Source organism: Pongo pygmaeus, chromosome 9, assembly GCF_028885625.2.
Source record: "Pongo pygmaeus isolate AG05252 chromosome 9, NHGRI_mPonPyg2-v2.0_pri, whole genome shotgun sequence".
NCBI lineage: Eukaryota > Metazoa > Chordata > Mammalia > Primates > Hominidae > Pongo > Pongo pygmaeus.
The window spans coordinates 4,708,857-4,985,000 of NC_072382.2; the positions used below are offsets into that span (position 1 = coordinate 4,708,857).

General features: G+C 51.8%; 1 protein-coding gene, 2 long non-coding RNA genes and 1 other non-coding gene across 6 annotated transcripts; 2 read left to right on the forward strand and 2 right to left on the reverse strand.

The window, feature by feature from the left end:
* Positions 1-2,166: 2,166 nt before the first annotated feature.
* On the reverse strand, positions 2,167-225,322 carry ANO1 (anoctamin 1). 3 transcript variants are annotated; one of them, XM_054440756.2, is made up of 27 exons: positions 225,117-225,322; positions 113,071-113,243; positions 103,686-104,018; positions 88,554-88,652; positions 87,574-87,725; positions 85,936-85,990; positions 83,322-83,373; positions 80,521-80,586; positions 79,960-80,015; positions 75,225-75,266; positions 68,024-68,088; positions 66,112-66,246; positions 60,110-60,270; positions 42,063-42,145; positions 38,747-38,818; positions 35,895-35,972; positions 34,861-34,935; positions 30,520-30,721; positions 30,148-30,259; positions 28,718-28,775; positions 26,488-26,588; positions 24,680-24,825; positions 20,958-21,110; positions 11,461-11,513; positions 8,798-8,982; positions 5,789-5,894; positions 2,167-3,953 (listed from the first exon to the last, which is right to left on the reverse strand). In XM_054440756.2, the coding sequence occupies exons 1-27, from the start codon at positions 225,196-225,198 to the stop codon at positions 3,687-3,689; spliced, it is 3,162 nt and encodes a 1,053-aa protein (XP_054296731.2). In that variant the 5' UTR covers positions 225,199-225,322; the 3' UTR covers positions 2,167-3,686. The 3 variants fall into 3 exon arrangements, with proteins under 3 accessions (XP_054296731.2, XP_054296732.2, XP_054296733.2); XM_054440757.2 differs by lacking the exons at positions 80,521-80,586; positions 113,071-113,243; positions 225,117-225,322 and adding an exon at positions 106,227-106,355; XM_054440758.2 differs by lacking the exons at positions 35,895-35,972; positions 80,521-80,586; positions 113,071-113,243; positions 225,117-225,322 and adding an exon at positions 106,227-106,355.
* On the forward strand, positions 106,421-111,412 carry LOC129008455 (uncharacterized). Its single transcript, XR_008492545.1, has 3 exons — positions 106,421-106,766; positions 107,500-107,571; positions 110,601-111,412. It is a non-coding gene; the product is annotated as an uncharacterized LOC129008455 (long non-coding RNA).
* On the reverse strand, positions 116,325-116,431 carry LOC129009224 (U6 spliceosomal RNA). The gene has a single exon (XR_008492733.1). It is a non-coding gene; the product is annotated as a U6 spliceosomal RNA (small nuclear RNA).
* Positions 126,498-135,654, forward strand: LOC129008457 (uncharacterized). Its single transcript, XR_008492547.1, has 2 exons — positions 126,498-127,958; positions 135,345-135,654. It is a non-coding gene; the product is annotated as an uncharacterized LOC129008457 (long non-coding RNA).
* Positions 225,323-276,144: the final 50,822 nt, after the last annotated feature.

Here is a 276,144-nt window from a genome sequence, read left to right on the forward strand (position 1 = left end):
GTTCCATACATGTTTATGAGGTCTGGCCTTCAGACTTGGCATTAAAGTGCCCTGAGATCTTGGTCAAGAGCCTGTTTCCTCATCTATCAGATGTGGCTGAAGGTCCCCACCTGTGCCCTCCCAGACTCTGGGAGGACCCATGGAGAGAGGAGGGTAGAGGGAACGGGTTCCTGCGATGCCGATCCTGGGTGCCATTCTCCCTGAGCCCTCCCTACATGATGGAGAAAGTGGGTGCCGTTCTCCCTGAGCCCTCCCCACAGGATCGAGAATGTGGGGCCCAAGCTTTAGGGGATGTGCGAGGCGCTGTGCTGAGGAGAGCCAGCACAAGGGGGCGCCCGAGGCCTGCCGCAGGGTGGAAGAGGCCCTGCCTTGTCCTGGCGGTGAAGGGAAGGTGGCCCACGCTGAGGGCCGCACAAGGACACTGTCCCCAGCCCGAAGCGCCATACTGCTTTGCTGACGTTTTGGTGTTAAAAATACACGTTCTTTTATGAAGTGATAGTGATTATAGGTGATGGTTCTAAAAAAATGTCCCCACTTGCCCAGATGAAAACATTGACAACTCAAGGTCAGTCCCAAAAGGTTTTGGAGAAATTTGGGGTCCATGAAACCCTAAATACTAGTCTGTTGGGTTGTAGGATCAGAGGTCGAGATATGGGGTTCTTGGAAGAGCCTGCTAGAAAGTGTGACCACAATCCCCCATCCCAACACACACACACACACACACACACACAGAGGAATATGTGGTACATCTGTGCATACACACAAGCACACACAGACACCAGCACATACGCACACACACCAGCACACATGCACACACACACACCAGCACACATGCACAAACACCAGCACACATGCACACACACACACCAGCACATATGCACACACACACCAGCACACATGCACACACACACACCAACACATATGCATATACAAACACAGGCAAAGGCAAACATCTGTGTGTACCCTGGGGTGATGCACACTGACATGGTTTGGCTCTGTGTCCCCACCCAAATCTCATGTCAAATTGTAATCCCCACGGGTCGAGGGCAGGACCTGGTGGGAGGTGGTTGAATCATGGGGCGCATTTCCCCCATGCTGTTCTCGTGATAGTGGGTGAGTTCTCACAACATCTGATGGTTTGAAAGTGTAGCACGTACCCCCTTTGCTCGCTCTCTCCTGCTCCACCATTGTGAAGATGTGCTTGCTTCCCCTTTGCTTTCTGCTATGATCGTTAAGTTTCCTGAGACCTCTCAGTCATGCCTCCTGTTAAGCATGCAAAAGTGTGAGTCAATTAAACCTCTTTTCTTTGTAAATTATCCAGTCTCAGGTAGTTCTATTTATTTATATTTTTTTGAGATGGGTTCTAACTCTGTCACCCAGGTTGGTGTGCTATAGCACGATCTTGGTTCATTGCAGCCTTTGCCTCCCAGGTTCAAGTGATTCTCCTGCCTCAGCCTCCCCAGTAGCTGAGATGACAGGTGTGCACCACCATGCCCGACTAATTTTTGTGTAACTTTTTTTTTTTAGTAGAGATGGGATTTTGCCATGTTGGCCGGGCTGGTCTTGAACTCCTGACCTCCAGCGATCCACCCGCCTTGTCCTCCCAAAGTGCTGGGATTACAGGTATGAGCCACCACACCTGGGCTCAGGTAGTTCTTTATAGCAGTGTGAGAACAGATAATACATACACAAACCATGCAAACACATAAACACAAGCATTCACAAGTACACACATGCACTGCATACACACGTGCATGCACACATAGACATATACACACACATGCATATATGCACACGTGTCCACATGCACACACACCTGCACTCATATGCAAATACAAGCAAATACAAATGCATACATACACACATGTGATGTACACAAACATGTAAACACACAGGCACATGCACACAAGCAAATGCGAACATGTGTGCACGATACATGCAAAACACATGCAAATGAATAGGCACACACATGTGCATGCACAAATGCACACACGTACAGAGAGATGAAGTCCCAAGAACATTTAGAGCCATGCGCAGGCCGGCACCAAAGGAAAGAGATGCCTGTCAGTCAGTGCTGAGTTTGCGGGGTCACTGGACTCTGGGGACGGCCTGTGAGTTTCTCAGGCGAACGTCAGGTAGACAGCATTCGAGTGAGAAAAGTGTCGTATATTCAAATTTATTTAGATGAATGTCCAGCCACAGTCCTCTGTGGATTTGTGTACATTCACTTTTTAAAAAAATGGTTTCCATAAAAGGATTTTTGGTAATTGCCTAATTTTTAATACAGTATTTATATACAAAACCCACTTCAAACTACTTACTGTACAAGAGAAAAGAGAAGCATCAGATTGCATGATTTTAGCAAATAATGGAAATCTATGACACCTAAGAACTTTGATCACAGTTGGCAGATTAAAGGGAATGTAACATCACATCAATGATGTGTTCAAGACAAATGTATTTGTATTTTTCCTCCTGGCCTTTGCTAAAATGATGTTTCTCTCGGTGCTTGAGAAATTTCAAAGAGTTATTTAGTATCATTGCTGCAAACTTAGATCACTCATATCATTTATGAGACTTGGTTTTATACACTTTTAAAATAACTGTCCAACAGTGACATTCCTGTGAGTAAAAATATAGAGAAGTGTTATCAAAATATAAGCCTTTATTAATAAAAATCTTTGGTAGTAACAGTATTTTAAATTCCTCTCAACGATATTTGGTTAACTAACAAACTCCCTCCACCTTTGAGCTATAGAAAAAAAATCCTCAATCTACCATATAATTGATATTTGAAAAAAAAAACCATAAATATTCTAAAGCTTCCAGGGGACCCCTGGAAGCCCTAAGACCTCTTGAAACCCTGACACCATCTGTGGAAATGCTTCCAAGGTCATCTCTCTCTGCCCATTTCTGGTCAACCGGTTTTGTCCCATAAGGAAGATGAACAACTCTGAGGTCAGCTTGGTGTGATGGGGGCAGGTGTGTGGCTGACAGCGGGGAGCCTGCCAGGGACGCCAAGGGTGCTGTTTCTTGCTTAATCAGGGACACCTGTGTCCCCTTCTAGCTCTCCAGGGATAACTGAGATGCTCCCACACCCCCGTGTGGCTCAGGGATGAGGCACTTCTCTCTCAGCCACTCAGCTGATGGAAGGAAAAGGCGACAGAAAGTCTAACACTTCTGAAAAAGGCAGGTGACACCTTTTGGAACCGGAATCAATCATTATTCTTGTGTGGGTTTTCCATTTTCCCTGAAGCATCGCACCAGCTTTTGCGCGATGCCTCGGCTTACCATTTTGCATCTATCTTAAGGAATTAGGAGGATTCAGAGGAGGGTTTCTAGGGGCCTCTGCTCACTTTTCACCGCTAGGGAGACTCAAGTTTCCAAGCATTCTTTCTGCAAAGCACCTGCCTTTGCTACCTTATTGCCCTATTACCAGCCATCATTTTGATTCATCTTGAATACTACAGATTAAAAAATATTCCCTGCAGAATGGCTTTGTGCAAAAACAAGGGAAAGAAAACAGAAAGAAGAAAGGAAGATGTCCTATCAGAAAGTGGTCCTCCATGTTTGCAGAAAACCCAGGACCCACTGGGCCCTGGTGGGAGCGGGAAGCCGCCTGCCCTGGGAGAGGGTGCCCATCGGTCGGGATGCCCGGCTGGCCTGCCCAGCCCCCGCTGGCATAGCTACAGGACGCCCCCGTGGTAGGCATGGCTGGGGGCTGGGCTGCCGAGGCTGTCTGGGCAGGCTTTGGGGTTGTGGTGGTTGCATGGCAGCTCGTCCTTCTGCCGCTCCTTCTCCATCCAGGTTTCCAGCAGCTGCTGCTTGTCTTGCTCCTCCCGCATGAACAGCTCCACCATGAGCACCTTCTCCTTGTGGATCTGCTGGCTGATGTCCTTGGGGATGTCCGGGATGACCCAGTCCACGAAGTCGCTCATGAACATGACCAGGTTCTGGAAGGAGGAGAAGCAGCGCGTGGCAGCGGGGAGGATGGCGCCTGGGAAAGTGCTCCCGACCTCTCTGCCTGGCCCCCACCCGGTGGAGCGCCACTCCACGACCTCCTGGCCCGTTGACCTCCCTGGGCCTCAGTTTCCCAGAAGGTATAAAGGAGGCATAGAACCACCTGGCAGGCCTCTGGGAAATGTTGGCCGACTTTCTCGAACAAATCTGAACTCAGTAATTGGGAAAATCATCTGAGTCATTCTGAATTCCTTGAGCAGGAGACTCAGGAAGTGACCTGATGGGTTACGTATCGCCAAATCTAACAAGCATCGAGCTTTGGGGAAAAGCATGAAACTGGAAATAGCCACAAATGGATCAAACTTTTACAGTTTGCAAAGCCTCCCAGGGTCTCCCTGAACATCTACCACCTCCATGGAGACATTTCTGGTGGATAGAAGGCAACGTAAGTCAGTTTTTATGGAAAAACAGAATCTTGTTGTTTGCTGAACATCTGTCCAGCGAGCATATGTGAGCACCCCCCAGCTGAGCAGGTTCCCGCCACAGGCGGTGCTGGTGCCCCCTGGATTGGCGTCTTCTCCTGGTTGGTGCTCCCGGTCCCCAGCTGTGGCTGGGCTGTCTCTGGCCGAGACCCCTCCTTGCTGGGCTCTCAGGCTCTGGTCTGCGGAACCCAGCCCCACACACCTTTTGCACCGCTTGCTGTGAAAAGCTGATGGACGGGGCCACTGAGCTTAAAGGAGTGGAAGGGCCTGCCCTGTGACAGAACTGGGACTTGAACCCAGTCTTGGGGATTCCAGAATCAGAGCCCTTTGCCCACTTCCTTCCTAGCATCGACTTAATCGATGATAGAGGGACACCTGCGAGCAGAACCTTGGCGATGCCCACAGCCCAGAATACCCCCTCTCTGGGACTCCAGCTGTTGGTGCACAGCTGGCACCCTAGCCTGGGGTCCCGCTCCACTGGGAGTCCCTCTGGCCTCAGAGAGTTGGCGCAGACCCCTCCCTAGAGACTGGGCCAGCTGGGGCTGGGTCCCCTGGCTGCTGGCTGTGGCTGGGGTCATCTGAGACCCCACTGCCTTCCTGTCTGTCCTGACTCTGCCTGCTACCACAGACATGGTGTGAGAACGAGAGGGACGGAGGTGGGGTCCCCTTTCTCCATGTCTCTCTTCCTTCCTTCCTTCCTCCCTCCCTCCCTTCTCCTCCTCCTCCTCCTTCTTCTTCTCTCTCTCTCTTTCTCTCTTGACGGAGTTTCACTGTTGTTGCTCAAGTTGGAGTGCAGTGGCACGATCTCAGCTCACTGCAACCTCCGCCTCCTGGGTTCAAGCGATTCTCCTGCCTCAGCCTCCTGAGTAGCTGGGATTACAGGTGTGCACCACCACACCTGGCTAATTTTTGATATTTTTAGTAGAGACGGGGTTTTGCCATGTTGGCCAGGCTGGTCTTGAACTCCTGACCTCAGGTGATCCACCCGCCTCGGTCTCCCAAAGTGCTGGGATTACAGGTGTGAGCCACCGTGTCTGGCCCCTGTCTCTTTCAATAAAGATACTTCTACTGGATTAAACCCACCAGAGAGTCAGAACCCTTCTGCCGGTGCTCATCCGGCCCCTCTATTGGCCTTCCTCCCTCATGAGGTTGTCTTGGGCCCTGTCAGTGCAGGGGGCCTGGGGTCGGTCAGGTCCCCTCCTCGGGTGTCCCAGAGCAAGTTCTCCAAGGCTCTGGAGGAGTCTCTGAACCCCTGGCTTTAGCAGCTCCTGCTTTCCAGACTGTGGGCACAGGATGGTCCCTAAATGCTCCCATCCTCAAACTGGAAACAAAGAGACCTAACGCACCTGGAAGACGATGACAAACGCCAGCCGGGCTGCCAGGACGGCCCAGAAGTCCTTGGAGATGTCGTACTTGTTTTCTGACCACGGAGGCTCTCGGTAGTCTTTATACCTGCAAGAGACGGTGCTGGAGTGGAGGGTGGGACTCGGCGGGGCTCAGGCTCTGGTTGGAGCCAGGCAGCTCGAGGGACGCCTGGGAGAGGCTCAGCTTGGTGTGCGGCTGCCTCCGGGAGGGCAGCCCTCTCTTGGGTGAGCAGCCCACAGCCCCGCACCAAGGGAGTCTCTCTCCACAGCGGACGGGGGTGGTCAGGATCCCCCATGGGCCAGGCAGGACCTGATGGGCTTCGTGTAAAACACATGTGGCAGGAAGTATCCCCAGGCCCAGCCGTGGGCTCACAGAATCAAGGGTGGGGACCGTGTGGTCCAGGAGGTTGCAAACTTTTAAAAGCAGTGGTGCCTTTGTTCCCAAAAGGTCTCACTGGAAACTCCAATAGGCCCCAGGAGTGCAGAGCCTACTTGGTTGAAGTCGGAGAGGGTTCCCTAAGCTTGAACCCCCTGAACCTCAACCCAACGCCCATGCTCCACAGAACTCCAGAATGGGTTCCATGAAACACAGTTTGAAAACCACCTCTCCAGTCCATCCCCTCTTTGAGGGAATCTACCGAAGAAAACCCCCTGAGCACTTTGTTAGCCAGGTGTGGTGGCTCGTGCCTGTAACCTCCGCACTGTAATCTCAGGCTGAGAAGTTAGAGATCAGTCTGGGCCACACAGTGAAACTCTGTCTCTGCAAAAAATACAAAAATTAGCCGGGCATGGCAGTGCACGCCTGTATTCCCAGCTACTCGGGAGGCTGAGGTAGGAGGATCACCTGAGCCGGGGAGGTTGAGGTTGCAGTGAGCTTTGATCACACCACTGCTCTTCAGCCTGGGCCACAAAGTGAGACCCTGTCTCTAAAAAAAGCAAACCAAACAACAACCAAAAAAACCAGCAAAACAATACCCTGAACATTTTATCAAAGTAACTTAAGCAGTTTATCAAACATTTGCGAAAGAACGAAGCTAAGCATTCCATTGGTGCAGGCAGAGGAGTGTCAGGCAGCCGGCCTGGCCCGCCCTACCCTACCGGGGTCTGGGGCTGCTTTTCCTCCTCCAGCGTTGCTGCTTGGTCCTCACCTCCTTATCTCGAAAGAACTGCCCCTGGTTCTCGTTAGCAGCTTTAGATGTAGCTGACTGATCTCCTGCTTGGAGAGTCAAGCTCACTCACACTCCTCTCCCCAAGGTCCTGCCACTGACCTTGTCTCTTCGTGGATATGATTGGAGCCTCAGGAAGGAGGCTTGCCCCATTCATGATCACTGCCCATGTTCCAGTTCTCCCCAGCCCCTTCCTCTTTTCACAGAGACCCAGAGATGCCCAGGGTCTATGGGGGCAGGGTGAGGTCTCTGCCTAGGGCCTTCCTCCCTCCACAGCTCCCTGAATCTGGGGGATGCCACACATCAGCTGGAACGTGGCTTGAATGGAGCTAACGTCCCCACCCTGCATTGGAAAAGCTTCCCAAAGCTGGACAGAAAATGCCCCCACGAGGGGCAGGATTTCCAGGGGCTCAGCTGCAGTTTGTGCCCCTGTTGGCCACTAAAAGCTGAGGTCAGTCGGGGAGGCCAGGAGAAGGGCCACCTGGATTTGCAGGCACAGCCCTGACCCGGACCCACATCCCTGGTGCTCGCCCACTCCAACTACCACCTTGCTGTGTGTCCCCTGGGCAATCACTTGACCTCTCTGGGCCTCAGTCTGGGCATTCCCTCACTTACTTATGTCACAAGCATTTATTGACCAACTACTATGTGCCAGACCCCACTCCAGGGATGGAGAATTCAGGGGGGTGCACAACAGATAGGGCCCTTGCCTACGGAGCTTGATTTCTGGAGGGAGCTGGATGGGAGTCTCCGAGGGCCTATTCAGCACTGAGCTGCCAACTCCTGAGATAGGATCGGGCTGGGCCACGGCTCTGGTGCCAGCTGCTGGGCCAGGCAGAAGTTGCACAACCTGCTTTCCCATGGGAACGAGCAGCCCTGTCCTCCCAGTGTCAGAAGCCACACGCACCAGCTCGTTCCTCTTTATTCTGTACTCAAGGCTTTGCCTGCTAGCATCTGTCTCCTCTTCTTCAAGTCCTAGCACCCCAGTTTTCCGTAGGACCCCCCAATTCTCTGTGACCTCACACCCTGGCACATGACCTAGGCCAAGCCAAGGAGAGCCCTCCTCCTTGTGGCAATAGCGGTTGGTTCAAGATGGACATCTGACTGAAGATGGGGCAGTAAGACTCAGTCCCTGGATTTTCACTATTGGGAAACAGAAGGTCTTCCCACAGGGGCTGCAGAGCAGAGACGATTCAAGCCCGGAGCTGCTGGGGATCCTTTCCACCAGCAAGAGAACAATGCAACACAGAGGAAATCAAAGTGGGGAGGCAGTGCCAGAATGGAGCCTGATGGCAAACTGTAGCTCCTGGATCCAGCCATGCCTGAAGCTATCCTGGGCTTCTTAGTTACGGGAACTGGTAAATCACCTCTAATTTCCTCCCCTTAGGCATTTATTTATTTGTTTATAGATAGGGTCTCACTCTGTTGCCCAGGCTGGAGTGCAGTGGTGCGATCATAGCTCTCTGCAGCCTCAAATTCCTAGGCTCAACTGATCCTCCCACCTCAGCCTCCCGAGTAGCTAGAACTACAGGTGCATGCCACAAGGCCCGGCTATTTAAAAAATTTTTTTGTAGAGATGAGGTCTCACTATGTGGCTCAGGCTGGTCTCTTTAACTCCTGAGCTCAAGTGATCCTCCTGCCTGGCCCTCCCGAAGTGCTGGGATTACGGGTGTGAGCCATTGCACCAGCCTTTTTTTTTAATTCTTCTTTTTAAGCAAGTTTGCGTTTTTCATGACTTGCCCCTGATTTGAGCCCCATCCAAACCCGGGCTCTCCCAGAAACCCAATAAATGTGGCTTTTCAAAGAGGGGAGCAGAGAGCAGTACCTGCAGATCTGCACCTCATAACCCAAGTCCAGGGGGTCATTGGGGGCTGTGCCGTTCTGGAAGTCACTGACGTTGAAGGAGGAGAGGGTGTGGTTGACGAAGCCGTGCATGGTCCCGTTCTTACTGTACATGTAGAGGTACACCAGGCGCGGGATGAAGTCAGACGTGAAGGAGATCACGAAGGCCTGTGCAGGGGATGTGGCAGTGAGGGGGACCCCCAGCCTGGGCGCAGAGGGGCCGGCCGCAACAGGGGGTGACCCTTCCACAGCCACACTGGGCCCTGGCCATGTGCCACTGCCCCTGGCGGGGATCATAGCCGCACAGCCTTGGCATGCTGAGTCAATGTTGCAGGGTTGCGGGTGCTCCTCTCAGCACCCTGGCAGCTGAAGGAGAGTGCCCAGGGGCCAGAACAGCGTACTCCTGGGAGAGAAGGCACCAGGCAGACGCTGGCCGCCTCTCGCTGGCTGTGTGGCCTTGGGCAAATCACCCAACCTCTCTGTGCCTCCATTTTCTTCTTGTCAAAACAGGGCTAACAACACCCACACCATGTATGCACTGTGCCTCTGGGCTTGTTGGAGAAGGAAATGAGGCAGGAAGGAAAAGTGCTTTGCAAACTCTCAAGTCCTCACCCGGCTTGTTCTATTATAGCACTGGCTCTGGCTGGTGCCCTTACAAGAGAGGAAACCAAGGCCCAACGGCTGCCTCTCACATAGCTGTGTGGCCTTGGGCAAATCACCTAACCTCTCTGTGCCTCTGGTATCTTACCTGTAAGATGGGGCCATGACAGTCCTCGCCTCCAAGGGCTGTGTGCAGACTAGTGGGCTAGTGTGTGGAAAGAGCCTAGAAGTTTCTAGAACATTCTAGGTGCCTCGTGAATGTTACCTGCTACTATCTTTTTTTTTTTTTTTTTTTTTTTTAAGAGAGAGACACACGGTCTCACTGTGTTTCATTATGTTTATGTTGGCCAGGCTGGTCTTGAATTCCTCGCCTCAAGTGATCCTCCCACCTTGGCCTCCCAAAGTGCTGGGATTACAGGTGTGAACCACCACGCCCAGCCTGCTGTTATTGTTGTTGCTGCTGTTGTCCTCAGGAGATGCCCACTGTGCTCCGCAGCTGCTCACAGCACCCACTTGTTGCAGACAGGACGTACCTCTGTTCCCAGCTCCACCCACTCCAGCACAGTGTGGGCCCTGCCTCAGGGCCCTGTGCTCCCTTGTCTGGGTGGGATAAGGAGCCATCCCGGTGTGCACACTCTGCCTGCAGCCTTCCTGTAATCTGGTGGCAGCGTGTGCCCGGTGTGCACACTCTGCCTGCAGCCTTCCTGTAATCTGGTGGGAGCGTGTGCCTGGCAGAAAGGGTTGCCCATCGGGAAAGGGCACTGTCAGAGGGCTCTGAGGGGCCCTTCTCCAGGGCTGAGTGTCACCCCCTGCCCTCTGTGGGGACTGAGTCCCAGGGCCTGCTGAGACCCTGACTTAGCATCACGGCCCTGCAGGGGCATTGACAGTCAGCTTTGGGGAGCCGCCCCGTGTCCCCCACGTGCACGGTGTCAACTTTTGGCGGGGAGGATTGGGCTCAGCCAGAGGGTGGAAGGGACGAGAGCCATGGGCCCTTGGCACAGCAGACTCCCCGTGGCTGCCTCGGGTTCTCATGTCTAGGATGCAGCCTTGGGCTTGAAGTATGTGCTGGGGACAGCTGGGCACAGCTAAACCCGGGGAGATCCAGGCCATGGGTAGAGTCAGACAGACCCCGATGGGGAAGGCTGAGGGCCGGGCCATCCTAGCATGCAGGCCTGGGGATAGGAGAGGCTGGAAGGGGCTGCCATGCTGGGGAGGAGGCTGGGGGCCTGGAGCCCTGATCCTTAGCAGAGCTGTGTGTGAGGCTGATGAGTGCTCCCTTCTCGCCCCATTTCAGCATCTCTCAAACCTTCCCTGCAGAACAGCCATACGTTTCAGATTAAGGAGAAAAATCAACTTTTTTCTTTAAATAAGAGAACAGAGAGATTGCCAATAAGGAATCTCTGTGTTTCTCTCCCTCTGTCTGTCTTCCCTCCTATGTCTGTCTCTTGTTTATTCTCAGTGGACTTAGGGGCCAAGCTGGGCATGGTGGAGAATTTTGCTCAAAGCTTGCAGAAAGGCTGGGCGCAGTGGCCCATGAATGTGATCCCAGCACTTTGGGAGGCCGAGGAGGGCGGATCACCTGAGGTCAGGAGTTTGAGACCAGCCTGGTCAACATGTCAAAACCCCATCTCTATTAAAAATATAAAAGTTAGCCGGGTGTGGTGGTGGGCGCCTGTAATCCCAGCTACTTGGGAGACTGAGGCATGAGAATCGCTTGAACCCGGGAGGCGGAGGTTGTAGTGAGCTGAGATCACACCACTGTACTCCAGCCTGGACCACAGAGTGAAACTCTGATTCAAAAAAACAAAAACAAACAAAACAAAATTTGCAGAAAAAGGTTGAAGAGAATTTGTTATGCCTCCCCAGAGTGCATCCTCCCCGCCCCATGCGGTCAAGGGACATTTATAACTAGAGAATCCGGGCAGCCTGGGGTTGCACCGTGGCTAGAGGCAAAAGACCCATGCCCAGCTCCTTCTCCACGGGGCCCCGGCCACCTGACAGTTCAGCCAGGACTTCCATTCCGCCAAGGTCCCTGATGTCACTTACATTGATGATGACGGCAAGCTTCCCAATGCCTCTGAGGATATTGTACCAGATTCCTGGGGAAAGAAGAAGTCAGAGTTTTAAAGAGCCCTACACTCTCAGTCGTTCCAGCTACCAGGCAGCAGTCTGAGTGGCTGGGGGTCCCCCTCACTGTCACGTCCCCTGAGCCTGGGCGCAGAAGGGCCGGCCGCAACAGGGGGTGACCCTTCCACAGCCACACTGGGCCCTGGCCATGTGCCACTGCCCCTGGCGGGGACCATAGCCACACAGCCTTGGCATGCTGAGTGAATGTTGCAGGGTCGTGGGTGCTCCTCTCAGCACCCTGGCAGCTGAAGGAGAGTGCCTGGGGGCCAGAACAGCACACTCCTAGGAGAGAAGGCACCTTGCAGTGGCCAGGCTTTCTCACAGCAGTCAGAGGCTTACTGCAACCAAGAGTCATTTGCTCAGGTCCTGAGGGAGCCAGGTCAGTGCCAGGGCCTGGTGTGTACCAGCCCTTTCTGACAAGCTCACCAGCTTCTAAAAGAGGTGGTTAAAGACAGCTGCTCCCTCAGTGGTTCTGCACAATCTCCCCATGCACCTGTTTAAATGCTAGTTGGCTTAGATGAAACCTTATTTTATTCCTAAACTGACCAAGCTTCAATTGGGGTGCACCTCCTAAAGCTCTGGCGGAGGATACCTGTATTTAGGGCTAGGCCAGACATGGCTTTGCCGATGAAGAACAGTGCCAGGGCCCCTGGCTGGTGGCACCGAGTCCACAGCAGTGCAGGTCGAACCGTTCCCCATCTGGACACCCCTTTGCTCCCTTTACTCCAACACCCAGGGTTGCACCAAATCGCAGATGAACAAGAGAATCAGAACACAGCGCCCCGGGGCCATGCTGGTCTCTCTATTCGTCTTCCCAGCGGCCATGAGAACTAGCAGGGCCCAGGAAGGAGGCCCTCAATGGCCCAGGAAGCTGGGCCTCAGTGTTGCAATTCCTGGAAATGGTCCAGTGTCCCGGGCTGACCCCTGCCTCACCCTAACTGCACCCTATCATGCCCAGCAATGTTGTGTGCAGCGGTTCGGCTGGGAGCACAATCCTGGGGCCTGCTCTCTGTGCCCTGAGCCAGCTCTGAGATGGGTGATAACTAGCACTAGTCAGAAAGGGCTAGGACGGAGCAGGTGGACTTTCCGCCTGTGTGGGGGGCTGCCGGGAGAGCTGTACACAGCGCTTCTGCCCTAGTAGCTGAGGGGAGCCTCCCAGTCCCCGTTTTTGGGGTGCATGCTGGTGGTCTGCAAAGGCAGCAAGAGTTCAGGCCCTGCGTGGCCCAGAGCTAGAAACCACAGGCTCAGACAAAACCTCTGAGACCAAGATCTCTTGCTCCCTGGCCCCAGCCAGTGTCAATTCAATGACAGACCACGGTCACAATCATCGTCAATCAGAAATGCCCACTGCGGGCTGGGTGCGGTGGCTCACGCTTATAATCCCAGCATTTTGGGAGGCTGAGGTGGGCAGATGACTTGAAGCCAGGAGTTCGAGACCAGCCTCGCCAATATGGCAAAACCCCATCTCTACTAAAAATACAAAAATTAGCCAGGTGTGGTGGCACATGCCTGTAATCCCAGCTACTCGGAAGGCTGAGGCACGAGAATAGTTTGAGCCAGGGAGGTGGAGGTTATGGTGAGCCAAGATCACGCCACTGCATTCCAGCATGGGCAACAGAGAAAGGTTCTGTCTCACAAAAAAAGAGAAATACCCACTGCAACCCATTGCTGGTGGGCAATTTAAGAAGTGACAGTCACACTTCCCTGACCCCTGTCTCCAGTCCTCGGGCCATGGGGACCATCGCCTAATCCCAGACGAGGAGTTTATTGTAGCTCCATTTGATCTTCTGCACGAGTGCAGCGGTCCTCAGTTTATTTTTCTGCTGGAGCAGGTGGTGGGGCAGTCACATGGGCTCTGCCCACTAGCAGTCCTAGGGCCACCCCATCCTGAATAAAGCACCTGGGAACGCAGGTGAGGGTTGGATGGCACAGACCTACAAAGTCGGCACTGAAGCACTCCCTCAGGAGTGGAAACGCTTCCCACCCGGCTTCTCCTGGCTGGGTGTCAGGGCTGAGGGCCCTCCGTGGACTCCGAGCTCCTAGGGCAGGCTGCTAATTGCACATCCCTGCAGCTTCTGGGTCTAGCTTGGCGTCTGGCACATGAGGTGGGTGCTGCTGGGTAAATGTTTGCCGAGTGACTGCACGAGCGCAGAAAGCCCTTTCCAACCAGATTCTGGTGCCGGAGCAGAGGCTGCAAAGCGGTGGCAGGTAAGCCCCATCCAGGCTGCATGGCCATTTTGTTGTGCCTGCCTACTGCTTAAAAATGCAGACGGATGCTTAAAAACTGGGAAAACGTATTTTAAAAAATCAAGGCTGGGCGCGTTGGCTCACGCCTGTAATTCTAGCACTTTGGGAGGCTGAGGTGGGTGGATCACCTGAGGCCGGGAGTTCGAGATCAGCCTGGCCAACATGGCAAAGCCCCGCTCTATTAAAAATACAAAAATTAGCCGGGTGTGGTGGCGGGCACCTGTAATCCCAGCTACTCAGGAGGCTGAGGCAGGAGAATCGCTTGAACCTGGGAGGCGGAGGTTGCAGTGAGCCCAGATCGCGCCACTTCACCTTAGCCTGGGAGAATGAGCGAGACTCTGTCTCAAAAAAAAAAAAAAAAAAAAAGAAGAAGAAGAAAAAACAAATCTTGACTCCTCGGCTCTGGTCCTGGCTGGCTGGTGCGTCTCCTTGGCAACAGCTGGCTGTGGTGCCCGGGGTCATCCCCTGCAGGCTGGGCTGTGCACCGCAGCTCTGCTGTCTCTGCTGAGGCCTCCCGGCGACCTCCGACCTCCATTATGGCCACCTTAGCATCCAAACCCAGACCCCCACTAGAGAGTTGAACGTTTCAAGAAATGTGGGAACAGGCACACTGCTCTGTGGCCATGAAGAACACTCCCAGGACTTAGTCTCACTTGCGCGTGTGGCCCACCTGGCCCTTGGGGTGCTGAGTTTGAGACCTCCGAAGTGGGGTGCTGAGGTGCGGTGGGCCTGGGGTGGAGGTTGAAGTCTTTGGGGCTCCCGAGGGACGTGGCTCCTGAGCTCAGGGCCGTCGAAGGGCAGGACTCAGGCAGGCAAGGGGGTCTGCCCAGGTGATCGCCCAACCGGCCCAGAGAGACAACAGGAAATGGGAGGGATGAGGCGGGGATGAGATGGAGCCGGGAGCGGGGTCTTCCTCGCTTCCGGGCCCCGATGGAGCCTGTCCTGACAGGTCTGCGGGATATCTGCGTCCAGGTGGATGGCCCTCCGTGTGGTCCTGCATATCCGCGGGGTGTGTTAGAGAAATGCAGAACCGGCACCCCAGCCCCAGCCCACAGAATCCTCCTCTCCTGGGGTGGGGCTGGGAACCCCCAGTTATTCTGACGCACATTCCAGGGTGACACTCACTGCTCTAAGGATCTCTGTAAACCAAAAATAAAATTCTAAGGGTCCCCCGAACCATTTGAATGGGGTCCATCATCTCGGCCAGGGCACCCCCAAATTAACCTGAAAGACTGGTTCAGGCCATGACAGGAAGCAGGGGGCCGGGGGAGGGTCGGACAGGCCTCCTCATGCCCTCCTCCCTTTTGGAATTCAACAAAAGCCTACCAGCATGAACATCAACACAGACCTTAAGTCTGATAAACATTTACAGTCTATTCTCTCTGAAGTCTGTTACCTGGAGGCTTCATCTGCTCGATAAAACCTTGGTTTCCAAAACCCCTTATCATAACCCAGACTTTCTATTGATAGTAACTCAACCAACTGACAATCAGAAATTTAAAAAATAGGCCGGGTGCAGTGGCTCACGCCTGTAACCACAGCACTTTGGGAGGCAGAGGAGGGCAGATCACCTGAGGTCAGGAGTTGGAGACCAGCCTGGCCAACATGGTGAAACCTTGTATCTACTAAAAATACAAAATTAGCCAAATCTGGTGGCACACACCTGCAATTCCAGCTACTCAGGAGGCTGAGGCAGGAGAATCACTTGAACCCAGGAGGTGGAGGTTGCATCATGCCGTTGCACTTCAGCCTGGATGTCAAGAGTGAAACTCTTGTCTCCAAAAAAAAAAAAGTATATATATATATATATACACCCATAATCTGGAAGTCACCCCACCCTGTCCCCCCTTTCTGGACCAAACCAATGTATATCTTGGATGTATCTGATTGATGTTTCATGTCTCCCTAAAATGTATAAAACCAAGCTGTACCACGGCCACCTTGGGACCACGTTCTCAGGACCTCCTGAGGGCTGTGTCATGAGCCATGGTCACTCATGGCTCAGAATAAATCTCTTCAAATATTTGACAGAGTTTGACTCTTTTCATTGACGTCTCTAAGTAAAAGGGGATGCTGTGCTTTTAGAATATTCTCTGGGTGGGCTTCTTTTATGGAAGTCCTGTTGGGGAAAATTGCCTCATTTTTACTTCCCCAAGTAAATTCCTTGGTTTCTTTCCCAAGGAATTTTTCCCACTCTAGGGGATGCTAAGCCCCATTTCCTGGAACAGAACAGGGAGGTATTTGGATAAAGCCAGGTACTTGGCGAGGCCACCACTCCTGCCCACACGCAGTGCCCGGGAGCTGAATGGAGGCTGCACTTTCCCACCAGCAGGCTCTGAAGAACCAGGAAGAGAACGGGAAGTCGAAAGCAGGGCTGGGGAGCTGGAGCGGATTCCCACGCACGGGCTGGGTCCCTGCTGTGACCCGCTGGATGGCAGGGTGATGAAGGCACCTGCGCTTTGTGGCACAGCTTCCCCCAGCCACCCAGGGCCTCAGGGGCGCAGGTCACAGGGGCCCTCTCTGTCCTCTCAGGGGGCTCGCCTGGGGGCCCTGCACGGATCACAGAAGGAATACAAAAGCCTCTTCAAGGAAAGGTTATGGTTAAGGAACCCATAAACAAACTCGTGAAAGGAGGGCAGATTATGCCTTCAGCCAACCGAACAGGAACGAGGAAGTGAGTAGCTGATCTGTAAGAACTGAGCAAAAACCAGCCAGGTGCAAAGAGTCCAAAGAGGCACGCGGAAGGCCTGCTGCTGGTGGGGACGCCAATGCCTGCAGAGGGACTGCGGGAAGCCAGGGCCACTGAGCTGCTGCTCCCTTTCACCCTGGTGGGTTTGCAAGCTTCATTTAGCCACCATCTGGGGACAGCCAGAGCTTCTTGAAGCAGAGGGTGCCAGAGCAAACACACACGCACTGTGATGCGGCAGGTGGCGGGCAGGGGTGGGGTACTGTCGGGTGCCTGAGCATCAGGCCTTTGTGAGGACTCAGTGTGGGCTGCACTCTTCTTTTCTTTTCTTTTTCTTTTTTTTTTTTTAGCTGTACCTGCTGGAATGGGATGGCACTCTTTTCTTTATTGCCATGGGACAGGGAGCTCCGGAATTTCCAAGGACTGCAGGGAGAACCTGGTGAGCGGACCCGGGGTCCCCTTTTGGGGTCTTTGGTATACAGGGTGAGGTTTTCAGAGGCAAACCCTCTACGCATGCACGAGGCCCAGGGCTTGAGCTCTCCTGTTCCTGCTCGGCACTGTTATCGCCTGGGCCTCGGCCTCCTATCTGGAAAGTGGGACTGAGGAAGGATTCACCCAGGCTTCCTCCCGGGGTTCCCTGGAGGACACACAGGCTGAGGTTCTGAGGAAAGTTCATGTTGGAGGCAGCTCTGTGATGGGGATCTTCAAAGCAGCGCTATGCTGAGGCACAGCCTGGGGTGCAATCTCGCCTTGCTCTTGAGAGTGGGTGTGCAAAGACGGCCATGGTGGCCTGTTTTTCGATAGCCTCTTTCTCACTTGTCCCTAAAAGCTAAAAATGGCTTTTTAAATTTTTTATTTTTTAGGTGGAGTCTCACTGTGTTGTCCAGGCTGGAGTGTAGTGGCACGATCTCGGCTCACTGCAACCTCCGCCTCCCGGGTTCAAGCGATTCTCCTGCCTTAGCCTCCCGAGTAGCTGGGACTACAGGTGCATGCCAACATTAAAAATTAAGAATGCTTTGGCCAGGCACGGTGGCTCACACCTGTAATCCCAGCACTTTGGGAGGCCGAGATGGGTGGATCATGAGGTCAGGAGATTGAGACCATCCTGGCTAACACGGTGAAACCCCGTCTCTACTAAAAAAAATACAAAAAAATCAGCCTGGCGTGGTGGCGGGTGCCTGTAGTCCCGGCTACTCGGGAGGCTGAGGCAGGAGAATGGCATGAATCCGGGAGGCGGAGCTTGCAGTGAGCCGAGATCATGCCACTGCACTCCAGCCTGGGCAACAGAGCGAGACCCTGTATCAAAAAAAAAAATTAAAAATGCCACCACAAAAATTGGCATGCCGGGCTAATTTTTGTATTTGTAGTAGAGATGGAGTTTCACCATATTGGCCAGGCTGGTCTCAAACTCCTGACCTCAGGTGATCCACCTGCATCGGCCTCCCAAAGTGCTGGGATTACAGGCGTGAGCCACTGCGCCCGGCCCTGGCCTTTTTAAGTGTGAAATGAAAAATGTATGAAAAGCGTAGCCTTTGGGTGAGAACCATTGCCTAAGACTTGAGGACATCGTCTCTGGGTCCAGGAAGCCTAAAACGTTCACTCTCTGGCTCTTTACAGAAAACAAGTGCAGACCTCTGACCTAGAGCACCAGCAAATCAGCACTCCAGGCTTGCTCCACCTCTGGCCATGGAGGGCTGTGGTATGAGGGGCAAGGGGCTCACCCGTGGCCTCAGCAGAGGGAGAACAGGGATGCTGGTGGTTAGCGGGATCTTCGGAGGGTTGATTAGCTCATGGCTTTTAAAGCCTTTGAAATTTTTAAACAAAATCTCACAGGGCAGTCTAATATAGAGTGTCTGTGTTCTGAGTCTTCATTACCTGGGTCACCCAGAGAAGAGGTGATATAGGGAAGCAAAAGTGTCTAAACACAGTGCCATGACCTCTTACCCAGGAGCCCTGGGATGTCCCTCCCTACAAAGCACCGATGTTTCCAGACCCCTTTCAAAGCCAGGGCCTTACGCAGTGCAAATGTGAAGCTGCTGGGTGAATCACTGCTATCTGATGGTCTTTGACCTGTGAAAATGACGATTTCATCTGTTTTAGTCTATAAGACAGCCAAGCATAAGAGAAGCCAGAGTTGAAGTTATCTTGGAACCAGACAGTGGAGGACTGGCGGATTTGGTCACCAGTGGATGCTGGGCTTGCCACTAGGGGCCAAGGTGTGGACCAAGGAGCTTCCAGCCAAGACAGAGCCGCTAACAACTTAAGGAGAAAACACAGACTGGGGTGAGATGATCTGAAGGGTGCTTCCAATGAGAATCACACAAATACCAAGGACTGGAGAAGCCCTTGGAACAACTGATAAAGCTTCCCACATTTTTTTTTTTTTGAGATGGAGTCTCACGCTGTCACCCAGGCTGGAGTACAATGGCATGATCTCGGCTCACTGCAACCTCTGCCTCCCAGAATCAAGGAATTCTCCTGCCTCAGCCTCCTGAGTAGCTGGGATTACAGGCTCCCACCACCACACCTGGCTAATTTTGTATTTTTAGTAGAGACAGGGTTTCACCATGTTGGTCAGGCTGGTCTCGAACTTCTGACCTCAGGTGATCTACCTGCTTCTGCCTCCCAAAGTGCTGGGATTACAGGCATGAGCCACTGTGCCTGGTCAGTTTCCCACATTTTTGTAAGATTATGTTTGGCCTACAAAAGCCCAACCCAAAGCTATCTTATCAAGCTAGTATGGAATCTTTATTTCAGCAAGGTGATATCCCCAGTATGTAATTCAACCTTTTGTTTATTCCAATAATTAGTACAAAGGTGCTATTCTAACTAAAATTGTGTTAAATTTGAGATAAAATGAATGTATTTTTGTAATTTTGTTTTCACCCTGAAAATTGGCCCTACTATAAGACAAGATGGGATCACCCTTCCTGTGAGGGCTGGCTCTGGTGGAGGCCTGCGTGGGGCTCTCATACCCTTCACCCTCCTGGACAGATCGGCACCCTGTCTCTGCTTAAATGCCTCTGGTAACAGGGAGCTCTCTAACCCACAAGGAAGTCTGCTCTGTTTTTGACTCCTCTGACTATCAAAGTTACTCTTTTTCTTTTTTTGAGACAGAGTTTCACTGTTGTTGCCTAGGCTGGAGTGCAATGGCACGATCTCTGCTCACCGCAACCTCCACCTCCCGGGTTCAAGTGATTCTCGTGCCTCAGTCTCTCAAGTAGCTGAGATTACAGGCATGCACCACCACGCCCGGCTAATTTTGTATTTTTAGTAGAGATGGGGTTTCTCCATGTTGGTCAGGTCTCAAACTCCCGACCTCGGCCCGCCTCGGCCTCCCAAAGTGCTGGGATTACAGGCGTGAGCCACCGCGCCCTGCCCTTCTTTTCCTTTTTTTTTTTTTTTAGACAGAGTCTCTCTCTGTTGCTCAGGCTGGAGTGTAGTGGCACGATCATGTCTCACTGCAGCCTTGACCTCCTGGGCTCACACGATTCTCCTGCCTCAGCCTCCCAAGTAGCTGGGACCACAGGTCTACGCCACCACATCCAGCTAATTTTACTTATTTTTTTGAGACAGGGTCTCACTCTGTTGCCCAGGCGTGGGCATGGCTCACTGCAGCCACAACCTACGTGGGCTCACTCATCCTCCCACCTCAGCCTCCTGAGTAGCTGGGACTACAGGAATGCACCATCACGCCCAGCTAATTTTTGTATTTTTTTGTAGAGACAGGGTTTCACCATGTTGCCTAGGCTGGTCTTGAACTCCTGAGCTCAAGCTATGTATCCTCCTGGGCCTCCCAAAGCACTGGGATTACAGGAGTGAGCCACGGTGCTCAGCCCAAGTTATTCTTTACGCTGACCTTAAATATACATTCTCCCAAACTCACACCCCTTCTCCACATGGTCGAGGTGCCTTAGTGACGGGGTTAAAAAGCTGGAGTTGAGTTGCATCTTGGCTTTGATCCCTACAGGCAAGCCATGCAATGACTGGGACTGTTCTTCCCTGTCTACAGATGGGGGCTCCTTCCTTCCTTTTCTCTTTTGTGAACATTAAATGATGCCATGACATGCAATGTAGGAGGGCACTTGCTGAACAGCCAACACTCCTTTCCTATTGGTCTCACCCTGGCTCTGGGGTCATACAATTGCTACAGGTAGGTGTCGCCAGCCATCAGAGAGGAAATGTAGTCTCTTGTACCTCCTAAAGCAGCAGGTTGTTGAGACATTCAGATGTCTGGGACCCACTCTTTCCAAATGTCCTCTGTGACCAACGCATCTTAGGAGGGGAAGGGTGGGGACAGGGCTAAGCGAGCCTCCACGTCTTGTGTCACCTGCCTTCCAGGCTCCACCCGGCAAAGGCTGAGTGAAGAGCCCCAGGAGGGACACCTGGCCAGCTCTGGCTCTGGCTTCTGGAGAGCAGCAACCCCCTCCCCAAACCCAGCACACACTTGGAACCGGTCCTGCCGGCCCGTGGGGTCACTCACCGATGTCTTTGGCTCTGACAGCTACCGGCCTTCGGAGCTCAGTGACAAACTTTTTGGCGTCCAGGCGGATCTCAATGATGTTGTTCAGCAGCGCAAACAGCGGGGCCAGGGGGAAGGAGGCGACAAACAGGGTGACAAAGCCAAACTGGATGACTGCAGAAAGAGCCCAGTGCCAGTCAGCACCCCATGAGCCACAGCCCATAAGGGGGGACTCCACCACCCCATGTGCTGAGCCACACAGGTCTGGCTGCCGCCCCACCTCCAACGAGCCCACCTGCATGGACCCCACCTGCAGATGCATTAGGGGACCTTTTGGGATGGACCCTCCATGACCCTGGATGACCTCCAGGCCAGGAGTGGGCTGAAGGCAGAATTCCAAATTTTGCTGTGAATCTCAGTGTTTGACTCTTGAATAATGGGAATGCTCACTTATCTATGGCTAATCTTTTGTGAGATAGTCTCGATCTGTCACCAGGCTGGAGTACAGTGGCACAACCATGGCTCACTGCAGCCTTGACCTCCCAGGCTCAATGAATCCTCCCACCTCAGCCTCCCGAGTAACTGGGACCACAGGCATGCACCACTATGACTGCTTAATTTTTGTATTTTTTGTAGAGCTGGGATTTTGCTATGTTGCCTGGGCTGGTCTCAAACTCCTGAGCTCAAGTCATCCACCCAAAGTGCTGGGATTCCAGGCATGGGCCACCTCGGCAGCCTATGTCAAATTTTAAAAAATCATCGCCAAAAGGAAAAGGACCATTATGAGCTCAAAGGCCCAGCCTGTGGTCATCCCCCTGCCTGTGCTGGGAAGGGATGTGGCAGTGGCCCTGCTGCTTCCATCATGGGGGCTCCCTGGGACCTGGGGGACCTGCCTGTGTGGCTGCATCTTCCAGAGCCCCAAACTTCCCCTTGCATCAGGACTCCTGGATCCAGGTGGGGACCCACTGCCCAGGACAGTCCCTCGCCTCCGCCCCTGCAGCCCTCCCCCTGGGGATCGTCCCACCCAGGAGCTGCCTCTGGGGCTTCTCTGGCTTTGGATGCCACATCCAGCATGGGGCTGGGCTCCTAGCAGAAGGTCAGGAAAAGGTTGCTGAGTGGAACTGAGCAGGAAAGCGGGTTCGGGAACTGCGCAGCAGGACCCAGTCCAAGGGCGTTTGGTGCCAGGCAGTAAACAAGGAAGCCGGCAGAATGTCACCATGTGCCTGGTGGGCTGAGTGTGGGCATTGTTAGCACGTGGGGTGGGCAGTGCGGGGTGCTCTGAGTGTGAGCACTGTTAGCAGGTAGGATGGGCCACGGCGGGGAATGCTCTGCAAGTTCTCTCACTGGGCTGTCTTGCTCGCCCTGGCAAGGTGGGCTGAGTGGGAGGCCTCTGGTCCTGTCTGAGGTCCCTGGAGGGGATGAGGCATTGCTTATGTGGGGCGGTGTGTGCTGTGCATGAGGGCTGGGGGCTGCTGAGGCCTGAGGCCTTGGGTCACTCACCAGGGTGAGCTTCCTCACTTCTGGGAGGCGCTGCCTACTCTGGCACTAAGGGTGTGACCAGGGAGCTGGAGACACTGCCAGGGCTGGGGCCAGGGAGGGAGGGTGCAGGGGGGCCAGGAGGTGAGGCATTTCCAGATGAGCTTGCTCTCCCCATCTATCCACATCTGTGGCTTGAGACTTCCTTGAAGGAGCACACTGGCAGCCCATGGGGTGGGGAGAAAGTCAGTGGGTGTGGAAATGTGCCTTGGTCAGTGGGGGCAGCGTGGAGCACAAGTGAGCCACTCCCTGTGTATGTGGGCAGGAGGCGCCTGCTCCAGAAATCCCCTTTGTCCAAACCTGTCAGGAACTTGGGACGTGACGTTCAGCCACTAGGAAAATAAATCCAGGGAAGGGGCTGCCACTCTCGTGGCCCACTGCAGGTTGTGCTGGTGTCTTGGGCTCTATTCTCCCTAGGGTTTCCTGTGGAAGGAGCGACCCTACAGGCAGGGGAAGCCACCTCCCAGACCCCATCCCTCCTGGCCACGTGGCCAATGCTGAGTTTAAACGGCTGGGAGCTGTCTGTCTGCCCACCGGCCTGACCCTGGTTCAGCTTGGACCTTATTCCAGGAGAAAACAGACAGGAGCCACAGAACGCCACACTTAAGATTCCTCTCCTCCTGAGTCAATGGCAAGGTGCTCCTTGCACGATTGTCTGGGGAGCCAGGAGCGACATATGTGGACAATTCGGCTAACAGGAGGGGCACAGGGCAGCACTTGTGGTGAAATTAAACAGAAACGCTCCCCACCCTCTAAGGTACCCTTACCCCCAGGCCCTTTTTAAAAATGCAGCCTGCCAGGTCTCACCTCGAGCAGACCAGGAACAAACCTGCCTGGGAACGGGCATTTTAAAGAAGCTGACCTTAGTGGCCGGGGCACTGCGTGCTGGGACCCCCCTCTGCAGGAGTCTTCCTGACTGCCTTTGCTCATCCATTCAGTCAGCAAACACACACTGAGCACCCACTGTATACCTGGACCTGCTCTAGGGGTAGGGCTATGGGATGAGGAACAAGAGAGGGTGAGGCTGCCGTCCTACCGGGGGGAAACAGAAGAGGGATGACGGGGTGAGGCTGTCTGCTGGGGAGCAGAAACACCAAGCAGAGGAGGGGTGGGGGTCGTGGCCTTGTCGGGGAAGGGCTGCCCCTTTCAAACACAGTGGTCGGGGAAGACTCCTCTGTTGGGGGACGTTCTGAGTAGAGCCCGGGAGGCAGGGAGAGAGTGAGCCATGCAGGTATTTGGGGGAGGGCATTCCAGCAGGGCACATCTAGTGCAAAGGCCCTGGGGCGGCCTGAGCTCCATGGGGCTGGGGAGCAGCAAGGAGGCCAGCACGTGCGGAGTGCAGGAGGCAGGAGGGAGAGGTAAGTGACCAGGTCAGGGAGAGTCCAGAGCTGTGTGGACCACACCTGGTCTCTTCCCAGTTCTCCTTGGCCACCCCCAAAAGGTATGTGCCACCTCTCGGCATCCTCCTGGCCAGCCACATGATTGAGGGGGGTAAGGCTCGATCCCTGGGTCTCCTTTGAGCGCCTGCTCTGTGCTGGGGGCAGCTGTCACCAGCCCACGGGTGAGCAAGTCCTGGCTCCTGCAACTCAGGAGCTCACCGCCAGGAAGGGGAGATAAGTCATGGAACCAAAGTAGGATGCTTGAAGGGCCTTGGAGCTGAAAGGAGGGACCTCGGATTGTGGGGGCTTTCAAGTGAGGACGATCTTGCAGCTTAGCAGGGCTGGGCCCTCGGCTGGTGAGGAGACTGAGGGAGGAGGAAGAGCTGCACAGCCCAGGCCGTGTCGGGCTGCGCTGATGGGGACCGTGCCTGGGGACCGTGGCTGGGGATAGTGCCTGGGGACCGTGCCTGGGGACCGTGCCTGGGGACCGTGGCTGGGGACCGTGCCTGGGGACTGTGGCTGGGGACCGTGGCTGGGGACCGTGCCTGGGGACCGTGCCTGGAGACCGTGGCTGGGGACCGTGGCTGCTTGACCTGGGCCTCTGGAAGACAGGACTCCATCCAGAGCAGCCATGCTCACTGACCCAAGGGGGTGGCAGCACTAGGATCCCACGGTCTGCATCTCCCTTCTCCCTGCCTGATGCTTATGGAGGGACACTGGGCACCGTGGGGTCGGGGGCATCACGTCCCTGCAGCCCTTCCCCACTCCAGGTGGCATGCTGGCCTGTTTCTATCCTGATGTCACCTGCCTGCCCCGGCCATCACTCACTCATTTCCATGTACTCTGGGGTGAGGCCCGCGAAGGGCTCCAGGTTGTAATCCACCTCGTACCGCTGCTTCCTCTTCACACACTCCTCGTGGTCAGGGGGGCTCTGCCGCTTCAGCTTCAGGTAGCGGATGAGCTTCTTCATCTTCCTGAGAGATGAGACATCACGCAGTTAGGTTTGCAGGAAGGTGAACTTGGGGGCTTAGGTCTGGCACCTCTAGTGATGTGTCTTTTTCTTTTTGAGACAGAGTTTTGCTCTTTTTGCTCAGGCTGGAGTGCAGTGGCCCTGTCTCAGCTCACTGCAACCTCTGCCTCCTTGGTTCAAGCAATTCTCTTGCCTCAGCCTCCCGAGTAGCTGGGACTACAGGCACATGCTGCCACGCCTGGCTAATTTTTTGTATTTTAATTAGAGATGGGGTTTCACAGTGTTTCCCAGGCTGGTCTTGAACTCCTGAGCTCAGGCAATTCGCCCGTCTCTGCCTCCCAAAGTACTAGGATTATAGGCATGGGCCACCGCGCCTGGCCTCTAGTGATATTTCTAAGTTTCTGCTTTAAATCCAGAATTCACTTGTTTGCCATCATTTCTTTATCGATGATCTCCTCTGCCCTTTCCCCAAAAAGCAGGGGGCAAGCGTCATGGCTTTGCTGGCTACAGAAGGAAACGGAGGTGCAGGGAGGGCAAACGGCCACTTGTGAACCACAGGAGGGCCCAGCAGGCATCAGGGACACAAGAACAGTGGAGGCTGGTCATGCCCAAGTGGACTCTTGGGGAAGGACACAGATCATGGAAAATGGCCCGACAAGTTCCTGACTCCAGAGACCCAGTAGCTGTTGGGCAGGTGGGAATGGGACACGGATTTCCGAAGGGTACAAGGTAACAAGGAGGCCGAGTCCCCCAGCCTCTGTCTGGAAACCCTGGGGAGCCAGCATTGGGCTTGGGGGCACCTGGTGGTACCCCCCATCCTCAGCCAGCATGGGGAGTGGGGTGTTATTCTGACTTCCTCTCCCTCCTTCATCCAAAATGGGGTGGCTTTATTTTTTAATGTTTTTATTATTTATTTATTTTTTTGAGACGTAGTCTCGGTCTGTCACCCAGGCTGGAGTGCAGTGGTGCGATCTCAGCTCACTGCAACCTCCACCTCCTGGGTTCAAGGGGTTCTCCTGCCTCAGCCTCCCAAGTAGCTGGGACTACAGGCGCCCGCCACCACGCCCGGCTAATTTTTGTATTTTTAGTAGAGACGGGGTTTCACCATGTTGGCCAGGCTGGTCTCCAATTCTTGACCTCAAGTGATCCACCTGCCTCAGCCTCCCAGGGTGCTGGGATTACGGTTATGAACCACTGTGCACGGCCCTGTTTTTATTTTTTAAAACAGGGTCTCGCTGTGTGGCCCATGCTAGAGTGCAGTGGTATAATCATAGCTCACTACAACCTGCAACTCCTGGGCTCCAGCGATCCTCCGGCCTCAGCCTCCTGAGTAGCTGGGACTACAGGCACGCACCACCACACCTGGCTAACTTTTTATTTTTTGTAGAGGTGCAGTCTCGCTTTGTGCCCAGGCTGGTCTTGATTTCCCAGGCTCAAATGGTCCTTCTGCCTCAGCTTCCCAAAGTGCTGGGATTACAGGTGTCAGCCACCATGCCCGGCCTGGGGTGGCTTTTGCCCCATCTTCCCTCTGTGTCCTCCTCTCCCTGTTTCTAGTGCCCCCATCTTGGTTGAGGCCCCGCGTCCGCCCAGACCCCCACAGGAGCCACCCACACATCCCTCCGCCCCGCCCCGCGTCTGCCGCTCTAACCCGCTGCAGCACACTCACGGGATGCCGATCTCGAACAGGTTGTTCTGGATCAGCTGTTTCCCCAGCATGATGATGCTGAGCTGGATGCATAGCTCCATCAGGCAGCCCCCTGGTGCACACTGTGGACAGAGAGCAGCATCAGCCCCGCCACAGGGACACCGAGAGAGGGACCGCAGCCCTGCAGGGAGGCCCACCCTCATGCGGTGGGTTGACCTGCGTCCTCCAAAAAAAGACGCTCAGGTTCTAATCCCCGCCACCTGGGAACGTGGCCTTATTTGCAAAAAGGGTCTTTGCAAATGTAATCAAGTCAGGGTGTTTTCATGCTGGGGTAGGGTGGGCGCCCATCTGAGGACTGATGTCCTCAGAAAAAGAGAAGGCGCGAGCACAGAGGGAAGAGGCCGCGTGAAGATGACGGCAGAGGGTGGAGCGGCAAGTAAAGGAACCATGAGGGCTTCCGTAGTCCCCAGAAGCTGGGAGAGACAAGACAGGTCCTCCCCTAGAACCCTTGAAGGGAACACAGCCCAGCTAACACCTGGATGTTGCACTTCCGACCTTCAGAACTGTGAGACCCTCATCTCTGTTACTTTAAGTCTGTGGGATTGAGTTGCGGCAGCCCCAGGAAACTGACACACCCCGCCTGCAGGCTGCTGCGCTTGGGGCTGCAGCTGGGAGCGGGGAGCGCATTGGGAGGGAGTAGGCAGGGGTGGGGCAGGGCCTCAGGGCGCCTCCTTTTTCCTAGGGCCACTGGCCGGTCCCATGCACCAGTCAGCATCCACCAGCTCTGCACCACCATGGCAGGCTGAGCCCCACGGGAGGCAGCAGCCACCCCTCTGAGGCCTAATGCCCCTGACTCAGTGGGCGTTTGCCACCTTAGGCCAGGGACCGAGCAAGCAGGTGACAGTCAGAAACCTATGTGGGCTGGAAGTTTAACTTGTCCAAGCAAAGGGAACACCAGTGATGCATGGTGACCCCTGAGGCACAGTAAACTTGTTCCGCATTCCAAATAAAATCTAACAAACCCCATACTTGTCTTGGAGAGCCATGCTTTCAGAAAAAGCAATTACACCATCTGCTTTATTATATGACTTCTCTGACCCGGGACGAGTGTGACAGGGGACCATCATGTAAAAAGGAAAGAGCATTTCAGAAGCTTGGCGCAGATGCCCATTACTGTGGAGGAGGCCCGTGTCTTGGGCTGCCCAGGGGCCTGCATTCAGGTAGTTGAACCTCTAGGCTGCACTCCAGACAGCTAGATCACCCTGTACCTGATGTCCACCTCATCCTCCATACCTTATTCCACAGGGTCTTTATCAAGAAGACTCACCCTCTTATTTTCTGATAAGCTGAATTACTCTGTGGGTTGGAAATGCTGAGACCAGAACCACTGATAGGCCCTGAAGCCCCGGCTTGGTCTGATGGAGCCCCTGGTTGTGGGACAAACAGTGGAGCAAGTCCATGGGCCGTGACAGAGGCTGAACCAGGCTGGCACAACCAGACCTTCTATGGCCAGGATCGCTGGGCAGAAACCACATGCCACCGGCACGGTGTTTGAGGGTAAAGAGACAAGCATTTCAATGTCAAGTAAAAAAAAAAAGTTAGCCAAGTTCTGTTTTGTCCTCATTAATTCATCTTTTTTTTTTTTTTTTTTTTGAAACGGTTCCTTGCTCTGTCACCCAGGATGAAGTGCAGTGGCGAAATCTCAGGTCACTGCAACCTCCATCTTCTAGGTTCAAGCGAGTCTCATGCCTCAGCCTCCCGAGTAGGTGGGATTACAGGCAGGCACCACCACACCCAGCTAATTTTTTTGCGTTTTTAGTAGAGATGGGGTTTCACCATGATGGCCAGGCTGCTCTCGAACTCCTGACCTCAGGTGATCCACCAGTCTTGGCCTCCCAAAGTGCTGGGATTACAAGCATGAGCCACTGCGCCCAGCCCTCATTAATTCTTCTTAACCAGAAGAGAAATAGTCTCACAAAAAAAGAAAAGAAGAGAAAACCAGATGTCGTGTTTTTCTTTCATTAACTCTACAGCAACTTTATCGTTTTAGGTGATTCTATATGAACACACCAAATAAGATCAAAGTGCACCCCACCATGTCAGGGGAACAGAAAAGTTGCCAGCAGGAAGGAAAGAAACCGCTGCTCTTTGCTGAACAAATGTGCTGCAGCTGCTTCTCCCAAGTGCATAGTGTAGACAAATCGTAAGCAAAACAGAAGGGGCGGCCAGAGATAAATAAAATTTCGGTTACCTCTTCCATTCGGAAGGAACGGAAAATGTACACGTAGTCGCCCGGGCGTCCGACAAACCTGAAATGATGGGGGAGGTCGTTAGAGAGAAGATGAGCCCCTGGCTCAGCTCGGGGAGAGACCCCCAAGTGGGGACTGTGCCTCGTGTGAGTCGTGCAGGCCGAGCCTCAGGGGTATCTACAGGCGGCTCTCCCTGCCTGGGCGCATCTGCTAAAAGATGACTACAGTGGTTTTCATTGGTCAAAGGTTGGATTCCCAAACCCAGAGAGGGGTCAGAAAAAGGAACTTCTTCAATGAGAGGCCACGAGACTGAGAGGCAGCGGGAAGGGGCCCAGGAGGGGATTAAGGCAAAGACCACCTCGGCCTGAAGACTGCAAGCTGCTGCACTAGCTGCCCGGGACTCAGGACGTGCCGCTGGCACGGTGGGGTCCGTGGACAGCTGGCACAGAAGCACTCTGGGGACCTCGGGCAGCTGGGGCAGGTGGTGGCCAAAGGCCACCCTGGGTGGGGATAGACAGCCTCTCAGCCTTCTAGGAGCTGGTGTGGGGCGTGGAGGCTTCCAAGAGCCTGCTCCTTCCTGAATGCGCTCGGTGGGCACTGGACCCCTTGACGGGGCCCTGGGACCCTGGGCCAGGAGGGCGGGCATGGCATTGGTGAATCACTTGATGTGGAGGAGGCAGCCTTTTGGGAGGCTCTGAGATCAGACCAGCCAGTCCCTTGCAGGAGTGGTGGTGGGGGTGGGGGGCATCATTGTGGGTGGGCCGCAGGCCCCACCATAGCCTGGGATGGCTCCAGAGGGTCCAGGCACGGAAGGTTTCACCCCACCAGGAGCTGTGAAGAGGGCTCAAGTGGCCAGCAGCCGCATTTCCACGCCCTCCTCTCTCCTTGTCCCCACTCTGTGGACTCCTCCCTACGTGGACTCCTCCCTACCTGCCGTGGGAGCACCTGCAGCTGGCTTCTGCGGTTCTCTGCCCAGACTCCCTGCTGCTGGAGCTTCCCACTGCCTGGAGTCCCTGGGGTCCCCTCTGCCCAGGGTCCTCACTCCCGGGTCCTCACTCCCCAGTCCTCACTGCCTGGGGTCCCCACTGCCCGGGGTCCTCACTGCCCAGAGTCCTCACTGCCCGGGGTCCTCACTGCCTGGGGTCCCCACTGCCTGGGGTCCTCAATGCCCAGGGCCCTCACTCCTGGGTCCTCACTGCCTGGGGTCCCCACTGCTCGGGTTCCCTGCCACCTGGGCTCCCTGCTGCCCAGGGTCCCGCTGCTCTGGAGCCTCAGCAGGGCCCAGGCCTTCTCCCTGACCCTCTTTGGCTGCGGGTGCCACGGTGTCTGCCTTGCCCCCCTGGGCTCCAGGTGCCCCCCACCTGTGGGGAGGGAGAGCCCTCTCCTGGACCTGGGAGAAGCGAGGTGAGGGAAAGGCTGAAGATGTCCCTACCGGCCTTTGAAGAACGCCACGTAAAAGATGGGGGTGTAGGAGTTCACAAACTTCAGCAGGAAAGCCTTGAAGATCAGCCTCTCCTCAAAGCTTTTCTCCGTCTTTGGGACCTCTAGAGAGAGGGGTAGGATGATACTGAGGCTGTGGCTGGGATGGCCCCCAACAGCCTGGTCCAGCTTCCGGCTGGCCACTGGCACAGTCACTCAGTCGGCTCTCGTAGGCGCGCCAGGGCCTGTGCTCAGGATCCCCATTGAGAACCAGGGAGTTGGGGCCCAGAGAGGTTAAGCAACAAACTCAAGGATGCACAGCAAGAGGCAGGCGACTCCAGCTGCCCGAGTCCAGGCCACGGGTACCTGGAACGTGGGCACTCACCGATCTTGGTGAGCCACCGGGCTATGCAGCCGTACACCTCGTCCAGGAGGATGATGACCACTAGATTGATGATGACTGCGGTGGCTGTGACTGTGACCCGGATGTTGGACCGCACAGAGGGGGAGGAGTTCATGGCCAAGGCGGCGGCCATGGAGATTCTGTAGATGATGACGCCGAGGACGATGGCAAACGTCACTGCAATCTGCAGGGGGGAAAGGGACACTCTTGGTTGGAGGCCCACCCAGGACCTTCCTGGGCCTGCCCCATCTGCTTCCTCAGCCCAGCTGTCCCCCAACCTTCCTGCTCTTCTGCTTCAAAACAAGCACTGACATTTCTTGGGCACCAGCCAAATGCCAGGGGCTTTCTGTGCGTTAACCCACCAGAGACAGATGGACGAGGGGCTAGTTTCTGTTCCATGGACGAGGACACCGAGGTTCAGAGAGGTTACGTAGACAGGCCAGGTCACCCAGCTCAGGAGCTGGGATTTACCAGGCAGTCTGCCCAAGCCTGCAGTTCACAAGATCTTTGCACTACCATCTTCCCAGAGCCCAGGCACCGTCCTCAAGCACAGCGCCCAGGACACAGTATGGCCGCCATGCCAGTGGCTGGTCCCAGAGCAGGCTGACTGCAGGATGGGGCTTTCCCCCGAACCCATGGTGAGCTCAGGGACATCCTCAGGTGGTGCAGGGCTGAGGTGTGCCTCCCTCACAGCCACCTCCCAGGGACTCCCCTGGTAAAGGAGGCAGGTGCGGCCTGGGATGGGGCAGGGCTTTGGGTCTGGCTGGAGATGCTTTGGATCCCTTCTCCCAGCCAGCAGCACCCTTCTAGCTCTCCCACCACAGTGAGCCCCTCCTCTTGCCAAACCTACCGTGGGACCAGAACATTCCATAAAACTTGGGTTGGCGGTTGCCTGAGAAACCGTGATGGGAGCTGGCTACAATGACAAGATTGTTCCACACACCTCTGTCTGTCTGTCTGTCTGTCTGGGCTCCCTCACCCTGCCCTGCTCTGCCCTGCCCTGCCCAGGGGTATGGATGCCCCACTCTGGGCCCTCATTCAGGATGGATGGACCGAGGGCTGGGCAGGAGAAGCACATAACAAAGCCAGGCTCCTTACCCAGGCGTGAAACCACCCGCAGGACATAGGCTCTGTCTTGTCACCCTGTGTCCCCGCGTTCCAGGAAATCGTATATTTGCTCCCATGCAAGGGTGCAGAGGGCAGGTCCCGTCCCTGCTAGCACGGTCACGGGTGGTTCCGAGGACAGGCCCAGGAGGCCTGGGGCTGCCCTATGTGTCTCCCAGTTGCAGCTTGGGATGGGTCTGTTTGCCCCAGAGGGAGTCTGCAGCTTTCAGAAACCTAGAAAAGCTCTTATTTCACATTCTGGGCTGTTACCACCGGCTTCTGCAGGCATCTGCCAGTGACACATGGTGACTACACCCTGCCCAGGAAAACGCCTGCAGCCCTCACCACACCCTGACAAAGGAGCAGCCCTGCTGTGAGGCGTGGGGACCACTCCCTGGCCAGCTCTGGGGAATGAGGGCTTTCCTTGGAAAACCCCTCAGTCCTGCCAAGAGGCCTCCAGGATGTCTGTCCCCGTGCCAGCATGCGGAGGTGCAGCTGGAGCGCCGGGCCTGTGGGTGACTCAGCGAGGGAGGCCCTCCACCCCAGCGGGCGCGTCCCCTGCCCTGCTACGGGGCAGTCGGGCCCATGACAGGCACGCCCTGCAGCAGGCTCCCTTCCAGTCTCCCTGGTCCGTGTCCCCTGCATCCCCAGGACCAGGGGCGTGTGGGGCACATCCTAGGTGCTCAACCAACGTTTGTTCGCTGAATGAAACTCCCAAGTTGAAGACAAAGCTGTGTCCTCTTCAACCCTATGAAGCCCTTGGGACAGGGGTTTACCAGGACGTCAAGACTGGGAAAAGAGTCGGCTACTTCCCTATCCAATATCCTCTGTCTTTCCTCCACCATCCCGCCTTGCTGAGACGGCAGTGTGTGCTCATTCCTGAGCCTCTCTGCAGAGGAGGTGGCCACGTGAAACAGTTCTGACCAATGAGATGCAAGCAGAGGTGTGGTGGGTCTTCTGCAAAAGCACCTTCAGACAGGGGTTGCCACCCCTGGCCCATCTCTTCCCCCACCCTTCCCCTTCTTCCAGCCTGGAGAGTGAAAGTGATGCTGGAGGTGCAGCAGCCATGTTGTCACTAAGAGGTGACCCACTCCTAGGACAGGCGAGCAGAAGGTCAGAGAAGCCAGTCACTCTGATGGCATTGTGGGGCCACCAGACCAGCCCTAGACGGCACCTCCTCCCCAGCCCCGCATTGGCCCTTCTGTGACAATGCTGCTGCTTCTGCAGTGGGAGTGGCTGAACCTCAGGCTAGCCTCTGCTGGGTGAGGGATGGGGAGGCTCTGGTTATCTCCCAGCCCCCTAACCTGGCGCCTGGCCAGAGGGGACACATCCCCTCAACACGAGGCCGGGTGTCCTCCCACCAAGTTGCCGGACAACAGCCCCCAGCCCCCAGCCCCCAGCCCCCACCGAGGGGCTCCCCTTCTCCAGGTAAGGGGGATGAGCAGGCCCCACCACTGAAGCCACCATCCTCTGGACTTCTTTATGTCGGCCGGGGTCCCTCTTACTGTACCTAAGAGCATGAGGGGACATTGGATCTTCCTGCTGCTTCCATGACTTGGTCAGGGGGCCCTTGGCCCCTCACTCAACCCAGAAAACAAAGACAGCCCCCTGCCTCTGTCTCTCCAAGTTCCTACAGAATGGCATGGATCTTGGAGCAGACAGTCCGACTGGCACCAGCTTCTGCAGGCATATGCCAGTGACTACATGGTGACCACAGCCACTGCCTCTGGCTGGCACTGGAGGAGAGGATGCAGCCTTCTGGCTTTAGTTTCTGTATGAGCAGGAGGGGGATGGTACCAGGACTGGCCAGTGACGAGACGCTCTGGTGAGGCCCTCAGTGCACAGCTGCCAACCTGGGCTCGAGTACCAGGACTCGGGGCTAGGTGGCCACAGGAGGCGCTGCCTTCAAACTGTTGGGCTGGACGAGGGCAGGGTCATTTGTAACATGACCACAGCTGGCTCCGAGCACTTGGGGGGTGATGGAAACACAGCTAGCAGGCGGCCAAGGCCGAATCCATTGGGGGTTGAAGTCCCTGGGACTGAAACCCCCTAAAAGCCACAAGATGTTTGCCCACAAGCCACGTCACAGACTTGCGGTCCCTGAGTAGCACTATCGTGTCCTGTCTGCATGTTATTTATTTAATAGTTTTCTTTTTTAAAATTTTTTAAAATTTGTTTTTACTTATTTTAATGCTGATGCCTGTATCAGGGCTCAAGTCATGTTTTGATCACAAAATAAACAAACAGGTGTTATTTTTTGAGACAGGGTCTTGCTCTGTCGCCCAGGCTGGAGTGCAGTGGCACGACTACAGCTCACTGCAGCCTCGACTTCTCAGGTTCCAGCAATTTTCCCACTACAGCCTCCCGAATAGCTGGGACCACAGGCGTGCACCACCACCCCAGTTAATTTTTGTATTTTTGGTTTTGCCATGTGGCCTAGGCTGGTCTCAAACTCCTAAGCTCAAGCAATCCTCCTGCCTTGGCCTCCCAAAGTGCTGGGAATACAGGTGTGAGCCACTGCACCTGGCCCATTTAATGGTTTTCTTAAAAAGTCTTCAGTTTCATCTTAAATGATATCTTTGAATTCCAGGCTTGAATTACTAGATACTCAAATAAGTGTGTCTCTCAAAATGAAAGCTGTGTATCAGGCACCACAGAAATCATCTCATGTACTCCCTGGCGTGTGAAGTCCTAACTGGGGGTCACTTGGGAACCCTGGTCTCTTCCCATTGTAGGGGTAGTGGGGAGTCTTCCCCACCCACCCACTGCCCAGAGGAGATGGGGCCGGCGCACACTGGGACCAATGGCACTGCCGCGTGAAGGGCTGAATCAGGTCTTGGAGGACACCAATCACATCCTTTTTTTTTTTTTTTTGAGACAGAGTCTTGCTCTGTTGCCCAGGCTGGAGTGCAGTGGTGTGATCTCGGCTCCCTGCAACCTCTGCCTCCTGGGTTCAAGCAATTGTCCTGCCTCAGCCTCCTGAGTAGCTGGGATTACAGGCATGCACCACCACACCAGCTAATTTTTGCATTTTTAGTAAGAGACGGGGTTTCACCATATTGGCCAGGCTGGTCTCGAACTCCTGACCTCAAGTGATCTGCCCACCTCGGCCTCCCAAAGTGCTGGGATTACAGTCGTGAACCACCACGCCCGGCTGAAGCCAATCACTTCCTTGTGGTTTCCCCTGACTTCCTCCGGCCTTAACCTTCTGGAACTTACCATGAAGATGATGGAGACCAAGTTGGTGAGGTAGGCTGGGAACCGATCTCTCCAGGTCAGCTTCACTTTGTCAGTCTACAACACAAAACAATGCTGGTCACTGTCTGGAACCATCATGATGAGACATGTCTGTGTGTCAGCGTGGGTGCGTGTGCGTGCGTGCGTGGGCCCGGGGACAACTTGAACAACAGAAATACTCAGAAAAACCTTCAAAAATGCCCACAGGTGATGAGCCAGTGCAAACGCATAGGGCTCCAAGAAGCATTTGGGGGTTTATCACCTATGTCACAGGATAACAGGAGTAAGAGCCGTTTAACACTGTGATTCCTCTGTGTATGGGACGTTGTAATGCCAGCTGCCTTTCTAAAGACTGTTGGACCACATCTGGGAGAAACCTGGACTTGGAGTCCATTTCTTCAGCTAAAAGTCTCACTTGTAGGTCTTGGAAGATGGAAGATGTTTTCCCAGTGCCACCCAGACCATAATAGTTATTTTTCCTTTGTGGAGCAAGTTGAAACAAGCAGCTAGCACTACAAGTTAAAACGTCGTCTGCGGTGACACATGGCCTGAAGGCTCTCAGAACCCAAGGTTGGCTTGGTCTGGAGAAACCCTAGGTAGAAGCTCATCACTAACCCGGGAGGTTTCAAATGGGGGTGGATTTTTCCATGGGAAAATGCATGTATTAGCTCACAGAATGCAGACGGGGGCACGACACCGGAGGCCACTCGTTCCAGGGGTGGATGGCATGCGTGTTAACGAGAAGACCAAGAAACACTTGCAGGCAATGGTGACAAGCACGTTTCACGAGCTCCAAATCAAGCCAGAGCCCCACCCCCGCCCCCGCCACCGCAGACCCACCATAGCCATGCAGTGCCATCGCAACACGCCGGGCTCACTGGGTGCCGAAGGAAGACAGAGAAACACGGATGTGAATGTTAAAAAAAAAATACAGAAGTTTGTTGAGGAAAAACACAATCGACTTTGATTGCCTGCAAACAGTCAAGACGCGCGTTGCCCGCAAAATAGAAAAGTACCAATTTCACCCCCGCCATGGCTGTCTTAACCCTCTGCTTCCATTTGTTTGTTGACTCCTCTGGAATATGCCGGCGCTTCTGAGGGCGGGTGGGGGGAAAGAGAGCACCATGCGGTGAAGCGGGAGGCGGCACCACAGACCGCGGGGCCCAGGGAACCGTCCCCATCTTGGCAGCAGGCTGGCCCCTCCTGGTGCCGGCCATACGCTCACTGCCAAGGCTGACTCGGGTTCTGGGTGTTTTAAACAAGTAAGAGATGGCAGAGACCCACGTTCGGAAAGAACATCTGTAACAAAGGTGGTGGAGACAGGAGACACTCCAGCACGCACCCTCCACTGGACCGCGTCATGCCCCATCTCACAGACGGTGGCTGGATTCCAGGGGGAGGTAGTGGCCAAAGGCGCAGGTCACCACCAGCATCTTATGACAGCAAGAAGGAAGCCACACCCAGAAGCCCAAGCTCATCCGCCAGTTAGGTGGTGGGTCTCTTTCCATAAACGAATTCAGTGCCATAGCTGGAGGGAAATCAAAACCATAGAGCAGCCACTGGGAGCCAAATGAAACGGAGGAGGAAATAAAGGGTACAGCCTGTCAGAAGCAGACAGGGCCTGGGGGTGCCTCTGAGCTCTGCAAAAATAAACCCCCATGCCTCTGTTGCTTTCATGTGATCGGAGAGTCTGGGCTGAAACCAAGCCACAGGCCACAGAGGTGGAGGGACCCTGTATCCAAGAGGTGGCTTCCTTCCGGCACCCGTTGCCCAGATTCGCTGTTGTGGCTTGGTTAGGTCCCTTGCCTTAAATGGACATAGTGTGTGCCACAAAAGCCCTTTTCTGCCCCTTAGGAAGGAATGAAATACCCATCGATGCTCACTCTAAGAGGTGCGACCACACAACTACAGGGTGGGCTGTCTTGGGGGCCACACACTGACTCCTGAGACATCTTCACCCAGGCTTGGGGGCTGGGACGCCGCCCTGAAAACACGCTAGATGCTTGCAGGGCCTTAGAGATGGTGGCATCCAGGCCTTTTGCTTTCCCAGGAGGGAATGAGGGGCAGAGGGCCCGAAGGGCCGGGGCAGAGGGCAGCTGGCACCCGGGCATGCACATCCAATGTGTTAAGTCAGACAGACAGTCTCTTTATTTTAGGGCGATAACTCCTGCTTTTATAGTTGTATTCTGCACATCTTTGAGTCCTGCTCAGACCCTCAGGGGTGTTTAAAAAGACATACTTCTGGCCGGGCATGGTGGCTCACACCTGTAATCCCAGCACTTTGGGAGGCCGAGGTGGGTGGATCACGAGGTCAGGAGATCGTGACCATCCTGGCTAACAGGGTGAAACGCTGTCTCTACTAAAAATACAAAAAATTAGCCGGGCGTGGTGGTGGGCACCTGTAGTCCCAGCTACTCGGGAGGTTGAGGCAGGAGAATGGCGTGAACCTGGGAGGCGGAGTTTGCAGTGAGCGGAGATCGCGCCACTGCACTCCAGCCTGGGCTACAAGCGAGACTCCGTCTCAAAAAAAAAAAAAAAAAAAAAGACATACTTCCTTCCTAGCTATAGGAGGACCAAGCTGTACCCCAGATTCTCATTGTATTTGAAGAGCTGGGCCTTGGGAGGAGGCTTTCTAGAGCACCCACTTTACCCTCCAGATGGGATTTTGGCAACTGTAACCCCCGGCCACTTTGAACCTGTGACCACTGTGCCCTGACACATTGACAAGGAAAGACAAACCCAGGGGTTTGTCCTGATCAGTCCTCAAGGCTGAAAGTGCAGATATGACACAAGGTCAGGACCTGTGAGAGCTCCCTCCACTGCCCTCATCCCTCCAGGGGTCAATGCGGGCGTCTCCACCCTCCGTTAGAGGCTGACAAGGCCAGGAGCTCTATGCCTGCTTGTCCCACATCATGTGAAAAACACCATTAAAAAACTTTGCTGGGCACGGTGGCTCACGTCTGTAATCCCAGCACTTTGGGAGGCCAAGGTGGGCGGATCTCTTGGGGTCAGGTGTTCGAGACCAGCCTGGGCAACATAGTGAAACCCCATCTCTATTAAAATACAAAAAAATTAGCTGGGCACGGTGGTGCACGCCTGTAGTCCCAGGTACCTGGGAGGCTGAGGCATGAGAATTGCTTGAACCTGGGAGGTGGGGGTTGCAGTGAGCCGAGATCACGCCATTGCACTCCATCCTGAGCGACAGAGAGAGAGAGACTCTGTCTCAACAAACAAACAAACAAACAAAGCCGGCAAGCACCTCTGGAGGTCTTCGAGAATCCTGGCTGCACATATGACTTAATTTGAATGAGACGTTTGGGGAAAAAGAAAAGCAATTATTATAAAAAGACGATGACCTCAAGAACATTGCAAAACATGTTTCACTCTCATTCTCACAGTCTGAGTGAAACAAGGAACTGGCCATTTGCTCAGGGGCGCTGGTTTGGCAAAGGCTTCTGTTTCGTTGTTCGGCATAGAACAGGAGGGATGTACTGTGAAAAAGCTTTGAAGCTTCAAAGCCACATGGTTCTTCTGGTTGAAGTGCTTGCTGAAATTTGAGATCACCCTCAGGATACATCAAGGTGAGGGATCTAGAAGAGGTTTGATAAACTATAGTCCTTCGGCCAAATCTGGCCCCCTGTCTGTTTTTGCAAATAAAGTTTTATTGGAACACAGTGTAAGGAACACAGGCCCATGTGTTTACCTACTGTCTATGGCTCCTTTTGCTGCTACCATGGCAGAGTTGAGCAGCTGCAACATGGGATTACAGAGCCTACAATATTTGTTCTCTGGGCTGATCCCAGGTCTACATTGTTGATGAACACAGTGTTTTATTGCTGGGAAAGTTAACCCGCAGTGGCCACCATACCTCTTTGTTTCTGGACTCTTTCTTCAGAGACTTCTCCAAGACTCTGGCTTCGTATTCAGCTCTGGGATGATCCTGTGAATGAAACCAAGTCAAGACAGAGTCCTTGTTAATTGTGAGTCTGAGCTCCTCAGCGTCAGCATACTCGGCAAATCAGTCCATGTATTAGCCTCGGGCACCCTTTGGGTCCAGTTCATAGTTGGCTGCTGAATACTTCCAGTGTAATCCCCCCGTTTGTGGTCTGGATAGTGACCCAGGATCATCCCACTTGTGGGGAACCCCAGCCCATTGGGAGGGCCACCGAATCTGGCCTCTGTGTCCTCCTGGAGGTAGAGAAGCCTGTACCAGGCTGCAGTGAACACCCAGCCATGAACTGGCCCTGCGAACATTCTACAGAGGAGCTGTGGGGGTCGGAAGAGACGCAGTAAGTGTCGGCAAGCGCAGGAAGCCCAGAGGTGCCAGGCCTTGGGGAGCTCAGCACAGGTCAGCGAAGGGTGCTGGAAGGGAAGAACGGGTTAGGAGAGACCGGAGGTGGGGAGAAAGCAGAGACCCCGCCCACGTGGAGGGACCGCGGGAACTTCGTGGTAGAAAGAGATTAATTAGGTGCAAGAGAAGGTCCCTCTCCCAGGGAGACAGGCCATGGGAAGATAGAGGAGCGACAAAAAGTTCCAAACCTTGACAGCCTCCTTCAGGGAACCAGAAAAGTAAAAACAAAAACACAAAGATGTCATTACTTAGGTTGTTATTTTAGAAATAGGACCTGTCCACTAAAGACAACTTTCTTTCTTTTTTTTTTGAGATGGAGTCTTGCTCTATTGCTCAGGCTGGAATGCAATGGCACGATCTCGGCTCACTGCAAGCTCTGCCTCCCGGGTTCAAGTGATTCTCCTGCCTCAGCCTCCCGAGTAGCTGGGACTACAGGTGCCCGCCACCAGGCCTGGTTAATTTTTTGTATTTTTAGTAGAGACGGGATTTCACCATGTTCACCAGGATGGTTTCGATCTCCTGATCTTGTGATCCGCCCTCCTCAGCCTCCCAAAGTGCTGGGGTTACAGGCGTGAGCTGCCGCGCCCGGCCTTAAAGACAACTTTCTTAAAAACTAGGATGAAGGTAAATGGATACAGGTGAGCCGGGATGGGTGGGTGACCCTGGGTTCCATTAGGTTCGCTGCTGCTTGAGGGTGACTGTGGGCCGGCTGTGGCCTTTCCCATGGTTTTGGAAATTCCCCAAATTTCCAAATTTCAGTGCTGGACTGAAACGTCTCAGACTCAGCTAAGGCACACATGGGCCACACGATAGGACACAAGTGTCCTTCTGCTTCTGTACCAAAGTCTGGGGTTCAAGCTATGTGGAGGGGCGGCCCCCGTCGCCTGAGGTTATTACTCCCAAAGGAGGCCCTGACCAGCCGCTGAGGGGTGCGAGTGGCTCACTTTGGGAAATTCATTCAGGCCCCTTGGCACCGCGTGTGCCCAGTGACTTCGGTCGTCACCCCCAAAATCAAGATCCCAAGCCATCGGGTTCAGGAGATCAGGGAATGGGACCCCAAGGGGTTGAACAAAGGGGACTGGGCCTCACCACCAACTTTCCCCAGCCACAGGGACATCACAGACGGGACATTTGAAATTGACTTCTGAACGAGACGGTGACTGCTTTTTTTTCTATTTGAATCTTTCTAATTGAAAGGGCAAGGGAAGAGAACACCCAGAGAGCCCCCGCCATGGACAGGGCTCTGGGCTCTGTCCCCGCTCCGCCCTGCAGAGCTGTGTGCTGTGGACAGGTTGCATTGATCTCTGTCTGGTCATTTGTGGACAGGATAATGAGATCGGCTAAGGAAGAGGGTGGAGGCTGCTGTCTGGGCGGGTAAAGGTGTCGCCCAGTGGCCACTAGCCGGGCAGCCATTTATGGGGCACTGACTGTGTGCTAGGTCAAGTTCTAAGTGCTTTATATCTATTGACCCATTGAGACCCTACAAATGCCATCAACTGAGGACACTGAGGTACAGAGATGTTAAGCAATTTGCCTGGGGTCACACAGCAAGGCTGGTGCCGAATCTGGATGGAACTCTGGCAGCCTGGCCCCAGAGGCCCGTCTTGTACCCTGTGAGCTGCCGTGCCTCTCCCAGAAAACTCTAATCCGCTTGTCTGTTGACAATATTGTCAGCCCAAAGCTGGCACATTTTTTGAAGACTGACCCATGGGTTCAGTCTGAGAGGGAGCAGATTGTGTGAGAAAATACAATAGAAAAGTTAAAAAATTTTTTTTAAAGAAAAAAAGCCTTTAAAAGAAAAATATCTTTAAAAAGAAATGTCCACATTCCAATAAAAATGCATGAAAAGGTTCTCTTTTTAAAAGGGAGCATATGTAGCCTGGGCAACATAGCAAGAACCTGACTCTTACAAAAAATTAAACAATTCGCCAGGCATGGTTGTGTGTGCCTGTAGCCCCAGCTACTTGGGAGGCTGAAATGGGAGGAGGGCTTGAGCCCGGGAGGTCAAGGCTACAGTGAGCTATGATCATGCCATTGCACCACAGCTTAGGTGACAGAGGGAGACCCTGTCTCCCAAAAAGGGGGGAGCATGTTTTACAAAATTAAATAGCGGTCAGCGTGGTTCCGCCTCACAGCGCGTACATGAGGTCACCTCTGTTGTGCACCAAGGCTAATTGTGGGGACTGTTACTCCTTTTCATTCCCACTTACCCTGAAGGGAATTCCTGCTGGACTTGGGATCCCTGGGAGTACGGTTCACCTGGCATCCCAAGGGCCACGTAATATTGAATGTCCCTCTCTCTGGAGCACGAAGATGCCCAACACTGGCTTTCCCTCTACGTTAGTAAAGGATGCGTTCCCTCTCGTCAGCCACGCCCAGCTGCAGGCACAGAGCTGGCTCTGGGGAACGCAGGTTTGGCACCCGGGGAGGCAGACACTCACGGCCACTTTTGGAGACCCATGGGCAGTGTCCATTTCCTCTCCACCCCCACGGGTGGTGCTGACAGCCCGGGCAGCCCCCAGACGCGATGAGGTCAGTGTGGTGAGCCCTGGCCTGTGCCTGAGACCACGCTGGTGGCTGGGGTGTCCATGTGAGCATGGGGATGGAAACACTTCAGCAGACAGGGAGTGGTCACTTTGGCTATGGAGGATGTTCGGAACACCAGGGTGTTGAGTGGCGAGGCAGGCAGGGGGCCGGGGGCGGGGGGCAGCCTTGCCTCAGCTTGGACCAGGAGCGCTTTCTGACCTCGGCCTCCGTGTAAGTCCCAAGGAGGTCCTGGGGTAGGGGGAGCATGAGGGAAGGGCGTGACGTGCACGGCGGCAAACCCACTGACCTCCTCCTCCTCGAAGCCCGTGAGGTCCCAGCGGTAGTTGAGTCGCATCTGTTTCCGCTTCCAGTGCTCCATGAAGGTGGCAGCTGCGGGCAGGGGCAAAACCAGAGTCTCTGATGACATAAAGGCATTTTTTTTTTTTTCTGAGATGGAGTTTTGCTCTTGTTGCCCAGGCTGTAGTGCAATGGCGCAATCTCTGCCCACTGCAATCTCACCTCCTGGGTTCAAGCGATTCTCCTGCCTCAGCCTCCCGAGGAGCTGGGATTACAGGCATGCACCACCGCACACAGCTAATCTTTGTATTTTTAGTAGAGACAGGGTTTCACCATGTTGGCCAGGCTGGTCTCGAACTTCTGACCTCAGGTGATCCACCTGCCTTGGCCTCCCAAAGTGTGGGGACTACAGGCGTGAGCCACCGCGCCCAGCCAAGGCATTCTTTTCTTTATCAGTGTTTGGTGAGCAAGGGTGATATACTGGGCCGAGAACTTCTTGTGAATTCACGTGTTCAGCCCTCCCACCAATCCTGTGAGGCAAGAGCCATCATTCTCCCTTTTTACAGATGAGGCAACTGAGGCACAGGACACTCAAGTCCTGACCGAGGTTACCCAGCTAGTCAGTGAGGGACGGGCAGCATGGTCCGAGAGCCCGTGCCTCAACCATCCTCCCCCCATTGCTCTCGGGAACCCTGGTTCGGAGGTCAGGAGGAACGAGGGTTGAGCCCAGGCCACTCACTCACTTGGGCTTCAAACCACCCCAGGGGTATGCCTGCTGAACCGCACTGGCAGCTGTTGCATTCAGCTTCATATTCCCAACAGACAGAGCATGGTTCAAATGCCGCCTCCTCCAGGAAGCCACCGATCATCCCCCTCAATGTGAGAAAAACCCAGCTCCTCTCGGGACCTTCCTCAGCCTGCATCTGTCTTGCCCACGGTGTCAGTGCTGCCTTCCATCAGGATCCCCATCCCGTGACTTGTGTGTGAGGCAGGGATGGGGCCTCGTTCCCCTGGGTCCCCAGTTCCCACAGGTGCCTGGGACAGACAGGTGCTCGAGTGGGCACCGAGTGAGTGACTTTTGCGAGCACACAGCTTGCAAAAGGAGATGCCCTTGGCTGAACTGTTTATCCTGAACGCTTCTCCCTGCAGAAGAAAATCAGCAGAGGCTGAGGGGCAGAGGAATAGGAAGGCCGCAGAGTTCCTCAGAGCTCACCATTCTTGAGCTGTTCCTTGCCAGGCACTGTTGGGAGCTGGTCAATCTACAGACCCCTCTAGGACAGGGCCGTTGCATCTGTCTGAAGATGCTTAGTACAAATTTTAGGGCAATAATACCAGAGTTCAATACCAGCCACTGAGCTCTGTGACCTTGGGCAAGTTATTTAGCCTCTCTGTGCCTCTGCTTCCTCATCCATAAAATGGTGCCCTCTAATAATCAGACTTGGAGTATCAGTGAGGAACTATCAGTGTTATTTAAGCCTCACGGTGATCATAGGAGGGAGGCGCTATTCCCATCCCCTCCATTTTACAGAGGGGGAAACTGAGGCTCAGAGGGATCAAATGGCTTATCCAAGAAGCAGCAGCATTGACGTGCAGATAAAAGGGGCTGTGCGACGGTGACCGTGCAGAGTGAATTCACAAATGTGGCCCTTAACTGAAGGCAACGTGTGGCAGGAAAGAACGAAAGTCATGGGTGTGAACTTGGTTCAGAGGGTGTGAATCTATGCATAACACACCCCATTCCCATTAAGGCGAGGTGCGAATGGGGCTTCTGAGGATGCACGGGTTTGTCTAGGATGGCTACTGTATCAGCTGGCCCAGCCTGGAAATAGGAAACCCCCCCCCCCCCACCCAGGTCTTTTCACAGTGGAGTAATTTAATCCTGAGACTTGCTCGTATAGGCAATGGAAAAGCTGAGAAGCCACACAGGGGATGGTGGGACCACCCAGAGATGACCCACAGCAGGAGCTGGCATCCGTTTCAGGATGGCAGGACAGTAGGAGGTGCTCAGCGCCAATGCTGGAGCCAGAAATTGCAGCTGCCCAGAAGAAGCTGGGATCATGGAGGAAGGGCTTCCCAGGGGAAGTCAGAGCCTGGAGAAGACGCAGTCATTGCTGGGGATGTCCCAGGAAGTGGAGGGGGATGGGGAGCAATATCTCTGCTGCTCCCTTCCTCCCACCTTCTGATTTCCCAAAAGGGCTTCCCACTGGCTGAACCTACTGGGAAGAGGGAGACCCGGGAGCCTGGAGAACGTGGCTCCCCAAGATGCAGAGCTGAGCTGGCGAGGGAACGGCTATCGCTGAAACACCTGCTGGAAACCCAGCCACTCAGCAGACACGCATTGAGCACCATGGCTGGTGAGGAGGGCCACAGGGGGCCCAGCACGATGCCCCCAACCTCCAGGGGCCCCTGACCCTCAGGAGGCAGACGGTGGGAGCGGCCTGTCTGCGGTGGGCACCCTCCCCAGGAGGCAATGCGGGGAGGTCTCTGCCTCTTTGAAGATGTCCTTTGGCCCCTGTAGCTGCTCTGGAGCAGTGGAGGAGGCCAGCCGTTCCCTGGTCTCTGCCTGGTCTGCAAGGCCCCCGATGGCTCCTCCACTGTGCTATGAAAGCTGCCTCTTTCTGTCCTCCTCTGCCCACCCAGGGCAACAACGCCCTTTTATGACGCTTTTTGGGGCTGAGCACTGCCCAGGAGGGCTGGCTCCAGGCACACCTGCAGAGTTGGCCTGTTTACCTGCCGTGATGGTTAGTATGAGCGTCAACTTGATTGGATTGAAGGATGCAAAGTATTGTTTCTGGGTGTGTCTGTGAAGGTGTTGCTAGAGGAGATTAGCATTTGAGTCAGTGGAGGGGGAGAGGCAGACCCACCCTTCATCTGGGTGGGCACCATCCCCTCTGCTGCCAGCGCGGCTAGAAAAAGCAGGCAGGGGAAGGTGGAAGAGCAGACTTGCTGAGTCTTCCGGCCTTCATCTTTCTCCCATGTTGGATGCTTCCTGCCCTTGAACATCAGACTGAGTTCTTCAGCTTTTGGACTCTTGGGACTTACACTAGTGGTTTGTCGGGGGCTCTCACGCCTTCAACCATAGACTGAAGGCTGCACTGTCGGCTTCCCTACTTTTGGGGTTTTGGGACTCAGACTGATCCACTACTGGTTTCCCTTCTCCTCCACTTGCAGACGGCCTGTTGTGGGGCTTGACCTTGTGATGGTGTGAGTAGTCGATTCTCCTGAATAAACTCCCTTTCATACGTACAATATCCTATTAGTTCTGTCCTTCCAGAGAACGCTGACTCACGCACCTTCCCTGTCCCGGCCTCCCCAGCTCCTCCTCTTTCCCAGACTTGGCCTCCATTATGACACTTGCCCCACTACCGCCCTGGCTTGCCCTCTCTGCCCTTGCCAGCTTGCAGCATAACAAGTCACCAGTTAACGAGGACGTACCCGTGTACTAGCATTTTACAGATATCAGTCATTCTCATCCTCACAACGACCGCAGGCAGGCAGGAAGATTCCCATTCATAGATTTACAAAGCGGAGACCATTTACAAAACTGAGATTCAGAGGCCGGAGTGCTGTGCCCAAGGTCAGGTGCAGGGGAGCAGCAGCTGTTGGATTCGAACCTCATTCTCTTTGACTCCAGAGTCTTCACAGAACCATGATACTGGACCGACTCTCTGTGCAGATATTTAACTTTCCTTAAGGAAATAATAGCTGTAGCATCACAAATCTGATTATTAAAGCATACCATCTTATGGATGAGGAAATGGGGGCACAGAGAGGTTAAGTAACTTGCCTAAGGTCACAGAGCTTGGTGGCTGGTATTGAACCCTGGTATTCTTTCTTTCTTTCTTTTTTTTTTTTTTTTTTTGAGAAGGAGTCTCTCTCTGTTGCCCAGGCTGGAGTGCAGTGGTGTGATCTCAGCTCACTGCAACCTCTGCCTCCTGAGTTCAAGTAATTCTCCGGCCTCAGCCTCCCAAGTAGCTGGGACTACAGGTACATGCCACCACGCCCGGCTAATTTTTGTAGTTTTAGCAGAGACAGGGTTTCACCATATTGGCCAGGCTGGTCTTGAACTCCTGGCCTCAAGTGATCTGCCTGCTTCGGCCTCCCAAAGTGCTGGGATTGCAGTTATGAGCCACTGCACCCGGCATTGAACCATGGTATTCTTGCTCTAAAATTTGTACTGTGTCTTCAGATAGAAGCAAAGGCCTTGTCCTGGAGGTGTCTGTAGATGGGCCAGGACCCAGACTGGAGCCTAGAATGTAACCTGGTGGCTGGGGGTGGGGTGGAGGGTGAAGATGATACAAAGATGTGGCTTGTTTGGCTCAGACACGTTTAAAAAGTAAAGACATTTGACATAAAAATTATGCCTTTCCTGCTTCTCCTTTAAAAGCCAGAAGCATTGGCAGCGGAAGGCTGGAGCTGAGCAATGATCATCCCTTTGTGAAAACTTGGGCACACCTTTCCACTTGGCCACAGACCCCACCGTGCCCTATTGTCTGGTTTTGTGGGCACTGAGCGTGGGGGTGGAGCTGTGGAGTCCAGGCTTCACGAGCAGGAAAGGAATGTGGAGGCTCACGCTGCACCTGGTGGCCAGTCCTCAAAGCTGGCATTGTGAGCAGTGTGAAGAACCACCTTCTAGCAGAGTGAGCGAAGGCAGGAAGAACCCTGAGCTCCGTCCTCCTCAAGTAATTCTCCTGCTCCTGAGCCCACCCTCCTCACCCACGCGAGCTCCGATTCCTGCCCTCCGAGGCTCCCAATCCTGGTCCTCCTTGCCAATGTGCCAACCACCTCATGCAAATGTTGTATAATACCCAGCTGCTGCCAGGCGCTGGACACGGTGCTTTCCCACGCCTGATCCCCCCGGATCCTGCCCCGGCCCCCTCCACACAGGGACAACGCATTCCATTTTATAGACACATAGCTGAGGTTCTGAGACGTCAGGGGACTCATCAAGTAAGGGCAGAAACCTGGACCCAGGCCTTCCGACACCCAGATAGGCTGGCATTAGGGACGAAGCTTCCCACCCACACGAGTGTACAATGAAGAAACAGCCTTGAGTGCAGCAGCCTTATAAGGTGGCCAAAGGGACAAGCCCATCCTCCTGAAATCTGGAGCCCAGGAGTCACCACAGCACACAGCACAGAGGGTGGCAGCGAGCGAGAAGCCAGGCCTGGCGGGAGTGGGTGGTTGGGCTACGGTACCTTCCCACATTGATTTTCACAGCACAGAGTCACACAAATTCCTCACAGAGGCGTCCAGAGGCAGCAGTTGAGCGAAAGACTCTAGGTCTACGTGGGATCTCATCGGGGTGAGCGTGGGCAGCTGACCACACTGCTGCCAACCTCAGTCTCCACATCTGAGAAATGGGCTTGTTACCAGCGCCTGCCTGAGAGGGTCTATCACAGGGTGTCCCTGACTTCATTCACAAGCGGTGCTCAGGGCAGGGCCCGCATCTCTGTAAGGGCTTGACAGAGGACTGCTCTTACAGCCCGGCTCGGTCGTGGGGATCTCCACATGTCCCCTTTAGAGGCTCAGCACAGGACAGAGGCTACATTTTGTAACACCCCATTTGTATAAAATACCCAGAATATTTATGGTAAATATATATATAAATATATATATATAAATAAATATAAATATTTATGGTAAGTTTTTATGTAGCTGCTCTGGAGCATTGAAGGAGCCCAACCCCCTGAAATCTGAATCCATAGATTCAGGTAAATCCGGAGAGACAGAAAGCAGATTGGTAGTTGCCAGGGTCTGGGGTTGGGGGAAAGGGGGACCGACTGCTTCATGGGGATAGGGTTTCCCTTTGAGGTCATGAAAATGTTCTGGGATCAGACAGAGGTGTGGATGCATAACATGTGCTAAATGCCACTGAATTGTGCACCTAAAATGGTTAATTTTATGTTGTGTGAATTTCACTGCAATTTACAAAAAGCTAATGATAGAATGATGAGCATAGATTCCCCTTATGTGTTAATATGCACCTGCCACATCTTGGAAGAATCACAGGAGAATGGGCCGGAGGGACACACACATGTGTGGTTACCTGTGGTGGGGGGCAAGCTGTCCATTTCCTCCGGGATTTCTCAGTGTGGGTCTGGGAATCTGGGGTGTTTACGAATCTCCCCAGGGAGCTTGTTAAAATGCAGATGTCTGACCTAGAGAGTCACCCAGGGTCCCCGGAATCTGCATTCTGAACAAGCTCCACAGGCTGCCCGCAGGCATCTGGAAGTACCGACCCCTCTGTCTTTCTGCCGTCCTTCTCCAACCATCCCTCCATCCATCAGGTTAGCCGCCTCTCCTCCCAGGCTGCCTCCCACCCCGCCTCGACCTATCCCAGTGTCTCTACTACTCAGGCCTCACTCCAATTTCCCTAATTCCGCGGCGCCTCCTTAGCTGGCTGGCGGACTCCCTTTCTGAGCTCTCTCTCCCCTGAGATGTTGTTGCCCAAACCAGGGCACAATCTCAGGCGCTTCATCTGACGCTCTCTTGGTTCCCCTGAGCGAGCTGCAACCCGCTCTGCAGCTGCCCAGTGGACAGCCCCATCTCTCCGGTGAGATCCATGCTCCTCACAGGCAGGGGTCGTGTCTTCCAAGCCTCTGCCCTCCACCCCTGAGCCCACCAGCTCTGGGAAGCAGGCAGGGCACAGTCACACACGACCACAGAGCAGGGGTGCATCCTGGTTGGACTGTGCATGTGGGGTCCCTATCCATTCCCCTCCTTGAAATGTGACCCCCTGCTCTGGCCTGACTTTCATCCCCCCAAATTCACATGGAAGCCCTGACCCCCCAGGTGATGGTATTTGAAGATGGGGCCTTTGGGGGCTGATTGGGTTTAGCTGAGGTCATGAGAGTGGGGTCCCCGTGATGGGATTCGTGCCCTTGGAAGAGGAGACAGCAGAGAACGGGCTTCCTGTCTCTCCCTTTGCCACCTGAGGACACAGGGAGAAGGTGGCTGTCTGAAAGCCAAGGCGTGGGCCAAATCAGCTGGCACCTTGATCTTGGACTTCTCCATACTCAGAACTGTGGGAAATGCGTGCCTGTTGTTGCAGGCACCTGTCCGTGGTATTTGGTTATGGCAGCTGGAGCAGACTAAGACACCCACCCCCGGGAATAGAAACCACCCTTTGCTAACCTCCAGTTCCCAAGAAGTGCAATGTTTGCTTAGTGCAGACTCCATTTCCATGAACTAGAGGTTAGAGAGGGGTCTCCTGGGGAGTGGCAGGGCAGGGGCAGCGCTCTGGTCCTGCATGTGAGCGCTTGGTAGAGATGGGTGGGGCACAAAGGCCTCCAGCCTCCCCTTTCGCTCTGAGTCACCAGGCACCCTACCTATTTATCCCTGGAACAAGTTTAGTTCCCGCAGACGATCACAGTGCATCCCCTTCGTCCCCACCTAGCTGGGAGTGACTCAGCTGGGTGACTTGTCAACTCCATGTAAAATCTCAGGCCCAGCCCCTGGGAGGAGTTCCAGTTCCATCTCTGACATTTCATTAAAGTTGGGACCATCTTTCTCTGGCTTTTTGCAGCCAGGCTCAAATCAGATAAACTCCTTTGCTCTTCGTGGAACTGACAAGCAGTTAAAACCCCATTATTATGCTATAATTTCAGAAAATGGATCCAAGTGAATAGCTAAATAGGGCTCAACGCTGCTTAATGAGACATCTTATTTGAGGCTTTCAAATGTCAGAAATCCCAGACAGCAGCAAGCTGAAGTCTCTGGGGCCAACGTGTCAGCTCCAGGAAAGCTGGACCCCACGGTGCAGTGGAAGCAAAGATTAAAACAGCAGGCTGGAGGTGATTCATCCACTGTGAATACGGAGCCCCACACCCCGGCGGGCGGGTGGCCACGACCAGGCTCCCGGCTGCCAGGCAGTAACAGGTTTATGTCTCTTTGCCATTGTGGGAGCAGAAATGTGAACAGCTGGAGGCAGGAAAAGAAAGGACACAAGGGGAGAAGAAACACCAGAGGGAAAATAATCCCTTAGAGGGTAAAGAACAAATAATTGAATAAGGGATTAAAAAACACACAAGGAGAGATCCCTGGTAATTGCCCTTGACAGCCAGTGTGAAAAGGGCTCGGGATGGGGGCTTTGTCCCTCCCCTTTCCGCTCACACCTCTCAGCCACAGTGGGTTCCTTCCTGTTGTTCCTGTCTTGATTTAGAATAAGCTCCTTTTCTCTAAAGCAAGTGCTTCGTGGGAGTGGCCTGGCTTTTTTGTGAATTCCCCCCGCCCCTGCTCAAAATAGGAGTGTGCAGACGGAACTTGTACTTGACTCTATTTGACAGTCAGGGCACATTTGTTGTCTCCCAGGGCTGAAGTGGAGCTAGGGAGGGGTGAGACAAGCAGCAAAGCCTCCCGCGGGGTCAGCAGGCACAGAGTCCCCCACTCCCAGAGTCGGAGGAATGCAGCCATCTGCTAGGAAGGGGCTGGCCCGCAGCTCTTGGGGCGCAAGGCACTAGGTGTGCAGTGAAAAATTGCAAAACAGGCAGGCTGGCTTCATGAAACAGGGTCACCGAATGAACGGCCACAGCCCATGGGGGCCAGCGCGCTCAGCAGCACTACGCCTACATATCCCCCGCTATTGGCTCACGGTACATTTCTGCCACCCCAAGAGGGCCCTGGATGAGGGCCTGGGGAACGTTTGGACAGAGAGGTGGGACCAGGGCATGTGCTGAAACCTTGGAGGCAGATGGGCTGGGGTGCGCATCTGAGACATCTGTTAGGGACCTGTTAGCTGTGTGATTTTGGGCAAGTCGCTTACCCTCTCTGTGCTTCTATCAGAGGCATTCCAACCAGAGCGACTCCATCTTGAGTGAGGACTAGGAAAAATGAGGCTGGGACTTGCTGGGACTCCATCTTGAGCGAGGACTGGGAAAAATGAGGCTGGGGCTTGCTGGGACTCCATCTTGAGTGAGGACTGGGAAAAATGAGGCTGGGGCTTGCTGGGACTCCATCTTGAGTGAGGACTGGGAAAAATGAGGCTGGGGCTTGCTGGGACTCCATCTTGAGTGAGGACTGGGAAAAATGAGGCTGGGGCTTGCTGGGACTCCATCTTGAGAGAGGACTGGGAAAAATGAGGCTGGGGCTTGCTGGGACTCCATCTTCAGTGAGGACTGGGAAAAATGAGGCTGGGGCTTACTGGGACTCCATCTTGAGTGAGGACTGGGAAAAATGAGGCTGGGACTTCCTGCGACTCCATCTTGAGTGAGGACTAGGAAAAATGAGGCTGGGGCTTGCCGGGCTGCATTCCCAGAAAGTGAGGTATTCCCAGCCTCTAGATGTTTACGTTAAGGGAACAGATTGATAACGTTTACTAAACAGACCCAGACTCAGGAATGTCCTGATATCCCGAGATGTTGAGAACAAAAGCATTCCTAATTTTGCTTTAGAGATAATAATATTGACTCTCGCAAAATATAGCAATTAAGACAATTAATCCTTTATCACAGACCCTCATACGAGATTATATCTCCCCATGATTTTCTTTGTTATCTTCTATATAAACAAGCACTGTACCTAGGGTAGGCACGGCCCTCCTCTGACTTTCGGAATGCCCTATTCTGTAGCCATTCTTTCACTCCTTTACTTTCTTTCTTCTTCTTCTTCTTCTTTTTTTTCTTTCCTTGAGACAGAGTCTTGCTCTTGTCACCCGGGCTGGAGTGCAATGGTGCGATCTCGGCTCACTGCAACCTCTGCCTCCTGGGTTCAAGCGATTCTCCTGCCTCAGCCTCCTGAGTAGATGGGATTACAGGTACCTGCCACCATGCTCAGCTAATTTTTTGTATTCTTAGTAGAGAGGGGTTTCATCATGTTGGCCGGGCTGGTCTTGTACTCGTGACCTCAGGTGATCCACCCACCTTGGCCTCCCAAAGTGCTGAGATTACTGGTGTGAGTCACTGAGCCTGGCCACTCCTTTACTTTCTTAATAAACTTGCTTTCACTTTAGACTGTGGACTCACCCTGAATTCCTTCTTGTGTGAGATCCAAAAACCCCTCTCCTGGGGTGTGGATCAAGTCCCCTTTCTGGGAACACTTTAGCATCTTCAACAGAGAAAAGAACAGAGCCTTGGTCTGCTGTGGGGTTACAGAGAGAGCCCGTGCAGAGCCCTTACCCGGGGCCTGGCACGGAGGCAGTCCTCAGCACAGCTCCCAAAGGGAAGGAGGTGTATTTTCGTGGAGACAGACGGGGAAACTACTCTAGGTGAGAGAAAAACTTGGAGGTAATCCAGTCAGGAACAAGCAAGGCACGCGTTCAGCACACACGCCAGCCGGAGCCAGTTAGTAATGCCTGCGGAGTAGGGCCTAGAGTCAGGTATTTGGGGCTCAAGATGGAGACTTCTCAAATAACTTAAAACAGAAGTATCATTTAACTCAGCAATGCCATTACTGGGTATATGCCCAAAGGAATATCAGTTGTTCTACCATAAAGACACATGTATGCATATGTTTACTGCAGCAGCATTTATGAGAGCAAAGACATGGAATCAACAAAGATGCCCATCAATGGTTAACTGGGTAAAGAATATTTGGTGCAGGCCGGGTGTGGTGGCTCACAAGTGTAATCCTAGCACTTTGGGAGGCTGAGGTGGGCAGATCACCTGAGGTCAGGAGTTCGAGACCAGCCTGGCCAACATGGTGAAACCCTGTCTCTGCTAAAAATACAAAGATTAGCTGGGTGTGGTGGCGGGCGGCTACAATCCCAGCTATTTGGGAGGCTGAGGCAGGAGAATCGCTTGAACATGGGAGGCGGAGGTTGCAGTGAGCTGAGATCGCGCCACTGCACTCCAGCCTGGACGACAAGAGTGAAACACCGTCTCTACTAAAAATAGAAAAATTAGCCGGGCATGGTGGCAGGTGCCTGTAATGCCAGCTACTCAGGAAGCTGAGGCAGGAGAATCACTTGAACATGGGAGGTGGAGTTTGCAGTGAGCCGAGATCGTGCCACTGCACTCCAGCCTGGGCGACAGACACTCTGTCTCAAGATAAAAAATAAAAAAGAATATGTGGTCCGTATACACCATGGAACACTACGCGGTCATAAAAAGAAGGGCTTTGCAGCAACATGGATGGAGCTAGAGACCATTATCCTAAGTGGACTAAACTAATGCAGGAACAGAAAACCAAATGCCACATGTTCTCACCTTTAAGTGGGAGCTAAACATTGAGTACACAGGGACACAAAGCAGGGGACAGGAGACACCGAGGCCTACTCGAGGGTGGAGGGTGGGAGGAGGGTGAGGATGGAAAAACTATCTGTCGGGTACTGTGCTGGTTATCTGGGTGACAAAATAATCTGTACAACAAACCAACGACACGCAGTTTACCCATGTAACAGATCTGCACATGTAACCTCTGAGCCTAAAATAAAAGTTGGAAAGAAAAAAAACTGCAACTAAAAAAAAAAAAAGCTATGAAAAAGTATCTGGGGCTCAGAAACCAGAATTCTGGGGTTCAAGCCCTGCTTACGAGCTGGTGTAAGTTTGGGAAGGTTGCCCTAGTTTGTTCATCTGCCAGATGGGGTCATAGAGCTATTTACCTCCTTCGGGGGAGTTAGTGAGTCAGCACACAGAAGATGCTCATGACAGTGTCTGGCACAAAATAAGGCTCACCTACCTTCAGCTGTGATTCTTTTCTTTTCTTTTCTTTTTTGAGATGGACTTTCACTCTTTTTGCCCAGGCTGGAGTGCAATGGCGTGATCTTGGCTCACTGCAACCTCCGCCTCCTGGGTTCAAGTGATTCTCCTGCCTCAGTCTCCTGAGATTACAGGCGTGAGCCACTGCGCCCAGCCTTTTTGTTGTTGTTGTTGTTGTTGAGATGGAGTTTCACTCTTTTTGTCCAGGCTGGAATGCAGTGGCGTGATCTCGGCTCACTGCAACCTCTGCCTCCCGGGTTCAAGTGATTCTCCTGCCTCAGACTCCCAAGTAGCTGGGACTACAGGTGCACGCCGCCATGCCGCGCTAATTTTGTATTTTTAGTAGAGATGGGGTTTCACCATGTTGGCCAGACTGGTCTTGAACTCCTGACCTCAGGTGATCCGCCCGCCTTGGCCTCCCAAAGTGCTGGATTCCAGGCGTGAGCCGCCGCGCCCGGCCAGCTGTTATTCTTTTCTGAAGGAGAAGAAGTCACTGAATGGACAGAGGCCACCAAGCACAAGGTGAGAGGTTAGGTTTAAGCTCAATCTCCTAAGACCCAAGGCTATGTTTTCAAATTTTCCGAAAAGCAACAGCTCACTTTTAACAGCCAGTGCAACGTAGCAACTGGCACCAGGCACAAGCCAGGCATGGCCCTAAGAACTTTGCATGCAGTGACTCCTTCCATGTTCCCAGCAACCCTGTGGGGTGGGACTGTGTCTCCGTTCTACAGATGCGAACCTGGGACCCAGAGAGTAGAAGCTAGTTCTCAGGTCACAGGGCTGGCAGGTGACAGAGCTGGGATTTGAACCTGAGCCAGGCCCTGGAGCTGGCACTGTGGACCCCTTGACTGTATCTAACCGTCCTACTACGCAGCCAAGCCAGCCTGAGTAATCCAGTAAAGCCAAACCGTCAAGTGGGCCACCAGGGCAGGCCGGGCCCTGCTGGGTGGATCTTCCCAGCCTGGAGCAGGGGTATCAGGAGGCTGGGGAGTCACAGCCTCCTGGGTCACGATCAGAGAGAGGGAGACAGGGAGGGATCTGACCAGTGCTGAGGTCTCTAGGAAAGCGAGGGAGGGAAGGAGCAGCAGAGAGCGGTGACGGCGGCGGAGGGGGTAGGGGTTGGGGAGATAGTTCCTGATGGACGCAGGGTCCAGGGAGGCAGGGAGGGGCAGGGAGGGGAGCGAGGACAGGCTCAGAGAGATGTGGCTTCACTTCCTGGCTGCGCCAATGGAGCCTCACTTTCCTCCTCTGTGAAATGGGGACAGGTTCGCAGCTATTCGGATACGGTGTGATAAACAACGGGGAGCTCTGGCACGTGCACTTCAGCGGTGACAGACTGCTGCTGACCCTACATTTTATAATTCTAAATTTATGATACATTTTCATCCCCAAATTAAAAACCAGAGCTGGGCTGTAGGCCTGGGAATCTTCCCATAAGCCACGTGGCCTTGGATCACACATAGACATCACCTCCCAATGCTCTGCAGTTGCCCCAGCAAAAAGTCCTCCAGCCTCAGCTTGAATGCTTCCCAGCACGGGGAACTCACCCCCTCCCTGGCCAGCCCAGCTCAGCGTGTCTCACTGCTCACCACTGGAACTCACGCCCTACACCGAGCTACGGACCCACGGCTCCCATTCTTGGCCTCCTCTGGAAAATTGAACGCCTTTGTCCACGAAGAGAAACAACTGCATTTATCTCGAGGCTGTGCTGATTTCTGTCCCCACTTGTGACTGGAATCCCGGGAAGGCAAGACCTGCCCCTCACATTGCTCTGCCCACACCCTCGTGTGGTGGAGCTGAGCGTGTCTGAGGGCGGCTGCCAGGCAAGTGCAGACGCCGACGACAGGTACCTGACCTCACCAGGAAAGGCCTCTCCTGATTCTCCCTGGGCCCTCGCTTGCTCACAGAGGCTTGTAGGCCCTGGCTGAGCCTTCGAACCTCAGCAGAGGAACTCCCGTCTTCCCCTAACAAACTCCAGGCAGAAGCCCCAAACGTGAAATCGGCCAAAGGACGATGTTCATTTAAATCAGGACTGAGACCAGAGTGAGGCGAGGGAGGCGCTGGTGCTGCAGGTCCCACGACACTCACTCTCAGGGTCCTGGGCACCTAAGACGAGATGCCAACTTCCATGCTGTACCCAGGCATCCCTCCCTTGCACTTAAACCTCTTGATTGGTGCGGGATCCTGCAGAGGCCTGTGGGACCGAGTTTGAGAACTACAGGGGACCGACAAACCCAGAGCTGCTGCCCCCTGGGAAGTAGGCCCAGGCCTAGAGCCTCCAGCAGGGTCAGCCAGCCCTGGACACTCTAGTCTTGGAAGGTCCACAGGCCTGGGGGCCACAGGGCTGCTAGCCAGCCCAACGCATGAGGGACCAGAGCCTTGAGGGTTTCTCCCCAAACAACAGGGTGTTGACCAATCTGCGCTGCCTGCATCCTCTCAAAGGACGGCCTTGCAGCAGGAACTCCAAGAAGGAGGGAGGCCTGTGGGGAGAGGCTCATTCTGTGGCTGCGGCACCCATGCCTGCCCAGTAGGCACTCCCACAGGTGACCTGGAAGGCGTGACTGGGTGATGCCCTGGCACGCAGAAGAAGGAATTTGCAGTGACCAGAATGCCACGTAGCGCTTTGGGCTCCCAAAACAAGAGCCGCAACAGGCGCTTATCACAGAGATCTCTTATCGCCTGGCGTGTTAAGCTCGAAATGGGATAATTACAGCCCAGGACGGCTTCTTTCTTCATCCGGGCTCCTTCTAGCCTCTCTGCTCCCTTCCCCTGGGAATGTGCTCTTACTGGGCATGCCTGTAATTGGAGAAGGAGAAAATGAAACACCACATCCTTCTTTCTCTGCGGAGGAGGGAGGCCCAATTCCGTGCACCCAGGAATTACTGGACGTTTGGAGAGTCCCACAAAAGTGGGTGCCTTTGGAGTCCGCAGTAGAGAAGAACACCAGCCAGGGGCTCTCAGATGGCTGTGCCCTCCTGGATCCTAAGGTGATGCCAGGGATGGGCAGAGCGTGGGGTGGAAGGACGTGGTGGCCGCTTTCTCCAGGGCCCTTAAAAGCCTTTTATTCATGGTCAAGTGTGGGAGCTGTAATTCATAACCCTGTGTGTCAGATGAGACCAGCTCGGCCAAGCCCGCCAGCGTCTCCTTAACTCACGGGAATAGCATGAGAGCTAAAACAAAGTGTGGAGTCCTTTGGAATAATCTAAAGTCTGTCTTTTCCATCGGAGGCCCTTTCTTTGGAGAAGTGGCTACAGGGAGTCTAAGCGCTGAATTCCTCCCAGGGATTTCAGCAGGGAAAGAGGAAACAGACGGATGAAATCAGGGGCCCCAGGGCCAGGGAGGTGGGGGTGCCATGAGGCTCCCAATAGCTTCTCTCACACCTTCCCATAGGTGCCCTTCCTGGAGCTGGGCCCCCACCATGGCACCCCTCTCTTAATCACTGCACAAGCTCCCTCTTAGACTTGCAGTCTCCGGCTCAAGCATAAGACAGGAAAGCGTCTTTGACACAGCAGCCGACGGCACTGGGTTCTGATTCCTCCGCGGGAGCACACTAAGTTCTTCTCAGCGTGTCCTTGCTGACCTCTCCGGGTGCTCTGACACCCCTCCCACCTGGTCCCTGCACCTGGAGCTCCTGCCACAGTCCCGCACCCTTCCCATGGGGCCTTCTCTTGAAACCTATGCTGCAGCTTTTAGAGCAGCAGATACATCAGGTTTGCTTCCCGTGGTTCCCCTGGGGCCTGGCACAGTGTGGGACACACACTGCGCTCAGTACACATGGGCCGATGAGTACCTCCCACACACCAGGCACGTGCACACTCTCATGCAGGTGGGACACGTGTTCAGTACACGTGGCTGATGAGTACCTCCCACACACCAGGAGCAGGCACACTCTCATGTAGGTTTTCTTTGGTTTTCACATGCTCCAGCGTGGTAAGACGGCAGTGACCACCTATTTAGAGTAAGCTACGTGCTAAGCCTCGGCTGAGAGTTCATGTACGCCGCCTCTGATCCTCATGCAGCCTCATTCTGCAGATGAGGAAGCTGAGGTTTAGAGCAGTGAGGTGGGGACTGGCAGAGTGGGAGTCTGAGCCCCGGGGGGCTGTAGAAATGCACACGGGGCAGCAGGGCTGACCACAGAAGGCGGCACTGAACAATCTTCTAAGTGGCTCAGGGGGCTTAGTGCTACAGGGGTCACACTTATTTGTGGGTCATGCTGTGGACCACCCGAAGTACTGCCTCAGTGTCTGCACAGGCCCAGGGGTCCCAAATGAGGAAACAGAGCTGCTGGCGACCGCGTGGAGGAAGCGTTCCTGATAGCCGGGCCCTTCCAGCTGGGCACACAGCGGGTGGGGGCTGCGGTGAGGTGCCTCGGGGCCGAGGCCTCTGCGGAGGGAACTCTGCTAAGGACACGGAGCTGCCCAATAAGATTCCAGGGTGAGGAGAGTCTTGAGGGAGGTGGCCGTCCACGTAGCATCTAAACGGAGAAGCTCCAACTCTCACCCTTGCCGGCACCCACGCTCAGAGCTGGCAGCCTCTGTCCCAGGTCTCCGGAACAGTAGGAATGAGATAGAGTGGCGGTGAGCCGAGGCAAGAAGACCCGGTCCAGCTGCCCAGGCCAGAGCAGGAGCTGCAGAGGGTGGGTCAGGCCTCCCCTCCCTCACCTCACCTGATACATCCCTCAGCTCTGCTGTGCACACCCACACGCAAATCACACAGGCTCAGCCAAACCCTGAGTCCCAGCTGCAGGATGTCTACGCCAAGCAGGAGGATAACCTGAGCCCGTCGGCTTCCTCAGCCTTGTGGGGAATTCTCTTATGCACTGTCGGAGAGAACACCAGCCCTGAATGCAGCCTCCAGAGCAGGGGAGGAGGCTGCCGAGCTGTGTAGGGACAGGGCTCGGGCCTGGAGAGAACGGAGGCACCATAAGGGTGAAGAGGGGAGGAGCATGCGGATCCCAGAGCTGGGTGCCGGCGCTTCAGTCCCTCTCTGCCCAACCTGCTGGGTGCTTCTGTGCAGGCCAGAGACCCGGCTCTGCCTTCATCCTCCGAACCTCCCCTAGGTTTCCAGCCTCCTCCGAGCAGCTGCTCCTTGGTCAGGAGGTGCCTGAGCCGGAATCACAGGCCATACTTCGAGGTGCTCTCCATGGAGGATGCTGGCATGGCTTTGGCAATGCCAGCCAATGCTCTGCTTACTGATGGGGCACGGTACTGAATCCTAGGTCTGATATTCAGGATCAGCACGCTGGCGGGTGAGGGCCACACAGAGCCCCGCACCTGGCTGGCCTCCGTCCTCACTGGTCAAACAATTGCCTTTTCAGTCCGCGTTTGCCCCTTGCCTACCCACAGAGCACACAGGGCAGTGCCGAGCAGATACAGCTGCAGGTGAGGTGGTGCTATCCCGGCCCCGGGAGCCTGCCCCAAGCAGCGGTATGAGGTGGGACCGAGAGGCCCCTCTGTCTCTATGCCTGGTCTCTCTGCCACAAATGCTCCCTCCCCTACACCCATGTCAACTCAGCTGAAGGGCCTCACACCTCTTCCAGAAAGCCCTCCTGAACTCCCTCCTGTGCCGTGTCTGTGCCTGGCCCCATCTCCTACAAGGTGGGAGCTCACAGGTAAGGAAGGGGGCTTAAGTGCTCGGCATAGGGCCAGGCCTGGGAGATGGCTCAGCACAGGCTGCCCACTGTGGGCATCTCAAAGGTGGCACAGGCTGTGACACAGGGCTGCAGAGGACAGAACAGACCTGCTTGCTCACCCAAAACCTCTGTAGAAATGCATTCAGCCACCACTTACCAACCTCCCAAGCCCCAGAAGCTGGAGTTGGGTGTCGGGTAGGACTGGGGTCAGGGAATCTTCCTGGAGGAAGAGCCCAGTGCCTTAGGTTTGCATGGCAGTGGAGCCCAGTGGCAATCAGGAGCTGAGTGACCCCAGGCGATTCCCAACTCTCTTAGGCCTTCGCCTCTTTATCCGTAAATGGGCACATGAAGCCTGCAGGGATGCTGAGGGCTCTAGGGAGACACGGTGCCTCCGGGACCTGGCCCAGGTCAGCTTTCCTTCAGGGTGTGGTGGTCACCAGCAGCAGCAGAGATGGAGGCAGGACCCTCAGGCCTCCCTGCCCTAAATCAGCTGCCCTTCACAGGCCAACACACCCTGGTGTCAGGATTTCTCAGAGCAAAATGTCCCTCCTAGGCTTTTCCTAAGGGACTCTTTGCTGGGTCAGGAGAACCCGTGTGTCTCTCCTGATGCAGTGCGGACCCCAGTAACCTGAACACAAAACAGGGGTCGTTTCCGCCAGCCCCCTCCCCCTATGTTTTTTCCCGACAACCCCTGCCTGAGGATGATTTCACGAAGACAGACAGAAGAAGCGTAGGTACCACTCAGACTCACTACTGCCCAAAAACCCAGTGCTCTGGAGCCCTGCTTACCCCAGAGGGCCATGAAAACAGAGAAGAAGACCGTGGCGGGGTTGTCGAAGAGGTGGCTGGCACGGGCCGTGGCGCAGGCTGAGCTCATCTTCCAGTAGCTGCAGGTCTTGTCGCAAAGCGGGCACATGGTGATATTGTGTCTCTGGTCACACATCTCCATGCTGCAAGAGAGGGGGCAGCCCTGGAGTCGCCTTGTTGGGCCATGATGGAGTGCCTCCTGGGTGCCGAGCTGGCCTGGGAGAAAGCGCTGGGCCCGAGCTGGGGGTTGGCGAGGGTCCCTCAGGTCCCTGCCATAGTGGACATAAGCGGGGTGCTTAGCCATGCCCTGTCCCTCCTTGCCATCCAGGGCAGCTTCACAGGTGTGTGACCCATATGCTGTTGCACCAGCCCTGAGATCAGCAGGGCCTCATGCTTCGTTTAATGCTCCCCTGTTGCTGTCTTAAAACACACAATGGGCCGGGCGTGGTGGCTCACGCCTGTAATCCCAGTACTTTGGGAGGCCAAGGTGGGCGGATCACCTGAGGTCAGGGGTTCAAGACCAGCCTGGTCAATATGGTGAAACCCCGTCTCTACTAAAAATACAAAAATTAGCTGGGCACGATGGCATGCGCCTGTGATCCCAGCTACTTGGGAGGCTGAGGCAGAAGAATCGCTTGAACCCTGGAGGCAGAGGTTGCAGTGAGCCGAGATCACGTCACTGCACTCCAGGCCGGGTGACGGAGTGAGACTCCATCTCAACACACATGCACACACACACACACACCCCATACACACACACATACACACACAATTATTTTTGAACTAGGGACCTGCATTTTCTTCTTGCATGGGGCCCTGCAACCTCTGTTGCCGGCCCTGGAGGTGGACTCACCCAGACCTGCTTTGTGGTAGATGGACCCCGAAACATTCACCTCTGGGGTGACCCTGAGGCAGCAGCCTCTGCAGCCTGTCCTCGAGCCACTTCTAGGAGAGGCAGAGTTCCTAGCCTGCCCCCATCTAATCAGCAGGCACGGTCAAGGCTTGTGCCAATAGCAAATGCTAGCCACGTCTTTATGTTATAAGGCCCTGGAAAACGGTGAGATGACGAGGGCCCTTGCTCTGTGCCAGGCGCCGTCTACGAGTGGTTCACACAGCATCTCCATCTACCTGATGGGGCGGCTGCCTTGGACGTGGCCTGGGTGCTCTGGATACATGAGGTGGAGAAACGGGGATCCCAGGACTCCTCTCTGGGAGACCGGGGGCTGGGCCGGAAGGAATAGGTTCCCAGCTGCCTGGCACAGCGGAGGCCCACCCTGTAGGCTCACTCGGGAAGCCAGGGGGGTCCTGCCAGGGACGATGGGTCCCGCTCAGTGCAGGCTTCTGCTTTGCTGAGCACAGGCGAGCCTGGGGCCAGATCCCAACCACTGCAGCCAGGAGGGAGGATCTTCGTGATGCCTGAGACTCATCTCTGCCTCCTCCCCAGCACTGACTCACTCCCACTAATATTAGAAAATATCAATACTTCCAGGCTATCGGCGGCGAGAGCAGGAGCCTCATTACTGGCCGGCACAGATGTTCCACCTCACTTGGACCAACACTGGGGACTGTTGCAATCCCAGGGCCCAGAGACGGGAAGTAACTTGTTCAGGGCCACACGGCAGAGTGGGAATGGAATCCTGGTCCGTGTATCTTCAAAGCCCAAGCACTGCCAGCTCTCATCTACTGCACAAGGGCTGTGGGGGGGCTCCTTGTGGCAGTTGGGTGGCCTGACCTGGGCCCTCAACTGGCTACTCGTACCCTCTGTGGCCCTGGCCAAGTCCTTTAGCCTCAGATTCAGTTTTTCGTTCTGGAAAATGAGGAGGGGTCAGAATAAGGTCCTTCCTGCTCTGGCCTGCTTTGAACTTTCTCCTTTCTGCTGCCTTGGACAAGGCTCTGGGCTCTAAGTACACACCCCGGCTGGTTGGGTCGGAGGGTGATCTGGGAGGACGCTGAAGTGGGTGTTTGTTTTCTGACTTTCTGGATACACTGAACTTATGTGCAGAATCATGCCTGGTCCACAGCCGCTGGTGCTTAATAAACGTCCCCTGCAAGGCTCTGAGGGGCCTCCTCTGTGCCCAGCATCATGGGCATTCTGGTTCAATTCTCCTCCTTCAGGCACAGTCCCTAAACATTTATTAAAAAGTGGTGTAGGGCCAGGCACGGTGGCTCATGCCTGTAATCCCAGCACTGGGAGGCCGAGGCAGGCAGATCTCTCGAGGTCAGGAGTTTGAGACCAGCCTGGCCAACATGGTGAAACCGTATCTCTACTAAAAATACAAAAATTAGCCTGGCGTGGTGGCACATGCCTGTAATCCCAGCTACTCGGGAGGCTGAGGCAGGAGAATCGCTTGAACCCGGGAGGCGGAGGTTGCAGTGAGCCAAGATCACACCACTGTACCCCAGCCTGGGCGACAGAGTGAGACTCTGTGTCAAAAAAAAAAAAAAAAAAGTGGCGGGGAGGGTGTAGGTACTGCATGTATCTGGCACAAAAGATGGATAGGTTAAGAACAATTCATTGCAGCCACGGCCACGGCCTGGAGCATGGAGGAAGTGCGTGTGTGTGTGTGTGTGTGTGTGTGTGTGCGCTTGGGAGCAAGGGTCGGGTGGGGTGGGCAGGCGCACACAGGCGTTGGGAGAACCTGCACTCCACGGTCAGCTAGCTCTGGGTTTGTGTCTCAGCTCTTGCATTTTGGGATCCGTGTGGCCTTACTCTTCCCGGCTGCAGAATGGGGTTGCTGATAGTGAAGAGGAGCCGTGTTAACAGGTTGTCAGGAGGACTAAACCACCAACTACCAACACGAGTATGGCCCTTGGAACAGTGCCTGGCACCCCTCGGCCATCACGTGGTCACCAACGCTGCTGTCATTATTATGCAATAGCCAAGCGCTTTGCAGCAGCAGTGAGTTTTAAACACGAGCCAGGAGCCGGCCTTTCGGGGTTTATCTCGTGCCTCTCACTCAGCCTCCTCTCTTCTGAGGGCCTCTCGAGGGCAGAAGAAAGCAGCATGTTGGGGGGTGGGGGGCAGGACATCCCCAGTTGGGCACAACGCGAGCCCCTCTCCCAGAGACCAGGCATGTGAAAGGCCATCCCCGTCACAGCCAGCATGTGGCCCAGGCCACAGTGACCACCTGGCCTGAGGGTGGCCTGGAGTCCACAGTGGTGGGACTGGGGACAGGGAGGGCCAAGGCGTACACCAACGGCCTGCCCGTGAGCCCTACGGCTCTCCTTGGCTCTCCTCCCTGCTCACCTCAGCTTCTCGCACAAACACCATCAGCCCGACAAGATGCCTTTTTCTGCTGGTTTTAAATCCCCCTCCGCCTCTCACTTCACCGCCTTTAGCCAAAATACAAAGAGCAGGAAGCTCTCTTCTTCAGAGAGGACCGGAGGTGCAAGGGTGGCAGGGGGCTCCACGCTGGGGCTTCCCTGCAAGCTTGGTGGGGATGGGGCAGAAGCTGCAGGGACCACGCACCTCTCGCTTTGCTCCAGGTCGCCTACTGGGCAGAGGCCTTGGCTTTGGCCTCTTCTCCACCCACAGCGGCTGAATCCTGAGTAACTGCTGTTTGCATTTCTGACCATGTGGTGGAAGGGCCGAGCTGGCATGGCCAACGCCTGGGCTGGCAGAGCCTCCCTGCTGAGGCCACCCTCCAAGGGGAGGAAGGAAGGAAGATGGAGGTCCCCCAGGCTTCCTCCGGGGGCTCATGGGGAGAATCCTCACCTTGCACTCACCATTTCCCTCTAGCTTTGAGCTCCTAGCCTAAAGCCAGCCTTACAATCCCCACCAAGTCTGGGCTACCTGGATCTTTACCACAGCCAAACCCAAGTGCCCAGGACCTCATATCATATTAGCAAACAAAGGGAAACCTTTCTCCTGCCTAGGACCAAATTAACACCAAAGGGGAGATAAGCCAGATTCCTCAGAGCTTTGATTCCGGGGGGCGGGGGGTGGAATATTTTAGCTGTTATTCATGTATCAAAACATCACTTAAAACAAAAATTGACCAGATATGGTCTTTTTGTGCTGCTAAGAGTCAGTTTCTTTCCTAAGACTGATTGGGTCTTTACAGACAGGCTCAGTTGATAAATTTTCTAAACTATACCTCTGCTTTAGAGATACTTGGCAGGAGTGGTTCGAAAAATAACCAAACTAACATTTTAGGGCTTTTCTGAGACTTCGAGTCCCCACAGGGCAGGGCCAGCCCAAATTCCCCTTTATAGTCAATTCCCTGGCCGAGTGATTTGCACACTGAAGGCACTGCCTGTCGGCATAGAGACCCTGCCAGAGGTTGGGAGCCTGGAATTATCCTTAGGTTCGTGTCAGGAGATCTAAGAAACAGCTACAAAAGCACCAGAGGTACTCTTCACACCGAGGCTGAGCTTCTCAAAACTTGCCTCTTTTTTTTCTTTGGCTACAGGGCCTCACTCTGTTCTCCCAGGCTGGAGTGCAGTGGTGAGACCATGGCTCACTGTGGCCTTGACCTCCCGGGCTCAAGGGATCCTCCAACCTTAGCCTCTCAACGTGTTGGGATTACAGGCATGTGCCACCGCACCGGGCAAAACTGGACTCTTGTTCTGGAGTCACATGGGGAACCGGGCCCCTGAGCAAGGCGAGGCTGTCTCAGGTCTGGGCCTTCTTTTCCGAGTTCCCTGACGTCTGACATACCCTCGGTGAACAGCAGAACGCACATCGGATCTACATTCAGATGCCTGCCTATGCTGTGGGATGCGATCCTCCCTTATGGAACAGTTCCTGCAGAATTTCCTGGGGCTGTGCAGATGAGGGAAGCAGGCAGCCTTAGGAAGCTGGGCAGGTGGAACCTACTGTACAGCCCACGAGCACCAGCCTGCACTGAGGCCACTAGCATTCACGTCTCACCTCCCGGGAGCACCAGCCTGCACCGAGGCCTCTAGTGTTCACGTCTTACCTCCTGGGAGCACCAGGCCTCTAGCGCCGAGGCCTCTAGCGTTCACGTCTCACCTCCCGCGAGCACCAGCCTGCACCGAGGCCACTAGCATTCACGTCTCACCTCCCGGGAGCACCAGCCTGCACCGAGGCCTCTAGCATTGACGTCTCACCTCCCGGGAGCACCAGCCTGCACCGAGGCCACTAGCATTCATGTCTCACCTCCCGGGAGCACCAGCCTGCACCGAGGTCTCTAGCATTGACATCTCACCTCCCGGGAGCACCAGCCTGCACCGAGGCCACTAGCATTCACGTCTCACCTCCCAGGAGCACCAGCCTGCACCGAGGCCACTAGCATTCACGTCTCACCTCCCGGGAGCACCAGCCTGCACCGAGGCCTCTAGCATTGACATCTCACCTCCCGGGAGCACCAGCCTGCACCGAGGCCTCTAGCATTGACGTCTCACCTCCCGGGAGCGCCAGCCTGCACCGAGGCCACTAGCGTTCATGTCTCACCTCCCGGGAGCACCAGCCTGCACCGAGGCCTCTGGCATTCACGTCTCACCTCCCGCAAGTGCCAGCCTGCACCGAAGCCTAGCATTCATGCTCACCTCCCACAAGCACCAGCCTGCACCGAGGCCTCTGGCATCCATGTCTCACCTCCCGCAAGTACCAGCCTACACTGAGGCCCCTAGCATTCATGCCTCACCTCCCAGCCACACAAGGAAACAGATAACTCTCTTGTCACATAATGACAAACAATGAAAAAGAACAAGCAAACCATAACAACCTTCAAAGAATGAAAATGGTCAGATGTTTCTTTTATGCCTTTCTCTTAACAATAAAACGTAGCCTAGCACAGATGGGCCTGAGAAGGACACCCAGACTCCTAGATGGCTTCGAACCGTGTCCTTTCCTCCGGACGGCTCGTGGCTTGGCGTGAAGTTTCATGTGTACAGGAATTGGTGTAAGAGACCAGTGTCCCAATGAATTGTGCAGCTGGGATGGCAGGAGAGGGCTCCCTGGTGTGTGCCGTGGGGTGGTGGGGGTGTGCCGCGGAGTGGTGGGGTGGGCTGCCGCCTACCTGGGGATGTTTTCATCCATGGTGGCGCATCCGTACAGGAAGACAATGATTCCCACGATGGAGGCAGGGATGAGCATCTGGGTGTACACGCCCAGCCAGGCGAAGTACAGGCCGATCTTCTCCCCAAAATACTTCCTGTACCAGGGGAGCAGAGCAGAGTCAAGCCGACTGTCATTCAACACTAGCAGGGAAACATGACACCAGCCTTCCCCAGCAAGGAGCAACTCAAAACAGGGGGCACTGGTTCCCTCATCCGAGAAGCAGAGAGTGGAGTCCTGGGCCGCCCCATCAGGTTGGGGGTGCTCGCTCCTTTTCTGAAGCCCTCCCCTCTTCTCTTTCTTTTCTTTTCTTTTTATTGAGACAGAGTCTCGCTCTGTCGCCCAGGCTGGAGTGCAGTGGCACTATCTCAGCTCACTGCAAGCTCCACCTCCCGCGTCCACGCCATTCTCCTGCCTCAGCCTCCCGAGTAGCTGGGACTACAGGCACCCGTGACCACGCCCGGCTAATTTTTTGTATTTTTAGTACAGACGGGGTTTCGCTGTGTTGGCCAGGATGGTCTCGATCTCCTGACCTCGTGATCCGCCCCCCTTGGCCTCCCAAAGTGCTGGGATTACAGGCGTGAGCCACCTCGCCCGGCCTCTTCTCTTTTTTTTTTTTTTTTTTCTTTTCTTTTTTTTTTTTGAGACAGAGTTTTGCTCCTGTTGCCCAGGCTGGAGTGCAGTGGCACGATCTCGGCTCACTGCAACCTCCGCCTCTCGGGTTCAAGCGTTTCTCCTGCCTCAGCCTCCCGAGTAGCTGGGACTACAGCCGCCCGCCACCACGCCCATTGCATTTACTTATTTATTTATTTTGAGATGGAGTCTTGCTCTGTCGCCCAGGCTGCAGTGCAGTGGCGCAATCTCGGCTCACTGCAACCTCCGCCTCCCAGGTTCAAGCTATTCTCCTGCCTCAGCCTCCCTAGTAGCTGGGACTATAGGCATGCACCACCACTGCCAGCTAACTTTTGTATTCTGAGTAGAGACGGGGTTTCACCATGTTGGCCAGGCTGGTCTCGAACTCCTGACCTCAAGTAATCCACCTGCCTCAGCCTCCCAAAGTGCTGGGACTATAGGCATGTGCCACCACTGCCAGCTAAATTTGTATTTTGAGTAGAGACGGGGTTTCCCCATGTTGGCCAGGCTGGTCTCGAACTCCTGACCTCAAGTAATCCACCTGCCTCAGCCTCCCAAAGTGCTGGGATTTCAGGCGTGAGCCACTGTGCCCGGCTCCCACTTCTCTGTGGTGCCTTGGGAAGATGGGCGCGTTTCCGTGTGCGATGGCCCGTGCTGGTGGCATACTTCCCCTGAGGCTGTGGGCTCCATTTCAAGCCCTGTTCAGCATAAGGACTGCAAAGAACCTCGGCCGGGAGGTGCCAAGAAAACCAATTGCTCCTCATATTAAGCGTGGTTGGCACCTTGATGGCTTGAATGGATTTCTACCGGCCGAGCTCTGGTGGGCAAGTTGCCTAACCTGGTCCGCCCCTCCTTCCTGCCCTGTGAGGACAGAGATCCTCTTGGAGAGGAGAAATCCTTCCACATTTGAGGCAGCTCTTTCCTTCCCCTCCACATCTCAAAGCCGGAAACCCCTCCAGCCGTCCAGCGAGGCCAGGCCAGGCAATGAATTTAGGAGATGGTAAATGTGACTGAAAAGGGCCCGCCCTCCAGGGAATTTGAATAAACTGCTTCAACTAACGCTGGCTCAGGCTTTCAGCCCTGCAGGGACATTTTGGGTCTTCCTACACAAGCTCTTCGAGTTCAAACACGTTCCCAGGTACTGAACATTCAGAGCGGTTGAAACCCACAGGGACGTTATCCGACTGCCATCGGACTAGGGACTTGATTCCCGAAGTCTGTGGCACATGGCACATTCTCACCTGACGAGGTCGATGGGCTGGTACTTATAGAAGACTCCATAGCACGCCCACTCTTCGTACAGGAGCTGAGGGGGAGGAAGCAGTGGGGTTGGTGATGATGTGGCACTCCAAGGTTGCTCCCCGGAACGCAGAGCTGCAGGGATTGAGCCTCCGTGACATCATTCATTCATCCCACAAACACTTTTTGAGAGTGGGCTGTGTGCTGGCAAGAGCGGGCCTCCCTTTGTAGGTGAACGTGGGGATGGGAAGGAAGCTTCTGGCAGGTTATGGAATGTGAGCCCTTCGTGATTTGACCTGGAATTGATCTAAATGGGCCGGACGCTGTACGGCTTCTCACCTTTAGGGTTTTTGGTCATCCCCGTCAGACACCAAACCACTCTTTATAAAGGGCACAAAACCACCAGGGTTTTGAGCAAAGAAATACCAGTGGTGAAATTTTAAAAACTCTCATGGGATGCAAAGATACTCGAGGTTTATCTCCTGAGATGGGCTGTCTGATTAACAGCACTTCGTGAAATAAATGAAATTGACACACACCCTGTTACCCTCCCCCAGGCTTTGGGCAGGGAAGGTAATGAGTTTGGTGGATTGCAAGCCTTGTGTGAACATGTAAAGGGTGTCCTGAGGAAGACTCTGGGTTAGGACTGCTGGTAAAAAAATAAAAAAATAAACCCACGCATGAGGGTGGTTAATGCTTTACAGACCTCAACTCAAAGCCCAGGCTCATACATCACGCCTGCCCAGCTACAGGGTCGTACTCAGGGAGGGCAGGATGCAGGTACCTCGAGGGGCCCAGAGGCTGTCCCGGGACAGAGCAGCTGCCCACCAGGAGCCAGAGGTGGGGCAGCTGCCCTCTTCCTCAGCTCAGAGCCCATTCTGGGGCCAAACTGCCTCCCAAACTCAGAGTCAAGGTCATGGCTGGGGGACAAGGGAACCCCTTGGAGCCTCCATAACTCTTCCAGTGCCTGGAGGGCGGGAAGTGAGTGTGAGCCATCTCCATAGCTGGCATAGCTTCGCGTGCCTGAGCATCTCCTCTGGGGTAACACTGGGGCTGTGCACTATAGAGACCCCCCCACTGACAAACAGGGAGGGGGAAACAGCGCAGGTGTACCCACGGCTGCCCCCACCCAAACTCACAGGTGGAGGGCGTATTCCTGAGATCCACAGAGGGGCCGCCTGCGGCTGCACAGCCCCTCGAAGCCACCAGCGTCACCTGCAGCTGAGCATGGCCACGGTTGGAGGGGCTTGTGACTTGTCTGTGGCCCTGGGCAGGTTCCCCCAACCTTGAATCGAGAGTCCTGGGCAGACCCCTTCCCCCATCCCTGTCTCCTCCTTTACACTGAAGGATCCGATCTCTCCTCCCAGGGCACGGAGAGAAGGCAGATGGGCTCATGCCAGTTAGTGATGTGTGAAAGGTACAGGGTGGTTCTGCATCAGTGCATTTCCATAGGCAGATAACGATGAAAAGGCCAGTTTTACTGTGTACATAGGGAAGGCTCGGCCAGCAAACCTTGATGAAGCAGAGCCACACCTCTGCAAAAGCAAAGCAGCCATCGCTAACCTGGGCAGCTTCCTCCTCTCACCTAGAGTCAAGCCGCTGATTTATGCCATAGATAGGTGGAAGATGCGGCAGAGAGGGAGGGGGAGGGAAGGAGGAGACAGAGGGAGGAAGGGGGGAGACAGAGACAGCTGGAGAGACAGAGAAGGAGGGAGGCAGCGAGAGAGACAGAGAGAGGTAGGGGAGAGGGAGAGAGAGACAGAGACAGAGAGAGAGAAGGGGGAGGGAGGGAAAGGGAGAGAGACAGAGACAGAGACAGAGAGAGGTGAGGGAGATGGAGAGAGAGACAGAGACAGAGGCAGATGGAGAGACAGAGATAGAGAGACAGACAGAGAGGTGGGGGAGATGGAGAGAGAGAGACAGAGGCAGATGGAGAGACAGAGACAGGGAGACAGAGAGAGGTGGGGGAGATGGAGAGAGAGACAGAGACAGAGGCAGACGGAGAGACAGAAACAGAGAAACAGAGAGAGGTGGGGGAGGGAGACGGGGAGAGAGACAGAGACATAGGCAGATGGAGAGACAGAGACAGAGAGACAGACAGAGAGAGGTGGGGGAGGGAGACGGGGAGAGAGACAGAGACAGAGGCAGATGGAGAGACAGAGACAAAGAGACAGAGAGACGTGGGGGAGATGGAGAGAGAGACAGAGACAGAGGCAGATGGAGAGACAGAGATAGAGAGATGGACAGAGAGAGGTGGGGGAGGGAGATGGGGAGAAAAGGAGGGAGGGAGCGAGACAGGGACAGGGAGAAAGGACAAAGCTCTGCATCAGGGGAGGAGGGACCCGCCCTCAGTGGCTCCCACCACCTTCTGACAGACGTGTGGAGGGGACCCACCCCCAGCTTTCTACATAAACCATTTGACCTCGGTGGACTTTTCTTCCTGCCAAGAGGCGACATCAATCACTCTGCACTGTCAAGGCAAAGAAATCCAACGGAAGACTCCACTGTTAGTGCTGGAAGGAATCCAAGGTGGCACCTTAGCCCTGGTGAGCAGGCAGAGGGGTGTCCAGGCATGGGGGCTGTGGGCTGGAGAACAAGGCCAGCCAGGTGGCTTCAGTCACTGTGACCTGGGAACCTTCCAGCATCCGGACCCTAGAGGGATCCCAAATAAGCCTCAGGCATCTCTCTTGTCGAAACCCCCTGCCAGGACTCACATGGCTGTCACCAGCCCTTGGTGACATGGATGCAGTCTTTAATTGGTGTATGTCCTTGCCCGTTGCCCTTCCCTCTAGAACGGAGGCACCAGAGGGACCAGGTTTGTCTGGTCCTTCTCACCCTCCAAGCCTCCAACAGGGTCTGAGGGTTTTCAGTAAGTGACTGTTGAATGAATGGATGAATGGATGGATGAATGACATGTTGGGCTCTGTGGCTCCTAGTCCAGCCCAGGGATGCAGCAGACCTCAGTCCACACCTGGAATCGATCCCCCACAACCCAAGCCACCCCTCTCCCCCACAGGGCCCAGGTGGTCCTACTCTTCCAGTGCCCTGGCAGGAGGAGGCAGCAGCTGCCCGCCAGAACACCTTCCGCACATCCGAAGATACCTTGCTCACCTGGGGTTCAGTTCTGTGTAGGTGTGAACTCGCCCATGGTCCTGGAGGAAGGGGCTCCCAAGTACTCCTACATGTTTGTGGTCCCATGATCAGGCCAAGAGTGATGGCTGCCCTGCCCAGACCTGCCTCCTGCTTAAACTTCCCTACACTCTCTTCTACCCACCCTCCAGCTCAGCACAGGAAAGTGTCCTTGGCTGCACTTTCATTTCTGCCCTGTGAGGTACCCAGGGTCAGGCATGCAGGGCTCCTGCCACTGATGAGAACAATAACGGAGAAGCCATGGAATCTGCCACTGGAAAGGCAAAAACTCGGCACCAGGCTGTGATGCGGAGCCATCGTGGCAGAATGCAGAGTTCCCCGCAGCTCTGAGTTAGGACCCAAACACCCATCTAATCCTCCCTCCTTCCCTCCTTTTCTTCTTTCCATCATCCATCTACCCACCCATCATTCATTCCTCCAGCATCCATCATTCATCCCTCCATCATCCATCCATCATCCATCATTAATTATTCATCCCTCTGGCATCCATCTATTCACCTACCCGTCCACCCATCAACCATCCACCCATCCATCTATCATCCACCTACCCACCCATCAACCATCATTAACTATTCATCCCTCCAGCATCCATCTATTCACCCACCCGTCCACCCACCCATCATCCATCAATCATCCTTCCATCATCCACCCATCCACCCATCATCCATCATTAATTCCTCCAGCACCTGTCCATCCATCCATCCATCCATCCACCCACCCATCATCCATCATTCATTCCTCCAGCATCCATCATTCATCTTTCCATCAGCCACCCACCCACCCATCACCCATCATTCATTCCTTCAGCACCCATCCATCCATTTATGCATCCATCCATCCACCTACCCATCATCCATCATTCATTTCTCCAGCACCCATCCATCCTTTTATCCATCCATCCATCCACCCACCCACCCATCATCCATCATTCATTCCTCCAGCATCCATCATTCATTCTTCCATCAGCCATCCATCCATCCATCATTAATTATTCATCCCTCAGGCATCCATCCATTCACTTACCCACCCACCCATCATCCATCAACCCATCCATCCATCATTCATCCACCCACCCGTCATCCACCATTCATCCTTCCATCATCCATCCACCCATCACCTATCATTAATTCCTCCAGCATCCATCCACTCACCCACCCACCCACCCACCCATCATCCATCAACCCATCCATCCATCATTCATCCACCCACCCGTCATCCATCATTCATCCTTCCATCATCCATCCACCCACCCATCACCCATCATTAATTCCTCCAGCATCCATCCACTCACCCACCCACCCACCCATCATCCATCAACCCATCCATCCATCATTCATCCACCCACCCATCATCCATCATTCATCCTTCCATCATCCATCCACCCACCCATCATCCATCATTAATTCCTCCAGCATCCATCCATCCACCCACCCACCCACCCATCATCCATCCACCCATCCATCCATCATTGATTATTCATCCCTCCAGCATCCATCCATTCACCTACCCGCTCACCCACCTGTCATCCATCATTCATTCTTCCATCATCCATCCACCCACCCATCATCTATCATTAATTCCTCCAGCATCCATCCATCCATCTAACGATTCACCCACCCACCCACCCATCACCCATCCATCCATCATTCATTATTCATCCCTCCAGCATCCATCCATCCACCTACCCGCTCACCCACCCATCACCCATCATTCATCCTTCCATCAGCCACCCATCCACACACCCACCCATCATCCATCATTCATCCCTTCAGCATCCATTCATCCATCCACCCACACACCTACCCATCCATCAACCATCCTTCTGTCCATCCACTCATTCACCCATCCATCCACCCACTCATCCATCAACCATCATTCATCTCTCCACCATCCATCCATCCATCCACCCACCCACCCATCAATCATCTATTCATCCAACTACCCATTCACCCATCCATAATTTATCCATCCATCCATCCATCCATCCATCCATCCATCCATTATCCATCATTCAGTTATCCATCTCCATCTCTATCCATCCATCATCCATTAATCCATCCATCCACCGAACTGTCATTCATTACTCCTTGACGACCCCCATGGGCCAGGTCTTGTATCCACTGCTGAGACCTAAAATTAAATGGGGAGTGGGAATCATTCCAGGTAGAGTAAACAGCTGGGCCTGGACAAACCCTCATTGTGTTTGTTGGGCCTGGCACAGAGTAGTGCCCAGTAAGTACTTCTTGAATGAATAAGTAACTGAATGAGCTAGTCCTGGCACTGATGTGACCATCAGCCAAGCAATCCTGAGACTAGAAAAGCAGCCAGTGTGGCTGGAGAATGGAGGAGGGGGAGGAGGGGGAAGAGGGGGTAGGGTTCAGGGGCCTGTGACCCAGAGAACTGAATTCAGCTAGAAAGGGACTGCTGGTGTCCATGGAAGAAGCATTTTTAGGGGGAGGATAGGCATCTGCCAAGTGCCAGAGGGGTGCGGAGGGATGAAGGGGGCTGGACTCTGAGGCTGGAATTGGTCAGGACAGGCCTGTGGAGGGGATGGTCCTTTTCCAACAGGGTTGGAGTCGGGAGTTCTGCAAGTCATGGGGTCCCAGACGATGCCAGATGTTACACTAAAAATAACCAAATATGTAATTTTTGTGCTAAGTTAGATAGCATCTTCATCTGGATTCCCGAGCGGGCAAGTTGTATCAAGTACCAAAGATTTAAAAACATATATGGGGGCCTGTGGGGGAGGCTGAAATGAAAAACATTCCATACACAGAGGTCCTGGCCCCTGGGAATTGGGACAAGGCCACTATTGTGAGGTTGTCAGGGAAGCATCTCTACCCACCACCTGCAGAAGGACCAGCAGATGGGGCAAGGGCTGCACATGCCTGGTTCAGGAAGGACTGCTTCCTGGGAGGGAAGCTGGGCACGTTTGGGGAACAGAGGCTGATGTGGAGACCCAGGGGGAAGGCTGGTATTGGGTGTGGGCCCATGGGAGAGGAGGGAAGAGCAAATGGATGCGATGGGGACATGTTCTTTTGGGGCGCATGGTAGAGGAGCAGAGCTTCCTGGGGAGCCTGGGTGGGAAAGGTGGAGTTCCCGTGCTCAGAGTGAGGGGCAGAGGGTGGGGACCGATGCTTTGGGGAGTGAGGGAAATTAGCAACAGCCACTAAAGAATAAAGGGGCTGGCCGGGTGCGGTGACTCACGCTTGTAATCCCCGTGCTTTGGGAGGCCGAGGAGGGTGGATCACTTGAGGCCAGGAGTTCAAGACCAGCCTGGCCAACATGGCGAAAGCCCGTCTCTACTAAAAATACAAAAATTAGCTGGGTGTGCTGGCAGGCACCTGTAATCCAAGCTACTTTGGAGGCTGAGTCAGGAGAATCACTGGAACCCGGGAGGCAGAGGGCCTGGGTGACATAGTGCGACTCCATCTCAAAAAAAAAAAAAAAAAAAAGAAAGAAAGAAAGAAAGAAAAAAAAGAATAAAGGGGTCATCCAGTGTTTCCCAAAGTGAACACTAGCTCAACAACTTCTCCATGTAAAAGGGTTCCAGGTCAGGTAAATTTGAGAAACGCTTCATTGACCACCATCAAACAGGTTTCCCCAGTGCGCTGCTGGGGGCCATTGTTCTCTGTGCACCTGGTCTCAGTGCTTCCCAAGTTTATTTGCCTGGGAGCCCTGTGGGATTAGGCCACAGGCCAGCAAGGACTGCTGGAGGCCCAGGCACAGTTCAGATTGTCCCGAGGAGATAAGGGATGGACAGCACGCAAGGAGTGGGCTCTGGGAGGACAGCTTTCCCTTTCCCATGCTCACGATCACCTGCCAAGGGCACTTTTGAGAATCAGAAAGAGGAAAACAAACCAGCCACACAAAGCTCACGGACTTTTCTCCTGAAAAGGCGAGAGGGGACACCCGCTTCTCAGCCCCCTGCATCGAGTGCCCTGGGGAGGCCCTGGAGGCCGGCAAGTCCTAGGTCCGGCTGCAGGCCCACCCCGCCCCAGAACACCTCCAGGCTCCAACAGAGCTGCCTCCTGCTCCGCTCCATCAACTTACTTTTCTGTCATTGAACTCGACGTTTTCACCCTCGTAGTCTCCCTGTTAAAAAAAGAGGAAAGGGACATTCTTATCATCCAGTGGAGCTTTGGAGGCGCTCACATCCATTATGTTTCAAAACATAAACCCCAGCAGCCCTCGTTGACACAAATTAAGATCATCCTGGCGCAACATTTCACACAGAGCATGAAGGTTGCCCAGGTGTGCCCCCTGTTCTGATAGAAAGGCCGTGCACGTCCCTGTTGGCCACCCCATTGGCTTCCACCACCAGGACAGCCTGAGCCGCCTCTTCCCTCAACACAGAGGGGACTCTAGGAGAGGATCCACGGTCGGGTCCTTGGAACCAGAAACACAAATGAAAGGGGGCTTTCGGAGGCAGGAAGAGTCGTATCAATAGGGTGCATATATGTCCCTCTCTGCTGGGACAGTCCGTGTCTTGCTCCGTTTTCACTATGGAGCATCCCAAGAGGGACAGTAAATGACATGGTCATTGTCATCTAATCAGTGAGTCCAAAACTCCCATTTTACAGATGGAAACACTGAGGCTCCGAGAAGCAAACTGACATTTCTGAGGACACACAGCTAAGTTTGGTCAGACCCTGACTTGGATCCAGACCTTCAAACCTAAAGGAAGAGAAGGGTCTAAGGGTTGAAAGCCCGTCTTGGAACATCATGGGTCTAGACTGCCTATGGCTACGTGCATGTTACCCTCGCAAACACTCAAAATGATACTTAACTGTCATTCAGTGAGCTCCAAATAACTACAGTTGACAAAGGTAACTGGGGAGGAGCAGCAAGGGAGCGGCTCTGTCGAGGTTCAGGGCATAGCTGGCTTGGCCTGGCTAATAGTTTTTTTTGTTTGTTTGTTTTGATTTTGTTTTTGTTTTTGAGATGGAGTTTCACTCTTATCGCTCAGGCTGGAGTACAGTGGCATGATCTCGGCTCACTGCAACCTTCGCTTCTGGGTTCAAGTGATTCTCCTGCCTCAGCCTCCCAAGTAGCCAGGACTACGGGTGCCCACCACCACACCCAGCTAATTTTTGTATTTTTAGTAGAGATGGGGTTTCACTATGTTGGCCAGGCTGGTCTCAAACTCCTGACCTCAAGTGATCTGCTCACCTCGGCCTCCCAAAGTGCTGCGATTACAGGTGTGAGCCACTGCGCCTGGCCTGGCCAATGGGTTTTAAGAATATCCAGGCAGACAAAGCTATGGTGCTCCTGGGGGTCTGTCCAGTGTCCTCTCCCCTCACCAGCAACTTCCATGACCCCTTCTAACCCCTGCCAGGTGGGGACGACTTGACCACACACTCAAGCAAGCAACCCAATGGGGGTGGTCTTGGAACGAAGATGCTCTGAGAGCAGTTTAACTAATTTCCTTCTAAGTCTTCAGGGGATCCTCACCCACCCAAGCCTGACTCCTTTTAGTGTTTCCCAGTTTCTTTCCATGGATGAGACAGCCACGCGATCCCAGCAGCACCTCATTTATACGGAGGTCCCTACGCTGGTGACCTCAAGCAGGGAGATGTTAGTCAGGAAGAAAGCCAAAAAGCTGCCAAGTAGCCAACATAAACATCAAAGTCCTTTCAGTACAGGTGATACACTCTGATTCCAGGAGACTTCCTCAGGGTCTCGCTTGGAGCACGTGACTCTTACCCACACACAATTCTATCAGGTTGTTATCTGCCTCCCGAGTTCAAGCAATTCTCCTGCCTCAGCCTCCCAAGTAGCTGGGATTACAGGCATGTGCCACCATGCCCAGCTAATTTTTGAATTTTCAGTAGAGATGAGGTTTCGCCATGTTGGCCAGGCTGGTTTCAACCTTTTGACCTCAGGTGATCTACCCATCTTGGCCTCCCAAAGTGCTGTGATTACAGGCGCGAGCCACCGTGCCCAACCAACCAGATATTCTTGAGGAATGAATGAATGAATGAATGCAGTAAGCACAGGATTGGAAGGGGGTAGGATGCAGGACAGCTTCATGGGGAGGAAGGTGGAAGTAAAAATGTGAAGCCGGAACTACATAGCATGCAGTCAGAACCTCACCATGGCCACCGAGGCCAGCCTGAACTTCCCTGTGGTCAGTGTTCTGGGTAAGGACATGGATGCACGAGGCTCAGGTCAGAACCAGTCATCTCCCCAGATGCTTAAACATCGGCTTTGGTACTTAGCAGCAAGGGTGCCCTTCAGTCATATGGAAAATCTGTGGCTGTAAACTTCCATATTCCCTAAGGATACCTGCCACCCACAGCCCAGGGCTTCCGAGCTCCACTCCTTCTGGACTGTGCGCCCCTGGGCAAGTGGCCTGAGCACCCCCAGCCTGTTTCTCCATCTTGAAGGTGGGAACAGACCCCACATGGCTGCATAAGGCACGATGAAGATTTTGAAAGAGGAGATTCTCTGCATGGATCTTGGGGATGCTTCTTGTGAGGCTGGCTCTCTGACAATAAATAGATCCAGCTGATGAGAGAGTTTTGCGCCAGTCAATTTAAACTGTTGACAGTCAATCCCTAAGACAAATGCAGTAGTGGCTGCCAAGAAGAGGGACGCATTTGGCCTCCGTGACGGGATGAGGTGGGGACACAGCGAGGCACTAGAGTTGCAGAGAGTCACTAGGGATGGCTTTTGGCCCCAGCTCCTCCACAGGGGCTGTGTGACCTCAGGCAAGTTACTAAGCCTTTCTGAGTCTCTGTGTCTGCACAGATTATATGAGGTACAGTTCCTTCTAAACAGAGGGCTCTGCACACAGTAGGTGCTCAGATACGTTCATTTCTCCCCTTTCCCTTTTAAGACTTAAAGGACTAACTCAAAACAGGCAAGGAGGGCCGGAAATATTTTGGCTTTGGTGCCTCAGCCTCTCAGCAGGGATTACCTGCTTAAAGGTCAATCAGGAGCATGGATGTAGCTCTAGGCTGCCTTCTTGCGATCATGGGCTGTGCCAGGCAGGGCTGCCTTCCTGGCGCCTAGCCGGAGCCTACACAGGGTGGGGCAGAACAGCCAGACCGGCTAGGTCCTCTGGAGGAAAGCCTGACAGAATGGAGGAGTGGGCTCCTCCAGACTCAGGGCTTCAGGGCAGGAACCCGGAGCCACTGCCACGGTCTAGGGGTCTGAACCCTGCCCTTGAGACCTCCCCAGACAGCAGGTCGCTGGCCGAGGCAAACTGACTCAATCCAATCTGAATCAACACCACGTTTATTGAGCACCTATTAAGTGCTGAGTGCTGGGGCTTCCTTGAGATGACACACATAACTAAAGGTGGTCAGATGGTGGTGTCTTTGCAGGACAGGGACCATCCGAGGCCCAGAGAAGGGAGAAAGAAGCCACTAGTCCTGGGGAGGAAGGCAACAGGAAGGCGTGGTGTGGGTGCTTCTGTTCACCTGGGGTGGCGTGGGGTGGGGAAGAGTACCGTAGCAGAAGGAACAGCATGTGTGAATGCACGAAGGGAGGAAACGGGGCTGCTCAACCACCCCAATCCCCGCACCTACAGTGAGGAGGAGGCCCTGACAGGGAGGTGACGAGGTGACGGGCAGCAGATCTGCCTAGACTCCTTCCCTTGGGGTCAACCATCTGGAGAAGACACCCCGGACCGCCCTGCGGGATCCCTGCACCTTACGTTTGTCTAATCCAGTGTTTCTTCCTCAAGAAGAGAGGAATTAGGCCGGGCGTGGTGGCTCACGCCTGTAATCCCAGCACTTTGGGAGGGTGAGATGAGCGGATCACTTGAGGTCAGGAGTTTGAGACCAGCCTGGCCAACATGGTGAAACCCCATCTCTACTAACAATACAAAAAATTTTCTGGGTATAGTGGTGCATGCCTGAAGTCCCAGCTACTTGGGAGGCTGAGGCTGGAGAATTGCTTGAACCCAAGAGGTGGAGGTTGCAGTGAGCCGAGATCATGCCATTGCACTCCAGCCTGGGTGACAGAGCGAGACTCTGTCTTGTTTCAAGAAAAAAAAAAAAGAAAAGAAAAGAGGAGTTAGGACAAGTTATGATTCCTGACCCACTGAGGCTCAGTGAGACAAGGGGCTGACTCCACCACTCAAGGCAGAGGAGCAGGTAAGTGGCCAGGACTGGATTCTGGGTCTCCTTAGTCCCAGGCCTGTCCCTTCTCTCCTGCTTCTTGGCTCCTGGCCTTTGCACATTTGCAAAGTTTCAGAGCTCCTCTGTCCGGGATTCCCACACTGCTCAGGCCCGGAGGCCCATTCCCAGTGCCCTGCTGAACTTGAGTCCCTGTTTCCATAGAAACAAGCAGAAGACAATCTTCTCTCTCTCTCCACCCCAAGTCAGCCACGGACATGGGCTATATTTGTCAAAGGGATACCAGTGGGATCTGGAGATTCAGCTCAGGAAGCTGGCCACTTGCTCTGCAGAAATAGACACATACAGAGCCCTGGTCATTCTGCCAGAGCCCCGGGCCAGCTGTGGGTAGGGGAGCCCGGGCCAGGGAAGACATCCTGTGGACCCGCTGGCTACGAGGTTCAGAAGAAGTCGAGGCAGGAGCAGCTGCCACCTGTGCCCCCGTTTTGGTGGGATTGTTCTGCAAGAGAAGATGGCCCTGTGTGTAACTTCTTGGCCCCCACCCGGGGAACAGGGAAGGCCTGTGTACAGTTGACATTTACAGCGAGAGCCAAGCAGGAAGCTGTGACCACAGGTTAATTGCAGCTCCCTGGGGGGTGTGGCCCGGCTGGATTTGGGGAGTCAAATGACGCAGAGATAAATCGTGTGTCAAGGTTACTTACATCGTGCAGTGGGTATGCAGCCGCGTACACACCATTGGCCAGCAGGCTCGTGATGCCTTAAAAACAGAGGCAGAGAGAAGGTTATGGGGCAGGCGGGTCTCCCGCTTCACATTGTAAAGTCACAGCGGTACAAGGCCATCTCAGCCACCAAGAACTTCTCAAAATGAAACGAACCTGACTACGCAGAGCCCGGCCACCTCTGGGGTTTCTTCCCCAGGAATGACAGGGTGCAGCTGGGTTATTGATCTATCAACTAGGAGATGACGAAACACATGCTCGATTGGCAGAATTAGGAAGACACAGAGAAAACCCCAAGAGGCGGCTCCGTCTCAGAGGCAGGTGGTGTGAGCGGACCGTGGCTTCACTGTCACCCCAAGCCTCCGATTCACCGGCTCCCCCCACCTGTCCGAGGGCAAGCCTGCAGATGGAGAAGGTGGATTGTAAGTGGTTAGAGAAGCTGAATCATGAGGAAATATATGGATGGAAAAATTGATGGTGTCAGAAAACACACATACAATTTGGAATTAGATTTTAGGTTGATTGGGAAAGCCCCACACTTACCATACTTCCCACATTTCCGCCTTTTACTTAGAAGGGCGGAGTCCTTCTTTCTTCCCTCGCCTTGCCCTGTTTATACATTGGCTATTAGTGAGGTGGAAGGGCCTGACAGGATCAAAGCTACATTTGGGGCAGCAAGCGTCGGTGGCCAGCGATTCTGGTGGACTCACGGCCATCCAGTGCTCCTGGAGGCAGTGGAATGCTGGCGGGGCCCCTTTTTATGTGGCCCCCAGGGCCTGCACTGGGCACATTATAAAAACACCATGCCTGTGTGTCCTAACAGGTGCACATGCGGGCGCCCAGCCCCAGGAGACTGCGAGAGAGGACGGGAGAACCAGGGCCACGTGTGGGGAAGGGTTTCCTGGAAATCGGATCTTGCTCCAAATACATCGTGGGGGCCCAGCTCGGGGGGGTGTTTCCATGGGACCCTTTGCTGCTCATGGAGCCCCCTGCTTGGCTGAAGAGACTTCCTAGGCAGTAAGAGCGTTAAGTTTTTCACAGCAGCCTGGGCGGCCCACCCTCTGAGACTCCACCTGATAGCGGTGGGAAAATGACCTCCCGAAATCTTCTTGAAAATGGGCCATCTCTCTGGTCAGTGACCTGAAATGATTAGGAGACCTAAGGGGTGCTTAGCAACCAAAACCAGAGGAAGGGGCTTAAGTCACACGTGTGAGTGAAAAGTTTGTCTGCAATAGAAAGTGAACATGGGGGCCGGGCGCGGTGGCTCACGCCTATAATCCCAGCACTTTGGGAGGCGAAGGCAGGTGGATCACGAGGTCAAGAGATCGAGACTATCCTGGCTAACACAGTGAAACTCCGTCTCTACTAAAAATACAAACAATTAGCCAGGCGCGGTGGCGGGCGCCTGTAGTCCCAGCTACTTGGGAGGCTGAGGCAGGAGAATTGCTTGAACCCAGGAGGCAGAGGTTGCAGTGAGTTGAGATTGTGCCATTGCACTCCAGCCTGGGTGACAGAGCAACACTCTGTCTTAAAAAAAAAAAAAAAAAAAAAAGAAAGTGAACGTGGGGCCTGATCCATGGGGCCTGATCCAGGCTTGCTGGCCTCCTTCCTGTTGCTGGAATGCTGCTAACCTGGTGCTGCCTGCCGCAGGGCCTTTGCACGCACCACTCCCTCCGTCTGGAAGGCCTTCTCTCATCACAGTTCCTAAATCCCCCAGCTAGCCCCACCCTGCTCATCCTGCAAGACTATGAGACACAACTTGGTGGGTGACGGGAATCCTCTGTACTTGAGGATGAATTTAGAGGTGGGTCGACTCTCAGACAAGGTGCCATTCCATGGTGAAGCAGGGCTGAAGAGGAGGACCCACATCTATCTCCCCCATCACCAGGTGCAGGGAACCAGCCTCGCCACAAAACCGGTAGGAACACAGAGATCCTGTGTCTCCAGGGACCACCCTAGCAGAGAGTCAGCCTGGGCCATGCAGCCCGAAGACGCTGGACTTCTATTGCAACCATACACGTTTCTACTGGAAGGAACACTGCAGGGACCCAGGGGGGAAACCGAAGTCCAAGACCCGGCCCTGAGACCAGAACCACACCTCCTCCTACGTCTAGTGACCTTTCCAAGGCTGTGCCCTGGCAGCGGTGACCTAGAGGAGCAATTTCAAAAACCCAAACTCCCAACATCACCTTCCTTTCCACCTGACCTCACTGCAGTCGTGTGGACTAGGGCTTGGCCATTCTAGAGGATCTCAGTCCTTTTGACCCTGGATGGGACTCCTCTACACTCCCCTTGACTTAGGACGTGGACTTAGAGACTTTGGGTCTGCAAGAGTATCCCTGTGAGCGACCACAGGCCATATGGTCGGGGGCCAAGCAGCCACCAGAGCTGTCGAGAGTTCGTCTTCTCTCTGTCTCCCGGGCCTGACCTCAGCAATTCCAGTTCCCAGCCCTTGACTCCCACTGCTCTCCATTTTACCTCCCACGGCATTCCTGCCACCATGGGAAGCCAAGGCAGCAAGATGGTCCCTCCTGTATGCACAGACTCCAGCTCTCACCAGACCTGCTGTGTCCCCTGGGAGCCTCATCCTTTCAGAGGCTTCTACAGAGTGATGGATGCTACCCTATGGCACGGCTCTCGGCAGGGCATAAGACAGCTCAAGAAGGAGGGGAGGAAAGGCTGGAAGTGGCATTTCTTTGCTCTGCAATGTTCTGGCTTTCACAAACTGCCTGCAGCTGTGGGCAAGGGACCCACTGTGGGGGGTGGTTCCCAGCTACACAATTTAATCGGGAATATTTCGTATCCATGGCTTAAGGGGTTCTGGAAACTGGTACCCAGGGAGCCTGGTCAGGATGGTTTTGTGGCAGCTTCTGGAATTAGGCTGTCTGTACCTAGTGGTGCCTGGTCAGGGGGCACTGCTTTCAGCAAGTCCTGGTGTGCTTTTAAGGGTCCGGAACAGCCGCACGGAGACGTCCCCCCGGCTGGAACCCCGATTACTTCCCACTGGATCGTGAGGGTCAAGAGAGGGCCAGGAATCCCCCGGTCACCCCTAACGCTGGTCTGTTTCCAGCCTGGATTTACCACCCCTGCAGGGAGAGCCTGTCCACACGCTCACAAACCCCTCAGGCCAAAGTGAATGATACGTTTGTGTTTAAAAGTGCTGGGCCATAAAACTGCCCTGCATGCTCCCAACCCAGCCCTCCTGTCCGGAACTGTTACACAGGCGTAAATCAAAACCCTCGTAAACACCCCAAGTCGGCTGCCTGCCTCCCACAGAGATGACTCGGAGGTGAGATTCCCACTTGGAAACCAACGCCGATCTCAAGCCCCAAAAACGTGCTTACCCATGCTGTACTTGGCCTTGGTACACGTCGTTCTCTTCAAGATCTCATAGACCTATTGCAGAGACAAGAAGGAGGGGTGAGCAGTTACGTAAGGCACCTCCCACGAGCAGGAACAGTCCGCTGTGGCTGGAGAGGACCTGGTCACACGTTACCCATGAAGACCTCCTTGGTGCTATCTTCCAAGGAAAGACAATGGCCTTTATTCAGGGAGGGTTGACCCAGCCCCGGATTCTCAACACTGTCAAAGGCTTGAGCTTCTCAGGGAGAAACAGGTGCCACCTGCAGTTCCCATCTTTCACCTCCCAACGTGGGAGTCATGGCAGCTGGCCCCGGCAAAGCATTGCTGTGCCCTCCTGGGCCCAGTGCTGGTGTCCCGTGTCATAGCTGTGCCACGTACCCTGCCTGGTGGGTTTACAGTCCCCTCGTGCTGAGAGCTGAGTTGGAACAGCACCACTCTGGGACACAGCCCTGAATGTTCTAGGACTCTGGGGGATCGGGGGTGGTGGTGGTGGGGCGGGCCTTGGGATCCATTCCCCACCGTGGCAGGAGGTGGCCATCATCGGGCTCTGGGTTCCTGGTGCCTGGGCAGAGCCCTGCTGAAGGGATCCCACCCTGGCCGCCTGCCCCTTGACTAGTGACATGTTTTGTTTGGTGGCCTCGGCAGCTCCGGCTCAGGAGTCTGTCTGCCTGGAACCTGGTGCCAGCTCCGCCATTTGCAGCTGTGTGATTTTGGACCAGCGACATCACCACCCCCGGCCTCAGTTTTTCCATCTGTAAACTGGGGTGAGAAGAACTGGTCGTGCTATGCGGACGTGCATTTCAGAGCATGCCAATTCTGCCTCCACTCTCTCAGGCAAGGCCAGCGTCCTCCCAGTTCCCCCAGGCCCAGGCCATCTGACCTCTTCCCGGCTGCCTCCACTGTACCCACCTGTCCCAACAACCCCGCCCCCTGGCTGCCTCTCTCACTTTCCAAACCCACTCCTGCAGCCACAGGGCCTCCGCTCTGGCTGTTCCTTCTCCCAGAAGCACTTGTCCCCTTCAGATTGGAATAGGTCCAGGGTCCCCTTAACAACCAGGCCCTAAAGCCACCACCCTCCTGGGGGCTCTGTCTTCTAGCTCGGCTTGCCTCTCCCCACCTGCCGGATTATAAATGTCCTCAGTGCCTCTTTTCTCCCACCTAGCAGGTGCCCAATACATCCCTGCTGAATGAAGGAAGGAATCGCCCACTCAGCTGTTCTCAATGGCTCCCTCCCCATCATCCCTCAGATCTAATCGGTTCTGACCTTGCTGATTCTCCTGTAACCACCTCCTCCCTTCCACATGCAATTATGGCCCACGTTTATGACCACTGCCATGAGCCTTCATCCACCAGTCATCTACCCTCCCACAGCTGGCCACTGGCAGTGATCCTTCTAGAACAGAGCTCACCACGTCCTCAACCTATCTCCACAACCTTCTGTGGCTCCCCAGTGCCCACAGGCCAAAGGTCTAAAATCCAAGACCAGCACAGTGTGCCTCTCCCTATCAAGTACTGCTGTTCTCTGACTCCTATCCACTTGCACACTGGACCACCCCAATGCCAGGACAGAGTGAATGGTGTGGAGGAGAGGAGTGGGGAAGGGCTGTCAGTTCTTCACGCCTTTGCCTAGAACCTCAGCCAACCCTGCATGCTGTTGGATTTTGATGACTATTAGGCCCGATTAACCAAGGCCAAAGCTATGAATTATCAGTTTCTTTGGAGCATGTTGGCTGTTTAGAAACTGGCCTCCAGGGTCTGTGGGAGAGAGATGCCCTCCTCCCTGCCCCAGATCTGCCTGTCCCAGCAGTGGCTCAGAACCCCCCGTGCTGGTACGACCTGCACCGCCCTCCTGCTGGCTGCCTGCCAGTCTCAGGTGGTGGTCATGAGGAGTGGTCATCTGGACAAGGTCACCCTGGCTGCCTCCTCCCAGCCCTCTGTCTCTGCCCGGCCAGGCTGGGCTTTCCGGGCAGGGAAGAGAGAACAACAGCAACAGTTTGGCTGCTAGGTTAATTTCTTGTTTAGATAGAAGTTGGGTCCTGAGCCATGCACAGCCCCAGCTTGGCTGGTGGACAGGTTGGATAAACATGAAGCCAGTGCCTTGAATAGGGCAGGGTGGCCTGGTCAGATTTCAAACCTCAGTTGGCTCCTCTGGCAAAGGCCTGGAAAGAGATCTCGACCCATGCGCCTTTGCCTCCACCACCCCCTCCCTCCTGTCCACACCTGCCTGCCCCAAAAGCCCCAAATCGTGGCCTGATGGTCAGGCACTCACAATCCCACCACGAGGAGGCTCTGAGACACGTGCTGGGAGCTGCACAGATCCAGAAACACCAACCTCTGAAATCACTCCAGGGGTCTGGCTTCCCTCCTGCTTTCCCGAGCTCTGTGCTGATTCCCTTCCTCTGAGCTGCCCCAGACTGGGGCACGACCATCCCCTGGGCCCCTTGTTGCCCTCTCCCTTTCATTATTCTAATTATTTCTGTCACAGACAATTAGAGCCGGCTTCCACCGGGAGGAGTTTCACCAAAATGAAATTATCATCTGGATCCCCAGGGCCACCTTGCCGGTGAGCCGTTTCCAGGCGCGTGCGATACTTACAATTGTGCTCCGGGTTTTGCTGTCGAAAAAGGAATCCTTATCAGACAGGTCAAATCTGTGGAAATATCAGGAAGGAAACAAGACACAGTTCACCAGAGCCGATGGTTCTCTGGGTTTCAAGGCCCTGGGAAACCACACTGTCCCCATTAGCGGCGACTGTGAAATGGACGGAACTCTGTCCGCACGCCAGGTATGACCCATCTGCCCCTGGGCATTTAGAACAGACTATTTCACCGCCCCCACACCTGGGCGAGGCCTGAGACCCACACAGGTGGGAAGTGACCTAGGAGGCGAGTATGGTCAGACCACCCCCCAGCCCCCCACCCCCCACAGCCCCCCGGAAGATCCCTGCTTCCTTTTGATAACATCCTTAGCGGGCAGTTTTGAAAGCCTCTGCTTCAACAAGGCCAGGGACAGAGGCAGTATCACAGTCACCATCAGACAGCTCCAACCTTGAAAACAATCTCCCTGTACTTCCAGTGGTTTGGGTCCTGATGGGCTGCATAGGGATGGCCCGAGGCTTCCTGAGGATGGAAGGGCATCTTGGGAACACACTCCCTGCTCTCCCTGCTCTCCAAGGCACTTCAGGGAGAGCTGGGGAGGGCGGCTGGGGCAGTTTCCACCTCCACAGAGCCTGGAGGTTAGCCTAGCCCTGTCCAGGCAGCAGGGCTGACAGAGTCGACCCAGGGCAGAGACAACAGAGGTCGGTGGGGGTCCTGGAAGGAGGGCGGTTTCCTCTAATGCCCCAAGCCCCTGTTCTGGAGCTGGAGGAGAGGGCTGGGCTTGGGGGTCGCTTCCTTGTCTCTGGTGGCATGTCCTGTCCCCTCTAGGAATCAGGACCTGGTAAATGCATCCAGTGATGCTCATGGCTCCACCCCTACGACATTTATAAGCAACGACCCCTGTGAGCTGAGGCACTTGTTCGTCCTCCCTGTCTGCTCTTCCATGCCCCCCGACCCTGTGAGGCCAGCACTGTCCAGGAGCCCTCCTGCCCCCCAGAGCTTCCATCCAAAGTCCCTCTGGGTTCCCATGACTCAAGCTTTCTATTCCCACCTCTGCTCACGCTCCAGCTCTGCCCAGTGAGGCCAGCAGAGGCCTTGCAGTCACTGCTGACCCAGGTGGCTACGCCCCACTGCCCCTCGGGAGGAGGGAAGTTTCCAGAATAGACGTGGCTCTGCCAGGCAAGCCAGCTGGCGGTGAGTCCCTGGGGCCTCAGGCCTCCTGCCTGGGGATGCTTTTCAATTTCTGCCACAAGGAGTGAGACGTACTGGGGCTCGAGGCTGCCTGGGCTGTAGGAGGCCTGGTTGGCCAGACCCTGGAGGGGGATGGGGTGGCGGTGGGTGGGGGGGAGGGGGTGGGAAGGCATGTCTAGACCACTGCTTTGGGGTCCTCACTCAGGCCAAAGAAGTTTTTCCTGTGTCACCAAGCAGAACAAGATGCTGTGTCCCCCTAACTCGTCAGTTAACAGTGATCTTAGAAATCATTTCCACAGCCTCTTCTGGGCTCAGCAACCACAAAGCTCTTACAAGAACACGCTCTTCTTTGGGGGACAGATAATCAATCTGCATTTCTCATGCTAGAAGGTTAAATCCTCACACACAGGACCCCTTGGGGAGCAGGCTGGGGGTCCCCACTTACAGATGCTGCTTCTCCCGGGAGAAGGGATAGGAGAGTCTCTTCACGGTCTGGGGCCTGTGCTCAGCCACTTTGGGCTGGATGGGGTCTGTGATTTTCTGGAGCACAGAGTTGATTTTTTTCAGGAGGCCACGGGTCTCATTAATGTGGTACATCTGCAGATAAGACAAGGGACCGGGGAGCCGCGTCACCCTGCTGGACCACGATCCGTGGAATCTGTTCTTGGATGGTCAGAGAACCATCCCACCCCATGCAACGGTGCGTCCTGAGAGCAGAGCGCCTGGGTGGGCCAGAATGCACCGCCCCACCCCGCCCACGCAGTGAAAGCCCAGAGTTTCAGGAGCACCCAGCCAAAAGCACAACTATAACGCATTCCAGAGAACTTCCCCCCTAAACTTTACTTTTGCTTCAAAAGAGGTAATCCAAGTGGTCTCAGGACGTGAGAAGCAGGAGGCTGATTTACTACCTAGCCCAGCTTCACCCATCTGCCTGCCAGAGTAAATACCGACTCCAAGCTAAGCTTCTGGGAACACACTGTCAAACTGCTTTTTAGATATAAAGTTTTCACAGATTAAAAAGAAAAATCCCAGTAAGCCAGAAAATGTAATTAAAATGAATCTGATAAATTAGCTGAGATGCCACAAACATGAAAGCACCAGGGCCCGAACTGTAACGGTGTCTGCAAGTACAGTAAATTCTCCAGGGGCTGAGAGGTGGGCTCTTCTGCCTGCACCATCTCTTGGTGGGGTTTGGTCTGGGGTCTCTAAAGACCACCCAGCGTTGGGTCATATTCACCACGGTCAGGACCCCGGAGCCTGGGGGCCATGTCACATCGAGCCACATGGTCCTCCCGGGGGTAGCCGTGAAGCCTACTGGGTTTTTTATAAAACTCAGGGCCTCGAGGTAGGCATGTTTCACTGCCAGGCGTCCAAGTGACCTCTAGACTTGGCGATTCATTTCGGAGCAGAACCATCAACACCAACCTTCTTCGTCGGCATCTTCAGTTTCAGAAACTCGGCCTCTCTGCACAGCACGTTCCAGGGGGCGTGGATTTTCACAAACCCGACTCCGTGGATTTTAGTCTGGAGAGACAAGGAAAGTTCTGGGTTGGGGGGGGGCGTGTATCTGTGTGGAAAACCACCTTGATCTTCAGAGGCCACCACAATTTATCGAGCAGCTACTGTGCATGGCTGCTTTTACTGCAGCCTCATTCCATGTTGACAACACTTTGAGGCGCAGCTAGAATTCCCTTTTAGCAGAAGGTGGGAGGAAGTGCAGGGGGCTGTGGGAGCTCCCCCAGGTCACACGGGAACCTTTAAGAGCCAGGAGGGTCTAGAGGAGGATCCCCGGTGGGTATAGACTCCAAAACACCGGGGAAGTTTTCAGGAGGGTTTAGCCAAGGGCCCCCAAAGCAGGCTAGGCCACAAAAGAGGACCTTTCAGGATGCAGAGCCCAGGCCCCTTGGCCTCCACCTGGAATCACTCAGGGACCTGTGGGTCCCTGAGCAGTGCCGAGGAGGGGATGGCTGAAGATGGTCCCCGCTCTGGGCATCTTCCCCTGTGGGTCAGGGCCACACCTCTGCCTGCTCCAGGTCCACTGCCCGGGTTCCCTTGTATCTGCCCTGACTTCATCCTAAAGAGAATGGGCAGCCTGACGCACGGGCTCAAAGGCGGGCCCGAGTTCAAGTCCAGCGCCCTCCCTAAACAGCTGCAAGCTTGGTCGAGTCACCTCTCTCTGGTCCTCAATGACAACAGTGAACAGCAGAGAGTCACCGAGGGCTGGCTGGCACGGATGCGGCACGAGCTAGGGGCTTCATGAGAACTGACTCCATCAACCTGCATGGCCAGCTTGATGAGAAAGGCCCCCTTTACAGATGGGAACACTGAGGCTGGGGGAGATGAAGTCACCACAGCCTACAGTCTTGCTGCCAGCAGGGTGGAGCTGTGCTCAAACACAGGCAGCGCTGCCCGGACTCCCCACTCTTAATTGGGGATCAGATGCAACGATGCCCCCAGCGTCTCTAGCTTTCCCTCTCCCCTCTGGATTTCGCATTTAATAGAGTCCCTTTAGCAAACGAGCAGCATCTTTGCAGCCACAACGTATTTCCCCATCAAAGACACATGTCACATCAGTCGGCCTTCCTGTCACCCTGACACCACCCAGCTGCCCAGGGTGCTGACGCAACGAGAAGGGAAACAGCGCCGAGTCTCCCTGAGCCAGAGCTGCCTATGGGCTGTGGGAGCCTTGGTCCCCCAGGGCTTGGGGGTCAGATGGAGGCTTCCAGCCTGAGGTCCTGTCCACCTCTCCTTTCCACAATTCTAAGACTTAAAGGAAGGGATGGGAAGTCTTGGCAAAAAGGCAGACGAGAGGAAGAGCAAGTGCCGGCTGGGACCTCATCCGTCCCCTCTGGGTGCAGAGCAACCAGGTGCAGGCTCAGGGCCTGGCCTGGGTTCTGAACCCCTTGAGTGTCTGACACAAGTACATAGGTTCATTGTAGCTTGTTCACAAAAAGCAATGAAGCCAAAGTCACTTGGGGGATGAGTTTTTTTTTTTTTTTTGGTTTTTAATCATTTTTTTTTTTTTTTTGTGATGGAGTCTCACTCTTGTTGCCCAGGCTGGAGTGCAGTGGCGTGTTCTCGGCTCACTGCAACCTCCACCTCCAGAGTTCAAGCGATTATCCTACCTCAGCCTCCTGAGTAGCTGGGATTACAGGTGTGCACCACCACACCTGGCTGATTTTTGTATTTTTAGTAGAGACGGGGTTTCACCATGTTGGCCAGGCTGGTCTGGAACTCCTGACCTCAGGTGACCTGCCTGCCTCGGCCTCCCAAAGTGTACTTGGGGATGAGTTTTAAGAAAACAAAATCTGAAGTGGGTCAAGTCAATGTACCGAGCGAGAGCCTCAGTGGAAGCCTGTGAACACGATGGTGCCAGGGGCCTGGGCGAAGCTTTCAGGTCCAGCAGAGAGAGTTAAAGGCGGGGCCCCGGCACCTCAGGTGACCCACCGAGGAAGGGAGACCCTCCTTGATGCCCCAGCTTCATCCCATGCTTCTTCCTGATCCGACAGAAAAGCAAATGGCAATGGGGTGAATCCTGTCTCATCGCTCCTCCTGAAGCCCACCGTGGTCGCTTATGCTGATGGTGAGGCCCCCGGCTGCGTCCACGAGGCCTGCCCTACGCCATCCTCTCCCCAGAACCGCCGCTCAGGCCTCCTCTGTGCTGCCCTGCTGCCCACGGAAGGCTCAGAGAAGCCGCTTTGCACATATTTATGGAATGAATGAACGAAGGGCAATAATACAGTAATAGTAATAGTAATGTTGACAGAGGCTGACATACACTCAATGTCAGTTCCGTGCCGGTCCCTGCTGCGTGCATTCCATGCATATCAACTCATTTCATCCTCACCGCAAGCCTGTGAGGCAGATCCTGCCATCATCCTCATTTCACAGCTGGGGAAACTGAGGCCCTGAGGTGTGTGCCATGCTGGCCATTGTGGGATCCTCCTGCAGCTTCTGTAACATGTGACCCCAAAGTGGGTGGCTTAAAACTACAGAGGTTCATCCTCCTTCAGCTCTGGAGGCCTGAAGTCCACAGTTACAGTGTCTCCAGGGCCGCGCTCCCTCCGAAGGCCCTAGGGGAAGACCCTTCCTGCCTCTCCCAGCTTCCGGGGGCTCCAGGCATCCCCTGGCTGTGGCCACATCGCTCCAGCTGCTGGCTCCTTGGTGGCATGGCCTCCTCTCCTCGCTGGGTCTCGAATCTCCCTCTGCCATTCTCTGCTGTTGGATTTATGGCCCACCTTAAATCCAGGATGATCTCATCCAGAGACGTTTAACTTCATTCCCTCTGCGAAGACCCTTCTTCCAAACGAGGCCACGTTCGCAGGCTCCAGGAGCATGCGGATCGGGGGCCACCACTCAGCCTCTGCTCCCACCCTGAAGCTGCAGGTCGCGGTCCTGCAGGGCTTTGTGCAACGGCCTGTCCCAGTGGTTAGGGGAGCTTTGCAGAAGCATGGACCCAGCAGTGGGGGCTTGAGGCTGCTTCAGGGAGACAGCAGGACTAGGCTGCCCCAGGCACGGTGACTGGAGAATGTGTGGTGTGGGGACCCTTGTGGGGAGCCCAGGGCTGAAGGACATAAGGTGTGGGTTTGGGCTCCCTCTGATAACTGACAATCTCAGTGTGAACTGGAGGAGGCAGAGCCCAGATCCTTCTGTGGCCCTTGAGGGGCAGATTGAGTGGGCACTGTGCTTAGAGGCCTGGGACGGAGTGGCCTGGTCTGGAATCCTGCCCTGCCCCTGTATGGTTTCCACAAAGTGATCTAATCTCTCTGAGCCTACATTTCCTCATCGCAAACTGGGTATTACAAGACCTGTTTCCCAGTAGGGGAGCCTCTAGTGCTCTTGGCAGCCCTGGTCCAGCTGAGCCCCTGCCTGCATAAGCACGGACTCCTTCGGCCAAGAAGCTTGAAGCCATCTCCTCAGTGCTGGGGAGCCACGGAGGGCACTGAGGCTGGAGAGGTGGAGGTCTTCCATCCTGGTGACCCACAGGAACAGTGCTGACTTCATGGGGCACCTCTGAGTCAGGAGAAAAGACAGCCCACTTGCGGGAGAGCCTGTCTTTTCCTGTTGCAGACACAGATTTATTTCTGGGCTCTGCTCACTCACACGCAAAGACCCAAAATATATTCCTCTGAGTCCATGAGGATTTCTGCATGGTGGTGAAGGAGCCAGTGCCTGCTGCTGGCCTCCCTGGGAAAACATGCACCCCTGTTTACATGAGCAACAGGGTCTCTCCCAGGGAAACATCTGGTGAGATTCGGGAAAGGGGTCATGGGACCAGTTCGGCAAAAACACATGTGGGATGTTTTAAAGCATGGTGCCCGGGCTGACCACAGCCTGTCCCCAGCAGGAAGACACTGGGAGTGACAGCCATGTCCCCTTCGCCCCCAGCCAGCGCCCTGAGGAGTGCATTCTGCCTCGACTCTTGGCCCTCAAGCTGGGGTCTTTGAGGTTCATGAACCTACTTGGCCGAGAGACACAGCCATGCGGGTGGTGAGGCCCCATCTGGCCAGACCATGGGGCTCTGCAAGGGGACAGAGTCAGCCCCCCAGATAGCCCCCAACCAGAGGGGGCAGAAGATGCTGACCTTAGCGCAGAGACTAACTATGCAGGCGGAAACCTCCCTCTGAACCCAGCCCAAAAGAACTCTGACCTTCCCGGAATTGCTTCTGACATTTTCATTTCAGAAGGAAGAAGAAAACCACAAACAGAAAGGACAAGTGAGTCCCCATGGCGGATACACAGTGGGCAGGGATGCTGAGGGGTCCCCACTACAGTCCCCGTGGCCCGAGGGCCTAGACCCTCAGTCCGTGCTGTGGCCCTGCGTGCTTCTATCATCTGATCATGGCCACGGACGGGACTCCCCGCAGCTGGAGCGTGGGCTCGAAATTGCTAGAAGATTTGAAGGTTTGCACCCCTAAAGATCAGACCTGGGTGGTTTTCGGGTTGCCCTTGTCTTCCTAGGGGGTGAGCTTCCTTCCTCACCTACCCTGATCCTCACAGGCCGCTTCATACCCTGGAGGGCATTGTTCACTATGGACGTCTGGCCCTCAATCATGGCGTCGGGGTGCTGGAGGGCTGAAGCCTGAAGGTCAGAGTGCTACTGAGAGGGGCCTCCCCAGACAGCACCTCCCGTGTCAGGCAGGATCCATGGGGGGTGTGTGCCATGCACAGCAGTCCAGGCACCTCCCATATCGGGCAGGAACCACGGGTGTGTGCTGTGCACAGCAGTCCAGGCTGGGTGCAGGGGAAAGCCCAGGAGCCTCATTGTCGGTGGGGTTTGGGCCCGGAGGCCCTTGAGCACCCACAGAACACCTGGACAAATCCCCATTTCCCCGTTTGCAGCTTCCTCAGCTCCCAAGGAGGAGAACACCCAGCCCTGCGGGGAGCCGTGTGGCCCCATTTGGAAGGCACAGGCCTCTTCTGACCCTGTCTGTCCACGAGGACGCGGGGCTGCTGTGGTCTAATCCTCCTGCCGTCGGACTCGGGGGTAGACACCAGGAGCCTTGGAGGCTGCCCCAAGGGGTTTACATTCTCTGCCATAAATAGGCTTTTGGGGCATGTGATGCCCAGTGCTGCATCCCTGGTCAGCCCTTCATGACCAGGCGAGTTTTCAGCAGCCCTGGCATCTGCCTGCCTCTCCCCGTTGGCACCAGTTTCCAGCACGGATAGGAGCTGGAACACTGGGTCTGAAGCCAGGCTTATCTGTTTAGCTGACTGATGTGTCCCTAGGATACCCACTGAGTGAGGGAGAAGGCAGAGGGAAGGCACCCGACTTTATAAAGCGCCTACTCTGTGCCAGCCTAGGACAGCCCCGGCTTTCAGACTCCCATCCACCTTCTCTCCAACCTTTTGGTAGCTATCGATGTGTCCACTTCAGTAAATATGGACGAGGGGGCGGGGAAGGCCCAGAGCCTCTCATCCCAGGCCCACGAAGAGTAGACGTGGAGGGATCTCAGCCTGACCTTGACCCTGCAATGCTCACTCCTACCCTCCACCCGCACGGCTCCAGAGGGCACGCGGGCAGGACGGGAGATGCTCTCAGTCCCTGGGCAGGGGTCTGCCTGGAGAGGTCATTGCCCGTGCCTGGCATTTCCCACGCCACAGTTACTGCTGAGCACGTCCACACTGCATAGGAAGACCTGGCTCCCCATGGCAGGGATGCTGCTATGAAGCACAGCTGAGGGATTGTCTCTGGAGCAAGCACACATCCCCCATTATCCTGACGCAGTCTCCAGACTCGAGTCTCAGGCGAGCTGAGGACCCAAGGAATGCAGCTCCGTGGGTGGATCAGGCGCCACTGCTCTTCCCCGAGCATGGGGCAGAGACTGGGCTGTGGACATCTTTAATCCCAGCCCTTGCCACGGGGTCTGGCCCTAGGCCTGCTCAGTGATGTCTTGTTAAAGAAATAAATGATAGATAAGTCAGCAGAAATGTCATTTCACATTCCTGCTTCTGTGGAAGGTGGTAGATTATTCAGACCAACCCTCCCAGGATACATAGTAAAGAATATACCACAAGAAAAGAAACAAGAAATTCAATGACCTGAAACAGCGGTCCCCAGACTTTTTAGCACCAGGGAGGACTGGTATTGTGGAAGTCAATTTTTCCACAGGACAATGCTGGGGGTGGGGGATGGTTTCACGATGAAACTGTTACACCCCTCGATTATTATTATTATTATTTTTTGAGACAGAGTCCCACTCTGTCATCCAGGCTGGAGTGCGGTGGCGTAATCTCGGCTCACTGCAACCTCCACCTCCCAGGTTCCAGCAATTCTCCTGCCTCAGCCTCCCGAGGAGCTGGGATTACAGGCATGTGCCATCATGCCCAACTAATTTTTGTATTTTTAGTAGAGACGGGGTTTCACTATGTTGGCCAGGCTGGTCTCGAACTCCTGACCTCAGGTGATCCTCCCACCTTGGCATCCCAAAGTGCTGGGATTACAGGCGTGAGCCACCGCTCCCGGCCAAAACTGTTCCACCTCTGATCGTCAGGCATTAGATTCTCACAAGGAGCACACAATCTAGATCCCTCACATGCGCTGTTCATAACAGGGTTTGGGCGCCCAGTGAGAATGTAACATCGCTGCTGATCTGACAGGAGGCAGAGCTCAGGAAGGAATGCTTGCTCGTCCACCACTCACCTCCTGCCGGGGGGCCTGGTTCCTAAAAGGCCATGGACCAATACGGGTGCCCAGCAGAGCAGGAGGAGAGAAAGGGAAGGAAAAGCAGGACTGGAACCCACCCTGAGAAGCTCTGGCCCCTACAGCCATGGCGTCTGTGAAGACCTGGGCACCTCAGACTGTGGCTTTGGTTCAAGGTGGCTCTTGTCTATAACGCTGCAAACCTTTCTGGACAAGGTCACCTTTATCCCAGGCTTTGGGAAACCCCACAGATTATAAAAGGTCAATGACTAGCAGACAAGCGAACCAGACCCACCCCCACCAGGACAAGAGACAGCCCCGGGAGGAGAACCAGCTGAAGTGACCGAGATAGAAATCGGCCCACTCAGCTTGGGATTAGCAAAGCATGAGCTGGGTAATAAATCAGTTATGCTTACCTCGTTTAAAGACATAAACCTCAAGATAGAAAAGATCTGCAAAGGACAGGAAACTATTAAAACCTGACATAGCTGACTTGGAAAAGAACCAAATAGAACTCCTAGAAATAAAAAAGATCATAAAAAGAGTTAAAAACTCAACAGACATGTTGGGAAATGCTCAACCCCTCCAAAGACAAGATGGAACATGGGGCTGGTGCAAGAAGATGCTGATGAGGGGCTCCAGCGGGGGCGAGGGGAGCCCTGATTTGCAGCATCTGCCAATTCCCATGGTGTAAATACCCCACCGTGGCCTATTTCAAGCCAGCAACGGGTAACAACCAGCTTGCAGAATTCCAGAAAGACGTGACTCCTGCACACCATGGGCCTGGACACAGATGAGGACCTCAGAACTGCAGCCAGAATGGCAAAGATTTCACCCCAGCAGCCTGGGATGCCCTGTGGCAGAGCTGTGCAATGATGGTCTTGGGGTCACTTTAAAAACATGAATTTAAAAAAGGTCCAGAATGAATTCTCTTTTCTTTCTTTCTTTCTTTCTTTCCTTCTTTCTTTCTTTCTTTCTTTCTTTCTTTCTTTCTTTCTTTCTTTCTTTCTTTCTTTCTTTCTTTCTTTCTTTCTTTCTTTCTTTCTTTCTTTCTTTCTTCTTTCTTTTTCTTTCTTTCTTTCTCTCTCTTTCTTTCTCTCTCTTTCTTTCTCTCTTTCTTTCTTTCTCTCTCTTTCTTTCTCTCTCTTTCTTTCTCTCTCTCTCTCTTTCTTTTTCTTTCTTCTTCTTCCTTCCTTCCTTTCTTCTTTCTTTCTTTCCCTCTCTCTCTTCCTTCCTTTCTTTCTTTCTCTCTTTCTTTCTCTTTCCTTTCTCTCTCTCTCTCTTTCTTCCTTCCTTCCTTCCTTCTTTCTTTCTCTCTCTCTCTTTCTTTCTTTCCTCTCTCTCTCTCTTTTTTGAGACAGTCTCATTCTGTCACCCAGGCTGAAGTGTGGTGTTGCAATCTCAGCTTACTGCAACCTCCACCTCCTGGGTTCAAGCAATTCTCTTGCCTCAGCCTCCTGAGTAGCTGGGACTACAGGCACCGGCCACCACGCCTGGCTAACTTTTGTATTTTTAGTACAGATGGGGTTTCGCTATGTGGCCAAGCTGGTCTCGAACTCCTGACCTCAGGTGATCCACCCGCCTCGGCCTCCCAAAGTGCTGGGATTACAGGCGTGAGCCATGGCACCCAGCCCAGAATTCACTTTAAAAGAAATATGTTTCCATGAAACCAAGACAAGCCAAAAGAAAATCAGGCCGTGATAAAAGTCATCCAATCTGCTTCGGGCCTCAGCTGAAGACTGGGGAGGCATAAAATCTTTAGGGACCGAAGAAGTCTGTAACAGTGGAATGAAGAGCAGAGAAAGAGCTTCGTGAGTAGACTACATGTTCCTAACATCCCATCGTGCAAGAGGCCCATTCTTCCTCCCCTGGGGGAGAACGGGGACTGCAAGTTTTAGTGCAAAGACTCTCTGGGTGAGGCTGGGGCCAGGTTCAAAGGTCAGATGTGCCACTCTCAGTTCAGGATGGAATTTCTGCCCCGTCTCCTCACGGTTCTGGTAGGAAGCCCACACGGGGTGGGGAACTGACAAGTCTCATGAGCATGTTTATTGCTTTTATTTGTGCTGAGGAGCTGGGATTAGACCCGAGACTCCTCAAATTCCATGCCCCCACCCCCAATTCTCAAATCTGTGAGGGCCTCTCCCCAGCCCCTGCCAGTGCCCAGGGCCCTGAGGACAATGAATGCAGCCCCAGGACTGCCTCCCACACCTGCCCACATCCACGAGGCCTCCATGGGAAATGGCAAGAAATGGCTGCCCTTCCCTGTCCTGAGGCCATGGCAACCCTGCCACCACCCTCCCTGGTCACCTGGCGGCGGGCAGGGGCGGGGTCTCCACATGCAGGGAGACCCTTCTCTTCCAAGGGGGACTTGCGGTTCCCCTCTGGCAGGAGCAGGGCCAGGCCCTGGGAGCGGTGAGGAGTGGGCTCTGCCCCAGGCCTGTGGGTAAGGGGCGTTTACAGCCAGCGCCGGCCAGCTCTGTCCCTCTGTGGGCTCAAGGATTAACTCTCTTAACCCTCACCCACCACTCCACAGGGAAGGTCACACTATCACCTCCATTTTACAGATGGGGACGTTGAGACCCAGAGAGGTGAAGCCACTTGCCCAGGGTTGCTCAGCAAGGAAGTTTGAGCTGGGTCCACATCTGCATACTGGGCTCTCAGAGGGGCTGGGCGGGGTCTGACTCAGAGCAGACTCAGAGCCCTGAGGCTGTGTCTCCACCACCCATGCATCCAGCCCTGGCCTTTGTCTGAAAGCAGCCCTTGTCCCATGGAGTCCGCCCTCACTTGCTTTTCAAAAGCAGCATCCATGAAGATGGCGAACAGATGCTGCTGCGGGGACAGCCCCACCCGCTACGGGGACGCATGCGGAGAACCAGCGGCGAGCCAGCGGCGTGCAGACTTGAGCCCTGGGCAGCGACATGAAAGCAAACAGACTTTTATAGGGTTCCAGTGTCCATGGCCTTCTCAGGATCTACCAAAGCCTGGGTCAGGTTCAACATCAGGGCAGTGTGGGCCTCAGCCGCCCCCCCGGCACACACAGCTAAGAGTTTAGTGTGTGGCGTTCTCCGCAATGACCCCACGGACATAAATAATGTCCAGCAGGCTTTGAGGCTGGACTTCAAAAAGGCTAATGGGTCTTAGTTGCAAGAAAACATGTTGGCCACGATCTTCTTTTGTCCCTTTAATGGGAGCCCTGGAAGCTGACCCCATGGCTGTCAAAGGGAGAGAGAGAGAAGGGGAGGGAGAGGGAAAGAGATGGAGACAGAGAGGGAGGGAGAAGGAGAGAGAGAGGGAGAGAGAGAGAAAGTGAGAGGGGGTAGAGTGAAAAAGAGGGAGGTGGGAAGAGAGAGAGAGATAGAGAGGGGAAGAAAGAGAGGAGAGAGAGAAGAGAGAAAGGGAATGAGAGGCAGGGAGAGGAGATAGAAGGGAGAGAGAGACAGAGAGAGGAAAAGAGAAAGAAGGACAGAGAGACAGAGGGAGAGAGACAGAGAGAAGTGAGAGAGAGAGAGAGAAGGAGGGAGAGAGAGAAGGAGGGCCTTGCCTCGGGCCCTTCTCTTTTCCTGCCCTTTCCTGCCCTGCAGTGCTGTCCTGGGGTCTCTGGGCCCCTCCTGTAAACTCACTTTGAAGGCCACCCTGTGGATCTGAGTGCCCTTGCCTTCTTGACCCATCCCTGGGTCTCTCTTTGGGACATGGCTCCCACCTCCGCAGGCTCTTGGCTCTCCGGAGCCGGCCCTGGGGTCTGGGTCTGGGGTCACCCTTGGGGTACCACACAGTGCTCCAGGGGCTCATGTGGACACTGGGGGTCTTGTTCTGGGGAGGCCTCTCCTGGCTTGTGCAAAAGGCCCTTCCCACACTCCTCACACCTCAAAGTATGGTCTGCGCAGGACCAGAGCCTCAGCCACCCCAGGTGCTGGGTCCCCCAGACCAGCTGAGCCAGAGCCTGCATTTTGACAAGACCCCCAGGAGTTCCTGTGTGCATCCTGGGCCCTGCAGCAAGGCAGACCAGGCCAAAGCTGGAAGCTGTCACTGCCCCAGACCATCCGGCCTGCCCTGGCCCTCAGCCATGACCCTGCCCCCATGCTGCCACCTGCGTGCTCCAGCCCACCCCGTCCAAGGCAGCCAACTCCAGGATTACCCACCCAGTGCAGCATCTCAGCTACTGGAGTGGGCCAAATGGTGTCCCCTACAAAGATATGTTCAAGTCCTAACTCCTGGCACCTGTCAATGTGATCTCACTTGGAAATAGGGTCTTTGCAGATGTAACCGAGTTAAGATAAAGTCATAGGGGTGGGCCCCAAATAGAATGACTGGTGTCCTTACAAGAAGAGGACACACAGAGACACACAACAGAGAGGGTCGAGTGACCACAGAGGCTGAGATTAGAGTGATGCGGCCACTAGCCAAGGAACACCTGGAGACCCAGGAACTGGGAGAGGCAGGAAGAATCCTCCCCTGGAGTCTTAGAGGGAGCACGGCCCTGCTGGCACCTTGATTGTGGACTTCTCACCTCCAAAGCTACGACAGCATCCATCTGTGTTGTTTTAAGCCCCTAGCCTGTGGCCCTTTGTTATGGCAGGTGCAGGGCATGACATAGCTGTTATCCGATCTCCAAGAACTGGCCCCGTTGTGCACTCAGCCAAGCCCGTCTGCCAGGTCGTCACAAGATGTCTCGACACAGTGAACCTCCCGACTCAGTGAGGAGGCACGCATCGGGCATAGGGGTTGCTCACACCTGTGTGGGGCTCGCAGCAGACTTTGCCCAGGAGCGACACAGTGTGTCACACCCACCGGCACCCCGGGAACAAAGGCCAGGTCACACCTGCACAGCTGGTGGCCTCCATGACTGCTGCACAGTCCTGGCTGCAGCAGACGGTCCCAGAGGTGGCTGGCACCCCCCAGGGGACCCTCTTGCTCATCTGTCCCCCTTTTCCTCCCTCCAGGTCCTCTTCTCCCTTTGCCTCCTCATCCAGCCTTCAGTGCAGGGATTCTCAACTGGGGGTGGTTTTGCCCCCCACATACACTGGCAATGTCTGGGGACATTTCTGGTTTGTTTTCACAACTTGGGGAGGGAGGTGCTACTGGCCAGGTAGAGGCCGGGGATGCTGTTAAATATCACCTGCTTCAAGCAACCAGTCTTAATTTTGGGGGAGGGTGTCATAGAGCGTGTGAGTATCTGATAGACTCTGTGGATTTTTCTCCCCAGGAAAGCTCACATAAGCCCTGAATTTTGCTTCCGGTTGGGTAAGACTGTACAACTGGACTCTCTTGGAGGTGATCTTATTTCCAAAATTGCAAACCCTTTGCTCGTTATAATCTGAGCACCCCTCCGGGAAAGGTTCATTCCCAGGAGTGCCTCTTCCCCCTGAAATGAACACGGCAGCAGCTCTGTCTGCTAACCACGCTGGCAGGGGCCCACACACATCTCAGATGCTGCCTGTGCCCAAGCAGCCTTTTAATAGATTCTGGCTCTGCCCCTCTCCAGGAGAACAGGCCGCCCAAACCGCAGCTCCTTCCAACAGCCCTAGGGGCTGGTGCAGCTCAGATGAGAGCTCTGGGGTTTCCAGGAAGCCCTCATAAAACAGCTTATGATTTGAGAGGCTCCAGCAGGGATGTGGGAACATCTCAACTTCAGCCCTTTGAAAACTTGAATGGACGCATCTACCCCACAATCACGGTTTCATATTAAATATGGCCAGATCAACTGCTGAAAAGCCTCTTTTAGCTCTCGGGCCAAGTTACCAATGAAAAGTTGGGGTCATTTCACCGGTTAAAAACTCGATCATTTTGGTGACAGTAACCAATGTCCTTATGTTTTGCTTTTTAGCTCAAAGTCATGAAAGAAAATATAAAATATTTAAAAAGATATTCATGAGATAGTATTTAATGAGACTTAGGGTCTTTTCGCACCCTTCTTGCTGCTTCAGTATGAACAATAATATATGACACAATATCAGCCAAGCAACTGCCACAGGCCAGACTCTGAATTAAGCACTTTGCAAAGGTTACTTATGATAACTCAGTGATGCAAATACTCTTGCTATCTCCATTTTACAAATGGGGAAACTGAGGCTTAGCTTTTCCATCAGGATAAGTGGAGGGTCTGGGATCTGGCAGAAGTCAGTCAGAATTACCAGACCCCAGAAGTTCCTGTTGAGCGTAAGATCTCAAAGTTGTTGTCAGGAAAGAATGATGGGGATGGAGTGTAAAATCCCCTGGGGGAGGGGCTGGGCGTGGTGGCTCACGCCTGTAATCCCAGCACTTTGAGAGGCCAAGGCGGGCAGATCACGAGGTCAGGAGATCGAGACCATCCTGGCCAACATAGTGAAACCCCGTCTTTACCAAAAATACAAAAAATTAGCCGGGAGTGGTGGCGGGTGCCTATAGTTCCAGCTACTTGGGAGGCTGAGGCAGGAGAATGGCGTGAACCCGAGAGGCGGAGCTTGCAGTGAGCCGAGATCGCGCCACTGCACTCCAGCCTGTGCGACAGAACGTGACTCCACCTCAAAACAAACAAACAAACAAACAAAAAATACCCTGCGGAACAGATGAGACACAAGAATCACGAAGCTCACAACCCAGCTTTCTTGGCCTCAGCTCCCAGACAGTGGCCTCGGCCGCCAAGCTTCCCTGATGGAGCCGATTCCTTCCTCCAGTTCTAAGTTGACATGCTGAAACAAACCCTGTATAGTAGCCGCATTGTTCTGAAAGCCACAGGGCTGGAGGGCAGGACCATGCGAAAACCCAGCAGGAATCCACTGCTCGCCTGTTCCAAGTGTCTAAGACAAAGTCGGGCAGGACACTCTTCCCTGGCAGCTGCCCCCAAAGGCAGAGAGAAAGTCTGAATCCTTGTCAGGATCAAATCTTTGTTTCCTGATCACCAAAACTTGTAAGGCTCCTCACCTGCCCTTGAAACTCCAAAGGGACCCATCTGGGCGGTGGAACTCACAATCTCCTGCCGGGTCGCCAGACCTCGGGAAGGTGAAAGGAGACCCAGACAGATGCCCCAGGTTCAACAAGACCCTTTGACTCACTAGGCCAAGGTCCAGGGAGGCCCCGTGGAGCATGTTCCATTGTTTTCAAGGAAAGTCATATCTACTTGTCACAAAAGAGAGGCGTTTCCACTCCAGGTTCCCTAATTAACCTGCTTTTTGGTCTAAATACTTATCATTCTTATCACTGGTCCAGGACATTCTTATCACTGGACCAAAAGCATTTAGGACATGGTGGTGCCTGTGGATGAAATTTCAAACCAAAGCCAACGTTCATTTTCAACATTCACAGGGGACACCATGGTTTCTAAGTTAACCTGCCGACTACTTTTTCGGTTTTCGATGTGTTTTAGAGACTTTGCTGATTCTTGGGTAATCCGCACAGTGACGGCTCTGTAGGCTGGGGCCCTTCCCCCAGTATTCATGGAAGGAAGGGCTCCCATGCACAGAGAGGTTAAGATGACAGCCGGAGAGCACACAGCAGCCAACAGAGCAGCTGAAGGAAGCACCGCTGTGCCAGGGCTGCTAAAGTCATTCTCTCTGCACACAGCTGCACCCTCGGCCCCACAGCAGCCAGGCACGCGACGGGGGTCGACCTTTTGTTCTCTCTCAAAATCTTTCTTCTAGGAAGATTCGTAGGCTTTGCTAGGGAGCAGGGCTTCAGAGCACGGTGTTACAGAGCCACGGACTTCAGAGCACCAATGACTCCCAGGGCTCAGCTGGACCCACTCCTCACTCTACAGACGAGAAACTGAGGCCCAGAGAAGGGCCGACGCCATCCAGGAAGACTCCCAGGAGAGCTTTGTCCTCCCTCCCCCGATTGGGCAAATCTTCCCAGGAAAGGAGCTGACCAGAAGCAGGTGATACTCTGACTCTGAAGGTTGTGGCTGTGAAGGCCAGCCCCTCTCCCAGAGCAGACATGGCCAGGGGAGCAGGTCGGGGCTCCCTAACTCTGTTCAAAAGCAATTTCTACCCCACCTTAACAAGAGCTGCGTTTTTGTCTGCCCTGTCTTTTTTTTTGAGGCAGAGTCTCACTCTGTCGCCAGGCTGGAGTGCAGTGGCATAATGTCCGCTCACTGCAACCTCCGCCTCCCAGGTTCAAGCGATTCTCCTGCCTCAGCCTCCCGAGTAGGGGAGCCACAGACACGTGCCACCAAGCCCAGCTAATTTTTGTATTTTTAGTAGAGATGGGGTTTCACCATGTTGGCCAGGATGGCCTCGATCTCTTGACCTCGTGATCCACCCCCGCTCAGCCTCCCAAAGTGCTGGGATTACAGGTGTGAGCCACCGCATCTGGCCCGTCTGCCCCTTCTTTAAGAGCAGCTTAAAGCTAAAACAAGATACCGGCCTTGCACCCTCTGACTATGGAAGCAGCTGCCCCCCATGCAGCCCAACCCCGCAAACAGCACGCAGTGAGATAGTTACGTCCTCGTCCCGCTCCAGCTCCAGGCCCGCCTCCAGGAGGTTGCCCTCGTACTCCTCCCTGCGGAAGCGCTTGTCATCCTCGTGGTAGTCCATCGGGGGCTCCGCCGAGCCCACATCCAGCGACGCCCCCTTGCCCGGCAGGGGGTGGTCCTGCTTGACGCTGCGAGCCCCAGAGGGGGTGTCACTGTGCTGCACCCTCCTGACCAGGGTCCGGTTGCCCGAGGGCCTCTTGTGATGGTACACCAGGATATAGTCCACCTTGCGCCGGCCGTCCCTGAAGTACAGGCCATACTTGCACTCGGCATCAGGGTCCACAGATAAGGAGTTCAGCAGCTAAGGGTGGAAGAAAAGACACCCATTCACCATTGAGCTGCTCGTGATGGGCCTTTGGAGGGTGCACTGCTCCCTTCATCCACTCACTCCTCACTCACTCATTCAACAAACACTCTCTGAGCACCCTCCACGGGCCAGGCGCTGTCCTAGGGGCTGAGATACACCCGGGAACACAGCAGAAGACCCTGTCTTCAGGGAGCTGACCTTCGAGAAGGAGGTATTCACTGCTAATCATTCATGAAGGTGCCAAGCCACATATGGTCCCCCAGAAGCCCTCCTGGTCTATGGAACTAGAGCAGGCTGGGTGTCAGGAACCTCCCTGGCTGCTTGCAAAAAGCTATGGTAGGGGATGGTTAATGGGTACAAAAAATAATGAGAAAGAATAAGACCTAGTATTTGATAGTACAACAGGGGACTATCATCAATAATAATTTAATTGTACATGGACGAATAACTAAAGGAGCATAACTGGATTGTTTGTAACACACAGAATAAATGCTTGAGGGGAAAATACCCAATTTTCCATGAGGTGATTATTACGTATTGCATTACCTGTACCAAAATAGCTCCTGTACCCCATAAATATATACACCCACTATGTACCCACCCAAATTAAAAATTAAACAAACAAAATATCCCCCAACAACAACCAAAGCTATGGCAAAAGCTACCAAGTGAATGAAGGCTCCCTACGCACATGGATAGGGGCTGAGGCAGAGCTGAGCTCAGGTTCTGTGTGTGCAGATCTCAATCTCTGATGGCCAGTGTCAGAGGCAGTGCCATGTCAAGGCGGCCACAGGGCTGCTAACTAGCTGTGTGTCCAGAGGTGAGGCTTTCACTGTCTTAGTCAGGGCTCTCCCCCAAACAGAGCCCAAGCAGAGGCCAGGGGTGCAAGCGTTTTACTTGGGAGGTGATCTCAGGTACCAGAGTGGGGTGAAGGGGAGCGAGGCTGACAGGGGTGGGTTAAGCAGCCGCCACCGCTATGTGCAGCTGGGCTCCATCCTGCTGGGGACCCTCAGAGTGACCTTGAAAGGCACACCCCACTGCCGGTACCCAGAGGGTGAGGAAGTTGGGTGATCATGCAACCGCTCTGGCCCTTTCTTGGCTGGGGGTCACTCCTGGGGTGTTAATGCCCCTGCACTTGCACCTTCCCCACACGTGGCCTTCAGCAGCGCCTGCACGGTCGGTCACCTTTGGGTGCAGAGGAGAGCGAGCCACTGGTATGAATGGGCACCGCTGGTGGGTGCCCTGGGGTGACCAAGGGGGCAGGGTTAGGGCTCCAACAGAGCCTGCCCTGCCTCAGTTTCCTTATTTGTTTGAAGGACTCTAGGGGGCCAAGGGAGATAGCAGCGTGGAGCAGTTGGTTTAAAAACCAGGTATTCCTACAGTGGCAGTGTGATGGGACCATTGCTAAAGCCAAGCCTGCATTGCTGGAATTCCCGAGGGGTTTGGCTGGTTATCAAGACAGACAGGTCGATCAGCAATCTGGATTTCCGAAATAAGAAAAAATAAATAAAGCCATGCTGGGTAGAGCCTAACAGGCAACTCCAAGCTGCTAATGGTCCACAGAGCTGTGCCTCATCCCTCGAGCCGGCCACCTGGTTTCCACCTCAGTTTCCTGTGGCAACGTGAGGACGCTCCCTAGGGCACTATCAGTTCCCGAGGGGCATCGTCCAAGAAGAGGGCCTCCCTGATGGAGTGCAGGGACGGCGTGCTGCGCCAGGCAGGGCCCCAGCACCTGTGGCCTTTGGACAGAGCTGTGCTCGGGCCTCGCTGGCCCAGAGGGTCTTCCCACGTGGTCACCTGGAGCCCCTGAGCAGCTTCCGGCTGTGCCATGGCTCTAAATGGCTGTGTACTGGTCGGGAAAAGGGGCAGGCAGAATCCCTCATTCGAGGCAGGTGGGCTATATGCAACCCAAAGTGTATCAGGGAAGCCGGAGGGTGGAGCCCCTCTCCAAACGGCCAGCACTGCAGTGGGGGACAGGGGGAGGGAAGGCCTCGAGTGGAGGCTGTCCTTTCTAGTTGTAGGGGAAGGAGAGAGGAGGCTCTGGGCCAGGGCTGCTGGCTGGGGCCTGCCCCACCTTTCATAGGTGTTGATGTCAAGGGTCTAGACTTCTCCACCCCTGGTTAGGGGACAGGTGAGGCCATGTCCCTGGCACCTTGGCCTCTCTGGCCCTAGGATGCCTCTCCTGGAAACAGCATTGCTCACCGCCTGGGAGGGACCAGTCAGCATCTGGTGTCGGCAGGAGGCTGAAACTAAGCAACTGACTTCTCTCTACAGTAACACAGGGCCCCGCTGTGCTGGTGGCCTTCAGGAGGACCTGGACTCAGTGTGCATGCCCCGCCCAGCTTGCCCTCTGTGACAAAGTCTGAGGGTGCTTAGGGGCCACGACCACGCCCATGTGGGTGGGTGGCTTGGGACGGCTCAGGGGGAAGGGTGCGGGAGGGCTGGCTTTTGAGGGCAGTGGGTTCCCATGCCCAGCCCTGTGAAGGAGGGGGTTCATGGAAGACCCCAGTATCGCAAGTCTGTAGCCAGCACGGGGGGCCTGCATTCCTTCTGCAGGAGAAGCACGAAAGAGCTATTCTTCTCAATTTGCCAAGGAGGAAACTGAGGCCCAGCAGGGCAGGAGAGCCCAGGTTACAGAGCAGATGGGAGGCTGAGCTCAGCCTCAAGTCCCATCTGTACACCCAAGGTGTGGCCCCCCTTAGTGGGAGCCACAACTCAGGGTGACGCTCTTTCTCAGCCCAGGTATGTCATCTCGCTGAGTCCCCACAAGCTGACCCTATGAGGGGGTTGCTATAGTTAGGTCTATTTGACCTGGAGGAAACTGAGGCTCCCACGGGTGAGCTGCCCAGCTCAGTGGCCCTGAGTACCAGACTCCTGCTGGCTGACCCCAGTGCAGGGCTCTGTCTCTGGTGCTGAGGGGCAAGGGGAGAGTGCAGCCATTTAGCAGGCCTCAGTTCTGTCCCAGCCTGGGGCAGTGGTTAAGCAGGGCCAGTAGAGACAGCAGATAAGCACAGGCTAGTCGGAAGGTTTGGGCAACACCAGGCCACAGGTATGTCTGGGACACTGTGGGGCAGCAGGTGAGGCCAGCCCAGGACAGGGCAGTGGCTTCATGGCAGGCCCTGTAGTCAGCCAGACCTGGGTCTACATCTACGCTTGGCCCCTCTCCAGCTGCAAGGCCTGGGGGAGGCTCTGGACACTCTGAGCACCAGGGTCGGTTTCTGCTAAATGAGGAGCGGCAGGAGGCTTCACTGAGGGGATGATGGTCTCTGCTAAGCTCAGCACACACTGGCCAGAATGTGCCAGGATGGACGCTCCATCTAATTCTGGGGCCAGGCGCCTGGGAGCCATCCCCATCACCCCGATGGCCACCCAATGGCACATACGCTTCCCCTCAACATCTCAGGGAGGTCAGACAAGGGCAGGGTCACAGGCAGCTGGCGACTAAAGGTGCTTTTCTCTCCCCATGGCTGAGCAGGCAAAAGAGCGACTGGAAGCTGCTCTTGGAAGACAGAAGCCCATGTGCAGGGAATGCGCCAGTGCCCAGCAGGTGAACCCGGGGTCTCGAGGGGTCGGCACACCTGCCTGAGTCCCAGGCGCGCCTGAGGGCTTTGGCTATTCCTCCTCATCTCCTCCCCATACTACCTTCCCCAGTCTCCTCTCCCCATCCCCCAGGCCGTCCCCAGTCCCTCCTCCTTGCCTTTGCAGACACTGTGTCCCTCCCTGTACGCCCTTTCTGTCCTTCTCAGCCCTTTGTAATTCAACCTGGTTTTCAGGGCACAGGGCAAATCCAGCATTCTCTGGGATCTGAAGGTGGACAGCCCCTCTGGCCTCTGCAGGTCTCTCTGTGCTGGGACTGCCTCTGAGCCATCTACCCACAAGTTCTTAACTTGCAAATTAGCCCCAAAGCTGGATGGCAGGACCCCGGAGGCCGGGCCAGGGACTGTCTAGAGATGTGTTAGGACACAGCTCCGACCTGACCTCAGTACACAGGGATTCAGAACCTGGTCGAGGCTCCATAAACACTCCTGGTTGGCAGGGATAATGGTAATAGCAAACAAATCCTTAGAGAAAGAGAGGAAATTCACAGGGATCCCTTCAAGCCAGAAAGCAGGGAAATTACACTAAGGAGTGGCCAAAAATCCTCTATCAAGTTGAAACAGGGAAGGTTACCAATACAAACCCCCACCATCTGTCCACTGGGGCCCTATCAAGGGACACGCCTACCCTCAGGGGCCTGACAGTCTTTGGGAGAGCAGAAACATCATCTAACTTCCCACGCACGGTGGAGGGAGAGACAGCACCGGGGCCTGATCAAGAGTGGGCATCCCCCTACCTGTGTTCAAACACCAGCTCTGCCACTCACCAGCTGTGTGACCCCAGGCATACAGCTTCGTGTTTTTGTCTCTCCATATCCCTAAGACCTCCCTCATGTTATATGACCTCCCTCATGGGGTTGCTGGAAGGATGAAACCTGTTAATACATCATGTAAAGAGTTTACAACAGGGCCTGGCATAGAGTGAACCTTCAACAGAAGTTTGCTCTAATTGGGAACTGAGACACACGCACAAATAAAGAACTAGGGGAGGACAGGGGAAAAAAAAATCCTGTGGCCAGAGTGGACCACAAGTGAAAAATGGTAGCAGTGCCAAATCCAGACTTTAAAGTTACAAAAGGAGCTGGATGTGATGCTGGGACCAGCAGGAGGCAGCACCAAGCACAGGTGTGGGAGTCCCAATGCCTGACTCTGTCACTGATTTGCTGTGTGACCCTGGATAAGCTGCTTTGTCTGTTTAGGTATTAGTTTTTAAGGTATGGGCTGTATTCCATCTATACTCTAAAGGGCTGGGAGGCTCCCAGGGTCTGGAGAGCAATCCTGAGCTGGGCTTGGAGAGAGTCAGGAGGTGAACGCACAGCAAGGACCAGTGCGGTCGCCATGGTGGCATGTGACTCTATGGTGCCCTTCCATGGAACTGTGGAGTGGGTGCCTTTCTTGTGTAGAACGGGACAAAAAGGCAAAGATGTAATTGCAGTGGGAGGGATGTGGGTGAGACTTTGTGCATAACTTCCAAATTCGAAGGCCTGGGAAAGCTTCAGAACATTTCTGTTTCTGTATTCTTAAGAAAGGGGCAAGCAACCCCTCGGTGCACCTTTGCTGAGGGTAAGGGGTTTCTTATTCATCTTTTCTTTTGAGACGAATTCTTGCTCTGTCACCCAGGCTGGAGCGCAGTGGTGCGATCTCGGCTTACTGCAACCTCCACCTTCTGGGTTCAAGCAATTCTTGTGCCTCAGCCTCCCAAGTAGCTGGGATTACAGGTGCACACCACCATGCCTGGTTAATATTCATAATTTTAGTAGAGACTTGGGTTTCACCATGTTGGCCAGGCTGGTCTTGAACTCTTGACCTCAGGTGATCCACCAGCCTTGGCCTCCCAAGGTGCTGGGATTAGAGGTGCGAGCCATGGCACCCAGCCCTCTTATTCATCTTTTTGATGGTCGGCACTGACTATGCAGTTGCTGAATGAATGAATGCGGGCATGTGTGAATGAACAACAGAGGCTGGGTCTTTTATACTGTGGCTGCTTGTGGCCATCAGATCCAAGGATACAGAAGCTGAGGCCCAGGCAGGCCAGCAACTCAAACACCACAACCCCCAACTGGGAGCCTCAGTTTTCTCATCTGTGAGATGCCGACAAAGACATCTGGACTTAGGTCACAAGAGTTTTGTGGGGATAAAATGTGATGGATGATCTGAAGGTATTTTGAAGACTTCCTTCTGCATAACTGAGGGAGGTACTCCTGGAAAGTGCCTCCCTAAGGAGGATAGGAAAATAGTGGAAGAGAAATACTTCCCTGAGGCCACATGGGAAAATGTGAAGGACAAAGGTTCCCTTCACAGCAGGAGTGTCCTGGAAGACCTGTCCCAGGCGCCATGAACGGCAGCCTATATCTGGTCCACACCTGCCTCTATGAACGCCTTCCTCAAACTCCAAGAAAAGGGCAGAAGTGGGGAAGCAATCCTATGTCCTTTAACCTTTAACACTGTCCTAGGACTCCGGACTTTGGTTTTTTCCGCTGGTCTCTGGAGTTGGTACTCCAGGAACTGAATTCATATCCATATGAAATATCTTGATCACTCAAGGGAATCTACAATGTTCACTTTCTCTGAAAATGGGCTAAATGAAATCAGTGACCTGTAAAATTTCTTTTGGTTTTGAGACTCTTCAAATTATAGTTAAGAAGGGAACATCAGTTTTAAACTTCCTTTGTCTTCTAAAAAAATTTTAAAATCAGATCACTACATATCAGTGTACGATTATGGGGCACGCTCCATAATCTACGAGCAGATCATCTCCCACAGCAGATAAGCCAGGGAATACTGGGCAGATACCAGCAAATCAGGTATCTCTAGAGTGTCTGGGCTTGTTCGGGGCACACAGATCCCAGGCCACGGACAACCACCAGTTTCGAGGAAGAAAGTAGAAACACTCAAAGATTACCAGAAGGAAACGGAAACAAATTGAATCCAACCTGGCCTCTGGCTTTCAAATCATTTTTTCTTATATCTCATTTCACAGAAACAATGAAGTGATTTCCACCCTTGAACTTGGGAATGAAGAGAGGCAAAAGTCACAGGCTGGGAACCGTAGCCTGAACTGGATGAACTTATCTTGTGGTTGACTTGTGCATGTATGAGTTTCATGCCTGAGAACAGGATAGAAACTTTTGAAATGCAGCCCACGCCCTCTGGCCCTCGTGTGTACAGAGCTGCCTTCGTTGGGTGACTCAGGGTAATGACTGAGCAACAACTGTTGGCTTGAGTGGTGCCGGGGATGCCCTGGGAGGCTCTCCCTGCCATGCTGCCTGCCCTGCACCAACAGGCCCCTGCTCCATGGCTGCAGCCTCCAGCCTGTAGCCTCCAGCCTGTCTGGCCATCTACCGGCAGATGCTGCTCCCAGGCTCTGCCTCCCGCAGCGCGCGCCTCTGATTCAGCCTTCCAAGCTCAGAAAACAAAGTATGTGTAACGGAAGTGTTGTGTGGAACCTAAGAGCTGATGGTCTCATCTGGTCCCAGCTGCCTCTTTACAGACTTTGTGGCCTTCACCTGGGTTTGCAGGAGGCAGATAGTTTCTGGGTCTGGATAAGCAATGGGGCCTGGAACAAAAACTCTAGAGACCAGGGGCTATCCATGAAAGACTCCATTTCTTATTGAACATTCAATTCACCATCAGGTCTTGTCCAGTCTACCCCTAGAGCATCCATTTCTCCATCACCTTGGCCACCAGTAGCATCGCCTGGTTCCTGGCTGGTATCCCCATGGTCCCACCTTTGGGACTTTGAATATGCAATGTTTTTGAAAGACTCAGTCCCCACCCGTTATGGGTAGAATTAGCTCCTTCTCCAGAATGTTTATTCTTCAGGCAGGCCTTCTGCAGCTACCTGGTCTGTGTCCTGGGCCCTTCCTAACTGTCCTCCCAGCTGGTGGGTGACTTGGAGCTGGTCACCTGCCCCTCTGGGCCTCAGTCTCCTTGCCTGTAGTAATAGCACCTACCTCACACGTTGTGAGAGTTCAATGAGCTAAGACACAGCACTGGTCCAGCGCTATGGAATAGTCCCCGTCACTGCTGTGGATAATGGGTAACGTTCCATCACCATTTCTTAAGTAAGCTCCAGATGGGCGGAGCCTTCCCTGTCTCATTTTTTGAGGGTGCCCAGGGGCCAGCATGGCTTGGCACATGGCTTTGATCAAATGGCAATCCCTGAGCTCCTCCGGCCAGTCCTGTGAGTCACAGGTAGACTCTCTCTCCATCTACACCTGTTCCCAGTGCTCCTGGCAGCTCTGTGCAATCTCAGTTCCCGAAGAGACGCCCCCAGGCCACCCCCCTCCACTGTGACCCAAGGGGTGCAAGGCCTGACCAAGGCCAGAGTTCCTGCTGTCGCTGGAACAGAGACTCAAAGCAGGAGCTTTGCCCCCGCTTCATTCTCTGCCTCTCCGTGAGCTTCAGAGACTAGAGGGACAGGCCAGGGCCATCCTCATCCTGCTTGAAGCAGCCCTGCTGGGCCTGACGCCTGGGGAGGGGCATTTATGGGGTCTGCACAGGAAGAAGGTAGAAGGGAGCTTCTGTCCTTAGGTCCCACAAAGTGCTGCTGAGAGCTTCCTTCACCCCAAGAGGAGATAGCCAGTCCCAGCTCTGTCCTATCCTCTTCCGGCAAACTTTGTCCTTTAAGCCAAACCCTTCCTGGGAGAATTCTGCCCCCCTCCCTAAAACATAGGGTTACCTAGACCTCTGGGTCTGGCACTGGGGAGGGTGGTGGGGATATTGGGGACCTCAGGATGGGGTCCCCAACTTACATGACTGGCTTCCAACCAGTGCCCCAACCTGAACCAGGCCTGGGCGCCCAGGGGAGACAGGGGCGAGGGTAGAAAGCAATCTCCAATGATTGACACCCTGGGCTTTGAGAGTTTCGGTGCCAATGCCAGGGTACCAGGCCCAGTGCCCTGGGCACAATATGCGTTTCTGGCAAGTGAGGACCCGGGACTCTGGCACCAGAGGATAGTGAAGCAGTGGGGCCTGGCAGCTACCATCATCGTGGAGTGGCGACCAACTTGGCCTTCACCCAAGACCCCCACCATCACCCTCACCCTGGCTGCCCCAACGGGCACCCTTGGCCTCGAGCCAGGAAGGGAAGATCCCATCCAGGGCGCCAGCCGTGAGCTTTTGGTTGGGCTCCGAGCTGCAGCCCCGGGTGAGGCGGCTTCGGGGCTGCAGAGCTCGGAGGCCGGGCCATGCCTGGGGGCCCGGCGCTGCGCTGGGCGGAGTGGGCGCCGCGCTCCGAACGCTCAGAGCGCAGGCGGGGCGCACGCACTTGGCCAGGGCCGGCGCGCCCTTCCCGGCACGCACGTGCGCGGGTGGGCGCCGCGAACCCTGCGCAGAGGGTGCGGCCCCCGCCCCGGGGTCTCGGGAGGCCCTGCCGCCGCCCGGTTCCCGCCCTCGCCGAGGCGCAGGTGCGCGGCCCTCCCGCCCGGGTCGCGGCCGCCCGCACTCACCGTGCCCTCGGACGGCAGGTAGCCGATGTCCTCGATGGCGCAGATGTTGATGATGTGGACGCTGCGGTCCTCGGCCGGGAGCGTCGAGTACTTCTCGTTGACCCTCATCGTGGCCGCCTGTGCGCGGGGACCGCCGGGCGGCGCGCCCTCCCCATCCACGGCCCCGGTGGCCTCTGCGGGCGGAGACCGCAGCGTTCGCGGCGCGCTCGCAGGGGGCCGGGCCTCCCCGCGCCCAGGCCCGCCGGGGACGTGGCCGCCTCCCGCTCCGCCCGCCGCCCTGGCCCGCCCGGCCCGCGCGCTCGGTGCGGGGTGCGCCTGAGCCTCTCGGGGCCGATCGCGCCGCCACCCGGCTGCTGGTCCCGCGGGCTGGCCCGCGCCTGGTCAGGAACTTGGACGCCAGCCGGCCCGCCTTTGCCTTAAAGATATAAGCGCTCTCCGCCCGCCTATGGCAGGGGCGGTGGCCGCGCGGGTCAGATTTTCCGTAGAAATTTAAACACAGGAAGAAAAAGTATTCCATTCCTGCGGGCCCCTCCAAGTTTTATTTTTATCCGGGGAAATTGCCCCTTTGGATTTTTGAGGGTTTTCATACCGGGTATGAAAGGGGGGAACTTTCAATAGCCCCACCTGAAATAAAGTCCCTGAGTGGCAGGCGCTTCTGTGGCGGGTCACCTCCGCCTCCGGGGGAGTGAAGCTTCTGAGATTGGAGTCTGGATCTCTGCCTCTTTCCCTCCACCCTGGCAAATTCCTGCTGTCACTCAGAGCTCACCTCCTCCGGGGAGCTTGCCTGGTTCCTGCCGACCCGCCCCTCCAGCTGCCCGCGCTGCTGGGGAGTCTCTCCCGGGGCAGTCATCTCCCTAGAGCCCACTGATGTTACAGGTGCCCCCCAGTTTACGGAGTGCTTAGTGTTCTGTGCCCAGGCGCGTGCAGCGTCCCTGATGTAGGGCGTGAGTGTGTATCATCTCATTTAACCCCGCACCTGCAAGGTTGGAATGCGGGTCCTCATTTCGCAGAGGACACCCAGGCTTAGGAAGGCCAAGGACCAGTCCGCATCCTCTGAGGTGGGGCGGGGCTCCTGCAGAGCTTTCCCCACTGCTGGGCAAGGCCGTCCTGCTTTCTGGAGGGGCGGAGCGGGGGGGATGGTGGCTTTGATCTCTCTTACCCCCGAACCTAGCAGGGGTCTGGCACATTGCAGATCTTCAAGTCTTTTTCCCCTAAGGAGAATAAGGCAGGTCCCCAGGGGACGACCACACTCAGGTTAAGCCCCAGGGGCCATGCTGGCAACCACATCCAGTGGAAATAAAATGTCCCTCTGCCTCTCACATCCTATGAGTTCTTTATGGTGGGCATCAGATAGCACCTTCTGCAGGAAGTCCTGCTGGATTCTGCCCTACTGTCCCCTTCCCACCCAAATATGCAGGCCTTCCTCTCTACCCAAAGAACCTGCCTGCACCTCAGCTAGCACTTCATTTATTCCGTCTCATTTTACAGTGGGTTGTCTACCAGGTTCACACAGCTGATGCTCAATAATTGCTTGTTAAATGGCGACTTGGGAACATTCAAGGCCTACAGAAGTGATTAGAAAATTGTCTTTAAAGGCCACGATGTTGTCAGCATGCCATGGTTCCACGCATGGAACCTGGAGTCAGCTAGGATGGGGTTGGGGAGAAGGGGTGGGGTCTAGCTCCAGCTCTGGCACCTTCCAGCCTTGTGACCTTGTGACCTTGTGCCAGGCTCCTTGGCCTCAGAGCCTCCTGGGCCTCAGAGCCTCCGCCTTCTCACGGGAGTCTTGAGCGTGCCTGAAGCTGCCAGGCTCAGCAATGGTGACTGCTGTCACTACTAATGTCATCTTGTCATGACCTACCCTTTCCTGGTGTCTCAGTGAGACTCCCGCATTTAGGCACAAGTCCGTGACTTCCTTGAACTTGGGGCGGTGCAGGAAGGCTATTCGGTTCTCAGGCTGGTGGTGCCAACGGGCACTGAGTGGCCCTAAAGGACCCTTTGTCTGCACCTTGGACAGCGAGAGAGAGTTTGGAGAAGTGCCCCAGGCTGGCCAAATCCATGCCAGGAACAGTGCTCCACAGCCTCTGCTCCTAAAAGTTCAAGTGTCCAGGGCTGGGAGAATCCCACACGCACGTACAGAGGATTACGTAACTCCATCCACTTATCCTTGTTGGTAAACAACCAACATTGTGTAATACTAATGTACTGTCTTTTCAAATTTATGTTCGAGTGCCAACAGACCTTCCAGAGCTCTATGAGGTGCAGTTTGCATGAAAAAAAAAAAAAAAGAGTAAAAATATACTTGGCCAAATCTGGACACACTGGTGTTCCCAAAGGTTTGGGAAGTGACACTTCTGGCCTGAGAGGGCTCTGGGGCTTGGGGGCTGCCTGCTGCGGGGCCATCTCCTAGGCAAGGTGGCCCCATCTTCTCCCCAACAGCACCCCTTGTGGCTTTACTGAACAAACAGTGCTTAACCTCTAGTTTCTGTGATTTATACTGTAGCCAGGCTCAAGGCATCTGCTTGCCTGTAAGACTCCACTTTCTTTGCTATTGCCAGTATGTTTGTTTTTTTCTCTCCAGTATCTCCACATTCTGTTTCCTCTCTCCCCTTCCCCAAGTCTTCCCAGGTGGACAGTGTGGACATGACACAGCAAGGGCAGAGGAAATGCAGCGCGGTCTCTGTGCAGCAAGGGCCAGAGAGGACCAGTTCTGCCTCCAGGCCTCTCGTGGCCTTCGCCGGGGGTTCGTGGGTCTAGGGTTTTCAGGGACCGACACAAAGTAAAAACAATAGCCCCCCAAAATAGGAGCTGGAAACGAATTCCTGTAGCTGGAGATATCTCCCAAGCCAGGACAAGTTTGCAGGGTCCTTTTTGGTCCATAGATGGTTCTCTTCTCTGGTTCCCTGTCCCCGCCTGTGTCCTATGGGTCACTTTGTTGGGATTCTCTCTCCGCTCCAGTCACTAACTGCTTATACGTGGGGCCTCTCCATAAACTGCTGCACCCAGTTTTCTTTTTGTCTCAGTGATTTTTATCACTAAAACCCCACAGGGACAGATTTTGCAGGCAGGATTAATTCCCCGCTCGTGAATTAGCAAAACACTGGTCTAATTTGTCTAGATGGTGCATTTCGTTATGGGAAGCTCTGGGCTTCCCAGCTGGCCTGTTTGGCCACAGTGTTGCTCTTCAGTGTCATTTGATGGCATGCGCCAACTGATACAGATACAGGTGTCTTTGCTGACTTTTTTTTTTTTTTTTTAATATGGAACGCTTCGCGAATTTGCATGTCATCCTTGCGCAGGGGCCATGCTAATCTTCTCTGTATCGTTCCAATTTTAGTATATGTGCTGCCGAATCGAGCACTTTGCGGACATTTTAATAGTCACCGGGGATGCAAGCATCAGGTGACAAGGAGCGCAGACCAACAAGCTGTCAGGAGGGTGGCTTCCTGGTAGGAGGCAGCACAGGGGAGCCCTTTTCAATGGTATTTTATTTCCATCCCGTTGGCATTGTCCACAGGGAAGAATACCTCAGCACGGGCCAAGCTGTCTGCAACTCAGTGGGAAGTTGAACAAACCAAACTTTACAAAGGGAGGAAGAATGAGGTGTCCCAAATTATGGAGACGCAGAGACTGGTTACCAAGACCATGGACCGGAACAAGAACCTCGCTCCCCATTAACCAACCGCACGGCCTTGGTGTGCCTAGATTTCCTCTTTTGTAAAGTGAGGCATGAAGTGTCTCCCTTTGGATGGTGGGCGAGGACCAAGAGGCCCAGCGCCTGGCCGTGGTGGGTCCAGGCCAGGGAGGCAAAGGCCTCTTCTAATAAAGAAGCTCTAGGGTGGGGCACAGTGGATGTCTCAGCACAGTGGATGTGTGGGCCTGGATCATCCTCTGTGGTGGGAGCTGTCTTGTGCAGTGTGGGACATTTTGCAGGCACCCTGGTGACCTCTGCCCACCGATGAGATGCCAGCAGCACCCTCTGCCTCCAGCCCCAGTGTGACAACTAAAAATGTTTCTTGATGTTGTCAAATATCCTCCAGGGGACAAAACCAACCCCAGCTGAGCACCACTGCTCTCAGATTTCTCAGCAGCCCTCACCTGCATGTCAGCTGGACCTGGGGCGCCAGCTTTATCAGTCCCCATTTCACAGGTGCGCACGCCTGGAGAGGTGATGTACTTGGCTTAAGGTCAGGCAAGAGAGCAAACTAGGCTTTCAATCTAGCTCTCCTGACCCCCACCCCCCAAACCAGAGCTCACTCCGTGAATTCAACACACACCTAGAATTAGAGAGGTGGCAGAAAGGAGACTGGGTTTCTTTTTACAAAATAGAAATACACAGGTGCCCAGGGTTGCCCTCCATTGGTAGAGGTGATGGCACCCGCACAGCTCAGTGCTTGCCCTGCCCCCTCGGTTGGCCCAGTACAAATCTCTGCATTCAGAGGGGTTTAATAAGTGCTGTTGACTCATGAGCAGCCCAGGGGAGGGAAAGGCGCATGGAAGGAGTGAGCAGTCATGACTCAGGGCCATTGTGAGCGCCAATGGCCACCCGTCCCACTCCCACACCAGCCCCGTGCTGCCGGGCAACCCGCGTAGGACAGAAACAGAGGCCAAACAGGTAAATGATATCACCTCCTAAAAGAAACTTGGGCTGTAATTACCCCGGGGAAGACGTGCCTGGGGAATTTACAACTGAGATATGGTGGGCGGGAGACGGGACCACTGTCATTTCCTTCCCTTGCATAATGTCAGTGCTCTAGCAGAGGCCGGCCAACCGCAGCATGACGGCGGGACTCCACGGGCTCGGAAACTGCCGGCCGAAGCTCAGAAACGCAGCCAAAGCGTGAAGTTCTGTCTGGGGGGGCGGGGAGCGGGGGGGCGGGGGGTGGGGGGAGGGTGCGGATTTTTTTTTCCTCCAACAGAATCCATGGACATCCAGTTTCCATAGGAGGGTTTTCAGATTCTTAATGTGTTTTGTGAACCCAAGGCCTGCCTTCTGAGAATCCCAAGAGCTTTAAAGCTCACCCGGGGTAGCTGAGAGCCTGGCCGGGCCACCTCCTCCTGGAAGCCTTTCTGGTCCAGCTCAGACGGCATCCCTCACCTCTGCTCCTTCCATCCTCGGCTCCAGCCACTCACGTTTCCTTCTGCCCACCATCAGTTTTTCGGGCTTCATTTCTGCACTCTTCACTCTCCTTCCCATCCTTGGCACACTATAGATGTTCTCCATTTATGTTTATTTATTTAACAAGCAGCTGCGCAGTGCTTACTACGAGCCAGCACTGTGCTAAGCTCTTTATAAATGTTAAGTCGCGCTGTTAGGGTGATTACAGCCATCTGCAAGTGCATTCACACGGACGGACGCACCCTCCTGGGTCCTTTCTCATGAGGTGTGGGAAGAAGTGTAGACGAAATCTTAAACAGCTGCTTCCTCCCCAGTGACTCTGCAGGAGGCTCAGCCTTCCTCCCCAGGATGGTGGGTGCATTGGCATCGGAAACCCTGACGAGGGGGACAGGGTCGGACTCCCCGCAGCGGGACAGCACCTGCCCACTCTGCCAAACAGAGCACCTAGCTGCCTGCCACTTGTTCAATTCTTCTTCCTGGGGCTTGAAAGAGTAAAAGTTCCAGATTGCCTGGCAATTTCCTTTCACCAGCATACTTCCTGAGAATAAGGAACTTCCATCTCGCAGAGGCGGGCAGCTTCAGTCTGAGCTTGTCCCACTCCAGAGAGACAAGGCTGACCCTTATGGCTTCCTCTGAGCCCCTGTCCCGATTGTGTATTTTCTGCTTAGATATGATGCAGATTCTGATACAGAAGGACAGGTCCTGGTCCTCCTGTCCTCTGGCCCGAGGGGCTGAAGGTGACTTGAGGTCCCAAGACCGTGGAGCTGGGACATAGGTTGGAACCCCTGCACTGTTGAGAGGACAAGAACCCCATGAGAGCCGCTCTCAGCCACAGACTCATCCCTGCACCTTCCACGGGGTGTATGCCGGGCGTGAGCACACCAAAGCTGCATCCCTCCCCTGGTGTTGGTGACCTGCCCAAGCCCCTGATTTCCCTAAAGACCCAAGTCTAAGGCCTGAGATGGATCCTAACATTACAGGCACTGGCTGCAGCAAGCGTCTCACTCTGGGTCGAATCCTCTGGGGCCTCATCACACCCTCCCCTCCCCAAAGTCAAGGAAGCCACAGCTCCTGGGCCGACCGTGAGGCTCAGTTATCTTTATAGGAGATCCTGACGCTTTCCTTCGAAACCCTGTGGTTGGAATAAAAGGTGTTCCAGAATTTTGTTATGCCGTGCAAGGCCTTTTCCTTGAACGCTTGCTGTTCACTTCATTGTGCCTTCGCGTATGCATCATTTGGTGCAAAACTTCTGTTTTGTGTCAAGGCCTCTGCCAGGTTGGGGGTCTCTGTACTGCAGCCGAGCTGCCGGGCTGCAGGTTTCTCTTGGGGGGATACTGTGTGTGACAACCGTTGGCTGTACACTCCGGGCCCCACGTTTGTGGGAGAAATGAATGGGAACATGAGCCAGGAGCATCACCAGCAGTGGAGGAATCGTCCCAACCCTGCGCTGGGGAATCAGAACCTTCAAGGCCCTCTGGGTTTGGCGCCGAAGACCTCGTCCTCCTGATGCAACGTTTCTGTACGATAAAGGAGTGCGTTACTGGGCCCTGCGGAGTGTGTGTCACTGAAATATTCTACTCTCCACGCTAACAAGAGTAAAAATAATCAGGGGAAATCAATAATCTATGTTATGTAACCTGTTATATAAAGAATATCATTTCAACATGTCCTCAATATAAAAGTTCCTGGCCAGGCTTGGTGGCTCCCACTTGTAATCTCAGCACTTTGGGAGGCTGAAGTGGAGGATCACTTGAGTCCAGGAGTCAGAGACCAGCCTGGACAACACAGTCAGATCCCATTTCTAAAAAAGAAAAAAAAAAATTAGCCAGGCATGGTGGTGCGTGCCTGTAATCCCAGCAACTTGGGAAATTCAGGTGGGAGGACTGCTTAAGCCCAGAAGTTTGAGGCTGCAGTGAGCTATGATTGCACCAATCCACTCTAGCCTGGGTGACAGAGCGAGACCCTGTCTCAAAAAAAATTAAAAGAAAAAGTTATTAATCAGATCTTGGACATTCCCTTTTTTCCAACTACATATTTGAAATCTGGTATGTGAATTTTACTTTATGGCATATCTTAGTTCAGAAAAGCCACGTTTCCAGGGCTCAAAGTCACATGTGGGAAGGAGTGACCAGGCTGGACTGCTTAGCTACAGAGCCTTTTCTTATTATTTAAGGAAAATTATATTGGATGGCTTTTATTTTCTGCTTTGTCATTTCCTCTGTTTTCTAAGATTTCTGCAGTGACATGAAATAGGTTGATAGGTAGGGAAAGGGTGATATTATTTAAGGCACTGACACACTTTGTAACCTGTGGGCTCATATTGGACCCTTTTACTATTTAAGGAAAAATAGTTGAACAGCTTTTTCTCTGTACAGCACACATGTAGAGAAACCCACCTTTGCCTAAAGGCCAATCACAGCACATTCTTGAAATATTAGGACAGAGTAGCCTTTAATTACAAAACATATCTGATGACAGAGCTGGTCACACAGATGTTCAACTGAAGAAGCCGAGAGAGCTCTCTATTTCACACCAGAAAGAGATCCAGGAGGACACCCAGGGGCACCCTCTCAGGGATCCTACCATGTAGTACTCCCAGTACATGGGCCATCTACCTTGCCGGGTGGAAGCGATGTGGTTGGGTAAGAGATCTGAGGCAGGGGCCGGCAGCGCTGGGGAGCAGGGGACTAACCCAGATGCTCTCCAGGAGCAGTTCTGGGCAGGGGTTCCAGGACTCTGCCTTGGCAGGTACCCCTGAAGGAGATGCTCAGGCCCCTTCCTCTGGCTTTTCCGGTAGAGTGAGGGGTTCATTCAGCCACATACTCATTCATTCGCTCAAGTGTTTGTCCACTCATCCACCTGCTCACTCGCCCATTGGCTCACCCCATTCCCCACTTACTTACCCACTCACCGTGCACTCACGATTCATTTATTCACTTGGAGTTTCACTCTGTCACCCAGGCTGGACTGCATTGGAATGATCTTGGCTCACTGCAACCTCTGCCTCCTGGATTCAAGCAATTCTCCTGTCTCAGCCTTCCAAGTAGCTGGGATTACAGGCACCCATCACGGCTAACTTTTGTATTATTAGTAGAGACGGGGTTTCACCATGTTGGTCAGGCTGGTCTTGAACTCCTGACCTCAGGTGACCCACCCACCTCGGCCTCCCAAAGTGCTGGGATTACAGGTGTGAGCCACTGCGCCCGGCCTCATTCACTCGTTCTTTTATACCTCTACCTCCTCAAACCCCTTCCCGACTTTGTATTTCTCCATAGAATCCGCCATCCCTTATCTGCGGAGGAGTTCGCTTCATCATCTTGTTTTCCCTCCGTCTCCCCTCATCCTCCTTGGCTAGAATGGCGGCTCCAGGTGATTTTGTCATAATTCGATGGCTCATTTTCATGCCTGAAAATGGCGTGAACCACAGAGACCTAGAAAAATGCACAGAATCGAGCCAGCTTTCCAACAAAGTTGAGCCCCAAGGCATTGACTCTTGAAACGTTAAGGAGGAGAGAGCGTGAGACAGAGTGGCCTTTTTGACAGACAGTGGCTGCCTGTCTTTGCAAAATGCATTAATGGACAACAGCAAATTAATTAAGTCATTTCAATCCCTTTGCTTATGTAGACGAAATCTAAAGATCTGTGTCCTATAGAGTTAGTAAGTACATGCATGCAAACACTTGCATGCATACACATACGACAACTCATCCCCGAAGGGTTAAAAACGGACCTGACATGGGACCTCCTCCCCAATGGCATGCATAATCAGTGGTTCTAGTGTCCATCCAGAAGCTCTTCCTGAATACAGATATTTAAGATTTTTAAGCTCATCACAGTCCGGATCCTCCAAGACACATAGTCATATAGAGCCCAGGGGCCACAGGGCTGCCTGCCCCGCCTCTAATATAGATTATCGTTTTCCAAAAGCTATTCCCAAGACTCAGCGTCCCTGCCTCTTAAGCAGGAATGATTACATCTGAAATCAGGCTTTCTGGAAAATCAAGTCAGCATCCCTGCTTCTTAAACATGAACAATTATGTCTGAAATCAGGCTTTCTGAAAAATCAAGTGTCCCCCTCCCTCCTTTAAGCTCATCACAGCCCAGATCCTCCATGTTAAACAGATCTCAAATCTGTTTAGCTTGGGGACCAAACAGAGTGGGGCTGTTTTCCCTTAAACCCATCGGAGGGAGTTTATTCGTCGATTTTCACTCCACTATTTGACTCTCAGCTCAAGCACCTTGAGACGTTCTTGGCCGTCCACTCCTCTGTTCCTGTTTCCTTGCAGTCTGATGGAGAAGCCTTTCCTTCAACCTTAGAGGGACCCTTTCAAAGCCACAGGTTCCTTCTGGATCTCTCTGCAGAACACACTCCCTGGTTCCTTCAAGCCACATCTCAGAAGAGAAAGCCGACACTCTCCTTGGTCAGGGAGGATGCTGGGGCTCCCAATTCTTTCCCAAACGAAACCAGGGTAAAAGCAAAGAACCCCCAGCCCGTGCTCAGAGACGGCCCCCGGCCCTCTGTGAGTGAATTCATATGGCTTGTTCCATAAGGCAGGGGGACCCTGTGGAGGGGGATATTCTTTCATCAAGGGGGTCCTGAGGCATGAAGCCCAGCCTTTGTAGATGCACCTAAGAAAATACATGGGCCTGGGCCCCCCTGGTCCTTGGAGCTAGGTGAGTCTGCAGCGGCTGGTGACATTGGGGACCAGCTTGCAGAGAGCATGGTAATAGCCTTCCTTCCCTACTGCTGCCTGTCACAGCCTTGTTTAGCTTAGGGACCAAACAGAAGGGGACAGTTTTCCCTTAGATGACCACTGGGACAGCCCCTACCCGCCTTCGCACCACTTCAGAACTGTTGGAGGAGTGGGGCTAGGGAAAGAGTAGGGGGCGTGCCAGGGAAAGAGCCCCTTACCATGGAGCAGACATAGGCTAATGGCCTCCTCCTCCCAGGAGTTAATTGTATTCTCTTGGGCTGGACTTCACGTTTCCTGGGAGCTGTGACCCTCCCTCCCTTTCTGACTCACGTCTCCGAGGCTTCTACTAAGAAACCACCTTTCCAGGGTCTGCCCTGGCCCCACTCCCAGCCCCTTCCACTGCTTCGCCGCATCTGTTGTCTGACAACTTATTATTCTCCCTGCACCAGGAAAGCAGGGAACTTTGTTTTTTCTTTTTTTTTCCTCTGTATTCTCAGTATCCAGCGAAGCCTGGCACACAGTAGGTATGCAAAGTATCCTTTGAAAGGATGAACAAATGAACTAATGTCCTTTGTCGGTGTCCACAGATTCTAGCACCCGCCTAGTGGAGGACAATGAAGAGTTTACCCACAGGTCAATTTTTACCCGACTCAACCAACCCCTGTACGGACACTTGCTTCTTAACAGGAGGCTGTGGAATCTTCACAAACAGGTTCTCCCTAGGGGCAAGGATGGCGTTGTTGTCTTAACATTTTCCAGCTGGTGGAGCTGCTGGGGAAAGCTGCTGAGGCCACTGCCATCCGCCACAAAAGCCCCATTGAGAGCCGGGCCTTCTCCAACATGAGGGCTCCTGTCCAGGGAGGAGGTGGGCTGGGTTTTTCTGGCAGGAGCGTGCCCCCTCCACAGGGGCAATCAGTGTATTTATTAAAGTCCTCCTACGTGTTAAGCTGTGAGCCCAGGGCACAGACCCGCAGGTGTGGGGCTGATAGTCGGCCAGGAAGTCAGAAATCTGACAGCCACAGAAAAATGCTGAAGGACCAGGGTAGGAAAGGTCACGGTCGATTCCGGAAGACTTTGCACAGGGAGTGGCTTCTCAGCTGAATCCTAAAGGGCCACCGGGAACTAGGAAGATGAAGAGGAGGGTCGACTGCCCCAAGCCGGGGCAGGGGGTCGGGAGGCCTGGAGGGATGAGAAGGCTGGGAGGCACCTTGGGGCTGCCTGTGCATCCACCGGGTGCCTGCGAGCATCTTCTCAAGGTTGCCAGGCACTGGGGAAGAAGCAGCCAGTAAAACACGCACAGGCTGGGTACGGTGGCTCACGCCTGTAACCCCAACTCTTTGGGAGGCCCAGGCGGACGGATCACTTGAGGTCAGGAGTCTGAGACCAGCCTGGCCAACATGGTGAAACCCTGTCTCTACTAAAAATACAAAAATTAGCTGGGCATGGTGGCAGGCAAATGTAATCTAAGCTATTTGGGAGACTGAGGCAGGAGAATTGCTTAAACCTAGGGGGCGGAGGTTGCAGTGAGATGAGATTGCGCCACTGCACTCCAGCCTGGGCACCAGAGGGAGACTCTGTCTCAAAAAAAAAAGAAAAAAAAACCACGCACGATTCCTTGTCCCCTTGGAGCTGCTGTCCAGCGAGGGAGGGGCAGGCAGACCATTGACAAAACAGAAGCAAATGACACGGCACGTGGGATGCTCAGAGGTGGTTAAGCCCCATGGGGTAGAGGGGTTTGGACGTGGCTGGAAGGTGGGAACGGCAGTTTCTCATGGCAGCCAGTACAGACCTTGCTCTGTGCGGGGCCCTTCACGGCTGCTTGATATAAGGAAACTTTGGGAAGACTTAGACAACCAGGCTCCATGTTTATGCAAATAAAAGGATTTTTGGTCACGTGAGTTAGGAAAACAGCAATGCCCGTCATGATCCCTGGACACCCTGGACAGACTGGCCTCCCCGTTGGGGGGTTGCTTTTTCAAGTTTGTTTTTTGCCCCTTCGCATGGGCCTGGGAGTGGGGGACAGGCACTTACTTCCTCAGCTGGACTAGCAGCATCCATGGGCCTGGCTGGCAGCATCTGGGCCGGGGCAGAGTGTCCCTCCTGGGGCTGACTGGTCTATGACTGTGGTCAGGTTGTGCCAGGACAGCCTCTAGGGTGCTTTGCTCCACTGTGGAGTTACAGTGATGGGGCTGGCTGTATCCCTACCGCTGAAGGAGATCTAATCTCCATGGGAGACCAGATGTCTCTGCTGTGCCGTCATTCAGGGAGGCCAAAGTCAGGGTTGCCACCCATCCTGCCCCCGCCACCAAATCACCAAGGAGAGGAGGACTCCATGTGCCCTCAACACATAGCAGGAGCTCGGCAAATGTTTGTTGGGGGGATTGTCCCAGGAGACTGCTGGGTATGGCTGACTCATCTATCAGAATGGAACTTTCTAGAGACTGATGATGGGTGCCAGGCATAGGCCTCTTCCCCCTCTGTCCTTGCAACCCTGCAGGGTGTCTTTGGACAAGTCACGTGGGCTCTGGGACCCGTTTCCAACTCAGTCCCAATAAGAAGACAGGCTGTTGAGATGTTGAGAGTGGGCCCCGAATACCAAGCATGGTGTCCCTTGGGAATGCAAGCTCAGGGCCTGGGACCCTTAGTGCCCACGAGGGCAGCTCGGCATCTGGCCCTCTGCTTGTAATCACTGTTTATTATCACAGCTGTCACAGACTTGCCTATCTGCTCCAGTGACCTCCAAACCTGTCACTCATTCATTCACACAATGGATATTCATTCATTCATTCATTCATTCAGTGATACTTCTATGTGCCAGACATAGAGCCGGGGCTGGGTCATGGAATAAACAATGCAAACAAGTCCCTGCTCTACTCCCACAGAGCTTACCTTCCAGTGGGGAGGCAGAGCAAAACCAGGAGCCAGAAAGGCAAACAGATGCATACACAGGAATATTAGATGGTGATGACTGCTGTGGAGGATGGAAGAAGGAAGATGGGATGGTGGGCTAGCGAGTGTGGGGGCAGGCGTGGGGGGACATGATGTGGATGGCCATGGAAGGCCCTTCCGGGGAAGTGACATCTGAGCAGAGATCTTCTCCCCAGGAGCCAGCCCTGACAAGACTGGGGAGGAACATCACAGGCAGTGGCACAGCCAGGTGAAGGCCTTGAGGCTGGGAAGAGTTGTGTGTGCTGGGTACAAGAACTGAGGTCAGCCAGGCTGGGGCACCCTCCAACTAGGGGGACGACGGGGGACAAGGGCAGAGAGGAAGTTGGGAGGGCCAGGCCAACTAGGGGGACGATGGGGGACAAGGGTGGAGAGGAAGTTGGGAGGGCCAGGCCAACTAGGGGGACGACGGGGGACAAGGGCGGAGAGGAAGTTAGGAGGGCCAGGCCAACTAGGGGGACGACGGGGGACAAGGGCGGAGAGGAAGTTGGGAGGGCCAGGCCTACAGGGCCTTCAGGCCAGAAAGGCACTGGGATCCTCTGCTGGGAGGAGGGGCTGGAAAGGTGGCCCCCACAGGGACCGATGCTGTCGGAGCTGTGAGGTCACAATGATCCCGGGGCTGCTCCTGGGTTCAGCGAGCTGGGGGTAGGGCCCAGGAAACACATTTTAGTAAAGGCCCCCAGGTATCTGGCACAACCCCGGCAATATGCAAAGCCTCCTCTAATGATGGCTGAATCCAGGAGACCCCAACCCCTGTGATGGAAACCTCACCACCTCCAGAGGCAGCCGATGACTCCTGGGGCAGCCCTACCCGGCTCAAAGACAACCTGCTCCACAGAGCCAGCCCCATCCCTAGGCTTGGAGCCAAATAGGATTGCTCCTTCATAAGAAAAAAAAATCAGAGCTACAGAGTCAGCGGTCTTAAAAAGCTCCCTGCATTCTTGCCTTGCCCAGCCAAGCAGCCTCAGGTCCCCCTGCTCCCTGTACCTGGCTGGGCTCCAAGCCACTCTCAATCACATATTTTTTTAAGTCCTTTGTCCCAGACTATGAACGGCATGGAAACCAATCGAGGACTGGGGGTGGCAGCTTGTGTGTGTGACTGCTTGAGCTCTGGAGGGTCCTTCTACTGTCAGTGCCTCCCCATCCCCCACCCTAGTCTTCCGTGTTGGCCCTGAATGTCTGTAATGCATCCCTCAACTTTTCATCTGCCAGTGAGACTCACAGAGCAAATAGCCCAAGGAAAGACAAACTATGGATCAAACTCATACTAAAGGACAAATGACTTTCTTCTCCCAGATAATTTTGATAGTGAACAGGACAATCAGCATCAGAACCACAGACGGCCAGGGATGGAAGGAGTGGAGGACGAGAAGAACTTCCCACGGCAAGGGGAAAGGGAAGAAGGAAGAGGCTTGGAGGAAGGGGGACAAGGAAAACCTTTATTTCCTGCTCATCTGGCCTGGACTGAGCCAGCTCTTCCTTACCTGCTGCCCCAAACAGGGAGGCCAGCATAGCCAGAGAGGGGGCCAACGTGTGTCTGATCCCAGGGGCAATATTAAAGTTTGCCTCAGTCCAGGGCACCCATCTGAAAAATCAGGGCAAAAACAGGACTAAGAACAAAGGAGAAAAAGGTTAAGAGCAAGGGGTCACACAGGAACTGAGAAATGATTTCTCAGCTAAGCGTGTGGCCTTTGGAGATGCCTCCCTGCCCATCTGTGTTGCTGGGGTCAGAGAACCCCCATCAGGAGGGTGAGGGGGAGTGAAGAAGAGTGAAGAAGAGACCTGGGGCTCTTCCCGGAGAATGTGCGTGAGACACAGGGGCTGGCTGAGAGGCCACTGGCTTCCAGATGTCCCAGCCTCCGTCAGGCCGGACCTACCCCTGCAGGCTAGGGCTGCAACCCCATCAACGTGATATAGGGAGCCTAAGGGGAGCAGGACAAACTCTGCCTGATGTTCTGTGAGCTTCCTTCCCTCCATCAGCCATCAATCCCCCAGTACAAAGAGAGGGTCCTCTCAGCTGTGCCCAGCCACAGAAACAGCCTCTGTGCCTTGGAAAAAAATGATGTTGGCGGGCTACACCCCATTCATACTCATGAATCCACTCCAGAAGTCTGAAGACTTTTTCCCAGGTGAAAAAGAAAGAGGAATCAAAGAAAAGAAAGGAAGGGCAGAAAAAAAAGAAAGTGAAGTGAGAACAAGGAAAAGAGAGAGAAAGATTCAGAGGCAGGGAAGACCTGAGTCTGGGAAGAGGGCAGGAATGTGCCCTGTGGGGCTGAGGCGCGTCCCTTCATGTCACATCCTGGTGCTGGTGGTGACCTGATTTTGACTCATCCAAAAAATGATCAAAAGAGAGGGAAACAAAGACTAGATATGACCAGTTCTTATTTCTCCAGAACAAACGGGGTTCTGAAGAACTGGGTTCATGGGATTAGGAATCCCCATCTTCAGAGGATCACAGTGGTCCTCTTAGGGGCTTTTGTCATTTTTGCTACTGTGTGTAATGAGGCACCAAGAACATCATAGGTGAGGTACTTGGGGACTGCTCAGTTTCCCAGCAAAGGGCAATGTCCTTGTGGTAAGACTTGGATTCACATTAATTTAATCTTATCTTAAGAAAGGCAAAAATTCCTCAGCTAAAATGCTCTTGCCGAAGGATCACTGGTCTCCAGACCACTGTGGGGGGATTGGGATTGTCCTGATAAGATGACAGGCCTGGGCCCAAGGAGCTGGAATTCTCCCTGATCTTGCCTTTCTCTACCCTCATCCCATTCTTTCCTCCCCTCCCTGCTCTTTATTCAACAAACATCAACTGATGCAGTAAAAATCATTATTGGCCGGGCACGGTGGCTCACGCCTGTAATCCCAGCACTTTGGGAGGCGGAGGTGGACGGATCACGAGGTCAGGAGTTTGAAACCAGCCTGGCCAATATGGTGAAACCCCATCTCTACTAAAAAATACAAAAATTAGCTGGGCGTGGTGGCATGTGCCTGTAGGCCCAGCTACTCAGGAGGCTGAGGGAGGAGAATCGCTTGAAACCGGGAGGCAGAGGTTGCAGTGAGCCGAGATTGTACCACTGTATTCCAGCCTGGGTGACAGAGTGAGACTCTGTCTCAAACAACAACAACAACAACAACAACAAATCAACAACAACAACAAAAAACAACATAATAGACACATTCTGGTCTATGGCAGTTTCCTGCCCCAGGGAAGTCCAATGTCTTGCCCAACATTTACAGAGTGCTTGTCTAGATAGTCACTGCTTCACCCAAGGAGCTTTCAAATATCCACATTCTAGTACTTCCCACTCAGAGATTTTCAACAGTCCCTAGTGGGCCCAGAGGACAGGCAGGTTTGGGAACCTGCCCAGTCTCATGGAGGACAGACATGCACACAGGTGACGGTGATGCCAGAACCTCCTTTCTGAGACAGGCACGGAGCCCATGGTAGTGCAGGGGAGGGGACACTGGGCAAGGCTCCAGAGGGAAAGCAGCTCCTGAACCCTCCCCCAGCTCACCCCAGCACGGTCCATTCAAAACATGCAGCCCCCATGCACACAAGTTCTCAGTTGTTCTGCTTCATCTGTGTCTACTGGGGGGTGCAGGACCCTCACACAGCAAATGGTTCTTGTCCTAAATGTGTCCCTATATTTGGAATCCATTGCATTTTCATCATTTAAAAAAATCACCTCGGCCGGGCGTGGTGGCTCATGCCTGTAATCCCAGCACTGCAGGAGGCCAAGGTGGGTGGATCACCTGAGGTCAGGAGTTCGAGACTAGCCTGGCCAACATGGTGAAACCCCATCTCTACTAAAAATACAAAATTAGCCAGGTGTGGTGGTATGCGTCTGTAATTCCAGCTACTCAGGAGGCTGAGGCAGGAGAATCGCTTGAACCTCGGAGGCAGAGGTTGCAGTGAGCCAAGATTGCACCATTGCACTCCAGCCTGGGCAAAAAGAGTGAACCTCCATCTCAAAAAAAAAAAAAAAAAAAGAAAGAAAGAAAGAAAAAAAATCACCTCTCTATTTCCAAAGTACCGTTGGTTGCATACTCTATTGCTCATCCTCACACAAAGTCCATGAAATACATGGCGTTTGTATTATTAGACCCATTTTGCAGATGAGGAAACTGAGGCCCTGACACTTCCTGTGGTTTACTCAAGATCTTGCAGTTGGAAGCAACAGAGGTAGAGACCCTCCCCTAATTGGTTGACCCTAAGAGCAGACTTTTCCTCTGTTGTTGGTCTGAAGCTCTAGCTGTCACAGCCACTCCTCTGTGTGTACAACCATCTAAGGCATAAGGTGCTCCAGTAGGCAACTCTTAAGAAGCATCATGGGGAGCTCTGCTTCTGGCCACAAAAGAGTAGCTGCTGTGTCAAGAACATCTATAAAGGCTGGATTAAAAAACAAACAGAGAAACTCAGCTGCTATAAGTAGCTGCTAGAAGGAATTGGAAGAAAACCAAGGCAGACAGGACTTGAGGGCTAAGAGAGGGGAGCTGCAGAGAAATAAGCTCAACATTCTGGAGGAGAGAGAGAGAGAGGGAGAGAGAGAGGGGGGCACGGGGGGAGAGAGAGAGAGAAAGAGAGAGAGAGGGAGAGAGAAAAAGGGAGGCAAAAATTGGAGTTCAGGCACCCACCAATCCCAACAACTCACCTGGAATGTTCTGCCCAAGGCTTCTGGGACAGCCCACACTAATTTGACCAGGCCCTTTCTCATGATCTGCTTTCTTTTCACCTGTCTGCCTCCCACCTTATTCAATATTTTGATGATCTTCCTCTTTGCAGCCTCTCTTACCAGTCTTCCCAGCAGGACACTATCCTGATTCTTCAACATCTCTACTCAAAGGGGTACCGAGTATCCCCCTCCAAGGCACAGATTTCTTCCCCTAGTGTTACCTATCTCGGTATAATCCCCCATCAGCATACATGCACCCTTCCTGCAGACCATGTTCAGTTAATCTCCCAGACCCCAATCTCCACCACCAAACAACAACTTCTTTCGTTCTTAGGCGTTGTTGGATATTTCCGACTCTGTATCTGGATACCAGGCTTTGCTATCCTAACCAAACCACTTTACAAGCTCACAAAGGGTAACTTAACTGATCCCATAGACCCTAAGTCTTTTCCCCATTCCTCCTTTTGCTCTCTCAGAAAGGCCCTGGAGACAGCTCCCACACTAGCGCTCCCCGACTCGTCCCATCCTTTTTCCTTACACACAGCTGAAATCCAAGGCTGTGCTGCTGGAGACCTCACACAGGAGCCAGGCCCACGACCTGTTGCCTTTCTATCAGAACAAGTTGACCTCACAGTTCTAGGCTGGCCCTTATGTCTGCGTGCGGCAGCAGCTTTAATACTTCTAGAGGCCTTCAAAATCACAGACTATGCTCCACTTACCCTTTACAGTTCTCACAACCTTCAAGCATTAATATCCTCCTCACACCTTTCACATTTATTGTCTGCCTCTCGACTCCTCCAGCTCTATTCACTCTTTGTTGAAACTCCAACAGTAGCTATTGCCCATGGGCCTGATTTCAACCCAGCTTCTCACTTAGCACCCAAAACAAGTCCTGAACCACATGACCGTGTTTTCCTAATACATCTAGCATCTTCTCCCTTTCCTCAGGGTTCTATTCTTCCAATTCCAAACCCAGACCACACTTGGTTTATCGATGGCAGTTCTTCTAAACCCCATCAATTTTCACCAGCTAAAGCTGGATATGCTGTCGTGTCCCACACCTCCATTATCGAAGCTGCTGCCCTTCCTCCCTCCACCACTTCCCAACAAGCCGAACTGATTGCTTTAACTCGTGTGCTCTCTTTTGCTGAAGGAATGCACATTAACATTTATACTGACTCCAAATATGCTTTCCACTTCCTCCATAACCATGCTGCCATCTGGGCTGAAAGAGGCTTCCTTACCACACAAGGCTCTTCCATTGTCAATGCCTCCCTAATAAAGGCCCTCCTTAAGGCTGCTCTCCTGCCGCTGAGGCTGGAGTCATTCATTATAGAGGACACCACAAACCTACTGATCTTATTGCAAAGGAAAATACCTATGCCAACAGGACAGCAAAAAAAAAAAAAAAAAAAAAAAAAAAAGCCAATGCCTCCACACCCGCTAATATCCCAGCCCCTACTCCAGAAGGCCAGTATTTTTCTTTCTCCTTTATCACTCCCACCTACTCTTCTTCTGAAAACCTGCTCTACCAGTCTTTTCCAACTCAAGGCAAGTGGTCCTTCGAGCACGGAAAATTCATTCTTCCTGCCTCACAAGCTCAGTCCATTCTTTCTTCCCTTCAAGACCACCTCCATGTGGGATACAAGCCTCTGGCTCGCCTCCTACAGCCCCTCATCTCCTTCCCTTCATGGAAATCCATCTGTAAGACCACCACCTCTCAATGCTCTGCCTGCCATGCCACCAGCTCCCAAGGCTTTCTCAGGTCTCCTCCTTTTCCTACGCATCAGGCTCGTGGATTTACTCCAACACAAGATTGGCAGATTGACTTTACTCATATGCCCCGTGTCCGTAAATTTGAGTATCTCCTGATTTGGATCAACACCTTCATCAGATGGGTCAAGGCCTTTCCCACTAGCTCCAAAAAGGCTACTGCAGTCATCCCTTCCCTTCTAACAGATTTAATTCCCCAACTTGGCCTCTCTACTTCTATTCAATCTGACAATGGTTCAGCATTTTTTTTTTTTTTTTTTTTTTTTTGACGGTCTCTCGCTCTGTCGCTCAGGCTGGAGTGCAGTGGTGCGATCTCGGCTCACTACAAGCTCCACCTCTCAGGTTCATGCCATTCTCCTGCCTCAGCCTCCCGAGTAGCTTGGACTACAGGCACCCGCCACCACACCTGGCTAGTTTTTTTTTGAAACGGAGTCTAGCTCTGTCGCTCAGGCTGGAGTGCAGTGGCACAATCTCGGCTCACTGCAAGCTCTGCCTCCCTGGTTCACGCCATTCTCCTGCCTCAGCCTTCTAAGTAGCTGGGACTACAGGCGCCCGCCACCACGCCCAGCTAATTTTTTGTATTTTTTTTTTTAGTAGAGACGGGATTTCACCGTGTTAGTCAGGATGGTCTCAATCTCCTGACCTCGTGATCGGCCCGCCTCGGCCTCCCAAAGTGCTGGGATTACAGGCGTGAGCCATCGCGCTCGGCCGACAATGGTCCGGCTTTTGTTAGTCAAATCACCCCAGCCATCTCTCAGGCTCTTGGTATTCAGTGGAACCTTCATACCCCTTACTGTCTTCAATCTTCAGGAAAGGTAGAATGGACTAATGGTCTTTTAAAGACACACCTCACCAAGCTCAGCCTCCAACTTAAAAAGGACTGGACAGTACTTTTACCTCTTGCCCTTCTCAGAATTAGAGCCTGTCCTCGAGATGCTACAGGGTACAGCCCATTTGAACTTTTATATGGACATGCTTTCTTGCTTGGCCCCAACCTTGTTCCAGACACCAGCCCTCTGGGCAACTATCTTCCAGTCCTCCAGCAGGCTAGACAGGAAATTCACCAGGCTGCTAATCTTCTCACAACCTTCCGTAGCTTCTCTAATAACTTCTCTGCTAGCATCGCAGACATATCACAAACTTTATTAATCCTTCAGACCCAGGTTGACTCTTTAGCTGCAGTTGTCCTCCAAAACCGCCAAGGCCTCGACTTACTCACTGCTGAAAAAGGAGGACTCTGTATATTTTTAAATGAAGAGTGTTGTTTTTACCTAAATCAATCTGGCCTAGTATATGACAACATAAAAAAACTCAAGGATAGAGCCCAAAAACTTGCCATCCAAGTAAATAATTATGCTGAATCCCCTTGGGCACTCTCTAATTGGATGTCCTGGGTCCTCCCAATTCTTAGTCCTTTAATACCTGTTTTTCTCCTTCTCTTATTTGTACCTCGTGTCTTCCGTTTAGTTTCTTAATTCATATGAAACCACATTCAGGCCATCACCAATCATTCTATACAACAAATGCTCCTTCCAACAACCCCACAATATCACCCCTTACCCCAAAATCTTTCTTCAGTTTAATCTCTCCCACTCTAGGTACCCACGCCACCCCTAATCCTGCTCAAAGCAACCCTGAGAAACATCGCCCATTATCTCTCCATACCACAGCCAAAATTCTTTGCCGCCCCAACACTTCTCCACTATTTTGTTTTGTTTTTCTTATTAATATAAGAAGACAGGAATGTCAGGCCTCTGAGCCCAAGCTAAGCCATCATATCCCCTGTGACCTGCATGTACATGTCCAGATGGCCTGAAGCAACTGAAGAACCACAAAAGAAGTGAAAATAGCCAGTTCCTGCCTTAGCTGATGACATTCCACCATTGTGATTTGTTCCTGCCCCACTGCAACCAATCAGTCGACCTTGTGACATTCTTCCCCTGGACAATGAGTCTCATGAGCTCCCCACCGAGCACCTTGTGACCCCTGCACCTGCCTGCAAGAGAAAACCCTCTTTAACTGTAATTTTTCACTGCTTACCCAAATCCTATAAAACTGCCCCACCCCATCTCCTTTTGCTGACTCCTTTTTTGGACTCAGTCTGCCTCGCCTGCACCCAGGTGATTAAAAAACTTTATTGCTCACACATCACACACACATACACACACACACATACACACAAAATTGGCGTTCAGGGTACTCTAAGGAGGTGGAGTCCTAGTAAACTCTCCAGGCTTTCAAGCAAGAACTCAAAAAAAGACCTGCCTTCCCTAAGTCCTTAAGTCTAATCTCAAATCATCTCCAACCCTGACAGAAACCAGCTGGTCTTTCTGCACTCTGCCTGCCAAAAAGACAAGAATCCTCTCGGAAGAAGAGAACATCATCTGGAGCCTCCACATTGTCCACATGTGATATCCAAGATTCAATTAAAAATCACCATACATGCCAGGAAGCAGAGCTAAATGATTAAGAACCACAGAAACAAAACAAAGTAAAACAAGCAAACAAAAACCAAAGGGCAATAGAAACAGACCAACAGCAGATCCAGATATTAGTGTAATTAGGCACATCTGTTAATATGATGAATACAGTAAATGCAAAGATGGAGAATTTCACTTGAGAATAAGAATGTACAGATAGAATCCAATGGGAATTCCAAAGCCAAAAATGAAAATTCAAAAGGTAGGTATAACTGCAGGTTAGATAGAATATAAGAGATTAGTTAAACTGAAAGATGGTTAACAGAAAGCATTGAAATTGAAGCACAGGAGAAAAAATAAGATGTAAAACACAGAAAAGACCATGAGAGACATCCAAGTCTTTTGAACATACCTAACCTATGTGCAGTTGGAACCCTGAAAAAACGGAAGAAAATGGGGCAGAAGCAATATTTGAAGTGTCTGACCAAGAATTTTCCAAAACTGATGAAAGACACTAGGCCATGTTTAGTTAAGAATATGATACGCTCTATGAACCCAAAACAGAATATATTCGCATAATGTCAGTTTTATTTTTTCCTTTTCAATCCATAGCTTTTTATTTATTTTTCTTGCCTTATTTTTTTCCTAGGACATCTAGCACAATGTTGAAAAGTATGGCCCAGACCCTATCAGAATAATCCCAGCCCATCATAGCAAAATTGGTGAAAACAAAAAAAAGGGAAAAATGACAAAACAGCCAGAGAAAAAAGACATCTACTTTCAAAAGATTAATAATAAGGTGAATGGCTGACTTTTCAACAGAAGCAATAGAAACCAAAGACAATAGAGTGACATATTGAAATTGCTGAAAGAAAATTACTGCCAATCCAGGGTTCTATATCTAGAGAAAATATCTTTCAAAAATGAAAACGAAATAAATAAATATGTTTTTGAATGAACAAAAACTAAGAAAATTCATAGCCAGCAGACCTGCACTAAAAGAAATACTAACAGGAATTTTTAGACAGAGGGAAAATAATCCCATATGAAAGTATGATAAGGTAGAAAAGAATAAAGAACATTGGAAAGGAAAATATATATGTGAGTAAAGCTAAATGAATATTGATTGTTTAAAATAGCAATAACAATGTCTTGTGGGGATTAAATGTAAGTAGCATTAATACATGACAAAAATAAACAAAAGGTGGGGTGGGAGGGAAGGTAAATGAAGTTAAAAGCATTTTTAAAACCTTAAGTTAAGGTTTTCACATTGTCCAAAGGTGGTGTAAATATTGTTTTAAGAAAGACTCTAAAAAGCCAGGGATGCATGTGGCAATTTCTAGTGCAACCACTTGAAGAATAATAAAGAAATGTATAACTAACCAAATAATAGAAGAGAAATGGCAATTTAAAAAAGAATTGATTAACCAAAAAGTAATATAATGGATGTAAACCCAGACATATATCAGTAATTATAATAAATATAAATGGCCTAAATATTCCAATTAAATGACAAAGTTATAGATTGAATTTTTTAAAACTTCAACTATATACTATATACAGAAGACACAGTTTAATATGAAGAACCAGAATGATTAAAAGTCAAAGGATGGAAAAATATTAATATTCCATGCAAACACTTGAAAGAAATTTGTGTGGCTATAGAAATATCAAATAAATATATTTCAAAAGAAGAAATTTTACTAGAGATAAAAAGGGATGCTTTATAGTGGTACATCTATTCAACAGAAAGATATAATAATTTTAAATTATGTATACATCAAAATACATAAACCCAAAACTGACAGAACTAAAGGAATAAACCATTAATTGTGATTGTATATTTTAACTTAAAATTTAACACAACTCTTTCAGGAAATCATAGAATTTCATACACACACACAAAATCAACAAAAATTACTGAATATACATATTTTTTAAGTGCACAAAAAATCATTTACCACAGTAGCCCATATTGAGCCATAAAGCCAGCCTCAACACAGTTCAAAGGACTGAAATCTTGTCCTCTGATAACAACAGAAACAAGTAAAGACCAATAACAAAAGGACAACTATAAAAAAACTCAGTGTTTGGAAGTTAAGTGATATCCTTCTAACTTATCTATAAAACAAAATTAAATCACAGTGAACATTTAGAAACACTTTGAACTGGATATCATGAAAATATGATATCCCACATCGTATTATGGTATCATCATATGTAGCTAAATCTGTGTTTGAAAATAATTGTACAGCCCTAAATGCATTTGAGCCTAAAAAGAAGGCTGAAAATTAATGATCTAAATTTATGACTCAGGAAGCTAAAAAAGGACTGTATATTAAACCCAAAGTAGAAGGACACAAATAATAAAGAACAGAAACCAACAATTTAGAATTCAAATTTATAATGAAGAAATCAACAAAACTAAAATTGCTTATTTAAAAGACTAATAAAATTCATAAAACTCAATCAAGACTCAGGCCTGCCCCTCACAAGAGTGGAGACCACATGCCACATGTCTAAATAGTTAAGTTATAAATCAAGCTAGGAAACAATTGAATGATATATTTGCTGTTTCTACTTTGACAAATATACCTTCCTACAACTGAGAAGGCTAGGTTCAAATTTAGGAGTCTCAGACTCCTTGGAGATGTGTGCCAGCAGCTGAGGTGGTAGGGAGCTGGTGCCTGCCACCCACTTTCACTACCCTGGCACCATCCTGCACAGTGAGGAGCCTGTACCTCCAAGGTCTGACCACAGCCCCACAACATCTGCCCCTTAGCTTTCTTCTTTGCCTGCACCCTGTTCCCATGGCTTGCCTTTGAAAGGAAAAACCCAGTGGGGAGGACTTGCAGGCTCTGGGTGCAGGCTGGGGGGCCATTAACATCTAGGCATGGTCTGAATATCTAGGCATGGTCTCGGAAGGGGTGTGTGGGCCCTGGGTGTGCAGTTTCCTTAGCTCCATGGACTTTACACCTGTGGCGAGGGGTGAGGAGGAGGAGGAACAGAGCAGGGCTTCAGTAGCCCAGGGTCCTGAGCAGGGGCCCCTCTTGCCTGGGCCTGAGGGCCATACTGGAGACAGAGTATGAAATAGAGAAGACAGACACAAATGATGGATAACAAGAACGAGAAAACAGACATTACGACAGTTTCTACAGACAGGAAAAAGATAATGTGAGTACATTATTAATAACTATTCAAATACATTGGAAAATCTAAATGAAATGGATCATTTTCCAGAAAAGCACCACTTCCCAACACTTGCCTAAGAAGAGGTAAACAATCACAATGTCCTATATCTATAAATAAATTTGATTTCTACTAAAATTCTTTTCACAAAGAGAACTCTAGGCACATAGAGCTCCACTGGTAAAATTTTCTAGGCATTTCAGGAAGAAATAACACCAATATTCCAGAAACTCTTCCAGGAATAGGGAGAGACACCATTTCCCAATGAATTTGAAACTGAAAAGGATATTACAAGATGAGACAATATTTCTTATAAATATACATATCTCTTATAAATCCTAAACAAAAATACTGGCAAACCAATTCAATTAACAAGGTTAAAATATTATGACCAAACTGAACTTATTTCAGGGATGTAAGGTTGGTTTAATACTCAAAAATTAACAAAATAAAGGATAAAAAAACCCAAATGATCATCTTGGTGGATGCTACAAAAAGCATTTGGTAAAATTTAACACGTGTTTATAAGAACTCTTAGCAAATTAAAGAGAAATCACTAAACCTACAACAAATGGCATGTTAAATAGTAAGCTATTGAAAGCTGTACCCTGATGCTGGAATTGAAACACAGACGTCTGCCACGTCCACTCCTATTCAACATTGCACTGGATGTTCTAGGGATGTAATAAGGCAAGAAAAAGAAATAAAAAGTTATGGATTGGAAATGAAAAAATAAAACTGACATTATCCCCAAAAGCAGGATTTTGAAAGGAGAAAATCCAGACGAACTATTGGAATTAAAAAGTAAATTTGGCAAACCAGATGAACTATTGGAATTAAAAAGTAAATTTGGCAAAGTCACTGAATACAAGATTAACACTCAAGAGTCAATTGTTCTTCTATATACTAGGAACAAACAAAATCCTAAAAACTCATGCCTTTTTAAACAACATTAAAAAAATTAAATGCATAAGAACAAACAAAAAAGATGCATGACCTCAGTAAAGAAAAATCACCAAACATTACTAAGAGAGATGAAAGAAAACTGGAATGAATGGCAGGATGGTCTATGTTCATGGATTGGAAGACTCAGTATAGTATAACCATTAATTCTCCCCAAACTGGGGCCGGGCACAGAGGCTTACGCCCAGGACTTTGGGAGGCCGAGATGGGTGGATCATCTGAGGTCAAAAGTTTGAGACCAGCCTGGCCAAAATGGTGAAACCCTGTCTCTACTAAAAATACAAAAAAATTGGCTGGATGTGGTGGCAGGCGCCTATAATCCCAGCTACTTGGGAAGCTGAGGCAGGAGAATAGCTTGAACCTGGGAGGCAGAGGTTGCAGTGAGCCAAGATCGCGCCATTGCACTCCAGCCTGGGCGATAAGAACAAAACTCTGTCTCAAAAAAACAAACAAACAAAAAAAAAAACCAAAAAAAAAAAAAAAAAGAAAAAGAAAAAGAAATTCTCCCCAAATTGGTCTTGACCTTATATTCAATATGATCCCAATTAAATGTCAGAAGGCATGCGTGTATGTGTGTGTGTCTGTGTAAGAGAGGTTGACAAGTTGATACTGAAATTTATATGGAAATGCCAAAGGCCAACAAGACGCAAGACTCCCTCAAGGGAAAAGTGAGAGGACGTATATTATCTGATATTCATATTGACCAACAATAGTTATAACAGTGTACTATTCAAGGATACATGGATCAAAGCAGAGATTCTAGAAACTGACTTGCATATATTCCACAATTTGATTTACTGCAAAGGTGCTGCTGTAGTGCAGTGTGGGAAAGGACCGTGTTTTCAATAAATAGTGTGTAATCAATAAGTGGTGTGGAATCAATAAGTGATGTGGAATCAATAAATGGTGTGGACAGTCATAGGGAGAAAGCTGGACCTTGACCTTACATCATACACAAAGCCAATTCCAGATGCAAAAAGGCCAACCATAAAGCTTATAGAATAAACCACAGGAGGCTACCTTCATGACCTTAGGATGCACAAACATCTCTTAAACAGAATACAGAAATCAGTAACCACAAAGCAAAAGACTGATAAATCTTCAATAAAATTAGAAACTCTGTTGATCAAAAGACAACATTAAGTAAGTGAAAAGGGAAGACATAGAGTGGGAGAAGATATTTGAAATACATATAAATCTCAAAGGACTTGTCTCCAAAATATGTAAGCCACTCTTACAAAGGAATAGGAAAAGACAAATAACCCAATTTAAAAAAATTCTTGCATGAGCACTTCCTCTAAAGAGGCTCGTCACATGATCCATATATACCTGTGATATGGTGACCACCAGCATTAGTCCTCGAAAAGACACAGCGTAAAACCACAATGAGATACCACAACACACACACCAGAATGGCTCAAAGCAAAACAAAACCAGACCCCAAAACAAAACCTGACAATGTTAAGTGTCAGGGAAGATGTGGCGTTTCTGGACATCTCACACACATGCTGACATAAGTTTTGATTGGTACAACTACTTTGGAAAACTTGGCAGCAACTCCTGAAGGGAAACAAGCTTGTCTCATGACCCCGAAATTTCACTGTTACATAGGAGTCCAAACTGGAAACAACCCAAATGCTCATCAACAGGAAAATTGTGGTGTGTTTATACAACAGAATACTCTAGAACAACAAGAATGAAGGACTTCTACATGTAACTATGTTGAAGAATCTAACATATGAGGTTAGAGCAAAAGCTCGCTTCCACCTGAATTCAAAAACAGGCAAGTTGAATCCACAGTGACGGGTGGAGGGTAATGACCGGGGGTGGGTGGGCATCATGAAGGGGGCTTCAGGGAAGCTGGTAATGTTCTTTAGCTTGATCTGGGTGGTAATCATCAGATACATTCATGTTGTAGAAATTCATCAAACTGTAAAATTATGATCTGTACACTTTCATGAACGTCTACTGCAATAAAAACTGTTTGCTCTCAAATAAAAAACTGCATATGGCAATGGTAGTTTCTTGAAGCACAGATAAGCCCAGGTAAGTGCCTGACACTGGTGGTCAGCCATGCATCACGTTCTTTCCAACCTCATGAGAATTTCCAAGCATGTCCTCTCCCTTAGTTTTCCTATAACCTTGTTAGTATCCCCACTTGACAGGTGAGGAAATTGAGGTCAGAGATGTGAGTGAACTTGCCCTAGGTCACACAGCTAGAGAATAGCGGAGTAGGATTTGAATCCAGGTCCTATCTTCAAATACCACGCCTTCTGCCTTTTAATTTAACTACTCCTGAGGGGAACTAGAACCATAAGCACTAAACATTTGTGAGGTGCCTTCAGGGAGCACTGTTCTTGATGTTATAGAAGTTAGGAGGAAAAGCTTGAGGGCAGCGCAGGAGAGGGTTGGGGCCCCCAACAGTGGTGCAGCAGTTACCTTGAGGGTGGTGGAGGTGGGACCACGGTCAACAAAGAAAGGAAAAGCACAGGGAGCAGAGTCAGAAAAGCCTCCAGGGAGGAAGAGCCATAGGGCTGGGCTTGGGAGCTGCCTGGGGAACAAGGAAGGGGGCTCCGAGTGAGAAGCAGCAGGAGCAATGGTGTGATGTGGTGCTAAGTAAGTGGGTCGTGGCCTGCACCTGCACTGTGGGGTGAAGGACCTGGCCCTCCAGTCGTGCAGCCTGTTCCCAGCACTTCTGTGTCAATAGTCACTGAAATTCAAACCTCACCTGTATCAGGTACTAAACAGCTGTGTTATCACAGCTGCCACGGATTTCAGGGTTTGGCTAGTTGTCACTATGTATCTTGCACCCCAAATAGGATACAGGGGTTTCCAGTTGAAGGGACCATGCCAGGAGGAAAAGCTCCAGGCAACATTCAAGTGATTTTCCCAGAATGCAGTCTGTCATCTACAGGGATGGAAGAATCATTCCTAAAACAGCCCAGGGTTCCATCTTTATTGCTTAAAACACAGACAGCAGCTGGGCATGATGGCTCACGCCTGTAATCCCAGCTTTGGGAGGCCAAGGCGGGTGGATAACCTGAGGTCAGGAGTTCTAAACCAGCCTGACCAACATGGTGAAACCCTGTCTCTACTAAAAATACAAAAATTAGCCAGGCCTGGTGGTGGGCACCTGAAATCCCAGCTACTCAGGAGGCTGAGGCAGGAGAGTCGCTTGAACCTGGGAGGTGGAGGTTGCAGTGAGCTGAGATTGTGCCACTGTACTCCAGCCTGGGCAACAGAGTGAGACTCCATCTCAAAAAAACAAAAACAAAACAAACAAACAAACAAAAAAACACAGACCGCATGTAGATTCATAGAAGATTAGGTAGACATGTTGCTTGCTCATTCATTCGTTCACTCACTTCCTGGAATAGTTATCCCCATTACCTTTTAGCATTTATCCTCCATCCCCAGTTCTCATAACAGCTCCTGGAACACAGGAGGTGCTCAGAGCATGACCTGCTGAATAAATGAACCAACTGCCACTTATTCCATGCCAGCTATGTGGCAGGCATGGACTTTGTGCTGGTTGTTCTGGTCATCTTCAAGACAACTTTTGAGTCAGGGACAATCATATCCCGGTTTGACAGATAAGGAAACCAAGGCATAGAGAGGCAAAGTCACTTGTCCAAGGTCACCTGGCTGTGAACAGCAAAGTCAGGCTTTGAAACCTGATCTGTCAACTGCAAAGCCAGAGCGGCTGGCCATGCGACCACAGGGGCTTCTGCTGTTTCCGGTGGGTGACTTGGGAGCATTGAGAAGCGCTGGTGGTCGGAGCTGAGCTTCCAGCTCCCACTTCATGTCGGGTCATGGTTTAGCCTGCTGAGGTGGGCTTTTGGCATCTTTATGCATCTTAGATTTCCACCTAGAAGATATCACAGCCAGCTCCTCTCATAAGCCACCAGAAAGCAATCAGGGGCCAACATCATTGGCAATTGCTGTGAAAACCAGTTGTGGTTCAGGAAGAAAATACATCCTGCTTGTCCGGGAAGCGTATGCCCAGTTGTTCACAGGACACACACACAGATCCAAAGAAACCAGGCATGGCCCTCGACATTCAAGAAGAACCTGTTTCCACTGGCAAACACACTGCCCAGGATCCTGTCTGTCCACTTTCTGCTGAGGCAAGCAGGCCCCCACAAGGGATATAATTTCCTGAGGAGCAGAAACCAATCACCAATGTGGAGAGGTCTCCAGCACGCACAAAACAGCACCTAGTGGCCGGAAAGGGTAACTGTGCATCAGTAACCACTGCTGGGGGTGGTCAGGGGTGGGGGGTGGAGAAGAGTGGGGAGAGGGGGAGAAGGGGAGGAGGGAGGGAAGTGTGGGGAGACAGAGAGAGAGAAACAGAGACAGAGAGACAGACAGAGTGGAAAAGAGAGGGAGGTGGGGGAGAGAGAGGAAGAGAGAGAGACAGAGACAGAGACATCCCAGGACAAAGTTTATTTCAAGGTTTGGATTTTCTGAACTTCAATCTTATGTCTGATCAATAAACCACACCCGCCTCATTGCCTAATCTCAAAAACTTGATTAAGCGCAAGCAGAGATGACTTCCATAACCACTTTTGAAACAAGATGGGGGAAAAAAAGAATAGAAACTGATCTGTTAAAAAAAAATCTATGTGAAACTTAAACTTTATTCAACCTTAAAAGAAGCTAAAACATCTGATAAATATCTGATAGAGTTTATAGAAACTAGATAGATTATTAAATAGGGAAATGTTTACTATGTTTCAAAAATTCAAATCCACCAGTTCAACCATTGGGTAAATGTTTATCTAAAAGTTCAGGGGCAAAGTTAAACAGTTGAAATAAAATGGAATTAAGCCTTAATATTTTGTTTTACTTTGAGTGCAGATGGAAGACAAAAATAATATCTCATAAAACGGAAAGTTTCTATTTTCACCAAAATATTTGGAAAAGCCATTTTATTTTAAATTTGGACACCTAGATTCAATATAACTTTTGCAAGGGAGGTTTCAGCAGAATCCAGGAAGCCAGAGCATTTGGAAGCGGGCTTTGATTATGATTTAAAACATTCTCATTCCGCAACAATACAATTTATTTCAAAAAGTGTCCTACCAGCCAGAAACTGCCTGTAACTGCAGTACTTGTAAAACCCTAATGTCTCCAAAGAAAATACCATTCTTCCTTTCTGTCATTTGCCCCTGTCTCAGGTAAAACAGGCAGGACCTATGGGGACTGTTCTAATTGATGCTGATGCCTCCATTTTTGAGATATTTCTGGGTCTTTTAAAAATGATTTTATTATGCAATCATCAAAATTATTTTACAGTGTGATGAGAAGGCTGAATGGCAAAAAGAAGTCATTATGATTCAAACCATTGTACAGAAAGTCTTGTCTCTGTTTTCAGTTAAGAAGAAACTCTTTAGAGATCCAAAATATAAACAGAAGTTATTCTTGATCAAGAGTCCTTCTTTGGTCTTTTGTTCTCTACCCCCACTGAAGGGAAAGAGTTCTTTAGTCAATTTTTCTATCTTCTTCTTAGTTTATCTATCAAACTTTGGCCTCTCATGTTAGCTCTCTCTCTTATCATTCAAAGATTGTTATATCTCCAACATGTTTCAATCTATTGTAGCCATAATTCTTATTTCTCCATATAATTAAAATTATTTTTGTAGAATAATTTTACGTTTACAGAAAATAATATGATAGTAGAGAGCTTCTTCATACCCAGCGCCCAATTTTCTTTGTTGTCAACATCTTACATTAGGATGAGATATTTGTTACAATTAATGAACCAATCCTGGTATATTATTATTAAAGCCTTATATTCAATCACAATATATTATTATTAAAGTCTCATACTTCATTCAGATTTTCTTAGTTTTTGCTTAATGTCCTTTTTCTTTCTTTCTTTTTCTTTTTTTGTTTTTTGAGACAGAGTCTCGCTCTTGTCACCCAGGCTAGAATACAATGGAGTGATCTTGGCTCACTGCAACCTCCATCTTCTGGGCTCAAGTGATTCTCCTGCCTCAGCCTCCCGAGTAGCTGGAATTACAAGTGCCTGAACCAGGCCTGGTTAATTCTTATTTTTTGTATTTTTAGTAGAGACAGGGTTTCACCGTGTTGGCCAGGCTGGTCTTGAACTCCTGACCTCAGGTGATCCTCCCATCTCAGCCTCCCAAAGTACTGGGATTATGGGTGTGAACCACCACACCCAGCTTAATGTCCTTTTTCTTTCCAGGATCCCTTCTTACATCATTGTTCTTTTCGATGCCCAAAATGCATCATATTTGGCCAAGAAGAGCCCCTCCAGGAGCCCCTGTGTCTTTCTGACCTGACTCATTCAGCTTTGAGGAGTTCTTTGCCACCTGGAAGAGCAAAATCCTCCAGGCTCATTAAGTCCTTTCTCACCCTGGGACCTGGAATTGGCCACTTCTCTCAGTGTCCGGATAGTCTCATGCATCTCAAATGGCCATATTCCTAGAAGAGCTTGAAATAACAAGCTACGTTTTATTTATTTCTTCCAAACACTTGACCTGCTTTTGAGATACTCTTAGCCTCTTCTTTTGCCCTGGTAGGTTTTGCTAAGCTGTCTCGCAAGTCCACTGTCACTGGAATACGGGGGTCTCAGAGCTGCACTTATTGTTAATGGCCTCCCACCCCCAGGCATGAAGTCTTAGATTGACAGCAGACAATGACTAGCTATGGTGTGTGCCATCTTGCCCTGGCACGCAAATGCTTGAATAAATAAAAAGAGTCCAAGAGTCTTGCAAATCATTTTGCAGGGAACCATAGATGCTTTTATTAAAAAGATCAGAAAATTGGCACAATAACATAGACTAACACTGGGCATTTCTGCTGAACCCAATGAGCTCAACCTTTGTTTCATAATTATTCCTGCACGTCTGTCATGCATCGAGTCCTTTCTGCTCATCCCTCTACAGCCCACGTTAACTTGAATCATGGCCAGACTCAAGGACAGAGTCCCAGTGATCTGGGGACTGAACTCTGCCATCCTCTCCCTCACCTGGTTTTTGAACAGTCATCTAAGTTGACATGAGTTAGATGTCCAGAGCAAGAAAAGACTGGATGGAGGGGTAAGGCACATTCCTTGTTCTCTAAAGTCCAGTTCCCAAGTGAACAAAACCCTCACCATCTTACATTCGTATCTTTCTCAATTTTTCTAACATGAGTCCATTCCATCTCACACAACACAGGAGTCCTCGTTTTGGTCTGAAGCCAGTATGGTTCTGGCTCTGCTGAGGAGAGCTCATCTTGAAACATCTTTTCATGTGGATGTTGTGAGAAGAGAGCCTTGGAAAGCGAAGATCTTCCCTTAAACACCCCTCCCATATGATACAGAAAAAAAAAATCAGTTGTGTGAGTCGTGTCCAGCCTCACATCCAGACAAGCTAGATGCTCCATCGATGAACAGATCAAGCATTTGCTCTGGTGGCCTGGCCTGGAATATTTTCTGATTTTGTTGCTGTTGTTCTTTAATGTCACCAATCATAGAATTTTACTTAATGTCCTTTTTCTTTCTTTCTTTTTTTTTTTTTGAGACAGAGTCTCGCTCTTGTCACCCAGGCTGGAATACAATGGCATGATCTTAGCTCACTGCAACCTCCATCTTCTGGGCTTAAGTGATTCTCCTGCCTCAGCCTCCCGAGTAGCTGGAATTACAGGTGCCTGAACCAGGCCTGGCAAGGTATGTTTTGCTTGAGTGGAAGATTATTGATGATATTTTTTCTCTCAAGAAAACTTATTCTTCAGATTTGTTCTCTTTCTATATAAGCAGAGCTTCTTAACATCCTGGCAGTTCCAGAGATTTTACTTCTAGGGCATCATGGCAGTTTCAGAAATTTTGCTTCTAGAGTACTTGTGAGTTGGACTTCTACCAATGAAAAAGGAAATATTCGATTTTTAAAAATGTGTATGTCATGTATGTTTTTGGTAACTCTTTATATTGATATAATCCCAAACACATAGAAAAATTGCCAAGATCGCACAAGGAATGCCTGTTTAGCCTTTACCTGGATTCACTAGTTGTTGATGCTTTGCCACGTTTTCTTTACCAGTTTCTTCTACCTCGTATTTCTTACTTGCTGTCTATCTTATCTTTCTATCTTCTCATATCCCCATTTCTAGTTCTATCTTTATATTATTTGTATATATCTATGCATTTTCCCCTAAACCATGGGAGTGTAATTTAAAGACTATGTACTTTACTGAATATTTCTTTACGTTTGAAGACATTGCAATACTATAATCTAATCTATAGTCTTTATTCAAATTTCATGCACTGTTCCAATAATGTCCTTAACAGCTTGTCTTTCCAGGTCCAGGATTCAATCTCAGATCAAGTATTACAGGGAGTTGTCATGTCTTCTTAGTCTCTGTTAATCTAGAACAGTTTCAGCCTTTATCATCATAACAGCCTTTGTGATCATAACAGTTTTAAAGAATATATGCCAGCCACTATTCTGACCTCTGTAATTAATAAGAAACTGATGGGGAGATACTTCATGACTATGTAAATATCCTGTTCCTCATCAAACATTTACTATCAGTACTAGCTTTAGAATCTATTGATGGTTTCCTTCTATATTTATAAGTTGGCATTCTATTGTAAATAACTTTCCTTCTTCATTATTTATTTCCATTTGGACTAATGGATTCCTGTTTTACTCAGTGGGTTACAATCAAGTACTATCATTATTTATTTTGATGAGTAATTTGTTCTATACCTGGCCCATGGTAGCACCTTCCAGCTGACTTCTCTGTCCCTTTGAGGGAAATAGCATACAATTGGGTTTTGCTTTTTGATTCAGACTATAATCTCTGCCTTTTAATTGGAGTGTGTAGACAATTTACATTTAACATATTAATAAATGTGCATATAAATCTACAATTTTGATATATAATATATATACAGCACATGTGTGCTTTTTTCGTATTAAATGGATATTGTTTGTTATTCCGTTTTATCTTTACTGTTGGATTCTTAGCACTTTTTGCTTTATTTTACTTTTATTTAGTGGTTGCTTTTGTGTTTACAACATAGTTTTAAACTTATAATGGTATATTTTCAAATATTATACCACTTCACATATAGTTTAAAAACCTTTCAACAATATACTTCCATTTCTCTCTTTCCTTTGTGCTACTGTCCTATTACATTTTATTTCTATGTATGTAATAAGTGCTATAATACAGTTATTATTTTTGGTATAAACAGCTAATTAACTTTTAAGGAGATTAAAATTGAGAAAATGTTTTATATTAACACGCACATTTATTATTATATACTAATTCTGATACAATCCATCCTTTTGTGTATGTCCCGATTTCATCTGTTATCATTTTCCTTTTGCCTGAATAACTTCCTTTATCATTTCTTGTGGTATAGGTCTGCTAGCAATGAATGTTCTCAGCTTTTGTTCTTCTGTAAAAGTCTTTATTTCACCTTTATTTTTGAAATATATTTTTGCTGAGTATAGAATTCTAGGTTGGCATTCTGTTTCTTTCATGCTTTAAAGATATTGTTCCATTGTCTTCTGACTAGCATATACTTTGATGAGAAGTATGCCAAACTCTTGTTCCTCTACATAATACGTTCTTTTTCTCTGACTGCTTTTAATATTTTTTCTTTATTACTTGTTTTTAGCAGTTTGATTATAATGTGCCTTAGTGTGTTTTCTTCATATTTCTTCTGATTGAAATGTATTAAGCTTTTAGATCTGTGGGCTTATACTTCTCATTAACAATGGAAAATTTTTTATCACTTTTTCTTAAAATACTTTTTTCTGCACCCCACTTCCATTTCTTGGACTTCTAGCACATGTATGTTGGACTACTTGGTATTGTTCCACAAATCTATGATGTTCTGTGTATTTTTCCCAGTGTTTTTTCTCTCTGTGTTTTATTTTGAAGAGTTTCTATTGCTATGTCTTCAATTTTGTTGATCCTTTCTTCTGCAGTACCCTATCTGTTGTTAGTCCCATTCTGTGTAGTTTTCAACCATAGGAGTTCCAGTTGGATTTTTTCAAAAATAGCTTTCATTCTTTTCCTTATCAGTTCATGATTCCCTCTACTTTCTTGAATAGATGTAGCACACTTTTAATCATTTTAATATTCTTTTCTTCTAATTTTATCATTTGTCTCATTTCTGGGTCTGTTTCTATTGATTATTTTTTCTTTTAGTTATGTGTCATATTCTCTTACTTCTTTTGCTTGCCTCCTAATTTTTTATTAAATGTCAGACATTAAAATTTTATGTTGTTGAGTGCTAGATTTTGTTGCTTGTTCTTTAATTCATGTTAGAATCTGTATGAGCATGCAGTTAAGTTGCTGAGAATCCATTGAATCCGTTCAGGGTTTGCTCCTACACTTTGATAGGGCAGATCCAGATAAGTCTTGAATCCTGATGATACTCTTCTGAGAACCCTGCTCAGTGATGCCCTGTGGATCTTTTCACCTCAGCTGGTGAGACTATGAGCTATTCCCAGCCCTCTGTAAGCCTTCAGAAGTGCTGGATCTACTATCTTCTGGTGGTTCTTTCCCCAGCCCTGGGTAGTTTCCTCTCATGCTTATGTGGATTAGAACTCAGCCAAAGACTTAAGGGCACCTCTCTGTAGATTTCTCTCTCTCTCTCTCAATCTCCCAATCTCCCTCTCTCTCTCTGTGTGTGTATAGTATGTGTGTGTGCATGCATACGCACGCATGCATGAATGCAACATCCCCCTTTTGGGTATTCTGATTCACACACTTTAACTTTTTGGGCTCCTTGAATTCTAATCTTTTTATCTTCAATACAATGAGACTGCTTGGCTGCCTGAGTTCCTCTCCCTGTGCTTCAGCCTGAAAACTACCTCTAGGAAGGAAGATTGGACAATTTTCATGCCTTCAACTTGTTTGCTTCATTTTTCTCAGGAATCAGCCCTGAGCTGCCTCAGGGCTGCTGTCTCACATTTCAAAGCCACTGCTTCCTATATTTTGCCTGTTTGTTGCTTAAGGCTGGGGAAGGGACAGATTAAGTCTGACCCCTGTTACTACATCATGGTCAGAATTGCGAGCCTCTCATGCATGCTTTTGCTGTGTTCTTACGACCATCGATCTCACCCCTGCTTTCTCATGCACACTGATGCTCCAGCCTCTCCTGTGCTTTTCCTACCTCAGTCCAGGTATCAGTCATTTCTCTGAGGTGCCCTAGTTCCTTTTCATGGAGAATGATAGTTAAAAGCCACAATCCAAGTAAATAAGCATGCTTATTGCTGATGGTATGTTGGCAAATTTTAAAAAATAGAAATTAAAGACATATGCGTTTAACCTACAGCAGGGAAATAATCAGGAACTTGAGGAGAGTTCCCCTGTTCTTTCCTCTTGAAATGAAAACATTGCAGGTTACAGAAAATTTCCTCCAACATCCTCCACTAATAGGGAAGGAAGTACAGCAGAATTACTGTTTTTTCAACATATTTTCACCAAGAACCTCCTTCCCATCAGGGTTTGTTCTAGATGCTGGGGATTACAGCAGCTATCAAAACAGACAAAAATGTCTGCCCCTGTGATGCTTACACAAATACCTACTGCTATTATGTTGCTGCTGTTGTTGTTATTTGAGCTCACATCTTTTCATGAAAGTCAGTTTAGTTCTTTCTACATAGTTCTGCCATCTGGATGAAATGTGGCAATTTAAACCATTACTTAAATGTGTGTGTGAGTCTAGAGGTCAGGTTTCCCCCAGCCTAAATAGTTGTGCATGTGTGAATTTAAATCTCCAATCTCAATATTACATGTATAAATGTCCCCATGCAAAAAATCAACGACACAAATCCAAATGTGAAATACTGAATGAAAAGAGTAAATATTGGGATGAGGGGTAAACCCTTGCTTTGTGATCCAGGGGTCAAGGTTCACAGAAAACATTAATTTACTTGCCCTCTCCTGTTTGCAACTGCCAAATAGCACTCACAAGACCCATTTATTTTTTGCAGATAAATTGAAATGTGATGTGGTTGCCAATGTTGCTTGTGATTTAGGGGAGCTGAGGTCGGCATCCCCTGCCCCTACTGTCACACATGGGGTGGGGTGGGTGTGCCCCAAAGCATCACAGCCTCATGGAGTCTCAGGGCTGGAGGGCAATGGACAGTCCCCCTTCTTTAAATCTTATTCAGTGCCTGAACCCTGTCCATCAGGTCCCCACCAAGCTCCCAGAACCTCTCCACTGACAGGGCCCTTGAGCTATGATGCTTAGAAAGTTCTTTGTTCAACTTGACATTTGCTGATGGCTGCTTTAAGACTTACACCTTTTCTTCTAAGTTCTGTTTTCTGACAGCACCTGGAATCTGTGCAGCTGTTCATTCATTGCCCTGGCCTTCAGATGGCTTCATGGTCTCCTTTCCAAGGCAGCTCCATCTGCTTTGATTGACCTGTCTTCACAGATCGTGCTGCAGTGGTCAGTGTCCTTCGACCGGGCTCTGAGCTGCTTCATCCAATAGTCACATTTTATTTTATTCTATTTGAGACAGAGTCTCGCTCTGTCACCCAGGGTAGAGTGCAGTGGCACAATCTCGGCTCACGGCAAACTCCGCCTCCCAGGCTCAAGCGATTGACATGTCTCAGCCTCCCAAGTGCTGGGATTCCAGGTGCGCGCCACCGTGCCTGACTAATTTTTGTACGTTTAGTAGTGACGGGTTTCACTATGTTGGCCAGGCTGGTCTCGAACTCCTCTATCTTTTGTAACTTTTTTGCAATATCTGGCCAACTTTTTGTAACAAAATGTAATTTTAACATACCTTGCCCTAGAGGACTATCAGGATCTAAATCAGCATACCTTCTCATCTGTTCTCTCAACCTGTCTAAAAAGTGCATGGGCCTTTCGTCTTTCTCTTACTGCACATCAAAAGCCTTAGTAAGGTTTTGTGGTCTGGGTGCAGACTCTTTAATCCTTATGATTAGCTCACACAAATCTTCCATATTTTCCCAATGAGCTGCATTATTATTATCCCATTGCGGGTCTTGAGCAGGGAATTTGGTATCCGCTGCCAGATTATCTTGGCTGGCAGGGTGATCACGTTCTCAGGCTGCCATAACAGCTCTGTGAATCATGTTTCACTCTTCCTTTGAGAAGAGAATACCCAGGATCGACATTAATTTGGTCCAGGAATACAGTTGGGGACCTAAAAACTGATCGATTTGCTCTGCTACTCCTTCTGGGTCATCTAGCAGAGCTTGAGTTCTTTCTTTAGACCCTGAACTTCAGGAGCAGTTAAGGGGGGATTTATGAATCCAGTTGCACCCCCACCTTGTGGCACTTCCTTTAGAGGAAAGAGCTGAAAAGCTGGCTCTTTGGAAGTGTGAGGAAAGGGAAGATTCTGAATATCCTTTCTGCATTGTTCTATTGTTCTTTGGAGTCCTCGTTTTGAAGAGAAATGACAGTGATCATGCTCTTCAGGGACTTCTGGACGCCATCTTCCAGAATCAGAATAGTCACTTGAGGTGGAGGGGGAGGTGGGACTACCACCTGTGGAAGGAGAGGTAGGACTACCACCTGCAAAGGGGAGGTAGGACTACCACTTGTGGAAGGGGAGGGGGGACTAGAAAAGGGGGAAGATGGTTTAAAGGGTCCTACTGGATACTTTCTGACTTTTTGCCTGCATCTATTTCTTGTTTTAAGTCCTTCAAAGGATAAAGAGAAACTGGCCCTTGCTGCCAGCATAGGGCATAATTGAGGACGCAGGACTTTTGCTATTAACATACATTATTAAAATTTGGCATACCTGGTCTTCATCTGAGCCATATTTCGGCCAGAAGATGGCAGGTTTCAAGATAGGCTCTTGGGTCCAAAGAAGACAACAATACTTAATCATTAATTGGTTTTTCTTATGTTTGGTCCTTTTGTTCTCTTTCCAGTGTTTAAGCATGAGTCCTAAAGGACTATCAGGAGGGATTCGATCACTCTCACCTCCTTTGTTACCTGCCTTACTTCCTATTCCAGACTTACTGGAAGTATTCCCCATGTTGGGTGAAAATCTTTCCCAGCAGACTCAATCCCCCAGATCCTCCAGACCAGGGATGTCTCGCCTGTCCTGTCCTTAATGGCTTTTTTAAGGCTAAATTTCTTACCCCAGAAATATCTTGCCTGTATCCTTTTTCCCTGAGAGATAACCTTTCTCTCTTCTATTTTTTCTCCTGTATTGCTTTTTTCCCTGGGAGATAGTGTTTCTCCCTTCTATTTTCTCTCCTGAAGCTTATACACACTCCTCTCACACTCAGTCTTAACTGAAACCATTCACTCATACACACATTCCCTTCAAGAACTGACCACCAAGGAAGTACTTTACTGCTCCCCTGAGGTTTTCCCTACCTTGACTCTGCACGAGGTCTTCTGGTCCTGCGGTTTTGAAAGTCTCTCCTTCTCCCCTGCGTGCTGAGAATCCAAATGTGTTTCTTGCACCAGGTAAGTCCTGGCTCTCTCCCTGGGGGCCACTGCAATAGGGTGGCAGGGCACCTCCCCACAAGAGAGGACCAAGGACTGTCCCAGAGGGGAAACGGAGTCCCTGCATGGCCCACCAAATTGTTGGAAATGGGTACTCGGTGTCACAAAATCAACACTGAGACAAAGGATCTCTCAGCAAGGCTAGTTTACTTTCTGCAGAAAGGGTGCTGCTCACTGGCAGTCTTGCCATGACAGCACACCCTAACAAAGGAGATGGGGATGTTTATAATCTTTGTAACTTGATGCAATTGTCCTATGGCTGTGTCCCATTTCCATTGATTGGAATGGGACCTCACATTCTAAGCTTGACCCGATTGGCTAACAGCTTGAAACTTTTCTAAATAGGCAAAGGGGAAAGGGGACAAAGAAAAGAGGAAGCTAGTCATGAGAGGGTCAGGAAGGTTTCCAAATAAGGAATGGCATGCCCTATGGTCTGGGTCTTGCTTAACCTTGTCCAGGCATGCCAGGTCAAACCAGAGCAGCTGCATTGGAACATATATAGATATGCATAGAGCAAAGAAATGACAAGCTCTTTATGGTTTTAAGAAACTTTGAAGAAGAACTTCTCCATTCCTCACACAACCCTCCTTCCTCAGCCTCCCAAAGTGCTGGAATTACAGGCATGAGCCACTGTGCCTGGCCATGACAGTCACGTTTTAATCCTTATGCTCACTCACCTTTTCTTTGCAGCAGGAGTAGCAGTTCCCTGCTTTCTCCTTGGGTTGTAATTCAAGATCCCACCATGGAATAAGATGAGTGACCATAGGCAAGTTTCTTGCCTGCCTCAGTTTCCCCAGCTGCAAATGGCAGTAATTGTGCTCATCCCAGGGGTTGATGTGAGAGTCAAATGACTACATGGTAAACTACTTGCCCAGAGCCCAGCGCCTAGTGAGTACTCAACAAGCAGAGAAAACCGGGTTTCCTGGCAGCTGTTCCATGAGGTGCTTCAGGTATAGAATTTCAAATCTTCAAGCAGCCTTTTCAGAAGTCAAAGCTGAGGTTCAGGGAGTGCCTCTCCCAGGGGCCCCTCAGCTATCACGCAGTAGAGGCGGGTTTGCATCCATGCTGGCTTGCCCTTGAAGGTTGTGCTTTTCCCACTAGGCCACCTGGGTCCTTCCTCGGTGTCTGTGACCCACCTTCATGTTTGGGCCTCCCTCTGCCCCCGATGGTCTCCTGCCTCTCCTTTCTCTGCTTGCTTTCTGCATGTGGTGTCTTCAGAAGGATAGCTTGGTCCTCCATTGCCCCATTTGTAATCATATCTTGCCCATTGTTCTAACCACCCCTATACATTAATTATTCCCAAATCCCAATTGTTCTCTTTCTCCACAGCTCCTGACCCCAATTCCAAACCCCCTACCCACTCTGTTCCACTGAGCCTTGCCCAGGTCCCTCTCACACTTGTCCTTCCCTGCCTGCAAATCTCAGTCAGGAGGAGCAAAACAGGCCCGGCCGCCTAAGTTGGATTTCTCAGGGTGGAGTTCTGAGAGGCATTTCCACCTGGGTGTACCTCTTGAAGGCAGGGACTTGGTGTTAGGGAAGATGGATGGCACTAAAGGCCGACAGATGAGGGAGGAAGGAACCCTACAAATCATTCATTTGCTCCTTGCACACATGTTTATTGAGTGACAGTCAGGCACAGCTGCTGCCTGAGATGTTGAGCACACAGACATGCCTGAGATGTGGCCCCAGCCTCGGGGGAGAAAGGCAGGCATGTAAAAAACCACACACAGGCTGGGCACGGTGGCTCACGCCTGTAATCCCAACACTTTGGGAGGCTGAGGCGGGCGGATCACGAGGTCAGGAGATTGAGACCATCCTGGCTAACACAGTGAAACCCCATCTCTACTAAAAATACAAACAATTAGCCGGGTGTGGTGGCGGGTGCCTATAGTCCCAGCTACTTGGGAGGCTGAGGCAGGAGAATGGCATGAACCTGGGAGGTGGAGCTTGCAGTGAGCCGAGATCGTGCCACTGCACTCCAGCCTGGGCGACAGAGCGAGACTCTGTCTTAAAAAAACAAAACAAAACAAAACAAAACAAAAACACAAACAAACCACACACAGTCAGACATCAGGGCCAGCATAGAAGAGAGAGGGTCCTCAGCCCTTTTCGTCTTCATTGTCAAGGAGGAAGAGTCACCAACCAGGCCTTGCTTACCAGTGGGCTGAGCAGTACCCCAGAAAACTGAGCCTATGCCCTAACCTCAGAACCTGTAACAGTGAACTTATTTGAAATGAGGGCTTTATAGAGTAATTAGGAATTTCGAGATGAGATCACCCTGGATTATCCGAGTGACCCCCAAATCCAGGGACAACTGTAAAGGACACACAAAGGAGAGACACAGGGAGAAGAGGAAAAGACCAGGTAAAGACAGCATCAGAGATTGGGGTGATGTGCCTCAGCCAAGGGACACCTGGAGTCACCAGGGACTGTACGGGGCAAGGAAGGATTCTACTCTAGATCCTTCCAAGGGAGCGTGGCCTGATTGGCACCTTGATTTTGGTCTTCTGGCCTCCTAATGGTGGGGGAATAAATTTCTGTTGCTGAAGGCCTCCAGTTGGTGGTGGTTTGTTACAACAGCCTCAGGAAACTCCTACAGCTGAGTATATGCCCAAAGGATTATAAATCATTCTGCTATAAAGACACATGCACATGTATGTTTACTGCAGCACTGTTTACAATAGCAAAGACTTGGAACCAACCTAAATGCCTATCAATGATAGACTGGATAAAGAAAATGTGGCACATATACACCATGGAATACTATGCGGCCATAAAAAAGAATGAGTTCATGTCCTTTGCTGGGACATGGATGAAGCTGGAAACCATTATTCTCAACAAACTAACACAGGAACAGAAAACCAAACACCACATGTTCTTACTCATAAGCAGGAATTGAACAATGAGAACACATGCACACTCACACACCGGGGCCTCTCAGGGAGTGGGGAGCAAGGGGAGGGAGAGCATTAGGACAAATACCTAATGCATGTGGGGCTTAAAACTTAGATGACGGGTTGATAGGTGCAGCAAACCACCAAGGCACCAGTATACCTATGTAACATACCTGCACGTTCTGCACATGTATCCCAGAACTTAAAGTATATATATATATATAGCAACAGCTTACTGGGCTACCAGTTAAACGGTTGAGAATTTGCAAGAATAGGACAAAGGTCAGGTAATATGTATAGAAAGAAGAAATAATCCACAAAGTAATGAATTATTGTTTTGGTTTTGCTTAAAGAAAAAAAAAGCAGGGTCATAATAAGTGAAAAGGTCGCCAGCGCAGGGCTTGGCCCCTTCCTCTTCTCTCCACACGCTCAGCTGCTGAGTCTTCTCCCAACACACTCCTAGCTGGCCATCAGCAGCTGATGTCTGCATGGGTGGACACAATCCTTCTGGAGGGCTGGACCTGACACTAGCCCTGGTCCCGCTGCCAGGCAGCTCCGTGGATCATAGCTCTCGGCCAGATGGAAAGCAGAACCTTGTTTCCCCTGTGCACAGCCCCACTGGGGATTTCCAGGAGAGAAAAGGAGGCTTGGCCAAGAGGAGCTCTGATCCCACTGCACCCCTGGTCCTTGGAGTGTCTAACAGCACCGAGTCCCATGGGGGCCCCCAACACGGGAGCCCGCTTGGCTGCAGAGAGGAAGGTGTGGCCCACTAGATCCTGCTGTTCTGCCCCTTCCTGGTCTGGGATGAGGCAAGAACAATACATTTGTCAATACAGCAAATATTGACTGAGCAGAGTCCCTGCTGGGCTCTGTTTGGGCTTTCCTGGCTCTGGCTGCACCTGTGTGCTCAAATGTTCGTTTTTGTCTTTGTCTTTTGCATTAGGTGCAAAAGCCCCAATATTTTAAACTATCACTTGTGCAGAACCTTGCGCCTCTTTATGTGGGGGGTTTGGGAAGAGTGCCTTAGCTCTCTGCTCATCCTCACAGGGATTTTCTCCTTCTGATGCCCTTTGCCTATGTCCTCTGTGTATGCAGTGCCTGCAGCCAGCCCCTCTCCTGCAGTAGAGACCATCCCAGCTTGCGGCTGCAACAGCAAAATAAATGCCAGGGCAGGTGGACAGAAATCAATGCATAATTGCTCCTCTTCTCTTCTAGATGAATAATTTATGTTGGTTTTTTACATACTTTGCTTTGATCATGAAAGAAGAAAGGTTGATTCTCTCTCCTGGCATGGTGGTGTCTGAGCTGCCCTTGTGGTCTGCCCATATTTGTGTCCCCCACCCAACCTCCGGATGCCTCGAGGTGTCCAGGGCTGCTGCAGGCACCACATCTAGAAAGCTTCCTGAGCCCCTCAGCTATGAGGGGTTTCTCTGTCCTGCAGACTCCTGAGACACTGTGCCTGTGCCTCCTGACAGCATGTGGCACTTTCTAGCTTGAATTTGTCATAAGTCAGGGGACTGTTTTATTTTCTAGGCTAGGTATCGGCTGACTTTTTCTGTAAAGGGCCAGACAGTAAGATTTTTAGGCTTTGTGCTTCATACGCAGAGGACCTGCTACGTAATGGGTGGGGCTCCATGCACAATGAAAATACAGGGTTTGCGTAGTAGGTGGATGGCAAAGCTTTGTTGGATGGATGGCTGCAGGAGCGTGTGGATGGGGGATGCTTACCTTCAAGGAACTCACAGATGTATGGAGCAGGGGTTGGCAAACTCCCATCCATAGGCCATTTGTATGAATTCTTACTTATTTCAAGATAGTGACAGCAGATGGTCAAGATGGTGACACAGACCCCATACAACTGTACAACTGTGCAGGTCACATACCCGTGAAGCGAACCTGTATTGGCCTCTTGGCAATAATTCCACTCTAATGCAAAAGCAGACAGACAATATGGAAGGAATGAGCATGACCATGTTTCAATAAAGCCTGATTTATACAAATGGCCTATGGATGGGAGTTTGCCAACCCCTGCTCTATACATCTGTGAGTTCCTTGAAGGCAGGCATCCCCCATCCACACGCTCCTGCAGCCATCCATCCAACAAAGCTTTGCCGACCACCTACTATGCACCAGGCATGTGCTAACCATGAGGCCACAGGGAGAAGAGAAAGCTGTTCTCTGTCCTCATAGACGTCTCAGGCTGGAGGGGACACAGGAGCATCATGGTACAACACGATGTCAGAGACCCAAGGCAGGAGCCTGGAGGGAACTGAGGTGGAATTCATCCTCACATTCCCACAGGCCCTCATAGGCAGGAGTGGAACAGATACGCACTCAGTGGCGAAGTGAATCATGAATGAAAGCGGGTTTTGCTGATGTAGACTCTTGATCTGTTGGAACCACAGAGAAGAGCTGGGTCCAATCCCACCTGTGCCTTCTATGGCTTTGGGCAAATGACTTCATTTCCCCAAGTCTCAGCTTCCTTGTCAGGAAAATGGGAGCAAGCAGGTCCCTTGGCAGGGCCTGATGAGAAGATTCAGTGAAACAGCCCTGTGAAGGCCCCGAACCCGGAGCCTGACCCCTGGATCTACATCACCGAGCCCTCGTCCTTCCCTGGATCACACCCATTGAGCTGGAGACACAAGTTCACAAGATGTCATTAAAGGGACCTGTGCAAATTTGTACCACGTGAAAGAGCATCCATAAGGGAACCGGGCACGCCGTGTGCCTGGTCCTCACCCAGGGAGGCTTTCACTCATTTCTTCTGTGGTTGTTCAGTTTCTCTTCGTTTATTCCTCGTTCCTCCCTTTCTCCCTTCTCTCTCTCCCTCCATCCACCCTTCCACTTTCCCTCTTTTCCTCCACTTCTTTCTCTCCTCCTCCTATGTGTTCTCTTTTCTCTTTTACAACAAACCTGCATCATCTTCCCAATTTGAAGACAAAAAAGGCAGCTCTCCTTCACACCCAGAGGAACAGATTAGGTTAAATCAGCGCAACTGTTCTTCCTTCTTCCAGATGGGCAGAAGCCACAGTCCGGGGGCCTCGTCTCAGTAAACGGCACCATTGGCCGCTCAGACACTATTGTGGGCGCCTCCCTTGCCCACCTCTTCACGGTGGGTTCTGCAGATTCTACGCTTCAGAGCCCCCCCCCCCCCCCGCCTCCCTCTGCTCACTCTCCCATCTTTTTTGCTCCTTTCCCACTAATCTCCTCTCCCCACCCAGGGAGTCTTCCCCAGACAGAATCACACCAGCTTCTTTGGCTACTTGAAAGGCTGCCCTGGGCCTTTGAGGGAGATTCCCAGCTTCTCCCAGGGGCAAGTGCCTGCACCCCCCTCTCCCCGACGACCGTCACTGGGGTCTCTTTTCTGGTCCTCAAACTTGCCAGGCCCTTCCCAGCCCTGGGCCTGCAGCCCGTCCGCAATGAGACTGTTTCTCTGCTGACAGAGGAGATGATCAGACCTAATCTGATCAGGTCATCAGATGATCAGGTCATCCTGCCCCGGCCTTCCCAGGACCCAGTGCCTCATCCTGCATTTGCGTCCTTCACAGCACAGACCACAGCTGGAAATGGCTCTAACAGCCCAGGTCCTTTCCTGCCTCCTCCTTCCTCCCTGGACTGCAAGCTTCACGGGCAGGGGCCACGTCTGTCCTCTCCCTGAGAGTCTGGCACCCTGCAGATGGTCTACCACAGAGTAGCCACAGTGAATATGTCCAACAAAGCAGTGAGTAAATGATGGACAGTGGGGAGGGGGAGTCGGGTGCCGGTGAGGGGACTGGTGCCACACAGATTCCCAGGGCCCCTGGAGTTCAAGGTGCTTCTGCAGGCAGGAAGGACGCTCCCTGATGCCAGAGGATGCCTGCTGGCCAGTATGGACGTACGTCGGAAGCATCCAAGGAAACTGATTCCCGAGAGTCGGCTGGCGGCCTGGCCAGTGCTCAGGTGTGTCCTGGTGCCCGGTCAACACCTGTGGTGATAGCGGCAGTGACAGCCACTGCGCCTCAGAGCACTGAAGGGGCCTTTGGAGACCATCCTGCTCATCTCTGCACCCTCGAGCTTGCCTCGTCCCCCTGGCTTGGGCACGAGATCCCTCCCTCCCACCAATCTCTTGGTCCTCACTCTGGCCCTCAACAGCTCGTCTTGAATGTGTGCCATCTAGTAAGGTTGAACTCACAAAGTAAAGAGTGGAACCAGGGCAACCAGAGGCAGGGGGATGGGAAAGAGGGAAAGAGAATTGCCAATCAGAGGATATAAAGTTTCAGATAGGCAGGAGGAATGGGTTTTCCATTTATAGCACACCAGAGGGACTGCAGTCAATAGTATGCTATTTATTACCCATTTCCAAATAGCAGAGAATTTCAAATGTTTCAAAGGTCTCACTCCAAACAATGAAAGGAGGATGAGGTGATAGATATGCTAATTAGCTTGATTTGATGATACCATGTTGTGTACATGTATCAAAACTTCACATTGAGGCCTGGATCAGTGGCTCACACCTGTCATTGCAGCACCTGGGGAGGCCAAAGTGGGAGGATCACTCAAGACCAGGAATTCCACACCAGCCTGGGCAACATGGTGAAACTCCATCTCTACCAAAAATGCAAAAATTAGCTGGGTGTGGTGGCGCATGCCTGTAATCCCAGCTACTAAGGAGGCTGAGGCATGAGAATCACTTGAACCCAGGAAGCAGAGGTTGCAGTGAGCTGTGATCGTGCCACTGCACTCCAGCCTGGATGACAGAGTGAGACTCTGTCTCAAGCCAGAAACAAAACAAAACGAAACCACCACATCACATTGAACCTCATAAATGCATACAACCATGATTTGTCAATTAAAACGGGGGGTGTTTCTCCTCCTTCTGCCCCCGTGGGTTCCTTCCAGCTGGTGCAGGGGTGGCCATCTACTGGATATTGGCCTCCAAAGATGTCCGCGTCCCCATCCTCAGAACCTGTGACTGCGTGGCCTTACGTGGCAAAAGGGCTTTGTACTAAGAGATGTGATGACATTAAGGACTTTGAGATGGGAAGGTTATTCGGGCGGGTCCTAATGTCACCACAAGAGCTCTTGTAACACGAGAGGCAGAGGAGAGCTGACGACAGAGAGGACATGGCAGAGAGCTGGGTGATGCAGCCACCAGCCAAGCATTGCCGACGCCAGCAGAATCTGGAAGCAGCAGGGATGGAGCCTGTGAAGGGACCAGTCCTGCGGATGCCTTGGTTTTAGTCCCTAAGATTCACTGTGGACTTCTGACCTCCAGGGCTGAAAAGAATGAATTTCTATTATTTTCAGCCTCTGAGTGTGTGTTCATTTGTTACAGCAGCCCCAGGAAACCAACATAGCAGCTCTGAGCTACAGTCTGGGCTCAAGGAGTCCGGTTTATGGGCTGAGAAGGGAGAACCCGATACCTTTGCCCAGTCCTCATCCCCGGCAGCCACATCAGCAGCCCTGGCTGGCTCTCGGCCCCAGATGCCAATTCCCCACAGCCGGTGACTTCCAAAGCAATAAGCCTGGGCTGCAGCCCCCAAGGCGTCTTCGGTCATCTCAGCCCAAATGTTTTTGGAGACTGAGCAACTTTCGTTTCCCTGAGAGGGCCAGGGCCTCCCACAAGCAGGACTTGGTTTTTGCTTTTGTTTCCCTTTGCCCTGAGCAAAGGCACCCTCTCCACCCCTCCTGGTGGCACCACCTAGGAGCCATTTGCCTCCCTCCAAAAAGCTGTGCCAGCCTGCCTCCCGCAGCCCTCCTGACCCACTCCTCTGGTGGAGGGTTAATTTAAGGGCTGGTGAAATGGCAAACAGGTCCCCAAAATGGTATGTCCTAAGCCCGGTACCTGTGAATGTGATCTTATTTGGAAATAGGGTCTTTGCAGATATAATCAAGTTAAGATGATGAGGCTGGGCCCTAATCTAATGAGTGGAGTTTTTATAAGAAGAGGGAAATTTGGACACAGGACACAGACACACAGAGGAGAGAGAACGCCCCGTGAAGACCGAGGAAGAGGCTGGAGCGATGCAGCTCAAGCCGAGGAACACCTGGAGCCCGGGAAGCTCGAAGAGGCAGGAAGGGCCCTGCCCCAGGGCCTCCAGAGGGAGCGTGGCCTGCTCACACTCTCATTTCAGACTTCTCACCTCCAGAACCAGGGGAGAACACATTTCTGCTGTCTTAAGCCACCAGTTTGTGGAAATTGGTTACAGTCGTTGCAGGAAGCGGGACACACACTGTCCCTCCAGAGCACCTGGGCGCCCTCAGAGGCCTGTGCCGTGGCCGTGACCATCATGGCTTTGACCCTGATCAGGCTACAGTGACTGGTGGGTTGAAACAGTTTGCTGGGAGAAAGGATTGAGGTCATCTGGGGTGGAGACTCCTCCCTGCCAGCAGCCAGCACCAGTCAATTCAGCTGGCAGCAGCACTTGGCCCCAGGAAACACCCCCTACAAATGGCTCTTGAAGCAAATGAGCCGAGTGGGCTTTTGAGGGCTGTGAAGGAGTCAGCTCTCCCCTGGGCAGGGCAACTGCACAGGCCTAGCTCATGGGGGAGGTCTCATCTGTGCGCAGAGCAGGCCTGTGTGCAGAGGGAAGAGGGTGCCCCTTTGCCTGCAAAGGAGGGAAAGCACTACAGGACAACCCCACCACCAAGCATGGCAGGCTCTGCTCGTGCCTCATTTGCTCACCCATCACCCCAATCAAGCTTGTGCCATTCATGCATTGAGCACCCGCAGGGGCTGCCAGGGACCCAGCAGAGCCCTGCCTTCAAGAAACTTAGGATCTGGGCTGGGCGCAGTGGCTCCTGCCTGTAATCTCAGCACTTTCGGAGGCCAAGGTGGGTGGATCACCTGAGGTCAGGAGTTCGAAAGCAGCCTGGCCAACATGGTGAAATCCCATCTCTACTAAAAATACAAAAATTAGCCAGGCGTGGTGGCGGGCGCCTGTCTACCCAGCTACTTGGAGGGCTGAGGCAGGAGAATCACTTGAACCCAGGAGGCAGAGGTTGCAGTGAGCAGAGGTTGTGCCATTGCATTCTAGCCTGGGCAACAAAGCAAGATTTTATCTCAAAAAACAAAACACCAGAAACTTAGGATCTGGCTTGACAGAGAGGCAGTCCCATCCCCACGATTTGTCAGAGCATGGAGTGGAGGACCCGAGTCTGCCCCTGCTATGCTCGTGCCCTTCAACACCCAGACAGGGCGGAGGGACACCCTGTTAGGAGAAGGAGGGGCAGTTTCAGCTCTGGGGTGTGGTGGGGGTCGGGGAGCCAGAAGACTCAGGAGCTGGATTTTGGGGGTTCAGACATGATGGAGCTGAGGGAGTGTCTGTCCAGAAGAGACCATCAATTGAGGCATTTTAAAGTCTCAGTGCTGGCCTGTCAGGGATCAGGCACTAGAACTGGGGGTGGGGGAGGGCAGAAGGAGCCAGTCAGGAGGGGAGTGAAGTCAGCCTGTTGTCCCTGGGGCGGCAGAGTGTGGACTTCAGAACTGGACCTCTGGGCTTGACATCCGGACATGGACTGAGGTGCACAGGCACCTGCCCTTACCCTTAGCTCAGCATCAGAGAAAGGCGCCTGGTGGAGCGGGGAGGGGACTGAACACAGCAGTCCCCCTTGAAATAAACATGAAATCCCCAGGCACTGCCTGCTAATTATCAACAGTTAGTAGGGCCTAAATGTGACAGACTCATCTTTAAAGACACTTCAGGTCACACCTGACAGATTTTAAAATGTATTCATCTCCCTTTGGCAACCAGAATTGAGGCTTATTCGGATCTATTTCTTCTGAGGGAAATCAGTAGTACCTTAACTTTTATTGAAATCGATTTTCTAAGATCACAAAAAGAAAATGCTTTTTAAAAACCCACGGGTGTACTCCAATTATTTTGAATACCAATGAAAAACCACAGAGACGCAAAACCCAGATGACTTAACACAAATATTAAAATGGCTTTCTACAGACGAGGATCTTTATGATGTGCCTAAAGCTCTGCCCTAAGGATGCACCTCCATGGTGGCAGCTTAACCACGTCCAGCGCAGGCAAGCACCACCTCACCTTTCCCCACTAGCAAGAAGGGTATGTTCCACCCCTAGGAAGCTCACCGGCATCCCTCACCTCCCTGGAATCACCCCAGCACTGGCATGCGTGGCCACAACAGCGACTCCTGCCCAGACCTGACTGTCATTATTTCCAGGTGACAGAAATGGCAACTGCTGTTGATTCAACCACAGCCCTACTGTGTGCAAGGTCCTGTTCCACATGCTGGGGGAAAACAGATTCCCCACCTCCATGTGGCTTAAGAGTTAGCGGTTTGATGAATGCAAAACCATCCAACCCAGATGGGCCCTGGCTCGCAGTAGGTCCGCTGAGGATTATTCGACTTCACGAATGTGTCAAAGCACGAAAGCAAGACACCTTCAGTAGAAACTGTACCTCGGGTACACACAAACATTCTGTTTTTCACTTCCAGTATTCAATAAGTTACGTGAGCTAGTCAGCACTTTATTATAATATAGGCTTTGTGTGAGATGGTTCTGCCCCGCTGTAGGCTAATGGAAGCATTTGGAGCGCGTGTAAGGTGGGCTGGGCTAAGCTAGGATGTTTTGTGGGTTAGGCATACTCAATGCATTTTTGACTCCACAATATTTTCAACTTACAATGAGTTTATTGAGCTGTAACCCCATCATAAGTTAAAAAGAATCTACATATGGTTTGTCTGGGAGTGATGAGTACTATGAAGAGAAACGAAGCAGGAAAAGTGCATAGAAAGTGTCCGGTGGAGTGTGTTGCTGTCATCCTTAGGAGGACTTAGGACACACCTGACTGAGGAGGTGACATTTGAGCAGAGAGACCTGAATGAGGGGAGGCCGTGAGTTCCATGGATACAGGGAAAAGTGTCCCAGGAAGAGACAGCAGCAAGTGCAAAGGCCCTGTGGCGGAAACGCACCTGGTGTTTGAGGACCGGTGTTAAGGTGGCCAGTGTGGGTGGTGGTGAGTGAAAGGCAAAGGTCCTCGGATGTGAGGTCAGCACAGTGGCAGTGCCAGACCAGGCAGGGCCTTTGGAGAGTTGAGAGCTGGGGAGGTGCGGGATCCGCAGCTCAGAAAGGCTTAGCACTTGGTAAGAAGCCTGGAGCAGAACTCTGATTCAAGGTCTGTGTGCTCATTGCAACCTCCTGACTACAGTGTGTTTCATCAATTTGAGAAAGTGACCCTGGTCTCTTGAATGATGGCAGCAGGAGTGATATCAGTCACCACTACCACCACCACCACCATCATCATTACTGCTGACATCATCATTATTGTCATTTTTATCATCATCATTGTCATCACCACCACCATCACTATCATCATCATCGTCACCAGCATCACCACCACCACCATCTTCACCATCATCACCATTGTCATCACCACCACCACCACCATCATCATTACTGTTGTCATCATCATTATTGTTGTCATTTTTATCATCATCATTGTCATCACCACCACCATCACTATCATCATCATCATTGTCACCAGCATCACCACCACCACCATCTTCACCATCATCACCATTGTCATCACCACCACCACCACCATCATCATCATTACTGTTGTCATCATCATTATTGTTGTCATTTTTATCATCATCATTGTCATCACCACCACCACCATCACCGTCACCACCACCATCACCACCACCACCATCATTATGATCACTGTCATCACCACCTCCTTCATCATCATCATCATCATTGTCATCACCACCACCATCATTACTGTCATCATCACCATCACCACCATCACCACCACCATCGTCATCATCATCATCACCGCCACCATCATCACCATCATCATCACCACCACCACCATCATCACCATCATCATCACCATCACCACCATCATCACCATCATCATCACCACCACCACCATCATCACCATCATCATCACCACCACCACCATCATCACCATCATCATCATCACTGTCATCACCATCATCATCATCACCATCATCACCATCATCATCATCACCATCATCATCATCACCACCACCACCGTCATTATTGTCATCATCACAATCACTACCACCACCATCATCAACACCATCATTACCACCATCACTATCATCATCATCACTGTCATCACTACCTCCATCATCACCATCATTGTCATCACCATCACCACTATCATTACTGTCATCATCACAATCACCACCACCATCATTGCCATCATTGTCATCACCTCCATCACCACCACCACCATCATCATCACCATCTTCACTGTCATCACCATTACCACCAGCACCATCATCATCATTGTCACCACCACCACCATCATTATTCTCATCATCACAATCACCACCACCACCATCATGATCATGATCATGATTGTAGCAGACACCAGTTCTTCCTTCATGACAGGCATAGTGCTAAGGTGTTGGATGCTACTGTCTAACCCTCACTACCACCTTATAAGTTGTACATTCTGTCACATGCCCTTGTTTGGATGAGGAGTCTGAGGACCAGAGAGGTGAAGTAACTTGCCTAACGTCATCCAGCTGGCAAGGAGAAGAGCTGGGCATGGAATTCAGATCTGAGGCCAAAGCTGTGTTCTGAGGCACAGCTCCAGCCCGTCTGGTTTCCTGAACAGCCATGGAAGGCTTTTATTTTCATTTTCTTGTCCATCTTTTTTCCTCCAACTGAGACCCTCAGATGCTCAGATGTCACTGGAGCCCAGCATTTCAGCACCAAGTCCTTGCAGCTGTCTGTCCCACCCCACAACTCCCTGGCTCGGCAGAGCTTCCCTGCTGCCCTTGGAGTGTGCCTGTGTGGTTCACTGGGGGTCCTTGGTGGTCCCTGTCTCATAAGCTCATAGTCAATAGGAGAAGCAGACAAGTCTATCTATGTGCCCCCCTGCTAGGCCCAGGTCCTCCTTTCAGAGGAGGCAGCTCAGGCTGTGGGATCCACCTATGTCTGTCCAGGCTCTCAGCGGGGCTTTGTGCCTGGTGACCATCTGCAAGCTGCTGAGAGTGGCGGTAGCGGCGAAGAACTTGGGAGCCCGAGTCAAAATCAAGGTCTCTGAGCCCGAGTTTCCCCATCTGTGAACTGGGGAGAGGGCCACAAACTCCAGCTTCCCAGGGGTATTGCAAGGATGAAAGCAGACGGTGCCCAGGGAGCCCTTGGCACAGTGCCAAGCCCATCACTGGCATAAGAAACCTTAGCTGGGACCGCTCTTTGGGCCACTGTCTGAAGCCCCGTTGAGAAGAGCTATTCTCTGCAGGGGGAGCAGGTCTAGTGGGCGAATGTCTTCTGCCCGGCACTCACTCCCTGCCTTGTGCCGTTCTTGTCCTGGTTTTCCTTAAGGAAACACCACTGTCCCCTTTCAGCCCATGTGGTTTACGGGCTATGTGTCCCCCAGCTCCAGATGGTCTCAGGGATCTGCTAGTGGGTACATACAGCTAAGCATCCCCCAGGCCATTGCGACTCATTTAGGGAGGGTCAAAGACCTCAGGCAGGACCATCAAAGCTAGCCTTGGGCTCCCTGCTGGAGTACCCAGGGGCAAGTTCTCTGTCCACTGGAGCTGCCCAAGGTGAAAGCTGGGAGCTGTGCCTGCCATATGGACACTAAGAGAGTAGTCCTGAGGGTGGATCCAACCCAAAGAACAGTAGAGCCAAGAGGAGGAGAGAGATGGAGCTTTGGAAACATTAGACCCCCTGATTCAGCTATGCCTGAAGTTGGTCTTGGGTTTTCTGTCATTTACAACCCAAACACTCCTGGATAGTATTGGTAGGTTGCAGCGAACCACCTGCATTTTCTTGACAAGACTTTGGTAAACTTGAAATCCCTGAAATGTAAAGCACAAAGCAACTACAGGCAGTCTTCTTCCCCATTCTCCTCTCACCACTCTTTTCTTTCTTTGATTCTTGGCCCACAGATGGCTGGGATAAAGACACACACTCCTATGCAGATGCTGGGAAGGAAAGGTTGATTAACACAGCCTTTATTATTTTAAGCCATCTAATGATGGTTTAAATATTTGGCATTTCTTAAAAGAAACAGATCTTCCCCGATGGGCAGCCTTGCGGTGTGACCATGAGGTTACAACTCCTAAACCAGGACAGAACAAAAGCCAACTTCCCTAAGCCCTGACGTTGGCAGTGACTAGACCATCTCAGCACTGGGCCGAATCTCACCTCTAGAAGAAAAGAAAGTGTCCCCCACTCCCACACAAAATGCTCCATGGTCACCTACATTTGGGGAAGGCTATATTCTGCACTGTTGGACGTTCATTGTGTAGCATCTGAGAAGCCTCTGACAAGACATGCCATAAACAAATTCACTCGACATGGTTTAGCCTGGGCTTTCCCAAATGGCGAGCTCTGGAGGGCAGGGATTGAGTCTGACTTATACATGGCCATACTCCTGCTAAATGGAGTCAATGCTGAAAGGTGCAGGCACTAACACATGCCGGTCCAACACTGATTAAGCCTCAGAGCCACAGCATGCGTTTCCCCTCATCTCCCAGTGCACGAGTTTCCCACTGTGCAGCGGCAGATTAACAAAGCTTAGTGGCTTAAAACAGCACACGATTATTATCTTAAATTCCAGAAGTCTGACATGGATCTCACTGGGCTAAAGCTAAGGTGTCAGCAGTGCTGTTCCTTCTGGAGGTTCCAGCGAGAGCTCGTTTCCTTGCCTTCTCCAGCTTCTAGAGGCCGCCTGCAGTCCTTGGCTTGTGGGCCCTGCCTCCGTCTCAAGCTGGCAGTGCATCCCTCTGACCTCTGTTTCTGTCCTCTTGTCTTCCCCGACTCTGCTTCCCCTGCCTCCTCTTACTTATAAGCACCCTGTGATGACATTGGGCCCACCAGATAGTCTGGGGCTATCTCCCTGCCTCAAGGTCAGCTGATTAGCAGCCTTGATTCCATCTACAGCCTTAACTCCTCCTTGAAGTGTAATAAAAGAGATTCACGGGTTCTGGGGATCAGGACACAGACATCTTTGGGGGGTCGTGATTCTGCTTGCCACACCCACTAAGTGAACACACCCAAATTTGGGGGAAAGCAAGCTAGGTGAGGCTGGCTCTATGGGGCCATCAGTGGCTTCACTCACTCATGCATTCTTTATTTTTTTTTTGAGATGGATTCTCACTCTCTCGCCAAGGCTGGAGTACAGTGGCACGATCTCGGCTCACTGCAACCTGCATCTGCCATCTCCCAGGCTTGAGCGATTCATCTGCCTCAGCCTCCCAAGTAGCTGGGACTACAGGCACCTGCCACCACGCCCAGCTAATTTTTGTATTTTTAGTAGAGACGGGGTTTCACCATGTTGGCCAGGTTGGTCTCGAACTCCTGACCTCAGGTGATCCACTTGCCTTGGCCTCCCAAAGTGCTGGGATGACAGGCGTGAACCACCATGCCCGGCTTCCATTCAGTAAGTCCTTATTGAGCACCTACTGTGTGCCAGGCCCTTGATGTGTGCTGAGATCCAGAGTCGTGAAGAGGCCAGACCAAGACCCTACCTTCATGGGGTCTTTTGGTTAAAATAGAGGCAAAAGCAGACAGATGAATCCAAGTTGAATAAGTCCCAGAGGGCGAGTTGGGCCTTCCATGGGCCTGTCTCGGAAAGCATCTTTTCCTCTGGGATTTCTGCCCAACGTGAGATGTCAAAGCGGCAGGAAGTGGAGCAAGGAGGGAAGGGGCCCATCCCCAGGGAGAAGCAGGACTTTCTCAGTTTGGGTCTGATCTGGGCACACAGCAGCACACCTTATGCTTGGTTTCATCTGCTCCTTTTTTTGGACATTCTGGTCTTAGGGGGAACAAGTTCTTGTGTGACAGCAGCTCGGTTTTAAAATACTCTGCGCACTCTTTGGGATTCAGTTCGCACGCTCCTGCCTGTTAACGTCACAGGCAGTGGGACGCGAAGGGGCTCCTGGCAGGGCAGTGAACGCAGAGGGATGAGTTTACGGGGCTCTGGCTTCAGTCTCTGGAGCCTTCCTGGGCAAGAGCCTGGCTCCCGAGGCCTTGCCCAGCCTTGGGCTGATGTTTAACAAATGTCACCGCTGGGATTTCTCAGACGATCGACATGGGAAAAACTGAGGAAGAGAGGGACCAGGAAGTGGATGCATTAAAAATAATGAGGCCGCTTTAAATGGACCAGGTTCCGGGGGACAATGGGAACCACATCCTCGGTTTATTTAAAAATACACTTTATTTTCCATTCTGTCTCGGTTTAATTTCTTCTGATAGAGCTAAAAAAAAAAAAAAAAAAAAAAACAACAACAAAAAACACTCTCCTTATTCTAAAAACTGAAGTTTGTATATAGCTTTACAAAGAAAAAGAAGGGGTGAGAATTAAAAGTATAGGTCACAACAGCCCCCTGCAACCACCACGGTCCTTCGCATGCAGTGAGGCCTAACCAATGTTCGTCAAGTCAGTGAGCACGTTGGCATTTGGAATTTAGGGTGAAACAGAGCTTTAGTCTTAAGCCGGATGACAATGTTTGGCATATTAGGAAGTTCTATCATTTTTCTTTCTCTTTTTGCTGATCAATATTTTTTCTCCACTAGATAATTCCATGAAGACAAGAGGATTATGGGCACGCATTTGGGAGTGCGGAAGATGGGGGTTCGAATCCTTCCTCCCCCTTTGCAGCTGAGTGAGTTTGGAAAAGAGTCATTCTTCCCTGCAGAAGAAATACAAATTCCCACAGCGCGTCCACGTGCTCACTCATGGCCCGTCTGTAAAGGACACACCTAGCATGACACCTGCAGCGAGGCACCTCTCGGTAAGTAGCAGTTACGACTGCGAATGATGATTACGAATGAGAGGCTGAATGGTCACTGGGCCTGTTTTTCTAAAAAGGTTAGCTCTTTGTTTTGAATAGTCCAGCCTTTTGATGCTTGGGGAATGGGAATGCGTTTCATACTTGTTTCTGGGTTTAGGTCTCTGCTGAGACACCTCTGGGAGGCTTCCTCTAAGTCTGCCCCATGTGTCTAACCTGGCACCCACACCCAGCACTCTATCCCCCTCTGGGGAACCTGTATCATCTCAGGCTGTTGAGACGGACTCTGTGGGATTGGGTTAGGCTGAGGCTTCACACCGCAGCAGCGAAGAGGAGTGTGGAGCGCGTCCTTGGGCTTGGCAGGGAGGTGGGGACCAATACCCGTCTGGTGACCGTTGGCCGGACCCACTGAGCTAGGAAGGGAGAGGGCCTTTCCAGCTGTCAGAGGGAGGTGCTGCTTTTCCTCCTCCTGCCAAGGCTGGAGAGAGGCTCAAAGAGCCCCTGGGGCTGGGGGAGGGTGGACCAGTCTGACTCTTTCTTCAAAGGCATCTGGCAAGAGGGTGGCATGAGTGTCCTGTGCAGTGGAGTGGGGCTGTGCTGAGTGAGAAGTGACCCCATCACCAGCAGAGATGATGAGAGTGGGAGGTGAGGAGGGAAGAAGGGCGTGGGGGATTTCCTGTGGATAGGAAGTGGGCTGTTGGGCGGGAACTGGCAGGAGTGAGGGGTCCCAAGCTTTCACTATCAGATGCATGTGCTCATAGGGTCCAATTTGGATGTTTTCATTACCCCAGGGGCTAAACAGTCCACAAGAGTACCCTCAAATGAGTCAGCTTTAAACATCTGCCCCAGCTAGGGGGATAGAAGCCCACCAGATCACCCGGCGCCTGCCCACCAAGCCCGACCTCCCTGCCCTGCTGGCCTCTCCCCAGCCTTGGAGGGTCCAGGGGAAGCCTAGAGATAGGGGAGGGGAGAGGGAAGAGAAGCCGAAGCAAAGAGACCCAGAGCTGGGGGCCCTAGGCCCCCTCCTCACTCCGAGGCCTCAGCCTGGGGCTGGCTGGGCCGGCAAAGCCAGGAAGATGATGGTTTTCAGTGAAGACGTGCGTGGGACTGGACATTTCAGTGATCCACTTGAGACCATGTTTTTGTGATTAAAAGTGGCTGGGAAAGCTTTCATTATGAGATGACCAGGAAGTCATGAGGCCTGCCCTAGAATTACCCAAGGGGCTGAGAAGAGCCAGCCCCAGACAGTGGTGGGTGGGTAAACTGGCCCTTGGAAAGAAAACACATGAAAGCTGACTTAGAGTGTTTGCCAATTGCGGAGGTGTAAACCTTCCCATCATGGCCTGTTTTCAGCTCCCAGTGTGATGTCACTGAATGCAGACTTGGGAAGATACACACAATTGGCTCGGGTGAGCTGAGTCCTGATGAGCCCGTGTGAACTGGGTGAACTGGGTGAGCCGGCTCCTGCACACCCAGAGGGCAGGTCTGAAGGGGCACTGGGGGAAAACCTGGACCGTTTCCTGTGGCACCCTCTGGAGTCCTGTTCCTTAATGTAATGGTTTCCTTGCTTTCTTTCCCTTTGGAACATCCCTCTCCTCCTCACATTTTATGTTTGCAAGCGTGTGTGCGTGTGTGTGTGTGTGCGTATGCATGACATGTGTATAGCGTGGGGTTGTGAGTCCATAGATGGCGGAGTGAATGTGTGTGTGGCGGGGGGGGGTCTTCTTTCTCGCCCCTGCATCGCAAGGTGCAGGAGAGCAGCACATTATTTTGATCACTGCTAAACGCCTCCCACAGAGGCCTGCTTAGGTCTGGCTCAGAACAGGCTCTCAACATTTGTTGAACGAATGAGTAAATGAATGAATGGGGCACCTCCTCCAAGAAGCCCTCCTTGGCACCCAGGTGAGGACAGGCACCCCCTGCCACAGGGCTGCAGAATGGACTTTGCGTACTTATTGCAGCAGGATTTTCTCCGTTCCATGGACTCTAACTGTGTGTGAACTGCCGGGAGGAAGCTCCTCTGCAGCTGAGACCGAGGCTGCCTATTTTTGGCCATGTCCCCGGTACTGAGCTCCATGCCCAGCACTTAGCAGGCCTTCAGTAAATATTCCCACCAGATGAACAGATGCATAATGAATGTGTGGTCTCTTGCTGGCACAGACTCAGGGGATGGGCTTCAGCCTGAGGCCCAGGTTTCTTCTTCAGTCTTTCCATTGCCCTGGAGTATCTGTCCGATGGGCTACATCCTGCTGCAGCAACAGTCATGCCCTGGTCCTCAGAACTTCCAAAAACACTTTATTTTCTGCTTGTGCTTCCAATGTCCAAGCCAGGTTGGGAGGGGGTTCTGCTCAGTGTAGTCTGGCAGGGTCTGGGCAGATGGTGCAGCTACGGTCCCAAACATTGCCAGGCACAGAGAGTGCAGTGGAGTCTAGAAGCAGCGGAGAACTACTCCAGCTCAGAAGCAAGCCACGTCACCTCCACTCACGGCTTGAGAGCCAGGACCAGCTCACAGCCCACCTGCCCACACAGGGCCAGGAAGCACCATCCATCCATGATGCTGGAAGGGTCTTGAAATTCTTTATTTTTTTTCTTAGAGACAAGGTCTCATTCTGTTGCCCAGGCTGGAGTGCAGTGGTGTGATCACAGCTCACTGCAGCCTCAACCTCCTGGACTCAAGAGATCCTTCCACCTCAGCCTCCTGAGTAGCTGGGACTGCAGGTGTGTGCTCCCATGCACAGCTAATTTTAAAATTTTTGTTGTAGATATGGGGTCTTGCTCTGTTGCCCAGACTGATCTCTTACTCCTGGACTCAAGAGACCCTCCTACCTCAGCCTCCTGAGTAGCTGGGACTGCAGGTGTGTGCCCCCATGCACAGCTAATTTTAAAATTTTTGTTGTAGATATGGGGTCTTGCTCTGTTGCCCAGACTGATCTCTTACTCCTGGACTCAAGAGACCCTCCTACCTCAGCCTCCCAAAGTGCTGGAATTACAGGCATGAGCCACTATGCCTGGCCTCTTCATAAGTTTTGAGCAAAGCCTGCATTTTTGTTTTGGACTGGGCCCCACAAACTATGTAACTGATTCTGATGGGATGGATGGTTGGGGGAGCTGATCTTTCTTGGAGGGGATTGAGGAACACTCTCGGAGACTATCTGGGAAAGGGGCTGGAGTTGCTGGCAGGGGGTAGCTAGAACCTGTCCATGAGCCACTGAGGATAGGCATATGGGTTTGTTTGTGTAAAAGGCTTCATTAAAAATGGGAAAATAGGCCAGGAACTGTGGCTCATGCCTGTAATTCCAGAGCTTTGGGTGGCTGAGGTGGGAGGATCGCTTGAGCCCGGGGGGTTCAAGACCAGCCTGGACAATATAATAGTGAGACCCTGTCTCCACACAAAAATAATTTAAAAATTAGCTGGGTGTGGTGGTGCACACCTGTAATCCCAGCTACTTGGGAGGCTGAGGTGGGAGGCTTCCTTGAGCCTGGGAGTCAAGGCTGCAGTGAGACGTGACCATGCCACTACACTCCAGCCTGGGTGACAGAGTAAGACAAGAAAGAAAGGAAGGAAGGAAGGAAGGAGGGAAGGAGGGAAGAAGGGAAGGAAGGAAGAAAGGAAGGAAGGAAGGAGGGAGGGAGGGAGGGAAGGAGGGAAGGAAGGAAGGAAAGAAGGAGGGAGGGAAGGAAGGAGGGAAGGAGGAAAGTAAGGGAGGAAGGGAGGGAAGGAGGGAAGGAGGGAAGGAAGGAGGGAGGGAGGGAGAGAAGAAGGGAAGGAGGGAAGTAAGGGAGGAAGGGAGGGAAGGAGGGAGGGAGGGAAGGAGGGAGGGAGGGAAGGAGGGAGGGAGGGAAGGAGGGAGGGAGGGAGGAAGAAAGGAAGGAAGAAAGGAAGGAAGAAAACTGTTGACCAGGCTAGTCTTGAACTCCTGGCCTTAAGTGAAAAAAAAAAAACATGAAAATCAAAATGGGAAACATGCTCTGGGCTGAAAAAGAATTTCATTTGATCCCCAAAGAGTTTCCTTTATGATTCATTGTGTAGATTTTGTGCAGTTCTGTTGGGGTACGGGAGAAAGAAACCACAAAAACTGTTCTGTGTAAGTTCACAAGAAAAGCATTATTAGGGCGTCTGGCCTTTGTTTGGACCGCTAAGCCTCATCCTCTTCCGGATGGGGAGGGAAGACACACCTTGGCTCGCGTGGGAGTTTGTTCATTCATCAAACAAGTATTTGGCTGAGCCCTGCTCTGTGCTAGGCATCTTTCTAAGGAAGCAGGCAGTGAGCCCTGCAGACAGGAATCCTTGCCCCCAGCAGCCTGGATTCTAGAGGTGAAGAAAGACCGGGAAAAGAAAGAAAGTAAACTAAGTAGAATCTCTAGTACGAAGCACAGTGACACTTGGTAGAAGAGTTAAGCAGGGGCAGGATGTCTGAGGGACAGAGGGCTGCAGCGTGAGATGAGCAGCCGGGAAATGGCCTGGTTTGATCACAGAACTTGGTAGAAGCCCTGTATCGATAGCAGATTCCCTATCTCCTTTGCCCACAATGTCTAGGGTGCAGCCAGATCACGGGTGAGCCCCACAGCCCTGCTTTGGGGCCTGGCCTGAGCCGTGACCCTCTGCAACTCTTTTGCAGACCCTGAGGTCCCTGGCGGGATTGTGCAGGAAGACAAATCAGGCTGCCGCTGAAACGCATGCCCCGCGCTCCCAGGAGCTCCCAAGCCTGATGGTGGCAGACCAGAGCCCCTACAGTGTCCTAGTTTTAGCTTTCTCTGTGGAATTCTCCATCCGCAGCATCCCAGGCTGGCCACTGTCCCGTGACCACAATCACATGACCCCAGAGGGGCCGAGGAACAGTGCTTGGACCACCTCATCTTCTCTTCACTTCCAGATCCAGGTTCAACAGCATAGATAAGCCGCCACCATATCTGATCGCTGGTTTTCGCTCCCATCACACGTTCTCAAGATCCATTTTACTTTTGCCAAAATGCACATAGAAATTGCAAGGAAGTCAGGCCGGGCACGGTGGCTTATGCCTGTAATCCCAGCACTCTGGGAGGCTGAGGCGGGTGGACCACGAGGTCAGCAGTTTGAGACCAGCCTGGCCAACATAGTGAAACCCTGTCTCTACTAAAAATACAAAAATTAGCTGGGCATGGTGGCGTGCACCTGTAGTCCCAGCTACTTAGGAGGCTGAAGCAGGAGAATCCCTTGAACCAAGGAGGCAGAGGTTGCGGTGAACCGAGATTGCGCCACTGCATTCCAGCCTGGGCAACAGAGTGAGGCTCCGTTTCAAAAAAAAAGAAAGAAAGGAAAAGAAATCCCAGGGAAGCCAAGCAGTTCATCATCTGCACCCCTGTTGCTGTAAGCCCTACCAGCGCAGATGGCAGGGACGCAGGATAGTGTGTCCGGGAATGGAGTGAATTGCTCACGGCTGTGCGGCTGAGGACATGTCTCAGCATCTCTCTTTGTGGAGTCGTGTGGACCCTGCCCAACACCCTCTCCCAGGCCCTTCTGGGTCCCTTGTGGGGCTGCAGGATGACGTATCTGAGGACCTGTGGACCACAGCTGCTGTGGTCCCTGGGTGCTCCCATCTTTCCCAGTGATAAGCCAGGAACCGAGGTGATGATCTCTGACCATTCGGCACAGTCCACTAGACAGAGGCGAGAAGACAGCTTGGGCCAAAGCAGCTCTCTGGACGGCCCAGTGAGCCATGCGGAAGTGCTGACACCAGCAGGAGCCCGCATCAGAGCGAGCGCTGAGGCAGGGCCAAAGGAAAGTGCGGTCCTGCCACCCTCAGACACATCAAGAACAGGGTCTCCTCTGCCCCTCCCGCCCAGGGCCGGGCTGCCTCCGGGTCAGTGAGTGAGCACACTGGGTGACGCTTCTTGCGGTGAGGCTGAACCTGCGCTGGGCCATATCCTGGTGCCCTCCGGATCATATCCCCCTGAGGGCAGGGAGCGCCTGGATTGTTTTTAAAAAATTGCCCTGCACACAGTAGGTCATCAATAAATAAATATCTAGTCACTGGGCCCAAAGAGGAGGGAAAACATTTCCTGAGAAATTAACTCACTGGTATTTAACCTGCCTTTCTCTGTGGCTTGGGGATTTTCAGGTTTTTCAGCAGACAATCACAACAATGAAAACGCCCAAAATGGCTCCAAGAATGGAATGATAAAAAGACCAAATAGATGGACACTAGCACAAAAACTTACCAGCCAAAAGGGACAGCGGCCTGCTGAGCCCTGGGCACAATGCTTGAAAATTGCTATTGGTCCACTTGTCTCCATTCCCCCAGCCTCCACCCTAGACCTGGCCACCTTCCCTCTGCCCTGGATTCCCTGAAGCACCCTCAGTCTGGCCTTCCCACTCCTGTTGCCCACTCTCCATGCCATAGCCAAAGCGATCTTTTATAAAGGCACAATTGTGCCACTGCACTCCAATCTGAGCAACAGCGAGACCCAGCCTCTAAAAAAAAAAAAAAAAAAAAAAAAAAGAAAAACAAAAATAAAAAAGGACAAACAAGTACTGAGGCTGTGGAGCATCCGGAACTCCCTTGCAGGGCTGTGGGAGCATCAGCTGGAACAGCTGCTTTGGAAAACGGCAAGGCGTCATTTCTTAGAGCCAAAACTGTACGTACCCACAACCCAGCAATCCTGTTCCCAGCATACTCTCAACAGGAGTGTTCCCAGAAGTTCCCCAAGAGACCTTCGCAAGACCACCGGACAGAGCAGCACTGCTCCCAATCACCCCAAACACCTGCAGCCCAGCAGCAGCAGCCTGGGCAGGCCATGTGTGGTGGACTCCCAAGTGCAAGAGGACTCGGCAGTGACGGTGAGTGAACTAGAACTGCACAGAGCAGCATGGAGGAATCTCGGGAGCAGAGGGCTTGCGGGAAAGGAGTCGGGCACACAAGGATATGCTCTGCGACGGCATTGACGTTGACGTCAAAACCAGGCCAAACTGCTCTATGGTGTTGGAGGCAAAGGAGCAGCTCAGGGGTGGGGAGTGAGGTGCCCTGAAGAGCTCCTGTACGTTGTCCTTGGCCGGGGGGTGGGGGGTTGCAATCTTTTCCTTTATCTTAGTGCTAGTCACATGAGTGAGTTCACATTGTAAAAATCCACTGAGCTCCTAAGGAGTGAATTGTGCATCCCCCCAGTTGATATGTTAAAACTCTCACCCACAATGGAACTATATTTGGAGAAAGGGCCTTTAAGGGGGAAACTGGGGTTAAACTATGGCCCCATGGGGCCCTGATCAGATAGGACTGTGTTCTTACAAGAAGAGGAAGAGACATCAGAGATCTCTCTCTCTCTGTCTGTGCATAGAGAAGATACCAAGTGAAGACCCAGGGAGGAGGCGGCCATCTAGAAGCCAGGGAGACAGGCCTCAGCAGGAACCAGGCCTGGCAGCACCCTGACCTCAGACTTCCAGCCCTTAGAACTATAAGACAACACATTCATGTTGTTGGAGCCCAGTCCGTGACACTTTTTCTTTTCTTTTCTTTACTTTTTTAGATGGAGGCTCACTCTGTCACCCAGGCTGGAGTGCAGTGGCGTGATCTCGGCTCACTGCAACCTCCGCTTCCTGAGTTCGAATGATTCTCCTGCCTCAGCTTCCTGAGTAGCTGGGACTTGAGGCATGCTTCACCACACCTGGCTAATTTTTTGTTTTGTTTTGTTTTGTTTAGTAGAGATGGGGTTTCACCATGTTGGCCAGGCTGGTCTCAAACTCCTGGCCTCAGGTGATCCCCCTGCCTCGGCCTCGGCCTCCCAAAGTGCTGGGATTACAAGTGTGAGTCATCACACCCAGCTGACGCTTTGTTATGGCAGCCCTCGATGACCAATAATGTATGCCTGGGACATGTGTGCTTTTCTCTAGGTATGGTAGATTCAGTCAAAACCTCCTTTTTAAAAAAAGGCAAGCCTGGTATGGCCCTGCTGTTTGCAATCTTCCCCTAGCTTCTTGTCTTCTCTTAAGATCAAGTCCAAATTTGCAATGTGGTCTTGAAGGCCAGTATGATCTGGCCCCTGTTGGCTTCTCTAGCCTTGGCCACTGCTGTGGCTACACTGTCCTCATTTCAGTTGCTTGAACATGCCAGGCACTTCCTGCCTCAGGACTTTTGCACTGCTGGCCTCTCTGCCTAAAACACTTTCTCCATGTTTTTGCCCGGCAAGTTTCTACTCATCCTTCAGGTCCTGGATTAAATGTGGTTTTTCATTAGGAAGGTTTTCCTGATCCCACTTTGGGTCAGATCCTTCTGGTGTAAATTCTCAAAGCACCTGCTCTTTTCCTTCATTGCACCCCTCTCAGTTGCAAATAAATGAAATATTGTTGCCTATTGTCTGCCTTCCCCACTAGACAGTGAACTTTCTGAGGGCTTGGTTGGACTTGTTCTCCAGTGGGACCGCCCTGCTCACTGTGAATGAAAGGATGGATGGATGAATAAGCAAATGAATGGATGGACGTGTGGATGAATAGACGAAATAATAATAGATGTATGGATGGATGAATAGATGGACAAATGGATGGATGAATGTGTGGACGAATAGATAGATGAAAGAATGGATAGATGGATGGAATAATGGATAGATGGATGAATGGATGGATGGATGAAGGAAAGGATGGATAGATGGAATAATGGATGGATAGATAGATAGATGGAACAACGGATGGATGGATGAAAGGATGGATGGATGACTAGACAAACAAAGGGGTTGGATGAATGTGTGAATGAATAGATAGATTGCCAGATGAATGAATGGATAGATACAACAATGGATGGATAGATAGATGGAACAATGGATGGATGGATGGATGAAAGAATGGATGAGTGAATAGATGTACAAATGGATAGATGAATTTGTGGACAAATAGATAGATGAATGAATGGATAGATGGATGGAATAATGGATGGATGGATGGATGGATGGATGGATGGATGGATGGATGGATGGATGGATGAAGGAAAGGATGGATAGATGGAATAACGGTTGGATAGATAGATGGAACAATGGATGGATGGAAGGATGAAAGGATGGATGGATGAATAGATGGACAAGTGGATGGATGAATGTGTGAATGAATAGATAGATTGCCAGATGGATGAATGGATAGATACAACAATGGACGGATAGATAGATGGAACAATGAATGGATGGATGGATGGATGAAAGAATGGATGATTGAATAGATGGGCAAATGGATATGTGGATGTCTGCATGAATAGACAGATTGATAGATGAAAGAATGGTTAGATAGATCCAACAATGGATGGATACATAGATGGAACAATGGATGGATGGATTGATGGATGGATGGATGGATAGATGGGTGGATGAATAGATGGAAAAATGGATGGATGGATGGAAAAATGGATGAATGGCTGGTTGGTTGGATGAATGGATGGAGGAATGAACTTATGGAAAAATGGCTGGATTGGTGGCTATCAATTCTCAGTAAATAGATCTTCCACAAGTAACAATTCTTATTTACAACAACTCTGTTATTACAGCCATCTATTGATCCTTTGAGGTGTGTGGATGCTGCAAGAATGAGTCAACACTCAGCACTCTGCGGATTTTCAGGGGATGATCTAAGAATACACTTCCAAGCTTTCATCGATGAGGCAAATAGTGGACCTCTTCAAATATTTATGTTCTTAAAGTGCTAATGTTTGGAAACACCTAGAAAATACTCCTAACTGAGATGCCTCATCTTAGAATCCCTATATGAGGCCTTCCAGCTATATGGAAGTTGTAGAGGTAGGGGGGTGTGGGAGAGTGGAATTTATTGAAAATGGATGAAGGACATGTCCCCAGTACCAGACTGGGTGATGTGAAAAGATTCTGGTCTGGGTCCCTGGGTGTGTGGGCAGCTGGCACATACTGGCAGCATGGCTGCTGTGAGTACCAGAAGCCCAAAGGGTGCTCCTCTAAGAGCTGCAAGGTCAGGCAGGCAGAGATGTGGTAGGTCCTAAACTCACCTGGCTGACAGGCACTAAATGTCCTGACACCCGCTTTACCTCTGAAGGACACTTCCCATCCCTCCCTCCCCTGCTGACTCCAACCAAACTCCATGTCTTTGAGTTCCTCCACCCTGCTCTCCACTCCCCCACCCCAGGCCATTGCACATGCTGCTCCCTCTGCCTTGACACCCTTCCTGCACCTTTCTGCCTAACTCCTACTCATTCTGCATGTTGTGAGAGTAAAGGTCACTCCCTCCAGGACGCCCTCCTGTACTCTTCTACATATCATGTCAGACTCTCCCCCAACCAAATCATGGCACCGGGCACATCCCTTGTATATTCTGTCTGCATTCACAGAGCAGTGTAGACATCTGTTCAGGCACTGGGTGTGCAGTAGTGAGCGAGACAGGCAGTCCCTGCCCCAGGGAGAGTACATGGTTGTGGAGGAAACAGTAGCCACTATAAATATGTAGTAAGTCTTATGGACAACAGAGAAGGGGAGGAGAATCCTCAGAAGGTGTGGGAGGTTGGGGAAGGCATCTCTGAGGCTGTGCCATGCGAGGTGGGCTGTGCCCCTCTCCAGAGGAGCACATACCAGGCAGGAGAAATAGCAGGGACCAGGACCCCTGGTGGGAGCGGGGGCTTTGAGTGTTTGAGGGACAGTGATGAGGCTACTGATTCCATTGCTGTTTGAGTCACTGTCTGTCCATCTCTCCCATGACGCCGCAGGCCTCTCTGCAGCCCCTGCCCTTGTGCAGCTTCCTGTACACCACTGAGCCCCTCATCTGCCTAGGATGCAAGCCCTCAGGCCTTGCTATGGTTAGTCCCTCAAACCTCATGTTTAAATGTGATCCTCAGTGTTGCAGGTGGGGTCTAATGGGAGGTGTCCGGGTCACAGGAGTGGATTCCTCATGAATAGATCGGTGCCCTCCCTCGGGATGAGGGAGCTTTCACTCTGGTCATTTCCACAAGAACCACTGGTTGTTAAAAAAGAGCCACTACTGGGTATCTACCCAGAGGAAAAGAAGTCATTATGTGAAAAAGACACTTGCACACTTGTGTTTATATGTTTCCACGTGTGCAATTGGGCACAATTCTCAATCGCAAAAATATGAAACCGGCCTAAATGCCCATCAACTGATGAGTGGATAAAGAAAATGTGATACACACACACACACACACATACACACGGAATACTACTCAGCCATAAAAAGAAATGAAATAAGGATATTCACAGCAACCTGGATGGAGTTGGAGATCATTATTCTAAGGGAGGTAACTCAGGAATGGAAAACCAAACGTTGTATGTTCTCATCTATAAGTGGGAGCTAAGCTATGAGAATGCAAAGGTATAGGAATGACATCATAGACTCTAGGGACTTGGGGGAAGGGTGCGAGGCAGGTGAGGGATAAAAGACTACACATTGGGTGCAGTGTACACTGCTCAGGTGATGGGTGTACCAAAATATCAGAAATCACCACTAAAGAACATATCCATGTAACCAAACACCACCTGTTCCCCAGACATATTGAAATAATAATTTTAAAAGAGCCCAACACCTCTCTCCTCTCTGCCTTTCTCTCTCATATGTGTCTGCACAGGCTCATCCCCTTTGCCTTCTACCATGAGTAGAAGCTTCCTGAGATCTCACCAAATGTCCAGTCTTGACCTTCCCAATCATTGAAACCATGAGCCAATAAAACTTTTTTCTTTGTGAATTACCCAGCCTCATGCATTCCTTTATAGCAACGTAAAATACACCAAGACAGAGCTTTTCAAAAAGCTTCTCAAAATCCTCTCTCCTCCCACTGCCCTGCAGTGTGGCTGGCCCCACGTGAGGATGGAGAACTCAGGCCCAGGGAAAGAAGAAGCCACTTGCTACAGTCAGACATGACAGCAGCAGATATCAGAGGCCCCAGGTGATGCCACCAGGGACTCCAGTCATGGAGCACTGTTCACCTGCCTCCTTTGAGAGTTTCAAGGAACTACTCTGGCAGAGCTGCTATCCTCTCTCCCCGAGAAAGAGATGCTTGACCTCACACGACCACATTCACAGACCCTCCCTGATCTGTGGGCTCCCAGCTAGTCTTGGCTCATGCTCGGTGACATAGGGAGAGACCACTCCACTGTGTCCCTTTGTCCTTTGATTTCCAAATTGGCATAAATTCTGCTGGGTGTTAAGAGAAGGAAATAATAAAAACCTGCTAAGGACACTCCATTGTCTCCAGATGACCAGGAATGCGGGAAATGTCTGTGGAGGTCCTAAAAGGACTGTCCGGGGGCCAACGTTAACCTCACGTGGAACAGGCCTTAGTCTGGCTGGAAACTCTGAGGCTGGGCCACGCTCATCCCACTGATTCCTCGACATTTTCTCATTCAGATGTGTGGGACACAGGTTGCATCCATGTGGGTCTCCTGGACAGGTACCTATGCTCCTGGAGAATCTGTGAAGGCGGCCACCACTCAACAAGAGGGAAGGGAGAGCGTGTCTTCCTTATGGCCAGTGACCTGGACAGCATTCTTGATGGCACAATCACCCTTTGTAAGGTGTCCATGGTCATCACGTGCCACAAAATCTAAAGGGCACTTGTTTCATTAAAAGTTGGACAAAAATTGAAGAAGTTTGAGGTGCATGTTGCCAAAGATGAAGGCAAATATCACACCTTAAAAAAAAAAACAGCTAAAGGAGTAAAACAGTTGGCACTGGCAGAAAGAAAGACGCACAGGCCAATGGAACAGAACAGAAAGCCCAGAAATAAACCCTCCTGGACATGGTCAAATGATCTTCCACAAATGTGCCAAGACCACTCAATGGGAAAAGGACAATCTCTTTGCCAAAGGTTTCTGGGAAACTGGATATCCACATGCAAAAGAATGAAGCTGGATCCTTACCTTACGCCATATACAAAAATGAACTCAAAATGGATTAAAGACCTAAACGTAAGACCTGCAAATACAGAACTGCTAGAAGAAAACACAGGGCAAAAGCTTATGACATGACTTGGCATTGTTTCTTGGATATGAGACCACAGGCACAGGCAACCAAAACAAAATGAGACTGTATCAAGCTCAAAAACTTCTGCACAGCAAAGGAAATAAACAGAGTGAAACGGCAATTTACAGAGTAGAAGAAATATTTATAAAGCATATATTTGATAAGGGATTAATATCTAAAATATATAAAGAGCTCCTGTAACTCAACAACAACAACAAAATCAAATACTCTGATTTTAAAATGAGCGAGAGAATTAATAGACATTTCTCTAAAGAAGACACAAATGGTCAAGAAGCACATGGTAAGATGCTCCACATCACTAGTCATCAGGGAAATGCAAAGCCAAACCACAAGGAGATACCACCTCACACCCACTGGGATGGCCACTATTAAAAAAATAATAATAACCCGAAGCATAAAATAACATGTTTGGATGACAATGTGGAGAAACTGAAACCTTTGTGTACTACTGGTGGGAATGCAAAGTAATGTCACTGCAGTGGAAACAGCATGGAGGTTCCTAAAAAAATGAAAAGTAGATCCAGTAATACCATTGCTGGGTGTCTCCCCAAAGGAATTTAAAGCAGGATCCCAAAGAGACATCTGCACACCTAGGTTCGTTGCAGCGTTATTGGAAATAGCCAGGCAAGTGGTGGAAACAACCTAACTAGTCATCAGCCGATCAATAGAGAAGCAAAATATGGTCTATCCATACAATGAGATATCGTTAAGCCTTAAAAAGAAAGGAGGTGGCCGTGTGCAGTGGCTCATGCATGTAATCCCAGCACTTTGGGAGGCCAAGATGGGCGGGCGGATCAGGAGGTCAGGAAATCAAGACCATCCTGGCTAACATGGTGAAACCCCGTCTCTAATAAAATGCAAAAAATTAGCCAGGTGTGGTAGCAGGCACCTGTAGTCCCAGCTACTCGGGAGGCTGAGGCAGGAGAATGGCGTGAACCCGGGAGGCGGAGCTTGCTGTGAGCCGAGATCGCGCCACTGCACTCCAGCCTGGGTGACTAAGCGAGACTCTGTCTCAGGAAAAAAAAAAAAAAAAGAAAGAAAGAAAGAAAGAAAGAAAGAAAGAAAGAAAGAAAGAAAGGAGGTCCTGCAATATGCTACCAGTTGAATGAACTTTGAGGATATTATGCGAAGTGAAGTAAGTCAGATACAGAAAGACAGTTACTGTTGGATTCCACTCATATGGGGTATCTAAAACAACCAAACTCTCAGAAACAGAAAGTAAAATGGTGGTTGCCAGGGGCTCAGGGAGGGGGAAGTTGCTGTTCAATGGGTACAGAGTTTCAGTATGCACAGCATCATGTGCTTACAGTTAATGCAGAGCAATGTGCATACAGTTAATACTATTGTACTGTACATTTAAAATGATTAAAATGGGCCCGGGGGCGATGGCTCACCTCTGTCATCCCAGCACTTTGGGAGGCTGAGGCGGGCGGATCACCTGAAGTCAGGAGTTCGAGACCAGCCTGGCCAACATGGCGAAACCCCATCTCTACTAAAAATAGAAAAATTAGCCAGACTTGGTGGTGGGCGCCTGTGATCTCAGCTATTTGGGAGGTCGAGGCAGGAGAATTACTTGAACCAGAGAGGTGAAGGTTGCAGTGAGCCAAGATCGCAACACTGCACTACACAGTCTGGGTCACAGAGCGAGACTCCATCTCAAAAAAAAAAAAAAAAAGAAGAAAGAAAGAAGAAAGAAAAGAAAGAAGAAAGAAAGAAAGAGAAAGAAAGAAAGAGAGAAAGAAAAGGAAAGAAAGAAAGAAGGAAAGAAAGGAAGGAAGGAAGGAGGAAAGAAAGAAAGAAAGAAAAAGAAAGAGTGAAATACAGGCTGTTTGAGAGGTCAGCATTTGTAGGCCAGGGTCTGTGTGGGGTTCAGGGCAGAGAGCAGAGGTAGGGGAGGTGGGTGGGCAAGGTTCGTGTGAGCCTGGGCGCGCCCACCCCAGGCAGTCCCTGGACTTGCAAATTTGCTTACAGGGCTGGGGTCAAGTTCAGATAAGGAAGAGCTGTAGGCAGGAAGAAGCCATGAGGGATAAAATGTCATAATGGGAGGGGGAAAACCAGGTTGACAATGGGAACACACGCTTGGGTGGAAGAAAGTTTCAGCATCAAATTGGATGTGAAAGTCCTGGACTAGTTCCTGCTCACTGGACACCATGCCCAGTGGGGAAACTGGCTTGCAGGTGGAAATGGGCATCCTCTCCCCTGAGATGGCACATGAGACAGCTGGGTAGGTGTGTTTAGGGACCGGAGCGTGTCTCCACTTAGGTAAGAGCTGAAGACGTCTCTTCCCACAAATGTGGTCGTTGGTTGCCTAGCTGGTTACACCTGCCAGCCCAGAGTTTGCAAAGCTTGTATGTGTTGGTGTTTTATTTCCCCAGACTGGTGCAAACTGTTTTACAGACTGAAAAGTGGAAATGGATTTATCACTTGGTCCACAACTGTTCTATTGCTGTCAGTTAAAAGAGGAACAGTCTTCACGTAATTACTACTAAAAATGATCAGAATCCATCCCCGGACAGGATGGACGTCTGCTCTTAACAAGGAGTCAAAAGCCACAACTTTGGTGGTCGAGATGGAGAGACACTTTAAAGGCTGGACTGTCCCTTCTCGGTCAGTCCCAGGAATTTTTCCACTTTGAATTCTTTGGAGCTGGTAAACTCATTGGATTGGTCAACTTACTTGTGAATCGTGCACAGGAAATAAAATGAGAGGGGGAGAAAGACATGGCTTTATTTATAGAAACCTCATTTGGCTATTCATCGAATAAATAAACACAACCCACCTCACACTAAAAATATGCCTCTGAAGATCAACAATGAGGCCATGTTTGGCTGACTCCACAGAGAAGCGGAGATTGCAAACCCTAGGAATTTCTCACAGATGTGTCCTAGAATAATTCAGGACAGTGTGCCAACAAGAACGTTTTATTTCCATTGACATTTTAAGCAACATGCCATCTCCTCCCCAGTTCTGAAGCTGGCAGAGAAAAGCCTTACGCTCTGATATATCAGTTCGGGCTGTGTGACTTCTGCCATGTTACTTCACCTCTCTGAACCCCAGCTTCTTCACCTGTAAAATAATGAAAATGATATCTATCTGTGAGGGGATTTGGGTGGAGTACATGAGAACATAAACACATAATAAAGTTCTAAAGACTAAAGAGATGTTCAGTAGCCAGTGGTGACATTTGTAATGCACCCATGATGAGAATGTTTCTGTCACCAATTTTTTTTTTTTGAGTTGGAATCTTGCTCTGTCACCCAGGCTGGAGTGCAGTGGCACGATCTCAGCTCACTGCAGCCTGTGCCTCCCAGGTTCTAGCAATTCTCTTGCCTCAGCCTCCTGAGTAGCTGGGATTTCAAGAACCTGCAACCACACCTGGCTAATTTTTGTATTTTTAGTAGAGACGGGGTTTTGCCATGTTGGCCAGGCTGGTCTCGAACTCCGGACCTCAGGTGATCCACCAACCTGGGACTCCCAAAGTGTTGGGATTACAGGTGTGAGCCACAGCGCCCGGCCTCTGTCACCAATTCTAATTCCCCAAGTCAAGGACTGTTCAAAGATGTGCTAGTGTAAGTCAACCTCACTTGTGCCCACTGTGTTAAATCTCTCCCAGTACCACTGAAAGCTTATTTGCCAAGTCTAGAAGAAAGCAGGGCAGCCACACAAAAGATATCTCCATTGCTCCCCGATATTTTTTGAGGGCAGTGTGATGGAGAAGCCTGTGGCTGCAAGCCCTGAAAGCCAGGAGATGCTTCGTGACGTCGCGACACGCTTTATTCTCATAGCCCCCATCTGACAGTGGCCTGGAACCCTGTATTCCCACTGTATGGATTTGAGCACTGGCTCCACCACATCACAACCATGTGATCTTTGAGGTTGCCTCATCTTAAATTGGGGAAGGAGCAGTACCTCCCTCGAAGGGCGCAATGACTAGTCATGAGATGGTCCCTGTAAAAGTGCACATATAAGCATCCAACATGTGGTCTCACACAGCAAATATTAGCCCTTGTAATTTCTAATAACCGTATCATTTTGTAACCTGTTCTTTTTGCACACACTCTCTCTCATTTAACTGTGTTCTGGACTACATCTCACTACTCTAAAGCTCACGTCTAGCACAGACCAGATGCTTGAAAAACATCCGGCCAACAAGATGGGAACACAGCCCTGCCCTTGTGAAGATGAAGTCAGGTGGGGTACAGGGTGGTGAGACCACTGTGTGAGGACCTGGGGCTTTGAGGGCCGTTGAAGGAGCCCCCGGCGGGCTCTGGGGGACTGGGAAGAGGTTATGAGGGAGGTCCAAAGGGTCGGAGCAGGAGGAAAAGTGCCTCAGGCTGAAGGAGGAGCTCGTGGGGTGGTCTGGATGGGAGAGTGTGCCTGGATTCTTCCAGAAGTGGGGAGAGGCTGTATGGTTGGCACGTGGAGGCTGGGAGAACATGGCAGGAGCTGAGGGCCAGGATATAGCAGCCTCACACCATTCCCTGTGGGGTGTCCACGGGTAGTTGCCCAACCCCTACTTAGGGTCACTTCTTTTTCACTGTTCTATGTGAAACAGTCTTTACCCACCTGCTCAATCAATTCTGTAGGATATGTTTCTAGGATTGGAGTGATTTGATCAAGTGGTAAACATCTGTTTTATTTACTCCATCCTCTCCATCAATACAATTACCTATCCATCCACCCATTCCATTCATCCACCCATTTATCCATCCATCCATCCATCCATCCATCTGTCCATCCATCCATCTATCCTTCCATCCATCCATCCATCCATCCATCCATCCACCAACAATTTATTAAGCCCCAGCTCTGTGCTAAGCACTGGACATAAAGGGTGATACGCCCTCCCAGCACAGAGTAAGCTTCCCACAGCCTGGAGAGGGCTGTGGAAGGGAACACTTTCCATACAAGAATGCCCTGCATACAGGAGGTTCACAGTAAGTCTGTGGGATAATTGGTGATGACATGCTGCCAAGCTGTCCTGAGATCAGTGGGACCATATCAGAGTCAGGAGACAGCTTGTTTTCCACAGGCTGAACCATTGTAATATTGACCGATTTCGCCAGTTTGATGAGCATCTCAGATCCTATAATGTGCATTTCTCTGATTACGAGTAAAGCTGTCTTTTCTAAATAGTTAGCCATTTTGGGGGTAAGTTGCCTATTGTGGTCATGCTGATTTTCCCTTGGTGTGTTGGTCTTTCATTTTAAATTGGTCTGTAAATATGTGTATTTTAGAGTGATAAAAACAATTATTTATTGGATACTCAGCAAATGGTTACCCTCAGCTTGATATTTTTCTTTCTATTTTGTTTATGGTGTTGTTTCTTTTTTCTAATCTGTGAAAGTTAAAAATTTTTCCTCGACAGTTTTTGGGTTTAGTATTGTGCTCAGAAAATCCTTCCTGAAGACAATGTAAGTGTCCATCTTATTTTCTTCTAGAATATTTATAATTTTATTTTTATACTTAATGGTTTTGTTTTTTGCACTTAGATCTTTACTTTGCCTGGAACTCACTTTGGGGTATTAGGGGTATAGAATCAGACAGGAACCAGAGTTTGCTTTACCCTCAATGGTTGTTGGCCGTTTCCAATGGATGAAGTGCTTGATGGCACCCATGACTTCTTTAAAGCTGTTTCCTGACCTATATCTTCTAACTGAATTGGAAAATACAGTCATGCACCACTTAACCATGGGGATTCTGAGAAACATGTCATTAGGCATTTTCATTGTAGTGTGAACATAGAGTGCTCTTACACAAACCGAGATGACGTAGCCACCACACAGCTGGGCTGTATGGCGTGGCCCATTGCTCCTAGGCTACAAACCTTCACAGCATGTTACTGCACTGAATGCTGTAGGCAACGTAGTGGTAAGTGTTTTTTTGGTGTTTTTTTTTGGTGGATTCTCGCTTTGTTGCCCAGGCTGGAGTGCAATGGCTTGATCTCGGCTCACTGCAACCTCTGCCTCTTGGGTTCAAGCAATTCTCCTGCCCCAGCCTCCTGAGTAGCTGGGACTACAGGCACCTGCCACCATGCCTGGCTAATTTTTGTATTTTTAGTAGAGATGGGGTTTCACCATATTGGGCAGGCTGGTCCCATATTGGGCAGGTTTGGGATCCTGACCTCATGATCCACCTGCCTTGGCCTCCCAAAGTGCTGGGATTACAGGTGTGAGCCACTGCTGTGGCTCAGCTGGTAAGTATTTTTATATCTACACATAGAAAAGGTACATTAAAAATATGGTATTACAATCTTATGGGACCACCTAAGATTGCAATACCACAGATTGAGGCCATCCAATCTTATGGGACGGTTTGGGACAACCGTTGCTCTGTATGTGGTTCATCATTGACCAAAACATCATTACAGCACATGGCTGTAATTTAAACACTCCTTCCAAAATGGTGTGGTGGCGGGCGCCTGTAATCCAAGCTACTGGAGAGGCTGAGGCAGGAGACTTGCTTGAACCCGAGAAGCAGAGGTTGCAGTGAGCTGAGATTGCACCACTGCACTCCAGCCTGGGCGACAAGAGTGAGAATCCATCTCAAAAAAACAAAAAACAAAACACACACACACACACACACCTTATTTAAGTGTCACAGATATATACAGAAAAGCACCTGCAATACGTGTGCAGCTCCGCATGTTTTGCTAACACATGCCCGTGCACCCAGCACTTGGCAGCACCTTCCTTTCCCTCAGGGCACTCTTCTGATTTCTATCCCCATTTGCCTGCTTTTGTGTGTGACAGAAACGGGAGTATGTACCCTTTTGTGTCTGGTCTTTTTTGTTCAACGTGTGATTTGTGAGCGTCACTGCGGTTGCTGGGAGCAGTTGCAGGTGGTTCCTTCTGTTGCTGTAGAGGGCAGCACAGTGGGAATGGAGCATGGGATAGTCATCCATCCTTGTGTCCGAGTGTGGACAGGCTCTGCAGGAGCTTCCAGTTGCGGGCTATCATGAACAATGCTGCTGGGGACACTTTCACTCATGGCTTTGGATGTGTGTGCATTTCTATTGAACTTAAGGGTCTGGTACAGTTTTCTCATCTCAACTACCCACGAGTAGAGGCCTCTGCCTCTTTGTTTACTGAGCGTTCTATTTAGAATGTAGGCCAGCTAGCTGCCTGACCAAGCAGCAAGCTGGGGTTTTTCAGACCACAGCTGTATGTGAGGAGCAGGTGGCCTCTGGCCATGGCTCTGCCATAGAACACCCCAGGAGCAGCCTCCAGAAGTGTCCAACATTTGCTGCAACTGCCCTAATGCTGGCCTTTTGCCCTTGTGCAGGGATTGGGGTGGCTTTGCTGGGCCACAGACTATGCGTTGGTTAATAGTAAATCTGCCTATCAGTCTTCCAGAGTATCAGTCTCCACACCCATGAGCAGTAGGCAAGGGTTCCAGTTGCTCCATGTTCTTGCCAAAGCTCGGTATCTCATGCGCTTTGCATTTCAGCCCCTCAGGTGGGTGTATCATGGTAATCTCAAGGTGGTTTTGCTTTGCATTTCCTGATGACTAATGAACTTGAGTGCCTTTTCTTATGCTTATCAGGTCTTTTCCTTTAAAATGCTTTTTAGTGACCTGACATGACTTTTAGATTGGTGGGGAGCGTGCATCGCCCCCCCCCCCCGGCCCATCTCTATCTCTCACTAACAAACTTTCCCTTATAAAGCAAATGTCACATTCCATTTTCTTCCTCTGTGAGTGCCTCAAATACACAAATGAAACATCTAGCTAATTACAGGCAGAAAGAAAACCTCTCCATTCATTTTTTTTTTCCCCAAGGGCTCATTTTGGGTAGCTATGTCCCCACTTTATTATCTCCATCCAAAAAGTGATCTCACTTGGTTGCAGTTACAAAGGTTTTCTTATGGGACTTCCCCTGGGAGTCCTCTGTAAATTTCTTCCTGAGACTTTATCTTGGCAGCAGCGAGCATTTGGTTACACCTGGCTCAGAAACTTTCACAATAAAGCAGTATGGGCCATGCTCTGAATAGAACTCTTTGGGGCCTCCCTTCCCTTTTTCCCAGTGCTAGGGAAACCCCTAGTACTCTCATCGGACACTCCCCTGGGTGGCCATGTGATAGCCCTCCCTCCTGCCTCCAATGCCTCCACTTTCACAAAAGGATAGGAACCCCAGCCTGTTTGATCCTCAGTAAGGCACGTGGGTCCCTGGCCAATTTGCAGCAGAAAGAAAAGCTGCAGTACAAATGCCTCATTCATTCAGCAAATGTTTATTGAGCATCTAGTAAGTGACAGTCCCTGTGCTAGGCATCGATTCAGAGATGAGCCCAAGAGACGCGGCCCTTTCCCCCTGGCGTTTATATTAGCAGGTGAGGAGGGCCAGATGGTGCGTAAAGGCAACACATCAGAATCCTGTTATGTTCTCAGATGCTGCTGGTGAGCACGGAACCTAGCAAAGCACTCTGGCAAATTGTTTGGGAGTTTCTTAAATCATTAAAGGCACTTTCATCCTATGTCATAACGCAATGATGTAGTTTGGACATTGTCCCCGCCCAAATCTCATATGGAAATGTCGTCCCCACTCTTGGAGGTGGGACCTGGTGGGAGGTGATAGGATCATGAGGACGGTTTCTCAAGCGTGGTTATACTGTGCCCTTGGTACTGTCCTCATGAGAGTAAATGAGTTCTCATGAGATCCAGTCATTTAAAAGTGTGTGGCACCTCCATGCTCTCTCTCTTGCTCCTGCTCTGGCCATATGACGTGCCTGCTTCCCCTTCGCCTTCCTCCATGATTGTAAGCTTCCTGAGTCCTCCCCAGAAGCTGAGCAGATGCCACCATGCTTCCTGTACAGCCTACAGAATCGTGAGCCAATTCAACCTCTTTTCTTTGTAAATTGCCCAGACTCAGGTCTTTCTTTCTTTCTTTTTAAAAAAACTCTTTTTTTTTTTTTTTTTTTTTTTTTTTGAGACAGTCTCACTCTGTCACCCAGGCTGGAGTGCAGTGGTGCAATCTTGGCTCACCAGGCTCAGGTATTCTTTTTATTCTTTGAAACAGAGTTTTGCCATTGTTGCCCAGGCTGCAGCGCAATGGTGCTATCTCGGCTCACTGCAACCTCCACCTCCTGGGTTCAAGCGATTCTCCTGCCTCAGCCTCCTGAGTAGCTGGGATTACAGGCAGCTGACACCACTCCCAGCCAATTTTTGTATTTTTAGTAGAGATGGGGTTTTGCCATGTTGGTCAGGATGGTCTCGAACTCCTGACCTCAGGTGAACCACCTGCCTCGGCCACCCAAGTGCTGAGATTGCAGGCGTGAGCCACTGCACCTGGCCAGGTATTTCTTTTTGGCAATGTGAGAATGGTCTAATACACCCAAGGATTCCAGTTGAATATATTTATCAGAGATATAAAAACACATGTCCATAAAAAGATTTCTTCCTTGCAGGTTTATTAATAATGGCTTCAAACTGGAAACAGTCCCAGGATCTTCCTAGAAGAATGGATACTCCATGAGGACGCCCACACAATGGGGTATTGGGGGACATACTACTGATGAACACCAAAACATTTCCCCTGAACCGAGGACTCTGGACACAGGAGAATCTGCACTCATGCTTTTATTTATAGGAAGAGCTAGAATAGGCAGAATTATGCCATGGGGCAATGGGGTGGGGGGATTGGTGGGGAAGGGGCAAGAGGCCACGTTCTGGGGTGATGGAGCCATTTTATATCTTAATGGGGTGTAGATGTTTAGATTTGTGTTACAATTGATCCAATTGTTCACTTAAGATCTGGGCATTTTACTGTGTGTAAATTACAACTCAGTCTAAAACACCTAGTTACAAAGTCCTATACAGGAGAGAAACCCGTGTGCGGAGTGTGGTGAATGCATGCTCACAGCTGGGTGGCGTGGTCCAGGAGGGTCTCTGTCCAGGTGACTTTTAAGCCAAGAGAATGAGGAAGAGGCATGGAGAAAGATGCTCTGGGAAGGATGTATTAGGCCATTCTAGCACTGCTGTAAAGAAATATTGAAGCCTGGGTAACTTATAAAGAAAAGAGGTTTAATTTGGCTCATGGCTCCGCAGGCTGTACATGAAACATGGCAGCATCTGCTTCTGGGGAGGCCTCGGGGAGCTTTTACTCATGGCAAAAGGCAAAGGGGGAGCAGACGTCTCACAGGAAGGAGCAGGAGCAAGAGAGAGAGAAAGGGCGAAGTACGACACACTTTTAAAACAACCAGATGAAAACTGGTTCATGAGAACTCACGATCACTATCACTAAGGGGAATTGGTGCCAAACCATTCATGAGAAACCGCCCCCATGATCCAGTCATCTCCCACCAGGCCCCGCCTCCAGCACTGGGGATTACATTTCAACATGAGATTTGGGCGGGACACAGCTCCAAATCATATCAGAGGAGAATGCTTGTGCAAAGACCCTGTGGCTGCCGTTGGTGGGGGGTGGAGAGTGGCTGGGGGAGAGCTCTTCCTGAGCCATGGGTTGATTTTCATGTCTGGCCCTGTGGCCTGTGGGACCAGTAGGTCTGGCCTCTCAGAGCCATGGTCCTGGGGCTCACTCCTGGCGTGCTCCCTTCCTGCCCCCACCCTTGACTTCCTTTATTTTTGTCTTTCATCCTGACTTAATTTAAGCAATTTTCTTATATTTTACCCGCCTGTATAAACTGACTGTAATATTTTACGCGGTGGAGGTGGGGGTGGGGGTAATGGCAGGACAGGGCAAGGTAATGTTTAAAATGCAGAATGAAGTGTAAAATGTAAACCAGCTCAGAGTATGCTTTGGAGCCATCCTCATTCTTCCTGTGGATGCAGTGAATATGTTCAGATTTAACTAGAATGGATGCTTTCCCCCAAAAGAACAGTGATAAAAGCAAAAATTTAAGCACTGCAAGTTGTTCCACCCACCACCCACGACCCAGGGAGCAGACTCCTCAGAGGGTGCCTGAGTTGCAGGAGGTGACCCCACTGTTCCACATTAAGGTCTCATGGCCTGGTGCCTGTCAGCATGCAGACATCACCCCACACCCTGGGATCTTTGTGTTCAAGGTGACCTGTGCATTTTCCACACAAGCTTCCCTCTAAACCCAAGCTTAGGACTTCATCTGGCATTCTGTTACAGAGACAGGCAGGAGGAAACACTTATGTGCTAGATCTATGTTGGAGATGGGTGTCCAAGATGGCCTCCCTGAGAGGTTTTCAGGGATTATTGTCCTCAGACTCTAACCTCCTCATCTGACTTGGGAGTTGGGGAGAGAGAATACTGGACTTGGAGCCAGCACACCCATTCCTGCCACCAAACTGCTGTGTGACCTGAGGAATATCACTCAACCTCTCTGAACTCTACTTTCCACCTGTTACCAGTTCAAGGAGGAGGTTGGACCTGGCTATCTCATTCAGGGGTCTCTGGATGAAATGCAGGCCATTCATTAGCCTCTTTAAGGGCAGAAAAACACCTGTTCCAATGACCGTTTATTAAAATCAATAACATGATCATTTAAACATTCCTCCCTTTGAAATGGAAGTTGGAGAGCCTCTGTGGGTATCACAAGGTGGTCAGTAGAAGTCAGGGAACAACTTAACTGTTCAGCCAAACACTTCTAACCACCTGCAGAGATTTGGCCAAGGGAGCATTTTAAATTGTTTTTCTTCTTATTCACCTATTGTTTAATTGATAACTCCAATGAGTTAGGAATGAGGAATGCTGATGTGAACATACTAGTTAAGGAGGATCCCAGTGTGATCAATGTTTAGCAAATTCAGCTCAAGATGGTCTCATAAGTTTCACAGATTGATGGTTCCAATCTAAATCCTTCTATAGCCTATTAAGAAATCTCCAGTACTTCATTTTTTATTGGTTTGTTTGTTTGTTTTGAGACAAAGTCTTGCTGTTGCCCAGGGTGGAGTGCAATGGTGCAATATCAGCTCACTGCAACCTCTACCTCCTGGGTTCAAGTGATTCTCATGTCTCAGCCTCCCAAGTAGCTGGGATTACAAGCGCATGCCACCATGCCTGGCTAATTTTTTTATTTTTAGTAGAGACAGGGTTTTGCTGTATTAGCCAGCTGGTCTTGAACTCCTGACCTCAGGTGATCCACCCGCCTCCACCTCTGCCTCCCAAAGTGCTGGGATTGCAGACGTGAGCCACTGCGCCCGGCCTGAAATCTCCTGTACTTCAAACACCAATGCTAGTAACTTGACGGTGGAGAAGCCTGACAGCCCCAACTGCAGCCAGGTGATCGGGGTCCATACCAGCAGTGATAAGTCATGGTGACAGTATGTACCCTTGATATTATGCCATGAGAATGGCTCTTTGCCTTGGTGGTCTTCCTCTCTCAAACTAATAATCCCCGCTGAATAATGAGAAGAAAGTTCCAGTTGAGGGACAGTCTACAAAAGACCTGACCAGCACTTCTCAAAACTATCAGAGTCAACAGAAAACAAGGAAAATCTGTGAAACTGTCACAGCCAAGAGGAGCCTAAAGAGTGATGAGGACTAAATGCACTGTGGTGTTCTGGAGGGGATCCTAGGACAGAAACAGATTTTAGATAAAAGCCAAGAACATCTGCATACACTATGGGCTTTAGATAAAAACATGCCAATGGCTGGGCGTGGTGGCTCATGCCTGTAATCCTAGCACTTTGAGAGGCTGAGGTGGATAGATCACAAGGTCAGGAGTTCGAGACCAGCCTGGCCAACATGGTGAAAGCCCATCTCTACTAAAAATACAAAATTAGCTGGGCGTGGTGGTGCGCGCCTGTAGTCCCAGCTACTTGGGAGGCTGAGGCAGGAGAATTGCTTGAACTGGGGAGGTGGAGGTTGCAGTGGGCCAAGATCAGGCCATTGCACTCCAGCCTGGGTGACAGAGTGAGATTCCATCTCAAAAAAAAAAAAAAAAAAAAAAAAAAAGAAGTGCCAGCATTTGTGCATTAGTGGTGGTACATATACCACACTAACATAAAATGTTAAAAACAGGGGAAACGGTGTGCAGTATGTGGGAATTTTCTGTACTATCTTTGCAATAATTCTGTAGAGCTAAAACTGTTCTAAAAGCAAAAGTTTATTTAAACAAAAACAAAGGAATGATGGTGATGATTACAATCTGATGTGAATATACCTGGCTGGAAGTGAGCCCGTCTCATGCCTACTGTGTGTGTCTGGTGGGGAAGAGCTTGTGAAAAGCAGTCTGAACTCACACCACTTGTGTCATTATGTAGAAACAAGTCATGAAAAAGACAAAACCCAGTTGGCTGACTTTGGAAATGTAACATGCAAGCTGATGGAAGCAGTTTGGGGCTATTTTTGATGTGACAGCATCACCTCAAACCAGTTATAAAATGAACTTTCTTGTTTGCATTTGACAAATCATGCTTCCTCTTTACCAAGTATTGAAGAGAGTTAGCACTGAGCTTTTCTCGCTAAATGAGTGAAAATTTAAAATTGCCATCATATATATATAGATGATGTCTATAGAGATTATCTATATTATTCAAAATATATAGAAATCTCTCTCTTCCCCCCTCCTTTTATCTGTCTATCTCCATTCCTCCATTCTTCCATCTCTCTATCCATTCATTTGTTCATTCATCCATCCGTCCATCCATCCATCCATCCATCCATCCATCCGTCCATCCGTCCATCCATCCATCCACCCACCCATCCACCCATTCATCCACCCATCCATCCACCCATCCACCCAGGGAGAGGGGAATGAACACACCAATTCACACCTTTCAATAATAGATCAGCATCCAAAATGAAATATTTTTGCTTAAAATCACTTCTTTATCATATAACACAAAAATGAAACAAAATGGTGGGTTTAATTCCCAGGAGTCTTCTGAGACAAGAACATGGTGCAAGCGTTTCCTGAACCCCAGAGGTGATGCTCAGCTAGCCCATGCACCACTTAGGTCCCTTCCAGCTGTGACTGTTGGGGGGTTAATGACAAATTGGGGGTGTAAAATCAAATTGGCAAAAACAAGCCCGGACCTGCCTTTTGGAACTTGGTCAAGTGCAGCGGGGAGTGACACTGACCAACTCCTCATGAAAACGAATGCGGGGCAGCTGTGTGAGTGCCCAGGGAGAGGGGCCGGGTGCCGCATTGCAGAGGGAGAGATGGAGCTACAGGCCGAGGGGCTATATGTGCCAAGGCCCCAGGAGCAGGGAAGAGGGGATGAAGGGCTATAGGAAGGCCAGTGAGGCCAGATGGAGAGGGCAGCTGGGGGAGAAAAAGGAATCTGGAGAGGCAGGTGAGCCCCGACTGCAGGCAGGCCATGAAGAGAGAAAGAGTGAAGTCATCTTGTTTGTCTGTAGACACGGAAAGCAGTGGACAGATTCAAGAAATGCACAGGAAGGGGCACCAGCTGCACCAGGCGGTGGGCTGGAAGTGGGGACACAAACCAAGGGGCAAGGATACAGTGGTGCCCACAGTTTTGTGACTTGAATAAGGGATGGAGGCTGGGGAGATCTGAAGACAGAGCTGGGACTAGGAAGCAAACGCTACCTTTGGCCTAGCACCCCCCTTGATCAAGTTTGCAAGCAGGAACCGGAATATAGCCCGAGGCCCTCTCCCTTTTCCCCTGAATTCCCAGTCTGCCCCAATATCCAGCTGTTGATGGTCCAGGAAACACAATGCAATAAACATTATGCCAGATTATGCCTCCTTTCTAATTGCTCACATCAATAGCTCCATTTCCACCAGGTTCAGACTTTTGTGTTGAAGTGCCATGTAAATGCACTAAAAAATCGTTACACACCAGACGCCATATGTGGGCAGAAATAATTCCAATTAAGTGTAAAAGGGAAAGAATTAAGTCTTGGGTATCAAGGGTAGTGTTTGCGCACCACACCCAGGGGCAAACAAGGGTGCAGCTGAAGACAAGGCGCTGTCTCAGGAGGCGGTGGCTGGCCCCATGGGGGTGGGGCTGGCATTCCCAGGGTTGTGTGGGTTAGGCTGCATGTGGGGACCCAGAGCCCAGACGAATCATGGCAAAAGGCCCAGAGGAGGCAAAATGTCCCTATGAGCTGCCATGAGAAAGGAAGCTGAAATTATCAGGAAGGCATCTACTGTATGTGTGGGTCCCCTTCCAGGGCTAAATACATGAAACTAGTAATTTTTCTACCTAATGGTCACGTGACCATTGTCAAATGGATCTCCGAGGGCTGGGAAGGCTTTTAATGCTCCATTACGCAGCATGAAAACCCTGGCATGTATGCCCAGTGCTGAAGGCTGAGGGCCATGATAGACGTTGACGAGGGGAACAATGCCAGGCAGAGGCAGGCACGGGGAGAGACGAAGTCCTCACCAAACAGTCCAGCCTCTCCAGTGTGGCTCCTGCAGCAGCAAGACAGTCACAGAGGCATATCTTCTCTCCAGAGAGCTAGGGAGGCAGCAGCTGAGTTAGTGAGGACCTAGGTTGGAGCCAGAAGAGAGAGTGGCAGTCCTTATCCTGCCATACCTAACTGGTAGGCCTTGTCTCTCAGCATCTGAGTCTCAGGGTCCTCCTCTGCCCAGCCAGGTGTGGCTGGCCCACCCTGACGGATTCACCAAGAGAACACTCTTGGCTGTGGGAGCTTAGGCACATTCCTTGCTCTTTGAGTTCCTCAGTTTCCTTGTCTGGAGTTCAAAGTGGCTCCTAATATAACTTAACGTGAGTATTAAGGGGAATGACATGAGTAAAGGGCTTGCAATAGTGCCTAGAACAAAATGAGTTGGCAACAACTATCAATTAGCATCCATCCATCCATCCATTCATCTATCCAGCTGTCCATCCATCCATTTATCCATCATCCATCCATCCATCCATCCATCCATCCATCCATCCATCTATCCATTCATCCATCCATCCATTCACCTACTATCCATCCATCATTCATTCATCTACCCACCCATCACTCATCATCCATCCATTCATCCACCTGACTTTCACCAGGCCTGCCATGGCCAGGCCCTGGGCTTAGGGCTAGAGAAATGAATGAGACTTTGTTCCTGCCACCAAGTAGGCCAAGTCCATCAAGGGAGACAGAAGTGGTGGACAAAATTAACTAAGACCCAAGCTGCTGCATGCTCTAAGAGAAGTGGGAGCTGAGCTCGCATGGCATCAGCACAGAGGGAGGGAGCCTGGAATATTGGGGTGGACCCACTATTGGCACACAGAGCTTACTTAGCCAGAATTAGAACCCTTCCACAACACAGATCATAATATAAAGCTGCATAGACTGCACTCCATGAGAGCAAGGGCTATAGCTACACTGTATCCCCACCTTCAGGTCCTATGGCTACATTATATCCCAGCTGCTGGAATTGTGGATACACTGTATCCCCCTTTTCTGGTGCTGTAACTGTCCTAAAGAAGGAGATGCATCTGTGTATGTTTAGTTTGATTTGAATGATGCATCCAACTGCAGAGGCAGAAGTTTCCTCAGTTATTTACATCACAATATGGAAGAGAAACTCACTGTGTGAACTATTTCCACAGAACATCGGGTTCTGTTCACAACTGGTACTTGCCCATCACTGCAGGTGGCATGGTGGTCCCTGGGCAATGCTTACTCCAGCCTCTGCATTTGGTCACAGAGGACAGGGGGCAGGCTCCTCTCTAGATGGGTCATTCCTACCCCTGCTGTCAATGGAGGAATCTGTCTCTGGTCTTGGGGTTAACACTGAGTCTGTCTCCTTGTGAATGTCCACAGGGCATCCCAAACCTACCCCAAGTTCAAATACACCAAGTGCTCTGAGTGACAGCTGGTGTGCAGGAAGTGTGCCAAATGTCAGCTTTTGTGATTGTTGTAATTATTCACATGCTCAAAAGCAAACCCCTACAGAATAGTCTTTTCAACAAATTGTGCTGAAACAAATGGATATTCACATGCAGAGGAATGAATTTGGCTCTCTAGCGTACTCCACATACAAAAACTAACTAAAAATGGACTGACCTGAATATAAAAACTAAAAGCATAAAACTCTTAGAGGAAAACATCGGGGTAGATCATTGCGACCTTGAATTTGGCAATGGATTCATAGAGATGACACCAAAAGCATGAGCAACAAAAGAAAACGTAGATAAGTTGGGCTTCATGAAAATTAAAAATTTTGTACATCAAAGGACATTATTGAGAAAGTGAAAAGACAACCTACAGAATGGGAGAAGATATTTGCAAATCATTCAGCTGATAAAAGTTTAATATCCAGGCTCTGTAAAAACTCCTACAATCCAACCAAAAAGACAAACAACTCAATTAGAAAATAGACAAAGGAATTGAGTAGATATTTCTCCAAAGAAGATAAACAAATGATCTATAAGCACAGGCTCAACATAATGACATAGTGATTAGGCCAGTGAAAATCAAAGCCAAAATGATATACCACTTCGCACCCACAGGATTGCTGTAATTAAACAATATATATATCAAGTGCTGGTAAGGATGTGGAGGTACTAGAACCTGCATACACTAGTAGTGGGCCTGTAAAATGGTGCAGCCATTGGGTAAAACAGTTTGGCAGTTTCTTAAAAAGTTAAAGATAAAACTATGTGATCCAGCAATTTTACTTCTAGGTATATACCTCAGAGATTTGAAAATAGGAACTCAAACAGACACTCACATGCAAATGTTCATTGCAGCATTTTCAAAATAGCCAAAAGATGGAAATAACCCATGTCTGTCGATAGATGAATGGACAAACACAATGTGGTATATCCATTCAATGGAACATTATTCCTCCATAAAACTAATGATTACTGATATACGCTACAACACGGATGCCTTAAAAACATACCAAGTGAAAGAAGCCAGACACAAAAGGACAAATATTTTATGATACCATTTATATGAAGTATCTAGAATAGACAAATTTATAGAGGCAGAAATTAGAATAGATAGGGGTTACCAGGGGTTAGGAGAGGCAGGGCGGGGTGGGGAATGGGGAGTGACTGTTTAATGGATACAGAATTCCTACTTGGGGTGATGAAAAAGTTTTGAAAATAGATAGTGATGACAGTTGTACGACATCGTGAATGTATTTAATGCCACTGAATTGTACACTTAAAATGATTAAAATGTTATGGTATATATAATATCTACCACAATTTTAAACAAAACAAAACAACAAATAGTAAACCTCTCACTTATCCCCACCCAAACCTCTCCTTGTGGTCTCTTCCTTCTTCCAGCCACTCAATCTGAAAATCTCAGAACCATTTTTGACTACTCTCCTGCTCTCAGCCCCCACATCCCATGTGCCGGCAATTCCTGTGGGCCCTACTTTCAAAATAGACTCAGGGTCACCCTCCTCTACCTGCCTCGTGCACCTGGATTATTGCAAGAGCCTCTGAGCAGGCTTCTGCCCCCGGCCCATGAGCCTGTTCTCTGTGGGACAGCCAGAGAGATCGGTTAGAACCCAAATCAGCTCAGGTCCCTTCCCTGCTCCAAACCCTACTGCAGTAGCAGGTCGTGGGGAGGGGGTGGGGAGTGTTATTTAGCTCCCATGGTTCCAGTGGCCCTGGAGACCCCCCACACTGGCTCCACACCTTCCATACCTCTTGGGTTGCCCCTCCTGCTCCCTCTTTCCCTCCCTCTCCCAGCTGGTTCTGGAATCCACCCAGCACACTCAAGAAGAACACGCACGTGCTGGGGCTTCTGCACTGGCTGTTCCTTCTGCCTGGAATGTTCTTCCCCAACCTCTTTCAGGTGTGTTCCCACAGCACCCACTCACAGAGTGGTGCTCAATAGCTCTGTGGGTGAAAGCTTCAGGAAGGACAACTCTTTCTATCCTTCCTGAATGGGTAAGATAGCACCATGATTAAATGCACAGCTTGCTTGCTTGGAGTTCAAATCCTGCCTCTGCCACTTACCAGCTATAGGACCTCGAATAATCTCTGTGTGCCATAGTTTGCTCATCATAAATGGGGGGAAACAATGGGACCCACCTCATACAGTGAGTGAGGGTTGTACGTGATGATGCAGGTACCAGGGCTTCCATGGGTGACTGGCACGCAGTCACCTGCTCAACCAGCATTAGCTAACATCACCTTCCTTCCCTCCTTCCCTCCGTCCCTCCCTACCTCCCTCCCTCCTTCCCTCCTTACCTCCTTCCCTCCCTCCCTCCTTCCCTGTCTTTTTCCTTCCTTCCTTCTTTCCTTCGTTCTTTCCTTCCTTCCTTCCTTTCTTCCTTCCTTCTTTCCTTCCTTCCTCATTCCTTCCTTCCTTCCTCATTCCCTCCCTCCTTCACTTGGTGCCCAGGTTACTATTAGTGCAGAGAGGCATGTGGGTTGATTTCCAAGAGAAGGGGATATCCCAGCTGGGTTTTGAGGGTTGTGCAGGAGTGAGTTGGGCAGACATGTCCCAGTGGAGGGATGCCGCAGACCTCACCCTAACTCCACCTGCCCTTGTGGGAGGTTCAGGCCACAAGCGTATAAATAAGTAGCTTATTAAAGAATAACTAGGGAGCTGCTAAGAAGGCAGAATGGGAGGGGGCATCTGTACCAATCAATTGCTCCCTGGAAGAGTGGGCTTGTGGTTTTGCAGGGGAGCGAGAATGAGCAGGTTATAGGATCAGTCACAGAGCACTGGGTGTGACTTCACATCTGGGTCATATGGATGAAGCTTGCAGTGATGACATTGATGACAATGATGATAATCCTCACTCATGCACAGAACAGAGCCAGGCACCTTGGAAAGGCTATAAACTCAAGTCCTTTTCACAGCCACCCTCTGGACTTTACAGATAAGGCATAGAGTGGTTAAGTAAGTTGGCCAAGGGCACAGGGCTGCAGGCGGCAAAGCTGGGATTGAGACCTGGGAGGCTGGCTCTAGAATCGGGGCTCTCTGTACTTCACAAGATAAGTGCTTCCTCTCTCTGCGTCTGGGTGCCGGTGGCAGGAAAAAGGGGGAACCCAGACCTCTTTCTGTTCTCCAACTCTATGGCTTTTTAAATTTCCTGTTTACAGGCGAAGCCACTGACAGCCCCCAGGTGTAAATGACATGGACAGAGCGAAAGTGGCATGATGCTGTGAGGCTTCCCATGGAATTTCTTCATGCCTGCTGCAGTGGAATGGTGTATCAGGCAGCAAACCCGAGAACCGAGGCTGGGACACCGGTCCTGGGGTCTTACTTCTGACACCGCTGCTACCCACAGCAGGGGGCAAGATTCCACCCCCCCACACAGCCGAGGTGCAGCGGGGTGGACAGGAAAGGCCTGCTGTCTGGGAGTGGAGGCTGTGGCCGTCATCTATCCATGATTACAGCTCAGATCTGATCAGCTGAATCCTCCAGCAAGGAACGCTCCAGGTCCTCACATCTGAGACATGTCCCATGCCCAAATGTAAAGCCTATAAAGACCAAAGCACAGGCCTCCAGAGTACACCCTTGTGCACAGGGAATGTTTTCCTCAAGATGTCCTAGATGCATTATTGGGTGATTCTGCCTAGGGTGGGGAAAGGGAGAGGCAGTGGCCTCAGAGCAGCTGGACTCAGACATCCTGGGTTCTAGTCTTTTTTTTTTTTTTTTTTTTTTTTGAGACGTGGTCTTGCTCTGTTACCCAGGCTGGAGTGCAGTGGCATGATCTCGGCACACTGAAGGCTCAAGCGATCCTCCTGCCTCAGCCCCCCCAAGTAGCCTGGGGACAACAGGCCTCGGTTCTAATCTTGGTGCCATCAGTTACTGGCTGTGTGGCCTCAGTTTCTTTGTCTGCACAATGGGGAGGATTATACACCCCTTTACAGGGTAGCACTGAGGATAAATGTGTGAAGCATCTGAATCAGTGCCTGAAGCTTGGTGGGCTGGTCATACATGGTGAGCTGGGGCTGTGTTTCCAGTGGATCACAGAACGGATCATTTCTACACGTGAGCTTGAGGAAGCCGCTCAGGAAGGCAGGACAGCCTGGCTGCACAAGAGTAGGCCCTGGTGGCACACTTCAGCGCCCAGGTTTTTCGCCTGCTCTGGCTGGAGGGGCCCCTTTCTCTTTCTTCTGAGCCTTTAATTTGATGAGTATACAGTGTCACTTCTAGAAAGAAGCCAGACCCGGCTGTTTGAAAGGCACGCATCAGAATAAGTTTCTCCATGGGAATTCGAAAAGAAGAAAAGTCGGGGGAGGGAGGGGGGAAGAATAAAAGGAGGGCTTCCCATGCTATAGTTAGCAGTCCCGGGTTGGCGGTGTCGTCCTGATTGCAGGGCACTGCCTCCTAACCAGAGCTTCAGAAGGGCAGAGCTCAGCGTGTAATTAAATAAAACCCACTGCACACTGCAGCCCCCTTGTCACTATCCCACTCTTAGGTTTATTTAATAACCTCTGAACTGGGAGGGGAGAACCATCCAGGAAACAGGGCTTGGGTCATTTATTTTAAAATTATTGGTACAAAAATATCCTGGGTGGTGATTTATGTGAAGCCATTGGGGAGGAAGTCAGGGACTCCCCCTCCAGCCTAGCGTCCAGGCCTCATTTGTCTCTGGCTCTCTAAGTTCCTCTCAGTTTCCATTATGGTTTCGAGTCATAGTAGTGACTTTATATCGCAAATAAATCTCCAGAATAGCACGGAAATATTATGTGTATTAATAGCTCCTGTAAAAACATCCGAAAACCTCGTATCCGCTGCAAGACACTCCCCCGGGATTGGGAACAGCCTGGGCCGGCCTAGCAGACGTCTCCCCAGGGTCTGCGCAGGGGCCCCTGCCCGGCGGCGCCCCCAGCCCCAGCCCAGCCCCGGGGCTCTGTCGTCTGTTTGTCTGTCACTGCCCCAGCGACCTGTGACCGACAGAGTCCCTCCCCTCTCGCCTTCACCGGGAGCAGCGCGGGGAGGGACTGTCCCCGCCACCAGATGTGGGGGTCCCAGTCTCCTGCTCCTCGTGCGCCCCTGAGTCCTCCGCAAGCCACTGCCCCTGGGGCGTCCCAGATCCACTGCGGCCGCGCTCGCGGTCCCTCACCCCCCGTGCCGCCCTGGATACTCACCGGCTGTGGGGACTTCCTTGGGGGGCAGCCCCTCCAGGCCGATGTCGCCCTCCTGCATGGCGCGTTCGCTGCGCGACTCCGGTGCACTCGGGACCCAACGAGTCCAGAATAGGGAGCGACGAAGTCACCCCTGGAGGTCTGCGGCGGCTCTGGGGGCCAAGGTCCGAGCCCAGCTCGGGAGGGGACTGTCCCCTCTCTCCTCCCCAGAGGCAGGAGCGAAGCCGCGCGTGCTGTAGCCAAACTTGGCTGCCCTCGCGCACGGCCGCGCCGCTCCTCCCCCTCTGCTTTTTGGTCTGGGGGTCCCGGGCAGACCTCCCCGCCCCCCGGGGGTTACCTGCGGACACCGCCCTCGCCCCGCCCCGCGCTCCCCGGACTCCCAGCGAGCGGCGCGGGACGCTGCAGAGGAGCAGCTGCTGGTCCCCAGGTCCCGGCCCGCCCCCGGCCTCCCGCTGCGCGGGGCGCGTCTCCACCGCTCCCAGACCGTCTTATCAGTTGTGGGGGGGCAGTGGGGCCCCGAGCGGCCCTGCGAGGTGCACCCCCAGCCAGGGCCCCAGGGAAGGGGTGTTGACTACAGGAGGGGGCCTTGAGCCAGCCCCCGAGAGACGGGCGCAGCCCTGGGCGCGGGGCGGTTCCATGAGTGTCCTTGGTTCCCGCATCAGGAGAGCGTCCTGGCCCCCTCCCCCAGGCGGCAGGACCCCGACGAATCACTGTCAATTTGTCACACGAGGAGGCTGAAGCCCAGGGATGGAAAGGAGAGCTGGAGGTTACAGGTCACTGGGGTCTTGAACTTGAATCCAGAAATTCGCCTCTGCTCACCCCCTCCCTGGGCTGCCTCCCGCAAGCCACAGCCTGTGCAGAATGTAGGAATCTGGATAAAGTGAGAAGGGTTTCAAAGCGGGGGAATGTTCCGTTATGTGAAGATTCCAGTTAACTGAGGCTAAGAGGACTGGACCCGGGGGTGCATCCAGGGACGAGGCAGGGACTCTGATGCACCGCCTGTCCCCGACCCTTCCTCTTCCCCGCCTCAGGGGCTCAGGGCAGGAAGCCGGGGTTGCCCCTCTCCAGCCCTGTGGGGTTTAGAAACCAAGGTCTGGACAATTCGGCATCCTCAGAGACAGCAGCAATGTGGGCACCACGGAGCGCGGGCGTGGGGAACTGCAGTGCCGGCGCCTCCTTGTGTACCCACAAACCTCACACCCCTGACATCTCGAGATAAATACCATAAATTCTCAGGCAGAACTACCATAAACAGAATGCTAAGTGGCTCTGTGACTACAGGAGAGGCCGTGGGGGACAGGACAGCCGCCTCACCTTTTGAAAGGTCGTCTGACAACTTCTGCACCCCAAGGGAGGAGCTGGTTTGGTGCTGAGGACCAGCCCATGCCAGGGACCCTTGGATCACTTGCCAAGGTAACACTTCACCTGGTGCCCAGCTTTGGCTGAGGGAGACAGACCCGGCTACCCCTGGAGGACAGATCACATCCCCGTGGAAGGCATCTGGATGGAGGAGGAGCTGTCATCCTCCCCACCAGGCCTGCTGGGATTGGTACCTGAGGACACTGCCCCAGGAGGAAAGCGCTTGCTCTTGAAGTGGCAAACCCACAAAGAAATGTTTCCTGCCTGGTCTCCTTCCCCGCCCCCACCTCAGTGCTGTACTGTATAAGGAGAGGAGAGGCAAGGTTCCTTCCTCACAATGAGTCTGAAAGAAAGGTGACCTGCCATTCTCCTTAGCAATGATCTCGTTTCAGTCCGGACTCAGAAATTGGAAGACAGGCACTCAGTGGGATTTTATTCTCCGTGGGTGGCAGGCTTACCCCTAGGAGAGCGTGCCAAGAAGCCCCAGGACGTGTGCCCCAGGAGGGCAAAAGAGGATAGATGGAAATCAGAGCCTTCCTGGACCCTTTCAGGGGCTACATTCATTTCACAGAACTTTTCCATCTGACCATTGTGCAGAAGTTGAGATAAAAACTCATTTTTCTTGGAAGGGTCTGATAGCCAATGTGATACATAGCAATTGCTCAGTTATGTAAATACACAGAGAAAATTTTAGAATTCTTACCCTTGGAATGATGAACTATAAACCAAAAAGGCTCAGGGGGAAAAAAAAATGTAAATACGTCCTGGGACTATTTTTAACTGTCATTATTTACCTTTTTGGGGCAGGGATGGACTATTGTATATTTAGCCAGATTTAAAATGCACACATTATTTAATGTATGATTATTAGCAGAAATATGTTAAACAGCCATTAATAGATGTTGATTCACTCCGATTGAAGCTGCTTTTTCTTCTTTTCATTTTCTTGGCTCCAATTAAGTTGTGTTCGGATGAAACCCTTCAGCTGTGGCCAACATATGCAAAAATGCCAGTTGAAGACCCAGACTTTTAAAAATGATATTTTAGTAAATACCTGAACCAGCTCATTTTTTAAAAGATTGCTCTCGGCTGCTATTTTGGTAAGTGGCATCACGTGATAGTGATGCCAGGCTGGGGAAGGCTGGGCTGCCCATGTGGCCCGCAGGAGAGGGTGGCCTGGAAGAGGAGCACCCGGAGCCCCCCGCTTATTTTCCGGGGAACCCCACGCTGCAGACCCTCTGAAGCTGAGGGCCTCCCTGACACCCTGGGCATGGCAGGAAGATATTTATGTCAACAGCAGAGCGGGGCCAGTGCACTGGCTCGGGGAGGTGGTGTGCCTGTCATTACAACACACAGCCGTCATTACAGAATACAGTAATCACACAGCACAATGCTTATAATTACAGAAAAATGGTTTCCCTTTTTGGCTAGGCGGCGAGGGAGGGAGAGAAGGCAGCTCTTGGTGAGGCTAGCACTGGTACTCATCCCCTGAATTGGGTGGGGTTTAAAATAGGCTTCGTAGGGTGAGGCCTTGGGCCTGGCTTGGGGGTAGGCACAGACCTACCCCAAGCCGGAGCATGATCAGTTGCTGGGGCCTTGCAGGGACTCTGATCTTGCTGTGGTTTCATCAAGGCCACCAGCACCAGCATGCAGGTCTCCTCTGCTCCCCAATGCTGCTGGATCTCAGCAGATGTCAGCTCAGAGCTGACTTGGCCCACAGGCGCACCACCTGCAATCACGCCCCCCTCTGTGCATTTCTCCTTTCCTCAGTGACCCTTTCTGGACCCTCAGATGACTCAGGACAGGATAGATTGTCACCTACACCCTGCCCCCACTGTCACTCATCATCAGAACACATACAAGGCCACAGGTCATTTAAATGCTGATTTCTCATAACTCGGGAAGTCTGTTTTCAGTTCTGCTTGGCTCTTTGAATGCCTGCCATGGGTAGAGCCCTTTCTCAGGTTGGCAGTGGAATGGGAGGTGCAAAGGTGAGCAAAACAAAGCCCCAGCACTCCAGGTCCAGCCTTCAGCCTGGAGGAGTGAGCAAGCTGGTGCAGAAGCTGAGCCTACGGCCTCTGCAGCCTAACAGAGTCAGTCCCGTCTGGAACAAGTTTCTTCTCAGCACCTGGGTTTGTGCATCTGTAAAATGGGTCTTGGCAACAGGTTGGAATTCTGTAGGGATAGGACAAGAATTCAGCTTCCAGCCCAAAACCTGACATGCTGTAGGGATTAGAGGGCATTACTATTTGCATCATATTCATCCCAGTCAGACAGGGAAACGTGGTAGACCACTGAAATGCAGGTGGAGGCTGCTCCCAGAAGAGCAGACTGGAGCTCTTGGTGGCCCTGCCCTGGGGTGATCGGAGAGCAGGTGGGTTTTTCCAGGTGGAGGGTGACTTTTAGGGGGTTCTGGCAGAGGCTGGGTGGAAGCACCAAGGTGGGGAAGTGGGCACCCAGACAGGGATGGGAGCAGCCCAGTGTAGCAGGTTCAGGTGGGGCATCTGGCGAGTAACGGGGGCCCCTGGTGGCTATACTCAACAGGGTTAAGGGGGTCTTATTGTAATTAAAAAATTCACTGGGGTGAAATTCACTTAAGATAAAATTGATCATTTTTAAGTGTTCATCTTGGTGGCATTTAGTGCATTCACAGTGTTGAGCACCCACATTTCTATCCAGTTCCAGAATATTCCCATTCCCGCAGAGTACAGCTCAAACCCGCTAGCAGTCACTCCCCATCTCCCCTTCCCCCAGGCCCCGGCAACCATTGGCCTGCCTTCTGTCTGTATGGATTTATCCATTCTGGACATTTCACATAAATGGAATCATACATTACATGGTCTTTCGTGTCTGGCTTCTTTCATGATGTTTGGAGTTTGCTCCACATTATAGCATGTATCAGAATCACATTTCTTTTTATGGCTGAATAATATTCCATGATCTGGGTGTACTACAATTTGTTTATCCATTTCTTCATGGATAGCCATTTGGACTGTTTCCAAAGGGTCTTTGGAAGGGACTAGAGAGAGCCCACAAAGGCGCCTGCAGGGGCTGGGGTGGGGCTGGGCAGAGAGCTCAGTGGCTGTACAGGGCTAGCGGGGGAGGAGGAGGGCTGGGGGCAGCTGCTGTGAGCCCAGCCTCTGAGGCAGCTGCTCACCACTGATACCAGGGGCTCCCAGCAGCAAAGCGCTGTTGCTGGAGTGACAGTCCTCTGCTCTGATACAGAGGACCTGCAGCTGAAGCAGGCTTAACTTGCCAGAGGGGCCCTTGGACAGACAAAGCAAGATCTCTGCCTGGGCTTCTCCTTAGGCAAGTCTATTTATTTAACAAACACTTAGAGAGCACTTATTGCTTGCCAGGCCCTGTTCCAAGCGCTTAATAAATATCGGCTCATCGAATCTGTGCAGCAAGTCTACGTAGTACGTGCTCCTGTCGTTTCTACTTTACAGATAAGGAATCTGAGGCTCAGAGAGGTGAAGTGACTTGCCCAAGGTCACACAGCAGTAAGTGGGAGAGTGGGACTTGCACATAAGCAGCCCGGCTCCAGAGTCTGTGCTCTGCTACTGTAAGGTAGAAACACAGCATTTCCCAAAATGCCAGTCTTCCAAGCTCCAAGTCCCTGGTTTGAGCCAGTTTCATGGTCTTCCTGTGCCATAACTGCCTTCATATTTTTCTTTAACCCAGCTCACTAGGTCACTCTTTATTTATTTTTTATTTTTATTTTTTTTGTAAAGGCGTCTCGCTCCTGTCACCAGGCTGGAGTGCAATGACATGACCTTGGCTCACTGCAACCTCCGCCTCCCGGGTTCAAGTGATTCTCCTGCCTCAGCCTCCCATGTAGCTGGGATTACAGGTATGTGCCACCACGTCCAGCTAATTTTTATATTTTTAGTAGAGACAGGGTTTCACCATGTTGGCCAGGATGGTCTTGATCTCTTGACCTTGTGATCTGCCCACCTTGGCCTCCCAAAGTGCTGGGATTACAGGCGTGAGCCACCGTGCCCAGCCCACACTTTATTTTTTAATTGTGATAAAATGTACGTGACATAAAGTTGATCATTTTCACCATTTTTAAGTGTGCAGCTCAGTGGCGTTAAGACCATTCACATTGTTATGCAATCGTCACAGCCATCCATCTCTACAATTTTTTTTTTTTTTCTGAGACGGAGTCTCACTCTGTTGCCCAGGCTGGAGTGCAGTGGTATAATCTCAGCTCACTGCAAGCTCTGCCTCCCGGGTTCACGCCATTCTCCTGCCTCAGCCTCCCAAGTAGCTGGGACTACAGGCGCCCACGACCACGCCCGGCTAATTTTTTGTATTTTTTAGTAGAGACGGGGTTTCACCGTGTTAGCCAGGATGGTCTCGATCTCCTGACCTCATGACCCACCCGCCTTGGCCTCCCAAAGTGCTAGGATTACAGGTGTGAGCCACCGTGCCTGGCCTTTACAACTTTTTTATCTTCCAAAACCTAAGCTCTGCACCCGTGAAACGCTCACTCCCATTCCCCACTTCCCTAACCCCAGCGCTGGCACCACCATTCTAGTTTCTGTCTCTGTGAATTTGACTGCTCTAGGGACCTCAGATAAATTGGACCATGTGGTGTTTATCTTTTTGGAACTGGCCTGTTTCAGTTGGTGTAATGTCCTCAAGGTTCACCCATGTTGTAGCCTGTGACAAAATTTCCTCCCTTTTTAGGGCTTATCGAACTTTATTTTTAAAGAACCCAATATCACTACTGAAAGTAGAGAGGAAGAAGCACTGGCCATGAACAGAAGTTTCATAAAGCACCATAAGAACGAGATAATGTTATTCAATTCCCTGGGATACCCTGGGGAGGCCCTGAACCAGGGCACGGCACAGTTGGCCAGGGAGACGGGTGTGCTATGGAGGCATGAAGGACCTCCTGGCACCAAGTGGAGACTTTCTCCACGACATCCCCGAAAGACAGCAAGAGAAGTGCAAGATGAACTACATTCTCACCACGTGTTGCAATTCTCCTGTTGGCCAAGTTCTTGTGCCACTTCACATTGGCTCCCTTTGCCCCTAAAAGTGTTTTGCAGGACACTCGTGGCTGGGCTGCTGCATTTGGAGGAAAAGGAAGAATGAGGATCGCTTCTGTGTGTTACGCAGGTTTTGTGAGCTGACTCTCAGTCCCTTATACTTGATATCTTCCTTTTAAGATGTAGGGAGGAGTCCCCAGGCTCAGAGAGCTTGGGCAACACCATACAGCTAGAATTAAATATCCACTGTATTATTTTTATCTCTGTTGTCTCATTCGTATGAAGTATGAATTATTGTTCCCACTTATAGCTCAGGAAACTGACGCAGAGAGGAAGAATGACTTGCTCAAGTCCACGCAGCTCGTAAGCGGCAGAATTTGGATTAAAATCTGGGTCCAACTGATTCTAGAGATTTCTAGTCAACTCCAAAGCTCTTTCTGGAGCACCATGCCAACCTTCTGCTTATCTCTATGGAATTTGGAATTGGCATGGGTGCACTCAACATACCAGTTGCAAAATGTTATTACCAGGAGCAAAAAGAAGGGTATGGAAATAATAGGAAAAAACTCATCTTTAGTCCCTGTCATTCACTATGTTCAAAATCTGTCTCCGGACCCTTGGCCTCTCTTCAACCTTTGTTTGCTTGTAGGGCTGAGACAGGTGAAAGGCCCACGGGAGGCCTCTCAGCATGGAATCTTGCAGGTATGACTAATATCTAGAGGCCTGTTTACCATTAGGGGTTGCCCATATCGCTCGAGTTTTTGGAATTAAACTGACTCTAATTAATGGTGGAAATACTTACACTCAATATATGATCAAGAAAACACAGCCTGGTTGTTTCAGCATAAATAGCACCAATGCCAAGGCTCTTGGCAATAAGACAGAGGTGAGATTATGAACTCTAAATAGGTTTGTAAGTCATTATTTGAGGATGGTAGCTTCATATAGAAAGAGCTTTCTATAATTGAACACACTTGGGGGGTTTTCTCCTTACATGGTTACAGGAATAATTCAATTCGTCCTGAATAGAGAGATTAGACTTCCATCTAGGAGTCCACGGGAGAATGACTCAAGAGAGGGGACACCTCACATGGAGATTAGTTTACAAATAGGACAATCAAGAAGGAGGCCTGGGCAGGGTGCGGTAGCTTACACCTGTAATCCCAGGGTAGGAGATTGCTTAAGGTCAGGATTTGGAGACCAGCCTGGGCAACATGGCGAGACCCTGCCTCTAAAAAAAATGCAAAAATTTGGAGACCAGCCTGAGCAACATGGCAAGACCCTGCCTCTAAAAAAAATGCAAAAATTAGCTAGGTGTGTTGGGGCACACCTGTTGTCCCAGCTACTTGGGAGGCTGAGGTAGGAAGATCACCTCAGCCCAGAAGGTCAAGGCTGTAGTGAGCCAAGATCATGCCACTGCACTCCAGCCTACGCTACTGGGAGTGAGACCTGCCTCAAGAAAACCAAAAACCAAAAAACAAGAAAAAACACAGAAGGTAGCCTGCAGGCACCCAGTCCATCTGCTTCTAGGGCTGGACCCTCTCGGAGGTGCTCTGCCAACAAAAACACTTGCTGTTTCCATGGGACCCGAGGTGGCAGCCTGGTGAAAAGGCCCACAGAGTGGCTCCAAATGCCGCCCCCTTCCAGAAACCAGGACAGCACAGCTCAGGGTTACACGGGTTCTTTGCACAGGGAGCAGCGTTTGTCCCCAGGGTCCCGCCCTCTGGTTTAACGTGGGTTTAGGGGATGCCAGTTCCCAGGGAAAGATAACACCAGGCCGTGCTGCCCTGGGGACACCGGCCCCACCTCTGCTCTCAGAAACCCTCTTCGAATGTCCCTTTGGGAAGCTTTCCTTGACCCCCTCTCAGCCACAGTATGCAAATGACAGCCCCTCAAGAGAGGACCATTCACAAAACCCTGCTTTGGAGAGGGGAGATAATCCATTCCCAGACATCTGAAGGGAATCTGAGAAGAAGCTAAACCCGACCTCATATCTCTCCAAAGTGCTCAGAGCAGCCACAGCCTCTGCCCCCGTCTTCAGAGCGCTGAGTCTCAGCACACAAAGCCTCGGGGCTGCAGTCACCTGGGGTATTCCCCTGGTGAGGAGCTGGCTGCATTGTCCTTGAAATCACAGGGTAAGTCCGTGTCCCCAGGCCACCCTGGCAGGGATGGGCACTGTCCCCCTTAGGACGCATTGGATCTCTCACTCAGGGAAGGAGCCAGGCCATGCCCAGCCCTCAGACCTAAGGGCCGCACTTCCACCGTGACTGACGGCTGCTCATTGTCAGCTCTGCAGGCTGGGAGGGCTGGGGGTCATCTCATTTTGAGAGGGTCACCCTGCCCGCCACCCACTCACACCCGGATCTGTCAGCCCACTGCTCTGTCGGCAGCACCCCCGGGTGCTCAGGCCCTTGCTGCAAGCAGGGAGCTTGGGGCTGTGGGTGGGACTTGTCCATTCGTGACCACGTTTCATGGTTTAGAACATCTGACTGCTTACAGCATGTGGACTACTTCCGTGGTCTTTGAGTGTGGTGGCTGGGACCACCGTGGATGGACTGGAACCTTCTGACTGTGACCGTGCACACAGAACAGGACTCACTAGGGTCACCCAAGCCAGGGTTGGTGTGACAAGTTGGGTGACACCTGGGGGGCTACACCTGGCCCCCCTCTTTTAACTTCACCCTAAAGGATTTCACACCATTTCTGGCGAGCTGGTTGGCCACCTCCCAGCTCTGCAAGATAAGCTCCCTCATGCTTAGAGAAGCAGAAGAGAGTGAGTGTGCATCAGACCGCCTGGGGCTCACTACGAGACCCTCAGCAGAATTCTCATCCATCTTCCAGGATTAACATCAGCCTCTGGAGCAGCCATCTCCCGGGGGGATGAATGTGATGTTCACCCTTGCCAGGGACCCGGCAAACACAAGGCCTGACCCATTTCATGCCCCTGATATTCTTCGCTGTCATGTAATTGTCATGGCCTGGGCCGGTCAGGGCCTGGCAGCCAAGGTGACTCTCTCTGCAGGGGCTCTGCATTCCTTTTATCCAGCTGCCATAGCAGATGCTACAGACGGAGTGGTTGAAACCATAGATACCGTCTTAGAGGCTGGAAGGTGGAGTTCAAGATCAAGATCTCACAGAGGCCTCTCTCCTTGGCTTGCAGATGGTCACCTTCTCCCTGTGTTCCCACGTGGTCATTCCTCTGTGTGTGTGTCCTAATCTTTTTTTTTTTTTTTAGAGAAGGAGTCTTGCTCTTTCGCCCAGGCTGGACTGCAGTGGCGCGATCTTGGCTCACTGCAAGCTCCGCCTCCCAGGTTCATGCCGTTCTCCTGCCTCAGCTTCCCGAGTAGCTGGGACTACAGGCGCCCACCACTGTGCACTGCTAATTTTTTGTATTTTTAGTAGAGATGGGGTTTCACTGTGTTAGCCAGGATGGTCTCGATCTCCTGACCTCGTGATCCGCCCGCCTTAGCCTCCCAAAGTGCTGGGATTACAGGCGTGAGCCTTCTTAGAAGGGGCCAGTCAGATTGAATTAGGACCCACCTAACAGCCTCATTTTAACTTGATACAGCCGCATGCTGAGGTCCTGGAGGTTAGGCCTTTAACAGGAATGTAAGGGGACACATTTCAACCCATGACAGGATTTATTAAAAGGACCATTTACAGAGACACGGCCCAGGTGAAGGGCAACCAGCAGTGCATCCAAGGCCCAGAGCGTGGTGGGGACAGGCGGGCACAGTCTCTAAGGGCTAGTCCTTCCCTCACCCCAGGGCGCAGAGGACAGCCAGGCCAAGGGCAGGGCTAGGGGCACCGAGGGTCTCAGCACAGCATGGTACATGAGTGTTTTGTCCCCACCTATGTGTGCAACACCATCAACCAAAACAAAATCATGCAAAGTTCAACTGCCACGCTCCTGCCAATCAATAGGATCCTGGACCAGCTGCGCTAAAATGTGGGTTATATTACCTGCCAGGTGGTGCCAGGTTTCGCTGGCTGGTGAGCTCTGGTTTCAAGACCAGGGGGCTGCTTTGTGGAAGTTTGTCCTGGAGAGCAGATCCCGGAGTCAGAGTCGCACAGCTGCCAGTGGAGGGAGGGATAAACCCCATAAGGATGGTTTGCACATTTCCTAGGACCAAGTGAGAGGGTGTCCCTCTGGCACCCCAACTGCCCACAAGCTTCTGTGCTAGAAGGAGCCCAAATCACCCCTGAAGGGGGCTCCAGGGGTGGCCTTCAGGGGCTCGCTCAGCTCCCTCAGGTTAGAATCCTCCTTTCTATAGAAATGTGCCAGCTCCCTCATCTCCCGCTTCAAAGACAGCGAAAACCTGTGGCTGTTAGTGGGTCCACTGGCAGCTCTCCTCTGGGGACTCACAGGGAGGGCGTAGTAGGCGTTTGCCATTTTGGGGAGGGGGCTGTCCAGCACCAAACTCTCCTTCCATTTGGGGGATCCCCCACTGGTGTGAAATTGAAGGGTACAGAGCCCACTGTAGGGACAGGAGTAGGGAGGCCACTGCTCCATCTCCCTGGAAGCTGGGCCAACTGGACAACATGGACATGGGACCCAGGCTTGGCCGATCGGATGCACCTGTGAGAGGCTCAGCCTCTGGCCCAGAGAGAACAGGTTAGGATTCCCTTGGTGCCGTCAGTGGCCATGGTAGCCACGTGCGGTGGTGGGGCTGTCCTGGAGCAGCGTGGGGTGGGATGCCGGCCCCTCCAGGTCCAGCCCTTCCCAGGCTGCCTCCATAGCTGCCTCTCAGGGCTTTCCATCCTAGTCTTTTTCAGATGAGAACCGGACTCCGATCCTGTTGCTTGCAGCCAGGAATCCTGACCCACAGAGAGCAGAGCTCGCACTCCTGCCTGGAAGGCTGCTGGTCTTGGCATCTTCCTTCTGAGCCATAGGTGTGGCCAGATTTCATGGGCACCATAAATTGTAGAACAACTCACGTTTCCCTCGTAGAACTGACTGCTGGGAGGCTCAGAGACAACGTGGGGAGGTGCGCTGAGCAGGTGCTTAGGGCTCCAGGTCATCCACAGGTGGGTCCCCCATCCCTGGGTCCAGGGGTCAGGGCCAAGAGCATGAGGTTCTGCTGGCCAAGAGACTACTGCTGCACACCTTGGACTAGCTCAGCCATCTTGGGCAGATGCCTTTGCCTTTCTGTGCCTCAGTTTCCTCACCTGTAAAGTGGGCGTTCATAATAGTACCTAGCCCAAGGTTTGTCATGGAGAACATGTGACCAAAACCAGGTGGAACAGCCTGTGTCTTGCCCATAGTAACCATCTCTAAGTGTTAATTAAATATTACTATTATTATTATTATTATTATTATTTTGAGATGGAGTCTGGCTCTGTCTCCCAGGCTGGAGTGCAGTGGCATGATCTTGGCTCACTGCAACCTCTGCTTCCTGGGTTCAAGTGATTCTCCCGCCTCAGCCTCCTGAGTAGCTGGGATTACAGGTACCTGCCACCACACCCGGCTAATTTTTGTATTTTTAGTAGAGACGGAGTTTCACCATGTTGACCAGGCTGGTCTCGAACTCCTGACCTCAGGTGATCCCCCTGCCTCAGCCTCTCAAAGTGCTGGGATTACAGGGGTGAGCCACTGTGCCTGGCCTTAAATACTATTTTTAATATCTGACTTTCTGAACCCTATCTTCCCTGTGCCTCATTTTTCCTTGTGAACTTCCAGATTGTCTTATTTTTTGAAGAATTAGAAGCATGTTGGTAAGCTACCTTACCACCTTTTTGGAACCAGAAGGAATCTATTTTTTTTTTTTTTTGAGACGGAGTCTTGCTCTGTCGCCCAGGCTGGAGTGCAATGGTGCGGTCTCGGCTCACTGCAACCTATGCCTCCCGGGTTCAAGCCATTCTCCTGCCTTAGCCTCCCGAGTAGGTGGGATTACAGGCACCTGCCACCATGCCTGGCTAATTTTTGTATTTTTAGTAGAGACGGGGTTTCACCATGTTGGCCAGGCTGGTCTCGAACTCCTGACCTTGTGATGCACCCGCCTCGGCCTCCCAAAGTGCAGGGATTACAGGCATGAGCCACCACACCCAGCCAAGGAACCAGAAGGAATCTAAAGGCCTGCAATAGAGTAGAAGATGCTCTGTGATGCCCTCGCACCGCCTGACAAGGATAACGCCCTAGAGCCCAAGACAGGAGGAGCCAAAGCATTTTTCCTGTTTCATAGAGTCTTTCAGGGCCGGTGGAAAATATTTAGAAAAGTGGAAGATGTCAGCCAATCAGCATTTCCTGGAGCACCTCCGATCCCTCGGACACAGGTCGCAGAGCTGAGGATACAGTGATTTTTAGAAAAAGTCTCTGCTTTTAAGAAAATTACATTTTTATGGGGGAGAAAGAGAGTAAGCAAATATACCATGCCAGATCATGAGGGAGTTTTGAAGAAAAAGAAGCAGGGTGAGGGGACAGAGTGAGATGCCAGAGCCGGGCACGGTGGCTCAAGCCTGTAATCCCAGCACCTTGGGAGGCTGAGGTGGGGGATCACCTGAGGTCAGGAGTTCAAGACCAGCCTGACCAACATGGAGAAACCCCATCTCTACTAAAAATACAAAAATTAGCTGGGTGTGGCAGCACATGCCTGTAATTCCAGCTACTCAGGAGGCTGAGGCAGGAGAATTGCTTGAACCCGGGAGGCAGAGGTTGCAGTGGGCTGAGATCTCGTCATTGCACTCCATCCTGGGCAACAAGAGCGAAACTCTGTCTCAAAAAAAAAAAAAAAAGAAAGAAAAAAAGAAAAGAAAAAACAAAAAAAAATGCCACAGAGGTGCCAGGGAGGGTCCCACTGAGTATGGGTGTGTGTAGAGGCCTGAATGGAGGCCGGCAGGTAGTTCTGCAGGCATCTGGGGAAGAACATCTCGAACACGCGGAGGCCCTCAGTGCAGCTGGCTGTTGCCTTACAACATGCCAAACTCTCTGAGGCGTGCTGTCAGGGTAAGGATCCGAGTCCTCTTAGGTTTGTGAACTACGTCTCCAGGCAAATGTTGATACACTATGTCTCCAGGCAAATGTTGATACAGCATCTTTACACAGGAACGTCTTATCAAAATACAGTGAAAGCACTAACAACAAAACCCAATGGGTCACGAATTGTTTCACAGCTCCAGGAAGATGATACATATGATGTTAATTATAGCACTTCACAGTTTTCAAAGGAAAAAAGTACACAGCAGGTGTGTGCCTGTACACCCCTCCCAGGAAACGAGGCGTTGCATTGTCTGCAAAGCGGTTGTCTCATCATTGAGTCGATGCCGGCTGCTTGTGTGTTTGCAGTGGCAATCCTGACTTTCAGGACTGAAAAGTGTGTCCTCAAGTGACTGGGCACTCATTTCAAAGACAGTCTAACCACACATGGCTCATACTGTACATTTTAGGCTGAGATAACGCCAGCATTTTCAACCGTAGCCTATTGGTCAATGCCCTGGCATACTGGTTTCTCTGATTTCACCTTCACTTTTTTTTTTTTTTTTTTTTTTGAGACAGAGTCTCGCTCTGTGATGAAGGCTAGAGTGCAGTAGCATGATCTTGGCTCACTACAACCTCTGCCTCCCGGGTTCAAGCGGTTTCTGGCTAATTTTTATATTATTTATTTATTTATTTTTTTAGTAGAGCCGGGGTTTTGCCGTATTGGCCAGGCTGTTCTCAAACTTTTGACCTCAAGTGATCCACCCGCCTGGGCCTCTCAAAGTGCTGGGATTACAGGTGTGAGCCACCGTGCCCGGCCTCGCTTTCACTTTTCTTTGCAATGGGAGTCATTTCTGTCATTTCACAGACTGAAGCAGTCAGTGTCTGTTTGGTTCTCTGCAAAGTACGTAAGGATGGGATAAAAGTCACCTTTCTAGCAGTCGTGAAGGTGAGAGTTACATGCACACACGGGGAGGCCACCCCTACTGGGCGTCAAAGCTCATCCAGCATTAGCCATGGGCTTCCCCAGGCCTGGAGCTCTGAAAGTGAGGGTGAGCTTTGATTCTCTCGCTTGGACTCCTTCGACAACCCCAGTCTATGGTATGGTCTGGGAAGCAAGACAGGGAGGCAGCCAGTAAGGAGGAAAAGGCTGAGTATCTAAAAAAACAAACAAAAAAACAAAAAAAAAAAAAAAGAGGAGGAGGAGTAAAAAGAAAAAGAAAAAATGAAAAGTTTTTTTTTAGAAACTTTTTAGAAGTTTCTCTTTTTTAAAGAAAAGAGCAAAAGGAAGTGGCCTCTATACAAATTCAACCTGTTGAAACACCAACCATCATTCAGCTGCTCAGCAAACACACAGACCATGTGCCAGGCACAGTTCTAGGATACAGCAGAGAACAGAACACACAAAACTCTCTGTCCTAGCAGAGCTTCAAATCTAGAAAACTCCATGAGGCAAATTGTGTGGAACATAGAATCACATGTGGTCTAGGCTGGAGAGGACCCAGAGACCATGCGGACCAACTCTCCCCTTTTACAGACGAGGAAACTGAGATTCAGAGAGAAGAAGTGAAACCCCAGGTCTCCAGCTAGTTGGTGCCCCCCCAGCACAGGGAATTCTAGGAATTCTGTCCTGAACCTGTGTCACAGACTGACAGTTCTCCTCCCCACCCCAATATTTATTCTTGGCCTTTTTCTCAGTAAGAGATTGCCTAGTTTTTACCTGACATGTGACAACCCACAACAAAAACTGCATGTCCTGTTCTCTGCAGCCAGGTGTGGCCATGGACTAAGTTCAGGCCAGGGGGCAGCTTCCAAGAAGGGAGAGTGCCTCTCTTTGCCCTGTTTCCTGCTGGCTGGAATGCATATGTGATGACTTGAGCCCAAGCAGCCATCTTGGGCCACAAGGTGGATGTCTGTGCTGAGCATGGGAGGGCGGCCTGAGAGAACACAGGCTCTCCGATGACCGCAAGAGGCCCCTACCAGCCTTGGGATCCTGGAATGCCCACCTCTTGACTCGTTTTCTGTTAGAGAAATTAACTTTCACCCTTTTAAAAGTGACATTTCTGCCTCTCACTGCAGAATCAATGGAGGCCTTCTCTGGGTCCCCACTCCATGCGAGGCCACGTTTGAACTCCTCCCTTATCATGACAGACATGAACAAACAGCCCCAGAGAAGGGGAATGACCTTCCCGAGGTCACAGAGCTCCCTTTGTGTAAACATTTCGCTTCAGACCTGTGTGAAGTTGTTGCTAAAGCAAACAGCCCCTGCCTCCCAAGTGCCGGTCGGGACCACGGTTCATGAACATTTCCCAACATGACATTCCCAGGAGGACTGATCGATGGGGCTGGTGATACTTGGAAAGTGAACACCACGGTGCTGTCAGCCCAGCTCCGGGCTCCGGGGGCTGCTGTTCCCCGTGGCTCTCAGGAAACACTTCCCTTGTGGCCAAGGCTGGGGCTGGGACCGGAGCACAGTGCCTGGGCTCTCTGCAGCCGTGCGCACTGTGGCCGCAGGGTTCTGCTCAGGCTTCTGATGTGAAACCTCACCTCCTTGGGGTCTCCTCGGGAGAAAGAACTTTCCCCAGCCTTCCCTCCTTTGCCCTCCCCTTCCTCTCTTCCTGTTTGTCTGCATTTCCTGTTAGCAGGGATTCTCTCTGAAGCTCTGGGAATGCGTCACCCTCACCCCTGCAATTGCATGGCAATTCCCCTCTCACACCGGGGGAACCCCTTTCTGATTGATGGGGAGGGACACAGTTCATCCTGGTCTCTCTTTTTTTTTTTTGAGACGGAGTCTCACTCTGTTGCCCAGGCTGGAGTGCAGTGGCATGATCTCAGCTCACTGCAACCTCTGCACCCCAGGTTCAAGCGATTCTCCTGCCTCAGCCTCCCGAGTATCTGGGACTACAGGTGCCCGTCACCACGCCTGGTTAATTTTTGTATTTTTAGTAAAGACAGGGTTTCACCATATTGGCCAGGCTGGTCTCGAACTCCTGACCTTGTGATCTGCCTGCCTCAGCCTCCCAAAGTGCTGGGATTACAGGTGTGAGCCACCGCACCTGGCTGCATCTGGGTCTCTTGAGGCTCCCAGACTGCCTCTTTCTCTTTACCCTGAGACCCAGCAGCCGCATTTCACAACTTCTCTTGGTAGAAGGAGAGATGCACTTTCCCAGGACAGCTGGATGCTCAGGTTCCTAGTCTAAAGAAAGACGGGGGCAGTAGCCAGAGATAGAAGCCTCTTCCATCTCCAGCGTCAGACCGTGAACATCACCAGAGAAAGCACGGCCACTTGACTCCAGTCCTTCCAGGAGTCTCATTCCCATTTTTCCAGAAGAGAGAGCTGAGTGCAGAGAGACTCCCCAGATTTGACCCAGGTCAGTCCCAGCACCAGGATCCAGCCATACCTCAGACCAGATCATGTGGTTCTCCTATCACTCTTCTCAGCCTCTGCCCTAGGAGGAAGGCTACCCATGGCTCCGAATGAGAGTCCCTGGGGCTTTGTGGACAGCAGGAGAAGGAGCACAGCTTCCCACCAGCAGCCGTGCACCCTGGTCCCTGTAAGGGACCCTCCCCGTGGGCCTGCAGCCCTTGCAGCCCCATGGCTGTCTAACATCCTGAAGGGGATCCCACTTCCATTCAGGCAGCAGCCACCAAGAAAGACCACGGCTGGCTTCATTTACACTAGAGTGTGACTGACTGCCACATATCTAACTGCTCCTCTCTGGAGAGGCTGGAGATGTAATCCAGGCTCTGAGAACCTAGAGGTTAGTGACAAAGGAGTGAAGACTAGAGGGTGCAGCTTCCAACAGTGCAATGAAGGGTCCTGCCAGGGCTTCCTAAAGGGACAGCCCTGTGCTGCCAGCACATACTGAAGGCTAGGTCCAAAGTCCGCGGGCTGTGTAGTTGGCATAGGAGTACCACTCCCTGCTGCTGCTGGACAGAAATCCTGTCCACGAAGGAGAGGTGGAGGCTGGCCTCTGAGCCCCCTCTGCCCTTGGAGGTCCAAGTGCTCGTGCCCTCTAGGTGTGAGTGGCTCAGACTAGCTGGGAAGGGACCCTGCCTGAGGAATGACAGAGTGATGCCACTGCATCCCCGCATCCCAGCAGGACCATCGGGGGCCACCGAGGAGGAAACGGGTCCTTGGACAATCTCAGTTCAGGGATCACAGAACTTTGGCAGCACTCCGGAGTCATCCGAGGGCTCCTTGGTAAACATTTTATTGCTTAATTCACATTCCTCCTCCCTGTGTCTTGACTCTCCGACACGTTGAGAACAAACCAAAAATAAAAATCTGTTCTTTTCCAGCGAATTTGCTCATTTTTGCAAATGCTCACCCTGTCTGCCTCTGCCTTTGGAACTTGCTTCCAAAGGAGGCCAGAGGGCCCCAGAGGCAGAGGGTCATTCCTGGGGGCCGTTCCTGCTTTGGCCCAAGGGGTCCCTGGGAAGGCAGCTCCCCACCCACCATTGCCCTTGGCTCAGGCCTCTCTCAGGGAGGCACCAAGAATGGCCTCTTCCTCCTGCTTCGTACTACAGGAAAGGACGTTCCAGCCAGTGTTCCCGAGTTCCTGCAGGGCCAGGGGAAGGTGGTCAGCTTCCTCACTTGCTCATCCATTCATTCATTCACTCGATAAACCTTGGGATGAAGGATGGGGCTGGTCGGATAGATATAGTGTACCCCAAAATCTCCCTGCCCACCCCTGATGCCAGGACGGCCCTCAGACACCCCACCTCCACTGAGCAGGAGTCCCTGTAAGACAAGATCAGTGCGAGACACAGCAGGCCCAGCAGCCACTCCATGAGCGTTGCTGAAAATGGAATCTCTCATCCAACAGGGACCCAGGCCCAGAGACGGGAGTGAACTACCCAAGGCCACACAGGTAGAACAGGGCAGGCCTCAGGCTAGAACTCTGAATTCTCAGCCCCTTTTCAATGTCTCCTTTCTCTGCACAGAAGACTCTGCACAGGGACATCTAGGGTTACTCACAGCCCTCACCGGACCAGTTGTGTGGCCCTTGGGCAGGTGACTGGATTTCTCTGGGCCTCAGCTTTACTCTTGTGTAAACTGGGGCCGTGACAGCATTTAGCGGGTGCCAGGCCCTTTGCTTAGAGCCCTTGACATGTTTTAATTTATGTACTTTCCCTACTCCAAAGTCCTCTGGGGTGGATGCCATTATCAGCCCCGCTTACTGATGGGTAAACTAAGGCAGAGAGAGGCAAGGCAACTGGCTCTGGGTGGCCCAGCTCATGAAGAAGAAGTCTGAGATGGAATGCAGGGGGCCTAGCCCCAAAGCCTTGAGTCACCACCAGCATTGGACCAACCTTCTAGGACCTGATGAGGCTCAGGTTCATCATGGCTGAAGGCTACGCTCAGAGCCTGATGCTAGCTAATGTGCGATATGGGCGCTCGGAGCCTGATGCTAGCTAATGTGCGATACAGGCGCTCGGAGCCTGATGCTAGCTAATGTGCGATACGGGCGCTCGGAGCCTGATGCTAGCTAACGTGTGATACAGACAGCGCGTGGTTCTCCAGGGAGCTGGTGGTCTGTGCCCTCAGGGGACATTAGGCAATGTCTGGAGACATTTTTAGGTTGTCACAACAGAGGGTAGGGGTGCACTGGCCTCTGTTGCATGGAGGTCAGGGATGCTGTAAACATTCCCCAGTGCCCAGAACACCCCCAAGATGAAGAATTGACCCCCTGCAGGGTCACCAGTACCAAGGCTGAGCAGCTCTGGGGTTTGTGATCATTGTTCTTAGGAGGGGTTGTTTGCCATCCGAGAAGGTGCCTGCATTAACTCACCCACTGGCAGGCCCTGCCCACCCTGGGGGCACCTCTCTTGCTCTCAATCAACTGGGCAGGGTGGGGCACTGCTTAGAAGTCTGCTCTCTGGGTCCTCCCCATGCTCTCTGCAGGGTCCCAGGGGGCAGGCTGGGTGTCCTGCCTGGGCAGGGTTGACAGCAAGTGACGCTCTCCTTGTCCCCTGCCTCTCACCCCGAGGCACCCGCCCCATCCTTACCGGCCAGCAGAGGGTCCAGTGCTGTCTCCTCCATCACCAGCTCCTCCATTGCTGTTTCCTCCATCCCACTCGCCTCCCACATGCTGGCCTTGGGCTTCCCAGTGGCAGGTCTGAATGCCGGGGCCACCCCACCTGGCGACGCAGCACCTCCACTGCTGGAATCTCAGGTGAGGTGGCGTGGCGGGGGCTGCTCCCAGGCCGCTCCCAAATTTTGCAAGTGGGATTTGCAAAATGAGTCAGCAGGGCAAGAAGGCTGAAAACCAGGTGGTGCGTGTGGGTTAATCATTACCCCATAGACACTTCCCCTGGATGCCAATAGTCCCCTGAGGGCAGGGCCTCCTCCAGCCACGCCCATGGTCATGGGTATCCCATGTCCACTTAGCTGTGGACAGCCAGGGTCAGTGCCCAAGGATCCTCTCTCCCTCCAGGGTATGGCTTCAGCTTTGAAAAGCCAGGGTTGCAGGTGGCCCTGTTTCACAGCCTGCATTAACCTCCTGAGCAGCGACTTCCATTGTGGGGCCACCCTGCTGCCCTTCCCTGAGCGCCTCGTCTGTTTCCCACACAGTGTCAGGCGCTTAACCTCCTTTTGTTTTGGATATTCTCACCAACCCTGCCCTGAGGAGCTGTATATCTCCATCTCACGAAGAAGCAGCGTGGCAGGGCCCCGGGAGCGGCTGTGTGTAGCAGCAGAGCCGGTTAGGAGCGAGGAAGAAAACATGTCAGGGCAAGTTCTTTCTTTCCTTGGGGTCTCTGTTTCCTCGATGGATACACGAGGGTCACAGCTGCACCTGCTTTGCAGAGCTATCTTGAGGATTAAATGAGGTAACGAGGTTAGAATGCTGAGCTTGGGGTCCCAGCACACAGTAGGTGCTCAAAAAATGTTGGCTGATTTTCGTGTCATGGGGTTGTGTCCAGCAGGCCAGGAATCCTGGCCTGGTTTGCTTGCACATGTCCGATGCTGGGTGAATTTCTGTTGGATGAATGATGATGCCAAGTGACTCGGCCAAGGTCTGTGCAGGCCACAGGCTTGCCCCGGGTGAGTCTCACATCCAATGATGTGCTCCTTTAAGAAGTCACACTGGGGGCTGGCCGCGGTGGCTCACGCCTGTAATCCCAGCACTTTGAGAGGCCGAGGCTGGGGGATCACCTGAGGTTTGAGACCAGGCTGACCAACATGGTGAAATCCCGTCTCTACTAAAAATGCAAAGTTGACTGGTTGTGGTAGTGCATGCCTGTAATCCCAGCTACTGGGGAGGCTGAGGTAGGAATCACTTGAACCCGGGAGGTGGAGGTTGCAGTGAGTGGAGATCCTGCCACTGCACTCCAGCCTGGGTGAAAAGAGCGAAACTCCATCTCAAAAAAAAAAAAAAAAAAAAAAAGTCACACTGGGTCCCTGGTATTATTGGTTGTCTGGGAAGGTACATTGCGCTTCTTTCAGGCGGTGGGTTTAAGGCAGCAGTAGCTGGGTGTGGCCAAGGGGCTGTGCCCCTCGTCCCCATGGGCCGCCTGTTCTGCCTGACAGTCCACCATCATCACAGACTCAGGGATGGCAGAGCCCTAGCAGCAGTGATGGCGGTGACAGCATGGTCATGCTGTACACACGCTGCTCACCTGGTGGGGAAGGCGTGCACATTGGGTGGGGCTATGAGAGAGGAGGGGGAGACCCCTCCAGGGGCTGGGGGCAGCTCTCAGCTGGAAGGGTGACTGCCAGGGGGTAGCAGGTAGGACAGCTGAGGACACATTTGCTGCTGGCCTCCCCAGAGGTCCACTCTGGGCTCAAGAATTTTATTCTGCGTAGCTACCTCAGCCACTGCGGATCCATCCTACATGACCTCAGAGATTCGAGGAAGGTAAATTAGAAGCTGTCATTGGCAAAAGATGCAATAATACATTTCACTCATTCCCTCATTCATCCATTCTCCCTTTCAGAGAGAACCTCTGCTGAGCACTCACAGGTTCTGGAAAGCGTACCCAGGTATGGAGAGAAGGGATCAAAGTAGACGCAGTTCCCAACCCCATGCAGTGCCTGAGCAAGTGCCTGGGGTCTCACAGGACAGGTAAAAATCCTATTTTGAAGGTGAGATTGACGCTCTTCCATTTCGTAAATCTATGCCCTCATCACGGCTCTGTAAACCTGGTCTATGCAGACAGTACTGAGTTTTGCTGAAGCTGCTAGAAATCCCCTTAGAATTTTCTCAGCTGGAGGTTAGGCTAGGCCCCATCCAGGGTGCAAATGCCAGCAAGTTGAAGCTTTGTTTAGCATTTAAAGCCTCCTAATGGGTTTTAAACATTTACACTTGTCTTATTATTAATACCAATTACTAAAACTCCACCCTGCCAACTGTGTCTCTCATTTTATAAATACTGTCGGGACAGAAATGTTGCCCAAGGCTATTAGCTGCAGCAGCAACAGGTCTTATTTGCAAAAGAAAGTTTGCAATAAATTCTCAGGGGAGAAAAAGGCACCTCACAAATGGAGCTCTGAAATTTGCCCTTTAAGAAATGCCTCTGCTTTCACTCAAGCCCTGAAATAAATTTTCAGGGGCTCTCCCCACCCTTAAATCATGAATGTGGAAGTTCAAAGCCAGGTGCTGCCACTCAAGGGAACCGACGGCCTGGGGCTGAGACTGGGTCACCTCTCGGGTTTTAGTGTGTATTTAAAAAGTGACACATGGTTGTTTCTGTAAGGAAATTATAACTGGCCTTGGACAGAGTTATTGGATGTTGGGAATGGAGCCCCAGCGAGAACTGCATTTCTTCCCAGTGCCTTCCAAGCTGCCCGGTCCAGGGTCTGCTATAAACAGTGAAATGTAATATTGCCTTATTTGGTCACAGAGCCAACCTTTCACTTGCAGAGGCCTCTTTGCCTTTGACTTTGTAAGAAACGATTAATTCTGCGTCCTTGTTAGCCAGGCAGTGGGAGTGTGCGTGCTGCCCAGGCTTCAGGCCCCCCATTTGGATGGAGCTCCAAGGGTCTGATGGGCTTTTAGTGCATTTTTTATGCATGCAGTGGGGGGTGCTGCCTGCGCTGGGGAAGCAAAGGACCCAGATCCCAGGACCTGGAGGATTTTGCAGAACTAGATTGGGTGTCAGAAGAGCCTTGTGGGTTTTTTTTTTTTTTTTTTTTTTTTTTTTTTGGTGCAATGTATAGGTAACTTACACAGATTTTTCCCCTCTCCCTCCCCCTTCCCCCTCCTCCCTTCCCCCTCCTCCCTTCCCCCTCCTCCTCCTCCTCCTTCTTCTTCTTCCTCCTCCTCCTCCGCCTTCTTCCTCATCATCTTCTTCCTCTTCTTCCTCTTCCTCTTCTCCTTTTGAGACAGGGTCTTCCTCTCTCCCAGCCTGGAGTGCAGTGGGGCAATCATAGCTCACTGCAGCCTCAATCTGCTGAGCTCAAGGGGTCTTCCCACCTCAGCCTCCCCAGTAGCTGGGACTACAGGAGTGTGCCATGACACTTGGCTAATTTTTAAAATTCTTTATAGAGATGGGGTCTCACTATGCCACCCAGGCTGGTCTGGATCTCCTAGACTCAAGCGATCCACCTGCCTTGGTCTTCCAAAGTGCTGGGATTACAGGCGTGAGCCACCATGCCTGGCCAGTTTACACAGATTTTATAAAGCCAAGCTGAGTGTCTCAGAGCAGAGCAGGGCTCAGGGATGGCAGTTGTCCCTGGGGTTTTGTGGTGTTTACAGAATGCACAACCTGGGCAGGGCAAGCAAGAGTAAGACCGTCAGGCTCAGGGCTTGCCACTTACCATGCACCCTGGACAGAGCTCATTACATAGAGGAGGGGATGGTGGATTTCCATTGGAGGGGCTGTTGTGCTGAGCCCCTGGGGCTTGAACCTGGGGCCTGTTGGGAGCCAAGCAGAGGACTCTCCTTCCCCACCAGGAGCAGCTATCTGCTGAGGAGGCTGCCCAGAAGGGCCCCATGCAATTTCCCCGTGGGCCCAGCTGCCTGATCCCCTTGGTGCAGGCGCAGGAGAGTCCCTTGTGCCTCTCTGTGAGAGGTCAGCCCCATGGAAAAGCGGCCATCCCTGGTGGCCCTCTCTTTGGGGGGTGGTCTATTGCTGGGGACCCTCCTTCTCAGGTCAGAGCCATCATGGGGGCCTCTGTAGGCTCAGTTGCTGCTCCCATCCCTGGGTGTTTCCTCTAAGGGACAATCTGGGATGGACTGGACCACTGCCCCAGGGGCGGGGGACAGTGTGATTCACAGGAAGGGAAGAGGAAGTACAAAGGGGCCGTGACTCATTGGGTGGCCCAGATGGGGGAGGACATCACAAAGCATTGCACAAAGCAATGGGTGGGGTGGAGCTAGGGTCTGCATCCGCCAGCCCTGGGCTCAGCCTTCAGTCTGGCCATGTCCCTGGGTGGGGGCCACGTCACCGGGTGGGGGCCACAGGCAAGTCAGCTCTCCCTTAGCCTCTGCTTCTTCATCTGTAAAGCAGGCTGGCTGGGACCTGCCTGGGAGGGCTGCAGTGAGAAATTCCGAAGATGAAACGGTATTGCAGAGAGGCCAGTGGTGCGAAATTGATGGTGGGATTAATTAATACATTAAATGAGAAAAGGCCACCTAAATTTTCCAAAATTCCCTATTATTTCACTTATAGTTCATTATAATGGCACAGGAGAGTGCAGCTTCCCGGAAGAATCCTAAGGACAGGAGCATTCTCCTCCCCTTTCCTCTCCCACTGCCTTCTGGCTGAGGCTGGAGCCACAGCAGCCATTTGGGATCATGAAGCCGTGAAGCAGCTTTGAGCATGGAGACTTCGCAACACAGAGTGGCAAAATGTGAGAAGCCTGTGTCTGAAACCGGGTGCACCCATCCTCATCCGTGTATCCTAGGATTTTTTTTTTTTTTGAGACAGAGTCTTGCTCTGTCGCCCAAGCTGGAGTGCAGTGGTGCGATCTTGGCTCACTGCAACCTCTGCCTCCTGGGTTCAAGTGATTCTCCTGGACTACAGGTGTGTGCCACCACACCCGGCTGATTTTTGTATTTTTAGTATAGACGGGGTTTCACCACATTGGCCAGGCTGATCTCGAACTCCTGATCTCAGGTGATCCACCTGCCTCGGCCTCCCAATGGGCTGGGATTACAGGCGTGAGCCACCGGGCCGGGCCTACCCTGGGATTTTTACACGGAAAATGAACAAGCTTCCTTTGCCTAGGACAGTGCATAAAAGTACTTTGGGAACTATGAGGAGCTCTGCAAAAGTGAGGTAAGGACCCCAGATCCAATTTCCAGGGTAAAGGACAAGTGAGTTTACCCTCTGCTGCTGGTTTTTCACCTTCACAGTGGGTCCAGCTTGAACTATTATTCAGCTTCCCGTCTTCGGCCCCTCCCAGCAGTAATGCCTTTGAACCCGCTGTCACCATTTGGCATCCTCGCTCTGTCCTCTCTGGCCACCCAGCCCTCCCCATGCCCCCCTGCACTGTGCTCCCTGCCCCAGGCCAATTGTCCTCCCCTGTTTTCAGCGTTTGGAGTGGGACTCTTACATAATCCTGGGATCTGAGGGGACTTCAGAGAGCATTGGTTGCAGCTCTCCCCAGCATGGGCTGTGCCACGTGACATCCCCCAGCCTCTACTGAAATGCTTTCAGGGACGTGGCGCTCACCACCTCCCGCACAGCTTGATCATCTTCGGCCAGCTCCCCATACTGTGAAGCATTTCCCACAGCTGAGCACCAACTGTATGCCTTGGGGCATCCTCCTCCACCCTATGTCTGCCCCTTGGCATCCAGGAGATCCGGTCTCCTCATTAATTCATTCTGGTAAAGCTTCCCGGAGCACCTGAGCTCTGCAGTGCTATACTAGGCAGTGGGGGGACAGGAACAGGCAAGGGCTTTGCTTCAAGGAGCTCACTTTCTAGTGAGGACCACTACGGCGTGAGTAATTATGAAAGCAATGAGCTAATTAATTGCAAAGACCACAAGCACCACAAAGATGCCCACGGAGCTGTGGGTGTGTGAAATGGGGGCTATCATAAACTTGGTGGCCAGAAAGGAGTGGTAAGGGCAGGCTACGGGAACCAACCATCCCGCTCTGCCTGGGACCATCCTGGTTTTAGCCCTGAGAGTTCCACATCTCAGAGAACCCCCTTCATCCTGGAAAACCGGGTGATTGGTCACCGTAGGGCAGTCTCCAAGTGCATTCATGTCTTGTGGCTGCTGTGACAAATCACAACAAACTGGGCAGTTTAAACAGTTCTGAAGACTGGAAGCTCAAAATCAAGGTGCTGGCAGGGTGGGTTCCTTCTAGAAGCTCTGCTCCAGGCCACACTCCAGCTTCTGGGGGTAGCCGGCAATCCTTGGCTATCCAGGTTTGCAGACACGTGGGTCTGATCTGCCTCCAGCATCATGCAGCCTTCCCCGCAGGTCTCTCCAAGTCTTATTCTTTTCTGTCTCTTATAATGGCAGTCTTTTTTTTTTTTTTTTTTGAGACTGAGTCTTGCTCAGTCGCCCAGGCTAGAGTGTAATGGCGTGATCTTGGCTCACTGCAAGCTCTGCCTCCCGGGTTCACGCCATTCTCCTGCCTCAGCCTCCCGAGTAGCTGGGACTACAGGCGCCCGCCACCACGCCCAGCTAATTTTTTTCTATTTTTAGTAGAGATGGGGTTTCACCGTGTTAGCCAGGATGGTCTTGATCTCCTGACCTCATGATCCGCCCATCTTGGCCTCCCAAAGTGCTGGGATTACAGGCGTGAGCCACCGCGCCCGGCCAAGGGCAGTCATTATTGGATGTAGGGGCCACCCTAATCCCAGATGATCTCATCTCGTAGTCCTTACCTCAACGATATCTGCAAAGACCTTATTTCCAAATAAGGTGATATTCAGAGTGACAAGGAGATAGGACTTGAACGTGTCTTTTGGGAGGCCACTATTTGACTTGCTATACCAGAGAAGGAAGCTGTTGCTGCAACTGAAAGGACACAATGACTTAGCGAGGCAAACAGGCGATGGGAATTCCAGGCAGAAGAAACAGCAGGCACAAAGGCCCTGTGGCTGGAAGGAGACTGACCCATTAGAGAGCTGAAGGAAGCCTCCCAGTGTGGCTGCAGTAAGAGGGAGAGGAAGCGGGCATGGGGGCACCCACGCAGGACCCTATAGGCCACAAGGAGGAGTTTGGCATTTTTCCTGGGAGAAAAGGGAGCCCCCAGTGAATGATAAGGTGGCAGGGCCTGGTGCAGCCCTCCAGGTGCCACCCTGGGTGCTCCAGTGCCCAAGCCTTGCTCACTTCCCTAGAACACCATCTGCCGGGCCACAGTGGGCAATGGCCGGGTAAGCAGACAGAGCTACCTGCACCACCTGCTCTGGGACGGTGAAACGTGGGCTGCGGAGGCTCACACTGGAGCAGCCTCGCTGCTGGGGACGAAGCCTGCCAGGGCCTCACCTCCAGGCCAGGAGTGCCTCCTGGGGGCCTGGCTGCTGGCTCCAGCCCCTGGTGAGGCCAGCCTTGCCTCTTCCTCCTCTCTGGACTGACCCACGTGTGTCAGGGGCAGGGAGGTGAAATGCCCAGCTCCCATCCTTGCTCTGTCCCTTGTGAGCTGTGTGATTCTGGAGAGGTTATTTACTTCCTTACTCTGGTTTCCTCATCTGTGGAATAAGGTGATGCTTGGCTCCGTATTCTGGGGTATGTTGTCACGACAAAACAAGTGAAAAACCTGAGGCAGAGCTGAGACCAGGTGAGCAGTGTGGGAGAGCAGAGGGTTCCAGAGGCAGCCCCGCCCTGGCATGCAGAGCTGCCTCATCTCCACCCTGACCTGAGATGTTGCCTGAGCCATCACATGCCACTGAGCCTGTGCCCCAACATCTGTCAAATGAAGGAGGTGACCTTGTTGATGATAAAGATGCTGGACAGTGGACACTTCCTAAAGCTTCAAAGGATGCCTGGCCCTTTTACAAACCTCGATTTCTCGTTTGACATTTAAACCCACTTATACCCATTTAGCTGGTAAGAAAACTGACACCTGAAGAAATTAAGCAACTGACCAAAATCACCTCTTGGTGAAGGGGTGGCACTAGGACCTGGATTTGGATCTTCCAGGCTGGTCTCAGTGTTGAGAGGCTGTGGGGTGCGTGAGCTTGGGGAGGCCGGAAACCCCCACCCCCACCCCAGTCCTGACATCCCTGCCTCCCTGAGGACAATGGAGCTTGCACCTGGCTGGGCTGGGCTCATTCTTGGTTGAGATGAGGTTGTTGGGTTTCCAGAAACATCTATTTAGAAACTTAAAAAAATCCTGGTCATTATGTGATTAAGTAGAGAGGCTCTCATGGTACAAACATCTGACCTGAGAGTTGCTCCTTTTCCAAAAACCCTTCCCATAACTAAGAACAGTGGATTTCATTCTGCCCATTAAACTTGAACCCTGCTTATCATTTTCCTACGCATTATGTGGTTATTTTGAATTGTCTGCAAGAATGCCTGAAGCTAGCAGGGTTTGGCAGGCGTCCCATTAGATGCTTTTGTTTGGACCTAGAGATACCATCATAGCTGTCTTACACTGAGAGACTTGAGAAAAATTGAAGTCTAGTGTTTTTCCCCTTCTAAGACCGTCCCGGGTTCTGCCTTCTGGGCTGGGATCCTGGGGGAATGCATAGGAGACCTTATTTGGGATTATTGAGTTCCTTGGATTTTATGGGCATTAAACACTCACTCTAAGCGCCATGTCGGAGCTCCGGTTTCTGCTGCGGTGACGGTTCAGGAGGCTGAGCTTGGAAGGGAAAGGAGGTAGCAGCAGATCTGGTCACAGTTTGGGGCTGCAGTGTGGCCTGGGTGAGCCACATGACCTCTCTGAACTGTCTCCTTCTCTGCAAGGTGCTGGTGCTGGTCACCAGAGGTGCAGGACAAGATAAGAGGCTGTGAAAGAGAGAGAGGAAGTCCCCAGTGCTGAGCATCTTGGGAAGAGTACAGACAGCCAAGGCTTGGGGAACACTGGCCATGGGCCAGAGCTGATGCAGACACTTCGCATGCTCATTCAGTCCTGACAACAGCCCTATTGAACAGACAAGGAAACTGAGGCTTGGAGAGGTTGGGTAACTTGCTTGAGGGCACACAGCTTGGGAGTACTGGAGCTAGAGCTTGAGCCTAGATGGGTGCCTGCACAGCTGGTCCTACCACCCCCCAGCCACTCTCCACCATTTGTTAGACGCAAAGTGCAGAGGCTTTGACCCGTTGCTGATAGTCTTCCTAGCAGCTCTGTGAGGGAAGCTTTTCAGATACCTTTTCTGTGGGGGGTGGGGGGGGGTGGGGGGAATATAAGACTGTGCATCCACTGTGGAAGACAGATTGGTGCTTCCTCAATAAGTTAAACATAGAGTTACCTTATGACCCAGAAATTCCACTCCTAGGTGTATACCCCAAAGAATGGAAGACAGGCAGGCGTCCCGTTAGATGCCTTGTTAGACATTCAAACCAAAGCTGCTACATGAATGCTCATGGCGGCACCACTCACAGCAGGCAAAAGGTGAAAGTAACCCAAGTGTGCATTGATGGATGGATGGAGAAACAAAGTGTGGCCCATCCACACAGTCGGGTGTTATTCAGCCACAAAAAAGGAATAATGCACTGGCACAGGGCACAGCATGGATGAACCTACAAGACACTGTGCAACTCAAAGAAGCCAGTCGCAAAAGACCATCCATTGCATGACCCCATTTATATGACATGCCCAGAATAGGCAAATCCACAGAGGCAGAAGGTAGGTTTGTGTTTGTCAGAGGCAGGGGGAGGGAAATCTGAGCAGCTCTTGCAGGCTGGGGTGGGAGCCATTGGAAACAGCAGCAGCTGAAGGGCCAGGGCACCCTCTCACTGCCATGCTGGGCTGGATGAAGGAAGGAAGGGGAGCTTGGGGCTGGCCTGCTGGGAAAGAGTGGAGGGGAGTATGCGGTCACCCCTTCCTCACTGTGATCTTAGGGGCCACGCCTCCTTGGCCATCTGGTTTGGGGGAAGGAGTCCTGACTTTGGCGCCAGACCCAGGTGTGGCTTCTCCCCAGCCACTGCCAGCTGTGTGCCCCTGGGCCTGTAAGTGGGGGACTGAGAGGCCCAACACCAGGAGGAGGCTTCTGCTCCCACTGCCTGGGCTGGCAGCCTGGCTCGCATCCTGCTTTCCTCACCAACTAGCCTCGATTTCCCCATCTGTAAAATAGGGGCAATAAAGGTGCCTCCTTCCCACGGCTGCTGTGCAGCGGAGAGAAGTTTGTGAGTGTAAATGTGCCAAAAGGTGGCCAGGCATCCCTTGGTGAACGCCAGCTGTCCCTGGTCCTTCCTAGGGCCATGGTGAAAACAAAGGAGACAGTCTGGGAAGTGTCTGGGGAGGAAGAGAAAGGAGGCCATGCTGCTGGGCAGAGGCGCTTCTACATTCGGGTCTTCCCTCTGCACCCCGCTCCACCCCTGAGCCGTTCCAGGAGTCAGAGGTGGCAGATCTGGCTCCCTCCGGAGTAGACTGATTTGTCTCCTGGTGACAGCTGTGCCTGCAACCCTTGTCCGGTCCTCAGCTGTGATGCCAGCATCCAGGAATGCACCATCCCACAGCCTTCAGTCTCTTCTCAGGAAGCTCATGCATTAAGGCTGAAAGGATAAATAAATGCCGTAAGCCGTGCTCAGGCTGCCTGCCCCGCTGATGCAGGCATCTGCAAACACCAGGGTGCACGAGCCACATGCTGGTGCTGTGCAACAGCTTTGACTTCTTCCTGTTAAAAATGGGGTGCGAAGGAGGCCCTGCAGAGGACCTGGCAGCTCCCTCATTCGTCCTGGTGGGCATGGCCTAAGTGTGTCTGGGCTTCTGCAGACCCTCCCTACCACACCTCTGCCAGGGCCTCCTTCCCTGCACAGACCAGCCTGTGCCTGCCCCGTGCTCTCTCTCTTACCAAGTGCCTGCCTCTGCCCAGGAGTTATTTGGTGTGTCCTTCTATTCTTGCTTTTTTTTTTTTTTTTTTTTTTTTGAGACAGAGTCTTGCTCTGTCACCCAGGCTAGAGTGCATTGGTGCAATCTTGGCTCATTGCAACTTCTGCCTCCTGGGTTCAAGCGATTCTCCTGGCTTAGCCTCCCAGGTAGCTGGGATTACACCATGTCTGGCTAATTTTTGTATTTTTAGTAGAGACAGGGCTTCACCATGTTGGCCAGGCTGGTCTCGAACTCCTGACCTCAGGTGATCCACCCGCCTTGGCCTCCCCAAGTGCTGGAATTACAGGCGTGAGCCACCGTGCCTGGCCCCCACTTTCTCTTTTCCTCCTCTCTCTGTCTCTCACCTATCTCTGCCTTCTACCCCATACCAAACTTGCTGGAGATATGGGCCGGCTCTCCTCCTGGTCTTCAGGGATTTGGATAAAAGCAGATTGAAATTAAAATAAGAACCTACTAGGTCTAGAAACCTTGATGTTAAAAAAAAAAAGAAAGATATTAAATTAAATCTGTGCCCCTATTTTACCCAATGGGAAGTAACTGTACTCATTAACGGAGGAGCGTATCGTTTATAGGATTTTTGACCTAGATGGGATCCAAAGGCACACGGATCTCAGGTAAGCCCATTGGCCTTGCACACAGACCAGGGGGTCCCAAGAAGTAAGGAGAAGAATGCCTCATTTCAGAGCCAGCCTTACAGGTGTGGGACCCCTGCAGTCCCAGAGAGCCCTGCCTTGGACAGGCCCTGTGCTTCGTTTCATGCTCAGCAAGCTCTTAATTACTTTGTCATTGACCTTGTGTTTTTCAGTGAGATCTGATGGAGGGTGCACGAGAGCAGAGGCTACAGGTGTGTAAAGATGTTCACCCTTCACTGCCACCCATTTGCAGACAGCGTCCCTGGTACAAATACTCATAAAGCACAGAGTCCGAGGCACCCGCGATGCCTGGATGTTCAGTGGAGCCCAAAGTGAGGACAAGGTCAGTGTGCGAAGGCTGAGTGCATGGCACCCTAACAGCCCCTCAGGCCACGTATTCTACTCAAGCCAGAATTCAGAGAAGAAGGCGAGAGAGTTCTAAGAAACACAGATGACCAAGCAGGCCATCCTGTCATTTCTTACTGCTAGTCGGCCCCTGACGCTGGAAATGGTGACCTAGAGGGGACGGGAAAGAAGTGAAATAAAAACAGCTGAGATGATTTTCTGCTGTGTTTCCACTACTCTTGCAGAATCTAAAATACATAGGTAGGCCGGGCGTAGTGGCTTGCACCTGTAATCCCAGTACTTTGGGAGGCTGAGGTGTGCGGATCACTTGAGGTCAGGAGTTCGAGACCAGCCTGGCCAACATGATGGGACCCTGTCTCTACTAAAAATACAAAATAAGTTAGCTGGGCTTGGTGGTAGGTGCTGTAGTCCCAGCTACTTGGGAGGCTGAAGAAGGAAAATTGAATCCCGGAGGTGGAGGTTACAGTGAGCCGAGATCACGCCACTGCACTCCAGCCTGGGAGACAGAGTGAGACCCTGTCTAAAAAAAAAACAAAAAACAAAAAACAAAAAAACAGGTTGGGTGTGGTGGCTCACGCCTGTAATCGCAGCACTTTGGGAGGCCGAGGTGGGCAGATCACCTGAGGTCGGGAGTTCGAGATGAGCCTGATCAACATGGAGAAACCCCATCTCTACTAAAAACACAAAATTAGCCGGGCGTGGTGGCGCATGCCAGTAATCCCAGCTACTCGGGAGGCTGAGGCAGGAGAATCGCTTGAATCCAGGAGGCAGATGTTGCGGTGAGCCGAGATCATGCCACTGCATTCCAGCCTGGGCAATAAGAGTGAAACTCGGTCTCTAAATAAATAAATAAATAAATAAATAAAAAATAAATAAAATATATAGGTATGTATGAGCTATGAGACCCGAATGGTGTAATTTCCGTGATTCTACACACGTGTTAAATGCTCTTCTAGTCGCATCTTGCAAGGTAAACATGAGCATGCTGAGATGCATGCCAGTCATTTAACATTTTAACTTTGCTCTACGACAACAGGAAAGGCAAACAAAAAACATCAGAAGAAGCCAAGAAAGGGGCTGCATATGAGAGGAAAAAGCTGTCTACTTTTGTGCCTTGAGTCATGTTTCTTTTCTCTGTTTTGTGAACAAGGGGCCCCACATTTTCATTTTGCGCTGGGCCCTGCAAACTATGTAGCCAGGCTGGCCCGATTTTCATCTGGCTTCTTACTCGGCTCTTATGAATGTCTCTCCTGTAAACGCATCCATTCATTCGTGCCACAACACAGGAGACCACTTTGCTACCTGGGTGTCCTGTGACAGGAGGGGCACCGAGGTGTCTGTTCCCTCCCGCCTCTCCTCTGTCCCAGAGAGGGGAGCAGCCTGGGCCTTCCCTCCACCAGGATTCAGGTCCCTCAGCACAGCGTTCGTTCCTGCACCACCTGCTTTGCCCGGCTGCGCTGTGATTGCAGACTTCACTCAGCCTCCACCCCTCCTCCAGTCTTGCCAGCAAAGCTCCAGCTCCAAACTGGATTGTTCCATCCAAAGGTGCTGCTGGCTCATGATTTCAGGGACTCCTCATCCCCACAGGATAAAATCCATTCTGCTCCTGCATGGGCTCCAGCCCATCCACATTTCCCTCCCCACCCGAACCACGGCTCTCTTTTGCTGGGGAACCCCTGGCCACCAAGACAAACCATCTGGGTTTCAACATGCGTCTCCCACAGTTCAGAAGGCCCCGCTTCCTCTGCAAGCCGGTCTTTTCCAGCGCCGAATCCTCTGTGAAGATGACGCCATCCCTCTCCCCCTTCCCCATCTGGGAGACCCTCCTTGTAAGGGTTCTGGGCTTCCCTGGCTAGCTTGCTCTGTCCCTGTCTCTCTATGCCTGTATTTCTGTTTCTCTCTCTCTCTCTCGCTATCTCTCTGTCTCTGTTTCTTTTTCTGTCTGTCTCTGTCTCCCTCTGTGTGTGTCTCTCTCTGTCTGTTTCTGTCTCTCTCTCTCTTCTCTCATCTTTCCTTGTTTTTTAGAGCTGCCTGTTCGTCTGCCTGCTCCACAACAGGGAAACCATAATGACCACACTTATCGTCTTCTTATCATAAACTGTGTGTATGGTACACGGGCCCAGCTCTTCTCACCCCATAAACTGTGTCTGGCACATGGGCCCAGTGCTTGGCTGTGCTCACGGCCCACCAGCTCTTCTCATCCATAAACCATGTATTGCACATAAGCTTGGTGCTTGGCTGTGCTCACAGCATGCAGGCTCTCGCCCCGTCTGCCTGCTGGGCTACAGACCTCACTCACCCTCCCTTGCTCCTATGAATCTCTTTGGCTATTGGGTTCTGGCGTGGATCCTCAGAGAGGTGCTCTCATTCTCCCTGTTCTCCAGATGAGGCACCTGGAGCTCTGAGAATCTGAGTGACTGATTCAGTGAGCCTGGCTCTGTCCACCCCTGCCCTGGCCCAGGCAGACCAGGTGCTTCCTAGACATCTGTGGGGCCTTCGCCTGCCTGATCTGACCCCGAGTCAGGAGATGCCAGGACACTGGGCTCAGCTGACAGAGGGGCCCTCTGCCCACCTCCCAACTGACAAGAGACAGGGGTGCCGAGTGGGGGGGAGCTGGTGGTCGTGTCCCTGACCCCTGAAGGTAGGGTCATGTGAGAAGGAGCCCATGTTGGTCAGGGAGCCCTTCACAGAGGCCACCATGGTGATTCATGGGCTTCTGTAAGCAAGGCTGGCCCTGCGTCGGGACCCTGGGAGGTGTGAGCCCTGTGGGTTTTCCCTATGGGTAAAGGCAGGCTCTGTCCACTTTGGATCCACCACTGAGGATGGGTGGGGCGTTGGGAATTCAGATTAGTCTCCGGATGCTATTCCTTGGCAGCTTAACTCTGGCCAAGGTCACTTCTGTGAAAACAGGGTCTTCTAGGGGCAGTGAGGATCTCAGGATGGTACTGCGGAGTTCAGGGTCCACAGAAGGCAGTCCTTTTAGGGTCTTTGGTGTGGAGGCCAGCATCCCCCTTGACCTGCCCAGAGCTCAGTCCCGTGAGGCCTTGGTTGAGGGCCACCCGCCCACCATCCTACCTGGGCCCCGTATCCTCATGGGGGGCCAGGACAGAAACATTCAGTGCAGAGGTGAGAGGAGGAAGGAACTCAGGAAGAGCAGGAGTGATGTCGAGGCTGTGGCTCCAGGGGTGACCTGCTCCACCCACCCCCTCCAGGTATCCCCCCGACACTGCCCATGTTTCCTTTGATTTGGGTGTGAAGCCCACCAATTAGTGAATAATTAGGCTCTGAAACCACTTTTGTAGAGAACGCTCCTAGCTCTTAGAGGGGTCACTATCTATCAGCCACTCTCACTTTAGTGTGAATTTGTTTGTGCAGTGTGCTTTCCTGCTAACACCCAAATGAAGATGCCCTGCACTGCTGGGACAGGCTCTCTTGGGGTGCGTCTGGGATCCCAGGACACAGAGGAAGGTAAGTGCTACCCTCGGGAGCTTGAGCAAGCAGCACTGGGGCAAACAAAACTGCCAAAGAAAGGAGGAAGGAGGACAAAGTCCCATTTCTTCAGTTTCAAAATGTTCCTAATAGTGCGGTCCTGAGTTGAGGAAAGGAGAACTTGTTCCTCCTCTTTCTCTTCCCTTCCCCCGGTGCCTCTCCCTGCCCAGCTTCCCCTACTCCTCCTTCACCTCCAACCCAGGGTCCTACTCCCAGAACTCAGGATCCAGGCCATTATCATCACGTGACTTCAGTTCCAACTGGCAAGGTGTCAGGCGGGGTGAAATGTCACTTTTTTATTGTGGTGAAGGCTGGGAAGGTGCCATCTGCTTTTCTGACTGGAGGGATAAAGAGAGTGGTGGCTTGGAGAAAGGCTAGGTCTGTGGGGTCTGGAGAGGATGGAGAGCAGAACCTTCTGCGCCTCACAATCTCCTTCTCTCCAGGAACCCCGTTAAGCTGGTTGCTGGGAAGGACGTGGCCAGATCTGTCCAGCGAGCAAAGAGCCTCTCGGGGGGAATGAGAGTAGGAGCCCTGGCCCACTTAAGAGACTCTTGGATGGACAAGAATGGTTCCAACTGAGGTTCATGAACAGTGGAGGGCCCTGAGAACCCACAGTGCTCAACGGGACCCCACACACCGGCTTCCCAGCTGGGCACAAGGTTGCAGGGAGATGGTTCTGCCTACGTAGCGATGGGGGCTCCTGATGGGGAACAGTGGTGAGCCTTGAATCCATAGCCCTTTGGAGCCAAGCATGGGGCACCAGGAGGGCCTGAGCAGATCCCCCCATGGCAGGGAGCCTGGGTGCACAACCCGGTGTTCAACAGCGACACCCTGTGGTGGCAACAGAAACAACCTCGGTCAAACCAGGAGCTCTGTGGATTGATGGTCTAGTGCCCTCTGTCTTTGGCTTGGAAATCAGAGTGAATCCTATGGGCTGTGTAAGTCCTAATGTTCTTGGACAGTCTACATCAGTGGATGAAGCTTCAGGAGGAAGAGTCTAGGCTTCCAGCTAAGATGGACAATGATGGTACAATGAATTGGAAAATAAATCGATTGTTTAGGAAGCGACTGCACCTATATCTAGGTGGGTCCTAGTCATATCTGCTGGTATCTTCATGGGCTGCATGTGTGTGGGCGCTGAACCTGGCACTTTGGTTTCCTGGACGCATTTTCCTGCTGAAGCAAACAGCTCTCTCTCTCTTCCCCCATGACCTGTGGAACTTGGTCAGCCCCATCCAGTTCTTGTGACTTTCCAAAGTGACAAGGTCCCTCGGTCACTCTCAGGGTCTCCTGGCTCCATGGGCTGAGTGGTGAGCCAATAAGCCAGCCTCCCTGCCTCCTTCCGGCCCTCCTGGGGGCCTGTGTGGGCACCTGCCACACTGCAGCACCCAGAGGCAGAGTAAGGTCATGGGTGAGGCCAGCACAGGACAGCCTTGCACTTGGAAGGGAAATCCCTTCATTCTCAGGAATGCAGGCCCACACTGTCTCATTGTTCCTGCCCAGTCTATCATCCAAAGAGCTGCCTCACCACTCCAGGAGGGGGCTGGCCTGTGTGAGTCACCAAGAAGTCCCCGGTGGGGAGCCTGATTCTTTGCACTGGGGGTGACATCACCTAGCAAGTACAACTTGACCCATAAGCTCCAATGGCCAATTCCAAAGCAGTGCATGTCCCCGCGAAGATGGCCACATCCGTGAGCTTCTGCTCCGCATCCCGATCCTGCTGGGAGCCAGGGCCTGGCTTGCCCCAAATTCTTCCCAGCAGTGGACTTAATGGGCCACCCCAGGTCCCTAAGAGCCACCCTCCACACTCCTCCCAGCCCTGTGCCCTGGGTGCCGACCTGCAGGGCTGTGCGTGCCCCCACATCCTTCTTGCCCTGTGTCCTCTGTTCAGTTTGGCCGACGGGAGAATAATTTTCAGGGGAGAGAGAAGTTGAGGAATGTGTCCCTGGCTCCCTGTCTGCCATGGCCTGGTTCCTCTGCTAAAGGAGGCAGCTTCTCCTGGGTGGTCCTTCCTCCAGCCTGGCTCCAGCTTGTTCGGCCTCCTTTGGGATGAAAGACTCCACAGCTACCACCTGCTGCTGCCAGTGGCGGGGGGGCTCTGGGCACACCCCCTTCCTTGGGTTTCCCCTTTCTCTGCTCACACCTTTTATAATAGTCCCTTCATTACACTCTCTCAGATCCCCCTCGCAGATGGATCACCGTCACCCCTCCTTATTGGCGCACTTCTAGGGATGGGGCCTCATTCCTCCGGGAGGCTGGGCAGCACAGGCTGCCAGAGGGCTCTTTCTCTAATCGTTAAAATCTGTCCCTTATCACGGCCACTCCTGCTCCTGAGGACAGCGCAGCCTGCTGCTCCCTCCACCGTGAGTCAGCCCCGCAGATATCAGGAGGCCTCCAGCCCAGTGCTCCTGGAAGTTTGAGCCACCCTGTCCTGTCCTGCCCCTCCCCTGCCCGGTCTTCGTTCTCTGGACACGCCCTGGTGACTCAGAGTCCCCTTGATGAAGTGAGCCCAGTGTAAAGTTGTGCCCCCGTCGCTGGTGTCAGGCAATGGAGGGGCTCAGATCGGCAGGGAAGACCCAGGACCTGGAGGCCGGTGGGGAGCAGGGCTGGGGAAGCTCCTCCTCGCTCACTCGTGGGCACGTCTAGGAGAGCAGCAGGGTGGGGGCTCGCTGAGGCTGTCTGTGGACTCGGCATACCCCACCCAGCACAGGCTCTGGGACACCACGCGCATGCTCACTGTGAGGGGCAAAGGCTGCCCTGGCAACCAGGAGGAACCGCAGCTCCACCTGGCTGTGAGTCAAAAATACCAGGGAGTTTTAAAAAAGTACCAGTGCCCAGGGCCTTTCATAGACCCACAGAACCAGACTCTCCAGGGATTTCAAGAAAGTTCTTGAAGGATCCTGAAGTACAGGAGGTTGGGGTGTGCGGCCTGGATATGGCCATCACTGGCTGCAGGGCTGAGTCGGTCAGCTCAGGTGGGTGCCACGGGATGCGGTGAGGCCAGGCGTTTTCCCTGTGCCAAGGAACACCCAGGTGAACTGGGATGGGTGTCACTTAGAGCTGAGGCCCTTGGGAGATTTCCATGAGCTGTAATGCTCAGAGCTGCAGGGCCTGGGGTTGCCCCAATGTTTCAGAGTATTCAATGGGCCTGAACGGGACCACTGACCTCTCTGGGTTTTCATCTCTTTGTTTCACAGTGTAGAACATTTGGGAAGGATGGAATCTGATGCATGGGTTTCCCTGCCTCTAGGCTGCTGAATTCTGTCTTGAGCTCACACGAAAGGTGGCTTTGCTTCTAGATTGCTTCTAGAGTTGTGGCAACTTTATGCAAGTCAGATCAAAGTGCTCCTTCTATAAGACACACCATTTCCACCCAGCAGAAAACCATGCAAAGATGCAGAGGTGCCTGTGCTGAGAACAGTGCTCCTAAGGTGCCGCACTCTCCTGTGAGGCAAAATGCGTACTGATGTGGGGGCGCAGCTTCCACTGAAATCCAGGCAAACTCTGAACTTGGAGGTTTTATATTTAGGTTGTATTAATAATTTCATAAAGGAACAGAGGGGAGGAGTTGCTATGGACTGAATGTTCATGTCCCCCCAAAATTCATATGTGGAAACCCTAATCTCCAATGAGATGGGTTTGGGAGGTGGGGCCCTTGGGAGATGATGAAGTCATGAGCTTGTAGTCCTCATGATGGGATTAGAGTCCTTACCAGAAGAGATGCAAAGAAATGCTTTCTCTGTGTGTCTCCGTCTCTGTGTGTCTCTGTCTCTCTGTCTCTGTCTCTGTGTCTCTCTGTCTGTCTCTCTGTCTCTGTGTCTCTCTGTGTCTGTTTGTCTCTGTGTGTCTCTCTCTGTCTCTGTGTGTCTCTGTGTCTCTGTGTTTCCCTGTGGCTCTGTGTCTCTGTCTCTGTTTCTCTCCCCACCGTGTGGGCGCACAGTGAGAAAACAGCTGTATTAGTCATGCTGCCTATAAAGACATACCCAAGACTGGGCAATTTACAACAGAAAGAGGTTTAATTGGACTTAAGTTCCATATGGCTGGGGAAGCCTCACAATCTTGGCGGAAGGCAAGGAGGACCAAGTCCCGTCTTACATGGATGGCAGCAGACAAAGAGAGAATTTGCCACTTCATGGCAAATGGCCTCAAACATCCCCATAAACATGTCTTTTCTCTACCACAGGTGTCTGTTTTTGTTTGTTTTCTCTTTGTGGCCATCAGAGCTCCACCTTCTCTGTCCACCTCCTGCCAAGTGCCTCTTCTCTAAGTCCTCAGCTCCCCCACACGATGTCAAATCCCCTTCAGCCAAAGCCGAAACCCTTGATAAAACCCTCAGATCTCATGAGACTTATGTTCACTATCACGAGAACAGTATGGGGGAAACTGCCCCATGATTCAATTATCTCCCAGCGAGTCCCTCCCACGTGTGGGAATTATGGGAGTAAAATTCAAGATGAGATTTGGGTGGGGACACAGCCAATCCATATCAACGGCTATCTGCAAACCAGGAATCGAGTAGGTGAGCCCTCACCAGACACTGTGTCTGCCAGAACCTTGGTGCTGGACTTCCAGCTTCCAGAAATGTAAGCAATAAATGCCTGCTGTTGCTAAGCCCCTCAGCAACAAGACATCAAGCTAAAAAGACAGACAAGCACATAGCACTCCACGGCAAATGGCCTCAAACATTCCCATAAACACATCTTTTCTCTACCACAGGTAGAGTCCTTACTCTTGTTTCCCTCTTGTGGCCATCAGAGCTCCACCTTCTCTGCCCACCTCCTGCCAAGTGCCTCTTCTCTAAGTCCTCAGCTCCCCCACAAGATGTCAAATCCCCTTCAGCAAAGATAAGCCTGCTTCCTTGAGAGGCCTCCCTATTAACAGAGCAGTGGTATCACCATGTTAAAGCTTAAGCCTCAGCTTGGAGGGGTCGTGTCCCTCCCAACTCTGCCCCCGTGGCTTATCGTAGTATGCCTTCTAAATACATCTGCACTCCCCGGCAGGCATTCTGGTAAGTAGTTTCCCCTTTTATTTCATACGGAAGAGCACAAAGAAGAAAATTAAAACCATAAGCAATCTTGCTGCTGGAAGGTATCTTATATTAGTCTTTAGTCCACTGTGAAACACCTTTCTATGATGTTGGGTTTCCCTGCTATGGAGCATCCCTGAAACATATAACTCACTCACTCACCTACCCAGCCTTTCACCTACCCATCTACCCACATATCTATCTATCCATCCATCCATCCATCCATCTATCCATCCAACCATGTATTCATCCTCCAATCTGTCCATCCATCCATCCATCCATCCCTCTATCCACCCATCCACCCATCTATCCATCCAACCATCTAGTCATCCTCCAATCTATCCATCCACCCATCCATCCATCCATCTATCCACCCAACCATCTATTCGTCCTCCAATTTATCCATCCGTCCATCCATCCATCCATCCATCCATCCATCCGTTCATCCATCCACCCACCCAACCATCTATCCATCCAACTATCTATTCATCCTCCAATCTATCCATCCACCCATCCATCCGTCCATCCATCCACCCACCCATCTATCCAACCAACCATCTATTCATCCTCCAATCTATCCATCCACCCATCTATCCATCCATCCATCCATCCATCCATCCATCCATCCATCCATCCACCCATCTATCCATCCAACCATCTATTCATCTTCCAATCTATCCATCTATCTTTCCATCCATCCATCCATCCATCCATCCATCCATCCATCCATCCATCCACCCATCTATCCATCCAACCATCTATTCATCCTCCAATCTATCCATTCACCCATTCATCCATCCATCCATCCATCCATCCATCCACCCATCCATCCATCCAGTTACCCACATATCCACCCATCCATTTATCCATCATTCATTCACACATCAACCCATCCACCCATCTATCCATTCATCATCTGTTCATGCATCCACTCACATATCTATCCATTAATCCATCCATCCAGCCATCTATCATCCATCCACATATCCATCCACCCACTCATCCATCCATCACTCTCATTTCCTTCCTCTTTCCCTTCCTTCCTTCCTTCCTGCCTCCCTTCCTTCCTTCGTTCCTTCCTTCCTCCCTTCCTCCCTCCTTCCCTCTCTCCCTTCCCTTCCCTTTCCTTCCCTTCCCCTTGCCTTCCCTTCCCTCCCTCCCTTCCCTTCTCTTCCCTTCCCTTCCCTCTTTTCCCTTCTCTTGCCTTCCTTCCCTCTCTCCTTTCTTCCTTCCTTCTACCCATCCAGCAAATACTTGCTAGGCACCTGTCATCTCTACTGTTCCTGCTTATTGTTGACTGTAAAATGAATCTTTCTTTATTGAGGTCCCTCAATACAGGTGGGAGCCAGGGGAGGGCCCTCTGGATTCTTCCAGCTCAGCAAAGGGTGGGGTGACAGTATGGAAACGTGGCGTTCTTTTTGCATGACTGGGTGGAAGATTAAAATCGCCCCTGTTAGAAAGGAGTCTAGTCTTGCCAGTGCTGCAGATTCTCGGTAAGATCACTTCAAATGCTTAATGTGATACATGGTTCCACCAAGTGACAGAAACGTGAAAGCAGGTGGGGCAGTGGAGCCAGCCCTGTCCTGGATAGGAGATGATGAGGCCTGGAGGAAGGAGGGAGGCAGGGATTCAACAGAAGGTGCAGAGGGCACTGAGAAAGACTTCCCACTGCTGCTACCATTTTGCTCCAGGGAGTCCTGACATCTGACCAGAGAGAAGGAAGGCCCACAGACAGCAGGCGGGGGTTCCTGAGAGTGCTTTCCTCCATGGTGTGGGGGATAAAGTCTTCTCCCAGCCCCAGCCTTCTATGACCCGGAGCCAGAGCCCATAGCCCCTGGCACTGGCAGGTGGTGGATCAGCTGGTGCTGCCAAGGGTTGGTCTAGTGCGGACTTTGGCCTCCGGAGCCCTAGAGAACAGCAGCCTTTGTGAACTCCCCTGTGTGTGCTCGTTCTGCTCACGGGGCTTCTGTCTCAGTTCCTCTAGTGTTCCAGCCCCTTCTGCACCCCGGCTGGGAGCCTCTTCCAAAACCCTGTGCAGCTTGGCTGGGGCCTGGGGGCCTGACTCTTTGCCAGCCCTTTCCATTCCCTAGACACTAAGCATGAGGCACCACATGGTCGGGAGGTGACCCTCCTGCCCTGTCCACACCCCACAGGCTCCTGAGCAGGCACAGTTCCAGAGTGAGTGAAAAGGAGGGACCCTGCTGTCATGTGAGGTGCTGATGGCTTTATCAGCGGGAGTCTGCATTTCCAGGGAGATGTGTGTTTGTCGGGAGACTTGGTGGTGGAAGCATTTGAAGTGATCTTACCAAGAATCTGCAGCACTGGCAAGACTAGACTCCTTTCTACCACGGGCGATTTTAATCTTCCACCTGGTCATGCAAAAGGAACACCATGTTTCTATGCTGTTAACCCACCCTTTCCTGAGCTGGAAGAACCCAGAGGGCCCTCGCCTGGCTCCCACCTTCAAACAACACCCCTAGCACCCCCAGCACCTCCAGCACAGCCATGGAGAATGGGCTTCTTCTCTTTCAATGACTGGAGCCCAAGGGTTGAAGTTGGGAAGGGCTTTCCAGGATCCTGGGACCAAGACCTGGAGCCAGCCCAGGGGGCCAGCCTAGGACAGGGCCTTGTTCTGGGGCCAGTGCCCGGCACACACAGAGTGGGCACTGAGGCGGTCCATTAAGCCTCTCAGCGGGGAGTCTTTACGGTTGTTCTCACAGGGCTGGTCCTCGGAGACTCCCAGCACTGGCTTCCGGGTTTGCCTGGGTCAAGCCCTGTAATAGCCTCCCTCCTGGGACCTGGTCTCTCCGTTGCAGCTGAGGACGAGGCGTGGGAAACAGCAGCAGGCTGAGGCGGCCTCAGGGCCCCTTGGACGTGGCCCCCACCTCGCTCAGGTCAGCTTCCCCAGGAGGCAGGAGGGACCCTGGGCAGAGCAAACTTCCTGTCCTCTGTGTCTCCTCCCTGTGCAGTGGGAACATCCACTTCCCCCACACCACTTCCCATTTTCACATGGGCTACTGGGAGACTCCTCAGGCCTCAGGCTCTGAAGGAATTCCACTCACAAAGCTCTACTTTTGCAGATCCCTTTGTGTTCCCTGCTTCCTGCCTGCCAGACTAGTTTCACCCAACCTCTGCCAGGTCTCAGCAGTGGACTGAATTCATGGCAGTAGACTTGGTGACCCCTAGTGGCCTTCCCTTCTCTGGAACAGACCTGATCTAGCCTCAGGACCTGGCTCAGCCCCAACACCTAACTGTGACCTCAGGCTCCCCACCGTCCCACAGATGGTCCCCCAGTGCCATCGCCGGCCTTTAAAGGTTTCCACCATCTAGAGGAGAAGCCGCTTGGGGCACCGGTGGCTGGGCTGGACGGTGCCCTCAAGAGCCGACTGCAGTCTGGAATCTTGCCCTCTGCAGCCAGAAGGAGAGACAGCCCTTGTCCACGCCTATTTAATCCATTCATTTACCCACCCAATGGCTGTGGAGCCCAGCCTACGGTACAGTTACTGTTTGGTGCTGGAAATAGACAGTTTAGCAAACCACAGCCCAGCCTACCTTCCTGGAGATTAAAATACAATGGGAAATCAGACATTGATCAAAAATTTACACAAACATGGAAAACAACATCTGGAATTGATGGAGACAGAGTGGTCCCCAACACCTGCACGCATTCGTCCTTGCTGGGGAGGGCAGGGCACGCTTGAGTTGAGGCCTGAAGGCTGCAGAGGACAGGAGGTGAGCCTCCAAAAGGCATAGCAGGGTTTGCTTTTGGGGTGGGGCATGCATCGGAGGGGGCAGGCTGGAGGTGGGGTGAGCAGCTAGGGAGCCAGGGCAGGTGTCGAGCAGGAAGTGATGCTGCGGGGCAGTGTGGTACAGATGGGGGAGAGCAGACACATTTGCCATCTCTGCAGAGCCACTTTCCCTCCTGAGATGAGCCAGGTGGCAGCAGGCTCTGGTCCTGACCTCCAGCATGAATGCAGCCTGAGCTCTGCCATGGCCCCCCTCGCCGGCTGTCCCTGGCCTTTGCTCTGCTGATTTTTCCAGGGTCACCGCCTGTGCCTGAGCTCTGCCATGGCTCCCCCTCGCTGGCTGTCCCTGGCCTTTGCTCTGCTGATTTTTCCAGGGTCACCGCCTGTGCCTGAGCTCTGCCATGGCCCCCCCTCGCCGGCTGTCCCTGGCCTTTGCTCTGCTGATTTTTCCGAGGTCACGCCTGTGGACAGGGGGACCCTGAGCTGACGATGCTGCCCAGGCAGTGGTCCTGGGCCATGGGACCCTGCCATGGCTTTCCCCGATGAGTCAGCCCTCCTTCAGCTGACTCCTGTGCACCCCTTTGCAGTAAAGGCCTTTTGCTTTTCTGCCTGGCTCCAGACAGGCACTGTGCACTCAGCCCTGCCGTTCCCACTCAACCCTAACCACTTGGCCTGAGAAGGAGCCTCCGGCTCCTGTGTTGAGTGGGATGGGGAGGGAGCAGCCCAGCCAGGGCCTCGGTAGGTAGAGCTTGACATCCGGACGGGACCCTTGCTCTCTCTCTCCCTCCTTCCCGCTATCTGGGGTCTGCAGAGCCTCCCAGGGAATGGGTGGGCTGCTCAGGGCAGGGGTTCTTCATCAGGAAGAAGTTGCCCCCTGGGGACTTTGGCTATGTCTGGAGATACTTTTGGTTGTCACAACTTGGGTGGTACCATTGGTATCTAGTGGGGAGAGGCCAGGACAGCCCCCTACAACTAAGATGGTTCCAGTCTCAGGTGTTAGTAGTGCCAAGGGTGAGAAGCCCGACCCCCAGGGAGCCCAGCCCAGCCTTGGGGGGCTTGGTCTTGTTGTTCCTGTGATTCCTCTGCACTCACATTGGCCTCTCTGGGGCTGAGAGCAGGAGTCCACTATTTTTCCATCTTTTGTAAAAATTTGCTGTGGAAAACAGTGTGGCGATTCCTTAAAGAACTAGAAGTAGAACGACCATTTGACCCAGCAATCCCACTGCTGGGTATCTACCCAGAGGAAAAGAAGTCATTATACGAGAAAGATACCTGCACACACATGTTTATAGCAGCACAATTCACAATTGCAAAAATGTGCAACCAGCCCAAATGCCCGTCAGTCAACGAGCGGTTAAAGAAACTGTGGGATATATACACGATGGAATACTACTGAACCATGAAAAGGAATGACGTAATGGCATTTGGAGCAACCTGGATGAGACTGGAGACTATTATTCTAAGTGAAGTAACTCAGGAATGGAAAACCAAACATCGTATGTTCTCACTCATGAGTGGGAGCTAAGCTACGAGGATGCAAAGACATAAGAATGATACAATGGAATCTGCGGACTCAGGGGGAAAGGGTGGGAAGGGGGTGAGGGATACAAGACTACAAGTTGGATGCAGTGTGTACTGCTCGGGTGATGGGTGCACCAAAAACTCACAAATCATCGCTAAGGAACTTACTCATGTAAGCAAACACCACCTGTTCCCCAATAACCTATGGAAATAAAAAAATTAAAAACAAAACAAAACAATACAAAGATGTATTGTTTTTACCGATCACACAACCAGGAAATAAAAACTAAAAAAAAAAAAACAAAAAATACCAGCATCACCCAGGACTGGTGGGAGTATAAGGGAAACAGATACTGCTCGATGTTGCTTGGGCTTCATAATCCTTGGAATCTAATTTGGCCACACCTGATAAAAATAAGCATGTTCTTAAATCTCAAATCTCACTTTGGAGAAATGCATATTGAAGCATTTTATGTAGTAGACAAAAAACAACCTCAACATTCACAAACAGGAGAAATGATTGAATAGATTCTGGACATCCATAAACAAAAAATTTGCGGTGGGCAGTGGCTGCGCTTTAGGAATACTAAGGAGAATACGAATTGAGGTGTGCAGGAAGAGCTCATGTCAGGGGGACAGAGTCAAGACCAGGGGCAGCTGCAGCCTAGTGTGGTCCCTGCTGTCATGGGGGCGACAGGGGGCAGCTTCCCCCCACTTTGGGCAGGTTCCTAAGCAGGAGTTGCACCTGCCCAGTGGACACAGGCTTTGGGGTGGACGGAAGACAACCGAGGGAGAAGGGTGCGTGTGCACACACCCGGTGCATGTGCAGGCTCCTAGGAAGCAGCTGCGGAGAATGGGAAAGGTTTGCCCTGGAGCCCCTCAGACCAGGCACAACCGGGGAGGGGGTGGGCAGTGACCGCTCTTCTGAGTTCCCTTGTCCTTCCCTGGGTGCCCTGGGTCCCCAGCTCACATTCATCCGGCTTTTGTACTTCATTATCTCTGGGAGAAGAATGTTGGTGGCAGCCAGACCATCAACGCAAGCTTTAAACATTAAGAAACGGCAAATCCTGGGATCACTGCCCTGGCGGCACCGAGAAGAGACATGAAAGAGAACATTCCCCATTCCCGCACCGTGGCCGGAAATACGCCAGGGATGGCCACGCTAACAAGCCTGGGAGTCTGCCCAGCGCCCAGGCCTCAGCTATCCACGGGCTCTCCCAGAACTGAGTGACCCCTTCTCACAGCACACAGGCCAGGGAGTGGGTGGTGCCAGGAGAGATGGGGAGCCACGCGCTGCCTCGGACCCTGGGCACCCAAGGGTCCGGCGAGCCCCCGGAGGGCCTGGCTGGGGGATGGGCGCTTTGCAGCTGTGTCCCCTCGCTCTGCTGTGCGGCCTCTCCACACTTGGTTCCTGCATTTCCCAAAGCGATAATATCCTAGCAACCTCTCCAAGCGGCTGAGTGCAGAGTTGTTTACGCTGGGTTGCAGGGAGTTGGGGAATGCAGCGAAGCTGGGGCTGTTCTGAACTTCCCAAAGTCCAGCCTGGGGCGGCGTGGGCTGGAAACAGACAGGCTGACGTTTTAGGGACGTGACATCTAAACTTTCAGCACACCCTGGGTGCTTGGGCCGGGGAGTCTGACTGTCTCTGCAGAGCCTGAAAATTCCCTGAGTCTATGAACACGGCTTTGAGGTTCTGCCTCCGCGGGCTCCAGGCCCTGGGCACCTCTACGGCTTTGAGCTCTGAGCCGCTGCTGCCTCCCTGGGAAATGTGTGTGTTGAGGGATGCTTAGGGTAGTTCAGAAAAAGAAGCAAAAGCCCAGGAATATCCTTAAGTGCAGTCTCTAAATCGGGGCCTGGCACATAGGAGGTGCTCCGTATTGGTTGAAGGAAAAGGAATCTGTGCGTTTAATAATGATGGTGATCAGGATTCTGACATGGTTCTTTTCTGTTGTTTTACTGTCGTTACTATTTTGAAAAGATCCGGGGATAATGCGAAAAAAAAAAAAAAAGGAGCAAAAAAATCTGAAACCATCAGTCATCTGAAAGTCACATCCACCCTTGAAAGTTAAAATAAAACAGAGATAAGACAGAGGCTGGGTGGAGACCAGGTCCCCGGGGAATGCCACAGCATGATGACATCACCCACCCCACTCCACAGGGGACTCTAACGTCCAATTAGCTCCATAATACATTCAGTGTTTTACATTTGTTTTTGAATAGGTAGTTCCCATGCTTGAAATTCAAAAGGTATAAAAAAGCAATTTAAGGCTGGGCGCGGTGGTTCACGCCTGTAATCCCAGCACTTTGGGAGGCCGAAGCGGGCGAATCACGAGGTCAGGAGTTTGAGACCAGCCTGACCAATATGGTGAAACCCCGTCTCTACTAAAAATACAAAAATTAGCCAGGAGTGATGGCGCTTACCTGTAATCCCAGCTACTTGGGAGGCTGAGGCAGGAGAATCATTTCAACCTGGGAGGTGGAGGTTGCAGTGAGCCGAGATCATGCCACTGCACTCTAGGCTGGGCAACAGAGCGAGACTCTGTCTCAGGAAAAAAAAAAAAAAAAAAGGCAATTTAATAGAAAAGGGGAACAGAAGAAGGTGACCAGGGATCTGTGAGAAGGGTACGCCTGGGTGGCCGGTCAGCAGGTGAAATGCTCATTAGTAATTAGGGGAGGCCAATTCACACGACAAGGGTATTCCATTTTGTACCAAAAAGACGGCTGAAAGGTCACGAGTCTGCCCTTATCAGCGCCTGACAATAGTGCTGGGAAGCACCTGGAGCTCCTGTCTGCGGAGCGGAGTAGAGGGATCTGGGTCCATTGGAATCACACTTTGGAAGACAAATAGGTACCACTGGGCTATAAGTAGCCAAGTGGCCTGCAACCCAGTGAGTCCTCGGAGCATGCTGTCATGGCAAGGCTGTTCTCTGCTTGTAACAGCAAAATCTTGGGACCAACCAAGTAGGAGAAGGCTGGATACACAGCCGTGGTCATGCCGTTGGGGGTACTATGCAGCCAGGACGATGAGTGAATTACTGGTGCAGCCACAACTTGAATGAATGTCGGTAACGGGGGGTTAGGTTAAACAAAGCAAAACAAAAAACTAAACAACAGAAAAAAACACTTGGTAGGCCGGGCATGGTGGTTCACGCCTGTAATCCCAGCACTTTGGGAGGCCAAGGCTGGTGGATCACCTGAAGTCAGGAGTTCGAGACCAGCCTGGCCAACATGGTGAAACCCCATCTCTATTAAAAATACAAAAGTTAGCCAGGTGTGGTGACACGCACCTGTAGTCCCAGCTACTCAGGAGGCTGAGGCAGGAGAATTGCTTGAACTCAGGAGGCGGAGGCTCCAGTGTGCCAAGATGGTGCCACTGCACTCCAGCCTGGGCAACAGAGCAAGACTTTGTCTCAAAAGAAATAAAATAAGAAGAAAGCACATGGTATATTTCCATGTATATACAATTCAAAAGTTTGCAATTAACTTTACTTCCTAGGGATACAGATATACATGGGGTAACTACAAATGTTTCACTACCAGGTTGAACATTTGATGGACGGTTGGAGGCCTTTGGAGCTCTTTCTTTTCTACCTGGCATGGTGGACTGGCAACGTTTGATGGGGTCCCTGAGTACCTGACAAGCAGAGAATGTCCACAAACCCTAGACAGACACGTACCCCAAGCCAGAAGAAACCCTTGCAGTTCTAAGCCACTGCAATTTGTGGGCTGTTTTGTGAGTGCTGCATAACCTACCCCAGATTCACTGGTGCTTGGTTTTATCAATTCGTAAAAGCTCTTATTCATTAGAGAAATTAGCCCTCGATCTATGCTATGAGTGGCTTATATTTTATATAGTTATTTTCTTTTGACATTGCAGAATCTCTTGCCATTAACATATGACAATTTTTGTATAGTCAAATTTATCCATTTTTGTCATGGATTTTTTTTATACATATAGGAAAAATTGACCCTTTTTTTCTTTTTCTTTCTGTGGCTTTATTGAGCAATAACTGAAATATTATAAAATTATCCCATTTAAAGTACACATTCACAGAGTTGTACAAAGTGACCACAGTCTAATTTTAGGCAATTTCATGACCCCAAAAAGACACCCCGTAGCCCTTACAGTCACTCCCCATCCTCCCCTTTCTCTACTCCTAGGCAATTATTTATGCAATCTATTTTCTGCCTCTACAGATTTGTCTCTTCTGGAATAAAGGGAATTACACCATTTGTGCTCTTTGGTAACTGGCTCCTTTTCGCTTAGCCAATGATTTTGAGCTTCATCCGTGTTGCAATGTGTCATCAGTACTCCAGCTTTTTTCATGGCTGAATAATATTCCACTTTATCAGTTGACAGACATCTGAGTTGTTTCTGCTTTTGGAGTATTATGAATAATGCTGTTATGCATATTCATGTATAGGTTTTTGTGTAGTCATATGTTTTCATTTCTCTTGGGTATCAAAATTATTGGATCATATAGTAACTATGTTTACCATTTTGAGGAATTGCCAAATTGTTTTTTTTTTTTTATTTCTTGAATAGGCAATTTTTAGTCAACATTAAAATTCATCTGGCATATTATTGTCATTATCATCATCACTATTCCTAGTACTAATATCTTAAATTAGTAGCAGGAAATTAAAAACACTTTATAGCTATTACTTCTGAGCAGTGAGACCAAAGTGGGCTGGGGCAGTAGTGTAGGAAGGAGTTAGATTTTTTTTGTTTGTTTTATATACTTTTTTTTTTTTTTTTTAACCCAAATGTGTTTTTAATTATAGCATTAACAAAGATAAAGCAAAATCAGGGAAGTACAAAATAATTACATGCGAGTCTAACAAAATAAACATCATTTGTTCTTAGATTCTATGTACTTCCTCTAAATCTGCTGTTTTTCCAAATATTGGACCTTTTCCTGTTTACTAGTTTTCTTTTTTTTTTTTTTATGAAGTATTTATTGATCATTCTTGGGCGTTTCTCGGAGAGGGGGATATGGCAGGGTCATAGGATGATAGTGCAGAGAAGGTCAGGAGATAAACACATGAACAAAGGTCTCTGGTTTTCCTAGGCAGAGGACCCTGCGGCCTTCTGCAGTGTTTGTGTCCCTGGGTACTTGAGATTAGGGAGTGGTGATGACTCTTAAAGAGCATGCTGCCTTCAAGCATCTGTTTAACAAAGCACATCTTGCACCGCCCTTAATCCATTTAACCCTGAATTGACACAGCACATGTTTCAGAGAGCAGGGGGCTGGGGGAAAGGCCATAGATCAACAGCATCCCAAGGCAGAAGAATTTCTCCTAGTCAGAACAAAATGGAGTCTCCTATGCCCACCTCTTTCTACACAGACACAGCAACAATCTGATCTCTCCTTCCTTTCCCCACACTTCCCCCCTTCTTTTCAACAAAACCGCCATCGTCCTCATGGCCCGCTCCCGATGGTCGCTGTCTCTTCGGAGCTGTTGGGTACACCTCCCAGACAGGGCGGCTGGGCAGAGGCGCTCCTCACCTCCCAGACAGGGCGGCCGGGCAGAGGCGCTCCTCTTCTCCCAAACAGGGCAGCCGGGCAGAGGCGCTCCCCACTTCCCAGACGTGGTGGCCGGGCAGAGGCGCTCCTCACCTCCCAGACAATGGGCGGCCAGGCAGAGGCGCTCCTCACCTCCCAGACGGGGCGGCCGGGCAGAGGTTCTCCTCACCTCCCAGATGGGGCGGCTGGGCAGAGGTGCTCCTCACTTCCTCCCAGACGGGGTGGCAGCCGGGCAGAAGTGCTCCTCACTTCCCAGAAGGGGCGGCCAGGCAGAGGCGCTCCTCACTTCCCAGAGGGGGCGGCCGGGCAGAGGCGCACCTCACTTCCTCCCAGACCGGGTGGCAGCCGGGCAGAGGCGCTCCTCTCTTCCCAGAGGGGGCGGCCGGGCAGAGGCGCTCCTCACTTCCCAGAGGGGGCGGCCGGGCAGAGGCGCTCCCCACTTCCCAGGCCGGGCGGCCGGGCAGAGGCACTCCTCACCTCCCAGACGGGGTGGCAGCCGGGCAGAGGCGCTCCTCACTTCCCAGACGGGGCGGCCGGGCAGAGGCGCTCCTCACTTCCTCCCAGACGGGGTGGCGGCCGGGCAGAGGCGCTCCTCACTTCCCAGAGGGGGCGGCCAGGCAGAGGCGCTCCTCACTTCCCAGACTGGGGCGGCCAGGCAGAGGCGCTCCCCACTTCCCAGACAGGGCGGCCGGGCAGCGGCTCTCCTCACCTCCCAGACGATGGGCAGCCGGGCAGAGGCGCTCCTCTCCTCCCAGATGGGGTGGTGGCCGGGCAGAGGCGCTCCTCACTTCCCAGACGGGGCGGCCGGGCAGCGGCGCTCCTCACCTCCCAGATGATGGGCGGCCGGGCAGAGGCGCTCCTCACCTCCCAGATGGGGCGGCCAGGCAGAGGCGCTCCTCGCTTCCGAGACGGGGTGGCGGCCGGGCAGAGGTACTCCTCACCTCCCAGATGGGGTGGCAGCCAGGCAGAGGCGCTCCTCACCTCCCAGACGGGGCGGCCGGGCAGAGGTGCTCCTTATCTCCCAGACGGGGTGGCCAGGCAGAGATGCTCCTCACTTCCTATACGGGATGGCAGCCTGGCAGAGGCTGTAATCTTAGCACTTTAGGAGGCCAAGGCAGGCGGTTGGGAGGTGGAGGTTGTAGCGAGCCGAGATCACGCCACTGCACTCCAGCCTGAGCAACATTGAGCACTGAGTGAGTGAGACTCCGTCTGCAATCCCAGCACCTCGGAAGGCCGAGGCGGGCAGATCACTCGAGGCCAGGAGCTGGAGACCAGCCCGGTCAACAGGGCGAAACCCCGTCTCCACCAAAAACACAAAAACCAATCAGGCGTGGCAGCGCACGCCCGCAATCCCAGGCACTCGGCAGGCAGAGGCAGGAGAATCACAGGAGCCCGAGGCAGGGAGGTTGCAGCGAGCCGAGATCACCACAATACAGTCCAGCTTTGGCAACAGAGGGAGACTGAAAAAAGAAGGAGAGGGAGACCGAAGGAGGGAGAGGGAGAGGGAGAGGGAGAGGGCCAAATTGTTTTAAAAAGTGGCTGCATCATTTTCCATTCCCACCAGCAATGGATGGGGGTTCTAATATCTCTACATCTTTGCCAACACTTGTTATTGTCTGTCTTTTTAATTTAAGCCGTCCTAGTGGGTGTGAAGTGGTATCATCTCATTGTGGTTTTGTCTTGCATTTCTCTAAAAACTCATGATGTTAGGCATCTATAATGTGTTTACTGGTGTTTTGTATATCTTCTTAGGAGAAATGTCTATTCAAATATAATGTCTCTTCAATTGCCCATTTCTAGGTTGGATGATTTATCTTTTTATTGTTGAGGTGTAAGAGATCTTTGTATATTCTAGAAATGACTCCCTTATCAGATATATGACTTAACATTTTGTTCTCCCACTCTGTAGGGTGTGTTTTCACTTTCTTGATGGTACTGTTTGCAGCACAAAAGTTTTTAATTTTGATGAAGTCCAATTTATCTGTTTGCGTTTTCCTACTTGTGCTTTTGCTGTTGTATCTAAGAAGCCTTTGCCTAAACCAAGATTTACTCTTAGATTTTCTTTCTTTCTTTCTTCCTTCCTTCCTTCCTTTCTTTCTTTCTTCATTTCTTTTTTTCTCTTTCTTTCCTTCCTTCCTTCCTTCTTTCTTCCTTTCTTTCTTTATTTCTTCTCCTTCCTTCCTTCTTTTCCTTCCTTCTTCCTTCCTTCTTTCTTTCTTTCTTTCTTTCTTTCTTTCTTTCTTTCTTTCTTTCCTTCTTTCCTTCCTTCCTTCTTTTTTTGAGACAGGGTCTTGCTCTGTCACCCAGGCTGGAATGCAGTGGCATGATCTCAGCTCACTGCAAACTCCACCTCCTGAATTCAAGCAATTCTTGTGCCTCAGCCTCTGGAGTAGCTGGGATTACAGGTATGTGCCACCACGCCTGGCTAATTTTTGTATTTTTAGTAGAGACAGGGTTTCACCATGTTGCCCAGGCTGGTCTCGAACTCCTGACCTCAAGTGATCCTCCCAAAGTGCTGGAATTACAGGCATGGCCACCCTGCCTAGCCTACTCTTAGATTTTCTTATAGGAGTTTTGTAATTTCAACCCTTACATTTAGGTCTGATCTAAGGAAGGAGTCCAGCGTCCTTCTTTTGCACATGGATGTCCGATTGTTGAGCATCATTTGTTGGAGAGACATCCCTCCCTCATTACCTCATGTCAGGAAGGCAGTCCCTGCATTCAGTCTGACCAGGCCCATGCAGAGACGGCCAGAAAAGGCTGTCTGACCACAACCTTTTCTGACAGAAAGGGCTGTGGGCCCGGAACACTTTCTCATCAAGTAGTCGAGTCCTCACAGTCAGCACTGGGCTTGCCGCTTGTGTGGGAATAGATTCCCCATTCCAGAATCAATGCATCCTCTTTTGTCCTGTTAACTGTGTGCATCATCCAGCACCTGGCCAACCCCATCTGTCCCCTGTGGAGAGGGAACCGGGTCCTTCTACTCCAGCACAGGAAAGGTGCCTGCAGGCCAACTGCCCTGCATGGGCTGCCGAGAGGGACCCACTGGGCCACAAGGGGCCAATGCCTACCACTGACCGGTCTTGCTTCATCCCTTTTCCATGTGAGTGAAATGTTTTCCCTCCAGTGCCTGACTGCCTTGTGATTTTCTTGGTGACTGTGATACCAAGATGCAGCCGGCAGCAGCGCTCCGACCTCTGCGCCTGGTGACGAACAACAGCTCCCACCTGCTTGACCAAAGGCCTTGGTGCCCTTGTCAGAAATCAACTGGCTGTCAATCTGAGGGTTTATTTCTGACTCTATTTTGTTCTATTCCTCTATGTCCATCTTCATGCCGGTGCCAGTCTTGGTTATTGCAGCTTGTAGCAAGTTCAATGTTCTAGTCAAGTCCTCACAGTCAGCCCTGGGCTTGCTGCCTTGTGTGGGAATAGATTCCCCATTCCAGAATCAATGTGTCCTCCTTTGTCCTGTTAACTGTGGGCGTCATCTGGCACCTGGCCAACCCCACTGCTATATCTGTCCGCTGTGGAGAGGGAATCGTTGGAAGTGTGGCCCCCCCAACACTTTCTTTTTCAAGATCACTTTGGTTACTCTGGGTCCATATGACTATTAGAAGCATGGCCAGGCACAATGACTCACGCCTGTAATCCCAGCACTTTGGGAGACCGAGGTGGATGGATCACATGAGGTCAGGAGTTTGAGACCAGCCTGGCCAACATGGTGAAACCCCATCTCTACTAAAAATACAAAAATTAGCTGGGCGTGGTGGCAGGCACCTGTAATCCCAGCTACTCGGGAGGCTGAAGCAGGATAATCACTTGAACCCGGAAGGTGGAGGTTGCAGTGAGCTGAGATCATGCCACTGTACTTCAGCCTGGGTGACAGAGTGAAACTCTGTCTCCAAAAAAAAAAAAAAAAGAAAGAAAAGATCACCTTCACCTTGGCAATTTCTGCAACAACAAAAAACTCAACTTGGATTTTGATAGAGATTGCTTTGAATCTGAAGATCAGTTTGAGGAGTATTACCTTCTCAGCAATGCTATTTTCTGATGCAGGAACAAGGAATACCTTTTCATTCATTGTAATCTTCGATTTCTTTCATTTCAATAATGTTTTGCAGTTTTTAATGTACAAGTACTGTATTTCTTTGTTAAGTTTATTCTTGAGTGTTTTATTCTTTTTGCTGCTATTACAAATGGGGTTGTTTTCTTTTTCTTTTTTTCCATTGGATTTTTTTATTATTGTGTAAATTGACAAATAAAATTGTGTATATTTATGGTATACAACATGTTGTTTTGAAATATGGATACATTGTGGAATGGCTAAATCAAGCTAATTTGCCTATGCCTTACCTCACATGCTGGGATTTTTTTAATGTTATTTTTAGATAGATAGTTTTTTGCCAGTGTGTAGAAACACAATTAATTTTCGTACATTGATCTTGCTTCTAGCTACATTGATGGACTCGTTTATTAGTTTGAAGAGTTTTTTCTATGGGTTTCTTAGGATTTTCTACATAAAAGATCATGTCATCTGCAAATACAGACAGTTTTTACTTCCTTTCCAATCTGGATGTCTTTTATTTCATTGTCTTGCCTAATCGCCCTGGCTAGAACTTCCAGTACAATGTTGAATGGAAGGGTGAGAGCAGACATCCTTGTCTTGTTCTTGATTTTAGGAGGAAGGCATTTGTTCTTTTTCCATTAAGTATGATGTTAGATATGAATTTCATAGATGGCTCTTATCAGGTTGAGGAAGTTCTCTTCTGCTCCTGGTTTATTGATTCTGAGTATTTCATCATGAAAGCATGTTAGATTATGTCCAATGCTTTTTCTACATCTATCAATCGCTCTGTAGTATTTAGTAATATTTTATTTTAGAAACTTGTCATTTTCTTAAGAGATTGGTCCGTCCTTTTTAAACTTTTTGTCCTCCCTTTATTGAATTTGGTATCAGTGTTACACTAGCTTTTTCTAAAGACTTTTGAAACTCTTCTACTTTTTCCATGCCTTGAAACAGCTTACGTGGTATTAAAATCTCCTGTTCTCTCAAATGACAATGGAACTCCCATGTGAAACTACTGGCCTGGTGATGTTTCGGCCTGGGATAGGGAGATTAAGAACTTTTTTTTTTTTTAATGGTGATGGAGCAGTTCTTTTTTCTGTCTCTTCTAGAGTTAAGTTTTATGACTTCTTTTTTTTTCCAGGAAGAACTGGTTCCATCTGAGTTTACAAACTTATTTGCATAGAGCCGATCAAAGCATTCTCCCATGATAGTCTTATCTCTGTCTGTTGCTATCTCTCTATTTGTATTCTCTTACTCTGTGTATGCCCGCGTATGCATTCATCCCCTTTTCCTCTTGATTACTTCAGCCAGTTTAGCTGCTTTTTTTTCCCCCTTGAAAGAGTCAGCAGGGCTGACTCTTAGAGGAACAGCACTGCAGTTTGAGACTCTTCCTGTCCACTTCTGTTTCCTTCCTTCTCTCTTTCCACACGGGTCGCCTCTGCATTGTGGCCTGAAGCCTCTTCCACGCTCTCCTGCTTCCTCCCCCAAAAACCTCTTCTCTGTCAGAGCCTGTCTTTGCATCCGGCCCTTGGCAGGCCCAGGCGAGGCCCTAACACTTCCAGCTGCAGGTGGAGAATGGACTGTAAGGGGTGGGAATGCAGGTAGAGGGCACTGGCCTGGCTGCAGCGGCCTGGGAGGTAGAGAAGCTGGGGCTGGGAGGTGCATGCCATGGAGGAATGAGTTGAAGAGCTGCTTAGAGGCAGCAGGGTTTTGGGATCAAATTGCATGGCTTGCATTTTGCCATTTATTGCCTTAAACACCCCTTCCCAGGATCACAGGGATCAGGCGAAGTTACAAAACTGAAGACAGAGTTGAAATGTTGATTCGCAGTCTCTCAACTCTGCCCTAAAACCCTGGTCAGATCTCAACAAGATCTTACATGAGAGAGAAAGGAATGGGGCGCTAAGAGCTGCAGGCAATTGTTACTGAAAGAGCCTGGAAGGGCCAGGACCCCCGCTGGCCCTTCTGGCAGAGGCTAGGGGGCAGCGGTCTGCTGCTGGGAAGACCACTGGAGAGTCTGGCTGGCTCTGATGTGGCCTGGACAAGGTGCCTGGACCCAGGGTGCTGACCTGGGGAGACTGGTGGCCAGTAGCCTTCCTTCCCCTAAAATTCTAAGAGAAGAAAAAGTCCAGCAGAAACAACGCATTTCTGATTTTGTGGTCGTTTGTCTTCTTTGGCTGTCGTGCACACTGTTTCTTCTAGGAAATAGAATCGGATGGAAATCGGGGGGGGGGACCCCAGTGGGCACCCCAGTCACTTGAACTTCAAGCCACGTGGCAGAGGAGGGACCTGGCCACCACAGCCTCATCAGGGTCCTTTCCACAAGTGAGTGAGGCCCTAAGCACACACGGAGTTGTGGCGTGAGAAGCCAAGAGGTGGATGGGGAGGGGGCATCTCCACCAGGTGACCTTGATCCCGAGGATCCCACCCTGTGCAGATGGGTGGGGGGCATTGTGGGCAGAGGGCCCCACAGCCCAGGCCAGGTGTGCCAGCCGAGATCACAGCTGGTCTGGAAGTCAAGGATGAAGGACTTGACTAACTGGGGTCAAGTCCTTCATCCAGGGACAGGGAGCAGGACAGGAAGCCTGCGGCTAGGGCTGTCAGAGGGGCTCCCAGAGGGTATGGCAGTGACCGGAGATACTGGGACACAAGGAAGGGCAACTCCAGGGACCATGTCCTGGGCTACCTTAGTCGGCCCTTGTCCTTGGGACCCTGGAGACCCTGCTCCGCCTAGGCACTGATCCCTGAGCCTCCTTCCTGCTGAATGCCACGACCTGAGGAAGCAGGGACTGCAGGAGAGTCAGACAGCCCCATTCCCAGTGGCTGAGATCCTGCGGCCATCTCTGTCCCAGGCAGCTGCCCCAGCCCTGAGAGGCACATAAAACAATGCATGAAGCCAGGCAGGCTTCATGAAACGGGCATTTGATGAGCCCCAGGCCAGTCACAAGCCATCCTCAGAGGCTCAGCCGCCTGCACTGGGTGGCCCAAGACAGCCCCATGCAGAGGCCAGGGTTGGGGGGTGGGGGTAGGCCACACCCAGGGAGGAGAGGGAGGGAGCCCAGAGTGTTCCCTCCTGCGGCCCCACCTCCCCACCCCACCCTAACCACTGGGCAGGTGAGGCCTGGCTCTGTCTGTCTCTGGCGTGCTCAGATCCCTGCTCCAGGGCTTTGGACAACAGAAGGAGGTATTAACAAGGATCATAAAGTCATGGCAGGTTTGCTCTTCCAGACCATGCAGTGCACGGCAATCCCCTGCCCCTCGGTGCTGGGACGAGGCGCTGTGGGCATCAGGGCCTCTGATGCACAGGGTCTCTGCCCTTGCGAGGCTCCCATGTGGCAGGGGCAAGGTTGGGGGAGACAGCAGCAAATAGATGGATAATAGGATGGGGCTATGAAGGAGGACCAGGTGGCTCCTGGGGAAGGGGCTGTATCCCACGGGCTTTTCAGAGCCGGCGCTGGAGCCGAGGCCTGGAGGGGTCTGGGGGATGTCAGGGAAGAGGAGACCGCAGTGCCATGAGCCCGAGGCAGGTGTGTGTACAGCTGCCACCGTGGAGGCAGTGGCGGCCTACAGAGAGAAGCCGAGACTGGAGGTCAGGGAGACTGCTGCCGGAGGACCTGGATCTCAGCTCTTGAGAGGCCCACAGGCTGCCAAGCTGGCATCCGAAAAATGCCGTTGTTGTTTAAGCTGGTTGCAGTTGGTGTCTGAGAAGGGCAATAAGGAGAATGTTGATGGCGATGAGGGGCCGGGGTCCCTGGGAGTTTGGTGGCCAAAATGGCCAGGTGAGTCCTCATCTCATCTGGCCAGCCCATGGACTCAGGAAGACACTGGCCTGGGACGTGGCCTGTGCTGGCTGGTTGCCTGCCAGAGTGCCTGGAGGGAAGGGCCTGCTGGCCTTGGGCGACGGGCTGTGTGTGCTGCAGGTAGGATGAGTCCACTGCTGATGGGGCTGTCACTGGAGACGGCTCTCTGGAACCCCCACCCCCATCCCAGCTTGGAGTACGATTGTCCCCAATGAGAACCCAGGCTGGCCCAGAGGAGGGTGGGAAGAGGCTGCCTCCACTCTGAGACTCCCCGCAGTGGGCACACTGGGGCCTCTGTGCAGGTTCCCACTGCTCCTCCTGGCTCCCTCCTTAGCAGAACAGCAATGTGGTCATGGAGGATGAGATTTGGAGGCCCTGGAGCCAGGGGTTCAAATCCTGCACCCCCAGAACTACCAGCTGGTACCCTGGGAATATGCTTTTGATCATTCTGAATCTCATTTGTCTCCTCCGCAATAGGGGGCTCTAGGGATAGGCTACCTAGGTCTAACCTCAGGACTGTCCCTTCCTGGCTGGGTGACCTTGGATCAGAGAAAGCAGGGGTCGCATTGTCCCCTCCCCTTCTGTGAGCATTAAGTGCATCAATACACAAAAAATGCTCAGGGCTGTGTCTGGCTCATGGTAAGAGTGCAGTTGATTGTAGCTAAGATCGTTAGTGCCTATGTGATCGATAACTCTAAAATGGCAATGGCTTTCACACAGAAAGATTCTTTGTCTCTCATGTCACAATCCAATGGAGGCAGGTGGTAAGGAGGGGACTCTGCTCCACACAGTCACTCAGGGATCCAGCTCCCTTCCAGCTTCTGGCTCTCTTAGGGGGCTGAGTCCTCCCTGAGTCCTCTGTAGATGAGGGAAAAGGCAGACATGGAGAATGACTGGGGGCTTCCCGTGGGTCATACCTGAATCATTTCCATCCGCATGCTACAGCCACACTAACTGCCAGGGGCTGGGACACGCAGGTTAGTGTGTGCCCAAGAGGAAAGAGGCCGGAGTTTGTGGAACAAACAAACAAACAGATGGTCTCTGTCATAGCTATTTTCACTCTTCTTATCTCCTACAGCTGCTGGGAACACTGAGAAGGAGGATGGGTGTGCAGTACACAGGAGGGCCTGAAACAGGTGAGTTATGGTCACAGTTGTGTCAGTGCTGACTTTGAAGTCCCCGAGTGCAGTTACAAGGGTGACCTCAGACCTCACAGAGCTCCTCATGCTGGCTCTTCTCATGAGCAGTAGCAGAATTTTCTCCTCGGGCAGAATGTGCATGTCACTAACCAATTCTTTTAAATCCCTTAATCTTATTGTTCCTTAGTGGGAAGGCTCCAGACATTTTTCTTTTCATATTTAAAAAAAAAAAAAAAGCTAGGCTGGGTATGGTAGCTCATGCCTGTAAACCCAGCACTTTGGCAGGCTAAGGAGGGAGGATCGCTTGAGTCCAGGAGTTCAAGACCAGCCTGGCCAACATGGCGAAAGCCCATCTCTACAAAAACTACAAAAGTTAGCTGGATGTAGTGGCATGCGGCCTGTGGTCCCAGCTACTTGGGAGGCTGAGGCAGGAAGATCACCTGAGCCCAGGAGGTTGAGGCTGCAGTGAGTCGTGATGTCACTACTGCACTCCAGCCTGGGTGACAGAATGAGACCCAGTCTCAATTTAAAAAAAAAAAAAAGGCTGACAAGTTTCTTCAATAGCCTTCTTTTTATACCTCTGAATTTCCAACAGATCATTCCCTGTTGGGACGAAGGGCAGGATCCTGCCGGGTGTTGAGGAAGTGAAAGCAAACAATGTCTTCTGGGGCCTGGTGCCTGCTGCAGCCACCCCTGGTGACAGGTGTGAGCTCTCTGCATGACCAAAACCCAACCAAGCCGACGGTCTTGCCCTCCTTCCCCCTCCTTCCCACCTCACTACAGGAGGGAGGGGAGCAGGTTCCTGAACCAGGCTCTGCATTCACGTCACTAGAGGCACTTGTTAAAATGCTGATCTCCAGCCCCCACACCCACGCACAGGTGCACTGAGGCTGAATGTCTGGCGGGAGAGCCGAGGAATCTGACTTTGCAGAAGGGGCTCCCAGGAGATGCTGACAGCCTGTCCTGCCTGGCATTTGGGAATCCTGGCTGCAGGGGTCAGCAAAGAAGGACAGGCACATCTCTGTCTCTGGGAAACTGGCAGTGTGACAGGATGTGAGAAAGATGGACCCAAATCAGAAGCATAGCCTGGAACAAGGCGATAGTAATGGCCCTGTGCCTCCATTATGGTGCGGTGCTGGGGCTGGGCTACGTGCTTTCCAGACATTGCATCTGTGGCTTCTGTTTTACAGATGGGGAGACTGAGGCTCCTGAAATTTAGTCATTCGACCCAGTTACCCACAGCGGTGGAGCTGAGTTTGAGTCCAGAAGTCCCTGGAGGTCCCGTGTCCTGAGCTTAGGATACTGATGCTAGGATTTGCCGAAGGAGGGGCTGATGTTGAAGGCTTGGCCGTCCGTGCCTCTCTCCTAACAGGCCTGTACACGTAGGCTACCTGCCCCAGCCGAGGAGCCAGACGCCCCACACAGGTCCTCCTGAGAGGCCCTGCTGATCCCAGATGCAGTTTTCTAAAACATGGAAGTGGAATTCACATGACAAAATTAATCAGTTTACAGTGCACAGTTCCACGGCACTCAGCACATCCACAATGCTGTGCAAACACCACCTCTATCTAAGTTCCAAAACATCTTCACCACCCTAAAGGAAACCCCTTCCCGATCAAGTAATCACTCCCCATCCCACCCCTCAACCCCACACACTGACAACCAACACTGTGAGTCCTGTCTCTGCAGATTTGCCTGTTCTGGACTTTTTTTTTTTCTTTTTTTCTGTTTCTGAGATGGAGTCTCGCTCTGTCACCCAGGCTGGAGCGCAATGACGCAATCTTGCCTCATTGCAACCTCCACCTCCCGGGTTCAAGCAATTCTCCTGCCTCAGCCTGCCAAGTAGCTAGGACTACAGGCATGTGCCACCATGCCCGGCTAATTTTTGTATTTTTTTAAATAGAGATGGGGTTTCACCATGTTGGTCAGGCTGGTCTTGAACTCCTGACCTCGTGATCCGCCTGCCTGGATCAAAGTGCTAAGATTACAGGTGTGAGCCACCATACCCGGCCTCTTTTTTTCCTTTTTTGAGATGGAGTCTCACTCTGTCACCCAGGCTGGAGTGCAGTGGCACGATCTCGCCTTACTGCAACCTCCACGTCCCAGGTTCAAGTGATTCTCCTGCCTCAGCCTCCCGAGTAGCTGGAATTACAGACACGTGCCACCACGCCCAGCTAATTTTTTGTATATTTCATACAAATGAAAGCATGCAATATGTGGCGTTTTGTGTCTGGCTCCTTTCCGCACACTAGTTCCAGGGGCATCCATCGTACAGCAGCTATCGGCTTCATTCCTTTTTGTGGTTTCGGGAAGCCACACTGAGGGGACTCCTCTTAGTGGGGAGTGAGGACCCTGCAGGCTGAATGCTGGCCCCCGGGAAGGGACCTCAGCTTTCCTTAGGACTTCTCTTCTGTGGTCCTGCGGCTACTCTCCTGCATCCTTCTGCCCGCCCCCAGGTGAGTGCTGGGCGCAGGAAACCACAAATGCATCTCGGATGTTGAGGACGGACAGAGGCAGCAAATGGATCACTGCAAGCCGCAAGCTGGGGCTCCATCTCCTTCCTCCCCTCCAGCCCCAGGAGTCAGTGCAGATGCCAGCAATTTGGCCTTTTATAAATAGCTTTGTTTGGACTTTGTTTGAGAGCACTGCCGGGGTGGACTGCTCCAGGCTCCGGTTATCCTTAAGACCAATTTCCTCCTGAAACAGCCCTGGGGCTGGGCAGCGATGCTTGTCTTATGTGGGGTGACCATCTTCCCACCAGCCAGGGGATGCAGATTTCAACCAAAGCCCGTCCATGTTCCTGGGGAGCAGGAAGGCTAAAGACGGGGGTGGGTCCTGACTTCCAGAAAAAGGGGCTGGCACCATATCTTTGCGCCCCATGGGAGTGAACAGGCCACCCCTCTCCTGCCTTTGGCTCCTTCCCTCCTAGAATCCAGCTTGTAGTGGGAGGTACTTAAATCCCACAGCCCTGGGAAGAGCAGGAGGCCATAGCTACATCCCCCAGTTCATTCTGTATCTTCCTGTATTTTGATAGTTGTGGGGGCCCTGGGATGAGATAAGCAGCATTCTGGTGCTGGAGGACAGGCCAGGATTGTGAGAATTCCAATGCGGGAGCATCTCCCCACGGCTGCCTTTCTCCTGCCTTTGACGGCCACAGGTTCCAACCAGCCATGAGGTGTGACCCGCCCCCCCACAAACCCACTGATGGCAGGAGGAAGCCATTTATCATCACAGAGAGATCTGGCTGCTAGTGTGTTTATCTGGAGGAAGGAAATGAACTCTTTTCATCTCCTCGAACCGGCGTCTGGCCCGCTATGCTGTCCGATCTGTCAGCCCGGGGAATTTTAAATAACGCGTTCCACATTTGTCGGTACCTGTTTTGTGTCTGTCTCAGAGCTCTCTGTTCATTGCTCTCTGGGTGTCACGCTTTATTGCTGCTTCCTCCTTCAGATAAACTCTGTCATAAGTTTATTTTTTCTCAGAGCCGAGTTTAGAAATCAGTCCCAGAGCCATGGGCCGGCGAGGCAAGGCTCCCTTCTCAGGCTGGCACATCTGGAGTGGGCTGCCCAGGACACCTGGGGGCACATGATGATGCCATCTGGGATGTCTGCTGTGTTCTGGGAGGCCTCTGTCTTGCAGGGTCGGGGATGACTCCATTGCTTTTCAGGATATCTAAGTCAGGGGACAAGTAGTGAAAAAAAATCCCACACGGTGCAACCGGCAGGGAAATTGCTGGAGTATGGTTGAACAAACGCAGCAGCCAGTGCCAGTCTGGATACTTCTGGCCAAAAGGGTCATTCAGATGACAGTATCTCCTGAATTAGTAATCTGGCAATTGTACCTGCAACATCTTCCAGATGAGGTGATCAGGAGTGAGACCAGGGTGAATTATCCTCCATTCATCCACACATCCACCCACTTAAATCGTCCATCCATCCATCCATCCATCCATCCATCCATCCATCCATCCATCCATCCACCCATCCATCCATCCACCCATCTATCCATCCATCCATCCACCCATCCATCCATCCATCCATCCATCCACCCACCCATCCATCCACCTACTCAACCATACATTCACCCTCCCATCCTACCATCCTCCCATTCATCCACCCATCCATCCATCCATCCACCTACCCATATATCCACCTACCTGCCAATACATTCTTCCATCCATCCATCCATCTGTTCATCCATCTACCCATCCATCTATCCACCCACCAACCCACCCATTTATCCATTCACCCACCCATCTATCCATCCATCCACCCACCCACCCACCCATCCACCTACTCAACCATACATCCACCTACCCATCCTACAATCCTCCCATCCATCCATCCACCCACCCACCCATATACCTACCCATACATTCAGCGGCCAATCCATCCATCCATCCATCCATCCATCCATCCATCCATCCATATACCCACCTATACATTCACCCGCCAATCCATCTATCCATCCATCCACCCATCCATCCATCCATCCATCCACCCATCCATCCATCCACCCATATACCCACCTATACATTCACCCGCCAATCCATCTATCCATCCATCCATCCATCCATCCCTCCATCCATCCATCCACCCATTTATCCATTCACCTACCCATCTATCCATCCATCCATCCATCCACCCATCCATCCATCCATCCATCCATCCATCCATCCATCCATCCATCCATCCATCCCTCCATCCCTCCATCCACCCATTTATCCATTCACCTACCCATCTATCCATCCATCCATCCATCCATCCATCCATCCACCTACCCATCCATCCACCCACCCATCTATCCATCCATCCATCCATCCCTCCATCCCTCCATCCACCCATTTATCCATTCACCTACCCATCTATCCATCCATCCATCCATCCACCCACCCACCCATCCATCCATCCATCCACCTACCCATCCATCCACCCACCCATCTATCCATCCATCCATCCATCCATCCATCCATCCATCCATCCATCCATCCACCCACCCACCCATTTATCCATTCACCCACCCATCTATCCATCCATCCATCCATCCATCCATCCATCCATCCATCCATCCACCCATCTATCCACCCATTCATTCATACAACCATCCACTCATCCATCCATCAATTCATTAAAGATTTACTGCAGTCCAGCATGCACCAGACCCTTTGGGTCTCATTTGGGTACCAGACCCTTTTGGATCTCCTGCTGTGGACCCAATGACAAGAAGGACAGTCTGTGCCAAGAGTGGGGCTGACAGAAGGGGAGGGGAGCATTGAGAAATTGCAGGTGTGGAACATGAAGAAGGAGAAGCAGAGGGAGCATGTGACAGGGAATTGGGAGACCCTCTCTGAGGAATTGACATGCAAGCTGAGAGTGAAGGATGGGGCAGTGTTGGCAAAGCCTACAACAGGTGGGGTGGGGAATCTCAGGCAGAGGAAGGAAGCAGGTCTTTGAGTCTGGAGCATGGGAGGAATAGAGGGGCATTCCGGCCCACTGGAGCAGAGCTCTGAGCTTAGCATGTGGTGTTGGGAGGCCAGGAAGTTCAGCAGGCTGGGGTGGAGGGTCTCATGGGCTCTACTGAAGGCAGGAGCTGGACACATCTCCATCCCTCCCAGCTTGGTCCTCTTCCCTCTGCCCACCCCCCATGCCAGGAGCTGGCCTTGTGGCTGCTGGTGTTGGTGAGGGGCTGGGGGATGAAGCGTGGTCCCAAGGGGAGCCATGAGGAGGGATGGTGCTTGCCTCTCACTTTCCTTTCCCCAAGCCAGTTGCCCACTGCCGAGCCCCAGACCGTCTCTTCTGTTGCTGCCAGACAGGCCTGCTTGGCTGCCCTGTGGAAACTTCTAACGCAAGGTGGCTGGAGCCAGTGTGGCCTCGTCCTCCAGCTGCCTGCTGTCCACACCAACCTGGGGCATGGCACAGGGGCATAAGAAGGGACCTGTCCTGGATCTGCTTGGATTCACTGAGGGCGTGAGAAAAAGAGGGCAGTGGTGAACCCCAGATTCTTGGCTGCAGCCACTGATGGCCCGAGCTTCAGTCCTCAGGAAGGGAGACAGTCAGGGGCAGCTCTGGCAGGGACCTCAGGGCTCCGTATCAGGGGGCTGGACTGGAGAGGCCTCTGAGGCATCCACACAGAGCTGTGGAGTAGACACTGGAGGCTGGGCCAGTGATCAGGGGAGAGGGTGGAGATATGAGTTTGGGGACCATGAAGGTCTAGATGTGTTCAAGCCACAGGACCCATGAGTCCACCTAGAAATGGTCTATTGGAGGAGGGAAATCTGAGGCCCGGAGCAGTTGGAGAGAAAGGGCGATCAGGAGGTTGTGGGTTTCCCGAATCCAGACCCATCCTGCTGGGGCATGAGCCTGGTCAGTTCAGCGTCTCCACGGAACCTGTATTCTGAACTCAAATCTTTCCTCCCTGCGTTTCATGAACCCAGATCTGGCATATTCCTCTGCTGGGGCCGTGTCATCCCAGGAATAAGTCAAAACTCTGCCTTTGGGGACCTTTGCAGCTGGGCTGCTGGTGATCCCTTCAGTCATTTAATGTCCCTGCCTCCTCTCTCACGGGTTCCATCCAGCCACGCAGAGCCCTCCCAGTGACTCAAACATGCATTTCCAGACCCACCACCTGCCAGTGCCTGGAGCAGGTCATGCTCTGCCTCACAACCCTATGCTGTTCCCACTGTGCACAATGTTCTTCCCTGCATTCTTCCCCTGGCACACTCCTCTGCATCCATCACAGCCCCTTTGTGTTGATCCCTCTGGTTCTCAGGCAGTATAGCAAAGAGTGAAGGGTGCAAACTCTGGAGCCAGACTGCATTCTAGGACTCCTGCAACTAAGTCCCATCCATAGAGGGTCGTAAACCACAGAAACACACGCACACTCAGTGCTGGAAGCTGAGGGCCCAGGACTCGGGCGGAGGCAGGGTCAGTGTCCAGCAGCTCTGAGGGCTTCTGCAGGCTCCTTGGCCTGCCGCAGTAGAACCCTAGTCTCCCTGCCATGTTCGCCTGTGTACATGCCTGCAGTTCCCCCTTCTAGAAGAACCCCAGACAGATAGGATCGGGGCCACCCTGCTCCCTCATCTTCACTAATCACATCCGCAACGCTCCTGTGTCCAAACAGGGTCATGTTCTGAGTCCTGGGGTTAGGACTTCAGCATATGAACACGGGGCTTGGGTGGGTGAAATTCAGCCTGTAACACCTGCCCAGGCTAAAATCCCACAGAGCATCCCCAGGACCTCCATCCTCCCCAGCACTTGCTAGTGTGGGGCAAGGGGAGCCGGGTCCCAGCTGGAGTAACCGCAGCTCCTGTGGGTTTCCTTCCCGCTTGTCCAGCACTGAAGGCCAGTGGGCTTCAGGGGCCAGCCCAGAACACCCAGCTCCACCCCTGACCCACCTCGTGGCCTCCCCCAGGCCATTCCCAGCAGCCCCGCTCCCCTGGGCCTTCCTGGTGTCCCCAGTTCCCAGAACCAACCCAAGGACGCTGTTCCGGGAATGGGCTTCCTGGGACATTTACTGCCCTGCTCCTTCTCACCTCCTCCAGCCCCCGCCTGCTGCAGCCTGGAAGCTCTGAGGGGCCAGCCCTGCTGGAGCTGTGCCCTGGGACCCCCGCTGGCCTGAGACCCCCCCGCTCCTTAGCCACTTAGAGAAAGTGGGGAGAGGGATGGTGACAGCGGGAGGTGCCTGAGTCCCTGGAAGGGGCAGCTGCGGAGCCACCCATCACGAGTCACTTTCCCATTTTCTCCTAAAGGCACAGATCCCACGCTGACCCCGCAGAGAGCAGGGCCCCGCTTTCCGCACCCCCATGATCCAGAAGGCATGGGTCAAGCCGAGTCCTGCCCTGGGCGGGTGTAAAGATGCCAATATCCACTTCGCACCACCCCTGCCTGCTCCCCAGTCCCGGGGCACACTCCGAACTTTCCAGCCTCCAGGCCTTGTCTGTGCTGGGCCCCTCACTACCCAGAAACGCACTGTCTCCTCCTCCCGTAGCTGAAATCCAGCCACGAGGAAGCCCGAGGGGCCTCGTGCCGCCAGCCCTGAACCTTGATTTTCATTTTTCTTGTCTCCCAGTTGGACTGTGAAGCTAGCGAGAGCACGAGGGCCTGGCTGTCCCGCCCCAGCCTTCCTCGGGGTGTCCTGGCTCTGTCCCATGAGTTGCGTGACACGGGCCCACCCACAAGCGGCGTGATGCAGGCCCAGAGCCACAGGCTGGACAGCTCCACTCTCCGGGACTCATGCCGTGGATGTCACGATGCTTCGCTTGTCTCCATGGAATAAAATCCAGCCCGAGGCCTGGTTCCTCCTGGGGTTCAAGGCACATCCAATCTCTCCCCGGTGGGGGATCAAAGGCCTTGGGTAGGGTTTTTTAACCTGTGGTGCTCTCAGCAGGATGCCCAGAGCCTCCCCTCTTGGTCCTGCTGCCTCTCGGTGACTCCCGGTGGCCCCCTCCTGAGAGGCCACAGCCCTTTACCCTCCTCCTTCTCTTGGGACAGCCCCTCTCCCAAGCTGAGCGCAGCCTCTCTGGGTCACCCCAGCTTTATTTCTTGTAAGGCAAGTAGATCATTTTATTTTTGACCGAAGGGCTCCTGAAAAGCCAGGATGCCGTGAGCAGCCAGGACTTGGCCCTCCCCACCTTCCTAGGGGTGGCAGGGGGTTGGTGTCTCACTGATTACCCGACCTGACCCTAACCTCATGTATTGGAGTGAACGGTGAGTAGGAACTTCAGAGGCAGCCTCCGAGTCCTCAGAACGCCCTCAGGGAGGCTGTCCTGCCACACTGCACCTTGAGAAGTCTGGAGCCCTGAGCGGCCCAGCCTGCCTGTGTCACGCTGCTGATGGTCAGAGCCAGGGAGCAGCCCCAAACCCCAGCCCAGGCCCTCACTGAGCAGCACCAGGCTCCCAGGGACTTATCTGAGGGCTGTCCGCAAGCAAAAGGCAGCTTGGGCACTGATAGCCTCTGACAGCCTCCCCCACCCTCCTGCACCTGTTGCTGCTGCAGGCCGCAGTGGGCCCCGCTCCTGGAGCAGCAGGAGGACCCCGCCTGGGTACTCGCAACATTTCCCTACTGATGCCACAGGGCTTCAAATTAATGTCCCCCCGCCCCATGGCTGCAGGTTGGGGCTCCGGAGCTCAGTGGTTGCAGGCCCTGTGTGGCCACGTCTACACTGAGGCTGCAGCGCTGGGGCAGGGGCAGGTGCACAGACGTTTGTGGGAGGTGGGATTGGGCAATGCCACCCCGTCCATGCAGCTGGTGCATCCCCTGCAGCCCCGGCAGCTGAGGAAAAGGTCGAGAAAGGACCTGGGCCTCCTGGGGGGCTGGCACACGCCAGCTGGAACCACTGAAGAAGCCCCATGGAAGCCGGCTGGGGAGAGGAGGTGGACCTGAGGGAGGACTCACCCCAGGAGGGAGGACTCAGCCTGAAAAGGGAGGACTTCCCCAGAGGGGGAGGGCTTACCCCAGGAGGGAAACTCACCCCAGGAGGGGGAACTCACCCAGAGGAGGGGGGACTCATCTCAGGAGGGGAACTCACCCAGAGGAGAGAGGACTCACCTCAGGAGGGGAACTCACCCAGAGGAGGGAGGACTCATCCAGGAGGAGAACTCACTCTGAGGAGGCAGGACTCACCTCAGGAGGGGAACTCACCCTAAGGAGGGGGGACTCACCCAGAGGAGGGGGGACTCACCCAGAGGAGGGGGGACTCATCCAGGAGGGGAACTCACCCTGAGGAGGGAGAACTCACCCGGAGGTGGGACCACTCACCCCAGGAGCGGAACTCAGGGTTGAGGAAGAAGGGTTCACCCTAGGAGGTGGAACTAACCCTGAGGAGGACTCACCCTTAGAAGGGAGGACTTCCCTCAGGAGGGAGGACTCATCCCAGGAAGGGGACTCACCCAGAGGAGGGAGGACTCACTCTAGGAGGGGAACTCACCCCGAGAAGGGAGCATTCACCCAAGGAGGGGGGACTCACCCTGAGGAGGAGGAACTCACTCAGAGGCAGGAGGACTAACCCCAGGAGGGAAACTCACCCTAAGGAGAGAGGACTCACCCTGAGAAGGGAGGACTTACCTCAGGAGGGAGGACTCACCCTAGGGGGGGAACTCACCCCGAGGAGGAAGGACTTACCCTGAGGAGGGAGGACTCACCCTGAGGTGGGAGGACTCACTCCAGGCAAGAGCTGGATGACTGGTGACAGGCCCTGGAGCCAGCAGGGAGGAGCAGCTCTCCTGGGAGCTTGGTGACAAAACAGAGGACCTTTCCCAAGAGCCCTGGAGGAGTGTGTACCTGTACGTCTGTATGCATGTCTGGTGGAGTGTGTGTATGTGGGTGTCTGTGAACTGGAACCCACAATAGAAGAGTGTTCCCATTGCATTTTTGTGAATACATATTGCACTTATGTGCATGTGAGCAGTAGTGTGTGCCTGTGTGCATGTATACAAGAGTGCGCAGGCACGTGTGTCACTGTGTGCTTGTGTGCGTGTATACACGAGTGTGCAGGCACGTGTGTCACTTATGTGCATGTGAGCAGTAGTGTGTGCCTGTGTGCATGTATACACGAGTGTGCAGGCACGTGTGTCACTTATGTGCATGTGAGCAGTAGTGTATGCCTGTGTGCGTGTATGCACGAGTGTGCGGGCACGTGTGTTGCTGCGTATCTGTGTGAGCTGCAGGGAAAGGTGCCTGTGAGTGAAGTGAAGGAGCCCTGGGTCTGAACATGGCACTGGGACTTTTGGTCACCCCAAGGTGGTGGCACCTCTGGGTTCCTCTCTGGGGGGAGGAAGCATGGGAACCCGGGGGGAGTGGGAGCCGGCCCAGGAGGCCAAGA

Bases quoted from the DNA above. Each gene is read 5' to 3' on its own strand.
- ANO1 (XM_054440756.2), bottom strand. From the start codon at position 225,198: ATGTGGGAGGCGAGTGGGATGGAGGAAACAGCAATGGAGGAGCTGGTG. The intron at 104,019-113,070 runs GTGAGTGCGGGC...TTCCACCCTTAG, and splicing joins ACCTGCCGTCCGAGGGCACG to CTGCTGAACTCCTTATCTGT. The intron at 8,983-11,460 runs GTAAGTGACATC...TCCCCTGCACAG, and splicing joins AGCTTGCCGTCATCATCAAT to GCCTTCGTGATCTCCTTCAC.